Genomic DNA, 288,358 nt, shown 5'->3' on the forward strand with positions numbered 1-288,358 from the left:
ACGAGCTATCTCATCAGACTCTGAATTAGAGGAAGCCTTGGGGATAACACATAATTTGATAAAGGCTTTCTTTTCTCATGCCAGCTAAAATAGAAAAAGTAACCCAAGGTTATTACGGAACAACAATTCACTTACAAACTAAACGACCAAAAGGAAAGGGGTGGGGGAATGTACACTGAACAGTTACAAGCTCAGGGGAACCCTCTCAGATCTATATAGAATCATTAATAGTTACCTCCATTCCTGCACAAAGCGTTCTTGTTCAGTGCTCCCATAGGTGGTCCCATCAGGTCCATGGAAGTCGTTGTGACCGTTCCGGTCGAACGTCCAACAGAGTCCCGTGGTACTGCTGTAGTCCACACTGGGAGCTCTGATTGACAGGCTCATCCCCCAATCACTGACCTCACAAAGGCCCCAGATGGAAAGATCAACTACAAAAGGAATAAAAAGGGATAACAGCATCTGCTAAATTAAATATATTATAAAGTATTATAAAAGTAAGAGATAACCTTTGTTTCACCTGGACGCCAATTCTAACAGATCTTTATGCAAACTGCCTATTACATAAAGAGTTCACTCATAGTTTTCTTATGTGGATCAGTGCAGTACATAGAGGAACCCATCAAAACAACAACAACAACATCAATCTCCAAATCTTTCTATCTGGAGAACTAGTGTTGGACATTACATTAAACCAATCGTACAGTGTTGCAGATTGCCCCTAGCAGAACATTTTTTTTCCCCCCATGACTGGTAAAAGTCGTTTCATTCAATATTGGGCTCAGTGGGCTCACAAACTCACACATCCCCAAACCTGTCTAGACAGTGAGGGAGGAAACAGCCCATAAAAGTGGTGGTAATGACTTTAGTAAAAAAGCATTAGCTGACGCATACCCAAAAATGCTTGTAGAGGTGCTGACTACTCGAGAAAAAACAGTACAAAAACAAAGTCACACAAGCTATATATGCTCCCAACAACTAAATGGGTAAACCTACTTAGTAAAATTAATCACTTTAACTGAACCAATACCTACTGTGATTTTCATGGATCTTGATCCGATACTGACTGGAGCCGCTGGTCCCACTGTTATATCCTCCCAGGTTCTTCAGAGAGAGCTGGGGCCTGGTCTCCTGAAGCTGACCGTTACCCATGACCAGCATGACCACCTTAAGGACCACAAAATAAAAATAGGTAATTTACTGTATTGTGTTATCCTTATAGTTTTCTACTGTTTTTACAAGCTGTATAAATATATACAGTGGGGCAAAAAAGTATTTAGTCAGCCACCAATTGTGCAAGTTCTCCCACTTAAAAAGATGAGAGAGGCCTGTAATTTTCATCATAGGTACACTTCAACTATGACAGACAAAACGAGAAAAAAAATCCAGAAAATCACATTGTAGGATTTTTAATGAATTTATTTGCAAATTATGGTGGAAAATAAGTATTTGGTCACCTACAAACAAGCAAGATTTCTGGCTCTCACAGACCTGTAACTTCTTCTGTAATAGGCTCCTCTGTCCTCCACTCGTTACCTGTATTAATGGCACCTGTTTGAACTTGTTATCAGTATAAAATGTTTTATTTATTTATTTTTTATTTTACCTTTATTTAACCAGGTAGGCAAGTTGAGAACAAGTTCTCATTTACAATTGCGACCTGGCCAAGATAAAGCAAAGCAGTTCGACAGATACAACAACACAGAGTTACACATGGAGTAAAACAAACATACAGTCAATAATAAAGTATAAACAAGTCTATATACAATGTGAGCAAATGAGGTGAGAAGGGAGGTAAAGGCAAAAAAGGCCTTGGTGGCAAGGTAAATACAATATAGCAAGTAAAGCACTGGAATGGTAGTTTTGCAATGGAAGAATGTGCAAAGTAGAAATAAAAATAATGGGGTGCAAAGGAGCAAAATAAATAAATTAATTAAATACAGTTGGGAAAGAGGTAGTTGATAGGGCTAAATTATAGGTGGGCTATGTACAGGTGCAGTAATCTGTGAGCTGCTCTGACAGTTGGTGCTTAAAGCTAGTGAGGGAGATAAGTGTTTCCAGTTTCAGAGATTTTTGTAGTTCGTTCCAGTCATTGGCAGCAGAGAACTGGAAAGAGAGGCGGCCAAAGAAAGAATTGGTTTTGGGGGTGACTAGAGAGATATACCTGCTGGAGCGTGTGCTACAGGTGGGAGATGCTATGGTGACCAGCGAGCTGAGATAAGGGGGGACTTTACCTAGCAGGGTCTTGTAGATGACATGGAGCCAGTGGGTTTGGCGACGAGTATGAAGCGAGGGCCAGCCAACGAGAGCGTACAGGTCGCAATGGTGGGTAGTATATGGGGCTTTGGTGACAAAACGGTGATAGACTGCATCCAATTTGTTGAGTAGGGTATTGGAGGCTATTTTGTAAATTACATTGCCAAAGTCGAGGATTGGTAGGATGGTCAGTTTTACAAGGGTATGTTTGGCAGCATGAGTGAAGGATGCTTTGTTGCGAAATAGGAAGCCAATTCTAGATTTAACTTTGGATTGGAGATGTTTGATATGGGTCTGGAAGGAGAGTTTACAGTCTAACCAGACACCTAAGTATTTGTAGTTGTCCACGTATTCTAAGTCAGAGCCGTCCAGAGTAGTGATGTTGGACAGGCGGGTAGGTGCAGGTAGCGATCGGTTGAAGAGCATGCATTTAGTTTTACTTGTATTTAAGAGCAATTGGAGGCCACGGAAGGAGAGTTGTATGGCATTGAAGCTTGCCTGGAGGGTTGTTAACACAGTGTCCAAAGAAGGGCCGGAAGTATACAGAATGGTGTCGTCTGCGTAGAGGTGGATCAGAGACTCACCAGCAGCAAGAGCGACCTCATTGATGTATACAGAGAAGAGAGTCGGTCCAAGAATTGAACCCTGTGGCACCCCCATAGAGACTGCCAGAGGTCCGGACAACAGACCCTCCAATTTGACACACTGAACTCTATCAGAGAAGTAGTTGGTGAACCAGGCGAGGCAATCATTTGAGAAACCAAGGCTGTTGAGTCTGCCGATGAGGATGTGGTGATTGACAGAGTCGAAAGCCTTGGCCAGATCAATGAATACGGCTGCACAGTAATGTTTCTTATCGATGGCGGTTAAGATATCGTTTAGGACCTTGAGCGTGGCTGAGGTGCACCCATGACCAGCTCTGAAACCAGATTGCATAGCAGAGAAGGTATGGTGAGATTCAAAATGGTCGGTAATCTGTTTGTTGACTTGGCTTTCGAAGACCTTAGAAAGGCATGGTAGGATAGATATAGGTCTGTAGCAGTTTGGGTCAAGAGTGTCCCCCCCTTTGAAGAGGGGGATGACCGCAGCTGCTTTCCAATCTTTGGGAATCTCAGACGACACGAAAGAGAGGTTGAACAGGCTAGTAATAGGGGTGGCAACAATTTCGGCAGATAATTTTAGAAAGAAAGGGTCCAGATTGTCTTGCCCGGCTGATTTGTAGGGGTCCAGATTTTGCAGCTCTTTCAGAACATCAGCTGAATGGATTTGGGAGAAGGAGAAATGGGGAAGGCTTGGGCGAGTTGCTGTTGGGGGTGCAGTGCTGTTGACAGGGGTAGGAGTAGCCAGGTGGAAAGCATGGCCAGCAGTAGAAAAATGCTTATTGAAATTTTCAATTATGGTGGATTTATCAGTGGTGACAGTGTTTCCTATCTTCAGTGCAGTGGGCAGCTGGGAGGAGGTGTTCTTATTCTCCATGGACTTTACAGTGTCCCAGAACTTTTTTGAGTTAGTGTTGCAAGAAGCAAATTTCTGCTTGAAAAAGCTAGCCTTGGCTTTTCTAACTGCCTGTGTATAATGGTTTCTAGCTTCCCTGAACAGCTGCATATCACGGGGGCTGTTCGATGCTAATGCAGAACGCCATAGGATGTTTTTGTGTTGGTTAAGGGCAGTCAGGTCTGGGGAGAACCAAGGGCTATATCTGTTCCTGGTTCTAAATTTCTTGAATGGGGCATGTTTATTTAAGATGGTTAGGAAGGCATTTTTAAAAAATATCCAGGCATCCTCTACTGACGGGATGAGGTCAATATCCTTCCAGGATACCCCGGCCAGGTCGATTAGAAAGGCCTGCTCGCTGAAGTGTTTCAGGGAGCGTTTTACAGTGATGAGAGGAGGTCGTTTGACCGCTGACCCATTACGGATGCAGGCAATGAGGCAGTGATCGCTGAGATCTTGGTTGAAGACAGCAGAGGTGTATTTAGAGGGTTAGTTGGTTAGGATGATATCTATGAGGGTGCCCATGTTTAAGGCTTTGGGGAGGTACCTGGTAGGTTCATTGATAATTTGTGTGAGATTGAGGGCATCAAGTTTAGATTGTAGGATGGCTGGGGTGTTAAGCATGTTCCAGTTTAGGTCGCCTAGCAGCACGAGCTCTGAAGATAGATGGGGGGCAATCAGTTCACATATGGTGTCCAGAGCACAGCTGGGGGCAGAGGGTGGTCTATAGCAGGCGGCAACGGTGAGAGACTTGTTTTTAGACAGGTGGATTTTTAAAAGTAGAAGTTCAAATTGTTTGGGTACAGACCTGGATAGTAGGACAGAACTCTGCAGGCTATCTTTGCAGTAGATTGCAACACCGCCCCCTTTGGCAGTTCTATCTTGTCTGAAAATGTTGTAGTTTGGAATTAAAATGTCTGAATTTTTGGTGGTCTTCCTAAGCCAGGATTCAGACACAGCTAGAACATCCGGGTTGGCAGAGTGTGCTAAAGCAGTGAATAGAACAAACTTAGGGAGGAGGCTTCTAATGTTAACATGCATGAAACCAAGGCTATTACGGTTACAGAAGTCGTCAAAAGAGAGCGCCTGGGGAATAGGAGTGGAGCTAGGCACTGCAGGGCCTGGATTCACCTCTACATCGCCAGAGGAACATAGGAGGAGTAGAATAAGGGTGCGACTAAAAGTAATAAGAATTGGTCGTCTAGAACGTCTGGAACAGAGAGTAAAAGGAGGTTTCTGGGGGCGATAAAATAGCATCAAGGTATCAATCAAAAATCAATTATTAGGAAATGGAAGACATACAAGACCACTGATAATCTCCCACGATCTGGGGCTCCACGCAAGATCTCACCCCGTGGGGTCAAAATGATCACAAGAACAGTGAGCAAAAATCCCAGAACCACACGGGGGTGACCTAGTGAATGACCTGCAGAGAGCTGGGACCAAAGTAACAAAGCCTACCATCAGTAACACACTACGCCGCCAGGGACTCAAATCCTACAGTGCCAGACGTGTCCCCCTGCTTAAGCCAGTACATGTCCAGGCCCGTCTGAAGTTTGCTAGAGAGCATTTGGATGATCCAGAAGAAGATTGGGAGAATGTCATATGTTCAGATGAAACCAAAATATAACTTTTGGGTAAAAACTCAACTCGTCGTGTTTGGAGGACAAAGAATGCTGAGTTGCATCCAAAGAACACCATACCTACTGTGAAGCATGGGGGTGGAAACATCATGCTTTGGGGCTGTTTTTCTGCAAAGGGACCAGGACGACTGATCCGTGTAAAAGAAAGAATGAATGGGGCCATGTATCGTGAGATTTTGAGTGAAAACCTCCTTCCATCAGCAAGGGCATTGAAGATGAAACGTGACTGGGTCTTTCAGCATGATAATGATCCCAAACACACCGCCCGGGCAACGAAGGAGTGGCTTCGTAAGAAGCATTTCAAGGTCCTGGAGTGGCCTAGCCAGTCTCCAGATCTCGACCCCATAGAAAATCTTTGGAGGGAGTTGAAAGTCCGTGTTGCCCAGCAACAGCCCCAAAACATCACTGCTCTAGAGGAGATCTGCAAAGCGGAAGGGGCCAAAATACCAGCAACAGTGTGTGAAAACCTTGTGAAGACATACAGAAAACATTTGACCTCTGTCATTGCCAACAAAGGGTATATAACAAAGTATTGAGATAAACTTTCGTTATTGACCAAATACTTATTTTCCACCATAATTTGCAAATAAATTCATTAAAAATCCTACAATGTGATTTTCTGGATTTTTTTTTCTCATTTTGTCTGTCATAGTTGAAGTGTACCTATGATGAAAATTACAGGCCTCTCTCATCCTTTTAAGTGAGAGAACGTGCACAATTGATGGCTGACTAAATACTTTTTTGCCCCACTGTATATATATATATATATATATATATATATACATGCATTTCTTTAACACTAAAAGCGTCAACTTATTTTTAGCACGTTTGTACCGCAAATTGGTAATGATTGCAAAGAGACACTGTCTGTCAAGCAGTACCACTTTCTATTTTATCAACCCTTCGCAACACAAGTAAATGGTTTAATTTCCCCACAATAAGCACATATCAAAAAATGGTCATACATTTACAGTCAAATATAATATTTCAAAATATAAGTCTTTGTATGTTTTAAGAGATATTTTGATCAATTTCATCCATTGCCACTTGTTATGAACATTTGTTTGTTATTCATTCAAAGTGTTATGCTTCTGTGGTACTCAAAGGCTGACAAATTGGCGATTGAGCCAGCAATATGGGTGACATAGGCGATATGGGCGCCATCAGACTTTTAGCTCTAACTCTGGAATGCTATAGGCTATCAACTCAGTTCAATTTGCATATCAAAGATGAGACTCTCTAATTGGTATAGAGATATTGAATGAAAGCTAATTTACGTTTTATTTATGCTGGCTGCCACACCCTCCCAGGATCCAAATCTGGGGTGGCTCCATATCTATATCTTTTTGGGGTACATACGTACATCTACCTCTGTGCCAAATTTGGTGCTTTTATCACAAAGTTTACTATTGAGTCCATATTTGATTTGGTAAATAGGGATCTTTTAGCCTATAGTTTGTTAAAGACAGAGGTTGATGGGAAATTTTATCAAGCAATCCAGTCTCTTTACAAGGTGCCGATTGCTTGTGTGTGTGTTAATGAATATCGTACAGATTGGTTTCCCACACCCTCGGGTGTAAAACAAGGAGACGCCTTATCACCAACTTTGTTTGCTTTGTTTATAAATGATTTGGCAAAAGAAATTAAACAGTTAAAAATTGTAATTGCAAGTGGAGCTCTTGGGGGAGTTATAGGAAAGGTGAGATGTGAGATGGAGGTGAGATGGTGATACTTCGGAATAGACTGTTGGATACGCCAACTGCCAGAAACGTTTTTCAATGGGATCTATCCATAGGGGGAGCCTGGGCAACTGAAATGTCTGACCTTCTTCAACAGTCTGACTGCTAACGTCTGTATGAAAACCAAATTAAGGGAGACATTTAAAAAAAAAAAAATTTAATACATTATGAAAACAATTGGGTGGAGGAGATTAATCATAAACCCAAACTGAGAAACTTTTGTTTGATTAAGGGTTCATTCGTGTGTGAGAGATATATTATGTTTAACCTACCTAAAAACAAGAGATGTGTGCACTATGTGCACAGGAAAAATCAGGGATATTGCCTCTGTGTATTGAAACCGGTAAAATCAGGGATATTGCCTCTGCGTATTGAAACAGGTAAAATCAGGGATATTGCTTCTGCGTATTGGAAACAGGTCAGATCAGGGATATTGCCTCTGCGTATTGAAACAGGTCAGATCAGGGATATTGCCTCTGCGTATTGAAACAGGTCAGATCAGGGATATTGCCTCTGCGTATTGAAACAGGTCAGATCAGGGATATTGCCTCTGCGTATTGAAACAGGTCAGTATTGTGGTGAAATGGACGAGGAAAGACTATGTAATTATTGTGACCTCAAAGAAATAGAGAATGAAACAAATTTGATCCTCTATTGCCCTTTCTACCTCGATATACGCTTGCACTTATTCCAGAAAGCACATCAGATATTTCTACCCTGGCATTATGTGGCTGAGTGATGAGGAGAAATTGAAATGTTTTTGTCCATTGTGTATTTCTGTTTGCAGAATATTTACATAAAGCATGGAATAAAAGAAAATGGCTACCTATAATTAAATAGTAAAAATATTTATCTTCTATGTGGTTACTGATGTGTGTGTGTATATATATATATATATATATATATATATATTGTGTATAGGCTTGTCTACCAAATGAATCTTCTCTTTGTGCCAGACTGGGTTCAAGTGACTTCTGTTTCTTTTCTGTATTTATTTGTCTGTATGTAAGTACAGTTGAAGTCGGAAGTTTACATACACGTTAGCCAAATACATTTAAACTCAGTTTTCACAATTCCTGACATTTAATCCTAGTAAGAATTCCCTTTCTTAGGCCATTTAGAATCCCCACTTTATTTTAAGAATGTGAAATGTCAGAATAATAGTAGAGAGAATGATTTATTTCAGCTTTTATTTCTTTCATCACATTCCCAGTGGGTCAGAAGTTTACATATACTAATTGAGTGTTTGGTAGCTTTGCATTTAAATTGTTTAACTTGGGTCAAACTTTACGGGTAGCCTTCCACAAGCTTCCCACAATGAGTTGGGTGAATTTTGGCCCATTCCTCCTGACAGAGCTGGTGTAACTGAATCAGGTTGTTACGGCTCTAGTCGAAAGGAGTGGACCAAAGCGCAGCGTGGAAAGTGTTCATGATTTTTATTTTCAAAAAACACTCAAACAAAATAACCAAAGTGAAAACAAAAGTTCTGTCAGGTACAGACACTAAACACTAGACACTTCCTTCAAAGCTCAGTTGTCCTGAGTCTGCACAACTCTGCCAGGACCTAGGATCAAGAGAGACGCTCAAGTGTTTTAGTACTATATCTCTTGACACAATGATGAAAATAATCATGGCCTCTAAATCTTCAAGCTGCATACTGGACCCTATTCCAACTAAACTACTGAAAGAGCTGCTTCCTGTGCTTGGCCCTCCTATGTTGAACATAATAAACGGCTCTCTATCCACCGGATGTGTACCAAACTCACTAAAAGTGGCAGTAATGAAGCCTCTCTTGAAAAAGCCAAACCTTGACCCAGAAAATGTAAAAAACTATCGGCCTATATCGAATCTTCTATTCCTCTCAAAATGTTTAGAAAAGGCTGTTGCGCAGCAACTCACTGCCTTCCTGAACACAAACAATGTATACGAAATGCTTCAGTCTGGTTTTAGATCCCATCATAGCACTGAGACTGCACTTGTGAAGGTGGTAAATTACCTTTTAATGGCATCAGACCGAGGCTCTGCATCTGTCCTCGTGCTCCTAGACCTTAGTGCTGCTTTTGATACCATCGATCACCACATTATTTTGGAGAGATTGGAAACCCAAATTGGTCTACACGGACAAGTTCTGGCCTGGTTTAGATCTTATCTGTCGGAAAGATATCAGTTTGTCTCTGTGAATGGTTTGTCCTCTAACAAATCAACTGTAAATTTCGGTGTTCCTCAAGGTTCCGTTTTAGGACCACTATTGTTTTCACTATATATTTTACCTCTTGGGGATGTCATTCGAAAACATAATATTAACTTTCACTGCTATGCGGATGACACACAGCTGTACATTTCAATGAAACATGGTGAAGCCCCAAAATTGCCCTCGTTAGAAGCATGTGTTTCAGACATAAGGAAGTGGATGGCTGCAAACTTTCCACTTTTAAACTCGGACAAAACAGAGATGCTTGTTCTAGGTCCCAAGAAACAAAGAGATCTTCTGTTGAATCTGACAATTAATCTTAATGGTTGTACAGTCATCTCAAATAAAACTGTGAAGGACCTCAGCGTTACTCTGTACCCTGATCTCTCTTTTGAAGAACATATCAATACCATTTCAAGGACATATTTTTTCCATCTACGTAACATTGCAAAAATCAGAAACTTTCTGTCCAAAAATGATGCAGAAAAATGTATCCATGCTTTTGTCACTTCTAGGTTAGACTACTGCAATGCTCTACTTTCCGGCTACCCGGATAAAGCACTAAATAAACTTCAGTTAGTGCTAAATACGGCTGCTAGAATCCTGACTAGAACCCAAAATTTGATCATATTACTCCAGTCCTAGCCTCCCTACACTGGCTTCCTGTCAAAGCAAGGGCTGATTTCAAGGTTTTACTGCTAACCTACAAAGCATTACATGGGCTTGCTCCTACCTATCTCTCTGATTTGGTCCTGCCGTACATACCTACACGTACGCTACGGTCACAAGACTCAGGCCTCCTAATTGTCCCTAGAATTTCTAAGCAAACAGCTTGAGGCAGGGCTTTCTCCTATAGAGCTCCATTTTTATGGAACGGTCTGCCTACCCATGTGAGAGACGCAAACTCGGTCTCAACCTTTAAGTCTTTACTGAAGACTCATCTCTTCAGTGGGTCATATGATTGAGTGTAGTCTGGCCCAGGAGTGGGAAGGTGAACGGAAAGGCTCTGGAGCAACGAACCGCCCTTGCTGTCTCTGCCTGGCCGGTTCCCCTCTTTCCACTGGGATTCTCTGCCTCTAACCCTATTATAGGGGCTGAGTCACTGGCTTATTGGGGCTCTTTCATACCGTCCCTGGGAGGGGTGCGTCACCTGAGTGGGTTGAGTCACTGATGTGATCTTCCTGTCTGGGTTGGTGCCCCCCCTTGGGTTGTGCCATGGCGGAGATCTTTGTGGTCTATACTCAGCCTTGTCTCAGGATGGTAAGTTGGTGGTTGAAGATATCCCTCTAGTGGTGTGGGGGCTGTGCTTTTGCAAAGTTGGTGGGGTTGTATCCTTCCTGTTTGGCCCTGTCCGGGGGTGTCCTCGGATGGGGCCACAGTGTCTCCTGACCCCTCCTGTCTCAGCCTCCAGTATTTATGCTGCAGTAGTTTATGTGTCGGGGGGCTAGGGTCAGTTTGTTATATTTGGAGTACTTATCCTGTCCTATTCGGTGTCCTGTGTGAATTTAAGTGTGCACTCTCTAATTCTTTCTCTCTGTCTCTTGGAGGACCTGAGCCCTAGGACCATGCATCAGGACTACCTGAAATGAATACTCCTTACTGTCCCCAGTCCACCTGGCCGTGCTGCTGCTCCAGTTTCAACTGTTCTGCCTTATTATTATTGGACCATGCTGGTCATTTATGAACATTTGAACATCTTGGCCATGTTCTGTTATAATCTCCACCCGGCACAGCCAGAAGAGGACTAGCCACCCAACATAGCCTGGTTCCTCTCTAGGTTTCTTCCTAGGTTTTGGCCTTTCTAGGGAGTTTTTCCTAGCCATCGTGCTTCTACACCTGCATTGCTTGCTGTTTGGGGTTTTAGGCTGGGTTTCTGTACAGCACTTTGAGATATCAGCTGATGTACGAAGTGCTATATAAATAAATTTGATTTGATTTTGATAAACAGAAAACAAGATACCACAAAACCCAAAAGGAAAATGACAACTTATGTGATCCCCAATCGGAGACAACGAAAGACAGCTGCCTCTGATTGGGAACCACACTCGGCCAAAACAAAGAAATAGAAAACATAGACTTTCCCACCAGAGTCACACCCTGACCTAACCAAAAATAGAGAATAATAAGGATCTCTAAGGTCAGGGCGTGACACAGGTTTGTAGGCCTCCTTGTGGAGGGCTACAATTATTTTTTCTGAGATCTTGGCAGATTACTTTTGATTTTCTCATGCTGTCAAGCAAAGAGGCACTGAGTTTGAAGGTAGGCCTTGAAATACATCCACAGGTATACCTCCAATTGACTCAAATGATGTCAATTAGCCTATCAGAATCTTCTAAATCCATGACATCCTTTCCTGGAATTGTCCAAGCTGTTTAAAGGCACAGTCAACTTAGTGTATGTAAACTTCTGACCCACTGGAATTGTGATACAGTGAATTATAAGTGAAATAATCTGTCTGTAAACAATTGTTGGAAAAATGAATTGTGTCATGAACAAAGTAGAGAGGTCTCTCTTGTAAAAATCAATGTTTAATCTCAATGAGACGAACTTATAAAAGGTAAAATAAAAATAAAAATGTAATCAATCAACCTCGTTTCCCTCCCTGGCCGCCACTCCACAGTTGCACGACACAGCGTAATGGTGGCTGCCACAGTCCCACTGACGAGCCTGGACCTCGAACGCTCCCTGGAGGCTCTTGTAGAGGATGAAGGTACCCACCCGTCAGTTGGTTCTCATAGCGTCTGGTGGGGAGAAACAGGTCTGAAAACCGTGATGATAAATTGGATTGATTTCGTAGCTGTGATGTTCTTACTTAAAAACACCAAAACAACATTTATGCATTGTGCATCTTGCTCGCGAAAATGTTGGTGGCCATTTGTTAGAATTGAACATGTGCATCAAATAAGTTATTTTAAAGTTATTTCACTGGCAAGTTCAAATAAATGGTAAGACCTAGTCTCCAATAATTGTCACGTTGGTATGAATGATTTGGGAGACAGGCGCAGGAATACGTAATAGGGTTTTTAATTTCACCCAAATTACAGTGTGCCATGTAAATCGGGGACGAAGACCAAACAAACACGTATACAACACACAGGGTTGAAACCCAAACAAAAGAGTGAGGAGTACCTCGAATAAATAACACAAGCGCACAATGATTAGCACACAGGACGAGACCCGTAATCATCTGTGCAATCCACAATGGTACGAAAGCCAAAACACACAGCACAGGTACTCACACGACCAACGGACATAGTAACAATTATCAACAGCCCAATGGAAACCATAGGGCACATATATACAAATGCAATCAGTGGGAATTGGGGATGGGTGTGCGTACTGAAAGTTCATCTAAAAAACACTTTTCCATCTAATCAAGCAAAAAATGTATTTTGATTATGGGATCTGGAGATTGCATAAGCACAATGAAGGTGAAGCAATTACTTAAAAATAAATAGGCTTTAAAATGTTCTCTCCATTTAGAAAGTTATGGACTGGTCCCCTTCGGACCTGTTCGGTCTGAAAAACATTTTTAACATATTTATCTCTGAGTAGTGGGTGTTTTTTGCAAGGTTTTCAAGTACCAGCTTTGACCAAACTCTCACGTAGTGAGCTGCGAGAGGATAGTTAATAATAATAATTACAGTAAAGAACTTAATCAGTTAGCAGGAGGTGGAGTGGTGATTTAAATAGCTCTTCTTGATCATTAAATTCGCTCAAATCAAGTAATGTGGGGGAAAAAAAGTTATGCATAGTAAATGAGAATTTTCTTGAAACACACTGTATTTTAATGTACATGAAGGTCTATTGGGGGGAAAGAATGGGAATGTGAAATGGGTACTTGTCTCCAAGCCTGTGGGTAACACTAATATATAATAATAATAATATAGGCCATTTAGCAGATGCTTTTATCCAAAGGGATTTACGGATTGGTGCTCCTGGGAATCTAACAAGCGACAAGCTCTACCAACTGAGCAACAGAGGACACAGCATGCTAACCACAATGCCCCAGCCATCCAACGTAATGATGTGCGGATCAGTCAGAGAGTAGCAGCTTGCATAGGGAACATCTTGAACAGTGACCTGTAGAGGTATGAGGAACATAGCTTAGCGTGACCCACTCTGGTCGTGCTGATTAAAGTGTAGGCAACAGCACAGGGCTTCGTGTGTGTGTGTGTGTGTGTGTGTGTGTGTGTCTGAAAAACAGGCCAAATGCTTTCATGTCTTAAACACTAAACACAGATGTGGCTAGCCTGATTACATGACTGAGTGATGACACAACATAGGGGAAGTGGGAAGTTTAGGAGGACACAACAGTTTTGCTACATGAGTAATGTTCAGACTTAGTTTAAAGGAAAGAGTGGAAGCTCACGTAGAAAAGCAGTGTGAGTGATTTGTCGTTGGTTCATAACAGTCCATGAACCATGTAAACACTGTGGCACTATGTCATTCAGATATTTACTGCAGTTCTGTTAGTGTCATAAGCAGTTGTTCTGAGGCTTATAGCTACATTGTCTCTCTCTCGGACCTTGAGTGGGGTGGGGCTGTAGCCCATCCAGAGGCGTGGTTTCATAGCAAAGAGAATTAGAATATTCTAAAGTTCTAATTCCATTCTGGTGTTCTAATATTTTGTAATTATATTTCTATGGGTCTCCAGGTCAGACCTTGAGGGGTGTATCCCCTCCAGAGGCGCGGTGCGTCAGAGTGTGGCGTGGCGTTGAGGAGGCTGGGGCGGTTGCCGTCGTGGGTGAAGTCTGTGACGGCGGTGAGGGTGAGGCTGGCCCAGGCACACCCCTGGCTCCGGCTGCAGGCTGCAGTAGGCTGCAGCTCCACCTGGCAGGTAGACAGGGGCATGTTGGGGGGCCTCCATGCTGGGATCCAGGCTGTCTGGAAGGGCAACAGGACACATAACAGTGTCTGCTTAGTAAATACCCCCACAGAGCTGCAAGACAAGACAAGCCTGCGTATGAAATCAACCCCTAGCCCCTAGATCTGAGAAAGGATTGGATGGGTGTAAACAAACAGGAAGTAAGCACATGTTGAGTCTCTTGGTTTTAAACCTCTCTGGCACTAGTACAGTAAGCACTGGCTCACACAGTGGGGCTCCTGAGGAGTACAGACACCGGTTCCTGGACAGTCTGGGCTCAATCTTCATTTAATTTACAGCACACGATGCAGTTCAGGAGGCGTTTAATGCTCAACAATGGATTATACACAACTTAGAGGTCAACCAACAACCATCCCAGCTTCAAACACATTCAGAATGATGAGGGTTTTAGTCATGATGGTTTACTTTAATTCCAGCGTAGAAGCTCTCACTCTCTTTGGCCAGAGATTGTGTCCGGCTGGAGTTACCCAGGAACGTGGAGACACCGCAGGAGAACTGTGAAATAATCGTATGTTAATAATGACATAAAGTAGCCACAAATTAAACAGCATTTTGAATATTTCCCCTTCAAAAAAGCATAAGGCTTAGGGTCGTAAAAATGGTCTTTCTAATTTGTGTTGGCTTGTATGTGTAATTCATCCAAACGTTTCACTGAGTCACATGGCGTGTAGGCTACATGAGCAATGTGCTAGGGCTGGAGCCGTGGTGTGTTTAACTCAACCCTCAGTAAAGTAGTGACCCCTGATCTAGCCCAGCTGTGACATCAGCATGTGTGGAACAGAGCCTGATGAGTGAGTCCAGGCCTGCCTTGTACTGCACAGGTTGTCATGGATACACACTAGTACTAGTAGGATCCATCCACACATGGCTTAACATGGCAGGGATGTACGGTCATTTAGCAGACAAGCCACTAATACAGTAATTGCTCTCTCAAGTTTCAAGTTTTCTTAGTCGTATACAGGATACACATGGTATACACCGTCCAACCAAATGCTTACTTGCAGGTTCCTTCTAGACAATGCAACAGCAATAATACATGTGAAAATATAAGAATACGAACATAAAGTAAATGGCTCAGTAGAAAATAATAAACATTTTAGCATAAGTATAATTCAGAAAGGCACAATTTATAGTTCAATATTTACACGTGTATTGGGGAGGGGTGGATTGGGGGGCAACTGTTTAAATTTTGCAGTATTAACAACAGTCTGGTAGCAGCAGTTGTGATGTGTGTGTAGCATTACAGTTGGAGGTCAGGAGTCTGAACCCTTTGGTGTTGGCACTGGTGTGTGCAAAGGTGTGTGCTTGAAGTGGTCCTATTCAATGTCTTCCTCCTGTGTGTCCAAATTTCTTAAGCCGCCTTAGGAAGTAGAGGCGCTGTTGCACCCTCTTGACAACAGTGGGGACGGTGTTGGTCCATGTGAATTCATGTACACTGAGGAACTTAAAAATGCTGACTCTCTCTACTGCAGTCCCGTTGATGTGGATAGGGCATGTTCCCTCTGCTTCCTGAAGTAAACAATCAACTCCTTTGTTCTGCTGACGTTGAGGGAGATGTTGTTTTCCTGGCACCACAATGCCAGGTCACTTACCTCCTCCCTAGAGGCTGACTCATTGTTGTTGGTTACAGGCCTACAACCGTGGTGTCATCAGCAAACTTCATGATGGATGATAGAATTGGGATCATGCAAAGCCATGCAGTCATTGGTGAACAAGGAGTGCAGCAGAGGGCTGAGGACACACCCTGGGGGGGCCTCTGTGTTAAGAGTCAGTGTGGAGGAAGTGTTGTTGCAAATCCTCACAGCCTGTGGTCAGCCCTTCAGGAAGTCCAGGATCCAGTTGCAGATGGTAGTGTCCAGACCAAGTGCTCTGAGCTTGGTGACAAACTTGGAGGGAACAACAGTGTTGAATGCTGAACCGTAGTCAATGAACAGCATTCTCACATACTGTAGGTGTTCCTCTAGTCCAGATGTCTTAGGGCCGTGTGAATAGCGATGGAATTGGCATCTTCCGTGGATCTGTTGGAGCGGTAGTCAAATTGGAGTTGGTCCAGTGTGCCTGGCCTTAACGTGAGCCAAGACCTGTCTTTCGAAGCACTTCACGATTACAGGGGTGAGTGTGACAGGGCGATAGTCATTTGGGTATGTCACCTTGGTTTTCTTGGGCACTGGGACTATGGTGGTCTCCTTGAAGCAAGTGGGCCCAGACCACCAGGTAGCCCAAGGGGAGTCCCGAGGTCTTCACCCCACTGAAGGTGCATCGCAGGTGGACACTGCTGCCCACCAGCTCTGGGGTGATCACAGGCTTGTAGGATAATGCAGGGAGACTTGCTGAGCAAGGGAAAGACGAGGGATGAACAAGAAGTTGATATCAAGGACCAACCAAATATGATTAAATAAAGAATCACAATAAATGTAAATAATATTTATTTGAGCTTGTTGTAGTTGTTTATCTTTGCATCGCCCATTGACTTCCACCTTACCCGTGGGGCATAATTTAGGTCCAAATTCTGATATGACTAAAAACAAGAAAAATACAGTTAAGACCTTTATTTTTTTTATTTCCTTAATTCCACTTGAAGGCTTTAGACCAGAGAGAACGAATAGAGCAGCAGACATATCTTAATAAGGCTAAGAACAAATTCCAAATTCCAGCGAAGCAGTCACCAATATATCCCATCACACCAAACTGACAGTGACTCTGTAATTCTAATTCACCTTTGGTACAATATCCCATACACCCCTGGGTGGGCTGCAGGTAGTACAGGAGAAACTCTCCACAGTTGCGCACTGAGATGGGGATGTGGAAGAGTCCTTGGTGCTCCCGTGGAAGAACTGCCAGGTGGCACAGGCTGAGAGCTTGCGGACCTCCCCTGGGCGGGGCAACGAGCTATCAGTCAGAGACAGCCACACAGGTGCCTGGGTGCCACATCTGTTCATCTGGAGAGAAGATAATGACCCGTATTCACAAAGCACCTCAGAGTAAGTGCTGATCGAGGATCAGTTTTGCCTTTTAAATTGTAACGGATATGAGGGGGGACTTGATCCTAGATCAGCACACCTACTCTGAGACACTTTGTGAAAAAGCTTCCACCTGTCTTGTTGCTACTCATTATACAGTTTACACTCAACGTTTCACTATCAACAAAAAGCAACACAGCTGTATTGAATGAGGTCAGTTGTATGGATTCATTTACATGGAAATTAATCATGTAATTCATGCCTTGCAGTTTGGATGTTGATAAAGAATAATCCTTATAATTCTCATTATACACCAGACTTTAAATATTGGATGCAGAACATGTTTCTTCATGAAAACCACTTGATTAAGTACATTATCTTCAAGTAAATTCAAGAAAATCCCTCTCACTGTGAAGAGTTAATCATAGCTTTGCCTGTATTGATGGTTGTAAATGGTAAATAAAACAGGCCCTAAAATGGAGCCTTGTGGAACCCCTTTACACACTAGGTGCAAGATGGCTAAGGTTTAACAGCTTTAGCTTACTTCCACACAGTTGGTGGGCATCTCTGCAGGCTTGTTGTTAATGCTGAAGCGGTACCATCCTGGGGAGAGGGAGTGATCACAGATCAGGTCCTGTATGGCAGTGTTCTGCAGGTCACTGGAGTCAAAGTCCACACTGCGATACGGGTTCCTCAACATGCGGTAACCTCCCAGGTGCCACTCTGGAGCTGGGGGAGCCAGAATGACAAGGTTAGAAAGAAAACACGTTACGTTCACAGGATACATTTTTATTTTTAAGATGAATGTATTTGGAACATAAAAGTCTTTCTGGGTAGTTACTGAGATGTCAACCTGGACTGTGGAGGAAGGGAGGGTTGGAGGGGGGGGGGGGGGGGGGCATGGTAGCACAAAAAGGTAGCAAAATATGTCATTCCAGTGGCTCTGTAACTTCAGTCAGTTCATTAAAGGGTGGAACTAGAGTTAATTTACTGCAACCTTCAGAGGCAGAGATGAGGAGGGTATATTCAAACAGGTAAAAATAACACTCATTCATTTACCTAATTCCCCTCCTTTCTAAACTCACCCCTGGAGGGTTAGACAATAAAGCCAGCGATCCATGACAGGGTCTGAACATAGCTCGCAGCTGAAGGCTAAAAATGGAGAGAAAAGGACTTTAAAGTCAGACTTCTCACATCCCATGTCTATTCAAGTGTCAAAGAACCTGCACCAATATCACACTCTGTCTATAATAAAGCGATGCTCTGCCTTCTTAACAATATTATCAACAAGGCAGGTCCTACAGGCCCTGGTTTTGTTGCACCTTGACTGCTGTTCAGTCGTGTGGCCAGGTACCACAGAAAAATTGCAATTGGCTCAGAACAGGGCAGCACGGCTGGCCCTTGGATGTACACAGAGCGCTAATATTAATAATATACATGTCAATCTCTCCTGGCTGAAAGTGGAGGAGAGATTGACTTCATCACTAGTTTGATTTATGAGAGGTATAGGCACCGAGCTGTCTGTCTAAACTACTGGCACACAGCTCGGACACCCATGCATACCCCACAAGACATGCCACAAGAGGTCTCTTCACAGTCCCCAAGTCCAGAACAGACTATGAGAGGCACACAGTACTAGATAGAGCCATGACTACATGGAACTCTATTCCACATCAAGAAACTGACACGTGCAGTAAAATTTCATTTTAAAAAAAGATTAAAAAAACACCTTATGGAACAGCTTGGACTGTGAAGTAACACAAACATTGGCACAGACACATGCATGCACACGCACGCACTCACACACACACACACACACACACACACACACACACACACACACACACACACACACACACAGACACACACACACACACACACACACACACACACACACAAACAATAACATACGCACTATGCATACACATGGATTTAGTACTGTAGATATGTGGTAGTGGTGGAATAGGGCTGGGCTGAAAGTTGGGCTGAAAGTTCCCTAGAGACTATTTATGACGTTACCTCCCTACCGTGCTGTAAACTCTGTTCAAGGCCAATTTGACTAGGTTAACCAAACAGCCACAGCCCAGTCTCACCTCTGTGTCATCCTCTCCTATGGAAAACATGGCTGTTTGGACAACCTTTGACCTTCGTGCTTGGAGAGAATTAGTTCCCAGACGCAGACAAGGTGTGAAGCTTCCAGGCAAGGTGTATGTGTGCAGAGGATTTGTAAACCCAACACGTGCTCTCAAATTTGGACGGCAAGGAAATGTAATACATTTTCAGTGTTACCCTCCAGACCTTGTTGAAGACAATGTGGCCGCTGGGGCAAAATGAGTTAGATACCCCTGCTGTATGGAGTGACTTGATTGGATGGAATTTGGTATTTTATTTGGATCAACATTATCTGTTTCAAAAGCAGCAGCTACTCTTTCTGGGGTCCACACAAAACATGAAACATAACATAATACAGAACGTCAATAGACAAGAACATCTCAAGACAGAACTACATAAATTGTTTTAAAGGCACACGCAGCCTACATATCAATGCATACACACAAACTATCTAGGTCAAATAGGGGAGAGGCGTTGTGCCGTGAGGTGTTGCGTTATTTGTTTTTTTTAAACCAGGTTTGCTGTTTATTTGAGCAGTATGAGATGGGAGGAAGTTCCATGCAATAAGGGCTCTATATAATACTGTACGCTTTCTTGAATTTCTTCTGGATTTGGGGACTGTGAAAATACCCCTGGTGGCATGTCTGGTGGGGTAAGTGTGTGTGTCAGAGCTGTGTGTACGTTAACTACGCAAACAATTTGGGATTTCCAACACATTAATGTTTCTTATAAAAAGAAGAAGTGATGCAGTCAGTCACTCCTCAACTCTTAGCCAAGACAAACTGTCATGCATATTATTTATATCAGCCCTCTGATTACAATGAAGAGCAAAACATACCGCTCGGTTCTGGGCCATCTGCAGCTTAACTTGGTCTTTCCTTGCAGTACTGGACCACACGACCGGACAATAATCAAGATTAGACAAAACTAGAGCCTGCAGAACTTGCTTTTTGGAGTGTTGTATCAAAAAAGCAGAGCATCTCTTTATTACGGACAGACCTCTCCCTATCTTTACAACCATTGAATCTATATGTTTTGACCATTACAATCAAAGGTACCGGCAACTAATTTAGTCTCCTCAACTTGTTCAACAGCCACACCATTCATTACCAGATTCAGCTGAGGTCTAGAACTTTTGTACCAAATGATTTGTACCAAATACAATGCTCTTAGTTATAGAGATGTTCAGGACCAGTTTATTACTGGCCACCCATTCCAAAATAGACTGCAACTCTTTGTTAAGGGTTTCATGACTTTATTAGCTGTGGTTGCTGATGCATACATGGTTGAATCATCAGCATACGTGGACACACATGCTTTGTTTAATGCAAGTGGCAGGTCATTGGTAAAAATAGAAAAGAGTAGAGAGCCTAGAGAGCTGCCCTGCGGTACACCACACTTTACATGTTTGACATTAGAGAATCTTCCATTAAAGAAAACCCTTTGAGTTCTATTACATAGGTAGCTCTGAATTCACGATATGGCAGAGGTTGAAAAGGCATAACATATAAGCTAAGACTTCGTCCAAAATGTTACCCTTCTCCCTACATAGTGCAATACTTTTGACCAGAGCCCTACAGACACGAGCATTATATAGGGAATAGGGTGCCATTTGAGACACAGCGTAGGTGACACCCAACAACAGGCTCCCCAGCAGGAGTGTGGCATCATGATCTGACATATGACCCCAACCATGGTGCTGCTAGTGAAAGAATGCTTTGTTGTCTCATGAGGAGATGGTCATCAGAGTCCATTCTCAGGGCAGTTGTTTAGTGGTTTAATTGAGACTCTCTGACTACACACACACATGCACAAACGCACGCACGCACGCACACACACACACACACACACACACACTCACACACACACACACACACACACACACACACCGTGCTGTGATGAACTAAAGGGTCAGGGCCCATTCTTTGATTTATTTGTTGTGACAACTCTGCTGAAGGAGCAAATGACCTGCTGATTGGATGTGGGAGAGGAGAGAAGAAACACCAAGGAACTAGTGCTTACTCTCCCTAATGGTATAACTACTAGTCCCCTGCACTGTAAACCCCAATGTGCTGTCATTACTCAAAACCTTTGAGGAAACCCGTTGCACTTAAAGGAATGATTCGGGATTTTGGAAATTAGGAAGTCAGATGAACTCGTGGATACCATTTTTATGGCAGTTTGAAGGAAGTTGCTAACTAGAGGTAGCGCAATTGCTAACTAGCGTTAGCATAATTGCTGGGAGTCTATGGTATCTGCTAGCATTCTAGCAGATACACATAGATTTCCAGTCATTGCGCTCACTCTAACTTTGACTTGCGAAACTACATCTAATGGTATTCACCAGTTCATCTAACTCTGGGGAAGTAGAAAAAGGGCCTCATTGCCAAAATCCTGAAGTATCCCTTTAATATATATGAGTACGGTCACCAAAAGGGATTTTGTAGTCATTACTCCAACTGACAGTAGTGGTGTGTGGGTAAAACCATTGGGGAAGCCAAGCCAGTAAAGAAAAGCCATATCACAACCTATGTTGTGATATTTGCGTTGTTTGCTCTATAACCCATTCGTTCATATGCCACTGTGATATACAATAAAGACGTGACAAAAAAAAAGACAACAGTCAGTCAGTGGCGGAATAAGTTTAACTAAACATACATTTGTTTCTTCACCAAACCGGAGAGCAACATCTGTCCGGTCAAGTCAACACCCTACTTGTAGACTAGTTGAAAGCTAATGCCATCCTACTCTCTTTCATGTTGGCAAAACGGTATATGGCTCTGCATGCTTTTAGTTTTAGTTTTCAAAGGCTACCTAGCTAAAATGCTTGCTAGCCTGACTACCTCGCATGGGCTTACAATGAACCGGCTAAGTTAGCTAGCTAGTTAACCTGAGACTACTAGGCTACATATTGAACCTCAGTTGTCTCAGGCTAGTGGCACAATATATTAATTCATGGTTAGATCAGAATCGGTGTCACAATCATTGGCTTGTGCAGAGTATTAAGTCAAAACCACAAGTCCAAATTGGTGTGAAGCCAAATCCAAACTGTCCTTCCTTGGGGGCATTTTGCTGCACCAGGACAACCTAAAATTATTTTATATATTTTTTTTATCAAGAGAGGATTCTCAAATGGGATCAATCAATCAAATGCTACGGTGGCAACATGTCGTACTCTTTTGTTCCCCAAAGCATCAGATACATGGGCTACACATACTAAGACAGAGGGCCTCACTCGGATGATTTCTCTGGTGAGACTCAGCCACTTGCGAATTCTGAAAACGCAGAGACTAAATATAAATCATTTTTATTTGTCAAACATTTGGGGAAGTCTGACTTCCCTTGGTATCCATGAATACATGCCATTGTAAACGGATAGATTTGAGTTGTATCAGCTTGAACATTTTGAGTAATGACCCCACTAAGCCACTCCTCTAATATAATTTCCCAGTGTGCCGTTTCTTTTTGAGTGCATTGTAGAGTTACCACCCATGACTGTATTTGTTAGTGACAGAGATATGGTTGTTGAATTCCTTGATTTTCAGTCCTGTGGCCTTCACCAAGTGAGTTAATAGGTGAATGTTATCATTATAATTCAACTCTTTATGACTATTCAGTACTTATCTCATAAGGCCTTATTTTTAACACTAATACAGTGGCCTGAAACTCATGGTTTATAGGCCACATCAGGCCTGCAAGTAGGGTTGCAAAATTCCAGTAACTTTCCAAAAAATCCCAGATTTTCTACAAATCCTGGAAGGATTTCCAGGAATCTCCCAACCGAGAGGTCTGGAAAACCTCGGAAAAGTACCACAATTTTGCAACCATACCTGCAAGTCACATTATGCTGGCTTGCAAAGTGATGTGTAATTCCTACCGGAATCCAGCCAAAGTTAAAATTTCCAACAGTTTGTCACCTTAGAGCTTTTTATGTCTCTATTTTGGTTTGGTCAGGGTGTCCCATTGGGTGGGCATTCTATGTTATTTTTCTATGTTTTTGTATTTCTTTGTTTTGGCCGGGTATGGTTCTCAATCAGTGACAGCTGTCTATCGTTGTCTCTGATTGGGAACCATACTTAGGTAGCTTTTTCCCACATGGTTTTTGTGGGTAGTTGTTTTCTGTTTAGTGTTTAGCACCTGACAGGACTTTTTTCGGTTTCGTTTAGTCACTTTGTTATTTTTGTTTTGTGTTCAGTTTAAATAAAAAGTCAAGAAAAACTCACCAAGCTGCGCTTTGGTCCGATTCCTCTTCATCCGACGATGACACCTGTGACAGAACTACCCACCACAAGCGGACCAAGCAGGGTGGTATGGAGGAGCAGAGGGTTCAGGACTCCTGGACATGGGAGGAGATACTGGACGGACAGGTACCCTGGAGACAGGCTGGGGAATATCGCCGCCCGAAAGAAGAACTGGAGGCAGCTAAAGCTGAGAGGCGGCGATATGAGGCAAGGCAGCGCAGCAGGTACGAGAGGCAGCCCCCCCCCAAAAAATGTTTGGGGGCACACGGGGAGATTTGCGGAGTCAGGCGATAGACCTGAGCCAACTCCCCGTGTTTACCGGAAGCAGCGTGGTACTGGTCAGGCACCATGTTATGCGGTAAAGAGCACAGTGTCTCCAGTGCACGCTCATAGCCCGGAGCACTGTATGCCAGCCCCCCGCAAGTGTCATGCAAGAGTGGGCATCCAGCCAGGGCGGATTGTGCCAACTCAGCGCGCTTGGTCTCCGGTGCGCCGTTTTGGCCCAGGGTATCCTGCGCCGGCTCTGCGTACTGTGTCTCTATTTTGGTTTGGTCAGGGTGTGATTTGGGTTGGCATTCCACGTTCTTTTTTCTATGTTTTTGTATTTCTTTGTTTTGGGCAGGTATGGTTCTCCATCAGGGACAGCTGTCTATCGTTGTCTCTGATTGGGAACCATACTTAGGTAGCTTTTTCCCACATGGTTTTTGTGGGTAGTTGTTTTCTGTTTAGTGTTTTGCACCTGACAGGACTGTTTCTGTTTTGTTTATTCACTTTGTTACTTTTGTTTAGTGGTCAGTTTAAATAAAAAGTCATGAACACTTACCACGCTGCGCTTTGGTCCGGTTCCTCTTCATCTGACGACGACACCCGTGACACAGTTGGAATATTTATTCACCCACAAACTGCATTCATAATGACTGCCAGTGATAGGACACAGTTAAACTGAACCATTTAAACTGGAACAACCATTTCAGTAATGGGTGCCAAAAAATCTAACTAAATAGCATGTGTGGCATAGAATGAATTAATCAATCACTTAATGTACATGCAAAAACACAGATATTAAATACAATTCCAAAAAATCTACCTGCAATAGCACATGATAGGAAAAAAAAGAAAATTTGTTATCATAACTTAAAAATATATAGTTGATGTGACTTCTCATTTAGTTTTGAGTCAGTACCACAAACAATTTAAGCGATAATGACTTTTAATTTACTTTGGGTTCAATTTACTAGAAGTATTTGAGTTAAAAAATGCCTTGGGGCTTACAGTGTGGGGGAGAAGAGGTCCAACTCCGAGTCTACAATGGTCTAAGTTTAAAATGCCATTCATTACTTGATTCATAATCTAACAGTGCGATGTCCCACATAGGCTATCTTTATAATGTTGTATTGACATTGTTTTAATGTTGTATTACTTCTAAACTTAGTTACAATCCTGTAAAGCTGCCCCCCCCCCCCCCCCCCCCCCCGAAAAAACTCCTCAAGCATATCTACTTATTGGCTGGTGGTGAGCGACAGGTATGCAAGGCTTTAGAACGAGACACCAAATGACACAGCAGCACAACCTCTAATTGTGTCCTAATTAGCAACTGGCTACAGTGCCAAGTTCTCCAGCAGCTTGCATGTCTAAAACACTTAGGCCTACAATATTACGCATTACTTATAACTTATAATATAGCCCTACTGTAAGGTGTTGAGAAAGAGACCGTAGCTACACAGTGCCAATTTCTCCAGCTGGTTGGATTTCTAGAACAGTTAGAATAATAGAGAGTCCGGTGCATTATTACATAAGGTGTCAAAGCATAACAATAGCTACAGACCGACACAGAGCTATACCATACTGCACTCTGATTGTTTAAAAGTATTTAATTTAGAAGTAGAACAACAGAAGGCTGGTTTAGATACCAAGGGAGACATTCGTTCCACCTTCCCCAAAAGCAACCCAGACTGTAACTGCATGTAAGGCTATAATGATTTTCAGCACTGCTATATTGTCTGCGAGTGTGTCCAATAAACGTTCTTACCATATGGTCCTTACCGCCATATCACACGTTCTTAAATCTGATGTAGCTGTCTGACAATGGAAAAGTTTGAGAAAATGTTCTGATCCTCTCAAGTCTTATCTATGATTTGTTATGAAAAAGTAACTGGAGGAGTGAAAGAACACTGAAAATACACGTTATATTATTCCCTGGACCATAAAAAATTATCAAACTGCAAAGCTCTCATCAGTCAACAATTGTACGCTAAACTACATTTTGTTATCTTCCTTCTTATCAAGGGCAATAGTCGAGGCATTCACGTCTTACTGTACTTTTTTTTAAAAACATTATGATTTATTCGACTTACCTAACTGGGCAAGTGCTCTCAACTGCATCAAATAGAGAAACACAATGTGCAGATATCCCGGGAATGACGCATGTGAGAGGCTGCAAACTGCGCAATCCATAGTTGCGGTTCACAATTTCACCGAAGGAAAAGATGCCACAAATTTTCACAGATGTTAGATCCCATTTGAGAATCCTCGAAAGTTTTCAAAATGTTCTTGAGTGACAAAATAGTTATAATTTAGTTGTTTCAGAGCCGTGGTTCCTCAGATTGTATTAACGGTTGAATCCGTGGGAAGTTTTAGAGCGTTCTTTTCTTTTCAACCAACTTTTCTAATCAAGACACAACAAGTTGCTCAGTCTTAAAAGGAGGAGGGAGGACAGCACATCACGCCTTCAAGTCCACATACTAACCCTTGGTGTGTAGGTGGACCCTCTTGAAGAATCCATACTGTGACAATAGTCTTTGGCAAATTCAACTGGGACAAAGCCTCAAATATTTTTGTGGGAAATCAAAAAAGAAATTGGGAATAGAAATGTTATTACGGTTATAATATAATACACAAAAATATAATTGACCAATTTATGATATTAGCTTGATTTATCATTTAGATAATGTTGATTGAATCCAGGTTGTTGGTGTAATCTCAAAACTGATTTAGCCCACTGAGCTAAAGCCTAGACATTCGTTCTGGGAACTAACATGAGTCTTGGGAACTATTCTCCACATGCTCCTTTTCCCATCTGATTTAGAAATGCTGCAGCTATGTTGTTTATTCTCACCCTGACTGACCAGCCAATAACACCGTAATCCCCTAAATGTACGTGAGCAGAATAGAGAGAGATAGGGTCATCCCACTGTCAATGCTGTGCCATAGAATGTGGCTCTGTCCCAATTGATAGTCAATTGCTTTGTCCAGATGCCATCTATGAGACTTGGCTTGCTTTCATTCTAGCCTGGTCTGGAAGTAGAGCTGTGGCTCTGCTATGGCCATGGCCCTGCTATGACCCTGCAGTGGCTCTGGATTCTCCCAGCCTCCCCCAGACAGATGCCCTGGATTAATGGTTGGAGACAGTGGCCTGGGCTGGTCTAGCATGTCACAGCTCAGCCAACGAAGCACACATGTATGCCGGTGCCAGGATGGGTTCAGCTGTCCAACACGGTCTCTGTCCAATGAACGTAGAACAAATACAGTATGCAGGGAAAAGGGGTTGGAGACATACTGCAGGGCAGGTGCCTCCTTCATCTTTCGTCTGCCTCTAACCCGATTCCACAAACAGACTACATTGAGTCAGAAGTTGTCACCAACCCTGTCTTAAAGGTTGGTGTCAAGCTGTAGGGTAGGTGCCAACTTCCACTCCTGTCATCCTCTGGATGACCCAGGCCTGGATGGAAACAGGATGAAAACATGGTTGGACTACTTGAATCAGAATTTTGTTTTTTGTTGAAAATTGTATTGCAGTGCTAGAGGCATCACTACAGACCCGGTTCGATCCCAGGCTGTGTCGCATCCGGCCGTGACGGGGAGACCCATGAGGTGGCGCACAATTGGCCCAGCATCGTCCGGGTTAGGGGAGGATTTGGCTGGCCCGGGATGTCCATTTCCCATCGCGCTCTAGCGACTCCTTGTGGCGGGCCGGGCTCATGCCCGCTGACTTTGGTCTTCAGCTGTTTCCTCCGACATATTGGTGTGGCTGGCTTCCCGGGTTAAGCGAGCAGTGTGTCAAGAAGCAGTGCGGGGTTGTGTTGCGGAGGACACATGGCTCTCGAGCTTCGCCTCTCTCTCTCTCTCTCTCTCTCTCTCTCTCTCTCGAGTCCATACAGGAGATGCAGCGATGGGACCAAACTGTAACTACCAATTGGACACCACGAAATTGGGGAGAAAAATGTCTGTTTGTTAAGAAATGCGACCCAGGAGCCACCCTCCCGTCTGCCTCACCCAGGCCTGGAACTGTCAGCTCTACCATGAGTCAGACTATATACCTAACAGCCCATCTACCATGATTCGTCCCAAATGACACCCTATTCCCTACATAGGCACTACTTTTCACCAGGTTACATAGGGCTCTGGTCAAACGTAGTGCACGATATAGGAAATATGAGACCGTTTGGCACAAGGCCTTGAGTCAGTATGTGACGTTGATGTGAGCAGGTCATTGGGTCAAAGACAAGATGAAGCCTAATAGAAAGTTTACTGTCCTAGAGCAGGTTTTTACTGGGATTGCTGCTAATCTTTACTGCTTTTCCAGTATGTGGACGTGGCAAATCTGGCAATACATACTGCTGCTGGTGTGGACTTGAGTCAGCCTGCTGCAGAGGAAAAGCTCAGTAGATTAACCAGCCTCAGAAATTGCAGCCCAAATAAATGCTTCACATAGTTCAAGTAACAGACACATCTCAACATCAACTATTCAGAGGAGACTGCGTGAATCAGGCATTCATGGTTGAATTGCTGCAAAGAAACCACTACTAAAGGACACCAATAATAAGAAGAGACTTGCTTGGGCCAAGAAACAAAAGCAATGGACATTAGACCGGTGGAAATCTGTCCTTTGGTCTGATGAGTTCAAATTTGAGATTTTTGGTTCCAAACGTCTTTGTGAGACGCAGAGTAGGTGAACGGAATATCTTTGTATGTGTGGCTCCCACCATGAAGCATGGAGGAGGAGGTGTGATGGTGTGGGGTTGCTTTGCTGGTGACACGGTCTGTTGTTTATTTAGAATCTAAGGCACACTTAACCAGCGTGGCTCCCACAGCATTCTGCAGCGATATGCCATCCCATCATTTGTTTTTCAACAGGACAACGACCCATAACACACCTCCAGGCTGTGTAAGGGCTATTTGACCAAGGAGAGTGATGGAGTTCTGCATCAGATGACCTGGCCTCCGCAATCACCCGACCTAAACCCAATGGAGATGGTTTGGAATTAGTTGGACTGCAGAGTGAAGGAAAAGCAGCCAACAAGTGCTCAGCATGTGGGAACTCCTTCACGACCGTTGGAAAAGCATTTCAGGCGAAGCTGGTTGAGAGAATGCCAAGAGTGTGCAAAGCTGTCAAGGCGAAGGGTGGCCACTTTGAAGAATCTTAAATATAAAATCTATTTAGATTTGTTTAACACTTTTTTGGTTACTACATGATTCCATATGTGTTATTTCATAGTTATGTATTCACTATTATTCTACCATGTAGAATAGTCAAAATTATGAAAAACCCTTGAATGAGTAGGTGTCCAAACTTCTGACTGGTACTGTAAAAAAACAATAATATAGGAACAAGGTGGGCACTGTACAAAACAATGAATATATAGTGTATATTTTGCTTATAAAACTTCTGAGGCCAAATAATATCACTACTATTGGGGAATCCTGCTATAGTGCCTATGTCACGCCCTGACCACAGATAGCCTTTTTATTCTCTATTTTGGTTAGGTCTGGGTGTGACTAGGGTGGGTAATCTCTTTGTTTCTATGTTGGCCTGGTGTGCTTCCCAATCAGAGGCAGCTGTTTATCGTTGTCTTTGATTTGGGATCATATTTAGGCAGCCATTTCCCCACTGTGTTTTGGGGGATCTTGTTTATGTGTAGTTGCCTGTGAGCACGCCATTGTTTTCATGTTTCGGGCGGTCGTTATTGTTTTTGTGCGTTTCCGTTAATAAACATGTGGAAACCATATCACGCTGCACCTTGGTCCGATAATGCTTACGACGAACGGCTGATTTTACTGATGACTCGCTAAAGTGAAATTAGACCCTTGTCTGCTGGAAATCCACACATCGCCGAAGATACTGCTTTTGATTTCCATGAGAAGAAACGTCATAAAATGTTCATAGCAAAGAAGGTGTCCGATTTCCTCCTCTAGCCTACTGCGTGGGTCTTCCTACCTTATGCCAAAGCTACTTCTCGCTAGAATGAGCAAACGAACAAGAAGGTTGTGACAGGGTTTTATACAGTGCCCACCCTTTGCCTACTTCCTTTACGCCCAAGTGTTGGCTCCTGCCGTGTTCAAAGAAATGAACATGTCCTCCTCATTAGTTCATTTGTGAGGTCTGTTCTTGAAGGTTTGTTTAGACAGTTACCTTTCCTGTTACATAGCCTAAGTAGGGGAGACTGGGGAAGTTGTAGCACTTTTGGGCTTTCTATGACTTGGCACTCTCTAATGGTGTATCTTCACTAACTGTAACCTATACAGTATTTACAAGCCGTGTCAATTTACACTCCAATTGTTACATTATAGCAGGGAACTAAAACATTGTTACAAAGAACATGACGTACTGTAACTATTTTATTCACCGTCTGCATATTCTCCCGTGGACAGATTCTGCGCAGTTGACCAAATTACACAAGATTTGACTTCAGGGTTAAGAAGTTAGTCTGCACACCAGCAGCCAATTAACACAGCACGGTCTGATGTTTCCATAATACACTGGAGTACATATCCTGGAGACGGTCTTCTGAAACAGGATCGGAAAGCAGAGCAGCACAGCCACCCCCATATGATCTGAGGTGAATAGGAAGTTTGACGGAGGCGGATATCGGAGAGAAATGTTTCTTGTATCCCTAAGGTTATATTCCAGATAATCTTTGAAAGACTGCTACTGCTACTGACCAGGTTCTGGATTCCCGAGAATATATTCCAGAGTGGGCTCTGGCTCGGTCTTTTTTAATTCCACATTTGTGATCAAAATGGAGTTGTAGACTGGGGAGACGTATTCTCAAAGGAAGTATTACCACTTAACGGTAAAATAGTGATTGTAGGCTTCCTGCTTGGCTGAGGAGAATAGCAGTAAGTATAAGTTATTTTGTGGGTGGTTTAGAAAAAAATATAAATATCTAAATATAGGGCCCATGACAAAACCCAGGCGTTTCTAGCCTCTTAATTCAAACGTTTGGGTCCATGTTTGTGATAATGGCTTATTCATTTCAGACTGACTAAAAGTAGGTAGGTAAAGGTTTTGCATTATTCATTAAAAAGAGATACTTTATAAGAAACCTTGAATTATAATTTACTATATCATGGAAATCATTGTCTTCTAACAATACCTCTAATTGGGGATAGACCCGGTCAATGAGTCCTGTATGATCATACTTAAGTTCCCTCTCCTCAGTGCCTTGAAAACGTTGTTCCTCTCGACTGTGCTACCTAAAATAGTAGCCTACTCATGGTAGGTAAAGCTAACTTTACTGGGGAGAAGGCATTATCTACAAGCCAATTGATGTCCTCTCGCTCCCTGAGAGCGACAAAGGAGCTCCCAGGGTTAACGTTAGACCTTGAACAATACCAGATGTCACATAGCTTTTTACTGTGAGAAAACAAGGGACTGAAGAATGGAATGTCATTAACAGCATTTTGCAACATATTGGATGTCAATTGTGCACGTGTAGTTGTTTTGAGTGATTTACAATGTGGCATTGGTGGATTGAGAGATGAATCCATGTTGATGGATTTCTTGTTAGTTAGGCTCGTACCTTCCTTTATCTATGATTGAAAGTTTTCAAGTAGTGTTGACTCCCATGAGAGTCGCCAACCAATGAAAAGACAGCATTCAAGAGTAGCATTCCATAGAGCAATACAGGGTTCCCATCAAATAAGTACAAAGTAAATATCACAACCCAGGCTACTTTCAATGTACATGATAAAATAAGGTGTCTGCTAGCCATGAGTTTCTCTCACCTTTTCAAACGGTAAATTCCTTGACAGATTCTCAAAACTGTCTCTGACACAATCTGGATACTCTGCGTGGCCCTTGGTTAGAGAAGGTGGGGAAAATCACAGGGAGGCTGACAACACAACCAGCCCTCTGCAGTGTGTGCGGGCAGGTGTGCTTTCAGATAAGGAGCAGCTAGTGGAATATAAACTGTGCCTAGTAGAATACAGAGGAGCTGTGAGACTCATTCCCCGAAGGAAAACCCAACCAATGTGCATGCAGAGCTGAGAAAATCACTCTGATCGCCAAGGATATAGTACATTGAATATAGTAGTACCCCACACAATCTCATGAGTGCTCATATTGCTGAAGTAATTTACTTTTCTCCATTGCTTTTGAAAATATCTGGTCATGGAAACAACATGTGATAATGGTCAACAGTTTCCTGGTTTTGGTGCTGTGGTTTAACTTTGAAAGATTGGACATTTGCAAGAATGCAGTGCTGCAAAACAACTTAGGGGACACATAGTGCCCCCTACTTACCCAACAATTACCACCCCTAAAGACAATCAGCAGGTAAAGGAACAGTCCTGGGCCCGGATGCTATCATTCTAACGATGAATTTAGCCTGAAGATGCTTTCGGGAAACTGGGCCCAGACATGTTCACTCAGTTGCAATGTTTTTAAGTCTGAGCAAAAGGCCTGTTGCAATCAAATTGGGGAACCAGAGGTATACAACAATACATTTTTATATAAAAAAACAGCAACACAATATATATATATATATAGATATATATGAGCAGTAGTGTATTTGAAAGGTCAAGAACCCCCCCCCCCCCATTTATTACATATCGATGTACTGTACAGTTTTGTATAAAAGTACGACACGTAATATCTTGTCATAAAATACAAGCCAAACTGGACATATATAAATCATATATAAAATTATAAAACTTCTGTCTCACATCTTTTTATCGTCATTTGAGAAGGTAAATACTGTATACATGAATGTAGGCTGTGACACCATAGTACACTTTTTTGTTTGTTTTTGTCCTATCCTTGAAACACATTGATTAAAGCGATCAGCTGATAACAGTTGCGAGCTCAAAGCATCATAGCAGGGACTACTTCAGTTGAAGGAAAGCATTGAAGGGAAGGTCATTTTCAGGTGCTGTCTTTTTCAGTGCAATGCAAAAGATACACATCGCAGTGTTGCCTGCCTGATGATGCCTCAGACATAACATGAAAACAGAAAATTCTAGTGTGATGTGGACATATAAAAATCCTTCTTTTAATTTTGTACATTTATACAGCTCATATAAAATATTATACCAATAGCGTACAGTAAAAGGCTATGCAACTGTCTCTCGTATAGTTGCCTCCAGTTTCTTTGGGAGTAGCTCGCTTCTCGCTTCGATATTGATGACGGGTTTCCGACAGTTCTGTCCCTGATCAAGGTATAACTCAGCGTATACTGGGTTGGAGTTTATGGCCTGGAAAAAAAAAACACAATAACCAAAGGAGAGCATTACTTTTACACTAAACATGGCCATGAGGAGCTAATAACCATTTCATTGGTCTACATGATTTACATTAACTAGATTAATTAGTTATTAAAGTATTCCATATCTTTCAGATGCCCAGCATATTTGGATATACAGTGAGGGGAAAAAAGTATTTGATCCCCTGCTGATTTTGTACGTTTGCCCACTGACAAAGAAATGATCAGTCCAAAATTTTAATGGTAGGTTTATTTGAACAGTGAGAGACAAAATAACAAAAAAAATCCTATGTTATGTTAATCCTAATGTTATAAATTGATTTGCATTTTAATGAGGGAAATAAGTATTTGACCCCCCCTCAATCGGAAAGATTTCTGGCTCCCAGGTGTCTGTTATACACGTAACGAGCTGAGATTAGGAGCACACTCTTAAAGGGAGTGCTCCTAATCTCAGTTTGTTACCTGTATAAAAGACACCTGTCCACAGAAGCAATCAATCAGATTCCAAACTCTCCACCTTGGCCAAGACCAAAGAGCTCTCCAAGGATGTCAGGGACAAGATTGTAGACCTACACAAGGCTGGAATGGGCTACAAGACCATCGCCAAACAGCTTGGTGAGAAGGTGACAACAGTTGGTGCGATTATTCGCAAATGGAAGAAACACAAAATAACTGTCAATCTCCCTCGGCCTGGGGCTCCATGCAAGATCTCACCTCATGGAGTTGCAATGATCATGAGAACAGTGAGGAATCAGCCCAGAACTACACGGGAGGATCTTGTCAATGCAGCTGGGACCATAGTCACCAAGAAAACAATTGGTAACACACTATGCCGTGAAGGACTGAAATCCTGCAGCGCCCGCTAGGCCCCCCTGCTCAAGAAAGCACATATACATGCCCGTCTGAAGTTTGCCAATGAACATCTGAATGATTCAGAGGACAACTGGGTGAAAGTGTTGTGGTCAGATGAGACCAAAATGGAGCTCTTTGGTATCAACTCAACTCGCCGTGTTTGGAGGAGGAGGAATGCTGCCTATGACCCCAAGAACACCATCCCCATCGTCAAACATGGAGGTGGAAACATTATGCTTTGGGGATGTTTTTCTGCTAAGGGGACAGGACAACGTCACAGCATCAAAGGGATGGTGGACGGGGCCATGTACCATCAAATCTTGGGTGAGAACCTCCTTCCCTCAGCCAGGGCATTGAAAATGGGTCGTGGATGGGTATTCCAGCATGACAATGACCCAAAACACACGGCCAAGGCAACAAAGGAGTGGCTCAAGAAGAAGCACATTAAGGTCCTGGAGTGGCCTAGCCAGTTTCCAGACCTTAATCCCATAGAAAATCTGTGGAGGGAGCTGAAGGTTTGATTGAGTTGCCAAACGTCAGCCTCGAAACCTTAATGACTTGGAGAAGATCTGCAAAGAGGAGTGGGACAAAAATCCCTCCTGAGATGTGTGCAAACCTGGTGACTAAGTCATGTTTTGCAGAGGGGTCAAATACTTATTTCCCTCATTAAAATGTAAATCAATTTATAACATTTTTGACATGCATTTTTCTGGATTTTTTGTTGTTATTCTGTCTCTCACTGTTCAAATAAACCTACCATTAAAATGATAGACAGAGCATTTCTTTGTCAGTGGGAAAACGTACAAAATCAGCAGGGGATCAAATACTTTTGTCCCTCACTGTATACAACAATTGACAGTGTTAACGTGATAAAGCATTTTACAGCACGCCCAGAGCCTATTGTTGCTTAACAAGCAAGACAAGGACACGGTCACCGACATCCCACCAGGTGACTGTAGACAAGCTCTAGCCATGTGGAACACCAGCAGATGGTTCCTTTCAATTATAAACTGGGTGAGTCGAGCCCTGAATGTTGATTGGCTGACAGCAGTGTATCAGACCATATAACACGGGTATGACACAACATTTATTTGTACTGCTCTAATTACGTTGGTAATCAGTTTATGATAGCAACGAGGCACCGCGGGGGTTTGTGGTATATGGTCTACATACAGTATCACAGCCCACTGGGCCTTATTGCTTACACACATTCCGGAGGAAGCCTTTACCGTGGCTTTCATGAATACAACATGAGATCCTGCATTGTCTCATAAATCCCACTATGACCCCAATGGCCATGGCTTTGTACAGTAGGCTTTTATACAGCATCTGCATATACAGTAGGCTTTTATACAGCATCTGTCCCAGAGAGGACAGGAAGTTCACAGGGAGTTTACCTGTCCAGGAAGGATCTCCTTCGGGAGATGAACTCCTTCAGAGTGAACTAACAGAGTGTGCAGGTGACTGGACCTCACACCAACACACCAACCCTACAACACACAATGACAACATTAACATCACACACAAACCCTACAACACATAATCATTACAGTTTAATCTTCCAGAATAGAATAAATCTTTTTCTATTGGCTACACGCCAATATCCACACTGGCATACCACTGAATCAATGTAATACGCTAGTGTGGGTATTTCGTAGCCCTTGTTAGAAACTCAGGGAAAAGGGAGGATACAGTAAGCGTTTCCAGACCTTGTGTGGGTCCAGGGTGAAGCTTGGCTGAAGGTGATTCCCAGCATCAGAGTGATTGTCGTGGTCCACCTCATACATGTTGTACGAGGGGTTACCGATCTCTACGTTTAGCCCACCATTCACCATGGGCTGCCGCTGGACTATTTTCCCCCTGTAAATCATAACATTGATGAGGTTAGGAGAGCATTATAAACCTTCATGACTGCTTACTACGATGCGCATGACCATTAATCACACAACAGAACATATACGGTGCCTTCGGAAAGTATTCATACCCCTTGACTTTTTCAACAAGTTACAGCCTTATTCTAAAATGGAATAAAAAAATAAAAAAATCCTAATAAATCTACACACAACACTCCATAATGACAAAGCCAAAACAGGTTGGTAAAAAACAGAAATACATTATTTACATAAGTATTCTGACACTTTGCAATGAGACACAAAATTGAACACAGGTGCATGCTGCATGCTGACGAAGATTTCTTCAACAACAACAAGCAGGTCTCACACGATATTCTCCAAACACCCCACAGGGCAGATATCCCAATTATTCACAAAAGGAAGCGACACAGAGGATGAAGAGCCGGATGCCTCGTCCGAACCAGAAGAAGGCGAGTAGGAAAGCTGCCGTTACCGTCAATATTACTCGCCAACGTGCAGTCATTGGACAATAAACTAGACGAGGTACGATCACAAATATCCTACCAACAGGGCATCAAAAACTGTAATATCCTATGTTTCACAGAATCATGGCTGAATGACGACATGGATATTCAGCTAGCGGGATACAGGCTGCACCGGCAGGATAGAACAGCACAATCCGGTAAGACGAGGGGGGGCGGTCTGTGTATATTTGTAATCAACAGCTGGTGCACGAAATCTAAGGAAGTCTCTAGATTTTGCTCACCTGAAGTAGAGTATATTGTGATAAATTGCAGGCCACACTACTTGTCTAGAGAGTTCTCAGCTAAACTTTTCGTGGCTGTTTATTTACCACCACAGACAGATGCTGGCAGTAAGACCGCACTCAGTCAGCTGTATAAGGAAATAAGCAAACAGGAAATCACTCACCCAGAGGCGGCGCTCCTAGTGGCCGGAGACTTTAATGCAGGGAAACTTAAATCAGTTCTACCAAATCCCTATCAACGTGCTAAATGTGCAATCGGAGGAATAAAATTATAGATCACCTGTACTCCACACACAGAGACGCATACAAAGCTCTCCCTCGCCCTCCTTTTGGTAAATCCGACCACAACTCTATCCTCCTGATTCCTGCTTACAAGCTAAAATTAAAGCGGGAAGCACCAGTGACTCGGTCTATAAAAAAATTATCAGATGAAGCAGATGTTAAACTACAAGACTGCTTTGCTATCACAGACTGGAACATGTTCCGGGATTCTTCCGATGACATTGAGGAATACACCACATCAGTCACTGGCTTTATCAATAAGTGCTTTGAGGATGTCGTCCCCACAGTGACTGTACGTACATACCCCAACCAGAATCCATGGATTACAGGCAACATTCGCACTGAGCTAAAGGGTAGAGCTGCCGCTTTCAAGGTGCGGGACTCTAACCCGGAAGCTTACAAGAAATCCCGCTATGCCCTGTACTCCCTGTTCACCCACGACTGCATGGCCAGGTACGACTCCAACACCATCATTAAGTTTGCTGATGACACAACAGTGGTAGGCCTGATCACCGACAACAACGAGCCTATAGGGAGGAGGTCAGAGACCTGGCTGGGTGGTGCCAGAATAACAACCTATCCCTCAACGTAACCAAGACTAAGGAGATGATTGTGGACTACAGGAAAAGGAGCACGGAGCACGTCCCCATTCTCATCTACGGGGCTGTAGTGGGGCAGGTTGAGAGCTTCAAATTCCTTGGTGTCCACATCAACAACAAACTAGATTGGTCCAAACACACCAAGACAGTCGTGAAGAGGGCACGACAAAGCCTATTCCCCCTCAGGAAACTAAAAAGATTTGCATGGGTCCTGAGATCCTCAAAAGGTTCTACAGCTGCAACATCGAGAGCATCCTGACCGGTTGCATCACTGCCTGGTATGGCAATTGCTCGGCCTAAGTGCAAGGCACTTCATAGGGTAATGCGTACAGCCCAGTATATCACTGGGGCTAAGCTGCCTGCCATGCAGGACCTCTACACCAGGCAGTGTCAGAGGAAGGCCCTAAAAATTGTCAAAGACCCCAGCCACCCCAGTCATAGACTGTTCTCTCTACTACCGCAATAAACCTGACAAACAGGTGTTTGTATATAGCCTTGCTACTCTTTTTTCAAATGTCTTTTCACTGTTTTACTTCTTTACTTACCTACACACCCACACACATACCTTTTTTCGCACCATTGGTTAGAGCCTGTAAGTAAGCATTTCACATTTCACAGGTTTACACCTGTTGTATTCGGCGCACGTGACAAATAAACTTTTATTTGATTTGATTTCCATTGATCTTTCTTGAGATGTTTCTACAACTTGATTGGAGTACACCTGTTGTACATTCAATTGATTGGACATGATTTGGGAAGGCACACACCCATCTTTCTAAGGTCCCACAGTTGACGATACATGTCAGAGCAAAAACCAAGCCACGAGGTTGAACGAATTGTCCGTAGAGCCCCGAGACAGGATTGTGTCAAGGCACAGATCTGGGGAAGGGTACCAATTTTTTTTTTGCAGCATTGAAGGTCTCCAAGAACACAGTGGCCTCCATCATTCTTAAATGGAAGAAGTTTGGAACCACCAAGACTCTTCCTAGAGCTGGCCGCCCAACCAAACTGAGCAATCGGGGGAGAAGGACCTTGGTCAGGGAGGTGAACAAGAACCCGATGGTCACTCTGACAGAGCTCTGGGGTTCATCTGTGGAGATGGGAGAACCTTCTAGAAGGACAACCATCTCTGCAGCACTCCACCAATCAGGCCTTTAGGGTAGAGTGGCCAGACGGAAGTGGCCAATCCTCAGTAAAGTGGCCAATCCTCAGTAAAAGGAACATGACAGCCAGCTTGGAGTTTGCAAAAAGGCACCTAAAGCCTCTCAGACCACAAGAAACAAGATTCTCTGGTCTGATGAAACCAAGATTGAACTCTTTAGCCTGAAGGCCAAGTGTCATGCCTGGAGGAAACCTGGTACCATCCCTACGGTGAAGCATGGTGGTGGCAGCATCATGCTGTGGGGATGTTTTTTAGCGGCAGGAACTGGGAGACTAGTCAGGATCAAGGGAAAGATGAACAGAGCAAAGTACAGAGAGTTCCTTGATGAAAACCTGCTCCAGAACGCTCAGGACCTCAGACTGGGGTGAAGGTTCCCCTTCCAACAGGACAACGACCTTAAGCACACAGCCAAGACAACACAGGAGAGACTTCGGAACAAGTCTCTGAACATCCTTGAGTAGACCAGCCATAGCCCGGACTTGAACCTGATCGAACAACTCTGGAGAGACCTGAAAATAGCTGTGCAGTAACACTCCCCCTCCAACCTGACAGAGTTTGAGAGGATCTGCAGAGAAGAATGGGAGAAACTCCCAAAATACAAGTGTTCCAAGCTTGTAGCGTCATACTCAAGAAGACTCAAGGCTGTAATCGCTGCCAAAGGTGCTCCAACAAAGTACGGAGTAAAGGGTCTGAATACTTAAGTAACTGTGATATTTCAGTTTTACATTTTTTTATGAATTAGGAAACATTCCTAAAAACCTGTTTTTACTTCATCATTATGGGGTATTGTGTGTAGATTGAAAAAAAAAACAAATTTAATCAATTTAAGGCTGTAACCTAGCAAAACGTGGAAAAAGTCAAGAGGCCTGAATACTTTCCAAAGGCCCTGTATGTAGTATGAAGTGACTGGTTATCTTTTGTAATCCGTCTGCTTAGAAGTAAAGACATACCTTTGCTTCCTCTTGCATACAAAAACCCCCAAGGCCATGGTAGTGACGAGAATCACCAGCAGAACCAGCGGGACAACAATGGCCATGCTTCCTGTAACACACAGAGCAAACTATTAGAGTTAAACATGTTCGATACGTAACATACTTCCCCCCTCTCTGTAGTGAGACAATAAAATTCAAAAAGGAAAAATTACTTTCTTCAAAGTTCCAACAAGGTTCTTCATATGGGGACTGCATTTCTATGTTAAAGTCAGTCTATGGGGGTCTGCGCAGTTAAGCCTTGAGAGCAAGTCGACAGCGAAATGTCAGACTGCAGACCAAGATCAAATAACAATCTCTGGGAGGGTAGGGCGGTTCAAAGAGACTGAAAAAGGTCTCCAAATCCAGACAACAGCACTTTAAGAACTGAAAATATACTGTTTTTTCTTGTAGGATTTTGTGTCTATGTTTGTGTGTGTGAATGTGTGTGTGTACAGATGTAGGATCTTAATTTGAGCCAGTTTGCTACAGCAGAAAAATAAACCTGCAGCAACAGGAAATGTGAATTATTATCTGGATTATAATTAAATGGACATTTTTGTAGGGGCTGATACATTTTCCGCAACGGCAAATCAAAAGTGAATTTTCATAATGGACATTACAAACTTTAGAAGCTTTTTGAAACTCAAATACACCACAAGTTTGCAAATTCTAGGCAACAAAATAGTGACCAAATTAAGATTTTACATCAATCTGTATGTTTCTGTGTGTTTGAGAGAGAGCGAGCAAGCAAGCAAGAGAGAGAGATAAAGAGAGAGTCCCTTTACCACTCTTTCCAATAACTACTCACCCCCGCTGATGTTGCCAGACAGACTGTTCTTTGGGGCAGGTCTCTCACACTGTGTACCTGACCAATCAGCTGGACACCTAGAAAAGTCACAATGAGTATGAATAGCTGTCTGTTGGTCAAACCAAGTAGCTTTAAAAGAAGGCTATAGTGTACACACACACTATATATAGCCTTATCAATTATGGAGGACGGGCTCCTGGTAATGACTGGAGCAGAATCGGTGGAATGCTATCAAATACACCAAACACATGGTTTCCAGATGTTTGGGGAAAGGGGGATTAGTAATCGGCCTTTTTGGACGCCGATTATATTCAAGCCTATCAACTCCCGAGATTAGGCTGGCAATACTAAAGTGTCTATAAGAACATCCAATAGTCAAAGGTATATGAAATACAAATGGTAGAGAGAGAAATAGTCGACGCGTCATAATTCCTATAATGACTACAACCTAAAACGTCTTAACTGGGAATATTGAAGACTCCTGTTAAAAGGAACCACCATCTTTCATATGTTCTCATGTTCTGAGCAAGGAACTTAAACGTTAGCTTTTTTACATGGCACATATTGCACTTTTACTTTCTTCTCCAACACTGTGTTTTTGCATTATTTAAACCAAATTGAACATGTTTCATTATTTATTTGAGACTAAATTGATTTAATTTATGTATTATATTAAGTTAAAATAAGTGTTCATTGTTCATTCAGTATTGTTGTAATTGTCATTATTACAAATATATACAAATATATATATAAAAAAATATTTAGTAATGTTCCTCATAGGTACACTTCAACTATGACAGACAAAATGAGAAAAAAAATCCAGAAAATCACATTGTAGGATTTTTTATGAATTTATTTGCAAATTATGGTGGAAAATAAGTATTTGGTCAATAACAAAAGTTTCTCAATACTTTGTTATATACCCTTTGTTGGCAATGACAGAGGTCAAACGTTTTCTGTAAGTCTTTACAAGATTTTCACACACTGTTGCTGGTATTTTGGCCCATTCCTCCATGCAGATCTCCTCTAGAGCAGGGATGTTTTGGGGCTGTTGCTGGGTAACACGGACTTTCAACTCCCTCCAAAGATTTTCTATTGGGTCGAGATCTGGAGACTGGCTAGGCCACTCCAGGACCTTGAAATGCTTCTTACGAAGCCACTCCTTCGTTGCCCGGGCGGTGTGTTTGGGATCATTGTCATGCTGAAAGACCCAGCCACGTTTCATCTTCAATGCCCTTGCTGATGGAAGGAGGTTTTCACTCAAAATCTCACTATACATGGCCCCATTCATTCTTTCCTTTACGCGGATCAGTCGTCCTGGTCCCTTTGCAGAAAAACAGCCCCAAAGCATGATGTTTCCACCCCCATGCTTCACAGTAGGTATGGTGTTCTTTGGACGCAACTCAGCATTCTTTGTCCTCCAAACACGACGAGTTGAGTTTTTACCAAAAGTTATATTTTGGTTTCATCTGACCATATGACATTCTACCAATCTTCTTCTGGATCATCCAAATGCTCTCTAGCAAACTTCAGACAGGCCTGGACATGTACTGGCTTAAGGGGGGGCACATCTGGCACTGCAGGATTTGAGTCCCTGGCGGCGTAGTGTGTTACTGATGGTAGGCTTTGTTACTTTGGTCCCAGCTCTCTGCAGGTCATTCACTAGGTCCCCGCGTGTGGTTCTGGGATTTTGCTCACTGTTCTTGTGATCATTTTAATATTGCGTGGAGCCCCAGATCGAGGGAGATTATCAGTGGTCTTGTATGTCTTCCATTTCCTAATAATTGCTCCCACAGTTGATTTATTCAAACCAAGCTGCTTACCTATTGCAGATTCAGTCTTCCTAGCCTGGTGCAGGTCTACAATTTTGTTTCTGGTGTCCTTTGACAGCTCTTTGGTCTTGGCCATAGTGGAGTTTGGAGTGTGACTGTTTGAGGTTGTGGACAGGTGTCTTTTATACTGATAACAAGTTCAAACAGGTGCCATCAATACAGGTAACGAGTGGAGGACAGAGGAGCCTCTTAAAGAAGAAGTTACAGGTCTGTGAGAGCCAGATATCTTGCTTGTTTGTTGGTGAACAAATACTTATTTTCCACCATAATTTGCAAATAAATTCATAAAAAATCCTACAATGTGATTTTCTGGAATTCTTTTCTCATTTTGTCTGTCATAGTTGAAGTGTACCTATGATAAATTACAGGCCTCATCTTTTTAAGTGGGAGAACTTGCACAAGTGGTGGCTGACTAAACACTTTTTTGCCCCACTGTATATATAAATATCGGCAGATTAATCGGTATCGGCTTTTTTGGTCCACCAAAAAACGGTATCGGTGATGCAAAATCATAATTGGTCGACCTCTAAGGGGGATATCTAGTCAGTTGTACAACTGAATGCATTCAACTGAAAAGTGTCCTTTGCATTTAGCCCAACCCCTCTGAATCAGAGGTGCGGGGGGCTGCCTTAAATTGACATCCACGTCTTCGGCGCCCGGGGAACAGTGGGTTAACTGCCTTGCTCAGGGGCAGAACGGCAGATTTTTACCTTGTCAGCTCGGGGATTTGATCCAGCAACCTTTCGGTTACTGGCCCAACGCGAGGCTACCTGCCATTCCATTTGCGCAGTTCCGGCCATTATTATGAGCCATCCTCCCCTCAGCAGCCTCCTGTGACACGCACACATCTCTTAATCTCATCTCCTCATTTGTTAAAGTCTCAGGGAACATGCATGCATAATTCATTCCCGCATCGAGTTAAAGAAAATAAGCATAATCTCACACGAAGTGTGCAACCCAAATGGCACCCTATTTCCTGCATGTTGCACTACTTTTGACTCGAGCCCATAGCGGCCCATAGGAATCTGGTCAAAAGTGGCGCACTATGTAGGGAATAGGGTGCTATATGGGACGCAGAACGGTTTAGGATGTAATCCAGAGACAGTGATCCATTAGTAGTTACCTCCTTCCCCTCCCTTGCCCAGAGGATAGGAATACATGCAATTACACTATATGGGGAATCTGACAAGGGTGATCGCATGATGATGAAATGATATTAGCTAATATTAAATGGACTGTAAGCAGTATTTAATCAAAGTTTCATTAGAGGGACCGTGGCTCGCTGCAGGTACCACATGAATCATAGTCCTGAAGGGAATGACAGCTTGTAGCTGACCTATATAATCACACCGTTGGTTGCTTGGGAGTATGTTCAGCTGCAGAAAGACCGGGTTATTATCCTGTTTTCACCACCTGTATTGAGAGGCCAGTGCAAAGAGAGAAACGTCAAGTGCGTTTGTGCTGTGAGTGACGGGGACGAGGAACATGTGTGGTAAGGAGTTATATCGCACAGCATGTTGGACAACAGACAGACGTACTGGTGAGAGTCTGAGTCGGGGAGTGATGTGCAGAGTGGACGCTGCTGGAAAGTGAGACAGTGAGGGCTGGTCTCGGGAAATGGCGGGAGAGGAGGAGGGAAGGAGATGAGGAAGAGAGGAGGGAGGGAGGAGGGGAAAGGGAGTCAGGGAAGAGAGGAGGGGTAAAAGTCAGACCTACTTGCACTGGGGTTTGTTTAAGGCAGTTAACGTGCAAATCCCTTTATTCTGACAGTAGTTATCACACGGATTGGCCCGCTGGTCACAGCGCTGGTTCAAGAACCCAGGCGTGCAGCTGCAGCACAGAGAAATGATCGCCACATGAACAAATCATATATTGAGGGACACAGAGACAAAGTCTGGGTCTGAAATGGCACCCTATTCCCTACATGGTGCACTCCTTTTGACCAGGGGGCCCACATATGGAATAGAGTGGCATTTTGGACACACTGATAAAAGAAGATAAGAGCACAATACATTCTCACAGTCCACCAGCTCGGGCTATTGGAGGATACAGAGTATGAAATCGAACAGATGGAGCTAGGCCCTATTCCATCCTAGTGTTTACATAGGATGTGTGTGTGTGTGTGTGTTCAGGTGAGAAAACAAAGCGTCATGGCAAGCAAATCCATCCAATGTCACGCCAAGTGGGAGCTAAAAAAAGTGAAACCATAGGAATAGCCTACAGATTGTTGTTTGAGATCTATAGCATGACACATACAGTGCCTTGCGAAAGTATTCGGCCCCCTTGAACTTTGCGACCTTTTGCCACATTTCAGGCTTCAAACATAAAGATATAAAACTGTATTTTTTTTGTGAAGAATCAACAACAAGTGGGACACAATCATGAAGTGGAACGACATTTATTGGATATTTCAAACTTTTTTAACAAATCCAAAACTGAAAAATTGGGCGTGCAAAATTATTCAGCCCCCTTAAGTTAATACTTTGTAGCGCCACCTTTTGCTGCGATTACAGCTGTAAGTCACTTGGGGTATGTCTCTATCAGTTTTGTACATCGAGAGACTGACATTTTTTCCCATTCCTCCTTGCAAAACAGCTCGAGCTCAGTGAGGTTGGATGGAGAGCATTTGTGAACAGCAGTTTTCAGTTCTTTCCACAGATTCTCGATTGGATTCAGGTCTGGACTTTGACTTGGCCATTCTATCACCTGGATATGTTTATTTTTGAACCATTCCATTGTAGATTTTGCTTTATGTTTTGGATCATTGTCTTGTTGGAAGACAAATCTCCGTCCCAGTCTCAGGTCTTTTGCAGACTCCATCAGGTTTTCTTCCAGAATGGTCCTGTATTTGGCTCCATCCATCTTCCCATCAATTTTAACCATCTTCCCTGTCCCTGCTGAAGAAAAGCAGGCCCAAACCATGATGCTGCCACCACCATGTTTGACAGTGGAGATGGTGTGTTCAGCTGTGTTGCTTTTACGCCAAACATAACGTTTTGCTTTGTTGCCAAAAAGTTCAATTTTGGTTTCATCTGACCAGAGCACCTTCTTCCACATGTTTGGTGTGTCTCCCAGGTGGCTTGTGGCAAACTTTAAACGACACTTTTTATGGATATCTTTAAGAAATGGCTTTCTTCTTGCCACTCTTCCATAAAGGGCAGATTTGTGCAATATACGACTGATTGTTGTCCTATGGACAGAGTCTCCCACCTCAGCTGTAGATCTCTGCAGTTCATCCAGAGTGATCATGGGCCTCTTGGCTGCATCTCTGATCAGTCTTCTTCTTGTATGTGCTGAAAGTTTAGAGGGACGGCCAGGTCTTGGTAGATTTGCAGTGGTCTGATACTCCTTCCATTTCAATATTATCGCTTGCACAGTGCTCCTTGGGATGTTTAAAGCTTGGGAAATCTTTTTGTATCCAAATCCGGCTTTAAACTTCTTCACAACAGTATCTCGGACCTGCCTGGTGTGTTCCTTGTTCTTCATGATGCTCTCTGCGCTTTTGACGGACCTCTGAGACTATCACAGTGCAGGTGCATTTATACGGAGACTTGATTTCACACAGGTGGTATGTATTTATCATTATTAGTCATTTAGGTCAACATTGGATCATTCAGAGATCCTCACTGAAATTCTGGAGGGAGTTTGCTGCACTGAAAGTAAAGGGGCTGAATAATTTTGCACGCCGAATTTTTCAGTTTTTGATTTGTTAAAAAAGTTTGAAATATCCAATAAATGTCGTTCCACTTCATGATTGTGTCCCACTTGTTGTTGATTCTTCACAAAAAAATAGTTTTATATCTTTATGTTTGAAGCCTGAAATTTGTCCACCACCGACCCAATGAAACAAGCAATTGGATGCCGTAAAGATAAGAGAAGAAAAAAAAAATGAACAAAAACAACGAGCGGGAAACCGCGGATTCAAAGCTGTAGTATAGGAGACGGTGGTATGTACAGTATTGAGGCATACAGTTTAAAGCTAGAGTCCTTAATTGAAACAATAACAAAGCACCCACCCCACCTCTGTTTTGGTAATAGGCTAAGGGATGGGCCTGGAGAAATGTAACCACTCTCAAACTCATAGACAGAACTACGGACGCAAGAGCTGACCGTCCATGAGGACACAATTATAGTCTAACAATGTTTTAAGGACATACGGTTTGTTTACATTTACATTGTTTACAAACATTGGAGTAAAATAAGATTATAGTTTAGGTTCTGATGGGGTACGACAGTTAAACTAAGCTCATGAGGCATTTATAAGTTATATTATTCAAAAATCAATGGGTATATATTATTAATTTGGCTATGCAGACTTTTAACACATGTCTAATACTGAGCATGATTCATTCCAAAAAGTCCAAAAATGGATGATGCAACTAAGGGTTGATCAACTTTGAAAAGCGTCTTGAGAGTGATGCAAGCCCCAGAAACAAACACAACCAAAACGCCTCTGTATACTTTAATGCAGGAGATCCTATCGTTTGCAAGAGAAAAAGGAAAACAAACCCTTTCATCTTGGAAAAAACGTGGAAATATGCCACCTCATTGTGAGACCTCATGGTTTTCTACTATCGTTCCCATTTTAGTAGCCTGGGTCTAATCCAGTCTCTGCTACATTACCTGCTCTGTCTCTCACAGCAAAACCACACAACCACTTCCAATACCACTAATTGTATCAGTGATGTGTGCGTGTGTGATACAACTGAAAGCAGAACGAAGACAAACACAATGGCTGCGTTTACACAGGCAGCCCAATTCTGATCTGTTGCCACTAATTGGTCTTTTGACCAATCAGATCAGATCTATTTCCAAAATAGCAGAATTGGGCTGCCAGTGTAAATAACAGCCAAAGAGATGTACAGTACGTTCTTGAGAAATCTGATGATGACAACCTGCTCAATTGAAAGCCATAGAATCGATAGAAAAAAAAGAAAAGAAAATTGAGCTGACTTACTGGCAGAACGGCAGACTGGTCTCGGGGTCCTGGCGACAGGTTCCTCCATTGTAACAGTATCCATCACACAGCTGACAGGTGGCTGCCACTCTACCGTTACTGCAGCTGTAAGGAAAGGAAGGGAATATAGCGATGACTTCATAAAGCATTACAAGCATATGTCTAATGCATTTATAACGCCTTATGCCTTATTCTATGGCGCAAGCCCTGAACCATGGAGACAGGAGAATGCTGACATGTGGTAGCATCCACAGAAATATAATTACTAGAACGGATATTCCTTTCAAGTCAATGTTCTGTGATGGGTGGACCGGCCTTATTGAGTGTACCAATAAGTAGGATCAGTCAAATGTTCCATTCTAGTAATTCTAGTTGGTAACATTGTTTGGATATCCACAGACTATCAGTAACATGTCAACTAACTATCAAACCCTAATCCTAACCCTAAACTAATCCTAACCCTAAACTAATCCTAACCCTAAACGAATCCTAACCCTAAACGAATCCTAACCCTAAACGAATCCTAACCCTAAACAAATTCTAACCCTAAACTAATCCTAACCCTAAACTAATCCTAACCCTAAACTAAACCTAACCCTAAACTAATCCTAACCCTAAACTAATCCTAACCCTAAACTAATCCTAACCCTAAACTAATCCTAACCCTAACCCCTGTTCTTACCTTAACCTTGACAAGTAGTTGTTCATCAACAGATAGTTTGTTGAAAGTCCATCTTTACAGATGGTCATACTATCTGGACTATCTACTCAGATGACGCTTACTTGCAGGACACGTCGTCTGTCTCCGGGTTGACAATGCACGGTGCCCCTCGACACTGGAGGCATCTGTCCACTTCACATTTCACTCCCTCATATCTGGTTGAGCACACACACTCCACGTGGCTCTTGCTCGACAGAGTACATGCCTTTGAATTGGTACAGAAGTGATGGCAGATATCTGGAACAAAGGTGGAGAAAAACAAGCTTATTTATTTCACGTGTTACATTCCTGGTCTTCCACTGTATCAATCGGCGTAACATCAATTTGTTCAGCCCTTGAAACTGAGCTGTTGCAAGAAAGTATCTGGAGTGATTTTCCTATCAAACTGATTTTAAACCACCACGGAGAGGGTGGAGGAGACCAACAAAATATCCCAACTCATCTTTAGTGTTGTGGTAATGGTGGAAACCACAAACCCCTCTCTTCTCATTGCGGAGACTGAACGCAACATGAAGCATTGATTGATTGCTTGTCATAAAACAGGTTAAATCTTTGTGTGTTCGTGTGTGTCTGACTCACGGTAGAGACAACGCTCCCCAGTGTACTCGGCCATACAGCGACACACTGGCTGGTTCCCCTTGCTGACGTCACAGGTGCCGCCATTCAGACAGTAGTTATCACACACCTTCCTCTCACAGACCGGTCCTGTGAACCCCACAGCACAACGACATGTAGGCCTCCCTGAGAGAGAGAGAAAGAGAGAAAGATAGAAAGATAGAAAGAGAGAAAGAGAGAGAGAGAGAGAGAAAGAGAGAAAGAGAGAGAAAGAGAGAGAGCGAGAGATTGGCAAAAAATTGTGTTGCTGATAACAATAATCACAAGCATGTCCCCTGTCTAACGTCATAATGGAGAAGCAAGCAAATACAAGGCAGATGTGATTTCTCTCACATTACACACAAAGGTGATGCCCACAAAGAGAGTCCCATGGTCCAATGTTTTCTAAACAGCCATGTCTATCTGCACTGGAAGGATTTCAACTAGTTTCACACTGGTCCTATGACCGCTTGGAGAGCTTACATCTGAAATACAACATCTGCTGCCCGCTCCTGACTGGGATGAATAGAAACTTACTGTGTGTGTGTGTGTGTGTTCGCGTGCGTGTGTGTGTGTCTGACGTTCTTTCTCCCGCTGTTCCATCTGTCAGCTAAGAGGCAAGTTGTTATTGATATCGCCATGCCAACACTAACATTTAACTGTCATTTCACGCATGAATATTTGACCACCTCATTTCCTCGCTTCAAACTCCTCCCAAAAATGTCCTTAGAGGAGAAAGAAAAGAGAGGAGCTTGACCCGTGCCATTTATTTATATCTCCACTCTCAATAGTTTATTCTGAAGAGAGAGAGAGAGAGAGAAAAACAACCTCACTATTCATTTACTGTAACGGAACAGGGGACCTGGACTTTGGGGACTTTAATGTGCTTTAACAACTGTTCAAAAATGGATAGCAATGCCACAGCATTAAGCGTGTCTTGCATATTCATGGTGCTACCGTCAACGTCCCCGCTAATGCAATACCAAAGTGGGGGCCGTACATACTTGTGTTTTCAGATACATCTACAGCTCACATCTCTCAGGGGTCGTCAAACTAAGAGATTTTCACTGCACTTTCCTATGGCTTCCTGACACAGGAGGCACTGGCAACAAACCAAAAAAAAATGCACTAATGTCCAATCAATAAGTACATAAAGCAGGGGATTCAAACTCATTCCATGGAGTGTCTGCTGATTTGAGTTATTTCCATTACATTGGTGTCCAATTAAGATCTAGACAACCAGGTGTGGGGAGTTCCTAGCTAATCAGTGACCTTAATTTATCCATCTAGTACAGGGGAGGAATGAAAACCTGCAGGGACACAGCCCTCCGTGGAAGAAGTTTGACACGTGACGTAGAGCGATAGTTATTTAGAAGCAGATGATCAATCCTGCAGCAGAACTTGCATCTGTGGGCCGGATCTCATTGGCTGTCAGGACAGGGGCCTTGGTCCCAACCAGGTCCCAACTCTCATTTCCCACAGTCACGGATGGATGAGCGCCCTCTCCTGTCCTGGAGGTCCCAGTGGAAGAGCAGGGAGCATGGCCACATACACACACACACACACACACACGTAGCAGAAGGGGCTTACCTATGGAAGAGCCTGAGCATGTGCCCCCATTCTGACAGTAGTTTTTACAGTGGTTCACTTCACAGCGCTCCCCGGAGAAATTTGGCCAGCAGTAGCACCGCAGCTCCCCCTTCTCGTTGGTGATGCATCGTCCTCCGTTCTCGCAGGCGGGGCGACACAGCTCTCCTGAAAGCAAATGATGTAGGCCCACGTGTTAAGATTGAAACCATGGCAACCTTGACCTGCTCCCATTAATATCTAATGAGTGGATTAACTCAACTTTGTAAAAGGCTGGAACTCACATGGGCTTCACTGACTATTCTATGCACGACTGCTTGCATGGTACCTTCACTTTTCACTCCAATTTACTCAGCATAGGAAAGATCCAGCCTCAGTTGGATCAAATGAAAGTATTGCAGGTTGACCAGGCCTACTGCACTGAGATGTTAGTGTCCCTGCAACCTACTCTATTGAGATGTTAGTATCCCTGCAGCCTACTGTACTGAGAGGTTAGTGTCCCTGTAGCCTACTGTCCTGGGATGTTAGTGTCCCTGCAACCTACTCTATTGAGATGTTAGTATCCCTGCAGCCTACTGTACTGAGAGGTTAGTGTCCCTGTAGCCTACTGTCCTGGGATGTTAGTGTCCCTGCAACCTACTCTATTGAGATGTTAGTATCCCTGCAGCCTACTGTACTGAGAGGTTAGTGTCCCTGTAGCCTACTGTCCTGGGATGTTAGTGTCCCTGCAACCTACTCTATTGAGATGTTAGTATCCCTGCAGCCTACTGTACTGAGAGGTTAGTGTCCCTGTAGCCTAGTGTCCCTGCAACCTACTCTATTGAGATGTTAGTATCCCTGCAGCCTACTGTACTGAGAGGTTTGTGTCCCTGTAGCCTACTGTCCTGGGATGTTAGTGTCCCTGCAACCTACTCTATTGAGATGTTAGTATCCCTGCAGCCTACTGTACTGAGAGGTTCGTGTCCCTGTAGCCTACTGTCCTGGGATGTTAGTGTCCCTGCAACCTACTCTATTGAGATGTTAGTATCCCCGCAGCCTACTGTACTGAGAGGTTAGTGTCCCTGTAGCCTACTGTCCTGGGATGTTAGTGTCCCTGCAACCTACTCTATTGAGATGTTAGTATCCCTGCAGCCTACTGTACTGAGAGGTTCGTGTCCCTGTAGCCTACTGTCCTGGGATGTTAGTGTCCCTGCAACCTACTCTATTGAGATGTTAGTATCCCTGCAGCCTACTGTACTGAGAGGTTAGTGTCCCTGTAGCCTACTGTCCTGGGATGTTAGTGTCCCTGCAACCTACTCTATTGAGATGTTAGTATCCCTGCAGCCTATTGTACTGAGAGGTTTGTGTCCCTGTAGCCTACTGTCCTGGGATGCTAGTGTCCCTGCAGCCTACTGTACTGAGTGTCCCTGCTCATTGAATAGCTAGCTGGTTGACAGGTAGGCGTACTGCACCCAACACATTGGTGTCCTACTGTACCTGATGTGTTGGTGTCCCTACAGGTCCTGTTTATTAGCGTGGTCCCCTCAGGACAGAAACAGCTGGCTCCGGCAGGGTTGAGTAGACACAGGAAATCACAGCCCATCCTTAGGCACGGATTGGACACTGACACGGCCAATGGGACAAAGGTTAGAAAGCAGGGTCTGTGAGTTTGTGGAGTGCAGTACGTAGTACGTTGAGTGGACCCGGCTGGTTGCAGTGAGGAAATTCTGTGCTTGTCTGTTCATTTGACACTATGTAACACGGACAAAATAATGAACATCAAGACGACACACACTAAGAGAAAATCCCGTTCTGTCATGACGAAAGGCTCAAACTTTTCAAAGTCAAACATGAGATCCTTTTGATTGTGTTAAACTGAAAGGGAATAACAGTGTGATCCTCTGGGCCGAAGCCAGGGATAATGATGCATCAGGAAGGGCCTCAACTGGCCCTCAGAAGTGGCATACAGAGGCATGCAGTACAGTTCCCACCAAACAGATGACTACATTGCCATTCAACTCTCACAGAACATCCACAGAACCAGACGACAGTAAACAAACAACTGCCAGTAGTCATTGGCGAGAGTGAATAGGAGAGGAAAGGGAGCCAGAGAGAGAGAGAGACAGGGGAGAGAAAGAATGACAAACACAGACAGACAGAGAGTGAGCAAGACAGAGAGAGAGAGAGAGAGAGAGAGAATGGGGAAAGCGAAATCGATTGTTAAGGTGATTGTTAGCCTACCGTCTTGCTGTTTGAATCGGTGGAGGACCAAGATAATGGAGGGTCTCTCTACCCCCAGATGGAGCCGTTCCATTGGTTGTTTTCCATACTTATGGACCCGGAAGACATCATTCCTCATCCCGATCCCATAGATATAGTCCTCAAAGATATCAATCCTTACAGGCTGGGAAAGACCTTGGGACAGAGCAATTGGAAACAACCGTAACACGACGAGTAAGGGAGAAAATGGGACCCTAAATAATTCATCTGAATTCCAAATAATATAAAATAATATTCAGCAAAATGTTCTATTGCTCTACCCTCCACCCTTGAAGGGACGCGCCGAGCGCATTTGATAAGAATGACAACAACTTGAGGGAGTGGACAATTAAAAGAAGATGCAGCCTGCAGAGTATCCCTTTACACTCGTACCTGTATACGAGTTGAAAATGGCAGATTTGGACACTGATAAGCGTCTACATTGGAAAGAAGTGGCTGTACACTAACATTAACATGCTATACAGGCTGTACAGTAACATTAACATGCTATACAGGCTGTACAGTAACATGCTATACAGGCTGTACAGTAACATTAACATGCTATACAGGCTGTACAGTAACATGCTATACAGTAAATGACGTCAGAGCTCTTTACTGACAGCCACTCTGAACTTGCGCACCACACACGATACGTTTCCCCCATCCCTCCCGCTAATTGGGCAACTTTAGCACATTTTTGGGTGAGGGAAATGCTGTAAATTAAGATGAATCAATGTGTTTTGAAAGACGAGATGTTGAGGGTTATAAAAAAAAAAATACTTGCTTTGATGCCAAAACACCTGTAAGTCCAAATGCGCGCTTCACATTTCCATATCATAGAACTCATGTAATATACAGTGTCAACGTTTATGATCACTATGTTTGTTGTACAGTTTACAAGATGACATGGCGTCATACCCGGTTTGAAATGTACGATTTGCTTCTCTGAATTGCCTCGTATTTTATAATTTAGCTCGTCATGTTGGCAATAGAACAAGCTTTCAACCAACCATGCCCACCTGACCCAGATTACAATCTCTGCACACTTTGGAGAGGTGTGTGACCAGTCGGAAACACCAGTAAGACCTCTCACTCAAACCCGTCATTTTTTTTGTCTTATGTTGCACCTATCCCACATTTTCCAAGAATATTCTCATGTTACTGAATTTATCCAGAGCATTTTTAGATTTAGTTATCAACAAAAATTGTAAAATGCCCATAAAATAAACAGTGTAATGTTTGGTTTCAGTCTTGTGTTAGGTGAACTGTTGTGTCATCCATCGCCTTCAGTCTAATAACTTTCCCATAATCTCCAAACGGTTCCCTTTTAATTGCTACCATGATTATGCATATGCTCTCCATATTTCTTCGGAAGGAAACATTTCAATTTAGCCCTATCCACATAGGCACATTTTCAACGAGTGTAAAGGGTTAAGGACACGCGTGTCTTCTGTGCTTTGCTCACCGTGTGTACTGCTCACCACCACCACGGAGTCCGATCCATCGAATCGAACGCTCCCAATCACAGACAACTCTGTATCAGCCCAGTACAAACGCTGGTTGAAATAATCGATGGCAAGTCCTGTGACGTAAAACATATTAGTCACTCTATATGAGCTGTGGTAAAGTGCAGCAATCTTAGCTTCTGACAGGTGCTGCATTCTATCAAAATGCATCACTCGACACTAAAAGAAACAGGATATTGATTAGTATAGATATGATATGTAGAAAATAAATAGACATATTTCCTGCTTAGGGGTACTTCCTGAAGGTATTGTTATATGTCACATGACCAGAAGTTCGAGAGCACCTACCACTGGGTCTCCTGAGGTTCTTCTCCACTAAGATTCTCCTCATAGACCCATCCATGGCAGCCTCCTCGATGTGGGAGTGGTCTCCTACCACTGTCCAGTACATCATCCTAGAGGAATTTACAGGAAGTAAGTAAAGGAATAATAGGTCTTTATAGCAGGTAATAAGGACAGGGCAGAGGATCAGGCATAATTTGTTGTATATCTGCCCAAAGAGAAAATATAGTCACAAAATTGCCAATCTGATATGTGGTTGTTTTACCTAGCAACTTTAGTTGATTGCACTAATTGTCAATTGATAAGAACATCTGCTAACTGACTAAAATGTAATTAATGTAATGATTAATCTTACCCTCGAGCTGGGTTAACGGTGATAGAGTAAGGCTCCCCGGCGATGTCTGTGATGAGACGGGAGCAGTTTAGCCCTGCCAGCTGGCCCACGTTGATGGAATATCTGAGCCTCCTCCAGTGGGCGTTGTAGTAGCTGAACCAATGCATCCTGGAGTGGTCTGTCCAGTAGATGTTGCCAGTCACCCAATCTGCAGATATATCCCTGGGCCTTCTGAAGTCAGGACACTGGAGAAGAAGAATGTGTTTACACGTTTACTGACATGAGCTTAAAGCATGTAGACACACACATTCTCTCTACCTTTCTCTCGCTCTCTGTCAAAATACAATACATGACCAAAAGTATGTGGACACCAGCTCGTCAAACATCTCATTCCAAAAACATGGGCATTAATATAGAGTTGGTCCCCCCTTTGCTGCTATAACATCCTCCACTCTTCAGTGAAAGCTTTCCACCAGCTGTTGGAACGTTGCTGCAGGGGACTTGCTTCCATTCAGCCACAAGAGCGTTAGTGATGTTGGGCACGGATGTTGGGCAATTAGGCCTGGCTCGCAGCCGGATTTCCAATTCCTCCCAAAGGTGTTTGATGGGGTTGAATTCAGGGCTCTTAGCAGGTCGGTCAAGTTCTTCTACAACGATCTCGACAAACCATTTATTTATGGACCTTGCTTTGTCCACAAGGGCGTTGTCATGCTGAAACAAGAAAGAGCCTTCCCCATTCTGGGGAACTTGGAAGCACACAATCGTCTAGATTGTCATAGTGTGCCGTAGCGTTAAAATTTCCCCTCACTGGAACTAAGGATCCTAGCCCGAACCATGAAAAAGTCCCAGACCATTATTCCTCCTTCACCATACTTTACAGTTGGCACTGTAGAGTGGGCAGGTAGCATTCTCCTGGCGTCCGCCAAACCCAGATTCGTCTGTTGGACTGCCAGACGGTGAAGCGTGATTCATCACTCCCGAAAACACGTTTCCACTGCTCCAGAGTCCAAAGGAGGCGATCTTTACACCACTCCAGCTGACGCTTGGCATTGTGCATGGTGATCTTAGGCTTATGTGCGGCTGCTCGGCCATGGAAACCCATTTCACGAAGAACCCCACCGAACAATTACTGTGCTGACGTTGGTTCCATTGGCAGTTGGAACTCGGTAGTGAGTGTTGCAACCGAGGACAGTTGATTCCTACGCACTACGTGCTTTAGCACTCACCGGTCCCGTTCTGTGAGCTTGTGTGGCCTACGACTTTGCGGCTAAGCCGTTGTTGCCCCTAGATGTTTCCACTTCACAATAACAGCACTTACAGTTGACTGGGGCAGCTCTCGGAGGGCAGAAATTTAACAAACTTACTTGTTAAAAAGGTGGCATCCTATGACAGGGCCACGTTGAAAGTCATTGAGCTCTTCAGTAAGACCATTCCACTGACAAAATGCTTGTATATGGAGATTGCATGGCTGTGTGCTTGATTTTATATACACCGGTCAGCAATGGGTGTGGCTGAAATAGCCAAATCCACTGATTTGAAGGGGTGTCCACATACTTTTGTATATATAGTGTAATTTCAGTTCAAGTGTCAAATCAGTGCTACAGTGCTCTTTGAAGTCACACAGCTCCTGTGTTCTGTCCCCTTCACTCCCTTTCCCAGGGCTCAAATCAAACCAATTAATGTCAGAGATATTGAGTGGCTGTTAGGTCCTCTTCTATTCTGGTCTCAAAGGCAGAGCAGTTAAGTAGTATAGAGACCCTCTGAGGAAATTGTCTCGCTTTGCTACACTCATGGCTGTCGTATGAATGTGTGGAACTTGGAATTGCTACCATCAAAACGAATTTGATATATTCAAGGCTGCACTTTCAGGACAAATAACAAAGAATTTCAGATATTTTCTGTGAGGTATTTCCAAAAGGTTTTAATATCAAATGGACATTTTATTTGTCACATGCGCTGAATACAAGTAGACCTTACCGTGAAATGCTTACTTACAAGCCCTTAACTCTATTTCTCTAACTGTGTGGTTGGTTAAGAAAATATTCACTAAATAAACTCAAGTTTAAAAAATTAAGAAAAAGTAACAAGAAAATTACATAACAATAACGAGGCTATATACAGGGGTTAGTGGTACCAAACTAATGTGCTGGGTTACAGGTCAGTCGAGGTAATTTGTAAAGTGATTATGCATAGATAATAAACAGTGAGTAGCAGCAGTCTAAAAACAAAGGGGGGGGGGGGGGGGGGCTGCCAATGTAAATAGTCCGGGTGGCCATTTCATTAATTGTTCATCAGTCTTATGGCTTGGGGGTAGAAGCTGTTAAGGAGCCGAGACTTGGCGCTCCGGTACCGATTGCGGTGCGGTAGAAGAGAGAACAGTCTCTGACTTGGGTGACTGGAATGGCAGGAAGCTTGGCCCCAGTGATGTACTGGGCCGTACGCACTTCCCTCTGTAGCGCCTTACAGTCAAGCCTCGAAGCGAGCATAAAAGCATTTAGTGTTCCACTCCTTGAAAGCGGCAGCTTTAGCTTGGTGCGGATGTTGCCTGTAATCCATGGCTTCTGGTTTGGATATGTACGTATGTTCACCGTGGTGGATGATGTAGTTGATGCGCTTATTGATGAAGCCAGTGACTGAGGTGGTATACTCCTTAATGCCATTGGATGAATCCCAGAACATATTGCAGTCTATGCTAGCAAAACAATCCTGTTGCGTAGTACCCGCGCCATCTGACCACTTCCGTATAGAGCAAGTCACTGGTACTTCCTGCTTTAGTTTTTGCTTGTAAGCAGGAATCAAGAGGATGTAATTATGGTCAGAATTGCCAAATGGAAGGCGAGGGAGACCTTTGTATGCGTCTCTGTGTGTGGAGTAAAGGTGGTCTAGAGTTGTTTTTCCTCTGGTTGCACATGTGATATGCTGGTAGAAATGAGGTATAAAGGATTTAAGTTTGCCTCCATGAAAGTCCCCGGCCACTAGGATTGCCGCTTCTGGAGGAGCATTTTCTTGTTTGCTTATGGCCTTATACATCTCGTTGAGTGCGGTCTTAGTGCCATCATCGGTTTGTGGTGGTAAGTAGATGGATATGAATAATATACAGTAGATGATAACTTTATTGGTAGATAGTGTGGTATACAGCTTAACATGAGGTATTCTACCTCAGGCGAGCAATACCTCGAGACTTCTTCATATTTGACATCGCGCACCAGCAGTTATTGACAAATAGACACACACCCCCGCCCATTGTCTTACCAGACGTAGCTGCTCTGTCATGCCAATGTACAGATAAGCCAGCCAAAATGAGTTACAAACAATGCGAAAAAACTAACAAAATAGCACAGTTGTTTAGGAGCCCGTAAAACAGCAGCCATCACAGATGACTTATGAGTAATGGAGTAAAGTAACACATTATTTTTTACATGTTTTATTGGGTAATATTATTAGTTACTTGTCAACTAACATGTGTTACTTTCAGAATCTCTGTTTCTGATCCGATCTTGACTTCCTCATTTAGTTTTCGAGCAAGCGGAGAAAGGCTGTTTGGAGAAATGTCAGTGCCTCCATAAAAATGTAAAGAGGGCACACCTCTGATCTTTGCCATTGATCACTTATGTGATAGCAAAGCCCATAAAGGGTTTACCTGTCTAGTGGCAAGTATGCTCTCTATACATCTCTATGGGTCCGTGTAACCTTTCTGCGGTCTATAACCTGAACTGGTGGCTCGAGAGAGAGATTCTTAATGAAAAGAGGAAATCTTTACAGATGTTTGGCTTAAAGTATATATGCCTAGTTATGCAGCCCATATGATAGGGCAGCACTTGTAGACTAGCACAGGAAAGGTTTGCATGGCTTCCACATATTGTGTCAGAATCCAAGGGACTGTCAACTCAGGTCTACTGGCCGTCTCTCTCTCGGGGGTAAACCCTTGTGTCCCCTGGCATACTGGCCTTTTCTATTAAGTTATTTCTGTCGGTTACTTTAATTATATTTTAATACTATAGAATTTGTATGCATTCACAAATGTCGACTGCACGATCATTTTGGGGTTTTATGTCATGTTTTTATTTTATGCGTCTGTCTCAACAGTATTTCTATCACAGCTCTGTGCAAAGTGTTTTCAAATCTCAGGCTCTTGGATATATTTCCATCTCAAGCTAACTCATGGATAGACTAACCTGTTCCCCCGCACATTGACTCTGTACCGGTACCCCCTGTATATAGCCTCCACATTGACTCTGTACCGGTACCCCCTGTATATAGCCTCCACATTGACTCTGTACCGGTACCCCCTGTATATAGCCTCCACATTGACTCTGTACCGGTACCCCCTGTATATAGCCTCCACATTGACTCTGTACCGGTACCCCCTGTATATAGCCTCCACATTGACTCTGTACCGGTACCCCCTGTATATAGCCTCCACATTGACTCTGTACCGGTACCCCCTGTATATAGCCTCCACATTGACTCTGTACCGGTACCCCCTGTATATAGCCTCCACATTGACTCTGTACCGGTACCCCCTGTATATAGCCTCCACATTGACTTTGTACCGGTACCCCCTGTATATAGCCTCCACATTGACTCTGTACCGGTACCCCCTGTATATAGCCTCCACATTGACTCTGTACCGGTACCCCCTGTATATAGCCTCTACATTGACTCTGTACCGGTACACCCTGTATATAGCCTCCACATTGACTCTGTACCGGTACCCCCTGTATATAGCCTCCACATTGACTCTGTACCGGTACCCCCTGTATATAGCCTCGCTACTGTTATTTTACTGCTGCTCTTTAAATATTTTTTACTTATCTATTTATTACTTAACACTTATTTTTCTTAAAACTGCATTGTTGGTTAAGGGCTTGAAAGTAAGCAGTTCACTGTACGGTCTACACTTGTTGTAATCGGCGCATGTGACAAATACACTTTGACATGATTTGACTTAACTTGTTTAAAGTACTTACAACGTAAAAATATTGATTTCACCTTCCTACAGCAGAGCTATTTAAAAGCCACTGATATCAATCAATTTCAGACGTGCTATGATTGTACTTAAGAGGAATATTAATCTTAATATGAAGGTGGGGGTCTCTGGTGGAGACACTGATAGACATAATTGTTATACCTCTGTTACTATTAATGGCACTACATTATGTTTGTCTTCCATTTATGCGCCAAATGATAAATCATTTCTTGAAGACCTGAAGCTTAAATTGTTAGACTTCCCAGACTCAGTGACCATCCTTGAGGGAGATTTTAACTTGACTCTAGATCCTACTATTAATACCACCAGTGATAATTTCTTGGCACTCCGGGCACCTTCCAATTATATTAAGACCATTTTAGATGACTTGAACATTGTGGATGCCTAGCACCTAACAAATCCTAGTACTAGAGATGATCTTATTTTGTCCCCCTAATCAGACTTTCTCACAAATTGATTGTCTTCACCTCCCCTGTTTCTCTGAAATGTACATCCCCATGCAGAGATTTGAACTATGCTGTTATCTGACCATTCTCCATTATTGATTTACTTTGAGATTTCTCCAGGATTCACAACATTTACAATGGAGAATAAGATGGTGACCAGTTCTAGGGCTGAATTTATTCATTTGAAACCGAGACAGAATGACTATGAGAGTGCGGATAGACCGAGTAGGCACTTGGCAATGAAACTGACGCAAACTGAACATTTGTCATCTATTGATGTCATTAGGAACAATAACGGTGAACTTTGTACCCCTCCCTCCCAAATGAATCATACTTTCATTACTTTTTATTCCAATCTGTATACTTCTGAGTTTCCTAAAGACTCTAGGAAGAGGTTGTCCTTTTTAATTCCTGGGAACTTCCTTCCCTTTCTTTTAAAAACCTCTTAAGGATCGGACCCTTTTTAAAATTTTCGCCTAAAATGACATGTCCAAATCTAACTGCCTGTAGCTCAGGACCTGAAGCAAGGATATGCATATTCTTGAAACCATTTGAAAGGAAACACTTTGAAGTTTGGAAATGTGAAATTAATGTAGGAATATAACACATTCGATCTGGTAAAAGATAATACAAAGAAAGAAACATGCGTTTTCCAAAAATGTTTTGTTCCATCATCTTTGAAATGCAAGAGAGAGGCCATGATATCACTTACGAGTCTAGGCGTAATTTGCATTTTGGCCACTAGAAAGCAGCAGTGTATGTGCAAAGTTTTAGACTGATCCAATGAACCATTGCATTACTGTTCAAAATGTTGTATCAAGTCTGCCCAAATGTGCCGAATTGGTCAATTGATACATTTTCAAGTACATAGCTATAGAGAACATACAAACATTATATGGTAATACAAATCCCGTAGAGGTTAATCAAGTCAGTCTATTAGATGCCCTCATCTCCTTGGCAGGACTGAAGGCGGCCTTAGATTCAATGTCAAAATCCAAGTCATCCCTCCTGAATTATTGTTGGCTGTGTGGGATTTAGTCGGATCTGTATTTCTAGACTCAATCAACCACTCGCTGGAGATTGGGACATTCCATAGGGACCAAAAGAACAGCAATTATTTCCTTGCTATTGAAAGGTGTCAAGGACCCACTTGAATGTCCAAGCTACAGGCCCTTATCAATTTGAAATGCGATTTTAAACTCCTTGTGAAGGTCTTGTCAAAAAGACTAGAGACCTGCATATCATCATTGGTTAATTCTGACCAATCAGGATTCATAAAGGGTCGGTTGGCCTCAGACAACATATACTGCCTATTCCATATTACAGACTCCGCCGCTTCTCAATCCCAAGCTTACGCTGTCCTCTCATTAGATGCAGATAAGGTGTTTGACCGTGTGGAATAGGCTGTTTTGGAACATGTTGGCTTCGGGTCATCATTCATTATATTGAACAAAAATAAAAACAGAACATATAAAGTGCTAACACCATGTTTCATGAGCTGAAATAAAAGATCCCAGAAATGTTCCAGACGCACAAAAAGCTTATTTCTCTTAAATGTTGTGCACAAATCTGTTTACATCCCTGTTAGTGAGCATTTCTCCTTTGCCAAGAAAATCAATTCACCTGACAGGTGTGGCATATCAAGAAGCTGATTAAAACAGCATGATCATTATACGGGTGCACCTTGCGCTGGGGACAATAAGAGGCCATTGTAAAATGTGCAGTTTTGTCACAGAAAACAATGCCACAGATCACCCGGACAGTAATTCTGTCTGTAATAAAACTAATTCTGATTGGCTGGGCCTGGCTCCCCAGTGGGTGGGCCTATGCCCTCCCAGCCCCACCCATGGCTGTGCCCCTGCCCAGTCAAGTGAAGTCCATAGATTAGGGCCTAATGAATTTATTTCACTTGATTGATTTCTTATATGAACTGTAACTCAGTAAAATCATTGAAATTGTTGTGCTTGTATTTTTTTTCAGTCTAATATGGCCAGCACCTTATACACAGGCCCCACTCCCAGTGTCCAGACTGGCCATTCCACTGCCCCAGAGATTGTCCTACAAAGATGCACATGGCAGGGTTGTACTCTGAGCCTATTTCCACTTTAATTAGAACTGCTAGCCCATTTAGCAAAATATGAACATTTAGCCTAGTACGATCAAAGAGACAGTCCACCATATCTCCCTGCATGCTGATGATATCTTACTCTATTTGTCCGATGTCTCTAATTCTACAGTGCATTCGGAAAGAATTCTGACCTTGACTTTTTCCACATTTTGCTACATTACAGCCCTTTTCTAAAATTGATTACATTTTTTTTCCCCACATCAATCTACACACAATACCCCACAATGAAAAAGCAAACCGGTTTTTAGAAATGTGTGCAAATGTATGAAAAATAAACACAGAAATACCTTATTTACATGAGTATTCAGACCATTTGCTATGTGATTTGAAATTGAGATCAGGTGCATCCTGTTTGCATTGATCATTCTTGAGATGTTTCTACAACTTGATTGGTGTCCACCTATGGTCAATTCTATTGATTGTACATGATTTGGAAAGGCACACACCTGTCTATACAGTGCCTTGCAAAAGTATTCAGCCCCTTTGGCGTTTTTCCTATTTTAATTCATTACAAACTGTAATTTAAATGCATTTTAATTTGGACTTCATGTAATGGACATACACAAAATAGTCCACATTTGTGAAGTGAAATGAAAAAAATAACTTGTGCAATCTAAGTGTCACATGATCTGAGTATATACAGTTGAAGTCGGAAGTTTACATACACCTTAGCCAAATACATTTAAACTCAGTTTTTCATCATTCCTGACGTTTAATCCTATTAAATATGTCCTGTCTTAGATCAATTAGGATCACCACTTCATTTTAAGAATGTGAAATGACAGAATAATAGTAGAGATAATTATTTATTTCAGCTTTTATTTCTTTCATCGTATTCCCAGTGTGTCAGAAGTTTACATACAGTCAATTAGTATTTGGTAGCATTGCCTTTAAATTGTTTAACTTGGGTCAAACATTTTGGGTAGCCTTACACAGGTTTCCCACAATACGTTGGGTGAATTGTGGCCCATTCCTCCTGACAGAGCTGGTGTAACTAAGTCAGGTTTGTAGGCCTCCTTGCTTGCACACGCTTTTTCAGTTCTGACCACACATTTTCTATAGGATTGAGGTCAGGGCTTTGTGATGGCCACTCCAATACATTGACTTTGTTGTCCTTAAGCCATTTTGTCACAACTTTGAAAGTATGCTTGGGGTCATTGTCTATTTGGAAGCATTCACTTCCTGACTGTCTTCAGAAGTTGCTTAAATATAGCCACAATTTTTCTGCCTCATGATGCCATCTATTTTGTGAAGTGCACCAGTCCCTCCTGCAGCAAAGCACCCCCACAACATGATGCTGCCACCCCCTTGTTTCACGGTTGGGATGGTGTTCCTCGGATTGCAAGCATCCCCCCCTTTTCATCCAAACATAAGGATGGTCATTATGGTCAAACAGTTCTATTTTTGTTTCATCAGACAAGAGGATATTTCTCTAAAAAGAATGATCTTTGTCCCCATGTGCAGTTGCAAACCATAGTCTGGCATCTTAATGGTGATTTTGGAGCAGTGGCTTCTTTCTTGCTGAGCGGCCTTTCAGGTTATGTCATTTTAGGACTTGTTTTACTGTGGATATAGATACTTTTGAACCTGTTTCCTCCAGCATCTTCACAAGGTCCTTTGTTGTTGTTCTGGGATTGATTTGCACTTTTTGCACCAAAGTACAGTCATCTCTAGGAGACAGAACGCGTCTCCTTCCTGAGCGGAATGACGGCTGCATGGTTCAATGGTGTTTATACTTGCGTACGATTGTCTGTACAGATGAACGTGGTACCTTCAGGCATTTGGAAATTGATCCCAAGGATGAACCAGAGTTGTGGAGGTCTACAATTTTTTTTCTGAGGTGTCGGCTGATTTATTTTCATTTCCCATGATGTCAAGCAAAGATGCACAGAGTTTGAAGGTAGAAAATACATCCACAGGTACACCTCCAATTGTCTCAAATTATGTAAATTAGAAGAAGAAGCTTCTAAAGCCATGACATCATTTTCTGGAATTTGCCAAGCTGTTTAAAGGCACAGTCAACTTAGTGTAGGTAAACTTCTGACCCACTGGAATTGTGATACATTGAATTGTAAGTGATATAATCTGTCTGTAAACAATTGTTGGAAAAATTACTTGTATCATGCACAAAGTAGATGTCCTAACCGACTTGCCAAAAATATAGGTTGTTAATAAGACATTTGTGGAGTGAGTTTTAATGACTCCAACATAAGTGTATGTAAAGTTCCGACTTCAACTGTATACACCTGTTCTAAAAGGCCCCAGAGTCACCACCAAGATAGCGGCACTATGAAGACCAAGGAGCTCTCCAAACAGGTCAGGGACAAAGTTATGGAGAAGTACAAATCAGGGTTGGGGTATAAATAAAATCTCATTAACTTTGAACATCCCATGGAGCACCATTATATCCTTTATTAAAACATGGAAAGAATATGGCACCACAACAAACCTGCCAAGAGAGGGCCGCCCACCAAAACTCACAGACCAGGCAAGGAGGGCATTCATCAGAGAGGCAACAAAAAGACAGAAGATAACCCTGAAGGAGCTGCAAAGCTGCACAGCGGAGATTGGAATATCTGTCCATAGGACCAGTTAAAGTTGTACACTCCACGGAGCTGGGCTTTATGGAAGAGTGGCCAGAAGAAAGCCATTGCTTAAAGAAAAAAATAAGCAAACACATTTAGTATTTGCCAAAAGGCATGTGGAAGACTCCCCAAACATATGAAAGAAGGTACTCTGGTCAGATGAGACTAAAATTGAGCTTTTTGGCCATCAAGGAAAATGCTACGTCTGGCGCGAACCCAACACCTCCCATCACCACGAGAACACCATCCATGATGGTGGGAGTATCATGCTGTGGGGATGTTTTCAATCGGCAGGGACTGGGAAACTGGTCAGAATTGAAGGAATGATGGATGTCGCTAAATACAGGGAAATTCTTGGGGGAAACCTGTTTCAGTCTTCCAGAGATTTGAGACTGGGATGGAGGTTCACCTTCCAGCAGGACAATGACCCTAAGCATACTGCTAAAGTGGTTTAAGGGGAAACATTTAAATGTCTTGGAATGGCCTAGTCAAAGCCCAGACCTCAATCCAATTGAGAATCTCTGGTATAACTTAAAGATTGCTGTACACCAGCAGAAATCATCCAACTTGAAGGAGATGGAGCAGTTTTGCCTCGAAGAATGGGCAAAAATCAAAGTGGCTAGATGTGCCAAGCTTATAGAGACTTACCAAGAGACTTGCAGCTGTAATTGCTGCAAAAGGTGGCTCTACAAAATATTGACTTTGGGGGGGATGAATAGTTATGCACTCTCAACTTCTCTGTTTTTATTTCTTGTTTGTTTCACAATAACACATATTTTGCAGCTTCAAAGTGGTAGGCATGTTGTGTCAATAAAATGATACAACCCCTCTCCCACCAAAATCAATTTTAATTCCAGGTTGTAAGGCAACAAAATAGGAAAAATGCCAAGGGGGTGAATACTTTCTCAAGCCACTGTATAACGTCCCACAGTTGACAGTGCTTGTCAGAGCAAAAACCAAGCCATGAGGTTGAAGGAATTGTCTGTAGAGCTCCAAGACAGGATTGTTTCGAGGCACATATCTGGGGAAGGGTACCAAAAAAAATGTCTGCAGCATTGAAGGTCCCCATGAACACAGTGGCCTCCAGCATTCTTAAATGAAAGAAGTTTGGAACCACAAAGATTATTCTTAGAGCTGGCCGCCTGGCCAAACTGAGTAATTGGGGGAGAAGGGCCTTGGTCAGGGAGGGGACCAAGAACCCAATGGTCACTCTGATAAAGCTCCAGAATTCCTCTGCAGCACTCCACCAATCAGGCCTTTATGGAAGAGTGGCCAGATGGAAGCCAATCCTCAGTCAAAGGGACATGACAGCCCGCTTGGAGTTTGCCAAAAGGCACCTTAAGACTATCAGACCATGAGAAACAAGATTCTCTGGTCTGATGAAACCAAGATTGAACTTGTCACGTCTGAAGGAAACTTGGCACCATCCCTACAGTGAAGCATGGTGATGGCAGCATGATGCTGTGGAAACGTTTTTCAGCGTCAAGGTCTGAGAGACTATTCAGGATCGAGGCAAAAATGAACGGGGCAAAGTACAGAGAGATCCTTGGTGAAAACCTGCTCCAGAGTGCTCAGGACCTCAGACTGGGGCAAAGGTTCACCTTTCAACAGGACAAAAACCCTAAGCACACAGCCAAGAAATTGCAGGAGTCTCTGAATGTCCTTGAGTGGCCCAGCCAGAGCCCAGAGTTGAATCCAATCAAACATCTCTGGAGAGAGATGAAAATCGTTAACAGAGCTTGAGAGGATCTGCAGAGAAGAATGGTAGAAACTACCAAATACAGATGTGCCAAGCTTGCAGTGTCATACCCAAGAAGACTCAAGACTGTAATTGCTGCCAAAGGTGCTTCAACAAATACTGAGTAAAGGGCCTGAATACTCATGTGATATTTCAGTTTAATTTTTTATCAATTTGCAAACATTTCTAAAAACCTGTTTTTGCTTTGTCAATATGGGGGATTGTGTGTAGATTGATGAGGAATAAAAACGATTTAATCAATTTTAGAATAACGCTGATACGTAACAATGTGGAAAAAGTCAAGGGGTCTGAATTATTTCCGAATGCACTGTATATCACACGTACTTGACCTCTATAAAAGAATGTGGCTCCTTCTCTGGCTATAAAATGATCTAAATGCCTCTAACCCCACAGCCAAACAAGTCACATTACCCTCTTTACCTATCACTTTAGAAAATAAGGGATTTACATAACTGGGCATTTCAATTCGATCCAATTTGAAAGTCATGGTTCATGAGAATTTCAGTGCAACATTGGAGAAAATAAAGATCTAAGTACAGTCGATGGTCTCCACTTCATGTTACTCTTTAAGAAAGAGTTTTGCTTACTCAAATGAATGTACTCCCCAGTATTAATTCACTTCCTCCCCCAACTTCACTCTTTAAGGACATAGGTATGCACTACTTGACCAAAAGTACGTGGACACCTGCTCGTAGAACATCTAATTCCAAAATCATTGGCATTAATTTGGTGTTGGTCCCCCCTTTGCTGCTATAACAGCCTCCACACCTCTGGGAAGGCTTTCCACTAGATGTTGGAACATTGCTGCGGGGACTTGCTTCCATTCAGCCACAAGAGCATTAGTGAGGTCAGGCACTGATGTTGGACAATTAGGCCTGGCTCGCAGTCGGCATTCCAATTCATCCCAAAAGTTTTCGATTGGGTTGAGGTAAGAGCTTGTGCAGGCCAGTCATGTTCTTCCACACTGATCTCGACAAACCATTTCTGTATGGACCTCGCTTTGAGCACGAGGGCATTGTCATGCTGAAACAGGAAAGGTCCTTCCCCAAACTGTTGCCGCAAAGTTGGAAGCACAGAATCGTCTAGAATGTCATTGTATGCTGTAGCGTTAAGATTTCCCCTCACTGGAACTAAGGGGCCTAGCTCAAACCTTGAAAAACAGCCCCAGACCATTATTCCTCCTCCACCAAACTTTACAGTTGCACTGTGCATTCTGGCAGGTAGCATTCTCCTGGCATCCTCCAAACCCAGATTCGTCCGTCGTACTGCCAGATGGGCGATTCATCACTCCAGAGAATGCATTTCCACTGCTCCAGAGTCCAATGGCGACGAGCTTCACACCACTCCAGCCGACGCTTGGCATTGTGCATGGTGATCTTAGGCTTTTGTGCAGCTGCTCGGCCATGCAAACCCATTTCATGAAGCTCCTGACAAACAGTTATTGCGCTGACGTTGGTTCCGGAGGCAGTTGGAACTCGGTAGTGAGTTTTGCAACTGAAGACAGACCATTTTTACACGCTACACACTTCAGCACTCGGCGGTCCCATTCTGTGAGCTTGTTTGGCCTACCAGTTTGTGGCTGAGCCGTTGTTGCTCCTAGACATTTCCGTTTCACAATAACAGCACTTACAGTTGACCGGGACAGCTCTAACAGGGCAAAAAATTTACTGACTAGTTGGAAAGGTGGCATCCTATGAAGGTGTCACGTTTAAAGTCACTGAGCTCTTCTGTAAGGCTATTCTAGTGCCAATGTTGGTGTACGAAGATTGCATGGCTGTGGGCTCGATTTTATACATCTGTCAGTAATGGAAATAGCAGAATCCACTCATTAGAAGAGGTGTCCACATACTTATTTTTTGAATAGGAAACGTCCTAGAATTAGTCTCCCCACTTTGCAAAGCCCCCAAAAATGTTGAAGGGCTCGCTCTACCCAACATTAAACTCTACTATTAGGCATTTCAGCTGTCACTGAGTATTTGGCTTGAAGTGCCTTTGCAGAAAATAGAGGAGGCCAAGTCTCACCCAATTAGAATTCAGGACCTTCCTTCTTCTGCGATAAATCAAAATACTGCCTCATCTTTTATGGGATCTATTGCAAAAAGCACATAGACTGTTTTGGTACCAAATTAATAATTATCTGGGCACAACTTGTAATTTTCATGAGATATCTCCTATTTGCAATAACAATTTTCTTTTATCAGGCTCTATACCCTTTAACTTCCCTCCCTCCAAGGTAATCATGTTTTGAAGGATATCGTCAACCTGTAAGGGTTTCGTTCAAGATCGGGAAAAGTAATATTCCCTCCCTGCTCCTTCCGCTTTTTAAAACATTATTTTTAATACATTTTTTTTTTTTTTTTTTTTTTATCTCAGACTCCATACAGTGTTAAAAACCTACAGGACCAAAAACCAGGGTACCACTCTTCATTGAACTAATTGATGCAATAAATGTACCCAATCTGAGGTGGGCAATTATATGCATGAGGTTTTGGAGCTGTGTACCAGTGAAGAAGACTCTTTGGGTTCATGTTGAATAACTTTTAAAATATTAACAAGGCAGGAACGTACCTGCAAGGCCCATCCCTCCTCTTGCTTGGTTGTAACCCTAGCTTTTCACTATCTTATCAACAGAGGCGGATTGTTATGGCTGCAATAACAACGATTCTAACATGCTGACCACACCGCTCGCGTCGCATGCCCTCGCGTTGCAAAATAAGTGTACACATACATGTTACTCAATCATTGCACCCATACTGCTTGTGCGCGCCAAGAAGCGTCTGCGTTGCCAAGTGCTAAAATAGAAGTCAGTTCTATTTGTGACGCTGAACGCGGTGCAAGTCCTGCCTCTCAAGCGTCCTCATTGGTTTATAGAAGCAGATACCCACGTGCCCTCTCCTCATTGGTTATACCCACGTGGGTGATTGAAATATGAACTGAGGTCGGTCGGTCATCATGGTAATACTATGAAAGTTAGATGCCAATCGCCATATAAAGTCCAAAGAAGAAAAAGCCTGAAGGGAGGAGAGATGACTAGAAACGGTTGAATTTGGAATAGAGGACCTTGTGCATTTCAGGTAAAATAATAACTCAACATTTATATCCCAAGACAAATGAGCTAGTAACAGCAAGCTAGCTAAATAGGACAAATTAGCTAGCAACTGCAAGCCAGATAGCTATATTGCCATAAATGTTTAATGTTTTTTGACCTGTCCCCAAATAAATATAATTGGTTCAACGTTTGTTTTGATATTTCAACCTGAGTGTCGTGATCGCGTATGGTGTGGTCTGGGCATGGTGTAAGGAATTGGTTTGAACTGGGTATTGCCCTTTGCAGATTTTGGTTGCTTATGTATTTGGACATTACACAGCTGGAAAGAGCCACTGCCAGACTGTGTGGGTCCAAGCCCGAAACTCTGGTCAATTGGTCACATGCTATGTCCCACTTGCAAGAGCTAATTTACCAACAATGCTTGGTCTTGCGGATAGCATTGTCCTTCTCTGTCTTTTTAAACCATTTGTTTTCCTATGTGGCTCTGGGTTGGTAGCCTTTGAGAATAACATTTGAATAGACTGATTGAATTTGGAACCACTGAAACATATTTGTCTTGAATCGGTTTTGTTCTTTTTCATTTGTATGTTTTTGTTCTGGGTTTACATCTTGTTGGTTTGTTTTCCTCCTGGACATATTAGTATGTATTGTATCTTGAAACCGTAATTGTCTAGGGCATGCAAGAAAAACAAAACAATTATTGTTCACAGCAAAAAAGTAAAGCATCACCATAGATGAATGGAGAAATTAGTGCTCAAACCTGAGTTAGTAAGCAGCCTATCTTTGATAGAACGTGAACGGCTCGCCTTGCTCCCTCCGACTGTCAAACAAACTGCGAGATTTTGGGATTTCTTTTCGCGAAAGTATCACAAAGTACTATAATGAGTAATGTGATGCATTACTTTCCACACAAAGTAATATATTACCTTTCCAAGTAACTAATCCCAACACTGTTAATATGTAACAGATTCATATGTTAATTCCAACCCCAAAAATGTTTATAGAGGTGCTGACTGAGGGGAAACTGTATAAATAATAAAGAAAGCCGCACACTAAATGATGCTCCCAACAATTTAACGGTTACAGCCAAATTGTTGGGAGCATATTTAGAGTGTATACGGTCTAATATACCTCGGCTTTCAGCCAATCAGCATTCAGGACTTGAACCACCCAGTTTATAATAAGTAATAACCCTCCACCTCTAGCCCAGTCAAACCCTTTACTTACTATGATTCCGCTATTTGACTTGGTGAGACTTCTGTCTACGATGTCTTTGTAAAACATTCCACCAGGGTTAAACTGTGTGGCCCAGACAAACTTGTGTCGGTGAAAGAGAGCGTCCATCCCAATGATTTTAGCATTGTCCTCGATGCGAGCATGCAGCTTCTGTCCGTGGCTCTGCTTAAACGGATAGACAAAACTTCGGATTTCAGTGTCATTAGCAAGGTAGAGCACTTGATCCTCTGGTCCTGCCCGTCGAGTTCATTAAGGTAGAAGAAAAAACACAAAGGAAATAATATAAATGAAAAGAGTGTACATTCCAGGTTACAATACAACAAACATATTCCACGTAGCTTCTACACAACTAGCATATTACAACCAAAACCGATCGTAGCAATCAGAATAATTGTGATGCATAATTGTTCAAGCCTAATTAAGTCAAATTTTGATGTAATGTGTGAATATCAAATTGTCATGCGCTTGATTATGTACTGTATGTGTAATCAAAATAGTAATGGTAAGCTCTTACCTTTGGTTATACATTCACCATCGATTTCTTTAAAGTTACGGTCACATGTGCATTTGAAGGATCCTTTGGTATTGGTGCAGTAGTGAGAGCACATGCCAAACTGAAGGCATTCATTGATCTCTGAGAAATAGATAAAGAGTAAAGGTTAGAATTCCCATAAAGCCGTAAATGATTTAAAAGAGGTTCCGTCACAACTCTGTCTGAGCTCTGTCCTTGAATATAAAAGAGATAACCTCTTAGGAGTAGTACGAATTCTATCTTTGACAGTTCATATCTAAAACCAGCCCAACACATTTATCAAAAAGAAAGAACAGGCAGAGAAGATACGCTACACATTGATATTGTCCAGTGGTCAGGAGCTATCAGAGCTTTTCTGCCGTGATAACGACAGACTTGACGCGATGGCACATGTACTGTAAAGTGGGGCCTTCTTGCCGTCTGCTCTCTAATTGAATGGCAACTTAACAGTTCAAACTCTTCGCGGCAAATGAATGCAAAATAAAAACCACGAGACGGAGGAGATAAAAAGGCGGCGCCACCGCTGTGCTGTACCTTCACACTGCCTCGTCGTCTGGCTCCTCTGAAAGCCAGCCTTGCACTGACAGAGGGAATCGGTTCCTGTATTATTGCAGAATGCGTCATCTCCACATAGACCCACTCTCTCTCCACATACCCCTTCCTTGGAAACCACTGTATAACATATGGAAATCACAGTAATGCATCACATATTGTGTAAGTTGGATGCTGTTTGTGCACTCTTAGAAAAAAGGGTTCCAAAATGTTTCTTCGGCTGTCCCCATAGAATAACCTTTATTGGTTCCAGGTAAAACCGTTTTTGGTTTCTACATGGAACCCAAAAGGGTTCTATCTGGAACCAATAAGGGTTCTTCAAAGGGTTCTCCTATGGGGACCCTTTCATATATTTTTCTCTCTAAGAGTGTGCTTTGATTAATAAACTGAAAGTGTAACATGGTGATTTGAATAATAAAAACATCCATTAGCACAGTCAGTACACCACTTTTCTCTCTCATTCAGCTTTTGTAAATAGAGTACTCTACGTGCTGGGAATAAACATGCTCTGAGTGCACAGATGTTGTTAGAGCTGACAGTGCCCAAAATGCATGATTTTATGCATTTCAGTTATGTTTTTAGTTCCGAATGTTCGATCCAGGAAAGAGCATTTATTTGGAAGATTATGTGGGACTTATCCTGCCTTCCTTCCTTCCTTACTTATACAATATTTCTTGGGAGTACTGAGACTGAACCTGAACTGAACTGAGACAGATAGAGAGAGACAGACAGACATAGAGAGAGAGACATATATAGAGAGTGCGAGAGAGAATGAGGGAGAGAGTGCGAGAGAGAGAGTGCGAGAGAGAGCGAGAGAGAGTGCGAGGGAGAGCGGGAGAGAGAGTGCGAGAGTGAGGGAGAGAGTGCGAGAGTGAGGGAGAGAGTGCGAGAGAGTGCGAGAGAGTGCGAGAGAGTGCGAGCGAGAGCGAGAGAGAGCGAGCGAGAGCGAGCGAGAGCGAGCGAGAGAGAGCGAGAGAGAGCGAGCGAGAGAGAGCGAGGGAGAGAGAGCGAGGGAGAGAGTGCGAGAGAGAGCGAGGGAGAGCGTGTGAGAAAGCGAGGGAGAGAGTGCGAGAAAGCGAGAGAGAGAGCGAGGGAGAGAGTGCGAGAGAGAGCGAGGGAGAGTGCGAGAGAGAGCGAGGGAGAGTGCGAGAGAGAGCGAGGGAGAGAGTGCGAGGGAGAAAGAGCGAGGGAGAGAGTGCGAGGGAGAGAGTGCGAGGGAGAGAGAGCGAGGGAGAGAGTGCGAGGGAGAGAGAGCGAGGGAGAGAGAGCGAGGGAGAGAGTGCGAGGGAGAGAGTGCGAGGGAGAGAGTGCGAGGGAGAGAGAGCGAGGGAGAGAGAGCGAGGGAGAGAGAGCGAGGGAGAGAGAGCGAGGGAGAGAGAGCGAGGGAGAGAGAGCGAGGGAGAGAGTGCGAGGGAGAGAGTGCGAGGGAGAGAGTGCGAGGGAGAGAGTGCGAGGGAGAGAGTGCGAGAGAGAGAGTGCGAGAGAGAGAGTGCGAGTGAGAGAGTGCGAGTGAGAGAGTGCGAGTGAGAGAGTGCGAGAGAGAGCGAGGGAGAGAGTGCGAGAGAGAGCGAGTAAGCGAGCGCGAGAGTGCAAGAGAGCGAGCAGGAGAGAGAGAGCGAGCAGGAGAGAGAGAGCGAGCAGGAGAGAGAGCGAGCAGGAGAGAGAGCGAGCGAGCAAGAGAGCTTGAGCGAGCAGGAGAGAGAGCGAGCAAGCAAGAGAGCTCGAGGGAGGAAAAGAGAGAGAGCGAGCGAGCAAGAGAGCTCGAGGGAGGAAAAGAGAGAGTGCGAGAGAGAGAGCGAGGGAGAGAGTGCGAGAGAGAGAGCGAGGGAGAGAGTGCGAGAGAGAGAGCGAGGGAGAGAGTGCGAGAGAGAGAGCGAGGGAGAGAGTGCGAGAGAGAGAGCGAGGGAGAGAGTGCGAGAGAGAGAGCGAGGGAGAGAGTGCGAGAGAGAGAGCGAGGGAGAGAGTGCGAGAGAGAGAGCGAGGGAGAGAGTGCGAGAGAGAGAGCGAGGGAGAGAGTGCGAGAGAGAGAGCGAGGGAGAGAGTGCGAGAGAGAGAGCGAGGGAGAGAGTGCGAGAGAGAGAGCGAGGGAGAGAGTGCGAGAGAGAGAGCGAGGGAGAGAGTGCGAGAGAGAGAGCGAGGGAGAGAGTGCGAGAGAGAGAGCGAGGGAGAGAGTGCGAGAGAGAGAGCGAGGGAGAGAGTGCGAGAGAGAGCGAGGGAGAGAGTGCGATAGAGAGCGAGGGAGAGAGTGCGAGAGAGAGCGAGGGAGAGAGTGCGATAGAGAGCGAGGGAGAGAGTGCGAGAGAGAGCGAGGGAGAGAGTGCGAGAGAGAGCGAGGGAGAGAGTGCGAGAGAGAGCGAGGGAGAGCGTGCGAGGGAGAGAGAGCGAGGGAGAGAGTGCGAGGGAGAGAGTGCGAGGGAGAGAGTGCGAGGGAGAGAGTGCGAGGGAGAGAGTGCGAGGGAGAGAGTGCGAGGGAGAGAGTGCGAGGGAGAGAGTGCGAGGGAGAGAGTGCGAGGGAGAGAGTGCGAGGGAGAGAGTGCGAGGGAGAGAGCGCGAGAGAGAGCGAGGGAGAGAGCGAGAGAGAGCGAGGGAGAGAGCGAGAGAGAGCGAGAGAGAGCGAGAGAGAGCGAGGGAGAGCGAGGGAGAGAGCGAGGGAGAGCGAGGGAGAGCGAGGGAGAGGGTGCGAGAGAGAGCGAGGGAGAGAGTGCGAGTGAGAGAGTGCGAGTGAGAGAGTGCGAGTGAGAGAGTGCGAGAGAGAGCGAGGGAGAGAGTGCGAGAGAGAGCGAGTAAGCGAGCGCGAGAGTGCAAGAGAGCGAGCAGGAGAGAGAGAGCGAGCAGGAGAGAGAGAGCGAGCAGGAGAGAGAGCGAGCAGGAGAGAGAGCGAGCGAGCAAGAGAGCTTGAGCGAGCAGGAGAGAGAGCGAGCAAGCAAGAGAGCTCGAGGGAGGAAAAGAGAGAGAGCGAGCGAGCAAGAGAGCTCGAGGGAGGAAAAGAGAGAGCGCGAGCGAGCAAGAGAGCTCGAGGGAGGAGAAGAGAGAGAGCGAGCGAGCAAGAGAGCTCGAGCGAGCGCGAGAGAGCAGGAGAGAGAGCGAGAGTGCAGGAGAGAGATCGAGCGAGCAGGAGAGAGAGCGAGCGAGAGAGCTCGAGCGAGCAGGAGACAGCGAGCGAGCAAGAGAGCTCGAGCGAGCAAGAGAGCTCGAGCGAGCAAGAGAGCTCGAGCGAGCAAGAGAGCTCGAGCGAGCAAGAGAGCTCGAGCGAGCAAGAGAGCTCGAGCGAGCAAGAGAGCTCGAGCAAGCGAGAGAGTGCGAGAAAGAGCGAGGGAGAGAGTGCGAGAGAGAGAGCGAGGGAGAGAGTGCGAGAGAGAGAGCGAGGGAGAGAGTGCGAGAGAGAGAGCGAGGGAGAGAGTGCGAGAGAGAGAGCGAGGGAGAGAGTGCGAGAGAGAGAGCGAGGGAGAGAGTGCGAGAGAGAGAGCGAGGGAGAGAGTGCGAGAGAGAGAGCGAGGGAGAGAGTGCGAGAGAGAGAGCGAGGGAGAGAGTGCGAGAGAGAGAGCGAGGGAGAGAGTGCGAGAGAGAGAGCGAGGGAGAGAGTGCGAGAGAGAGAGCGAGGGAGAGAGTGCGAGAGAGAGCGAGGGAGAGAGTGCGAGAGAGAGCGAGGGAGAGAGTGCGAGAGAGAGCGAGGGAGAGAGTGCGAGAGAGAGCGAGGGAGAGAGTGCGAGAGAGAGCGAGGGAGAGAGTGCGATAGAGAGCGAGGGAGAGAGTGCGAGAGAGAGCGAGGGAGAGAGTGCGAGAGAGAGCGAGGGAGAGAGTGCGAGAGAGAGCGAGGGAGAGCGTGCGAGGGAGAGAGAGCGAGGGAGAGAGTGCGAGGGAGAGAGTGCGAGGGAGAGAGTGCGAGGGAGAGAGTGCGAGGGAGAGAGTGCGAGGGAGAGAGTGCGAGGGAGAGAGTGCGAGGGAGAGAGTGCGAGGGAGAGAGTGCGAGGGAGAGAGTGCGAGGGAGAGAGTGCGAGGGAGAGAGTGCGAGAGAGAGCGAGGGAGAGAGCGAGAGAGAGCGAGGGAGAGAGCGAGAGAGAGCGAGAGAGAGCGAGGGAGAGAGCGAGGGAGAGGGTGCGAGAGGGAGCGAGGGAGAGCGAGGGAGAGAGTGCGAGGGAGAGCGAGGGAGAGAGTGCGAGAGAGAGCGAGGGAGAGAGTGCGAGAGAGAGCGAGGGAGAGAGTGCGAGAGAGAGCGAGGGAGAGAGTGCGAGAGAGAGCGAGGGAGAGAGTGCGAGAGAGAGCGAGGGAGAGAGTGCGAGAGAGAGCGAGGGAGAGAGTGCGAGAGAGAGCGAGGGAGAGAGTGCGAGAGAGAGCGAGGGAGAGAGTGCGAGAGAGAGCGAGGGAGAGAGTGCGAGAGAGAGCGAGGGAGAGAGTGCGAGAGAGAGCGAGGGAGAGAGTGCGAGAGAGAGCGAGGGAGAGAGTGCGAGAGAGAGCGAGGGAGAGAGTGCGAGAGAGAGCGAGGGAGAGAGTGCGAGAGAGAGCGAGGGAGAGAGTGCGAGAGAGAGCGAGGGAGAGAGAGCGAGGGAGAGAGAGCGAGGGAGAGAGTGCGAGGGAGAGAGTGCGAGGGAGAGAGTGCGAGGGAGAGAGTGCGAGGGAGAGAGTGCGAGGGAGAGAGTGCGAGGGAGAGAGTGCGAGGGAGAGAGTGCGAGGGAGAGAGTGCGAGGGAGAGAGTGCGAGGGAGAGAGTGCGAGGGAGAGAGTGCGAGAGAGAGCGAGGGAGAGAGCGAGAGAGAGCGAGGGAGAGAGCGAGAGAGAGCGAGAGAGAGCGAGGGAGAGAGCGAGGGAGAGGGTGCGAGAGGGAGCGAGGGAGAGCGAGGGAGAGAGTGCGAGAGAGAGCGAGGGAGAGAGTGCGAGAGAGAGCGAGGGAGAGAGTGCGAGGGAGAGAGTGCGAGAGAGAGCGAGGGAGAGAGTGCGAGAGAGTGCGAGAGAGAGCGAGGGAGAGCGTGCGAGGGAGAGAGAGCGAGGGAGAGAGTGCGAGAGAGAGAGCGAGGGAGAGGGTGCGAGAGGGAGCGAGGGAGAGCGAGGGAGAGAGTGCGAGGGAGAGCGAGGGAGAGAGTGCGAGAGAGAGCGAGGGAGAGAGTGCGAGAGAGAGCGAGGGAGAGAGTGCGAGAGAGAGCGAGGGAGAGAGTGCGAGAGAGAGCGAGGGAGAGAGTGCGAGAGAGAGCGAGGGAGAGAGTGCGAGAGAGAGCGAGGGAGAGAGTGCGAGAGAGAGCGAGGGAGAGAGTGCGAGAGAGAGCGAGGGAGAGAGTGCGAGAGAGAGCGAGGGAGAGAGTGCGAGAGAGAGCGAGGGAGAGAGTGCGAGAGAGAGCGAGGGAGAGAGTGCGAGAGAGAGCGAGGGAGAGAGTGCGAGAGAGAGCGAGGGAGAGAGTGCGAGAGAGAGCGAGGGAGAGAGTGCGAGAGAGAGCGAGGGAGAGAGTGCGAGAGAGTGCGAGAGAGAGCGAGGGAGAGCGTGCGAGGGAGAGAGAGCGAGGGAGAGAGTGCGAGGGAGAGAGTGCGAGGGAGAGAGTGCGAGGGAGAGAGTGCGAGGGAGAGAGTGCGAGGGAGAGAGTGCGAGGGAGAGAGTGCGAGGGAGAGAGTGCGAGGGAGAGAGTGCGAGGGAGAGAGTGCGAGGGAGAGAGTGCGAGGGAGAGAGTGCGAGGGAGAGAGTGCGAGGGAGAGAGTGCGAGGGAGAGAGTGCGAGGGAGAGAGTGCGAGGGAGAGAGTGCGAGGGAGAGAGTGCGAGGGAGAGAGTGCGAGGGAGAGAGTGCGAGGGAGAGAGTGCGAGGGAGAGAGTGCGAGGGAGAGCGAGGGAGAGCGAGGGAGAGCGAGGGAGAGCGAGGGAGAGCGAGGGAGAGCGAGGGAGAGAGAGGGAGAGAGAGCGAGGGAGAGAGTGCGAGAGAGAGCGAGGGAGAGAGTGCGAGAGAGAGCGAGGGAGAGAGTGCGAGAGAGAGCGAGGGAGAGAGTGCGAGAGAGAGCGAGGGAGAGAGTGCGAGAGAGAGCGAGGGAGAGAGTGCGAGAGAGAGCGAGGGAGAGAGTGCGAGAGAGAGCGAGGGAGAGAGTGCGAGAGAGAGCGAGGGAGAGAGTGCGAGAGAGAGCGAGGGAGAGAGTGCGAGAGAGAGCGAGGGAGAGAGTGCGAGAGAGAGCGAGGGAGAGCGTGCGAGAGAGAGCGAGGGAGAGCGTGCGAGGGAGAGAGTGCGAGGGAGAGAGTGCGAGGGAGAGAGTGCGAGGGAGAGAGTGCGAGGGAGAGAGTGCGAGGGAGAGAGTGCGAGGGAGAGAGTGCGAGGGAGAGAGTGCGAGGGAGAGAGTGCGAGGGAGAGAGTGCGAGGGAGAGAGTGCGAGGGAGAGAGTGCGAGGGAGAGAGTGCGAGGGAGAGAGTGCGAGGGAGAGAGTGCGAGGGAGAGAGTGCGAGGGAGAGAGTGCGAGGGAGAGAGTGCGAGAGAGAGCGAGGGAGAGCGAGGGAGAGAGCGAGAGAGAGCGAGGGAGAGAGCGAGAGAGAGCGAGGGAGAGAGCGAGAGAGAGAGAGCGAGGGAGAGAGTGCGAGAGAGAGAGAGCGAGGAAGAGAGTGCGAGAGAGAGCGAGGGAGAGAGTGCGAGAGAGAGCGAGGGAGAGAGTGCGAGAGAGAGCGAGGGAGAGCGAGGGAGAGAGTGCGAGAGAGAGCGAGGGAGAGAGTGCGAGAGCGAGCGAGGAAGAGAGTGCGAGAGAGAGCGAGGAAGAGAGTGCGAGAGAGAGCGAGGGAGAGAGTGCGAGAGAGTGCGAGGGAGAGAGTGCGAGAGAGAGCGAGGGAGAGCGTGCGAGGGAGAGAGAGCGAGGGAGAGAGAGCGAGGGAGAGAGTGCGAGGGAGAGAGAGCGAGGGAGAGAGTGCGAGGGAGAGAGTGCGAGGGAGAGAGTGCGAGGGAGAGAGTGCGAGGGAGAGAGTGCGAGAGAGAGCGAGGGAGAGAGTGCGAGAGAGAGCGAGGGAGAGAGTGCGAGAGAGAGCGAGGGAGAGAGTGCGAGAGAGAGCGAGGGAGAGAGTGCGAGAGAGAGCGAGGGAGAGAGTGCGAGAGAGAGCGAGGGAGAGAGTGCGAGAGAGAGCGAGGGAGAGAGTGCGAGAGAGAGCGAGGGAGAGAGTGCGAGAGAGAGCGAGGGAGAGAGTGCGAGAGAGAGCGAGGGAGAGAGTGCGAGAGAGAGCGAGGGAGAGAGTGCGAGAGAGTGCGAGGGAGAGCGAGGGAGAGCGTGCGAGAGAGAGCGAGGGAGAGAGTGCGAGAGAGAGCGAGGGAGAGAGTGCGAGAGAGAGCGAGGGAGAGAGTGCGAGAGAGAGCGAGGGAGAGAGTGCGAGAGAGTGCGAGGGAGAGCGAGGGAGAGAGTGCGAGAGAGAGCGAGGGAGAGAGTGCGAGAGAGAGCGAGGGAGAGAGTGCGAGAGAGAGCGAGGGAGAGAGTGCGAGAGAGAGCGAGGGAGAGAGTGCGAGAGAGAGCGAGGGAGAGAGTGCGAGAGAGAGCGAGGGAGAGAGTGCGAGAGAGAGCGAGGGAGAGAGTGCGAGAGAGAGCGAGGGAGAGAGTGCGAGAGAGAGCGAGGGAGAGAGTGCGAGAGAGAGCGAGGGAGAGAGTGCGAGAGAGAGCGAGGGAGAGAGTGCGAGAGAGTGCGAGAGAGAGCGAGGGAGAGCGTGCGAGGGAGAGAGAGCGAGGGAGAGAGTGCGAGGGAGAGAGCGAGGGAGAGGGTGCGAGAGGGAGCGAGGGAGAGCGAGGGAGAGAGTGCGAGGGAGAGCGAGGGAGAGAGTGCGAGAGAGAGCGAGGGAGAGAGTGCGAGAGAGAGCGAGGGAGAGAGTGCGAGAGAGAGCGAGGGAGAGAGTGCGAGAGAGAGCGAGGGAGAGAGTGCGAGAGAGAGCGAGGGAGAGAGTGCGAGAGAGAGCGAGGGAGAGAGTGCGAGAGAGAGCGAGGGAGAGAGTGCGAGAGAGAGCGAGGGAGAGAGTGCGAGAGAGAGCGAGGGAGAGAGTGCGAGAGAGAGCGAGGGAGAGAGTGCGAGAGAGAGCGAGGGAGAGAGTGCGAGAGAGAGCGAGGGAGAGAGTGCGAGAGAGAGCGAGGGAGAGAGTGCGAGAGAGAGCGAGGGAGAGAGTGCGAGAGAGTGCGAGAGAGAGCGAGGGAGAGCGTGCGAGGGAGAGAGAGCGAGGGAGAGAGTGCGAGGGAGAGAGTGCGAGGGAGAGAGTGCGAGGGAGAGAGTGCGAGGGAGAGAGTGCGAGGGAGAGAGTGCGAGGGAGAGAGTGCGAGGGAGAGAGTGCGAGGGAGAGAGTGCGAGGGAGAGAGTGCGAGGGAGAGAGTGCGAGGGAGAGCGAGGGAGAGCGAGGGAGAGCGAGGGAGAGCGAGGGAGAGCGAGGGAGAGAGAGGGAGAGAGAGCGAGGGAGAGAGTGCGAGAGAGAGCGAGGGAGAGAGTGCGAGAGAGAGCGAGGGAGAGAGTGCGAGAGAGAGCGAGGGAGAGAGTGCGAGAGAGAGCGAGGGAGAGAGTGCGAGAGAGAGCGAGGGAGAGAGTGCGAGAGAGAGCGAGGGAGAGAGTGCGAGAGAGAGCGAGGGAGAGAGTGCGAGAGAGAGCGAGGGAGAGAGTGCGAGAGAGAGCGAGGGAGAGAGTGCGAGAGAGAGCGAGGGAGAGAGTGCGAGAGAGAGCGAGGGAGAGCGTGCGAGAGAGAGCGAGGGAGAGAGTGCGAGGGAGAGAGTGCGAGGGAGAGAGTGCGAGGGAGAGAGTGCGAGGGAGAGAGTGCGAGGGAGAGAGTGCGAGGGAGAGAGTGCGAGGGAGAGAGTGCGAGGGAGAGAGTGCGAGGGAGAGAGTGCGAGGGAGAGAGTGCGAGGGAGAGAGTGCGAGGGAGAGAGTGCGAGGGAGAGAGTGCGAGGGAGAGAGTGCGAGGGAGAGAGTGCGAGGGAGAGAGTGCGAGAGAGAGCGAGGGAGAGCGAGGGAGAGAGCGAGAGAGAGCGAGGGAGAGAGCGAGAGAGAGCGAGGGAGAGAGCGAGAGAGAGAGAGCGAGGGAGAGAGTGCGAGAGAGAGAGAGCGAGGAAGAGAGTGCGAGAGAGAGCGAGGGAGAGAGTGCGAGAGAGAGCGAGGGAGAGAGTGCGAGAGAGAGCGAGGGAGAGCGAGGGAGAGAGTGCGAGAGAGAGCGAGGGAGAGAGTGCGAGAGAGAGCGAGGAAGAGAGTGCGAGAGAGAGCGAGGAAGAGAGTGCGAGAGAGAGCGAGGGAGAGAGTGCGAGAGAGTGCGAGGGAGAGAGTGCGAGAGAGAGCGAGGGAGAGCGTGCGAGGGAGAGAGAGCGAGGGAGAGAGAGCGAGGGAGAGAGTGCGAGGGAGAGAGAGCGAGGGAGAGAGTGCGAGGGAGAGAGTGCGAGGGAGAGAGTGCGAGAGAGAGCGAGGGAGAGAGTGCGAGAGAGAGCGAGGGAGAGAGTGCGAGAGAGAGCGAGGGAGAGAGTGCGAGAGAGAGCGAGGGAGAGAGTGCGAGAGAGAGCGAGGGAGAGAGTGCGAGAGAGAGCGAGGGAGAGAGTGCGAGAGAGAGCGAGGGAGAGAGTGCGAGAGAGAGCGAGGGAGAGAGTGCGAGAGAGAGCGAGGGAGAGAGTGCGAGAGAGAGCGAGGGAGAGAGTGCGAGAGAGAGCGAGGGAGAGAGTGCGAGAGAGAGCGAGGGAGAGAGTGCGAGAGAGAGCGAGGGAGAGAGTGCGAGAGAGTGCGAGGGAGAGCGAGGGAGAGCGTGCGAGAGAGAGCGAGGGAGAGAGTGCGAGAGAGAGCGAGGGAGAGAGTGCGAGAGAGAGCGAGGGAGAGAGTGCGAGAGAGAGCGAGGGAGAGAGTGCGAGAGAGTGCGAGGGAGAGCGAGGGAGAGAGTGCGAGAGAGAGCGAGGGAGAGAGTGCGAGAGAGAGCGAGGGAGAGAGTGCGAGAGAGAGCGAGGGAGAGAGTGCGAGAGAGAGCGAGGGAGAGAGTGCGAGAGAGAGCGAGGGAGAGAGTGCGAGAGAGAGCGAGGGAGAGCGTGCGAGGGAGAGCGTGCGAGAGCGAGGGAGAGAGAGCGAGGGAGAGAGTGCGAGAGAGAGCGAGGGAGAGAGTGCGAGGGAGAGAGAGCGAGGGAGAGAGTGCGAGGGAGAGAGTGCGAGGGAGAGAGTGCGAGGGAGAGAGTGCGAGGGAGAGAGTGCGAGGGAGAGAGTGCGAGAGAGAGCGAGGGAGAGAGTGCGAGAGAGAGCGAGGGAGAGAGTGCGAGAGAGAGCGAGGGAGAGAGTGCGAGAGAGAGCGAGGGAGAGAGTGCGAGAGAGAGCGAGGGAGAGAGTGCGAGAGAGAGCGAGGGAGAGAGTGCGAGAGAGAGCGAGGGAGAGAGTGCGAGAGAGAGCGAGGGAGAGAGTGCGAGAGAGAGCGAGGGAGAGAGTGCGAGAGAGTGCGAGGGAGAGCGAGGGAGAGCGTGCGAGAGAGAGCGAGGGAGAGAGTGCGAGAGAGAGCGAGGGAGAGAGTGCGAGAGAGAGCGAGGGAGAGAGTGCGAGAGAGAGCGAGGGAGAGAGTGCGAGAGAGTGCGAGGGAGAGCGAGGGAGAGAGTGCGAGAGAGAGCGAGGGAGAGAGTGCGAGAGAGAGCGAGGGAGAGAGTGCGAGAGAGAGCGAGGGAGAGAGTGCGAGAGAGAGCGAGGGAGAGAGTGCGAGAGAGAGCGAGGGAGAGAGTGCGAGAGAGAGCGAGGGAGAGAGTGCGAGAGAGAGCGAGGGAGAGCGTGCGAGGGAGAGCGTGCGAGAGCGAGGGAGAGAGAGCGAGGGAGAGAGTGCGAGAGAGAGCGAGGGAGAGAGTGCGAGAGAGAGCGAGGGAGAGAGTGCGAGAGAGAGCGAGGGAGAGAGTGCGAGAGAGAGCGAGGGAGAGAGTGCGAGAGAGAGCGAGGGAGAGAGTGCGAGAGAGAGCGAGGGAGAGAGTGCGAGAGAGAGCGAGGGAGAGAGTGCGAGAGAGAGCGAGGGAGAGAGTGCGAGAGAGAGCGAGGGAGAGAGTGCGAGGGAGAGAGTGCGAGAGAGAGCGAGGGAGAGAGTGCGAGAGAGAGCGAGGGAGAGAGTGCGAGAGAGAGCGAGGGAGAGAGTGCGAGAGAGAGCGAGGGAGAGAGAGCGAGGGAGAGCGTGCGAGAGAGAGCGAGGGAGAGCGTGCGAGAGAGAGCGAGGGAGAGAGAGCGAGAGAGAGCGAGGGAGAGAGGGCGAGGGAGAGAGTGCGAGGGAGAGAGTGCGAGGGAGAGAGTGCGAGAGAGAGCGAGGGAGAGAGTGCGAGAAAGAGCGAAGGAGAGAGTGCGAGAGAGTGCGACAGAGAGAGCGAGGGAGAGAGTGCGAGAGAGAGCGAGGGAGAGAGTGCGAGAGAGAGTGAGGGAGAGAGTGCGAGAGAGAGCGAGGGAGAGAGTGCGAGAGAGAGCGAGGGAGAGAGTGCGAGAGAGAGCGAGCGAGCGAGAGAGAGCGAGCGCGTGCGAGAGAGAGCGAGAGCGTGCGGAGCGTGCGAGAGCGTGCGAGAGCGTGCGAGAGCGAGAGAGCGAGAGAGTAAGCGTGCGAGAGAGCGAGAGTGAGCGTGCGAGAGAGAGCGAGCGAGAGCGTGCGAGAGAGAGCGAGCGAGAGCGTGCAAGAGAGAGCGAGCGAGAGAGAGCGAGCGAGCGCGTGCGAGAGCGTGCGAGAGCGAGCGAGAGCGAGCGAGAGAGCGAGCGAGAGCGTGTGCTAGAGAGAGCGAGCGAGAGCGTGCGAGAGCGTGCGAGAGAGTGTGAGAGAGAGCGAAAGAGAGAGACAAAGACAGAGAGTGAGATCGATATGGAGGGAGGGATATTTTGAAAGAGAGATAGAGAGACAAAGGTCAACATCGAAGAGCGAGAGACTTTAGAAGCCACGTACCACCTTTACAGTGGAGTTCATCCGAGCCCCCGTCTCCACAGTCATCGAACAGGTCACACTGCAGCTCCTGCGCGACGCAGCGATGGTTACTGCAGGTGAACTCCACCTTACCACAGGGCCTTGGGGTCCGCATCACATCTTCTGATCCAGGATACAGGACCAGCCAGGGGGAGAAGGAGAAGGTAACAGCCATGGGGCCAAAGATAGAACAGGCATGTTTCAACACCATAGCGAGGCTATTGCTATCTCCAGCTTTCATTTTTTTACACCAACAATGATGGACGTGTGTGTGTGTGTGTGTGTGTGTGTGTGTGTGTGTACAGGACTCCCCTGTAAAATAGATATTGGTCTTAATGGGACTCCCTGCTAAAATAAAGGTGAAATAAAACACGTAGACAAAACTGAGGAGCTTTGTGATTCTGGGTTCTTTGTGATCATCTGAACGATTAAGTTCAAAAGTTAGCAGACATGATTGGACTCACCACAATTGTCTTCATCGGAGTTGTCCCCACAGTCGTCGATTCCGTTGCACACCTGCTCCGAGCGCAGACACACCCTGTCGTTCCGACAGCGGTAGGGTCTGCTCGGTGGACACGGCAGTTTAGCACACATGTCAGAGTCTTCATCAGAGTTATCTCCACAGTCATCCTCTCCATCACACACCCAGATGTAAAGCTTACACAGTGTGTTGGTACAGATAAACTCATCCGCAAGGCAAGAGTGGGCTGCTGCAAGAGAAACAATACAGTAGGAAACACATTTTCTTCACCTAAATATGATTTTTCACCAAAATAGTTTTACAACAAAAATATGATTTTTTTAACTAAATATGATTTGTCCCCAAAATATGATTGGTCACCTAAATATATTTAAAATATATATATAAAAAAAAAAACATTTAGGTGACCAATCATATTTTGGGGACAAATCATATATATATATATATAAATATACGTTTTTCCCCAGGTAACCAGGCCTACACTTGGGAGAGTAATACTCAATACATCAGAGGTGGGACCAAGTCACTATTATTTGAGTCACAAGTAAGTCACAAGGTCCAATTCTCAAGTCGAGTCCCAAATAGAACTGTCAATTAAAAAAAATACACATACAGTACCAGTCAAAAGTTTGGACACACCTACTCATTTCAGGATTCGTCTTTATTTTTTACATGGTAGAATAATAGTGAAGACATCAAAACTATGAAATAAGACATATGGAATCATGTAGTAACCAAAAAAAAGTGTTAAACAAATCAAAAATATATTTCAGATTCTTCAAAAAAGCCTTGATGACCGCTTTGCACATTCTTGGAATTCTCTCAACCAGCTTCACCTGGAATGTTTTTCCAACAGTCTTGAAGGAGTTCCCACATCTGCTGAGCACTTGTTGGCTGCTTTTCCTTCACTCTGCCATCCAACTCATCCCAAACCATCTCAATTGCGTTGAGGTCAGGTGATTTTGGAGGCCAGGTCTTCTGATGCAGCACTCCATCACCCTCCTTCTTGGTCAAATAGCCCTTACATAGCCTGGAGGTGTTTTTTGGGTCATTGTCCTGTTGAAAAACAAATGATATTCCCACTAAGCGCAAACCAGATGGGATGGCGTATTGCTGCAGAATGCTGTGGTAGCCATGCTGGTTAAGTGTGCCTTGAATTCTAAATAAATCACAGACCGTGTCACCAGCAAAGCACACTCACAGCATCACACCACCTCCTCCATGCATCACAGTGGGAACCACACATGTGGAGATCATTCTACTCTGCGTCTCACAAAGACACAGTGGTTGGAACCAAAAATCTCAAATTTGGACTCATCAGACCAAAGGACAGATTTCCACCGGTCTAATGTCCATTGCTCATGTTTCTTGGCCCAAGCAAGTCTCTTCTTATTATTGGTGTCCTTCAGTAGTGGTTTCTTTGCAGCAATTTGACCATGAAGGCCTGATTCACGTAGTCTCCTCTGAACAGCTGATGTTGAGATGTGTCTGTTACTTGAACTCTGTGAAGCATTTATTTGGGCTGCAATCTGAGGTGCAGTTAACTCTAATTAATTTATCCTCTGCAGCAGAGGTACCTCTGGGTCTTCCTTTCCTGTGGCGGTCCTCATGACAGCCAGTTCATTCATAGCACTTCCAAAAATGACCTTTTAACAAGGCACAACTGTTCATTGAAATGCATTCCAGGTGACTACCTTATGAAGCCGGTTGCCAAGAGTGTGCCGAGCTGCCATCAAGGCAAAGGGAGGCTTACTTTGAAGAATCTCCAATATAAAATATATTTTGATTTGTTTAACACTTTTTTGTAACTGCATGATTCCATGTGTGTTATTTGATAGTGTTGATGTCTTCACTACTATTCTACAATGTACAAAATAGCAAAAAATAAAGAGAAACCTTGAATGAGTAGGTGTGTCCAAACTTTTGACTGGAACTGTATATATCTGTTCACTAGCTCACCCAACCTGTCTTGATTGACCGTTTGCTGGTCCAATCAGTGTGCAGTGTGTGTGTTACACTAGCCAATCTGCTACACGTTCATTTTGCAAGTGCAATGCAGCGACTACTGTGACTGTGTGGAAAATATTGCACTGAGACTGCCTCGAAATGACCGACAAACCTGGCCAGATAATTTAGCCATCAGTCTCTCGTCAAAGTCAAGTCCCGAGTCTTGAGGCTCCAAGTCGAAGTCAAGTCTCGAGTTATTTTTCTATCAAGTCGAGTCTCAAGTCATGAAATGATGTTATGTGACTTGAAGCCGCAACAGGTTGAACGTGCATGCTTTTCTGAGGAGATGAGGGAACAGCTGTTTCTCTTTATATTGATTAATACTGCAACCCACTTTCTACTCGCCTCTCCCATCCAGTGGTGCAAAGTACTTAAGTAGTACTTTAAATGATTTTTTCTTAAGTCGTTTTTGGGGGTATCTGTACTTCACTTTTTATATTTTAGACATCATGTACTTTTACTCCACTACATTCGTAAAGAAAATAATGTACTTTTTACACCATACATTTTCTCTGACACCCAAAAGTACTAATGTTGAATGCTTAGCAGAACAGGAAAATGGAAAATTCATGCACTTATCAAGAAAAGAAAAGAAAAGAAAAAACATCCCTGGTCATCCCTATTACCTCTGAACTGGCAGATCCACTAAACACACGTGCTTTGCTGGTAAATGATGTCTGAGTGTTGGAGTGTGCCCCTGGCTATCCGTACATTAAAAAAAAAAAAAAAAGAAATGAGTGCTCTCTGGTTTGCTTAATATAAAGTATCTGAAATTATTTATACTTTTACTTTTGATACTTACGTATATTTGAGCAAATTACATTTATTTTGATACTTAAGTATATTTAAAACCAAATTTTACTCAATTAACATTTTATTGGGTGACTCACTTTTACTCGAGTCATTTTCTATTACGGTATCTTTACTTTTACTCAAGTACCGTACTGTATGACAATTGGGTACTTTTCCCACCACTGTACCCATCAACATGTCCTCACAATTTCAGAGAGCACCCTGACTGAAGAGAGACAGCAATGGACACATATTTTTTCTTACATAATACTGACTGAGTGAATAATACAACACACATGTTGTAAAGAACATTGTGTGTGTGTGTGTGTGTGTGTGTGTGTGTGTTCTAGGCTCACCCTGGACACAGTTATGCTCATCACTGTGATCCACACAGTCAGGCAGGGCATCACAATGCCAGCGGCTGGGGATGCAGTGAGCTCTGTTCAGACACAGGAACTCATCCTCCCTGCACTCCCTCACACAGTCTACCTGTCGGCACAACACACACACACACACACACACACACACCTCAATAACAACAAACACATACACCCCTGTCCTCTACCAAGCCACTGCCAGGTCTCAAAGTGGCTTGTCCAAGTTTTAACATTACATTATGATGTACGCGAGGCAGAAGAAGAAACAGGAGAAGAAGATTTTGTCCATTGTCATTTTCAGATGAAATGAGAATTATATATTTTTTTTACAAAACATGACAGAGGGGGATGTGTTATAAACTGTGAGTTATAGGTTGAATTAATCAACATGCCCCCTGGCGCGAAATACTTGGCCTTTGGTGAGATTGCTTTAATATATAATGCACGAGTCTAGGATGACGTCGCTCTCTCCAGGGGACTCTGTTGGCTGTGGAGAAAGACCTTATTAAAGGAGAGGTAAGCTTCCACTGTACGGAGGTGACTCTGAACTAAGCATAGTTTTAATTACACCGAGATCCTACGGGACCCTGATGTTTGGAGGGAACAGGCAAACATTACCACACTACTTGTATCCAGGTAACTTGAGAGATAAGGATATTGATTGCCAAGAGCAATCTTTACATTTTACACAGATGAGTCGTGCTGGCAATCATACAACAACATTTCAGGGGGATTTCCTATGAAAATATGGGCCAAGATAAATTAGGACACATTTTCACGTCGATGACCTTATGAACAAATGCCATACATTAACGGACAACAGACATGAAAGGTATCCTGGATCATCGCACAGATGATGAGGCTCAGCGGCTAGTGCAATCAGGGACTGCAATCAGGGCTTCATCAGAGAGCACTCACCTCATCAGATCCATCGGGGCAGTCTCGCTGGCCGTCACACCTCAGGCGGGCCGACACACAGCCTCCCCCGACACACTCATACTCACTCAGGGCGCAGGACGGAAGGACCGCTGAAACAGATAACATAGCACTTTTATTCCAAATGACTTGACAGGACAGTGAGTGCACACATTTGTATGATGTGTAGTTATTGAACCCACAACCTTGACGTTGCTAGCGCCACGCTCTTACCGACTGATCCACGCAGGACCACTCTAGACAAAAAGGAGCTGACGACATAGACAATCCCCATTAAACCGGGGGCTGAAAATACTTCTCGACTGGCCACGACACCACCTGGTATACAAGTGCAACACAATGGCTGCAGATCCAGAAACAGAGCTGCTTCAGAGGGTCCATTCTGAGTGCTATTCCGAGCGTGTTTTGGAGCACTTTGGACCCATCAGAGCAATTCAGTCTCACTCCCATTTGGACTCTGGGAGAGAGGGGTGAAAAGCTTTTTCATGCATGTCACGGTGTGGCCCTTCCAATTGGAGGGATTTACAGTGCAAGTGCAGCCACAGCTGTCCACAGGTACTCTCCATGTGAATATATAAAGAAAGTACTCAGCTAAAATATTAAAAACAAGTTATTATGAGAGAGGGAGAGAGAGAGAGAGAGAGGGAGAGAGAGAGAGGGAGAGGGAGAGAGGGAGAGAGAGAGAGACCAACAAACCTGCACGCCTTTGTGTTATTTATCATCAACCACACCCTCGATGTTCCTGTTTGTGACCATCTTGATGATGTTGCTAATGAATCGTTCCATTTCCAAAGTACGCTTTGGCAATATGTACATTGTTAAATCATGCCAATAAAGCAACTGAATTGAACGAGGGAGAGAGACAGACAGACAGACACAGCGAGAGAGAGAGAGAGAGAGACACAGAGAGAGAGAGACAGAGAGAGATAATAGACAGGGAGAGAAGAGTCAGAGAAAGACAGACCAATTCCCAGATCTCAGGGAATTCGACCAAACTTCTCAATTGGTACAAAATATATAGAGTACTGCACACACTACAATTACTTAGATAAAAAAATAAGCTAAACTGGACACCTTAATGAGTCAGTGAATGAACCGAGAGAGAAAGCACGCAGGGCATTCCACGCCATTAAAAAACTAATTAAATTTGAAATACCTATTCAAATTTGTCTATAACGTATTGAATGTGTCATTGAACCAATTTCACTTTATGGCAGCGAGGTGTGGGGTCAACATGCAAAACAAGGTTTCACCCAATGGGACAAAAAACAAATTGAAACCCTAGATGGAGAGCTCTGTAAGATTCTCCTCCAAAACTAAACAATGCATGCAGGGCAGAATTAGGCCAATATCGACTAATAATAAAAACCCAAAAAAGAGCAATTAAGTTTTGGAAACATCTAAAATACAGTGACCCCCTCTCATATCATTACCAAGCCCTACAATACCAAGAGCTGAGCAAAGAAAAGAGTCCCCTTTTCCAGCTGGTCCTGGGGCTGAGTTTACAAACCTGTTCTACCAACACACTGAAGCCTCAGGACCAGAACATCCAATCAATCAGAATAAACCAAATTACAACACAGTCAAAACAAAACTACATTACTTACAGGGAAACACAAGCACAAAGCAAAATGCAGTACTATCTGGCCCTAAATCGACAGTACACCGTGGCAAACTATTTGACCATGGTTACTGATCAAAATCTTCAAAACACCTTGACAAAGTACAGGCTCAGTGAGCACAGTCTTGCCATTGAGAAGGGTAGACAGGAAAACATGGCTCCCTGAAGAGTAAAGGCTGTGCAACCACTGCACCACAGCAGAACCTGAGACCGAGCTGCATTTCCTGACAAAATGTCAAAACATAAAAAATGTAGAGTGTCAGTTCCCCAAATTCGAAACCCTTATTCAAAGTTTCAAAGACCTCTCTTATGAGAATAAGCTACCCTTCCTGTTGGGGGAGGACGCCGAGAGCTGTGGGTTGGCAGCACACTACATTGCTGCCTGCCATATGATGAGGTACAGTGTCTGACAGACCAATCAACCTGCACATGTCCTCTACTGTATGCTTATTGTTATTGTCCACTGTATGGTTATTTTGACCCTTGATTATTGTTGTTACTGTTGTCCCATTGACAATTATGATTATTATTATCTAAATGATGTTAATATTGTAAATCTCCAAAGTAAGCTATATGTACAGTACATTGTTACGTCAGGCTAATAAAGCAAAATGAATTGACAGACAGACAGACAGACACACAGACAGACAGACAGACACAGAGAGAGAGACAGAGAGAGAGAGACAGAGAGAGAGAGACAGAGAGAGAGAGACAGAGAGAGAGAGACAGAGAGAGAGAGACAGAGAGAGAGACAGAGAGAGAGACAGAGAGAGAGACAGAGAGAGAGACAGAGAGAGAGACAGAGAGAGAGACAGAGAGAGAGACAGAGAGAGAGACAGAGAGAGAGAAAGAGAGAGAAAGAGAGAGAGACAGCGACAGAGATAGAGGGAGACATCTCGGTGGGAGAGACATACAGCTCATTTTAATTTCACACCTGTAGTTATCAGACAGGAGAGAAGGCCAGCTTGCTGATATTGAACCATCTGCTCGAGATTTGAAGTGCCTTGAAGCTACTCTGGCCTTGCATTAACTTCTCCACAAGACTTCAAGTTTGGCAGGCATTCAAATCATGCAATGAAGCACAAAGGGATTCCGAATCTTAAAATAAAAGGTGAATGTCAGGACATACTACAGTGGAGTGAAATCTGTAACTACTGTCAACTGAGAATTGGTTCACGTGCGGGAATAACTCTGTTTCTGAAGGTGTTAAAGGTTATTTTCTAGCTTTCAATGTGAGACAGTAAAGCCAACTGTATCTACGCTTACTGGTGACCTCGTAAAACGGCAGCCGTTGCCGAACACCAACAAACACAAACGAACACACACTCCCCCAATCACAAGGTGTGTGACGCACACAAGCATGCATTCCAACAGAGGGCGGTATTAACATGGTTGTAGGCTTTGAGTAAGACAGTGAAAGCAAGTCCCCACTTTCACCCGCAGCCATCCAACAGCTATACAGTAAGTAAATCAAGTGTGTGTGTGTGCGCATGTGTACATGTGTGTGTGTCCGTGCGTGTGTGTCTCTGAGCTCATACCAGGTCCTTGGCAGTTCCTCTCGTCCTCCCCCATCTTACAGTCCTCCCGGCCGTCACAGAGCCACTTGTTGGAGATGCAGAGGTGATTGAGACACTGGAACTGGTCCGCGGGGCACGAGCGCGTCTCACAGCCTTTTTCATCAGAGCTATCGGCACAGTCCGTGTCACCGTCACAACGGAAACGAGCCGAGATGCACTCTCCGTTGTCACACACAAAGTCCCTGGAGGGGCAGGTGGCTGGCTCTGAGAGGTGTAAGGGGAATAAGGAACGACAGTGATTTTAGGCGCATGACACTGAGGCCTGTTCCCCCAGGACATTCCTCATCATGCCAAGCATGGTGGTAGTTACACTAGGTGGCAGTTATACTAGGCCACGTTGTTTTGCGGAGTCATGTCACACGACGTGGATTTGAACCTTTTGGAGCGTTTTCATTGAGCGTTCCCCTTTTCTTTTTCATGTCAGAGGATCCAGCCTCATACTCAGACAACCCCTTTCATTTTTTGGTGCAGTTGTCATTTCTGGAGAAGGCTTTAAAATACAGGATAACAATTTTGCTACGTCACATGATTTCCCCAAAAACACAAGGCTCTGGTTATAGTGTCAGGGAGTACGCGAGTCATATAGTAGTATACAAAAGTTCACGTTCCAAGTCCATTCCTTCCAGCCTACACAAGAGACCGAAGGCGAGGGACTTACTGCAGTTCTGTTCGTCTGTGTTGTCGCCGCAGTCACTCTGTCCATCACACCTCCAGTGTTCCGGGACACAGTTGTTGTTGTGGCACCGGAACTCATGAGGACCGCATGTCTTCTCATCTAGGCACACAGAAACAACAAAGACAGTTCATAAAGGGTGCAGCACAAGCAAAGTGTGTGACACGGGAGCCGCGTTGATGTTTCGCACACAGCGCCAGGTGTGCCGAGACCGTGATCGCCAGTCCCTTGAGCTTTCGCTAAGGAAGACGACAAGACGATGGCCAATAACGGGTGAAACATTACTTTAGATACTGTATACACAAACGCCTGCTACTGTCAAGAAGAACGACTAGGAGAACAGTAACTTTCCTGTCTTCTTTCTAAAATAACAACCTAGTAATCCGTCTGTACATGTCGTCCCGACACTGTAAAATCAATGCAATGTGATTTCCTCTCATCTCCCTGTCAGACTTTTAATCCAACTATTGGGAGAATAGATAAATACATAATGCATTATTAATTGACAACCACACGGTACCATGCTCGAGAGCTAATTCCCAGACTTAGTATGACATTAACAGAATCCAAATTCGACCTGAGCACACCGCGACAGTTGAACACTAAATGCATTCCTTCCCGTGCCTGAAAGATTTAAGAATTAAGAAAGACAAATAAGATGCTGGGCAGAATTCCAGAACTCGTATGATGTTTGCTTCTCGTCAGTGAAGGTAAGTCAAAGCCAGTAGGTGTATACATCATGTTCACAAAGTGTGTATGTCTCCTCTCACGCTTAATATCTGCCAGGTTGGATGAGAAGAAACCTTTAAACATGACCCATAGAGAGAGAAAAAATAAGAAAAAAAATGGAACACTGACTGAAAACCAGAGAGAACGACTCAAATCATAGAGAGACCTTACTGTCATCCCCTCAATCCCCCTAAATGTCACCATTAAACGCACAGGCAGCAGTGGAAATGCCAAGGTCAATCCCTAGCAGTCCATTTGATGAGAGGAAGAGACAGTAAAATGACTTAACCTCCTCCAGCTAATCTCTGGAGCTGGCCATATTAACAAGTGCTTTATGAGCATATCAAAGACCAGTCAGCATTTATGAGGTGGTCATCAGTAAAAAAAAAAAATGGCATTTGATGTCTGCATAACGTTATCTATCACATTCAATTTAAGTGTACACGTTTGGGTTTAGCTGCTCAAAGATTGCATATAGCATAACGAGACACAAAGTCAAGATACAAATGTCCCTTTAGAGGAGGCCATTCCATCAAACACTGCTACAATAGACTAGACTACACTCTTAGAAAAAAAAGTTGCTATCTAGAACCTAAAAGGGTTCTTCGGCTGTCCCCATTGGAGAACCCTTTGAAGAAACCATTTTGGTTTCAGGTAGAACCCTTTTGGTGATTCTACATGGAAACCAACAGGGTTTCCTACCTTGAACCAAAAAGGGTTATCTTATGGGGACAACCGAAGGACACTTTTGGAACCCTTTTTTCTAAGAGTGTAGACTAGAATATAATATAACATACATTGCCTTCAGAAAGCATTCATACCCGTTGACTTACTCCACATTTTGTTAGAATCAACATTGGCAGTGATAACAGCTGTGAGTATTTCTGGGTAAGTATTGCACACTTGGATTGTACAATATTAGATTATTTATTTTTTTACTTTAAGCTCTGTCAATTTGCCATTTTTTTCATGTCTTGCCATACTTTTTCAAGCCATTTTAAGTCAAAACTGTAACTATGCCACTCAGGAATATTCAACGTTGTCTTGGTAAGCAACTCCAGTGTATATCTGGCCTTGTGTTTTAGGTTGTTGTCCTACTGAAAGGTGAATTTGTCTCCCAGTGTCTGTTGGAAAGCAACCTGAACCAGGTTTCCCTCTAGGATTTTGCCTGTGCTTAGCTCTATTCTGTTTCTTTTTATCCTAAAACACTCCATAGTCCTTGCAGATGAGCATACCCATAACATGATGCAGTCACCACCATGATTGAAAATATAAAGAGTGGTACACAGTGACGTGTTGTGTTGGATTTCAAATCCAATTTTATTAGTCACATGCGCCAAATACAACAGGTGTAGTAGACCTTACAGTGAAATGCTTACTTATGAGCCCCTAACCAACAATGCAGTTTAAAAAAAATATGGATAAGAATATGAAATAAAAGTAACAAGTAATTAAAGAGCAGCAGTAAAATAACAATAGCAAGACTATATACAGGGGGGTACCGGTACAGAGTCAATGAGCGGGGGCACCGGTTAGTTGAGGTAATATGTACATGAAGGTAGAGTTTTTAAAGTGACCATGCATCGATGATAACAACAGAGAGTAGCAGCGGTGTAAAAGAGGGGGAGAGGGAGGTAATGCAAATAGTCTGGGTAGCCATTTGATTAGGTGTTCAGGAGTCTTATGGCTTGGAAGCTGTTTAGAAGCCTATTGGACCTAGACTTGGCGCTCCGGTAACGCTTGCCGTGTGGTAGCAGAGATAACTGTCTATGACTAGGGTGGCTGGAGTCTGACAATTTTTAGGGCAATTTTCACACCGCCTGGTATAGAGGTCCTGGGTGGCAGGAAGCTTGGCCCCAGTGATGTACTGCGCCGTTCGCACTACCCTCTGTAGTGCCTTGCGGTTGGAGGCCGAGCAGTTGCCATACTAGGCGAGGAAACCAGTCAGGATGCTCTCGGTGGTGCAGCTACCTTTTGAGGATCTGAGGACCCATGCCAAATCTTTTCAGTCTCCCGAGGGGGAATATGTTTTGTCGTGCCCGACTGTCTTGGCATGCTTGGAACATTTTAGTTTGTTGGTGATGTGGACACCAAGGAACTTGAAGCTCTCAACCTGCTCCAGATTTGCCTCAAACATAAAGCTTTGTATTCAGCACATGCAGTTAATTTCTTTGCCACATTGTATGCAGTATTACTTAACTGTCTAATTGCAAAAAATATGCATTTTGGAAAATCTTCCATCTATTCACTTTGCCATTTAAATGAGTGTTGTTGATCCATCCTTAGTTTTCTCCTATCACAGCCATTAAATTCTGTAACTGTTTTAAAGTCCATAACCATTGGCCTCATGGTAAAATTCCTGAGCGGTTTCCTTCCTCTCCAGCAACTGAGTTAGGAGGGATGCCTATATCTATGTAGTGACTGGTTGTATTGATACATCCAAAGTGTAATTAATAACTTCACCATGCTAAAAGGGATATTCAATATCCGCTTGTTTCATTTACTTTGCCCATAGGTGCCCTTCTTTGTGAGCTATTGGAAAACCTCCCTGGTCTTTGTTGTTGAATCTGTGTTTGAAATTCACTACTCGACTGAGGGACCATTACAGATAATTGTATGTGTGGGGTACAGAGATGAGGTAGTCATAAAAATATCATGTTAAACACTATTATTGCACAGAGTGAGTCCATGCAACTTATGTGACATGCTAAGAAACTCTTTACCCCTGAACTTATTTAGGCTTGCCATAACAAAGGGGTTTGAATACTTAACTCAAGTTTTTCCTTTTTTTTAATTAATTTGTAAACATTTCAAAAAACATAATTCCACTTTGACATTATGGGGTATTGTGTGTAGGCCAGTTGCACAAAAATCTCCACTTAAACCATCTTAAATTCAGGCTGTAACACAACAAAACGTGAGACAAAAAAGGTCAAGGGGTGTGTGAACGCTTTCTGAAAGGCACTGCAGTACAATCGAAGTAGAACAGTAGAACGCACCACAGTTGGCCTCGTCCGATCCATCGGCACAGTCCGGGTCCTCGTCACACACCCACAGGGCTGAGATACAGTGCATGGAGCTCTTACACTGGAACTGGTTGGCAGAACAGGTGCTCTCAGCTGGGGATGGAGACCGATGGCACAGCAGAGAGAGAAGAGACAGGGAGTTAAAACAGGTACATCAACTCTGAAGAATAAAGATGAAGAGAGACGGCGCCACGCGCTATACAAAAAAATGACCAGTTAACCAGTCTATATAAAAAATGGCAAAACTTCCTCGGCTAACGCAACTGAAGGTACCAAAATGATCAAAAATGACCAAAACAATAGAAATACACATGCACTGTAGTTGCATCAAATTCACCCAAATCTATGGTGTGGCGCAATAGAGAAAGTACAATTATGAGTAAATCAGATTCATTTTTCCTCCACACTCCTTCCTGCCACAGTACCCTGACACCCAGAGCACAGCTTCCTCTTTCCCAGCAGGAGGGGGGGATGGAGGTGGTTAGAGCTCCAGCTGCATCTCTAAACCCTCAGCCCTCCCAGCGTGATTAGCCCTGGTTAAACCTCCCTCTGTCTCAGAAAGACATCCCCTCAGCCCTCAGACGCAGGCTAAACCTCCTTCTGTTTGTCCTAATCTGCACCCTGGGTGAGACTCAGCTCCTGAAATATCCTCTCTGTCTCGCTCTGTCGCTCACACGCGCGCATAATTTTGCCATGGAAAAACGGGCGCACTGGCATTTTCCAAGCCCTAACGCCGGGGTCCTGTGTAATGTCAGCTGGCTTGCACTGAGGTGGGAGGGGTGGAAATATTTGAGGTGTGTCCTTAAGAACGTGCGCCAATATGCCAATTTCAGTGAGTGCAACTAGGGATATTTAAGGCCGACAAAAAGCTTGTTTTAGCGGCAAAGCAATTGGTAATGACATTGATTTTGCCAGAGGATGCGCACACAGTAGCCTTAAGTACATCACCAGGGCTTTATTGAATATCAGAACACTCAGACATTCCTTTTTTTAAATTTATCTCTGACATTATTTTTGTCCAGCTTCTGTGAAACATTTGGACTCATTATGTGCTATGCCCATTGCGTGAAAGGTGTCCGCGAACGTAGGGAGCCTGTTTAGGAACAAGTTATCAAAAAAACATTATTCATATTGCCCCCCCCAAAAATGTATCTTCCACTTTCCTCGGTTGGAACTTTCAAACCACGGGAAACCGCGGGGATTGGTGCTGAATCCGCTTTGAGGCTATATTTGCCTGTTTTGTTACCTTTCACTTGGCTAAGTCACTATGGCCAAATCAACGGCAATGGTAGGCTAGAGCTATAGATAGTATATCTGGAAGCAGTAACGGTGAGTGGATATTCCCCCCTTTTCTCTTTATATTGAATCTTTATCCAGCTCCTGTGAAAAGTTTGGATGTGCATCAAACCCTCCGTAGTCTACTTGTTGCCTAATATCACAGTATACGCTAACGGGGAGAAATTGTGGTGCCTGTAACTGTATTCAGACATATAGCCTGTTTAAAACCAGTTGTTGTTTCGTTTTAGGAGAATTTGATTAGAAGTACTCGCTCTCTTTGTAGGTCTTATCAATTAGTGAATTTAATATTGCTTATTGACAACGTTTGGCATGTCCCTGGCTAATGCATTTTTACAGTAGGCCTATATCAGTGCAAATGCTATGTTAACAATATATTTCCATATCGATGCCATGCAATTACTGTTCAAAAACACGTTCAACATATTTCGAGTATGGGATGGGCCTACTTTTTGTTATTTTGTTTCTGTAGGCTATTTAACAAACTAGGCTATACTGGACAAACATTCAACTAGGAGTTGATTACCACGCAATACATAAAATACCATAAATACACAACTTGGGACCATAACGTTCGATCTGCATTTTTGTCAACATTTTGTTATTCATGTGGCCTTGTTCTGTTCAATGTTCTCAACCTATATAGTACTATAAATATCCTAATTCATGTTGTTAAGTTAAAAAGAATACAAGATACAAATTGTTGACACCATTCAAACCAATGAGGGTTCGGAATTCTAATGCCAATCATCTCAGAATCATATTTTTGCAGATATAACTTTATAGTCCCAAGCTCTCGACAACTTGAAGCAACCACATATGTAGCCATGGAGCATGTTCTGATTGGCCATTGAGAGGTCAAGTCGTGATACATCTTCAACTTGTTTATTTTAGGCAAACCCAGCCCTTCCACGCCACCGCCAGCTACTGCACCCATAAATCTGGTTGTGAAAATAGCAACAAATATTTCTGACACCCCCCCCCCCAAACCTATAGCTCTGACCGCCAGCCATAGATTTACATTGTGTTAGGTTTGTTAAAATAGAGCCTACAGAGAAACACTTTACTTGGTGCTGTATATTCCTCCAGCCCCTCCCCATCCTTCACCTCACACCCTCCCTCACCCTCACCCAGCCTACCAGCGTGGTTCAACCCCCTGCTGGTGCAATTGTCTTCTTCTCTGTTCCCAGTGGCCTCGGGGCAACACGGCTCTACCACTGAGCCAGGCCGGGGTTGAATGTGACTGCAGCCAGAGACTCAGGAGGTGAAGAGAGGGGGATCAGACTGCTTCTAGGGCTGGAGCTCTGAGACGAGTCGTTAACCCACCACTGTGATCTAATAAGGCGTTCATGGATGGCGTGCATGTATGTGTGTGTGTGTGTCTTGAGACTGTGCTCCAGTGTGTCTTAGAGCTGTCACTTTGATTCGCGATGACAACCAGACAGGTGTGACTACAGGTACTTACTAAGACCCTTCTCTCTGTCTCTCACAGACATGAGGAATTGTCTCATAACCTTTACCCGGTGCTGTACATTTCAGACAAGCGAAAGAAGCACCCAGAAGTTCAGAACTTTAAAATGTCAGAGGGATAACAAGCAGGGGATGAAACTCCAATCAAAATCCACAGCGAGGTCAAACTAGGTCAACTGAAAGGAAAAACACCTCCTTTTCGTATTATAACAAGGACACGTGGCTTTTATTAATAATGGACCTTCCTTGTGTCTACGAAGGGAATTAACCAGGTATGGCGGCATGAACATAGAAGGCTGGGGGCTTTCTATAATCCAAAGAGAATTGTTAACAGGGTGAATCATTGACCAAGAGTTGAAGATCAGAGAGGAAGTCACAGAGTCGCTCTGTTTCAGAGTCTGAGTTTCTCTCTACTGTTCCTTTCTTTCCTTGTGTCATTCATCAAAGGGTTGTCTCTCGCTAAAGAAATGACCAGAGTGCCAACAACTAAAAGCCTTTTCAATACTCTATTATCTAAATCTTGCAGAGGCTCATTTTTCATGGCCAAGTGAAATTGAAATCCCCCGGCAAAAAGTACAGAGCTGTCAAAACTTTCATCACATAGTCAGCCTCTTCTTTAAGACCGTATCTATTAAGATCCATCCATCTACAGATGATTTGATTCTTACGGCAGTCCGTCTCGTCCTCGCCGTCTCCACAGTCGTCCTGACCGTTACAGCGCAGGTTCAGGGGGATGCACTTCTGACGCTTCCTGCATTTGAACTGTCCAGATAGACAGATGTAGGATTCTGTAGAAGGTATGAACAAAAGTTGTTAGCCTTAGCCTTAGGTAGTCTACAACGTTGTTTTTGATAGTTGTGGAAACTTTTGGGCGGATTCAGAATAGGATGGAGAGCGTCATAATTTATTTATTTACTTTATTTAACCAGGTAGGTAACGAGTATGCATTCTCTTTTACAATAATGGCCAGAAATGTAAAGAAATTCACCACAGTTGGCTTCATCAGAGTTGTCCCCACAGTCGTTCTCCCCATCACAGATAAACGGAGGCAGAGCACAGAGACCAGTTCCACACTGGAACCTCCCTGGCTGGCATTTAAACTCAGCTGTGAGGAAAGAACAGAAACACGCACACATTGCACCGACTTTATAGAAACACAGCTAGTGAATAAAACCAGGGAGAAGGGTTGTAAAATGTACTGTACTGTACTGTGCAGTTAGTGTCCTGCTCCACTAGAGGGCTGTGAATTGATTGTGTAATTGCAAGTTGGTGTGTACAGAAAATGTGACCACCCTTACTGGGACCTTGTCAAGTGTATGTGTGTGTTGGTGACTCACGGCAGTCTGGAGGCTCGTCCGACCCGTCCCCACAGTCATCCACCGTGTCACACTTCCACCAGAAGGGGATGCACTCATCTGTCCCACAGCGGAACTACAAGACACAACAAGATTTCATCATCATCATCATCATCATCATCCAGGAAGATTTTGGGGACACTAAAGTACCTTAATGAAACCCCTGCTGGTACCCTCCCCATCTTCCAAAAACATATGAAAACACACCTCATCAAAATGTATCTTGATCTATCCCACAGCATCCCCCCCCCCCCCCACTCTCCCACTCCCCCTCCAACTAGCACAGGCTTAGCTGGTAGCTGCTTTATTGGGTGGCAGGTACAGTAGCCTTTGTGATTAGAGCGTTGGGCCAGTAACCAAATGGTCGCTGGTTTGAATTCCGAAGCTGACCAAATCTGACACTGTGCCCTTGAGCAAGGCACTTAACCCAATTGATCCAGGGGTGCTGGACAAGGGTGCCACTGGCCGTGACCCCACACTCCCTATGGGCGTCTCAGGGGGAGTTGGGATATGCAAGAAACACAATCCCATGAGACACATATTGGACATGTTACAAGTGTATAACATGTCAAATATAAGCACTCCTCTAATTATTCCTCAGGCAATATTTACTTACTTTGACTGTGAAATGTTGTTGTCCCACCTAGCTACCTTAAGATGGATTCACTAGCTGTAAGTGGCTCTGGATACCAGCGTCTGCTGAATGACTAAAATGTTAAATATTTCTGTAAGCAGTAGGAGAAAAGGGCCACTGACCTGGCTGGCTGTGCAGTTGGAAAGGCAGGTCTTGTTTTCTGCAGCCAGGTAGAAGTGGGTGGGGCAGGCACACCTGTAACCTCCCCCGGGAGAGAGCAGACACAGGTGGCTGCAGCCTCCGTTGGTCACCTGACACTGGTGTTTGGGCACTGCAGCGGAGAGAGGGAGACTAAAACCCAACATCCAGAGCTACAGCCCTTTCCCCTCAACTCTGCTGTCAGCATCATTAGTCTGAGGGCACATTTGCTCATTACAATTAAAAAATAAACACCTCTCTCTCGCTCAAAGGCATGCAGACACACACACTGAGTGTCTAGACAATTACCGTCGGGTTGGCGGAGAGGGTGGTACACCTTGATGTTGTGGATGGCTCTCCAGTATCTGAGCAGCTCTGCTCCCTGAGCCCCGGAGGTCTTGTGGGCCCGGTTCAGCGACTTGGACTTCTCATCCGTCCAATAGATGACATCCTCAAACAGAGTCAGCCCTGTCACCTCCCGGATGTCTTGACTCGGCACTGGAATGGAATACACACTGATTAATCAGAGTCTGGAATACAGCCAGATCACACACACACAGTAGATTAACATGCCACTTCTACATTACGTTCATCTGATACTGCTTTAGGAGGAATCTGCTGAACACACACACACACACAGCTCGTCCTGAATAATTGCTGTGACAAGCTGCCAGGCTCTGTGGTGTTTTATTGCAGGCAAAGAGAAGTAAAGACGTGACTAAATAGACTGTGTCTGTCAGCATGGCTTAGTAGAGCACGGAGTAGACTATAAGTACTACAGCTAATCACAAACTGGCTGTTGAAGACGAAAGACTGATATTAAATTAACAATAAAAATACGTTGAGAATGTCGTGACTTCACTTTAATTAACCTCTACAGGATCGGTGTCCTCCCCACGGGACGGTTAAGCTAACGTAGGCTAATGTGATTAGCATGAGGTTGTAAGTAACATGAACATTTCCCAGGACAGACATATCTGATATGGGCAGAAAGCTTAAATTCTTGTTAATCTAACTGCACTGTCCAATTTACAGTAGTTATTACAGTGAAATAATACCATGCTATTGTTTGAGGAGAGTGCACAATTATGAACTTGAAAATGTATTAATAAACCAATTAGGACCATTTGGGCAGTCTTGATACCACATTTTGAACAGATATGCAATGGTTCATTGGATTAGTCTAAAATGTTGCACATACACTGCTGTCATCTAGTAGCCAATATCTAAATTGCGCCTGGGCTGGAATACATTATGGCCTTTCTCTTGCATTTCAAAGATGGTACAAATAAAATACAATAAAATGCATGCGTTTTTCTTTGTATTATCGTTTATCAGATCGAATTCTCCGACATTAATTTCACATTTCCACAAACTTCGAAGTGTTCCCTTTCAAATGGTATCAAGAAAATGCATATCCTTGCTTCAGGTCCTGAACTACACGCACTTAGATTTGGGTATGTCATTTTAGGCTAAAATGTATGAAAAGAGTCGGATCCTTAAGAGATTTTTAAGCCTTGTTTAATAACATGTTTTGTTTGTGAACCAAATAGTACCTGGGGAAAAATTGAGTTAGACCGAATGAATAACTCCCCCCCCCCCCCCCCCCCCCCCAAAAAAAAGTGAGAAAAACATTTCTCATTTCTCACAGGTTGAATGCCAGAGATAGATAGCGACTCATTTCAATTAACACCTTGCTTTGAAGTGTATGGAACAGGCATATTAATGACTTGGCTCACGCTCGGTTTCTGTGGAGTTGAATCAATCACGGACAAACCGCTTCACAGTAATGTCAAGGTTTTTATCTAAAGTCTGAAAAAGTACACTCAATTTTATTAGTATTTGTTTATTTCATCTGTATTTAACCAGGTAGGCCAGTTGAGAACAAGTTCTCATTTACAACTGCGACCTGGCCAAGATAAAGCAAAGCAGTGCGACACAAACACAGAGTTACACATGGAATAAACAAACATACAGTCAATAATACAATAGAAAAAGTCTATATACAGTGTGTGCAAATGAGGGGGGATAATAAATAGGCCACAGTGGCGAAATTATTACAGTACGGCAAATTAAACACGGGGGTGATAGATGACAATGTCAATGGCAAACTGACCTTAAATCGGCACAAAGTATTATTTACAATTGAGCCATCAAATGTTGAGACACAGACAGAGAGAGACAGAGAGACAGAGACACAGACACACAGACAGACAGACCAAGGGCAACACTCAATTCACTGTCCCTTACCTATGCGCCGTTTTGAACCGTCCATGTTTGAGAAGAGAATTTGATGCGAGTCAGCCCAGTAAAGTCTTTTTGCCGTGTAGTCGATGGTGAGAGCTGCAGGGCTGAATATGTCTGTGTCGCTGATCACCGTCCGGCCGCTGCCGTCCAAACCTATCCTCCCGATATGGGGATACTCTCCACCGTCGATCCAGAACACATAACTACAGAGGAATGGATACAGTTTTCAGCTAGACACCTTAGCCTACACTTCCCCACTTCGTTGGTCAAATGGGCTATGTGAACTGTGAACTGCGGTCGTCTCACTTGGTCATCTTAAGGTTAATGCACTAACTGTAAGTCGCTCTGGACAAGAGTGTCTGCTAAATGACAAAAATGATGTAAATCTAACTGTGTTTACTTCTCGTTACGGAGTAGTTTACGTGAAGATATCAAACTCAACATCAAAATGAGTAGACTTCAAGAGCCTGAGCAGAAAGTCGGCTGCCTCAGAAACAAAACAGCATAGGTACACTTGCACAGTAACAAACTGATTAGCTGGCATTTCTTTTGACAGTCTGTGGTTTCTCTCGACAGACATAGCTAAATCTCGTTCTGGATTCATTCTCTCCAGACGGTACCGTGACAGATAGTAGCACGGTGTAAAGACAGATGGAGAAGATGGAGAGTTGTACATGCCCAGTATCAGCATCCAGAGCCAGGTCGGTAGGGATGTCCAGACCGGTGCTGACCAGCACCACAGGATAGAGTCCGTTAGCCTTGGACACCTCCAGACTCTTCTTCCTTATGTCGCACCAGTACAGGTTCTTACCGATCCAGTCCACAGCTAGAGCACTAGGGGTGGACGTCCTGTGGATTACCTGTGGGTCAGAGGAGAGGAAACAGGTAGGGACATTTTCTTTCAAATCTCAATATCAAATCATTTCTTGAGTAACAACTAATGTGATTGTTTTCAATTCAATTTGTCAAAAAGAAGAAGAAGAGAAAATGTAATCTTCGCAAAGGGCAATTTCTTAAGCAAGATTTTTCCTAGGAGGGGGGAGGGGAAAACTGAAAAGCGGCTGTCATTGGCAGAGAGCTTGGAAATCTCTTTCTTATTGGTCTATTAACCAACTTGACGGCCTGGTGATTGTCACCGTGGCAGGCCAAATCTCCATCCCACCAAAACAGACTGACATTTCAGGCAATCTTTTTTAAAACAGCTCTTACCCAAAAGGACATCGTCATTTTCACAATTTCACGGTATTATTCCAACCTCATAGTGTGGAAGTACATATAGAACACAGGGAAATCATGTTTCCGACTGAACTGGGCCTTCAAAGCAACTCAAGATGAATCAGAAAAGCACTGTAACCTGATTCGTGGAGCCCTCACATTCTAACCCAAACAGTTGGATTCAGTGACCCCGGGGTTAACGATTGATTGCGTGAAAGGAAGGTAAGCTAGCCCTGGAGTGATTTTGTCGCAAATTAAGAAGATAGTGTGAAAAGCCCGAACAACTCACAACAGCCTTCTATGGGTCTGCACTGCAACAGTTCTAATATCGCCTTCATTCTAGTGATGACATTGGTCCCATAACTACAGAAGCGGTCTCGACTCGGAAGAGTTTCGGCAGCAGTGAGCTACGAATCAGACGGGAGTGATCCTGGGTACAGTAAAGCTATAATGAGTCATTAGCCCCGTATTAACGATAACGAGCCAAGGGGAGCCCCCTTAGGTACTCAGGTTCTGTTGGCACTCTAACATCATCCAGACTCTGACCCTGGCCTTTGGAAAGCTAAAATGGGGAGCCATGATTGGAGAGCAGCCATGTTCAAGGACGCGAACACGCGAACACATGCACACTGATACGATCATTGACATACCGAGTCTGAGATCTTCCTCTGTGTAGCAAAGGAAGCACATTTCGTACTGTACTGTACCTATGGTGCATAACATGATCATGACAGGGTTCAGTAACACTTGTTGAACTGTTCGTCAAAACAGCATGATGATATTGTCATAAATATGACGACAACACATCATAAAATACAGCTGAACCTAAACCAACAGCCATTGTTCTGTGCCAAACACCATAAACTAATACTCAGGTACGCCATCAACTGCATAATGCTGTGAACTATTAACAAGGGGGTCTAGGCCCAAAGCAATCAAGTATTTCCCGAGGTGTAACGAAAACAAAGTTTTACAAAGAAGCTGTGTGTCTAAGGAATTATCCACTCTATAGTGTACATTGTTTGACAATGGAATGCATTAAAATCTCATTCCGCATTAGGCGCTACATGGCCATAATCCCTCCTATAGAATAAATCGTTTTATGTGCCTCGGCTCAACCTTCAGCCAGGGAAGACTGTCACCTTTAGTCACATTTAAACCGCTGCACAGTCAGGGTGTTTAATTCTAGATTTATAAAGCAGCCATAGACCTTCTCAACATCTCATCTCTAACAGTGTAATCTTGCCTGGTGGGGGGGGTGAGAGCGAGAGAGAAAATGGATAAAGTGCATCCTTCCCTCAGGCTCATACGTTAACCACTACCACAAGAACACTATCTCACCACACACCTTCCTCCGGCTAATGTAGAACACGGTTGGGGTCAATTTGAATTGAAGACACTCAATTCAGGAAGTGATTTGAATAAATTACAAATGCGTCAACTTTTGAAATATATAGCTTCTCCTTGTAATGAACACGATGGGAGACAGAGAGCTGGTTTCAAGCACAGGGCGCAGCAGGTGTTTATTGTAAAGGACCACAGGAGGAGGCAGGTAGCTGGGTCCAGGGGCAGGCAGAAGGTCATACACAGGGGGTCCAAAAGGGCAACAGTACAGGCAGGGAAAAGGCTAGTAACGTCGTCCGGGAGATCAGGCAAAAGGTAGATAACAGGAAATCTGATAGGCTAAAGTACAGGAAGGGAATAGGCAAAAGGTGTCGTTAGTGAGGCAGGCCAAAACTATCATACACGGGATGATTACGGTACGGGAAAAACAGCACTCCGAATAGAGAGAGTGTCACAAAACAAACAATACCTCACAATGATGGGCTGCAAAGAACTGAACTAAATAGTGTGTGATAATGACATGCAGGTTATTAGAATTCAGGTGATTGGGATCTGGAAAGTGAGCTGTGCTCAGGGGATCTAGGTGTTTGAGAGTATGAGCTGGAAAGTGGGCTGGAAAGTGAGCTGCGTTCAGGGGATTTAGGTGTTTGAGAGTGTGAGTTGGGAGCAGACGTTACACTCCTCTTCCGTTTTTTTTTTGAGAAGTCATTGAAAAGAGACGCCCTTTTTTTCCATTTTTGAATTGGAATCTGTTAACTTCCTGAATTGAATAACTTCCATTCCAATTTACCCCAAACCTGATGTATAAGCCGGTACTCTACTGTACCTTTAGGTCGCTCCCATTCAGTCGCATTCTGTTTATCCTCCGTTGGGTTAGGGCAGGAGAGCTCGAGTCGATCCAGTAAATCAACTCCTTCCTGTAGTCAAAGTCCACTGCTATAATGTTACTGAGGCCCTGCGGGACACAATCATAAGGTACACGTTGTACTGTTGGTACAAAAAAAATACCTCATTAAATATTGAGCAATTGCTTTGCATAATTGGTTGGGGAGAGACATGTACTCAAGTGAGATGATCAATAAAAAAGATTCTGTGCATAAGAAACCTCCTCCATCCTTAAATATTGAGCTGGTTCAAAAAAAGGGAACACTTCTCTTTGTGCGTCTTACCTGTTTTAAAGGAGTGTAATTGGATCCATCAGTGCTTATTTTCCTGATGTCATGATGGTCGGCCAGAATCAGGAAGGGCTCTTCAGCTGAAGAAAATACAAGAAAAAAAATACACAGCAATTACAATACACGACGACAACGACTAACAATATAGTCCAAAGAAATAATCTGATAGACATGTGTGACTCTTCAGTACCATCACTATGCAGGGGCGACTGTAGCAGTCTGCTCTCAGAGATAATGGCTTGTGAAAATATTCACTCCACTTGGCATTTTCCCTATTTTGTTGCCTTACAACCTGGAATTAAAATAGATTTTTGGGGGGGTTTGTAATCATTTCATTTACACAACATGCCTACCACTTTGAGGATGCAAAATATTTTTGGGTGTGAAACAAAACAAATAAGACAAAAAAAACAGAACATGCATAACTATTCACCCCCCCAAAGTCAATACTTTGTAGAGCCACCTTTTGCAGCAATTACAGCTGCAAAAATTACAGCAATCTTTAAGTCATAACACAGATTCTCAATTGGATTGAAGTCTGGGCTTTGACTAGGCCATTCCAAGACATGTAAATGTTTCCCCTTAAACCACTCAAGTGTTGCTTTAGCAGTATGCTTAGAGTCATTGTCCTGCTGGAAGGTGAACCTCCGTCTCAGTCTCAAATTTCTGGAAAACTGAAACAGGTTTCCCTCAAGAATTTCCCTGTATTTAGCAACATACATCATTCCTTCAATTCTGACCAGTTCCCAGTCCCTGCCGATGAAAAACATCCCCACAGCATGATGCTGGGATGTTTTCTCTCTGGTTGAGAGGTGTTGGGTTTGCGCCAGATGTAGCATTTTCCTTGATGGCCAAAAAGCATTTTAGTCTCAACTGACCAGAGTACCTTCTTTCATATGTTTGGGGAGAATCCCACATTCTTTTTGGTGAACACCAAACATATTTGCTTATTTTTTCTGGCCACTCTTCCGTAAAGCCCAGCTCTGTGGAGTGTACGGCTTAAAGTGGTCCTATGGACAGATATTCCAATCTCCGCTGTGGAGCTTTGCAGCTCCTTCAGGGTTATCTTTGGTCTCTTTGTTGCCTCTGTGATTAATGCCCTCCTTGCCTGGTTTGTGAGTTTTGGTGGGCGTTCCTCTCTTGGCACGTTTGTTGTGGTGCCATATTCTTTCAATTTTTTAATTATGGATTTAATGGTGCTCGGTGGGATGTTCAAAGTTTCAGATATTTTTTTATAACCCAACCCTGATCAGTACTTCTCCACAACTTTGTCCCTGACCTGTTTGGAGAGCTCCTTTGCCTTCATAGTGTCGCTTGATTGGTGGTGCCCCATGCTTAGTTGTTTTGCAGCCTCTGAGGCCGTTCAGAAAAGATGTGTATATATTCTGAGATCATGTGACAGATCATGTGACACTTAGATTGCACACAGGTGGACTTTATTTAACTAATTATGTGACTTCTGAAGGTACTTGGTTGCACCAGATCTTATTTAGGGGTTTCATAGCAAAGGGGGTGAATACATATGCACACACCACTTTTCAGTTTTTTATTTTTTTCAAATTTTTTGAAACAAGTAATTTTTTTCATTTCACTTCACCAATTCCGGACTATTTTGTGTATGTCCATTACATGAAATCAAAATAACATTCCATTTAAATAACAGGTTGTAATGCAACAAAATAGGAAAAATGCCAAGGGGGGTGAATACTTTTGCAAGGCACTGTAGCTCATCATTATTCATAAAGTCATTACTTTTAATGCATCGTCTCATTATCCTACTGCGGGTGCAGTAACGTTACAGTCAGAGGCTCTGGAGGTGTCAATCTTATACAACCACTGATTTCCTCCCTGGCTCCAAGCCCTAGTATGTATCACCATCACAGGCTATTATTTGACTGGTCTCACTACAGGTACCTTCCCAAAGAGATAGAACAAGTGGTTTTACGTCATACATATTCTAGTGTCCTCTTTTAACTAATCAGGATACTTGTTCTGACGGCAAGATAATTCCCTTGTGATTTCCCGAAGTCCCTGATTTCAAAAAAAAAAAATCAACCAGGAAGGTGGGTGACAGAGGATCAGACACATGGGAAGATGTGTAAGAAGGAAGAGAGAGAAGATGGAGAGAAGGAATGGACGAACGAAGATGGAGAAAGTGGTAGCTCAAGCAGCAGAGGCACAGATACAAGAACAGATGGGTAAGAGGAGAGAGAGAGAGAGAGAGAGAGAAGGGGAGAGAGAAGAGAGAGAGAGAGAGAGAGAGAGAAGAGAGAGAGAGAGAGAGAGAGAGAGAAGAGAGAGGGAGAAGAGGAGAGAGAGAGAGAGAGAGAGAACAAAAAAAAGAACAGAAGAGTAAATGATGGAGGTAGAGACAGAGGTATACCTGAGAGAGACCTGCAGCTGTGCGAGTTCTTAGCTGGCGCCTCGTAGCCGTCTGCACACAGACACTTGTAAGATCCGTATGTGTTGACGCAGAGCTGGCTACAGGGGAAGTCGGATGAACACTCGTCAATGTCAACACACGTTTGGCCATCGTTCTTCAAGCGAAATCCCGGCCAACACTTGCACTGGATCAGACGTGAGGGAGAAATTGAGAGCCATTATTTTTCAGAATCCATGTGCGGAGGCACTGAATTAATCAATAGAAAAGTCACAGGGTACTGTCGCCATCGGGTATGACTACTGACTATACAGGGATACTATGACACAAAGGGATTTAGTAGGTTCTGAGTGCAAAATCCATGGTTTGTTTTGTTGGCGAGCCACTCTGGTATGCACTTCTTACAGAGTATGGATTTAAATCGATTTTTCTCTGACAACCTATGGCTTACAGCAACCAGGCAGATCCCAACATATAAACTGTACTGTATGTACCGGGGTCATGGTTATTAAGTATGAGTAGCACAAACAAACACATATGGTAAGTCCACATAGTATGTTGATTTAGGTTCTGTTTGTTTTATTGTTAAACATGATAATATAGTAACTCCGGTGTTAAATCCTATCATTATAGAGAAATTTGCAAAACATCAATAAACAGTTTCCACTAAGCCTTAGTTTTATGTTGTAAGAGCTTAGTGGTTTACCATACTTAGAGCTATATTGTGTGTGTGTGTGTGACTCTGAGAAATAACCTTGTACAGTTCATGACTTGTGATTCTGTGTGTGTGTGTGTGTGTGTGTGTATGTGTCTGTGTGTCTGTGTGCGCAATTCTGAGAAAGCGAGCAGGGGTACCTTCCTACCTTGTAGCCTACAGGCAGGTTTTCACAGTCCTGTGTGCATCCACTGACTCGACGGTTCAGACACTCATTGACGTGACAGTTCCTCTCGTCTGACGCGTCCCCACAGTCGTCCCTCCTGTTACACAGGCTGGCCAGCGAGACACAGCGGCCGTTGACACACATGAAGAAAGAGCCGTTGCACAAGCTTTCTACAGAACAAAGTGGTAGGTGTTAGATTTGAACTTTCTGTGAAAGCCAGGAATGCAAGACTCCTGAATTCCCGGAACCAGATTAAGCCTTGTCCTAGATAAAAATAAAAAACATTTTTTGTTGTTGTTGTTGTCAAGTACTAGGCTTAATCTGGGTCTGGGGAACCGGCCAACATACAACATAACAGTCAATTAAACATATTTCTATCAACCAGGAACGTGTACACATAGGGGTGTACCTGTGCCAGAGCACCTGCCCCTTTGCCCTCCTACTCGCCAACTGCCCTTCTGGGTGGTGGTATTTGTACATGTTTTTGTACACAGGTTTTCACGTTGTTGTTCTGAACTCACTGTCCGAAATTGGTTGTGATGTCGTCAAGTTCGCCACCCCATCAGTTGCGCCTGTTTGTCGGCCCTGTATGGAGTTCGTGCCCGGATTCCAAACGTACGGCTTGAGATGCAGTCACAGGTCGAGTGTGTGTAGCAAGCTACCAATTATTATTATTATAATTGTTATATATATTTTTGGCACTTTTACTCTTTTTTTTCTCCCTAATTTCGTCATATCCAATTGGTAGTTACAGACTTGTCACATCCCTGCAACTCCCCTATGGACTTGGGAGAGGCGAAGGTCGAGAGCCATGCATCCTCCAAAACACGACCCTGCCAAGCCAGCCACACCAATGTGTCGGAGGAAACACTGTACAATTGGCGACCGAAGTCAGCTTGCAGGTGCCCGGCCCGCCACAAGGATTCGCTAGAGCGCGATGGGACAAGGACATCCCGGCAGGCCAAACCCTCCTGGACGACGCTGGGCCAATTGTGCGCTGCCTCATGCGTCTCCCGGTCACGGCCAGATGTGACACAGGCCGGGATCGAACCTGGGTCTGTAGTGACGCCTTAGACCGCTGCGCCACTCGGGAGGCGCAAGCAACAGTACTGATACAACAGCATAACATTTGATTCCCACTTGATAACACTTGATTTACATCATCGTCAATATTCGGCTTGGTTGGCTGATAGCCGGCGTGCAGCAGAGAGAGGCAGAAAGACAGAAAGGAGCGGCTCCATCTACGACCCAACTCCATCCCTTCTTCAGTCGGAAACGAGTGTCATGGCAGCAGCAACCGAGGTGGTCAAGATGTTCATCCATGTTTCTCAAATGTCAAATTTCGAAGTTGTTCCAAAGAACACATTTCGAAGTGTTTGACTACTTAGGTTACGTTTAGGCATCAACTCCGAATTCTTAAGGTTAGGCATTAACTCCGAATGGTTAAGGTAAGTGTTAAGGTTTGGGATAGGTGTAAAACAAAAATATAAAAAATAACCTTGGTGGATCGGTGGATTTAAACATGCATCCTTTGGGCACTTAGGAACCAGATGCGGATGCTTCGGCCCATCTGCCATCCATGTCTCCAATGTCTACTTGAAGGTAACAGAGCTCGCTGTTGCCCCTAGTGGCTGGTTTCCACGGCATCTCCCGACATCCTCAGGCACGGATGGACGTCGGATAATGACTTGTATCACGGATGACCTGCCAGACCAAACTACCATATACTAAAAATATCCACACAAGCTACTAGCCAGCCAGCCCATATATCATGAGTCAGAAGATCATAGATATTATATTATAAAGAGCATTGAAGACAAATCACAATCAGTACACTGGGAGCCGGTGGGTTCATTTTGAGCACCTGCCCCCTGAAATGTCTGAGCACGGCCCTGCTATCAACTCAATTTGTATCAGCCCTGTTCCCAGCAGGTCTATGAGCATAACGTGTTCGTAATAGGCTCAAACCAGCCGGGACATGGTGAGACTGGGGTGGTCTGTACCTCTTCTGTTCTCTCTCTCACACACACATAAACACACACACACGTGTGTTGTATCAGATGAAAGGCTTGCCTGCAGCGGAACACTTGGGGTTGTGTGGCAGCTCGTCTGATTGGTCGAGACAATCGGGATGGCCGTCACACTCCCACTGGACTCTGGGTAAACAGCGACCATCTGTGCAGCGGAACTCCCCCAGACTGCAGGACCCGTACTCTGTAGGACACAGGAGGCGGGATGTGCAGTCAGAACACAACAAGAGGAAATACGAGAGAGAGAGAGAGAGAGAGAGAGAGAGAGAGAGAGAGAGAGAGAGAGAGAGAGAGAGAGAGAGAGAGAGAGAGAGAGTTCTTACTACACTCCGGGGTCTCATCGGAGCCGTCTCCACAGTCATCATCACGGTCACAAGCGAACCGCTGTGGGATGCAGACCTGATTACGACACTGGAACATTCCCTCCATGCACGTGTTGTTGGGGGCTGTGATGAGAAATATGTGGAGGGAGGGCCAATTTGTTAATGAAATACCTGAGATATTCAATCTCAAAAAGGATCTGAACTTGTATAGGAATGTGGACATTATTAACAGGGTACACTATCTATACAAAAGTATGTGGACACCCCTTCAAATTAGTGGATTTGGCTATTTCATCCACACCCGTTGCTGACAGGCGTATAAAATCGAGCACACAGCCATGCAATCTCAATAGGGAAACATTTGCAGCAGAATGGCCTTACTGAAGAGCACAGTGACTTTCAATCTGGCATCGTCATAGGATGCCATCTTTCCAACAAGTCAGTTTGTCAGATTTCTGCCTTGCTAGAGCTGCCTCGGTCAACTGTAAGTGCTGTTATTGTTTAGTGGAAACGTCAAGGAGCAACAACGGCTCAGCTGCGAAATGGTAGCCCGCACAAGCTCACAGAACGGAACCATCGATTGCTGAAGCTTATAGCTCGTAAAAAGTGTCTGTCCTCGGTTGCAACACTCACTACCGAGTTCCAAACTGCCTCTGGAAGCAACATCACCACAATAACTGTTAGTCGGGAGCTTCATGAAATGGGTTTTCATGGTCGAGCAGCCGCACATAAGCCTAAGATCCCCATGCCCAATGCCAAGCAACGGCTGGAGTGGTGTAAAGCTCACCGTCATTGGCCTCTGGAGCAGTGGAAACGAGTTCTCTGGAGTGATGAATCACCATCTGGCAGTCCAACGGAGGAATCTAGGTTTGGCAGATGCCAGGAGAACGATTTGGGGAAGGCCCTTTCCTGTTTCAGCATGACAATGCCCCCGTGCACAAAGCAAGGTCCATACAGAAATGGTTTGTTGAGATCGATGTGGAAGAAATTGACTGGACTGCAGAGAGCCCTGACCTCAACCCCATCGAACACCTTTGGGATGAATTGGAACGCCGACTGCGAGCCAGGCCTAATCACCCAACATCAGTGCCCGACCTCACTAATGCTCTTGTGGCTGAATGGAAGCAAGTCCCTTCAGCAATGTTCCAACATCTAGTGGAAAGCCTTCCCAGAAGAGTGGAGGCTGTTAGAGCAGCAAATGGGGGACCAACTCCATATTAATGCCCATAATTCTGGAATGAGATGTTGAACGAGCAGGTGTCCACATACTTTTGGCAATGTAGTGTACGTGTCAGGGGGAAATATGGTTTTACAGTACTGCAGATGGAGGGCCGATTATTTTTATATTTGTTTCTTATAACAGAAACGTATTGAGTCATTTCTGCTTTACAATGGGGATTCTGAACACACAATGACAAATGTAATGAGACATTTTTGCTTTATAAATGGGACTGAGTCTGACTGTGCTATGATTGTTTTCTGTTTGGTTTCTGTCTGGAGGCCTTCAGAGGACAATACCTTATGACAGACACATATTGAGACATTTGTGCTTTACAAAGGGGATTCTGAGTGACTAAAGTACGACTGTGCGCTTTCGGGTTCGGAGGCCTTCAGAGGACAATACACTATGACAAATATGTATCGAGACATTTGAGCTTCAGAAAAAGGGGCTCGGGAATACACTGTCAGACACATATTGAGATATTTGTGCTGTAAAAAAGGGACTGAGTGACTACACTATGACTGTGTGCTTTCTGTCCAGAGGCCTTCAGAGGACAATACACTATGACAAACATGTATTGAGACGTTTGTGCTTTACAAAAGGGACTTGGACTAGACTGTTAGACACATATCATCATTATTATCATTATAATATGTGCTTTAGAAAAGGGAGTGACTACACTATGACTGTGATTTCTGTTGGAGAACTTCAGAACAATATTATTACCACAGCCAGCAGCAGAGAGCTCATCACTCCCATCTGGACAGTCCCTCTCCCCATCACAAAGCCAGTGTTTGGGGACGCAGGCGTACGACTCTGGGCAACTAAACAACCCTGGGCCACAGGTAGCCATACCTGGATATGTACAATAGGAATCGTGGTCAAAATATTATTTTACCGAACTGAAGAAACTTTAGCCTGAGTGGCAGTCTGTTTTAGCTCGCTTACCAACTCCTTAAGAAATTGTCACGCCAAACATGTTTGGTATGATAATGAGTGACAAGGATTTGGCAAAGACAGCAGAAACAGACTGGCACTCAGGCTACAGAATCTGCACAATTACAGTAATAGAAATATAGATGTTTACAAGACTTTCTGAGGTCTGTGCAAATATGACTGAAAAACAGGAAATCCATATCGCTGTTTGTAGCAAATTGCTCATCCATATATCTCCACCAAGGATGTATCTCCTAAAATGTAAAATCTATTAAATTAATCTTTCCTTGTCTCTTTTTTTGTTGTTGTACTTTTTATGCCTTTTTCTCCCCAATTTCGTGATATCCAACGAGACTTTATCTCATAAAATGTCAAATGAATCTCTCCCTGTCCCCTTTTATCCAATTGGTAGTTACAGTCTTGTCCCATCGCTGCAACTCCCGTACGGACTCTGGAGAGAGATGAAGGTCGAGAGCCATGTGTCCTCCGAAACATGACCTCGCCAAGCTGCACTGCGTCTTGACACACTACCCACTTAACCCAGAAGCCAGCTGCAACATTGTGTCGGAGGAAACACCGTACAGCTGGCGCCAGGCTGCCACAAGGAGTCGCTAGTGCATGATGGGACAAGGACATCCCAGCCGGCCAAACCCTCCCCCTAACTCGGACGCCGCTGGGCCAATTGTGCGCCGCCTCATGGGTCTCCCGGGCGCGGCCGGCAGCAACACAGCCCGGGATCGAACCCGGATCTGTAGTGACGTCTGAAACACTGCAATGCAGTGCCTTAGACCGCAGCGCAACTCGGGAGGCCCCTTTCCCCTGTCCCTTTGATGCTGATTTATGGCCGTTCTCTACATTTTCTACACACATTTGAGTCAACATAATGTAAATCAATTCAGGCGTGTTTTCTTACCACAGATCTCTGCGCTCTCGTCCAATCCATCGCCACAGTCGTCCTCTCCGTCACAAAGCCACTGCTTGGCGATGCACTTGTTCTTAGAGCAGGCAAACTGGTTCCACAGGCAGGACAAGTCTAGACAGAAGGCAATATAACATATGATATGGTATTTCATTGGGACAGGAAGCATGTAAACGTCTTCACAATTAACCATGCCGAGAGCAGTGATAAACGTGTGATTTAGTACGGTAGTGTATGTGTGTAAAGTCCAAATGAGCCCAGGTTTCAACTGTTATAGAGTAATATGACATTGCAGTCAAGTCACATACAAGAAAGAAGGTAGGCCTTTGTGCAGAAGAGGTGAAGAAAATAATATCGCATAGGTAACCAATTTTGAAGCAAATTATTCTAATGAAGGTGGCAAATTATATCACTTTATCAATGTCACCTGTGAAATTAGATACACCAACATGGCAAAACCCTTCTCTCAGTCGTAAGCACTTTCAAAGTAATGCTTGTCTTTACAGTCAAACCGTGTACAAAGGAGTGCCAAGTGAGGTAAAACATAATTCAGCCTTAGCAAGCAGAGAGAGAGAGAGAGAGAGAGAGAAAGAGGGAGAGTTAGAGAGGTGGGAGATGAGAGGGAGAGAGAGAGAGAGAGAAAGAAAGAGGGAGAGAGAGAGAGAGAGAAAGAAAGAGGGAGAGATAGAGAGGGAGGGCGATGAGAGAGAGAGAGAGAGAGAGAGAGGGGGGAGAGTTAGAGAGGAGAGAGATAGAGAGGGAGAGATGGAGAGGAGGGAGATGAGAGAGGGAGAGACACAAAGAAAGAGAGAGAAAGAATTGTCTGTTTATTTGTTTGCATTCCACATCAATTTTATGATGACACTGCGGAGCTGCTTCCTTTGCTCCTTGGGCATTCAGAGAGCAACCATTAGCAATGACTGTGTGGCTGTATGGACAAGGTCAGTGTGAACTAGCCACACAAACAGCGGGCGCCAACAACACTGTGTGTGCATCCAACCGCTACTGGCTGGGACTCGTTCAAATACACAGACGATGAGCAAATCCACAACAAATATAAATAGGATATTTGCTATTGCTATTCTGTTTGCGTTACGATAGCATTGTCTACTGCTCTGCCCTGAGGAACCAACCGCAGGAGTGAAACATCTCCTTCTGTCAGTATTCCTCAGGAGGGGCTTTGAACAGAGATTTCCACATAGGGGTCAAATCAGGGATGGAAACATTGGCCTCAGCGGGAGACACCCCTTCGCTGTTTCCTTTAATGACCCACATGAACGAACCCCCAACACTGGGTTATCTTATCTTCTTATCTGGCCGTATTGACCGAATGTATTGACCAGACACATCAAGGGTTACAGGAGTAAAAGGGGAAATTGTTCAACTTAGAAATTCTCCATTATATTTGGCCACCGCGAGCTTTGTCAACACTTCATGCGGGACGTACCCTACAACATAATGATCCAATCACTCCTTTGAACGATTTAGACTCCCTCTCTCATCAGTGTCAGTGGATACAAATCAGCGCAATGTGCTGGCGAAAATAAATGCCATGTAAATAAATGTTCTAGAAATATGTCTATCACACCACACTGGAATTCATCTGCTCCGTCTTCACAGTCTTTCACTCCGTCACACAGCCAGACAGCGTGGATGCAGTTTCCACTGGGGCAAGCAAAATGGCCCTCCTCACATCTCTTTCTGAGGGAAGGAGCTGGGGAGAAACCAGAAGCCAAGGTACATTCAGAACAATAAACTACGAGGCCGACTAATTTTCCAAATATCTTAAAATGCATCCCACTAGGCCTGGTGTCTGTCTGGTACACGGCCACATCAACAGTAGCCGACAGAACTGGCGTCACAGAAGAGAAAAAAGGAAGGATAAAAACATACTCTGGCAGTTGGTTTCATCTGCATAATCCCCACAGTCGTTGGCTCCATCACACATCCAGGAGGGGTGGACACAGAGGGAGGTAGAGTTGCAGCTGACGAACACTGTCTCCTTCACCCCCAGCATGTAGTAACCCAAGCAGCCTGTGTTGCCTAAAGGAAATGGGCAGTCGACCGGCATATCCAAAGCCTAAGGTTAGCGATTGATATTCCTGGCTATACATCGTCTTATCTATAATAGTGTAGTGCCCTGATATTAATAACAACTAAAAAAATAACTTGAAATTCCGGGGAGCGGATCTTCCTTCTTCTCTTTTCTCTAACATTAATGACACACATGACCAGGCTAGCCTACAGACCTGCTACGTGGGAAAGGTAATGTTGTCGCACCTTAGAAAGATACAGTGTAGCGCCTTAACAAAGATAGTGGGTCGCCTGAACAAAGATAGTGGGTCGCCTGAACAAAGATAGTGGGTCGCCTGAACAAAGATACGGCACGGCGCTTTAACAAAGGCTTATCTTACTGCAGTTCTTCTCATCTGAGGCGTCGGGACAGTCGATGATCTGATTGCAGCGGGCCGAGGCCGGGATACAAACCCCGTTCAGACAACGCCAGTCTGAGGGAGAGCATGTGGAATCTGGAGAGAAAATACAGAGCCGAAAAGAAAAAGAGGAAAGAAATTTGAAATCCCATCTCTTTGGTTCATCGTCAGGTGGACTAGAAGGAGATGATAGAAAGAATAGACCATATTATCCCTGCTTGGAGAAATGTTCCTCTATGAAATCTAACAGGAGAGGCAGGAGTTCACCCTAAAGCTATTTATTTGTTTATACAGTAGTAATGTAGTACAGATGATGTTGTCTGTCAGACTGGGCATGTACATTCTCATCAGATTCTTATTACTCACGGTTACAATAAACCTCGTCGGAATTATCTCCACAGTCGTTCACCCCGTCACAAACCCGCCTATTGGCCACACAGCGCTGGTTATAGCAGCTCTTGAAGCCCCGTCTGCAGGTTCTGTTATCTGCAAGAGAGGAAGAGGAGTAAAGAGGGAGAGGGAGAAAAACGAAAGACATTTAAAAAAAAAAAAAGACACTTTAGGAAGAGATTCGACCAAAGGGATTACATGACATCCACTTTAATACTGTTCCTCTTCTCCTTCGTGGGTTTCGGGAAGTGAGCGAATCTGAACTCATTCTACTGGACAAGAACCCGGGGCTTGGTAGGGATTTTCATCTGAGCACTGGTGAACTAGTACAGGAACACATGTTTGGTGTTTACGTACCGCAGTATTGCATTTTCTCATCCGACTTGTCTTTGCAGTGTGCTATTCCGTCACACGTCAGCTGATAGTCGATACACTCCCCGTTCCCACACTCAAACTCAATGTGGATGTTACAGGAGGAGTTCTCAGCTGCAAAAAGAAGAGAGAATCAATATTTTTCTGATTGATTCCTCATCCAAACAGATGGGTCTGCTTTCTGCTATATCCATCCCAGACAGTCTCCAACAAACATGCTTCTTCAATGCCCCTCACATTGCTTCATCTGACAGTAGCACTGTCCGATGCCTATTGTCTACGTGTCTATTAGCAAGACATTCACATGGTCCTTTGAGCCGGATGCTGTTTCCCAATGAATTAGAGGGGAAAAAGACAAGGTACTAGACTTACATACACATCTGTTATCTTCCAGTAGTAGTCTCTCTCCTCTGCAGCTACAGTTGACTGTGCCGTGAGGGGTCAGAAGACAAAGGTCATGACATCCACCGTTCAGCACTGTGCAAGGGGACAGTTCACCTGGGAAAACAGAGCATTATGGGTACTGTAGTACATCATCTTACAGAAAACACACCAGATGCCATGCTTTACTTCCTACTTGCAGTGCCTCCCATAAAGAGTTTCAGCTTCCAAATATTTGAACTCAAGCACTGAAAACTTTTCAAGGTCAGTGTTGTGGTAGAAAGGTAGACTTCTCTGTTGGGGACCCACTTTGAACTGTGTTTGGCTCGTACAGTGGTATGGAGAGGTAAGCTATGAACCATGCCATCATGCTGCCCCCTTAGTACCCACATGTCTGCTCATTTCAGTCAGTCAGAGAGAGAGAGAGAGAGAGAGAGAGAGAGAGAGAGAGAGAGCTCAGATGGTACAGATTCAGCTGAAGCACTGTGCCAAGCTTGGGTTCTGGTGAAGCACAGGCCAGGCAACATGGGGTAGCCTGCGGCACTGGAGGTTGGGATTTTTGGAGTTGTTTATTCAATAATGTAATATTTACATTGAGTGGTAATTAATCAGGGAGGCAGGTGGGGCAATAGGAAGTCTTGTATAATGTTCATGCCAAATGGTCAAACTCAGTTACACCGGGTTGTAAACCACATGCAAACCATCACAGGCTGCGATGTATAGAAGACTCCCATGTTGACAAGTGAGTTTTGCTTTGATGTAATGTATAGAATTCACTTACAATTGTTGGTATTGTTGGAAACTGCAACAATACCCATTGGCTGGTTGGGGATGTCGGCTCTGAGGACCTTGATGTCGCCACCTGTGTACTTATTGGAGCGTACCACCGCCCTCCGTACCCAATCAGACCAGAACAGGAAGTTCCCATAGATAGCCAGGCCAAAGAAGGTTCCTGGACCTGACTTCACAATCACCTACAGAATGAACGGAATAAGAAAATGGTGTTACATTGGTTTTATGCTCATGTTTTAGTCATTAGTTTAGTCATAATTTTGGTTGAAATACATCAACAGAACCTTGGACGTCACATACTCAAGCATGAGAAGAGGTATGAGACAGCTGGAATCATTTCCAAATCTGATGGTACACTCTTAGAAAAAAGGTTTCCCGAAAGGGTTCTTCAACTGTCCCCATAGGATAATCCATTTTGGTTCCAGGTAGAACCCGTTCTGGTTCCAGGTAGAACCCTTTGTACAAATGGTTCTTCACGGAACCCAAAAGGGTTCTACAAGCAACCACAAAGGGTTCTTAATGGGGTTTTCCTATGGGGACAGCCAAAGAACCTTTTAAGGTTCTAGATAGCATCTTTTTTTCTAAGGTTGTACAAGATATGACTTAATCATTCTATTCCGAACAACATACAGTATATATATATATATATATATATATATATATATATATATATATATATATATATATATATATATATATATATATATATATATACAGTATATCTATTTTGTTTCTTCTCCTTACATATCTGTGTGAGCCATCATATTCACATCGTTCAATCTTTCCCAGGCTGCCATCGGAGAAGAAGAGTTTCTCGGCGGTGTGGTCGATGGTGAGTCCATTAGGTGTGAGGATGTCCGCGGTGATGACACTCTGGATGTTGTTTCCTGACAGGGTGGACCTCATAATGCTGGGGCGCAGTTCATTCCAGTTAGTCCAGAACATCAGGCTGCGTCAGCAGCGAAAACAAAAACACCAGTGAGACCTTCACCGAAGCAAACGGGTGGGATGCACCTCCGTTCAATATATTGCAAACATCCATCAAGCATCAGAGTCTGCACTGCGTGATCATTTCCATAAAAAAACAAAAACAACAACATGTTTCCAGGAAAACGCAAACAGGCTTTTTCTATCTCGATTTTCTAAAGATATAAATGGGTTTCGATCCTCACATTCTAAAGCAAAATAATTGACACATTTTTAAGACTGCCTCGTGTTCTTGTGAAGGAAAACAGGGTATAAAAGGGAGGCAAAGAAAACATAAAAGAACCGTAAGACATTATGATCAGTAACAAATGATGATAAAACACTTCTGACACTCCCCCAGAGCAGTTATAAACCTCATTCCCCTGATAGCAGAAGTTTTCAATAGATTTGCTGACTGAATACATAACACAACACATATACCCAAGTGAGCATCTACTGAAGGCCAATAAGGGTATGTAAGTGTGTATAAGACAATAGGAGGAAGGAAGTTTTAACACCTACTTCTGACACTCCTCCAGAGCCAGGTTATGTGGGTGGTCGTCCTCTGCCAGTGTCACCACAGCCTCTCTGATGAAGGCCCCTGGGAGGCTCTGGTTCAGGCTGTGCCTGCTGACGGTGGCTGTGGTGGAACTGGTCCAATAAAGTGAGTCCCAGGCTCCATGGTATGCTAGGCCCTCCACTGACCCCACATCTACACAGGAACAATAACACTTATATAATTAAGCAATAAGGCATGAGGGGGTGTGGTATATGGCCAATATATCACAGCTAAGAGCGGTTCTTAGGCACGATGCAACACAGAGTAAGCCGTGGTTAGCCATGGTATGTTGGCCAAATACCAAAACACTGAGGTGTCTTATTGCTATTATAAACTGGTTACCAACAAAATCAAAACAGTTAAAAGTATTTTTTTGTCATACCTGTGGTGTACGGTCTGATATATCACAGCTTTCAGCAAATCATCATTCAGGGCTCAAACCACCCAGTTTATAACACTGAATATAACATTGACACACTGAATAACATTATCTGACTTTTGGTTAAGAGCTTAACAAACACACATGATACTTTGAAATGCAGAGAATGGATTTGTCTTTTCTTTCATGGTAAAGTAAGAATATTATATATATATATATATATATATATATATATATGTATATGTATATATATACAGTGCCTTGCGAAAGTATTCGGCCCCCTTGAACTTTGCGACCTTTTGCCACATTTCAGGCTTCAAACATAAAGATATAAAACTGTATTTTTTTGTGAAGAATCAACAACAAGTGGGACACAATCATGAAGTGGAACGACATTTATTGGATATTTCAAACTTTTTTAACAAATCAAAAACTGAAAAATTGGGCGTGCAAAATTATTCAGCCCCCTTAAGTTAATACTTTGTAGCGCCACCTTTTGCTGCGATTACAGCTGTAAGTCGCTTGGGGTATGTCTCTATCAGTTCTGCACATCGAGAGACTGAATTTTTTTCCCATTCCTCCTTGCAAAACAGCTCGAGCTCAGTGAGGTTGGATGGAGAGCATTTGTGAACAGCAGTTTTCAGTTCTTTCCACAGATTCTCGATTGGATTCAGGTCTGGACTTTGACTTGGCCATTCTAACACCTGGATATGTTTATTTTTGAACCATTCCATTGTAGATTTTGCTTTATGTTTTGGATCATTGTCTTGTTGGAAGACAAATCTCCGCCCCAGTCTCAGATCTTTTGCAGACTCCATCAGGTTTTCTTCCAGAATGGTCCTGTATTTGGCTCCATCCATCTTCCCATCAATTTTAACCATCTTCCCTGTCCCTGCTGAAGAAAAGCAGGCCCAAACCATGATGCTGCCACCACCATGTTTGACAGTGGAGATGGTGTGTTCAGGGTGATGAGCTGTGTTGCTTTTACGCCAAACATAATGTTTTGCATTGTTGCCAAAAAGTTCAATTTTGGTTTCATCTGACCAGAGCACCTTCTTCCACATGTTTGGTGTGTCTCCCAGGTGGCTTGTGGCAAACTTTAAATGACACTTTTTATGGAGATCTTTAATAAATGGCTTTCTTCTTGCCACTCTTCCATAAAGGCCAGATTTGTGCAATATACGACTGATTGTTGTCCTATGGACAGAGTCTCCCACCTCAGCTGTAGATCTCTACAGTTCATCCAGAGTGATCATGGGCCTCTTGGCTGCATCTCTGATCAGTCTTCTCCTTGTATGAGCTGAAAGTTTAGAGGGACGGCCAGGTCTTGGTAGATTTGCAGTGGTCTGATACTCCTTCCATTTCAATATTATCGCTTGCACAGTGCTCCTTGGGATGTTTAAAGCTTGGAAAATCTTTTTGTATCCAAATCCGTCTTTAAACTTCTTCACAACAGTATGTCGGACCTGCCTGGTGTGTTCCTTGTTCTTCATGATGCTCTCTGCGCTTTTAACGGACCTCTGAGACTATCACAGTGCAGGTGCATTGATACGGAGACTTGATTACACACAGGTGGATTGTATTTATCATCATTAGTCATTTAGGTCAACATTGGATCATTCAGAGATCCTCACTGAACTTCTGGAGAGAGTTTGCTGCACTGAAAGTAATGGGGCTGAATAATTTTGCACGCCCAATTTTTCAGTTTTTGATTTGTTAAAAAAGTTTGAAATATCCAATAAATGTTGTTCCACTTCATGATTGTGTCCCACTGGTTGTTGATTCTTCACAAAAAAATACAGTTTTATATCTTTATGTTTGAAGCCTGAAATGTGGCAAAAGGTCGCAAAGTTCAAGGGGGCCGAATACTTTCGCAAGGCACTGTATATATATATATATATATATATATATATATATATATATATATAAATATATATATATATATATACAGTGGGGGGGAGTATTTAGTCAGCCACCAATTGTGCAAGTTCTCCCACTTAAAAAGATGAGAGAGGCCTGTAATTTTCATCATAGGTACACTTCAACTATGACAGACAAAATGAGAAGAAAAAAATCCAGAAAATCACATTGTAGGATTTTTTATGAATTTATTTGCAGATTTTGGTGGAAAATAAGTATGTATATATACCGTTGAAGTTGGAAGTTTACATACACATTAGCCAAATACATTTAAACTGAGTTTTTCACAATTCCTGATATTGAATCCTTGTAAAAAATTCCCTGTCTTAGGTCAGTTAGGATCACCACTTTATTTTAAGAATGTGAAATGTTAGAATATTGGTAGAGAGAATGATTTATTTCAGCTCTTATTTCTTTCATCACATTTCCAGTGGGTCAGACGATTACAAACACTCAATTAGTATTTGGTAGCACTGCCTTTAAATTGTTTAACTTGGGTCAAACGTTTCGGGTAACCTTCCACAAGCTTCCCACAATAAGTTGGGTGAATTTTGGGCCATTCCTCCTGACAGAGCTGGTGTAACTAAGTCAGGTTTGTAGGCCTCCTTGCTCGCACACGCTTTTTCAGTTCTCAAATTTTCTATAGGATTGAGGGAAGGGCTTTGTGATGGCCACTCCAATACCTTGACTTTGTTATCCTTAAGCCATTTTGCCACAACTTTGGAAGTATGCTTGGGGTCATTGTCCATTTGGAAGACCCATTTGCGACGAAGCCTTAACTTTCTGACTGATGTCTTGAGATGTTGCTTCAATATATCCACATAATTTTCTTATCTCATGATGCCATCTATTTTGTGAAGTGCACCAGTCCCTCCTACAGCAAAGCATCCGACAACATGATGCTGCCACCCCCTTGTTTCACGGTTGGGATGGTGTTCTTCAGCTTGCAAGTCTCCCCTTTTTCCTTCAAACATAACCATGGTCATTATGGCTAAACAGTTCTATTTTTGTTTCATCAGACCAGAGAACATTTCTCCAAAAAGTAAGATCATTGCCCCATGTGCAGTTGCAAACCGTAGTCTGGCTTTTTATGGTGGTTTTGGAGCAGTGGCTTCTTCCTTGCTCAGCGGCCTTTCAGGTTATGTTGATATAGGACTCGTTTTACTGTGGATATAGATACTTTTGTACCTGTTTCCTCCAGAATCTTCACAAGGTCCTTTGCTGTTGTTCTGGGATTGATTTGATCTTTTCGCACCAAAGCACGTTCATCTCTAGGAGACAGAACATGTCTCTTTCTTGAGCAATATGACAGCTGTGTGGTCCCATGGTGCTTATACTTGCGTACTATTTTTTTATACAGATGAACGTGGTACCTTCAGGCATTTGGAAATTGCTCCCAAGGATGAACCAGATTTGTTGAGGTCTACACTTGTTTTTCTGAGACCTTGGCTGATTTATTTTGATTTTCCCATAATGTCAAGCAAGTGGCACTGAGTTTGAAGGTAGGCCTTGAAATACATCCACAGGTACACCTCAAATTGACTCAAATGATGTCAATTAGCCTTTCAGAAGCTTCTAAAACTATGACATATTTTTCTGGAATTCTCCAGGCTGTTTAAAGGCACAGTCAACTTAGTGTATGTGAACTTCTGACCCACTGGAATTGTGAAACAGTGAATTATACATATAATTATATTAACAGTGAAAAAAATTACTTGTGTCATGCACAAAGTAAATGTCCTAACCAACTTGCCAAAACTATAGTTTGTTAACAAAAAATGCGTGGAGTGGTTGAAAAATTAGTTTTACTGATACCAACTTAAGTGTATGTACACTTCCTACTTCAACTACGTATATATATATATATATATATATATATATATATATATATATATATATACATACATATAGATAGATAGAGAGAGACAGAGAGAGACAGAGAGAGAGAGAGAGAGAGAGAGAGAGATATCTGGCACAGGTTGTCTCATGTGGTGGTGTTGTGGAGGTTTCCACATAATGCATTTAGACATGCATGAATGCAGTGTTCAGCTGTACTGGGTAGCGATCAACACTGGTTGGTTCCATATGTGGATAATCTTCATCGGGATACACCTGGATATCCCAGTGAATATATTTAATATTTCGCTGTACCGAACAGTAGAGTTTCTTCCAAAAAGATAAATCAATGCCAAACTCTTTTGAATGGAACCTAACGAGCATAGGCAGGTGTAAAGATGTCCCACTGTGCTAAGAGATGAACAATAGAAGACTGTTCACTGTTTCACATTCAGACAGGACAATCGCACAAACTAGGACATACAAATCAACATTCACGACCAGTAAAAAAAGGAAAAGTAATACAAATAATTGAGATTACAGCCAGTGTACAAGCAGGCAACACCACTGAGAAATCTTTAAACAGGCGAAAGAAATCCTATTCTCTTCATCTGCCCAAATGTATTCTGAATAAATTCTGCAAATAGGGTAATATCACACACTTGCTTGGACAAGGGATAGGCCTATATACAGTGCCTTGCGAAAGTATTCGGCCCCCTTGAACTTTGCGACCTTTTGCCACATTTCAGGCTTTAAACATAATGATATAAAACTGTATTTTTTTGTGAAGAATCAACAACAAGTGGGACACAATCATGAAGTGGAACGACATTTATTGGATATTTCAAACTTTTTTAACAAATCAAAAACTGAAAAATTGGGCGTGCAAATTTATTCAGCCCCCTTAAGTTAATACTTTGGAGCGCCACCTTTTGCTGCGATTACAGCTGTAAGTCGCTTGGGGTATGTCTCTATCAGTTTTGCACATCGAGAGACTGACATTTTTTCCCATTCCTCCTTGCAAAACAGCTCGAGCTCAATGAGGTTGGATGGAGAGCATTTGTGAACAGCAGTTTTCAGTTCTTTCCACAGGTTCTCGATTGGATTCAGGTCTGGACTTTGACTTGGCCATTCTAACACCTGGATATGTTTATTTTTGAACCATTCCATTGTAGATTTTGCTTTATGTTTTGGATCATTGTCTTGTTGGAAGACAAATCTCCGTCCCAGTCTCAGGTCTTTTGCAGACTCCATCAGGTTTTCTTCCAGAATGGTCCTGTATTTGGCTCCATCCATCTTCCCATCAATTTTAACCATCTTCCCTGTCCCTGCTGAAGAAAAGCAGGCCCAAACCATGATGCTGCCACCACCATGTTTGACAGGGGGGATGGTGTGTTCAGGGTGATGTGCTGTGTTGCTTTTACGCCAAACATAACGTTTTGCATTGTTGCCAAAAAGTTCAATTTTGGTTTCATCTGACCAGAGCACCTTCTTCCACATGTTTGGTGTGTCTCCCAGGTGGCTTGTGGCAAACTTTAAACAACACTTTTTATGGATATCTTTAAGAAATGTCTTTCTTCTTGCCACTCTTCCATAAAGGCCAGATTTGTGCAATATACGACTGATTGTTGTCCTATGGACAGCGTCTCCCACCTCAGCTGTAGATCTCTGCAGTTCATCCAGAGTGATCATGGGCCTCTTGGCTGCATCTCTGATCAGTCTTCTCCTTGTATGAGCTGAAAGTTTATAGGGACGGCCAGGTCTTGGTAGATTTGCAGTGGTCTGATACTCCTTCCATTTCAATATTATCGCTTGCACAGTGTTCCTTGGGATGTTTAAAGCTTGGGAAATCTTTTTGTATCCAAATCCGGCTTTCAACTTCTTCACAACAGTATCTCAGACCTGCCTGGTGTGTTCCTTGTTCTTCATGATGCTCTCTGCGCTTTTAACGGACCTCTGAGACTATCACAGTGCAGGTGCATTTATACGGAGACTTGATTACACACAGGTGGATTGTATTTATCATCATTAGTCATTTAGGTCAACATTGGATCATTCAGAGATCCTCACTGAACTTCTGGAGAGAGTTTGCTGCACTGAAAGTAAAGGGGCTGAATAATTTTGCACGCCCAATTTTTCAGTTTTTGATTTGTTAAAAAAGTTTGAAATATCCAATAAATGTCGTTCCACTTCATGATTGTGTCCCACTTGTTGTTGATTCTTCACAAAAAAATACAGTTTTATATCTTTATGTTTGAAGCCTGAAATGTGGCAAAAGGTCGCAAAGTTCAAGGGGGCCGAATACTTTCGCAAGGCACTGTAGTTGACAAAAAAATATTTTAGGAGATACTTCATTATAATATTCATTAATCATTATATGGGAGTAGTGCTGGTGCTTTCTCCATGAGCTGGCCTCCTATAGATGCAACCATTATTGCCTTTCCTCTCCAACAACCAACCCCCCTCTGTGATTTTGATGGATCTTCCTTCCCCGTTCCTGGTCAGTCAGATATATTTGAGTCCAGTCAGCATGGAGCCTAGCCTACTACACAGACGCTACAGGGGCTATGGGGTGACGGGGATCTGCTGTCTATGTGCATTAGGGAACTATACTGCAACACCTCCGAGGCATCTGTGTGTGTGCGTGTGTGTGTGTGTGTGTGTGTGTGTTCAGCTGATCCCCCCTAAAACACTATATCAGATGGGCATACAGAAGAAATGTCATATCCATCTATTGTCATTGATATTCACTATTTGTCTATCAGTGGAGGCTCCTCAGAGGAAGAAGGGGAGGACCGCCTTACTTTCATAAATTTCATAAAATAAAAAAATTATAAAACATCAAATCAAATCAAATTTTATTTGTCACATACACATGGTTAGCAGATGTTAATGTGAGTGTAGCGAAATGCTTGTGCTTCTAGTTCCGACAATGCAGTAATAACCAACGAGTAATGTAACCTAACAATTCCACAACTACTACCTTATACACACAAGTGTAAAGGGATAGAGAATAATTTGACCATTTAAAAAGGTCTACAGTAGCCTCAACAGCACTCTGTAGGGTAGCACCATGGTGTAGCCGGAGGACAGCTAGCTTTTGTCCTCCTCTGGGTACCTTGACTTCAATACAAAATCTAGGAGGCTCGTGGTTCTCAACCCCTTCCATAGCCTTACACAGTAATTATAACATCTTCTGGAGGACGTCCTCCAAACTATCAGAGCTCTTGCAGCTTGAACTGACATGTTATCCACCCAATCAAAGGACCCGAGAATGAATCTAGTACTGAAAGCATAAGCTAGCTAGCACTGCCATGCATAAAATGTGGTGAGTAGATGACTCAAAGAGAGAAAAAGACTGAAGTGAATTTTATAAAATAAAAAATGAAGGAGAAGCAAGAGAGAAAAAAGATAGTATTTTTTTTCACTTTCAGTTTCACTTTTTTAGCTAGCAAATGCAGCTAGCTAGTTCAGCCTACTGAAACACCCGGCTCAAACAGAGGGATGTTGTGTCAGCTAGCTGGCTATGACTTTCCAACACAGCCCTGGAACTCTTCCAAGTTAAGGTAAGCTTTTGGTTTGACAAATGTATTGCCACCGGGGCCCACCGGTGTAACTGCTTACTGACTGTACACTACCGTTACTGCATGATCGTACAGGTTTACTAACGGATTAGTTCTATTAGCTACTTTAGCTAATATGGTGACAATGATGTAGGTTGTGTGTAGCGGTTTGGCTTGGAATTGTTTTTTCGCCTGGTCACATACATCTGATGTGTTGTGCATTGAAGTCCTCAAGCGAAGGGACAAGGTGAGAGGAGGAGAGCACATAGATGCAAGAAGGAATACAACATGAATGAAAGTGAACTGTGTTAACACGTGATCAGCGGTCAATTCAATTTGCGGATTCTGTTGAAAAACGTTTCTTGAATGGAAGCAAACGGAATTTAATGTATCACTTCTAAAATCATTGCAACTGACATCTCATCTTGCTGTACAACGCCGTCTTTGATAGTTTTGCTATTTCGTTCAGCGACAAAATGAAAGCAATAGAAGTGGCAAAAGATCAGAGTTTCTGTCAGACGTACAAAAGAGGCTTGAGTCGGCCTCTAAGTGTTGACATCAGTGGGACATGAAAGGCAGTCAGATTATGTGGGATCCCCCTGGTTTCACACTACAAGTAACAGTTTGAGCTCTTGTCAATGGAGAGTTGAAGACTTTTGAAATTGGGGGAAAGAAATGTTCACTACTTGAAACAGCAGCTTTACTTGCTCATCAGTCTTCTCTCTCATCTTTCTGAAGGCAGGGAGGAAGCTACAGTATGGTGCAGAAATGAAACAATGAACGCTTTCAATGTGAAAGGAGGTGAGAAGAGAACGCAAGTGCATTCTACAAGGATTTCCACTTCCCCCGTTTCTCTTTGCTACAGATGTAGAATCTTAATCACTCTTTGGTTGCTGAGAATTTTCCTGCACAGCAGTGTATTTGAGGTTTTAAAAGGCCTCTACAGTTTGTCATTAGCACATAGAAATTTCAGATTTGATTTGTCCCTACAAAAATTCACATTTCTTGTTGCTGCAAGATTATTTTCCTGCTGTAGCAAATTGACTCAAATTGAGATCCTACATCTGTAGATATGATACACCAAACATTTTCCAGCTTTTCGAACAGTTAGTAATTAACTTAGTATTTGGATAAATGAGCAGACAAAGACTTTATCAAAGTGAACTTACTCTCAACGATCACTCTCTGTCCAGTCCAGTCGTCATTGACAACCTGTATATTCCCAAAGTGAACGTCACTATAGAAAATCCGGTTGGTGACTCCAGAGTTCTGTTGTTGGTGATGAAAGGCCAGCGCTATCACATTCTTGAAGTAGGCAGGGTTCTCATAGGGCCTGATGGGAGAGTTGAGGTCGCTGTCGTCTGATAGGTGGATGCTCCTCAGGATCGACCTCTCAGAGTAGAGAAGGTAGCCATCGTACTGGTGACAGCTGAGACCGTCTAATCAAGCAACAATGATTACGTAATTGAGCCTTTAAAACTGTGATTAATTGAAATCAGAACTATTTGATGTGGAAAAAAAATGTAAAATCGCTACACACTTTACAGTAAAAATAAATACATGTAAGAAGAAAAGGCAAACAAGAGGCAATAAAAGAGATGAATCAAAACACAAAAGATTACTGATGACCTTTAGCCAGGTAGCCGTGAGCACAGGAACACGTCCTCCTCCCACTGCCCTGGTGGAAACACAGCTGATGGCAGCCTCCGTTGTTTTGGCCGCACGGGTTGGTTCCTGTAGGGAAGTCAACGACAGGGTCAAAGGTCAGAGATCAAGTCAGGTTCCCCACAGTCTTTTTGGGTGTCAATCTGAAATGTATTGTGTTGACCATAAGGAATAAGATTCCATTATGAAGTTGCAGCATCAATGTTAGTCAATATTCAGATATTACGTTTCTGTATTGCAAGAGGTTGAAATACCTTCACATTAAAATGGGCAATCAGCAGTTGCTGCATCCATTTTTGAACATATTAATACATTATTTGTACCTATTGATTCTTGAATAATATAACTTAGAAATAAATGCCTCATAAGCTTAGTTTAACTGTTGTACCCCAACAGAACCCCAAATATAAGCTTGTTTAACTCCAATGTTTGAAAACAAAGTAAATGTTAACAAAACATGGTTAAACTCCAATTTTAATATCATGGATATCCTTGCATCCATACCTCTGTTTATGCATTTGAGAGTGATTACATTTTTCCAGCCCCATCCTTCAGCTTTTTACTGAAACAGTGGTGGGAAGAACAATGTTATTGTTTCAACTGCTGATTGGCCCTTTAATTGAACCTCTGGGGGCAGTATTTCATTTTTGGATGAAAAACGTTCCTGTTTTAAGCGCAATATTTTGTCACGAAAAGATGCTCGACTATGCATATAATTGACAGCTTTGGAAAGAAAACACTCTGACGTTTCCAAATCTGCAAAGATATTGTCTGTGAGTGCCCCAGAACTGATGCTACAGGCGAAACCAAGATGAAACTTCAAACTGGAAGTGAGCAAAATTTCTGAGGCGCTGTTTTCCATTGTCTCCTTATATGGCTGTGAATGCGACAGGAATGAGCTTACACTTTCTGCCGTTTCCCCAAGGTGTCGGCAGCATTGTGACGTATTTGTAGGCATATCATTGGAAGATTGACCATAAAAGACTACATTTACCAGGTGTCCGCCTGGTGTCCTGCGTCGAAATTGGTGCGCAAACGCCAGGTGCAAGTATTTTTTCATTTGATAGAGAGGAGAAACCAGACTTCCACGAACGATATATCATCGAAGAGATATGTGAAAAACACCTTGAGGATTGATTCTAAACAACGTTTGCCATGTTTCAGTCGATATTATGGAGTTCATTTGGAAAAAAGTTCGGCGTTTTGATGACTGAATTTTCGTTTTTTTTTTGGTAGCCAAACGTGATGTACAAAACGGAGCAATTTCTAATACATAAAGAATGTTTTTGGAAAAACTGAACATTTGCAATCTAACTGAGAGTCTCCTCATTGAAAACATCCGAAGTTCTTCAAAGGTAAATTATTTTACCTATTTTCTTGTTTTTGTGAAAATGTTGCCCGCTCAATGCTACGCTAAATGCTACGCTAGCTATCAATACTGTTACACAAATGCTTGTTTTGCTATGGTTGAAAAGCATATTTTGAAAATCTGAGACGACAGTGTTGTTAACAAAAGGCTAAGCTTCAGAGCTAGCATATTTATTTCATTTCATTTGCGATTTTCATGAATAGTTAACGTTGCGTTATGGTAATGAGCTTGAGGCTGTACTCACAATCCCGGATCCGGGATGGCTAGTATCAAGAGGTTATTAATCTCAGGTCTATTCTAGAACACTTAACAACCGCAGGTACTGACAGCCAGGTAAGAACATGAAATAATAAGGAAGTGATAAGGAAGTTGAAACCTCAACCTTTCTCCCGTCCTCGGTTAAAGACTTTGATATCGTTCAAGTTGACTCCCAGACCACTCCTCAGAGTCGTGGCTCCCTCCGTTGGATAACTCTTAACACCTCGGCGAATGGAGCCTCTGGCATGAGCCCTATGCACGCACACACGCACACACACACACACACACAAACACACACACACACACACACACACACGCATTCATACACACACACGCACGCACACACGCATTCATACACGCACACACGCACGCACACACGCATTCATACACACACACACACGCACCCACACATGCATTCATACACACACACACACACACACACACACACATACACACACACACACACATTCATACACACACACACGCACGCACACATGCATTCATACACGCACGCACACACGCATTCATACACACACAGACACGCGCACACACACACTCACACACACACACAACAGGAAGAGGAGGGAGCTTGACACCAGGTGACAGGAAGTTCGACACAGGGATAATCAATGGCCCTCAACTAATTAAAACAGAAGAACTCATCCAAATACACTAGACAGAAGCTAAAATATGCTCGACAGCTGGTCTGACAGAAGGTGACGGGACCTAGCTGCCCTTGTGGATGACATTGAGGTAGGTACGCACAATTTAAATAGAGAGAAGGTGTCTTTTCTAAATGCTCTGCCTTTTTCTCTGTCAATTAGATTGGTATTTAAAGTGACCTTGTGGTGCAGGTAGTTAATCCAACAAGGGTAGAGCAGCTGGCGAAGGCTTCTATGGAGCCTGTTTGGAGAGACTGTACTATACTATAACATTTCTGGAAGAATAAATTACCTGTCAGCCCAGTATATGTAAGCCCCATAGACGGCCATTGAAAAGAGATCCGCTGCGTTGCTGGCTGAGGATGACAGTACTATCTCCCGGCTCTCTCCGCTCTCAAGGCTGATCCGTTCTATCTTGTCGGCGCGGGCGTCGCACCAATATAATTTATTTTCCTAGAATACAATGTTGAGAAAATAAACTTCAGGTATATGATGGTGGGAAGAGTATCATTATAAAAAAAGATAACACAAAGCAGAGTGTAATGCCACTTCAGCCAGGAAGATCAGAGGGAGGCTAAAGTGCTGTGTGTGCACTCTGGGGGACAAAAACACCTGGTCCTCCTGCTTGGCTCAGTGGGTAAGAGTGTGGAGCTAGCAACATCAACGCCATGGATTTGATTCCCTCTCGGGTCACAAATAATACAATGCCTGCACCCACTGATTGCCAATAACTTTGACGCCGGTCTTTTTGAGATTATTTCTTTTTGAACTTGTTCAACAAAATCTATTTTGGCAATTGTATTACTTTGAAATAATCTAATAATAAAATCAAAATAATACCATATAACATAGCTCGGTATTTGTGTTTGATTTATTTCATAGTCTTTTTTTGCTAATCTTTAGCAAGGGTGCCAAATAACTTTTGGAGATGAATGTTTATAAGCTGTTTTGGATGAAAGCATCTGCTAAATGGCATTCATTATTATATTTTATAAACTGGGTGGTTCGAACCCTGAATGTTGATTGGCTGACAGTCGTGGTATATCAGACCGTATACCACGGGTATGACAAAAAATGACTGTTCACAGTTCTAATTACGTTGGTAAGCAGTTTCTAAAAAGCAATAAGGCAGATCGGGAGGGTTGTGGTGTACCACGACTATGGTCTGTATCCAGGTACTCTGCGTTGCGCCTCGCCTAAGAACAGCCCTTAGCTGTATATTGGCCATGTACAAAACACCCTCTGGGTTTATTGCTTAAATATACCTCATAGTCTATGGAGATCCCGTTGGGCCATGCTATTCCAGAGTTGACCAGAATAACTTGGTCTGATCCGTCCAGCCGGGCCCGACCGATGCAGGGGCTTTGTCCCCATTCTGTCCAGAACAGAAACCTGGCCAAGAGGACAACAGAAGGGTAAGAAGAGTCCACAGCCACCACCACCAAACAATGCTCATACTTTACAGTCACCTCTTACACTGACAGGAAATGCTTTGGGTTGATCTAACGTGTATTGTTCATAATCGGTAGACCATTTTTCTTTGGGTCTAGTTGCGATAAAGATGTATTTTTCAAGAGGGAACTGGACCAAGTCAGCAGCATCAACACATCAGTATTAGACACACAGGCACATGACGAAAATGACATCAATACTATAAGCAGCACGTCAGTAACAAACATGTACACGGCACAGAGCTTGCAAAGAAATCGCAGGGCCATAACGGTATCGATGCATAATTCAAGGAGGCTTGAACTCCATGCTGGTATGGATAGACAGTGGAGTAGACATGTTCAAACTCCCTTTCATAATACTAATAGTGAGGCAAGCAGCTGATCAATGTTCCAACGGTTATGACATACTAACTGTGAACGCACCAATTATAAATAATGAAAAATAACATGACAGTATGCTCTGGCTCCAAATCCCCTCACACAAACTCTAATATCCATAGGGGGCCAGTTGTTGACATATTTCTATATTGGCTTTAATTTAAGCAATCAGCGTGATTGCCACATAAAGTTATCGCTCTCTACACGAGATCTCCGGGTAATGCATGCATACAATGCTATGAATAATAGGGGTTAGAGGGAGACAACATTAATTAGCCCGGCGCAGGTGAGGCACAAGCTGTGACAGTAGACCCACTCAGTGCCAGTAGACTCATCTCTATTCTCCTCAGCTGCTTATCCTGGTTCATTAGCATCTCTCATCAGGGGTGGAATCAATAGGAAAGTGCCCTGCAGTCTAAGCTGATGTGGGAAAATGGACCCTTTCTTTCCCTGTTATTAATGATTGAGAAGCTGAACATGTGAGACAGTGTAATCAGTTATGAATGCAGAGAGTGGGGAAATACTGTATTTCAACTTTATAGTTTGCTTTGGATGAAGGGTGGAGAGTTTAGATTTTATTGGCTGGTAATTGCTTGATGTTGTATGTACATTCTGTTGTGTTACAGCCTGAATTTAAAATGGATTAAATTGATATTTTTTTGTCACTGATCTACACAACAATACCCCATAACGTCAAAGCGGAATATTCTGTTGTTGAAATGTTTTGAAATTAATGAAAAATGTAAATCTGAAATATCATGAGTCAATAATAATTCAACCCCTTTGTTATGGCAAGCCTAAATAAGTCCACGAGTAAATATGTGCTTAACGAGTCACATAAGTTGCATGGACTGATTCTGTGTTCAATAATAGTGGTTAACATGATATTTAATGACTGCCCCATCTCTGTACCTCACACATACAAATAGCTGTAAAGTCCCTCAATCAAGGAGTGAATTTCAAGCACAAAGACCAGGGAAGTATTTCAATTCCTTGCAAAGAAAATAATTTGAAGATTTTTTAAACCTTTATTTAAATAGGCAAGTCAGTTAAGAACAAATTATTATTTACAATAGTGGGTTAACTGCCTTGTTCAGGTGCAGAACGACAGATTTTCACCCTGTCAGCTCAGGGATTCGATCCAGCAACCTTTCGTTACTGGACCAATGCTCTAACCACTTGGCTACCTGCCGCCCTTAGATGTAAAAATATAAAGAGGATACGCTGAATATCCATTTGAGCATGGTAAAGTTATTAATTAGGCTTTGGATGGTGTATCAATACACCCAGTCCCTACAAAGATACAGGCGTCCTTCCTAACACAGTTGCCGGAGAGGAAGGAAACTGCTCAGCGATTTCACTACAAGGCCAATGGTAATTTTAACACAGTTACAGAGTTTGTGATATGAGAAAACTGAGGACGGATCAACAACAATGTAGTTACTCCACAATACTACCCTAAATGACAGAATGAAAAGAAGGAAGCCTGTACAAAATACAAATATTCCAAAACATGCATCATGTTTGCAACAAGGCACTTAATAAGTAATACTGAATACAACGCGTTATTTTGGGACAAATCCAACAAAAGATGTCACTGAGTAGCAATCTTCATATTTTCCAGCATGTTGGTGGCTGCATCATGTTATGGGTATGCTTGTCATCGGTAAGGAGTTTTCTTGGATAAAAATACACGGAATTACAGCTAAGCACAGGCAAAATCCTAGAGAAAAACCTGGTTCACTCTTCTTTCCAACAGACACTGGGAGATGAATTAATCTTTCAGGAGGACAATAACCTAAAGCACAAGGTGAAAATCTACAGTGTAATTTCTTACCAAGATGACATTGAATGTTCCTGAGTGGCCTAGTTACAGTTGAATTAAATTGGATTAATACAGGTAACAAGTGGAGGACAGAGGAGCCTCTTAAAGAAGAAGTTACAGGTCTGTGAGAGCCAGACATCTTGCTTGTTTGTATGTGACCAAATACTTATTTTCCACCATAATTTGCAAATAAATTCATTAAAAATCCTACAATGTGATTTTCTGGATGTTATTTTCTCATTTTGTCTGTCATAGTTGAAGTGTACCTATGATGAAAATTACAGGCCTCTCTCATATTTTTAAGTGGGAGAACTTGCACAATTGGTGGCTGACTAAATACTTTTTTGCCCCACTGTATATGTATATGGTGTTCTGATGTCTCTGATTGGGGATTGTATTTAGGTGGCCATTTTCCCTTTTGTGTTTGTGGGTTCTTGTTCTATGTTTAGTTGCCTGTCTGCACTACTCATATTAGCTTCACGATTCGTTTTGTTATTTTGTTAGTTTGTTAGTTTGTTCAGTGTTCGTTCTTATAATAAAGAAGAATGTACCCAACCCACGCTGCACCTTGGTCTCCTTCTTACAATGAACGTGACACACTACAAGCATGGCACACCTGTATTTGGGGAGTTTCTCCCATTCTTCTCTGCAGATCCTCTCAAGCTCTGTCAGGTTGGATGGGGAGTGTCACTGCACAGCTATTTTCAGATCTCTCCAGTGATGTTCGATCGAGTTCAAGTCCAAGCTCTGGCTGGGCCACTCAAAGACATTCAGAGACTTGTCCCGAAGCCACTCCTGCCTTGTCTTGGCTATGTGAACCTTTGCCCCAGTCTGAGGTCCTGAGCGCCCTGGAGCAGATTTTCATCAAGGATCTGCTCTGTTCATATTTTCCTCGATCTTGACGAGTCTCCCAGTCCCTGCCGCTGAAAAACATTCCCACAGCATGATGCTGCCACTACCATGCCTGACCGTAAGGATGGTGCCAGGTTTCCTCCAGATGTGATGCTTGGCATTCTGACTAAAGAGTTCAATCTTGGTTTCATCAGACCAGAGAATCTAGTTTCTCAAGGTCTAAAAGTCCTTTAGGTGCCTTTTGGCAAACACCAAGCGGGCTGTCATGTGCATTTTAATGAGGAGTGGCTTCCGTCCGGTCACTTTACCATAAAGGCCTGATTTGTGGAGAGCTGCAGAGATGGCTGTCCTTCTGGAAGGTTCTCCCATCTCCACAGTGGAACTCTGGAGCTCTGTCAGAGTGACCATTGGGTTCTTGGTCACCTCCCTTACCAAGGCCCTTCTACCCCGATTTCTGTTTAGCTGGGCGGCGAGCTCTAGGACGAGTCTTGGTGCTTCCAAACTTCTTCTATTTAAGAATGATGGAAGCCACTGTGTTGTTGGGGACCCTCAATGGGGGACCCTCAATGGATCAGAAATGTTTTGGTACCCTTCCCCAGATCTGTGCCTCGACACAATCCTGTCTCGGAGCGCTACGGACAATTCCTTCGACCTTAAATAGACAGCTGTGTGCCTTTCCAAATCATGTCCAATCAATTGAATTTACCACAGATGGACTCCAATCATGTTGTAGAAACATCTCCAAGGATGATCAATGGAAACAGGATGCACCTGAGCTCAATTTTAAGTCTCATAGCAAAGGGTCTGAATACTCATGTAAAACAAGTATTTCTGGGGGGTTTTATTTTATAAATGCAACAATTTAAAGAAAACCTGTTTCAATGAGTCATTATGGGATATCATGCGTAGATTGATGAGGGAAAAGTTAATTTAATCAATTTTAGAAAAGGTCTGTAAAGTGAATACTTTCCGAATGCACTCTATATTAGTGTTTTATTATTCATGATTTTCATAAACGTAAAAAAAAAAAAAATTCTTCCCTCCCAAAATTATAATTAAATCCATTTTAATCCCACTTTGTAAGATATCAAAAATGTAGTTTGAGATTTCCCTATCCGGCAAAAGAAAAACATTGAAACGCCATTTCTTAAAACCTGTGAATCCTGGAGAAATCTCAAAATAAATCAATAATGGAGAATGGTCAGATAACAGCATAGTTCAAATCTCTGCATGGGGATGTACATTTCAGAGAAACAGGGGAGGTGAAGACAATCAATTTGTGAGAAAGACTGATGATGGGGCAGAAAATAAGATCATCTCTAATACTAGGATTTGTTAGGCGCCAGGCATCCACAATGTTCAATATATGTTTAATATAATTGGAAGGTGCCCGGAGTGCCAAGAGGATATCACTGGTGGTATTAATTGTAGGATCTAGAGTCAAGTTAAAATCTCCCCCAAGTGTAACGTCTGCGCCCAACTCACACTCTCAAACTCGTAAATCACCTGAACGCAGCTCACTCTCCAGCTCACTTTCCAGCTCACTCTCAAACACGTAGATCCCCTGAACGCAGCTCACTTTCCAGATCCCAATCACCTGAATTCTAATCACCTGTTCACACACCTGCATGTCATTATCACACACTATTTAGTTCAGTCTTTGCACACCATCACTGTGAGGTATTGTTTGTTTTGTTACACTCTTCTATTCAGAGTGCTGTTTTTCCCGTACCGTAATCATCCCGTGTATGATAGTATTGGCCTGCCTCACTAACGACACCTTTTGCCTATTCCCTGTCTGTAAGCCTATCGGATTTCCTGTTATCTACCTTTTGCCTGATCTCCCGGACGACGTTACTAGGTTTTTCCCTGCCTGTACTGTTGCCTTTTTGGACCCCCTGTGTATGACCTTCTGCCTGCCCCTGGACCCAGCTACCTGCCTCCTCCTGTGGTCCTTTACAATAAACACCTGCTGCGCCCTGCGCTTGAAACCAGCTCTCTGTCACCCATCGGGTTCATTACACCAAGGATGGTCACTGAGTCTGGGAAGTCTAACAAGTTAAGCTTCAGGTCTTCAAAAAATTATTTATCAAAAGCATTTGGTGCATACATGGAGGACAAACATAATGTAGTGCCATTAATAGTAACCGAGGTATAACAATTATGTCTATCAGTGTCTCCCCCAGAGACCCCCACCTTCATATTAAGATTAATATTCCTCTTCAGTACAATCATAGCACCTTTGGTTTTGTTTGGGGCACAGGAGTAGGCTAGTATCTTATAAAACGTGTTCTGAACTCTATTGATATCAGTGGCTTTCAAATAGCTCTGCTAGTTAAGACTAATCAAGTCAAATTATATTTGTTACATGCCCTCAATACAACAGGTGTAGACCTTACAGTGAACTGCTTACTTTCAAGCCCTTAACCAACAATGCAGGTTTAACAAAAATTAATGTTAAGTAAAAAATAAGAAATAGTTAAAGAGCAGCAGTAAAATAACAGTAGCGAGGCCATATACAGGGTGTACCGGTACAGAGTCAATGTAGAGGCTATATACAGGGTGTACCGGTACAGAGTCAATGTGGAGGCCATATACAGGGTGTACCGGTACAGAGTCAATGTGGAGGCTATATACAGGGGGTACCGGTACAGAGTCAATGTGGAGGCTATATACAGGGGGTACTGGTACAGAGTCAATGTGGAGGCTTTATACAGGGGATACCGGTACAGAGTCAATGTGGAGGCTATATACAGGGGGTACCGGTACAGAGTCAATGTGGAGGCTATATACAGGGTGTACCGGTACAGAGTCAATGTGGAGGCTATATACAGGGGGTACCGGTACAGAGTCAATGTGGAGGCTATATACAGGGGGTACCGGTACAGAGTCAATGTGGAGGCTTTATACAGGGGATACCGGTACAGAGTCAATGTGGAGGCTATATACAGGGGGTACCGGTACAGAGTCAATGTGGAGGCTATATACAGGGGGTACCGGTACAGAGTCAATGTGGAGGCTATATACAGGGGGTACCGGTACAGAGTCAATGTGCGGGGGAACAGGTTAGTCTATCCATGAGTTAGCTTGAGATGGAAATATATCCAAGAGCCTGAGATTTGAAAACACTTTGCACAGAGCTGAGATAGAAATACTGTTGAGACAGACGCATAAAATAAAAACATGACATAAAACCCCAACTTGATCGTGCAGTCGACATTTGTGAATGCATACAAATTCTATAGTATTAAAATATAATTAAAGTAACCGACAGAAAAAACTTCATAGAAAAGGCCAGTATGCCAGGGGACACAAGGGTTTACCCCCGAGAGAGAGACGGCCAGTAGACCTGAGTCGGCCGTCCCTTGGATTCTGACACAATGTGGAAAAAATCAAGGGGTGTAAATACTTTCTAACAGCACTGTAATTATATAATTCTACTATATAACCTCGCAAAGATCGTTTTATGACGTTCATTACCACTGGCTATCAAATTGAATTAAAACATTGGTTATTTGGTGGTCATTTCTAGGGAATACGTTATGTAGATAGGATGTGTTCATTACATACCAAGCAGGTGGACTTCAAAGTGTTGACTGAAATGAAAAACTGTACACACCCTTTCACCGGGTGCACAGCAATGGCTTTGGGCTGGTCAAGTCCTTCAGCTATCACCACGGCTCGGTACAAGCCACTGAGTCGAGCAACCTCGATGATGTTGAAGCCATGGTCCGTCCAATAGATATTACCTAGTAAACAACACAAACATGACTTTGTACAGTGTTCAACCATTGCATTACAAGTCAGTCAATTCATTACATTTTATGTATGTCTTTACTTGAGAAGTATGTCCTCTGGCTCTTGTCTCTCTGTGTGTCCTACAGTTGAAGTCAAATATATTGGCACACTTGCACTTTACAATGGAGCGCAATGGAGCAGAATGTTCTGTTTTCTCTTTTTTTATGGTTGAACTGATATTTTTACCAGTAAGATGTTGCACTGTAAATGAGAATCACCTGCCTCCAACCAAATTAATTTCAATTCTGTATAATTTAGTTCAGGCAATTTGTTTTATACTTTGAAGCGAAAAATATAATTTTGATTTTTTTTTCTTGGTCCTGTGCGGTTGTAAATCAAACAAATATATGTGTGAAAAACTTTTTATATATATATATATATATATATATATATATATATATATATATATATATTTTTTTTTTTTTTTTTTTCTTCAACTTATTTTAGAAGAAATAGTGAATCGTGCATGGGTGCCTTCGGAAAGTATTCAGATCCCTTTACTTTTCCCACATTTTGTTACTTTACAGCATTATTCTAAAATGGACAAAAAAAATCCTGAATAATCTACATATATATAATACCCCATAGTGACAAAGCAAAAACAGGTTTTAGACATTTTTGCTGATAAAAATATATATATAATAATAACTTATTTACGTAAGTCTTCAGACCCTTTGCTATGAGACTCGAAATTGAGCTCAGGTGCATCCTGTTTCCATGAATCATCCTTGAGATGTTTCTTGATTGGAGTCCACCTGTGGTAAAATCAATTGATTGGACATGATTTGGAAAGGCACACACCTGTCTATATAAGGTCCTACAGTTGACACCATGTCAGAGCAAAAAACCAAGCCATGAGGTCGAAGAAATTGTCCTTAGAGCTCCGAGACAGGATTGTGTTGAGGCACAGATATGGGGAAGGGTACCAAAAAAAAATCTAAAGCATTGAAGGTCCCCAAGAACACAATTCTTGGAACCCCCAAGACTCTTCCTAGAGCTGGCCGCCCAGCCAACCTGAGCAATCTGCAGAAGGGCCTTGGTCAGGGAGGTGACCAAGAACCCGATGGTCACTCTGACAGAGCTCTAGAGTTCCAGAAGGACAACCATCTCTGCAGCACTCCACCAATCAGGGCTTTATGCTAGACTGACCAGACGGAAGCCACTCCTCAGTAAAAGGCACATGACAGCCCACTTGGAGTTTGCCAACAGGCACCTAAAGCCTCTTAAACCATGAGAAACAAGATTCTGGTTTGATGAAACCATGATTGAACTCTTTGCATTAATGCCAAGCGTGACATCTGGAGGAAACCTGGTACCATCCCTACGGTGAAGCATGGTGGTGGTACCATCATGATGTGAGGATGTTTTTCAGCGGCAGGGACTGGGAGACTAGTAAGGATCGAGGCAAAGATGAACGGGGAAAAGTACAGAGATATCCTTGATGACAACATGCTCCACAGAGCTCACGACCTCAGACCGGGGTGAAGTTTCACCTTCCAACAAGACAACGACTCTAAGCACACACCTTCCAACAAGACAACGACTCTAAGCACACAGCCAAGACAATGCAGGAATAGCGTAGGGACAAGTCTCTGAATGGACTTGAGTGGCCCAGCCAGAGCCCGGACCTGAACCCGATCGAACATCTCTGGAGAGACCTGAAAATAGCTGTGCAGCGACGCTCCCCATCCAACCTGACAGAGCTTGAGAGGATATGCAGAGAACAATGGGATAAACACCCCAAATGTGCCAAGCTTGTAGTGTCATACCCTAGAAGACTCAAGGCTGTAATCACTGCCAAAGGTGCTTCAACAAAGTACTGAGTAAAGGGTCTGAATACTTATGTAAATGTAATATTTCAGTTGTTTATTTTCAATACATTAGCAAAAATGTCTAAAACCTGTTTTGGCTTTGTCATTATGGGGGTATTGTGTGTAGATTGATGAGGGGAAAAAACAATTTAATCAATTTTAGAATAAGGCCGTAACTTGACAAAAATGTAGAAAATGTCAAGGGGTCTGAATACTTTCCGGAGGCGCTGTATTTGACTGCAACGGTACTTGTATGTCCTCCTTTGCACTTGACATTGTATTCTCTTAAGTAAAGGTTAACTTTGAGAGCTCGGCTACTTACCTGCAATCCAGTCCACTGCAATCCCCTCCACGCGGCCGATACCACTAGTGACAATGTCCTCTCTCCACGTCTGATCTCGCTTGGCTCTGGATATTCTGTTCAAGCCCACGTCTGTCCAATATAACGTGTCATTTCCTATTAGGGAAATCAATTAATTGAAAAGGATTAATGTTCTTCCGTTCATTTGTTTTCTACAAACTATAATTAAAAATAACAATTAAAACATTGAAATGATAATGATTCATTTGCAATCCGAAGCATGAAGAATAGTCAAAATAATCACTAAAAAAACAATGCCAATACACTCACCAGCATGGAAGTCAATCCCCACAGCCATCACTGAGCCGGTCACCGGCATCAAGGCTTCACTGCTATCACTGGGATCCAGGGATATCCCCCTGATGCCCTCATGAACTGAGTACATCAGGAAAGACCCAATGCCTTCAAGTTCAAACACAAAGCCAACCCAATCAACTATATGGCATTTACTGTACATGTAAAATGTGATTCTAACCTTCACATCACATCAGGAAAGACCCTAGTCCTTCAAACACAACAAAGCAACACTCATAGACAACGGCAGATGTCAAAATCAGATTCAGATCATATGTTTTCATATGTCGGTTTTCATATGTTGTGTTCCCTGTTCAGTGTGGTCCCACGAGAAGCGGGTACAGTACCTTCACATGACATGCGATCGAAGTGGAGGTTGTAGCCCACGGCACAGGAACAACTCCGTGTGCTCTCTGATGTTGGGAAGCAAAGCTGAGAGCAGCCACCATTGTTGTCCTGACAGAGATTCCTCCCTGCACAGCAGTGGAACATTACACTGTAAATTTAACACCTAGGCATGGTCATTGTTGCTTGTGTATTCATTCAGGAAGCAACACAGTGATGACACAGTAGGACAGCATGCGTATTATTTAACTGAGCATTATGGGGGGGGGGGCAGAGTTAGGCAGAGTACATCTGCATTGCATTACGTTCCAGTTATTTTCATGAGATTACAGTACTTCCAGTGTGTGAGAGAGAGAGAGGACGAGAGCGAGAGAGACAGAAAGAGAGAGAGAGAGGAAGGAGAAGGGGAGAGAGAGAAGACTAATGAGACATGGCCATACTCCCATGTGGTCGGTGTCAAAAAGATAAATGAAGTAGCTAATCGGTCAGAGGAAGTTTGAGGAGGAAGTTGAAAGATTTATATTTTTAAGACACCTTAATTGCCATTTTTAATACTAACAGAGATTGAGAGCAATCCTGATATTGGACATGTCAATGAAATGGATGATACTGCCAATGACTCACAAAACTGCTACGTGGAATTTCAATAAAGCTGTGTCTCAATGAAGAACCATTATTTTTGGGCCAATAGGATTAAAGAAAAATGTCGGTGCATTCTCAAGAGAGGATCAAAAACACTTAGCAATTTCAAGTCAAAAGCCTACAACAAAGCTTTAAAAGGAGGTCGAACATCGTCTGAGTGAAAGCATTGAGTTAGCAGTCATACTCTTTACCTGTCTGGCTGTCCTCGTCATACACCTTCATGTGAACAATCCCCGTGGTCTTGTTGCGTAAAACCACCATGTCCAGCCCACCTCTCTTACTGACGGTCCCCAACTGGGCCAAACTGTCATCAGCCCACCACAGCTTGGCACCTGAAGACAGAAAAATCAATGATTGTTCATGACTGAATTGACAAGTATATTGATAAATCAGAGCTATTCAAAAAGGTCATGAATACTGTGCAGTAGCAATAGTGGTTCTATGCCGTCTCTGCGAGTGACCCTTCAATCAAAAGCTAACGGCCCATTTGTTCATCGATAGTAGGCTATACAGCATGTTCACAGAGCACGACAAATATCACTGGACCCAAATAACAACATTGAATGATCGCTTTCCTAGGAACTGTAACATACAATTGTAACTGAATTGAATACATTCTAGGAACGGTAGAATACTGTATAATCCATAAGGTATGTATAGCTCTCACTGTACAGTATTCCCTCGCTGATGAATACAGTAGGCCGGGGCGGACTCCTGGGACGCTCGTAAAAGAAGGGGCAAGGAGGGAGCTGTGTAAAGGAGGACTTTCAGATTTCTTCCTCGGAGAATCGGGTGATACGAGACAGAGAGACAGGATCTTAAGTTCATTCCCCTACCCATAAATCTTAGGGGCACGGGTCCCAGGGAGGAAACAAAGGAACTGGGCCATGTGACATATTTTTTTCTTCTAATATAAGCCCGTGTACTGTACTTGCACCCTTGACCGGGAAAAAAAAGGCGAATGTTTATGCATGAGCCCAGTTCCAGCAAACAGGCAACGCTGAGGTACAGTCAGCCCGGCACAAAGGACGTAGGATAGCGGCTCAGCAGTCAGAAAACCTCTGAAGCAAGACCAATCCTGTGCCTGTAGACAGGGAACTTAACTTTCTCTTCTTCTTCTTTTTTTTGGGGGGGAATCTGTCTGCAGACTTGAATGGGCTACAGTACAGTGGGTTTACGCCAGACCATTCTTGGCTTTTGGCCTGCTGGACTACAGCTATCAACAAAGAACATAATCTCCTCGAATGACGGGAAGGATTGGAGAGCATACAAAAAGACGGCGTGTTAAAACCGCAGAGATTAAAAAAAAAACTAAAAAACATGTCTCTCTGTGGTTAAAGCACAGGTAGGATGAATATAAACAGCAGTCCCTCTGCAGGTGAATTACATCAGAATCAAACAGTGTTCCCAACAGAATTACGGCAGACCATACTGTAGATAGATAGATAGCACTTTAATATGCCAGAGGCTATTTCAATATCCCAAGCAGATAAGAGAGATACTCTAAATTAAGGAATCGTAACAAAACCAGAGTGAGAAGCCCATCCATAATGATGTTTCTCCCCTGTCTAACTCCCTGTAGGGTTACTCATGGGGAATAACCACTACAATATGAAATAATACGATACTAAACAAATGAATACAACCATCTAATCGATTTGAAAAAATAATCATTCCACCCTGTTAATAGCATCATGATCAACTGTCTTGTAGAGCGCGGAGAGAAACTCTCCCTCAATGATCTGTACTATTAAAACGCAATACAATACAAAATTATACAATCACCACTACAGCTATAAGTAAACCTGGAACAGACAGTCGGTGAGCCGGACGGATCGAAAGCCCAGGTTTCCCATCACTAAGTCAGAAAGCCTGGTTACTGTGTTCTGTTTGTGTAGCGGGAGGCAGCTCTGTCGCCCATCACTGTAGAGGCTAAACAAGTCCCACTGAAGCCAGAGAAACTTCCCTAAAGTATTCTGTCTGGGTGAGGCATTTTATCAGACGGGATGCAATTTTAAACGTGAATTAGAATAGTTTCAGAGACAGACATAAACAGAAATGGGGAAACGGACAAGTAATAAAATGCAAGAAGACAGCAAAGGTTCATCGCTGTCAAAAACCCTTTTACTCCAGATAAAAACAAACCCCAAATCAATGGACTAGTACTTAAAACAAAACACAACTTGGGCAGAAAATACTTTTATGAGCTGGAAGGGCACAACATATTTATATCAGGCACTTTCTAAGACAAAAGGGTAGTAGTGCTCATCCATAGAACCATGCTCTCTAAAACAAGCAAAACTGATCCTAGACCAGCACATTTTACTCTGAGACACTTTATGAACACGGGCCCATGCTCTAAACTCTCGCCACTCACCCATAACAGCTAGAGCCGTGACTTTAACCAGCTCCTCCTTCATGGTCTCCAGCACTTCCAGACCACTACCGTCCAGACTACACCTGTTGATGGAGGCGTTGCCTCCACTGATCCAGTACAGCTTGTCTGACGTGTAGTCTATCGACAGGCCTAGGAGAGACATCATCGATTAGAGTTGTGACCGGGCATATTATTGGGTTGCTGTTCTACCAATCGTCTCACTCAATCTTGCAATATCGTTTGTTACCAGATAGTAGCACTACTGTTGTCATGCAATATAAAATGGCAGAAGACAACTGGTACTGGCCACTAAATGTGGATGTTTTGTATTGTACATGTGACATTTACCAACTGGCTCTCTCTGGTTCTGTTGAATGATCTTGCTATTGCTTCCATCCATGTTGGCCACGTTGATTGTGTTGCCATCTGTCCAATACATTTTCCTGGAAGGTAAAAACTCAATAGGAAAACAATATTTTGCATACAGAACACCAACACAAAAGTGCCTAATTTATCACATCATGCAACTAGCATTAATTTGACTATATCTTGTTATACCTAATCAATATCAGACATTGAACTGTATAAAAGTACATACAAAAATGGAATCCTACCCTTTAGACGGATGTACGGTGAGACACTTAGGCTTCTCAATCCCGTGAACCACAGAGGTTTTCAGGGACCCGTCTAGCCTCGCCACGTTTATCTGTGATTCGTCACTTTCTGAACTAATCCAATACAGGTTCCTGGAGAGCCAGTCCAGGGCCAGCCCTCTAACATTAACAATACCTACAAAAAAAAATGATATGCAGAAGACAACATCAATATGGTCACGCTCATCTCTTCAATAAAGTCATGTACGGAGTCTATCGCTTGAACAACCTGACAGGTGCACTGTGAAAATTAGAACGGGTTACCTATGAAAAGGACGCAAAACAGTGTAACAGTCCGAGAAAACATTTTACAACAAACATTTTGGTTCAGTTACATAAGTGTCAGAAAAGCGGTACGTTTCAGAACACAGAGGTGAACATCTTTCTCTACCTCCGGATATGATCGTCTCTATTGTGGTTCCGTTGATGGAGGACCGTTTGATGGTTTGTGTTTTGACGTCAGTCCAGTAGATTCGTTCCTCTGATGCATCGTAGTCCACCGCTGTGACCTCGTCTATATCTGGGACCGTCAGGGCTGTGATCAGGTTCAGGTAAGGGTTGTCAATGTCCACGCCACGGATCTCGGTTCGCCTCACATACAGAAGGAATCTCTTCAGTGCTGTTGAAGGACAAGAGAAAACTGGACGTTGACAGTGCTTCGTGTAGCCTGCTTTCAAAGTTCAGAATCAAGCGGGTGTTAACTCAAAACAGTAGAAACCTGCTGTGTTTTGAAATGACTTGCACTATAGTGTATGAATGTGGAGGATTGTGTGAATGAATGAATGGCTAGATAGATAGATGGCGCGATGGCTGGACAGAGAGACTGAAGTAAGGACAGACTGACTGACAAACGGATGAAGGGGTGAGCTTCACTCACTGAAGCAAGTAAAGTTGTCTGCAGATATCTTCATGAGGTGGGGGCAGGCACAGGATGCGGTGCGGTTGTAGTTGATAAGGCATAGATGGGAGCAGGGTCCACGACCGCCATTCGCCTCGCAGGGATTTGAGGCTATCGTCGAGAGAGGGGGAGAGGAGAGGAAGTTGTTCAATAATCAACTAAATGTGGTTTCAATAATCAACTAGTGTGGTTTATTTTAATACAAGATTCGGATACTCTTGGAAGGAAACGTATTTGATTTGTGAAAGGCAGAAGTCCTGGAAATGAACCCTACTGCCAAAAGTCCAGACATAGAAAATGAAGCCTGATGAACCAATTCATGGGTTGCATGTTTAGTCACAATATTGTTTTGAACGTTCTTTTTTGGACTGATGCCTGACTAAGTATTCTACTCAATGCATCGTCAAGATTTCATCCAAAGTGTATTGCAGTGGCTTGGAAATTCAATGACATTCAAAAGGAGACAAATAATTAGTATGAAATCTTTTGTTATCATTTTAAGTTGCCAGATTGGCTTTAGATGCTGTATAATGTTAGTTAGCTAGTTAAGATTGAGGGGAGGCCAACAGAATGTAGCTAGCTAGCATTAGCATTGATAGCTATTTTTGACAGACTTTGCAAGCTAATGACAACTTTGCCATATGTCTAAAGTAAATTTGACGACATGATAATGCTGGCAAAGTTGTTTCCTACTAAATATTTGACTACTTTAGCAACGTCATCGTATTTCCAGGCACTATAGTGTAATTTAGACTAAACAGTAGCCTCCGTCCAGAATGACTGGGCTTATCACCACTTTAGGGCGACACTATGGCACTTTCTTATCTCTCAGAGAACTTTGGACATAGAAAGTGAAAAGTATTTTGTGAGACACAGATGTAACAACAAATTTAAAACACAACCATACAACAAGTTATTCATTATGATCTAAGAAAACAAAACTCTTCAACCTGTCCAGCTGAGAAGGTTGTCTTTAATTCAAAACATTCGCTCTCTTTTCAACCTTGCTATCTTAATGTTTGAGAGAGTGTGGTAGCCTACCTTGTGGTTGTCTGCTGGGGTGGTATATCTGAAGGTCAAATGGCTGGGCGCTGGTTTTCTGGATGACTGTCACATTGGCTCCTGTCCACTTGTTAGCCCTAGCCAGAGTGTTGGTCCTCCAGTCTGTCCAGTAGACACTACCTCCGTAGAGACAGACAGCGAAGGGATGTGACAGGTACTCATGTCCCTTCAGAATCTCTATCACACCAGTCCCATCGTACAGAGCAGAGAATATGGCATCAGACCTGTTGAGATGAAGATAGATGTTTGTCTATTAGAATCATTTGATTCTACCAGCAGGGTTGGGGTGAATTCCAACTCAATTCAGCCAATTCAGGAAGTCAACTGAAATCCTCATCTAAATTGGAATTTCAGTTGACTACCTGAATTGAAATAGAATTGATGGGGAATTGACCCTATATAGACAGGTACAGGCATATAACCCACCTGGCATCAGTCCACACAACCCTCTTCTCCATAAGGTCCAGAGTAAGACCATTAGGCCAGGCTCCTATCTCCATGTCTCTGAAGACAACATGGCGTCCTCCTCCGCTCATAGAAGCAGCCTCGATCCGAGGGAAGGTGGCATCCCAGTCTGTCCAGAAAATAATTCTAAACCACAAAATACTCAAATAAGAATAGTCATCCATGTGAAATTGATTAAGGAATTGATCAGAATCAAGTCTACCTCACCCTGAGGTCATTCATATCAAAGAAATGCATATCCTTGTTAAAGAGTACTCACTCACTCACTCACTCACTCAGAGATAACTAACCCCTGCTCAGGATCCAGAGCGATGGCTCGTGGGTGCTCCATCCCTCCGGCGATCAGTGTGGTCCGGAGATTCCCGTTTAGCTTGGCCACCTCTATCTGATCTAAGTTGCTGTCGATCCAATACAGGTTCCCTGCTATCCAATCAACAGCCAGACCCTCCGGAGTAGCAAGTCCATGTTGGACCACCACTTCAATCCCTGTCACACCTGTAAGGAACCAATAACAGTAAAGGACCAACACACTAGCACATAAGAGGGCAAGAGGACGTGCTGAAACACAGGTAAAATAGGAGAATAGGAGTTGAGAGGAGAACTAAATATAGCCAATACAACACTTTCCCTATGACCTCAATTAAACATCAACAGCTCAGCTTAACCAAAAATAAAAACAAATGTCCAACCAAATGTGTATGTGTTCCTACCAGCAGAGTCTAGCAGCTTCCCCCTGTATATCTTATCCTCAACCACATCGGTCCAGTAGAGTCGACTCTGATTGAAGTGGAAGTCTAAGGCGATCGTGTTCCTCAAACCAGGAACTAGAAGGCTGTAGTCTCGCCTGTGGAGATCGATCCTCCTGATCTCATGGCGGATGGAGAAGATGATGAATGCCTCAAAGGGATCTGAGGAAGGAAACAAGAAATAAGTCAAGATATACATTTTTGATAATAAATATTGCATGCTAATGCAGATTCTCACGCAGATACACAAAAGAAACGGTGCTGTTCGTCTGCTAGAATAGCAACTCGTGTTAGTTTATTTTGTGAGTGAGGTTATATTGAAGTCAATAATTATGGAATAGATTGTCGTTTCATTAATGAAGTCATCTTTCATTTTCCTATCACATTATCTCGTTTAGCTCATCTTGTCATAAAACGAGTACAGAAACCTTTGGCGGATTCATCTCCAACCGACAGTGTAGCATTTTAGATGGGAATAAACGAGCGTATTCAATACAATTACCAGATGTTACATTATATAACTGGGAGACATTGATGAAGAGAAAAAAAAGGCCTATAAAGCCACAGGTGTATAAATGGCCAATATTCAAATGGGTACTGATTCTTCCAAAAGGTATTTAACTACTATATCAATGGAATGTCCCAAATAACTGCTTTAGAATTTGGAATAGAATGTACAGCTAGGAATATAACCAATCTATCACATTGCTTTATATATGTGGATTTAAGGCACAAGGGTAAGGATGGCTGTCCCATAGAATATAACAATATATGCCATTTAGCAAACGCTTTTCATCCAAAGTGACTTACAGTCACGCGTGCATACATTTTACTTATGGGTGCTCCCAGCAGGTCAAACCCACAACCATTGGCTTTGTAAGCGCCATGCTCTACTGACTGAGACACACAGGTACACAGAAATAGAATCAGAATTCTCGTTTCTATGGGCGGTCTTGGGCAGTTCCACAGAGCGCAGGTATGTGTCGGAAAGACTTATCAGCCATGTCACACAGAGCTTAACACCAGCTACCTGTACTCTGGCAGGTGTCCCCATCTAGTTCCAGCCTCCAGCCTGGGTAGCAGGAACACTTGACGGTTGCTTTATACTGCTCACACACTTGGCTGCACTTGAGGTGCCTGGAGCAGTAGTCCAGGATCTGGCACGTCCTGTTGTCTGGGCTTAGATTGAGCCCCGGCGGGCAGGAGCACGCCACGCCCCTCCCAGGAGCCACTGCACACTGGTGGCTACAGCCGCCGTTACCCAACATGCAATCGGCTGACATGGCAAGAGAAGAAGACAAAGAAAGGTGATGAGAGGTGAGCAGACTGACTCAGAGAACACAGACAGGTGTATGGAAGGAAAGTCAGAGAGCAGTGATGGATGGAGACCGATGTTCTGCACGTCCTCGTCGACTAGTGACATAGGGGCTCAATACCCCACAAGGAAGTGAACACAACTGTCCTGTCATATCTGTCACGCATCTTTTTTTTCTATGGACAAAGTGTCATGTGGTAATCCCTGGGCAGGTCATTCATGTGAACATAAGGTGTTCATCGGACCTAACCCCATTGCCTAAGCCTGACCCCACTGCTACGATCATCTAGCCCATGTGGTCCAAACAAAAGGATTGTCTCTGTTATAAACCTTAATCCCCTTCACTATTAATATGTCTCCTCTGTCTCTTCCCTGCCGTCTTTGGAGTGTTTCCAAAGAAAACTAAGGATCTTGGTCAGCAAGAGTTATATCCTCTCCAGTCTCAACAGCTTGTTCTCCCCGGGTTTCTCCCTGAGTTCAGCAGGGAATACGAGGACAGATGGACGATGCCAAAGCAAGCACTGCTGCTGATTTACAACAGCTCAACACTGTCTGTCAACATACATTTGCTGGTTGGGCTAGAGGAGGAAGACAAAGAAAATATAGAATGAAGTGAAAAAAAAATAGAATGATATTTAATAATTAATTGAAGTGGGGACCGAGAGAATTGACTCAAGTGAGAGAAATAGGACCAAGAGAATTGGTTAGAAGTGATCTGAACAGAAGTACCACAGAAGTGTCCCTCGTCAGAGTGGTCAGAGCAGTCGTATCTCCCGTTGCAGATGCTCTCGGGAGGCAGGCAGACGGAGGTGTCGTTGGCACAGGGGTATCTGGGAGGTTTACATGGCGACATCTCACAGCTTTCCTCATCGGACAGATCCTCACAGTCATAGTCCCCGTCACACACCCAGCTCTTACTGATACACTTGCCTGTGAGGGGAGAAACGGAGAGAGATCAGGTGATGAGGAGAGGGACATAATTGCAAAAAAAAAGTCCTTATAAGAGATATTGTGAATGATAACAAACCCACGTTTCAACCGTAAGTACAAAAATAAGAATTGATTGTCCATTTTCTTGGAGAGAACAGAAACTATCAGATATAAACTGGTGAGAAAATGGTCATAGTGATACCTAAACCTAAACTGTCAATACCATCAAATGAAGCAATTCTGCTGATTCTAGGTAGTTGGTCAAATGCCTCTAAAGTGACTGGAAATAGAAGCTTTTAGAAACAATTGCAGGAAATAGGAAGCAATTATTGGAAGCAGCGAGGTAAAAAGCACAGTCTCTGAGGAATCCTGAAAAGCTGAGGAATAAAAGCGCTTTAGGCATCAGAAGAAAGTAAAGTGTATGGTGCTAGCAGAGAGGCAGCCCACCTCAGCTTTAATCTGTGGCATTGATGAGGAAACCCTGGAATAAATCCTGTTTACGTGGCTTGCAACAAGGCCTAATGAAAGGCTATTTATTTGTCCCAAATGGCACCCTATTCCCTATATGGTGGACTAGTTTGACCAGGGCCCATATGGCTCTGGTTAAAAGTAGTGCACTGTATAGGGAATAGGGTTCCATTTGGGGTGCCTCATATATATTTTCAAAGGCTATACTTTGTCAGCCTCAGCGTAAGGCAGTCAGCTTAGTCTGGACAGACACAGTGAATACAGATCAGAGCTGAGTCTGCCAATTATTTCAATTCAGACAACAGTGGGTTGATCTATTGTTGGAGGTATGTTCTTTCTGTTCGCTTTAATTTGGGAGTGTTTGACAAAATAATGCGATTCCAACCGGGCATCCTAATGAAGCTGTTTCAGAATCCACGCTGAGGGACATTTTTTAACAAACCTACCGCAATGGTCAATGTTAGCGCTGGCGGGACTCCGAAATAGCCTAGTTCGTTAAATAGCCTGTTAAACATTTTCTATAGAATTCACACAGATATAGGGGCTAGCCCTACTGTAAGTTGTAGTCTGGACATGGACATGCCAAGCGTAGTCAATAAACTAGATTCAATTCACTAGGCTATTAATAAGCACTGAAAAGACAGGGCATAATCAAATTTGAATGAAAACAAAACAACCTGTTTTAAATAGGCTAAGTCTGAACACAGTTACAGGCACCATAATTGCTCCCCGTGGACGTGTAATACAGCCGGTTTTGCGCACATCCAAACTTTTCACAGGATCCAATATAAAGAGAAGGGGGGGGGGTCCACTCACTGTTACACTGCTCGCAAACGTAACGTTTTAGAAACATCATGGAACCATCTTACAGATCCTTTTTGCACTTCTCCAGAAATGGAAGATTTCATTGCATTGCACTCGGTCATGTACGTTCTCTCCATAGACCCACGGACGATGAATCTTTCTAACGCGTTTTGTTTTTAATCCAATGAAACAAAAAAACAATATATCTGCTTTTTAAACCAACAGCAATATTTCTAAATAGGATCGGGTCATGATATCAGAAATCGCTTCTCTCGTTCCATGGTACCGTGTGCACACGTAGGCCTAAATGTCTTTAAGCATAACATTCGCACGTCTATACAAAATACTTGGCTCCTGTCAATTGTATCGTGGCTTATGTGCAAAGAAGATTCTCCCCCCCCAAAAAAAAAATGTGCAGTTGATATGGCATTATGGGAGGATTGAATAGTTCGGACGAGAGGCGCTCTTTGAAAATGGTGATGGATAGCCAACTGAAAAAGCAAAATGAAGTATGCAGGTATGTGAATTGTGAATGCTGAAAAAGCATGAGGGCAAAAACCTCCAAAATACATTCAAGCACTCTCAGTAGACCATTTCAACCCTTTACTCATAAGCTAGTTAGATAACGGCCGGGATAAAATACGCACCTATTATACGCACCTACCACTTTTAAACCAGCCTAGATTAAGGGGAGGGTAGGCTACGCTTGGTCTTGAATCAAATTAAACTAAATTGGGGGGGGGGGGGGGGGGGCAATTGCTTTTTATGTTTCTAAACAGCAGAGGGAACACCCCCCTATCTACATCGATGGAACAGTAGTGGAGAGGGTAGCAAGTTTTAAGTTCCTCGGCATACACATCACAGACAAACTGAATTGGTCCACTCACACAGACAGCATCGTGAAGAAGGCGCAGCAGCGCCTCTTCAACCTCAGGAGGCTGAAGAAATTTGGTTTGTCACCAAAAGCACTCACAAACTTCTACAGATGCACAATCGAGAGCATCCTGGCGGGCTGTATCACCGCCTGGTACGGCAACTGCTCCGCCCACAACCGTAAGGCTCTCCTGAGGGTAGTGAGGTCTGCACAACGCATCACCGGGGGCAAACTACCTGCCCTCCAGGACACCTACACCACCCGATGTTACAGGAAGGCCATAAAGATCATCAAGGACATCAACCACCCGAGCCACTGCCTGTTCACCCCGCTATCATCCAGAAGGCGAGGTCAGTACAGGTGCATCAAAGCTGGGACCGAGAGACTGAAAAACAGCTTCTATCTCAAGGCCATCAGACTGTTAAACAGCCACCACTAACATTGAGTGGCTGCTGCCAACACACTGACACTGTCACTGACTCAACTCCAGCCACTTTAATAATGGGAATTGATGGGAAATGATGTAAATATATCACTAGCCACTTTAAACAATGCTACCTTATATAATGTTACTTACCCTACATTATTCATCTCATATGCATATGTATATACTGTACTCTATATCATCGACTGCATCCTTATGTAATACATGTATCACTAGCCACTTTAACTATGCCACTTTGTTTACATACTCACCTCATGTATATACTGTACTCGATACCATCTAATGTATCCTGCCTATGCTGCTCTGTACCATCACTCATTCATATATCATTATGTACATATTCTTTATCCCCTTACACTGTGTATAAGACAGTAGTTTTGGAATTGTTAGTTAGATTACTTGTTGGTTATTACTGCATTGTCGGAACTAGAAGCACAAGCATTTCGCTACACTCGCATTAACATCTGCTAACCATGTGTATGTGACAAATAAAATTTGATTTGATTTGATTTGAAATACGAGATTCACCGGCCAAAAAGGCATGTCTCTTCCATTGGCACTGTGCTTCATGGCTGGATAGGCTGTGCTTCCCCTCTCAAAAGCCTTGCCATTATCAACTGTGTTACCGTTAAGACCTGCTTTTTGTGAATCTTAAAACTCCTCATGACGTTTTGCTGAATTTTGCATGGTAAGTGAATGATGTGTATTAAGCCTTTTAACAGCACGAGATCAGTGAACTAAGCTAGAGGCTTTTCTCGTGTGAATTCCCCACTTTAAGACCAATCATACATAATGCAGTGCACCGCACAGATGATATATATCAACCTCATGGAACTATTGGCCCAATAATATGACCAACTTACATTGGGAGATCTGCAACTCCTCGGCCGATTTAATTTACCACAACCATGTGGAACTGTTTTAGGGGCCACATAAAGTATCCAAACTATTCCCATTTTACTGGCATGGCTACATGATAAAGTGTGGAGACGTCTATAAGATGCCCTGCAGGTATCATAAAAGACTTGAAAGGCTCTCTGGCTTTTTCCTCACCATTGTGTGTGAATTCTAACCCTGTAGGCTTATATCAGTTTACCCAATGTGTGCCTGTACACCAAGGACACAGATTAAGACCATTTGAGGGTAACAATCAGAGATACATTCATTTGATTTATGTCTATGGTAATAACTGAGAGGTTGACATTAAAAACATGGCCGCTCGGGGGTTCATTTTGGGGGCATAGTGTACAGTCCTGTATGCAGAGTACACATGGTACACAAAACATCTGGAGAGGTAGCTACAGCACATGAGGTTTTACAGGTGAGCTTTTTGTGTCGGTCACAGTAGCTACAGTCCAGATGACACTTTGATGAAAGCAGTGTAGCTTTCTACAGCTAAACATGGGCATTTAATGATACTGTATGCACTGCATCGGAGCCACAGAGTGCGCAGCATTTCTTTCCTAAAGTGATTTCACAGTAGCTTCAGTGCCGTACCTGAGGTTTGACAGGTGAACTTTGCGTGTGGGTCACACATTCTGCTGGTGCCTTCACAGTCTGCCTCGTCACTCCCGTCCTCGCAGTCCTTGTCCCCGTCACACCTCCAGCGCTCGGGGATACAGGTGCCACCGTCGTCCCGGCAATGGAACTCATCTCCGCTGCAGTCATCAGCTGATACCGAGGCTATAGGAGAGACAGAGGTTCAGAGAGATAAACATACATTGACAAATACGGAGTTCAGGTAGGGCTACGCACTTCAGCAAACAAAGTACTTCTTTCTTGGGTAAGGGCTATTTTTACAAGGACAGATACTGTGCATCTCAAACCCACATTCCTAACCGCATCCCCTGAAGTGTGATGAATAGCATCCCCATTTCAAAGACTATATTGAGCATATCCTCTGACTACACTATACTTTCACAGATCTAAGACTTGAATCCGAAGGGTGTGATTCCCGTAAGGCAGATAGAAGAATGAGAAGTTAGTGTGTTTTTCCCTCACCTGTCCCAGTGCAGGTGGTGTTCTCATCACTGTTGTCCCCACAGTCATCGTCCCCGTCACAGGCCCAGTGGTCAGGGATACACTTCCCACTGGCACACTGGAATTGGGCACTGGAACAGGCATGGACACAACCCACCTCGTCACTACCATCCCCACAGTCATCATCTGGGTGAGGTGGAAAGGGAGAGGGGGAAAGGATGGGGAGATGGGAAAAGGATGGAAGAGAGGGGGAAAGGATGGTGAGATGGGGGAAGGAGGGGTGAAGGAGGGGGAGAAGGAGAAGATATGGGGGAGAAGAGAAAAGATGGGGAAAGGATGGAAGAGAGGGGGAAAGGATGGAAGAGACAGGGAACGGACGGAAGAGAGTGGGGAAGGATGGAAGAGACAGGGAACGGACGGAAGAGAGGGGGAACAGATGGAAGAGAGGGGGAACAGATGGACGAGGGGGAACAGACGGAGAGAGTGGGAATAGACAGAAGAGAGAGGGAACGGACGGAAGAGAGGGGGAACAGACGGAAGAGAGGGGGAACAGACGGAAGAGGGGGAACGGACGGAGAGAGTGGGAATAGACAAGAGAGGGGGAACGGACGGAAGAGAGAGGGAACGGACGGAAGAGAGGGAGAACGAACGGAGAGAGGGGGAATGGATGGAAGAGAGGGGGAATGGACGGAAGAGAGGGGGAACAGACGGAAGAGAGGGAGAACGAACGGAGAGAGGGGGAACGGACGGAAGAGAGGGGGAACGGACGGAAGAGAGAGGGAACGGATGGAAGAGAGGGAGAACGAACGTAGAGAGGGGGAATGGATGGAAGAGAGGGGGAATGGACGGAAGAGAGGGGGAACAGACGTAAGAGAGGGAGAACGAACGGAGAGAGGGGGAATGGACGGAAGAGAGAGGGAACAGACGGAAGAGAGGGGGAACAGACGGAAGAGGGGGAACGGACGGAGAGAGTGGGAATAGACAGAAGAGAGGGGGAACGGACGGAAGAGAGAGGGAACGGACGGAAGAGAGGGAGAACGAACGGAGAGAGGGGGAATGGATGGAAGAGAGGGAACGGACGGAAGAGAGGGGGAACGGACGGAAGAGAGAGGGAACAGACGGAAGAGAGGAGGAATGGACGGAAGAGAGAGGGAACAGACGGAAGAGAGGGGGAACAGACGGTAGAGAGGGAGAACGAACGGAGAGAGGGGGAATGGATGGAAGGGGGGGAGGACAGAAGGGAGATTAAGAAACAGTGTGAGAGTCACAGCGTGGTTCAGAGAAGGTGAAATGTAATCATCCAGCAAGCTGCTTCCTGAGAGTGCAGTTCCATCCCATGGCGTTTTCCCAGTAAGGAAAACTGGTTGAAATGATGCTGTTACAACCAGATTACAACCAATTCTGGTAGTACACTGGTTGTTGTAATGGCGCCATTTAAAATCAGGCAGTTTTTCCCACTGAGGTAGAAAATTGAACTGTAAAAAGAGAGTGTTCACAGAAAAATGCCACTCACCTGAGTCACAGTGCCATTTCACACTAACGCACCTTCCATTGGAACAGCTGAACTGTGTGAGGGGCTCACATGTGGCGAAATCTGGTAAGAAAGAAAGAAGAAAAATTGGTGTTATTGTCATAATACAAAGAGGTTCAATTTGGGATTTTTTTCTAACAAAGCACTTTTGATGACAGGAATTGATCAATTACGACTGTCCAGAATCACATAGGCCAGTAATTTACACAATGCATGCACTTAAAACCTCTGAAACAGTGTGGGTGAACATCTGTTATTATTACACATTAGATGCAGGAGACATTGGCACAGTTATGTGAGTTGGCATTGCCTTTGAATTCTGAAGTTTTAAAAAATTGGAGTGCGCAAAGTGTTTTTCAGCGCAGGCTTGAATTAGATTTAAGGAAGCCAGGCAGGAACTGTAATGACTGTGAACACTGTCTGTGTCTGTTTGTACTTGTGAAGCAGTTTCTAAGTAGCACCAGAGGTAACAGAAAAGTATAATTCACAGCTACATTTTGTAACAGAAGGTTCAAATTGTCCTTGCCGATTGTTTTGCAGACTGTGTCCGACTGCCTGTTACTTTTCCCTCTTATCTAAAACAAGTGTAGAGAGGTGATATCCGATTACATTACTTTGGTTTAACAACTCTGTGGTGATGGTGATTTACAGTCATTTTAGATGTATCCTCGCCAGAAGAGGGTGTATTCACATTGTGGGATACCTGACCTGGGGAAAGGGTCATTTGGAGTTTGTGCGCATGTGTCGTGGCTGTCTTTGAGTCTGTTTGAACTTGCATTTGTGTCTTCACTGACATTTTCAATCTCTCCCTGACCCAGTCTGTAATACCTACATGTTTCAAGCAGATCACCATAGCCCCTGTGCCCAAGAATGCCAAGGTAACACGCCAAATTGATTACGACCCCGTAGCACTCACATCTGTAGCCATGAAATGCGTTGAAAGGCTGGTCGTGGCCTACATCAACAGCATCAGCAGATTTACTGCTAATTTCCTGCACATCTATACATTTCACCATACGTTTGGAGAGAAATGTTTCCTGTTTTGAATATGATATCTGAGTGAGAGTGACTAACAAAATCCATGGGGGTACCCGGGTCTGTAATTTGACCATGATCACGACAAGGGGCTAATATAAAAAGATTAGCCCGACATGGCCAACTGTGTGACTGTCAGTGACTGACATAACAAGAGAAAAGCTGCTGATGCATACAACCAAATTTCAAAATTGCATCTTGTGTACTAACTCTCAACAGCAAGGACGGGGGGGTTGAGCCAGGTGCCAATCCCTGATCTACATCTTTGAAAGCCCATGCATGCTATTGTTTCAGAGAAGGAAGACATAATTATCCCTCTAATGACAGGGAGAGTCCCAGCTATTTCATATTTTAAATATTAAAAGCCTTTCTCTCCATCGTCATGTTGTGTTGTCTGCTCCAGAGGTTGTCAGAGCGTGCCCAGAGGGTAGCCTACATACTAAATTGAATTAACATGATGGGTAGGTAAAATACAAGGCTCACAGTGGAATGACATAATGCAACGATAGAAAAAGTCTCAAAAACATTGCGAATGATTTCCGAAATGTTAGGCTAATGTTGATATCATTTCGATTTAAGTCAACCTATTCAAGTGGAAGGAACCAAAGGAGGGAAAAACCCATTGATTTGTCACGGCTGGAGTGTTAAGAAAATGCCCAGGCTAACATATCACGAAGAATGTCTTGTCCAATGGACTGCTTCATTCTAAGTAGTATGCCAGTATGAATAGCTCAACACAGCTGTGACTTTATTTCATTTTATTGAACCTTTTATTGGAAACTTGTCCAGAAGCTCACCACAAGAGGCGGTCTCATCAGAGTGGTCCCCACAGTCGTCATCCCTGTCACAACGCCAGGACTCTGGGATGCATCTCCCGTTCTCACAAGAGAACTGGTCAGCTTGGCATGATCCCGCTGAAAACATTAATAGCAATAATAAAATAGCATTTTTATAACATTACTTTACTACACCGAAGTTCCCATTAGAAAAGTTATGTTTTTCTATTCTATTATGCAACAGTAATATAGTGCTTTTCATTACCAGTATGGTCTTAATGAGTACTTAAATAAAGTGCATTGACTAGGCCTAGCCTATTTCAGTGAGTGAATCCACACCATTATAGTACGGGACATTTTTGAGTAATGTCTGATCTTTTACATTTACTGTTCTGTAACATTTGATTCCGCATAGAGAGCTAGCAGGCCATGTGTGTTGCATATATTTCATTTTTTTATTTTACCTTTATTTAACTAGGCAAGTCCGTTAAGAACAAATTCTTATTTACAATGACGACCTACTCAGGCCAAACTCTAACCCGGACGACTTTGGGCCAATTGTGCGCCGCCCTATTGTACTCCCAATCACGGAAAGTTGTGATACAGCCTGGAATTGAACCAGGGTCTGTAGTGACACCTCTAGCACTGAGATGCAGTGCCTTAGACTGCTGCGCCACTTGGGAGCCCTTTAGTGCTAAAAGATCTGGATTTGGTTTCTCCGTGACTGGTCGTCCTAGAGAATTGGCTCGCTATCTTACTCACAGTAATCTATTTATTCACAGAGATCAAAAAGTGAACGTAAAAAAAAAAACGTGAAACCAGGATATCATTCATATATAAATCGCCATTTTCTTTCTTATGGGATCATCCTATCCGTGTTCAGGATCGGCATTGTGTCAACATCTGGCAACTGAAACACCTACATTTCTCATCTACATCCCCTAACAAAACCCCCAGAGGAGGTGTGCATATCCTGGTCAAGTCTTCTGGATGGAGAAGATGATGAATTATCCCAGTGTATAGATACATTCATGATGTGCAGTAGCACGGAGGCCATTGGGAATCTTTGACATACGCGTCCCTCACCAGCACGGGAAATCATGCAGTAGTGCTTGTTTAAGTCGTGTAAGAGTTGTCACCTCCTCTCTGAGTATTCTCCAATGGCCTCTGCTCTGACAGAACCTCTCCCAAATGACTCTCTGGTTGGAGAAACTTGGAGATCACTAAAGTTTGTTCTACAACATGGAATCTGGCAGTTGCATCCTGGTCCATATGAGCTAGATGGGCCTCTAAGTAGAGCAGACAGCGGCATACCAGAGCAGGTGAAGTCGGACTCGTCCTCGTTGCTCCCACAGTCGTTGGTCCCGTCACAGAGCCACCTCTTGGGGATGCAGCGGTTGTTCAGACACTTGAACTGATCCGCAGGGCAACTACGATTATCTGTGATGATGGGCAAAAATGCAATCATATTAATGTGTTCGTTATTTGTTACTTTAACTTCTTATTTTTCTTTAGGTATTGTTCTTAAAACTGCATTGTTGGTTAAGGGCTTGTAAGTAAGCATTAAGTAAGCATTTCACTGTAAGGTCTATTTCACTGTAATACCTGTTGTATTCGGCGCATGTGACAAATACAATTTATTTTGATCATAGATATTGGATAGCTAGCTAGAAAGCATGACAGAAAAAGTCAGCCTTGCAATTTCAGTCTTGCATAGATGATGTATGTTGTTAATTTCAACTTAATGATTTATTCCTTTGGAATCAGTCTCTGGGACATGTCCTATTTTCCATAAATGCCAAATGATATGTTTTCTAACACGCAGAATAAGACCTACAGCAGATGTGCGGTTCCTCATCACTTCCGTCCACACAGTCATCGTCCCCATCACATTTCCAAGAGGCCTGGACACAACGCCGGTTCCTACACTGGAACTCTCCATTCCCACATCTCTGTGGCTCCCCGTGGTCCCCTGAATCACCCAATGTGGCTGCAAGCAAACGCACACACACACACACACACACACACACACATCCACTTGCTGGCTCACCTTCACACTCCGCAGAACATATTCCTCAAAAGAGCCACAACTGATGAAACATTTATTTTATGTTATATGCTGGCATTGAAAATCAGTACTGGCATATTGAGTTCTACATGGGCATATCTTATCTGCTGTCATTTATTCCTATTGATTGCCTTGGTCATTGATGTGGAGTGTCAGGCTGAACGGGCCTTGTATGTTTGAGCAAGAGTGTATTCGACAGGGCTTACAGGAGCAGGTGAGGTTATTCGTGTCCAGGTACTGGTTGTCAGCGCAGGCACACACTCTGCTACCGGGAATGGCCAGACACAGGCTACCGCAGCCACCATTATTAACCCCACACGCATTGTCACCTAAAGATCAATTAGATAAACCAAAGTAGGCTAAATCCAATCACTGTTTTTGCAGCTGCAGCCTTTACAATGAAACATATTAGGAAGACAATAACATGACTCAAAACTGTAACACATATATATAATCCTAGTTACAATGATGCTATTATACCAAATACTATATTCAAAACTTTCATAGATTAAAAGGGCTTAATGTCTGTATTCCTATCCGCGTGCCAGTCAGAGCGACTGTTTACATGACTCAGCCAAAGGCAGAATCATCCAAACCCCGCTGCTATAAAAAGTCGAGAGCGACGACATCAGATGAAAACGGAACACTGTGTCTGACGGATCATTTGACGTCCTCCTTGATGTCGATGAAACTGTATTTGGCGAGGTAGGGATATGAAGAGTTTGTAAAAAAAAAATATAAAAAAAAGGGGAGGAGGAAGGCTGAGGTAAAACAAGGCATATGAACACGCTGTAAAGGCTGAGGGTGGGTGGCACCCAGCTGAGTTCAGCGTTCCTTTCGAGGTAGTGAGAGACAGTACAGACAGGTGCATCAATGTGCCAACCAATGACTGTTATCATGACAACCCCCGCGCAGAGTCTGAAAACATGGCCCGGGGTTACTATAAGTAGCTGTTAACGGATTAGAGTCGGTGTACATTTGCGGACAGTCTCAGCTTCAATTCTCATTGAATCAATCGTTGGTCTCTGTCTTTGTTCATGGCTCGCCCTCGGTGGCTATGAAGAGGTTTGGTTGTTAGAGAGGGATAGCACCAGACACGACTAAAATATGCCTGACCCCCTACTGTTAGGAGCCTGAGTGGCGGAGTTGTGGCACGTAAAATATGCTAAGGCCAGACAAAAATTGATTCACTGTTGAACGGATTTTCTCCCAAGAAAAGTGAGGCGAGCGAGCGAAAACATGCACAATTAGAAGCATCAACCTACATAGAGCAAGCGTGACTGAATTCAAGCCCAGTAACTTTGTTCACCGCATCATCCTTCGATTGTCGCGTCTGGCTGCCACGAAAAGCCCACGCCTGCGGATCTGCGCAGTGCGTGCGTACCACTGGCGATGTACTTTGCTGGACACGCTAGCTGTTCTCGGCGGCGCATCACCACTTCAAACGCATTCCGTCGCGGTGTTATTGGTTGGCCTTACTACTACTGGCAGTACTGGTAAAATGTAAGTTATGAATCGCAAATCACCATACAGCTGACACACTTCGATTTCATCAATCATTTTGAGTTCAATTTGGTTGTCCAAAATACTATCAGCTTGCACTGCGTCTTTGCTGATGAATGCCCTGATCTCTGGCCAGTCAATTGGTTAAATTACATTGTTGTTTCGTCTATTACTCGCTTCTAATAGATCTGAAAATGATGCAATAACCATGAATTTAACCGACTGTTTGTATATAATGAGGGACGTCCCACGTTTAACCTGGACACATAAATTAGTAGGAATTTGTGCTGGCTTCAGCCATGACTGTATGAGAGAGAAATGAAACATCTGCACGTCGCCTGCAGGTGCGAGCGTGTGTGTTTCACTGTCCAATCCGAGGCTTGAACATGATCTGAGCGTGTGATCTGAGAACTGTTTGGTCTCTTGGGCGTCAATTTGGGAAAGAATTAAGGGAGAGCGATAGTGATGAGCATTCCGGATCTTTTTAGTGAACCTGCTAGTTCGGCTCAGCTCACCAAAAAGAGCCGGTTCTTTTGGCTCCCAAACGGCTCTTTAAATAATAAATGTTTTCGATAGTTTGACTATGATTGGTGTTAAAACAACAACCATTCAAAATGAATACAATCTGAACAGCATAATGGAATATTGCACCATATCAAAGACAAATAAATAACAATTTACAAAACTGCAGCATCCCACAAATTGAAATAAATGTAAAAAAGGATGCTATTACACATGTGCATTTAAAGTATAACTTTTTTAAATGTATTTAAACAAAGTGCATATAAATGTAACAATTCAAAACGAATACAATCTGAACAACATAATAATAGAATATTGCACCATCAAAGAAAAATAAATAACAATGTGCAAAACTGCAGCATCCTAGTTAAAACATTAAACTGGTCCTTCTTTTCTCTCTTCTTTATTGCCATGTTATAACCAGCAGCACACAGCAATGCTGACCATATTTAGCTTTTATGAGAGATTTGCATTCAGAAATGCCACCTGCCTCACTTTCGAGGGGCTGATGCGGTTTCTTCTCTCAGTAATTATTTGTCCCGTTTTCGAGAAGACCCTCTCAGAGGGAACGGATGTGGCCCCTAATGCAGATCTTCTCCAAAAAAGGATCGGACCTCTATTATGGCATCTGCTGAGGGATTCCTTCGTGCTGCATCCCCAGTTGCTCTCTCGTCAAACAGCATCCAAACAGCAGACGTTTGTGGCACTGCTGCTGGTGCTTCTCCTACATCTGATCCCCCTTCTTCCTGTTGCCCTGCTGCCTGAGCCAGCTGACTGCTGGGGCTGTCCCTCCCTGCTGCTGAGGTTATTCTTTGAAGAGCCTCATCAATCGCTCTGGCATCACCGAAGGCTAACTTCTTAAACCTGGAGTCATGTGCAGCGGTTTCTGATAGCACATGATTATATTCCATTTCTGTCCTTTTGTGAACATAGGGTGTCCATCAACTCTGTCACATGTCCTGTGGTTACATTTGCTTCTCTCTGGCGGCTGGCTGTGATTCACTGCAGACCCTGACACAGGAGTATCATTTTTGAGGCTGTCACATAGCTGAAAAGAGAGAACAGTGACTTATTAGTTCAGGTTCATGTTCTGTCTACTGATACTACATTCTCATCTACTGCCCATACACATATATAATACTGGATTAAATAATGATGTAGTAATAACTGCTTACTGTACCTCTCTCCACTGATCTTCACAGTGACCTGCTCAAAGGGTTCCAGGATTCTGCACACCTCCTCCACCACCTCCCATTCTTCTTGGGTCAGAGCATCAACAGGTGCATTGACAATGGCCAGGGTAGAGATGATGGCATCCTTTGACTCAAGAAACCGCTTCAACATATAAAATGTTGAATTCCACCTTGTAGTGCAGTGTTATTTAGGCCTCAGCTCAGTCATCCCCATCTGGTGTTGTGTAGACTACAGTTTTTCAGCACCTGCTGTGCTCCTGTGGAAGTATTCCACAGCTGCTTTCACTTTGTCCACAGTGGGCTTCATCACCTTCAGAGCATCTCTTACAATCAATGGATGATTGGTCCATTTGAACATTTTCATGGCTTTAGTTATGTTAACTTTATTGTCGCTAACACAACAGACCACTTTTCCATCTACTTGCCATTCTCTGGCCACTCTCAACAGTTCCTCTGCCAAGTTCTCTGAGGTGTGTCTGTCGCTGAACTCAAAGCAGTCCAGAAGACAGCTAGAAATTTGAAAAATCTTCAATGAAGTGACATGTAACTGACATGTAAGAAGTGGTTACCTTGATGTCCAGCAGTCAGTGGTAAGGCAAACTGCAGAAGCTTTTTGGACTCTTTCCCACACTGAAGCCTGTGTGCTCTCATACAGTTGTGGAATAAGTGATTTTGAAAGTGTTTTCCCGCTTGGAATTGTGTACATTGGATTTAGACTATTGCTATAATTTCTAAAACCTCCGTCCTACACGATCGAAAATGGCTGAAAATCGGTGGCAATCATTTTAGCCAATGCAATATCAATTTGTCCTTGTTTTGCTACAGACAGACTTTGGCATAAACTGGTCCATAGACGACTGCGTTGCTGTGGGTCGTGGAGTAGGCCTACTTAACTGAGTGGATACATCTCCACGTGTGGAGGTTCTGGCTCCACCACTATCACTAGCAGGCCCGCTAGTTTCTCGAAGCTCCACTACAGCTAGCTTCACAGTTGGGTGCACAGTTCTCATACGGCGGTGTAGGTTGTGCGTAGAACCGACTTCATGTGAGACTTTGTTTTGGCAAATTCTACACTGTGCTCTAACATTGTCTACATTACTAAAATGCATCCAAATGCTACTGTGCTTCCGACTCATTTTCCAGCTGTTGTTTTCACAGCTGTCCTTCCTCTCTTTCCTCGGCTGCTAAGTGTGTGACTGTGAGTGAGTTGGCTCGGCCCTCCCTCACGCATCTTTGGTTCATTGGTTGACACTGCTTGTCTGATTGACAGAAACAACAGGTGAGGCTGTTAGTCTGAGCAGACAGTCAGAACGCATGTGTGTGCGCTTGAGCATTTAGGTCTATATTATTTTAGTTATTTTTTCATTCTTTGAATTAGTTAATTCTATGAATTTAAATCTTTTGATTATTCAGATCTTATTTTTATTTTTTTATTTATTTTAGTGAACGACCCATCACTAGAGAGCGGACAGTGCATTATAAGCAAAGAGACACATATATTGGCCAAAAAATAACACCTGATTTTTTTTTCCCGGCCGTGTGGAGAAAGGTGAGGCGGTGGTGCATCCGTTAAAGAGTCATTCAACTTTGTCCGGCGTAAAAGGGGAAAATCAAAAAGAGAATCTTCTGATGTATTTACTGTCATGCAGTTCAAACCCCCTGGCTGGAGCAAAGTCCAAGTTTAGTACTTCAGCCATTCTCAGTGTTGTAATTTCATCAAAGGTCCTCTCAGTTCACCATCTCATCAGGGTTGATATACTGAAAAAACTGGTTTGACAGGGTTGAGATTCACAGGGATCCTGTACATAATGAGTATGTCCCCTAGTCTCTGATATGTTTATATGACAAAAAAGTGAGCCAGTCTTGTATTTAAATAGTTTTGGTGACATGACAATGATAGTGTGAGGGTGTATTTACCTTGCTGCCTTTGAGCATCGTACACAGATAGCCCAAAAAGAGGGGGTTTCTCGCTTCTCATAAGAGCAACCTGCCCTGACTGCAAGTCCAGTTGGAAAATAGAGGCATTCATGTAATCTGTCCAGAAAACAGAATTCTGGTGCAGGGAAATTCCAAAGGGATGGTTTAATTCTTTGCCGTTATACACCACCTTTGGATAAAAGAAACAAAGAACATGTTGGACAATAATTCGCAGTTGAAAGTGACTTTTTTTTGATGGAGTCATGTATTTGCAACCATACAAATGTTGAAAATAAATGTACATATTCAATTGATACTATGCATATTTGTTGATCAGTAGAAAAGAACACTCACTCATTTACTAACCGTTCTGTGGGTACCATCGAGGGAGATTTTCTCGATGTGGTCATAATAAGCGTCGCACCAGTACATGTTACTGGAACCATGGTCTAGGGTGAGTCCGTTAGGCCACAGGATGCCTGAAGTGACAAAGTCCAGCCGGTGGGATCCATCCATCCAGGCTTTCTCTATCTTGCCAACACTATCGTTCACCTCATCCTCCTCCCAGTCTGTCCAGTACATCCAGCTGAAAACCAGAATAAATTAATTATCAATGTGATGGTCTAGCATAGAGAGATAGATAAGTTAGCCCAAATAATCCGGGGCATCCGCCATCTCATCAGTAGCATGCCGAAGCGTTGTAGGAAGGTCATACAGGCACGCGGAGGCCACACATACTACTGAGCCTCATTTTGACTTGTTTTAAGAACATTACATCAAAGTTGGATCAGCGTGTAGTGTGGTTTTCCACATTAATTTTGAGTGTGACTCCAAATCCAGACCTCCATGGGTCGATAGATTTGATTTCCATTGATAATTTTTGTGTGATTTTGTTGTCAGCACATTCAACAATGTAAAGAAAAAAGTATTTAATAAGAATATTTCATTCATTCAGATCTAAGATGTGTTATTTTAGTGTTACCTTTATTTTTTTGAGCAGTGTATATATATTTTTTAGACATGACACCAAATGTGTGAATATCAAATCACTCTAAAGTTCCCGAAAAGCAGCAGACACTCTAGTCTGCTCTGAAACTGTTAAGCCTCTCATACCAGAGAGCAACACACTACTTACATTTTTGCCATTACATTTCACCTTTAAGCTCATTCTTATAATTAACTGACCGAAAAATGTGTCCAAACTCAGCTCCTTTCCTCAGATGGAGATTTAGGTCGCACTTTGTTGGCTATGCACATTTTCAAGGCAATGTTTCAGCATTTGCGGAGAGACCGCATTCAGGTAAATGCTGCATATGTCGTCTCAAGTGAAAATGACCTTTAAATGTCAAGCGTGCTATAACGCGGATCTACCACTGATCGGATTCAATCCCGGCCAGAGTCGATTTACTCAAAACAGTACCAAAATTGGGTCCTGGCATCTTACGTACGTACAAACCAATATCTATTGACACGTCACTTCATAAGGAGATCTTATCAGGGTGTCAACTGTAAAAGACACACTCACCTGTGCAGAGGGTCCACCACGATCGCTCTGGGGTGAGACATATCTCCTTCTAACAGAGTTCTCCTTGTCTGTGCAGCCTTCTCCAATCTGGCAACGTTGATTGTTTTCCTGTAGCCGTCATTTGTCCAGTACAAGTTGTTCCCTATCCAGTCCACTGAGATCCCCTCCACGTTATCAAGGTCTAGGACAGGATGTGAGTCAAAAAAAAAATGTAATGCATAGAGTATGCTGTTGTTATCCTCTACTTGATCATCCCTGCAGGAGCGTAATCTATCACTGTCTCCAGATCCTCGTTAATGGAATCAAAACCCCAAAGCATTGTTCTAGAATCTATTGTAGCAGATATATTAATCACACACAACACAAAAGTCATGCAAAATAGTGCTGCTTACACAGAAAGCTTTTGGGTATTAGAGATTGACCTAATTCGGGGACCCAACTTTAAGACCTTTGAAAGTATGAATAACCTGTGATTTAAGTATGAATAACCTATGATTTGTTTGTGTACAGGTACATGCCAGGGATGTAAAGAAGACAAAGGACTTCTATACTCACATAATCCCAGAACTAAAATCTTGCCTAATTTCTTCAGATGCTCGATAATGTTCTGGGGGAGTTGTATGAGAAAATATACTAACGAGACTAGAGAAGTTTCCATCCCCTCTAAATGGAAACTCAACCAAAGCATGGGCCAAATTATATATATATATTTAACTGGGCAAGTCAGTTAACAAATTGTTATTTACAATGACGGCCTACCCGGGCTAAACACGGACGACGCTGGGCCAATTGTGCGCCGCCCTATGGGACCCAATCATGGCTGGATACAGCCTGGATTTGAACCAGGGACTGTAGTGATGCCCCTTGCACTGAGATGCAGTGCCTTAGACCGCTGCGCCACTCGGGAGCCCATTCCAAAATTTGAAAGATGCAAACTCCTGTGAAATTGTGATTTGTCCAAAATATCTGGGCACCAGAAGAGAGTTCCTCGTTAGTCGTCGCATCTCACAGTCTGTTGACGACTGCTGTGACACAATCTTATGTGACCTGCGTCTGTCCACATGTGTTTAACCCTCACATAACGTGATTGGCATGATTCTCAATTCATTAACTTAAAAGGTGCTATTTTTTGTCAACATCTGGAATATCTCATCTCAAGGTCACTTGAAGTTGTTACCTAACAAACAGAACCATCTGAATGCACTGACCATCTTTAAGGATCGTTTTTCGATGGGTCCCATCCAGTCTTTGTCGGCCAATCAGAAAGCTGGTTGTGTCGGCAAAGTATATGTGGCTGGTCTCTGCATGGAAGCCGATCGCCCGAGGGTTTACAAGATTGCCAATCTGTACCATGTGCTCGGCCTCCGACTTGCTATTCAGGTCCAGGCCTCGGATGACACCGGGTCTCCCTCGTCCGTAGAACAGGAATACCTCATTCATAGGCTCTGCAGAGGGAGGTTATAATACATTATGAAGAGGGTGCTTATAGGAAGCGTTATGAATATTACATAAACAAACCACCAGCGACTAATCTTCTTTACCCTGAACACTGCCCGTGTGTAATTCATTTACATGATTCGCTTTTCTTCCAACCGACACAGGAAATTAAAAATGGTATCCTAAGACAAGAATAATAAGGTAATTACAATGACCTAAATTAAAGCAAGAATTCGGTCGGCTGATTAGACCTCGTCAAATCAATCAATCCCTTACTCCAAAACCGAGCCTGTGCCAAAGCAACGCTTGAGACAAAGTTAATGGGACGCATTGGAGCCGACCAAAACAAAGATGAATTTGGGCTTTTCACCAGTCATTAGCGATGTTGTTTGGGTTGACTAGATATGATGTTCAGGAGACCTGACAGAGGAGCAGGCTGGAGCAAAGAGTGCAGGCGTTTGGGTCGCGCGGGCGCTGTCACTAATTATAGAAGCTACTTTGCCTCTGACTGACACTATGGCCGTCAACACATGACATAATATGCCCTAATATGAACTTACTCTTGCAGGATTGTCTGTCACTTCCCAGTACAAAGCCTGTTCCACAGCGGCAGGATCGGGATTTGTAACTTCCGCTGAGCAGACACATGTGAGAGCATCCTCCTTTTCTTCCGGACGGATCGGGATCGCAGGCATGAGTCCTGACTGCAGAGAGAGATAGGAGACGAGGGTAGATACCAGACACACAACACACACACACACGCGCGTGCACACACACACACACACACACACACACACACTCTCACACACACACACACATGCACGTGCACACACACACACACACAAACACACACACACACACACACACACACAGATATCTTCTACACATGCAAGAAACACTATATTTTCTTTTTACCTGTTGGTTGGGTGAGTTTCTGGTAAACACGTATTCCCACGGAATTCTCCACGGTGGTTACAGTTTGAACCTCTGCTACGCTAAACCGATTTATCTGTAAAATGTCCGCTTTTGTCCCTTTAGATGGCTCGGTGCGAGTTGCAAACAAATAATCTTCAAAGAGTGATAATCCGAGGAGGTGCAGCAACTGGGAGATAAAGAGAGCAGTATGACAAGAGGAAGGATAGGCACGGTGCTATAGAGCAACGCTGGGCTGCATTTACATGTTTCATTCATCTCAACTTAATCCCCAGGTAAACACCTTTGCCCCCAGCAAGCACATAACGTTCTGAGAATCATATGTTTCTTAGAGCTCAGTGAGAAAGTGGTTGTCCTATGGTTGATTTTACATACAATATTCCAACCACAGGAGGTTGGTGGCACCTTAATTGGGGGGGGGGGGGGGGGGGCCTTGTGGTAATGGCTGGAGTGGAATAGGTGGAATTCCATTCACTCCGTTCCTGACATTATTATGAGCTGTCCTCCCCTCAGCAGCCGCCACTGATTCCAACAATATTCTTGGAATGGCGCAGGATACCCAGCTAGCACATGACATTCTGAGAACCATATGTTTCTTAGGTGGGAGTTTCTGTACAATCAGCGTAACGTTTCCTCGTGGTTCTATTTAAAGTAATGTTCTCAAATTGTTCAGAGAATGTGAAGAAACCATGTTTCTCTGTGGGAATTTCAGTACTTCAGCCTAATGTTTTCTACGGGTTTCCTCGTGGTTGTATTTAAGTCATGTTCTCAGAACATTAAGAAAACGTTCCATAAAACCCCCAAGAAAACATGAGTAGTATTCAAAGAAAGTTCTGAGCATGTTATTTAACATATACATTCCGTTCAGCTGTGTAATTGGCCACAACCTGATCCTAATAAGTGATTGTTTCCTTTGAAACGGGGTCTGTTTGATTCGACTAAAATGAACAGCTTCGTCTGAGTTAAATAAAACACGGCATGCTACACTAGCTGTTTTATCACAGTGGAATAATTCCACGGATAGAAAACAGAAGGTTTGAATGTCACCGATGAGAAAAAAGACGTGTGTTTGCATGTCCTATCTGTGCTTGGAGTTCAAGACAGTTAACCCAAAACTAAGCTAGCAGTGTCATTAAAAGTCTTATTTGAAACACGTTCTCAGAACATGATTTAATTACCTTCAAATAACCTATCGTTTAGAAAACCATAATAAAACATTCTCGGGAACCTTCCGGCAACCTGCAAATGTGTGTCCCCAGAAGAGGAAACATTTTCACTTATGGCTTCGTTCCCAGAACCAATTGGAAGCCAAATGTGCTAGCTGGGCCTGCTCCTCCACTCCATTGTAAATCCATTGGAAAAGGCTGTGACAAGGGGATACAGCAGCAGCAGAAATGTACAGTAGCATCGGTTGCATCTCTTTCAACCCTACTCCCTCTCTCTGTAGAGCAGAATAGGATGCCATTTGGGACGTAACCGCTGTCTCTATGTAAAAAAAGGGAGGGTCAAAGAATGTCCACACTCGGCAGAGTATCTACTCCACGACTTAACCAAAGGCTCTGTCACTTGGACTATCTTATTGAGTCCTCACAAACTACCCCTAAAGTGAGACCAACGGGCATGCCCGTTGGTAAAAATCGTATATGGTTTCTCTGAAGCAAAGCTCGATTGAACATTGGAAATGGGCAGATCATAGGATAACAACTGTCACACGCTGTACTTACAGAGCTTTCATGGATAACAGTGTGCCGGTTGCTCCCATTGTAGTCCACCACTTCGATATAGTCCAGGACAGCATCTGCCCAGTAGACCAGCTTTCTAACCAGGTCCAGAGTAACAGCTGTGGGCTTCTCTATTCTGTTCTCCACTATCCTGGTCCTGTTGGTGCCGTCCATATTGCACCGTTCCAACTTGGCCGTACTCCCCGAATCCGTAAAGAACATTTTCCTGAAAAGCAAGTTGAATCCCAGGGTATAAAACTGTTTTTAATAGAATCCAACCACAATTGAGAATCAATGTGCAGTAGGCCTACAGTTTGGACTACGGATGGGAATGAGCTTTGTCGCTAACTCCGACACTTTGACATTATCACGTTGAACCTGAAACATTGAGTAATGTGCACGGTCCCATAAACAGTAGGGAAAAGGGTGTTGTGGAGAAATAAACTGTGGAATCACAATCGTCCTTGTAACTCCTATTTCACACGCCAGTCACATACAGAATTTATCACATGCAATGTTGTGCTGCAAATTGATGGTTTTCATTCAACCATATTTGAAAGCTCATTCGAACAGTTAAGTAGTGTTTTGTAATTAAATAAATCAATGCCACCAATCAGAAAGCTATTCTAGGTGCAGTCAACCAAATGCAACACGCCAATGACTTATTTCAGCATCAAGGCTCTTTTCAACAATGAGCTTCAGAACAGAAGTATGACTGCATGTAGAGTTCACCTTCACCCTTCACTTATTTTTGATAAGATCCCGTATGATTCATCTATTAAAAACATATCAAACCTAAAATTACTAATTTGAAAAATGTAAATCGGTCTACGCAAAACAAATGTATCAGATCGTATCAGACTGAGACAATATCAGCTCTACGCTTTCCATTCATTTCGACAATCCAACTCCATTTTAAGCAGAACACTAAAACATTTTAAGTGAACTAAGTGAAATCCATTGAAAACACATGGAATCCTTAGATAGTACCTGTCTACATTCATTTTTGTCATCTGACAGATATCATGGGAGTAGAAAGGGAGTCATTTTCCCCTGAAGGGGGAAACTAATGTATTGCCGATGATATCGCATCAATAATTGAACACATTGGTCCTGGAATATTACCCCTCTCACTGTGATGTTGTCAAAGCAGCTTTGTTGCGTGTGAGTGCAGTGAGTGGCACAGGAAGATAACACAATCTCCTAACAGCAACTGACTGCTAAGGTGCAGGAGCCACTTAAATCCGAGTCAGGAATACCACAGGTTTGGAAGTCTAAGCCTTAAAATAGACTGTCTCAAACAGCATCATATTCCCTATAAAGTGCACCTTTTTTTTTTTACCGAGGCCCATAGGGCTCTGGTCAAAAGTAGTGCACTATATAGAGAACAGAGTGCCATTTGGGACGCACCTCGTAGCTTCTTTATCAGCTGGAGGTAGCACTCGGGTTTTGATAACTGGTACAGCTCTGCATCACATACAGATACAGGTCTACTCAAATTGAGTTGTCAAATGTTGTGAGCTGAGTCAGTTTGATTTCAAGTAAAAAATAAAAAAACTTGAAATCAAAACCTTAAAACTATCAAGGAACCTTAAATCAAACAGAAACATATGTGTTGGTACCAGTACAACAGCTGATGGCAAGCTGAGGCATATTTAGACGGGAAAAACCTTGCATAAAATACATTTCTCAATTTCTCAACTTACCCCATTAATGAGTCTAGAGCAATTCCACCAGGGTTTTGAAGATCGAGACCGACTATTGTGACACATGCGTCGTCTTGTTCATTGCAGACATATATTCTTTCACTTACTCTATCCACAAAGTAAATGTTTCTTGTGAGCCAGTCAATGGCAAAATGTTCCACATCTACAACCAAATGAAAAAAAGTACATTGTGACTAGAGCAAACTTTTTTGTTAGAGCAGCAACATCCAAACCCTTATGATAGATATTTCTACATCATTTGGAACGAAACTTACTCTCTAGATTCTCTCCTATCCGTACTCTTCGCATCTGTGAAAAGCCTTTTAACTTTGTCATGGTGGCACACCAAAGCTGACCGTTGGAGTTTGCAAAGGAGATCCAACATAACGATTCATCCTTGTAACAGAAATCCAACGTGTGAATCGTCTGATTAGTATCCAATGGCTTTAGGTTGGGTATAGACGACCCATTGAGGTGTGTGACTGTGATGTGTCCTGTACTCGCAATCAGCAACACAGGTGGTCTGTCCCCAGGATCTGAGAGAGAGAGAGAGAGACTGAAATTAGTATCCATCCATACATTCTTAAAGGATACTTACGGCATATAATCCAACAACAGACACTTCAAAACAGAGCATCTGAATGAGGTTATAATAAGCACTTGTTTGCTGCTAATGACCCATCAGGCAAACATTAATTTGCTTCCAAAAATCTCTGATTAATTATCTGTAACAAGTTGATATAGACAAGCTTTTACAGGTGTCTATATAGCTTTGACCATTACAGTGCAAGTAGCATGCTAAAATGGTAGTATTCCACTATTCAACTAGTTTGGGACATTGAATTTACAGCCACTTTCACAATTACTGGTAATGTCCAGTCACTGTTTAGGTTCCATTATTTATGGACTATTTCAAAGGGGAAAGCCAACTACTGTAGATCTCTTTCTAAGGGATAGCCCACTACTGTAGATCTCTTTCTAATGGATAGCCAACTACTGTAGATCTCTTTCTAAGGGATAGCCCACTACTGTAGATCTCTTTCTAAGGGATAGCCCACTACTGTAGATCTCTTTCTAAGAGATAGCCAACTACTGTAGATCTCTTTCTAAGGGATAGCCCACTACTGTAGATCTCTTTCTAAGGGATAGCCCGCTACTGTAGATCTCTTTCTGAGGGATAGCCCACTACTGTAGATCTCTTTCTGAGGGATAGCCCACTACTGTAGATCTCTTTCTGAGGGATAGCCCACTACTGTAGATCTCTTTCTAAGGGATAGCCCGCCACTGTAGATCTCTTTCTAAGGGATAGCCCGCTACTGTAGATCTCTTTATAAGGGATAGCCCGCTACTGTAGATCTCTTTATTAGGGATAGCCCACTACTGTAGATCTCTTTCTAAGGGATAGCCCACTACTGTAGATCTCTTTCTAAGGGATAGCCCACTACTGTATATCCAGCAGGAAAGTAAACAAAGGATTGTCACCAGGTGTTTTACAACTGTTATTGACCTAGGAGACATATGGGTGCTGAAAGCATGGGAATGTCAGGAGGTGTGTGTGTGTGAGCATGGGTGGGTGCGTGTGTGCGTGGCCTGGACTTCTATTCACCCATGAAGAGTGTGATTTACCAGTCCAAGGAAAGTTTAGCTCACACGGTACTTGAGTAATGGAAGTAATGCTAGTCATAAATCAGGGTTCCCTCTCTTGCTAAATCCTTTCCTTTAATGGTTATGTCTTAAAGGGACACTTCAGGATTTTGGCAATGAAGCCCTTTATCTTCTTCCCCTTGTCAGATGAACTCGTGGATGCCATTTTTAATGTATCTGCGTGCAGTTTGAAATAAGTAACTAACTAACAATGACACAATTGCTAACTAGCATTAGCGCAGTGCCCGGAAGTCTATTGTAAGTGCTAGCATGCTATCAGATGCCATAGACGTCCAGTCATTCCGCTAACGCCAGTTAGCGTTGGCTCACAAAACTACCTCTAACCTCATTCATATGGATGTAGCGACATAAAAACGGTATCCATGAGTTCATCTGACTCTGGGGAAGTAGATCAAGGGTTTCATTGTCAAAAATCCCGTAGTCTCCCTTTTAACACCCCTCTTGTATTATCTGCGACAATTGTAAAGTTACCTGATTGAATCATCACATTATGCTGTGGCCCTAAAGGGGGCAAAGTAACACAGAACAGCAAAGACAAGTAGACATGAAATAGCTCAGGTCGTGTTACAGTTCGGATATACATACATGTTCACCAGATGAGTCTCCAACATAGAGTATAATTCCTATTGATTAGATGGTAACCCCTTGGTTTACTTCATGAAACAACACATTCTAGAGGTAAAAGCTCTCCATCAAAGACATGCTGCATACTAAAGCCACGATACACATCCTTCATCCTACCGGTCTTGGCTTTGCAGGACCTTCTGTTGGGTTGTAGGATGTATCCATCTGTACAGCTACATCTATATGATCCAAAGGTGTTCATACAGGTCTGGCTACATGTACCGTATACTGTGCAGTCGTCGTGATCTACAGTGAGAGGGCAGGAAGTTGTTACAAGCTAAGTGCCGTTCAAACATGAGCTAAATACAGTGCATTCGGAAAGTATTCAGACCCTTTGAGTTGTTCCACATTTTGTTACGTTACAGCCTTATTCTAAAATGGATTGAATTGTTTTTTCCCCCTCGTCAATCTACACACAATATCCCATAATGACAAAGCAAAAACACGATCCTGTCTCTGAGCTCTATGGACGATTCCTTTGACCTCCTGGTTTGGTTTTTGCTCCGACATACACTGTCAACTGTGGGACCTTACATAGACAGGTATGTGCCTTTCCAAATGATGTCCAATCAATTGAATTTACCCGAGAGGTGAACTCCAATCAAGTTGTAGAAACATCTCAAGGATGATCAATGGAAACAGGATGCACCTGAGCTCAATTTCGAGTCTCATAGCAAAGGGTCTGAATACTTATGTAAATAAAGTACTTCTGTTTTTTTTGTTTCTAAAAACCTGTTTTCGCTTTGTCATGCGGTATTGTGTGTAGATTGATGAGGACATTTGTTTTAAATTTAATCAGTTTTATAATAGGGCTGTAACGTAACAAAATGTGGAAAAGGGGAAGGGGTCTGAATACTTTCCGGTACATAAATCTGGTTTAATATGGCCCAAAAATCTCAAAAGTGTCACCTTCACACATACAGAGTACAATATATGTGTGTCCATTTAGCAGTTATTCCAGAATGATCCAAATATGACTTACTGTGTTGTCGAACATAAAAGCGCGACCATTCTTTTTTTGTCATCAGTTTGTTAATATCCGACACTCATCCCTTTGATTTAGATGAATTGTTGGCTGTCGGTCCTTACCTCTGCAGGCTCGACCATCCTGTTCCACCTCGAAGCCGTCTGCACAGAAGCAGAACGTCACGTTTCTCATTATGACACAGCCGTACTGACACAACAACTCTTGGCACTTTGGCTGGAGCTCTGGAAGAGAAAGTTTAAAAAAAAAAACATTGTCGTGTGTAGGTGGTTGACATTGCCATGGAAATAGCAATGACTGGTGGTATGTTATGTTAATACGTCACTAATGTCTCTGGGCTTTCAGACTTGAAGTTGAAATGTCATTTCCTTTCTTACTGCCAGCAGAAGGGAGGTGTGAGGGAAGGGAAGAGGTGTTAAAGATTTGAACCCCCCCCCGAAAGAGGACATAGAAACCCTTTTTAAATTAATTATTCCGATCTCTTTGTTAGCTGTTTATCATTTGGTGTGCATGATTTATTTCACAGCGATTTCAGAAAGTGAATTGCTGTTTAAAAGCTGCTTATGTTGATACATTTCTCCGAATTAGACGCCACTTCAAGGTTGCTGTCAACAGGAAATCAGTTAAGTACAAATGTAAGGTCCATTGTATGTAATTCATTACTTCCTCCAACAGCAATAACTGCTCATGATCACATGCATCAGTCAGAGAGCTGTCCAAGGCTACATCCCAAATGGCACCATATACCCTAATCCCTATATACTGTGTTGCACTAATTTTGACCAGAGCCCTGGTCAAAAGTAGTGCACTATATAGGGAATAAGGTGCCATTTGGGACACACAGGGGTTTCCTGCTGTTCTGTCAGCATCTCTCTACACCTACCTTGTATTTATTGTTTCACAAATTGGTGGTAAAATTTCAGTGATTTATATTCTTGCACAACATGTGCCACTGCCACAAATTGCAATGACTTCAATACCCAAATTATCATTCAAAAGCGTTTATTTCCTCATAAACCTGTCAGTGGCTGACCTTGGGAGTGTGAAGCAGAGTTATATCTGTTTATGTCAAGCAGGCAAGAACGCTATCACACACAGCGTTTATAAATCAATTACTGTCAGTGAACTTCACTTTAATTTACATGCATTCACTTTGATACAAGTATCACCTTTCTGTACTGAAACATTTCCAGGCCAGCTCCATCCCATCTCCCACTGATTTACAAGCAGTCTCTTCATTCTCCCATGATGCCTCACCAGGACACCACCACTAGGGAGTCGACCAAAAGTCATAGCGGCTTTTCCTTCTATGAAAAGTAATATGGCTGTTCTGGTGGTGTTTGAGTAATATGGCTGTTCCCCAATTCCCATTGTCTGTACTCCCCACAGAGATGGTGATGGTCCCCCACATGGATGGACATGGATGTGGGTAAGGGTTCCACTGCTGTGAGGAATTGTATGCAGGCTTGTGGAGACTGGGGAGCTTTTGCTCAGAGTGTTGTTGTAAAGCCCATCTGTAAACAGCCCATCCAACTACCTCATCCCAATACTGTATTTATTTATTAATCTTGCTCCTTTGCACCCCAGTATCTCTACTTGCACATTCATCTTCTGCACGTCTACCATTCCAGTGTTTAATCGCTATATTGCAATTACTTCGCCACTATGGCCTATTTATTGCCTTTACCTCCCTTATCTTACCTCGTTTGCACTCACTGTATATAGACTTTTCTTTTTTGTTTATTCCATGTGTAACTCTGTGTTGTTGTTTGTGTCGAACTGCTGTGCTTTAACTAGCCTACCTGGTTAAATAAAGGTGAAAAAAAATAAAAAAATAAAGTACTGTAGTTTATAGTGACCCTCTCCTAGGTGGTGAGATGGATCACCTCAGGGGGCCAGCGTCCTAGACCTCAGCCCCACAGCAGCCCCATCAACCCCAGGCAGCCCCATCAACCCCAACCCCAACAGCTCTATATCTTGTTTACTGATTCCCATAGCAAACACTTGTGTCTGGTCCTGTGTCTGGTCTCTGGTTAGTGGAGCACGACAATGGCGGAATCACCTTGAGGATTCACTGTGTGAGTTATGTGGCTGTAAATTTACCACAGCGCCATGGCAGCGGAGCGCAGGGGAGGCTCACACCCTGTCAGGTGTCTTGTTTAATGGCCTGTTTCACAGCCAAGCTACATTATCAGGAATCAGAGAGGCAAATAATGCCTAGCGTTACTTAACTTTTCACTATATTTTCACTTAAGATTAATTTATACATTAAGAACATAATCTGTAAATCTAAACTAGTCAAGATGTTTTGTATATATTGGATAGAATGCCAACACACCACTATGGCTTCCGGTTTAGCATGTGAATGGACAAGAAGCTCGTGGACGAGGCTCTTACGCAATGGTTAATTTTGCCAAATTTGTATTTTGCATTCCACTTTCTTATATATGATATTTGATTGGTGAGTTCATGAGTTAACTTTTTTGATTCAAATGTCACACGACCTGAGGAGCAGAAGACCTGTAACTAACGTTTCAACTGCGATGGCAAATGTGAATGGTAATGGCGCCGACTTCAGTCCAACCGTTACAGAGACTCATGCGGTCACACTCCCCAGACTTCTTCTGAACCTCCGTACGTTTCTGGTCTCGGAAATTACATTGCCACTCAGCAGAGCTTTCCTTTGTTTAATTTGTTCTTTTTTTTTCTCGATACTTACTGAAGGACTTTTCACCACTTTATTACGCCCTATTGATCATTCGTACATGTACAGACACTTGGCCCCTTTTCTTTTTTGTAATAGGGTAACATACTGTGGGACACTTATTTGGCCTTCCATTGTACTTGTTGCACTGATTGAAGACTCGCTGAGTCAGGAAAGTTCCGATCCACTGTTATGGGGTCTTTGTTTTGGTTGACCTACTTTACCGTTTTGTGAATGCCTTTTCAAATGTATTTCACTACTGGTGCTATGGAGCCTCTCCGCGTTAGGATAGGAAGGTTTTCTGTTTATATGCACCGATGCTGTGCCAACTTCATCCTGCCGTCTCCATTTGCTGGGGAAGGAGACTTTGGGTTTGGGTGGGAGTGGAGGGGGAGTGATTTGTTTGGTCACATTTTTTTATATATTTTTTGGTTTGGTTTGGTTTCTATCGTTGCTTTTTTCATCAGTTGTCTCTGTTATCTTCTGTTATCTTTGCAAATGCTTGGTCTGTTTTCACACCTTTTTCATTTCAATATTTTAGATGGCTAACAACACGAATAATAGTATATGGAAATAGGTAGTCCTAGTCCTATAAAGTTTTTATCTTGGAATAAAGCTTGAATTTACAATCTGAATTCAATCTCTTGTCTACTACAGATGCAGAACGGTTACTATTGCTAGTGGAACCTACTATGAACATAGCGACTGGGCAAGTCGTCTGCTCACACTCCAATTAAAATGCAGAGCTGCTACATGTCTGATTCCCCAAATTAAAGATTCCTCTCATAGCTTGATTTCTGACTCTAAGGGGATCAATGACACCTTCACATCTTTCTATTCCTCCCTGCATATGTCTGAATTTCCATCAGATACTGACAATATGGCTACATTTTTGGGTGAACTGGAGACTCCCACTGTTGAGGCTGAAACTGCAGATGACCTTGATTCCCCTCTCGGGCATTGAAGAAGTTATTCAGTCTATCAAGTCAATGTAGAGCAGCAAAGCTACAAGGCCTTATAGGTTTCCAACTGAGTTCTTCAAGAAATGCTATACCAAGTTAGCCCCTTTACTTTTATCTATGTATAATGAATCACTTGAACGTGGCTCGTTGCCACCTACCCTAACACAGGTTTCTCCTTAAGAAGGGGAAAGACCCCACTTCCTGTTCTTCAATTAGGCCCCTAAGGCTCCTTAATGTGGATGTAAAGGTGCTGGCGAAGGTGATAGCGAGGCGTCTGGAAGTAGTTTTACCAAGACTCATATCACAGGAACAAAGCGGCTTTATAAAGGACAGATATTCATGTTTTAACATTCGAATGCTGTTTAACATTATTTATTGTAAACAATTCTCCAACTCCCCTGAGGTGGTAATCTCCCTAGACGCAGAGAAGGTATTCGATAGAACTGAATGGGAGTACCTATTTGCTGTTCTTAAAAAATGTGGATTTGGGGACACATTTTTGCTCAAGGATCCGTCTATTGTATACCTCTCCCCAGGCCAGTGCCTGTACCAGTGACGCCCATTCTGATTATTTTGCCCTGGGATGTGGGACACGCCAAGGCTGCCCACTGTCCCCTTTATGATCTGCCATCGCCATTTAGCCCTTTTCAGTAGCTTTACGGGCATCCTCCTCTTTCCAGGGTGTAGCACGGGAAGGATTTGAACGTAGGTTATCATTATATACAGATGATTGATACTCTATGTAAATAACCCTGTAACCAGTTTACCTTCTATCCTTTCTATTCTGGAGAACTTTGGCTCCTTCTCCGGTTACAAGCTGAATCTCCAGAAAAATGAGTGCTTCCCAATCAATCCAGAAGCGCAACAGCTCCAGCAGGCAGACTTGCCCTTTCAGCTTAGCCACTCTGGTTTCAAATACCTTGGAGTGAACGTAACTCGTTCATTACATGCTCTTTTTTCTGCAAACTTTGATCCCCTATTTGCTCAAATTAAAACTGATTTTCAGAGATGGGGTAGCTTACCACTATCACTTATAGGAAGGATTGATGCTGTAAAAATGAACAGTTCACCCAAATTCCTTTATTTATTTCAATCTATCCCATTGCTTTTACCAAAGTTTTTTGGTAAAGGAAAGGTATTAAGTCCTTCCAAGACTTTTATAGTATTTTTTCTAGTTTTCCCAACCTGGCCTCTAAATACTCTTTGCCTCCATCTCACATTTTCCGTTACCTTCCAATTAGGCATTGTGTCTCCTCCCAATTTTCTGGCTTCCCTGCTCCACCCCCTTGCCAACCCTGGGATAGCATATTGACTCTATTACCTCGATAGAAAGCAGTCATTTCTCAGATATATCTGCGGATTTTGTCATTGGACAAACACTCCACCAACAAAACTAAATCTGCTTGGCAATGGGAAATGGGTGTTGAATTTACACAGGAGTGGTGGGATGAGGCGATTGATAGAGTCTTGGCAGTTCAAAACAATTGAAGGTTTTACATACAGTGCATTTTTACAAATCCAGATTGTCTGAAATACATCCAAATGAAAATGATGAGTGTGATAGATGTCATGTCTCACCATGTGACCGTAGTCACATGTGCATTCAATGGTCTAAACTACAAGATTGCTGGGATTCTATTTTTATAGCTATGTCTGATGTGCTTGAAATGAACCTGCAGCCGTGTCCCTTAATAGCTGTTTCTGGTATTGCGTAAGACTTGTTCTCCTTGGACCCCAAACATGCCCATATTGTTGCTTTTACATCCTTACTAGCTCGACGTAGAACTCTTCTCCCGTGGAAGTCTGCTCAGCCCCCCTCTACTTCTCAATGGCTCAACGATGTAATGTTCTTCCTAAAGCTTGAGAAAATGAATGATTCTCTTAGGGATTCCAATGATACATTTGTTAGAAAATGGCAACCATTTACAGTGCCTTGCGAAAGTATTCGGCCCCCTTGAACTTTGCGACCTTTTGCCACATTTCAGGCTTCAAACATAAAGATCAAACATAATCAAAAAAGGAAAAATTGGGCGTGCAAAATTATTCAGCCCCTTTAAGTTAATACTTTGTAGCGCCACCTTTTGCTGCGATTACAGCTGTAAGTCGCTTGGGGTATGTCTCTATCAGTTTTGCACATCGAGAGACTGAAATTTTTTCCCATTCCTCCTTGCAAAACAACTCGAGCTCAGTGAGGTTGGATGGAGAGCATTTGTGAACAGCAATTTTCAGTTCTTTCCACAGATTCTCGATTGGATTCAGGTCTGGACTTTGACTTGGCCATTCTAACACCTGGATATGTTTATTTTTGAAACATTCCATTGTAGATTTTGCTTTATGTTTTGGATCATTGTCTTGTTGGAAGACAAATCTCCGTCCCAGTCTCAGGTCTTTTGCAGACTCCATCAGGTTTTCTTCCAGAATGGTCCTGTATTTGGCTCCATCCATCTTCCCATCAATTTTAACCATCTTCCCTGTCCCTGCTGAAGAAAAGCAGGCCAAACCATGATGCTGCCACCACCATGTTTGACAGTGGGGATGGTGTGTTCAGCTGTGTTGCTTTTACGCCAAACATAACGTTTTGCATTGTTGCCAAAAAGTTCAATTTTGGTTTCATCTGACCAGAGCACCTTCTTCCACATGTTTGGTGTGTCTCCCAGGTGGCTTGTGGCAAACTTTAAACAACACTTTTTATGGATGTCTTTAAGAAATGGCTTTCTTCTTGCCACTCTTCCATAAAGGCCAGATTTGTGCAATATACAACTGATTGTTGTCCTATGGACAGAGTCTCCCACCTCAGCTGTAGATCTCTGCAGTTCATCCAGAGTGATCATGGGCCTCTTGGCTGCATCTTTGATCAGTCTTCTCCTTGTATGAGCTGAAAGTTTAGAGGGACGGCCAGGTCTTGGTAGATTTGCAGTGGTCTGATACTCCTTCCATTTCAATATTATCGCTTGCACAGTGCTCCTTGGGACGTTTAAAGCTTGGGAAATATTTGTGTATCCAAATCCGGCTTTAAACTTCTTCACAACAGTATCTCGGACCTGCCTGGTGTGTTCCTTGTTCTTCATGATGCTCTCTGCGCTTTTAACGGACCTCTGAGACTATCACAGTGCAGGTGCATTTATACGGAGACTTGATTACACACAGGTGGATTGTATTTATCATCATTAGTCATTTAGGTCAACATTGGATCATTCAGAGATCCTCACTGAAATTCTGGAGAGAGTTTGCTGCACTGAAAGTAAAGGGGCTGAATAATTTTGCACGCCCAATTTTTCAGTTTTTGATTTGTTAAAAAAGTTTGAAATATCCAATAAATGTCGTTCCACTTCATGATTGTGTCCCACTTGTTGTTGATTCTTCACAAAAAAATACAGTTTTATCTTTATGTTTGAAGCATGAAATGTGGCAAAAGGTCGCAAAGTTCAAGGGGGCCGAATACTTTCGCAAGGCACTGTATATCATACGTTAAAGGCTTGCAGAGTCTCCCCTCTGATGAGATGCTTTAAGGTTTCCCAGAAGGCATTTACCAGTCGTCATTACATAATAGGTACAGTCATCAATAGAATACTATCCAGTCCAAGCACGTTTGTCTAAGGTTTACTGATCATTTATTTATTTCTGTTTTTGTATTTGGAAACTGTATTGAGTTGTTTGTATATTTTTTCCCCCCTGTATTCTCGACTGTTTATTTGTTGTGATATCTCTGTAGAATTGTTGTTTTCTAGGACCGAATTGAGGGAGGGTGTGGGGTGGGTTGGCTATATGGGGTGATCGGGGTGGGTGGTTGGGAGGGGGTTGGGGGTGGGTGGTTGGGAGGGAAGGAAGGAAGGAATTGAGGTGGGTGGAAGGGGTAGGGCGGAGAGGTAGGGAAGGGACTAGGGGGGGGTCGGGTGGATATGTTATGTGGTGGAAGGGAGGGAGGGAGGGAGGGAAAAAGGGTGGTTGGGATATGGTCAAATCTTTGTACTTACATTGATATACAGTCGTGGCCAAAAGTTTTGAGAATGACACACATGAATTTTCACAAAGTCTATTGCCTCAGTCTGTATGGTGGCAATTTGCATATACTCCAGAATGTTATGAAGTTATCAGATGAATTGCAAAGTCCCTCTTTGCCATGCAAATAAACTGAATCCCCCCAAAACATCCCCACTGCATTTCAGCCCTGCCACAAAAGGACCAGCTGACATCATGTCAGTGATTCTCTCGTTAACACAGGAGATCACTCTGTCATGTTGATTGAGTTCGAATAACAGACTGGAAGCTTCAAAAGGAGGATGGTGCTTGGAATCATTGTTCTTCCTCTGTCAATCATGGTTACCTGCAAGGAAACACGTGCCGTCATCAATGCTTTGCACAAAAAGGGCTTCACAGGCAAGGATATTGCTGCCAGTAAGATTGCACCTAAATCAACCATTTATCGGATCATCAACAACTTCAAGGAGAGCAGTTCAATTGTTGTGAAGAAGGCTTCAGGGCGCCCAAGAAAGTCCAGCAAGCGCCAGGACCGTCTCCTAAAGTTGATTTGGCTGCGGGATCGAGGCACCACCAGTACATAGCTTGCTCAGGAATTCCAGCACGCAGGTATGAGTGCATCTGCACACACAGTGAGGTGAAGACTTTTGGAGGATGACCTGGTGTCAAGAAGGGCAGCAAAGAAGCCACATCTCTCCAGGAAAAACATCAGGGACAGACTGATATTCTGCAAAAGGTACAGGGATTGGACTGCTGAGGACTGGGGTAAAGTCATTTTCTCTGATGAATCCCCTTTCCGATTGTTTGGGGCATCCGGAAAAAAGCTTGTCCGGAGAAGACAAGGTGAGCGCTACCATCAGTCCTGTGTCATGCCAACAGTAAAGCATCCCGAGACCATTCATGTGTGGGTTTGCTTCTCAGCCAAGGGAGTGGGCTCACTCACAATTTTGCCTAAGAACACAGCCATGAATAAAGAATGGTACCAACATATACTCCGAGAGCAACTTCTCCCAACCATCCAGCAACAGTTTGGTGACGAACAATGCCTTGTCCAGCATGATGGAGCACCTTGCCATAAGGCAAAAGTGATAACTAAGTGGCTCAGGGAACAAAACATCAATATTTTGGGTCCATGGCCAGGAAACTCCCCAGACCTTAATCCCATTTAGAACGTGTGGTCAATCCTCAAGAGGCGGGTGGACAAACAAAAACCCACAAATTCTGACAAACTCTGTAACGGCATTCAGAGGTGGAAGAAGGATCGGACCAAAGCGCAGCGTGTAAGTGTTCATGATGATTTATTCAAAACGAACTGAACACTCAAATACAAAACAATAAACGATGTGAACAAAACGAAAACCGAAACAGTACCGTGTGGCCAAAACACCCACAAACCAAAAGTGAAACCCAGGCTACCTAAGTATGATTCTCAATCAGGGACAATGATTGACAGCTGCCTCTGATTGAGAACCATACTAGGCCGAACTCAAAACCCCAACATAGAAAAACACACATAGACTTCCCACCCAACTCACGCCCTGACCATACTCAAACAAAGACAAAACAAAGGAACTAAGGTCAGAACCTGACAAACTCCAAGCATTGAATATGCATGAATGGGCTGCCATCGGTCAGGAGTTAATTGACAGTATGCCAGGGCGGATTGCAGAGGTCTTGAAAAAGAAGGGTCAACACTGCAAATATTGACTCTTTGCATCAACTTCATGTAATTGTCAATAAAAGCCAATGACACTTATGAAATGCTTGTAATGATACTTCAGTATTCCATAGTAACATCTGACAAAAATATCTAAAGACACTGGAGCAGCAGACTTTGTGAAAATGTATATTTGTGTCATTCTCAAAACGTTTGGCCATGACTGTACATTTTGTAAAATTTGAATACATTTTTAAAAATAAAAAAACACATTACAACTATCTAAAGTAACATTAGGGTGATGAGATATTCTCAGTGCATTGTAATGTCTCATGTTTCCTTGGAAACGTGCATTGCATCTCTCCCGCTTTGCCTTTCATTGGGAGTGCATGGCTGTACTCTTGAGTAAAACCTCTTAACTCACTCACTGATCTCTTATGATTAGTTGCTAATGTCCCATCTGCTATTGTCGTCCTCAGACCATAAATAAGCCACTCATGCCAACAGAAACGACCGAAGATGAGGAGCTGAGTGGAGCTAATGCACTTTTGTATCCAATCACAGTGTTTGTACAGTATGCTCTTTTTAGAGACTGTTTAGGGCCCATAGACTTAAGGAGTAACTTAAACACAATGCATCCTCATCCCTTTACATAAGTTACAATTTGGCTTATTGGACCATTATTCACAGATAATTGGTCAATCTGGATGTATTTTCTATCACGTCTTCTGCTCTAACGATACAGCATAAAGCAGTAAACCAACTTCTCTACTTGTCGCCGCCTGCTTGTCGTGCCTTAACAAAATAGATGGAGATATTTTCCTCCGCCTCACTTACTCTACACGGCAGGATCCATTAAGTGCTCTCTCTGTAGCCTCACTTACTCTTTTAAGTTGGCAGTTTATTCTATGTCTTTTTTTTAAAGAAAATGCCAGTTTATTCTGTCTTTGTACATTCCTATTCTTAACTCTATTCTGCGAATGCAGTATTTATTCAACTTCTTTTGTATTCATCAGAGGAGAAACGGGGAAAAGTGGGCAGAGCAGAATACTGTAGTTGATTATTTCCACTGGGAGATGAAAGAGTTCACAGTGAGGCTTTCTATACATCTCTTTTCCTCAACACCTGCAACGGTTTTGTTGTTGTTGTTGCTGCGGTGTTTTAAGTGTTTCACAGAACAAGTAAGACATATGGCAACCTTCGAGGTTAAGTTGTAAAAAAAATGGTATCCTTTGTAGGCTTTGTACAATAGCCATAGCTATTTATGAAACACGTATCATAGTTTCCTGCAATTACTGCACCATTCTGCTTAACAAAGTCACGATAAAGATGTTTCCTTGAAAGAAGTCGCCTAGTCCTAGCTAAAAATAATCCTCAGTATCATGAATATGGTAATGTGATTGCAGTGTCATAGCACATGATGAATCATTCAAACGATCAAAGATGCCGTTCAGGTTTGAAGAACAGTCTTTTACACTAAGGTTGACTGAGGACTCTTAAGCCTTGTTCACACTGCAGGCCTTAATGCTCAAATCCGTTTTGTTTTTCAAATCAGTTTTGGAATACTGACTGTCCAAACAGCAAGTTACAAGTAACCAAATCGGATTTGTGTGTGTTCAGACAGCAGTTATTTGCTGACTTGTCTACACTAGTTGCCTTAGAAAATACGGGTGTGTGAACACTGGTGTAGGCTGATTGGTGGTGGAGCTTGCGCTTCCTATCACTCAGAAGTTATGTAGTAAGCTAAGGTGACAACAATGGCTGCCATGGACATTTACAAGTTACTTTGAATGTTCAACATCATAGTGTAAGAACACATTTCAAGCCTCAAAGGATAAAATGATCCAACTTTCAAAACAAGTCCTTTTTGGCTAGCCACAGCAGTCAACTAGATAGCTAGGTAGCTGTTTAACTTTCTAGCACATTCACTAATGGGTTTGTAAACAATAACCTAGCTAGATAGCTGCCACGTGTACTTTTCAAACTGTCAACAGAACTAGAAAGCAACAAGATATGCCAAATAACAGTAAAAAAAACACTTGAGGGCAAATAAATCTGATTTAAATCTGATTAGGAATCAGGTTTATATCTGTTTTCAAACCACCTATGGAGGTGGTTTGAAATGTGTTTTGAAATATCCAATTCCATGTGCTTTTTGGCTGTTCAGAATGCAGGATTGGATTTGAATCACTTAAGCTGCCAGTATAAATTGGTGCTATATGCTGTATATATATATATATATATATATATATATATATATATATATATATATATATATATATATATATATATATATATATATATATATATATATATACAGTGCCTTGCGAAAGTATTTGGCCCCCTTGAACTTTGCGACCTTTTGCCACATTTCAGGCTTCAAACATAAAGATATAAAGCTGTATTTTTTTGTGAAGAATCAACAACAAGTGGGACACAATCATGAAGTGGAACGACATTTATTGGATATTTCAAACTTTTTTAACAAATCAAAAACTGAAAAATTGGGCGTGCAAAATTATTCAGCCCCTTTACTTTCAGTGCAGCAAACTCTCTCCAGAAGTTCAGTGAGGATCTCTGAATGATCCAATGTTGACCTAAATGACTAATGATGATAAATACAATCCACCTGTGTGTAATCAAGTCTCCGTATAAATGCACCTGCACTGTGATAGTCTCAGAGGTCCGTTAAAAGCGCAGAGAGCATCATGAAGAACAAGGAACACACCAGGCAGGTCCGACATACTGTTGTGAAGAAGTTTAAAGCCGGATTTGGATACAAAAAGATTTCCCAAGCTTTAAACATCCCAAGGAGCACTGTGCAAGCGATAATATTGAAATGGAAGGAGTATCAGACCACTGCAAATCTACCAAGACCTGGCCGTCCCTCTAAACTCTCAGCTCATACAATGAGAAGACTGATCAGAGCTGCAGCCAAGAGGCCCATGTTCACTCTGGATGAACTGCAGAGATCTACAGCTGAGGTGGGAGACTCTGTCCATAGGACAACAATCAGTCGTATATTGCACAAATCTGGCCTTTATGGAAGAGTGGCAAGAAGAAAGCCATTTCTTAAAGATATCCATAAAAAGTGTTGTTTAAAGTGTGCCACAAGCCACCTGGGAGACACACCAAACATGTGGAAGAATGTGCTCTGGTCAGATGAAACCAAAATTGAACTTTTTGGCAACAATGCAAAACGTTATGTTTGGCGTAATAGCAACACAGCTGAACACACCATCCCCACTGTCAAACATGGTGGTGGCAGCATCATGGTTTGGGCCTGCTTTTCTTCAGCAGGGACAGGGAAGATGGTTAAAATTGATGGGAAGATGGATGGAGCCAAATACAGGACCATTCTGGAAGAACCTGATGGAGTCTGCAAAAGACCTGAGACTGGGACGGAGATTTGTCTTCCAACAAGACAATGATCCAAAACATAAAGCAAAATCTACAATGGAATGGTTAAAAAATAAACATATCGAGGTGTTAGAATGGCCGAGTCAAAGTCCAGACCTGAATCCAATCGAGAATCTGTGGAAAGAACTAAAAACTGCTGTTCACAAATGCTCTCCATCCAACCTCACTGAGCTCGAGCTGTTTTGCAAGGAGGAATGGGAAAAAAATGCAGTCTCTCGATGTGCAAAACTGATAGAGACATACCCCAAGCGACTTACAGCTGTAATCGCAGCAAAAGGTGGCGCTACAAAGTATTAACTTAAGGGGGCTGAATAATTTTGCACGCCCAATTTTTCAGTTTTTGATTTGTTAAAAAAGTTTGAAATATCCAATAAATGTCGTTCCACTTCATGATTGTGTCCCACTTGTTGTTGATTCTTCACAAAAAAAATACAGTTTTATATCTTTATGTTTGAAGCCTGAAATGTGGCAAAAGGTCGCAAAGTTCAAGGGGGCCGAATACTTTCGCAAGGCACTGTATAGATGTACCGTATATAGCACCTATTTATATATATATATATATAATACAGCTGAAGTCAGAAGTTTACATACACTTAGGCTGGATTCATTCAAACTTAATCAATCCACAAATTTTGGCAAGTCGGTTCTGACATTTTTCCAACAAATGTTAGCAGACAGATTATTTCACTTATAATTCACTGTATCACAATTCCAGTGGGTCAGAAGTTTATATACACTAAGTTGACTGTACCTTTAAACAGCTTGGAAAATTCCAGGAAATGATGTCATGGCTTTAGTAGCTTCTGATAGGCTAATTATGAACACCATAGGACCACGCAACCGTCATACCGCTCAGGAAAGAGACACGTTCTGTCTCCTAGAGATGAACATACTTTGGTGTGAAAAGTGAAAATCAATCCCAGAACAACAGCAAAGGACCCTGTGCAGATGTTGGAGGAAACAGGTACAAAAGTATCTATATCCAAAGTAAAACGGGTACTATATCGACATAACCTGAAAGGCTGCTCAGCAAGGAAGAAGCCACTGTTCCAAAACTGCCATAAAAAAGACAGACTACGGTTTGCAACTGCACATGGGGACAAAGTTTGTACTTTCTGGAGAAATGTCCTCTGGTCTGATGAAACAAACATAGAACTGTTTGGCCATAATGACCATCGTTATGTTTGCAGGAAAAAGGGTGAGGCTTGCAAGCTGAAGAATACCATCCCAACCGTGGAGCAAGGGGGTGGCAGCTTCATTTTGTGGGGGTGCTTTGTTGCAGGAGGGACTGGTGCACTTCACAAAATAGATGGCATCATGAGGAAAGGAAAATTATGTGGATATATTGAAGCAACATCTCAAGACATCAGTCAGGAAGTTAAAGCTTGGTCGCAAATGGGTCTTCCAAATGGACAATGACCCCAAGCATACTTCCAAAGTTGTGGCAAAATGGCTCAATTACAACAAAGTCAAGGTATTGGAGTGGCCATCACAAAGCACTGACCTCAATCCTGTTGAAAATCCTATAGAAAACCTGACTCAGTTACACCAGCTCTGTCTGGAGGAATGGGCCAGAATTCACATAATTCACATACAATTCACATATTGTGGGAAGCTTGTGGAAGGCTACCCAAAACGTTTGACCCAAGTTAAACAATTTCAAGGCAATGCTACCAAATACTAATTGAGTGTATGTAAACTTCTGACCCTGTCACGAATCCCGCCGAAGATGGTGCCTCTTCCTGTTTGGGCGGCGCTTCGGCTTTTGTGCGGGCTTGTTTTTCTGTTTATGGTGTGTGATTATTTTTTGTGGTATTTATTTTTCCGGTCAGTTTTGTCCTGTTATTTGGACTGGGTCTTTACGTGTAACGGATGTGAAACGGCTAGCTTAGTTAGCGTGGGCGCTAAATAGCGTTTCAATCAGTGACGTCACTTGCTCTGAGACCTTGAAGTAGTAGTTCCCCTTGCTCTGCAAGGGCCGCGGCTTTTGTGGAGCGATGGGTAACGATGCTTCGAGGGTGACTGTTGATGTGTGCAGAAGGTCCCTAGTTCGCGCCCGGGTATGGGCGAGGGGACGGTCTAAATTTGTACTGTTACATTGATGCTGTTGACCCGGATTACTGGTTGCTGCGGAAAAAGGAGGAAGGTCAAAAGGGGGGTGAGTGTAACGGATGTGAAACGGCTAGCTTAGTTAGCGTGGGCGCTAAATAGCGTTTCAATCAGTGACGTCACTTGCTCTGAGACCTTGAAGTAGTAGTTCCCCTTGCTCTGCAAGGGCCGCGGCTTTTGTGGAGCGATGGGTAACGATGCTTCGAGGGTGACTGTTGATGTGTGCAGAAGGTCCCTAGTTCGCGCCCGGGTATGGGCGAGGGGACGGTCTAAATTTGTACTGTTACATTGATGCTGTTGACCCGGATTACTGGTTGCTGCGGAAAAAGGAGGAAGGTCAAAAGGGGGGTGAGTGTAACGGATGTGAAACGGCTAGCTTAGTTAGCGTGGGCGCTAAATAGCGTTTCAATCAGTGACGTCACTTGCTCTGAGACCTTGAAGTAGTAGTTCCCCTTGCTCTGCAAGGGCCGTGGCTTTTGTGGCGCGATGGGTAACGATGCTTCGAGGGTGACTGTTGAAGTGTGCAGAAGGTCCCTAGTTCGCGCCCGGGTATGGGCGAGGGGACGGTTTAAATTTGTACTGTTACATACGCACCCTTGTGTGTGTGGCGTGACCGTCTCTCTGGGTTTTTGGAAAATAAAAATCCACATCTTGTGAACTACCCTGCTCTCTGCGCCTGACTTCTCCACCCACTACTCATAGAAGCCGTGACAGACCCACTGGGAATGTGATGCGAGAAATACAAGCTAAAATAAATAATTATTTCAACTATTATTCTGACATTTCACATTCTTAAAATAAAATGGAGATCCTAACTGACCTAAGACAGACAATTTTTACTACGATTAAATGTCAGGAACTGTGAAAAACTGAGTTTATGCAAACTGTATGCAAACTTCGACTTCAACTGTATATACTATATATATATATATATATACAAAATAAAGAATCAAGAAATTATTAGTTACCAAATTCTCACCAAGCGCACCAATTTTCAATGTCCTCAGAATAGAAGTAACTTCCAGACTGATTTGGAGGATGTAACTATGCCAGCATACCACATGGTCATAATTATTTTCCCCAATCATCACCTAAATCACCAGTTAACTTTTTTATTTATTATTTAAATGTTTTTTTGTTTGTTACTGCACCTGGTATTCCCAGGGGGGTCTCCTGTCACAGTGCTATTGTTTAACCCTGTTTCCACCCAAAATCAGGTCCCTTGGGTCATTTCTGCAACTCCTCAATGGGCTCGGAAGATGCGACGATTGGGATACGCATCCTGCGAAACATGACCCACCTGTCCGCCTATTTCTAATCACTCTGCTCGCTTAATCCAGATATCAGTTGCACCAATGTGTCGGAGGAAACACTGTTTGACTGACGACCGGAGTCAGCTTGCATGCAACCGCCCTTGTCACAAGAAGACGCCAGAGCACGGTGAGCCAAGGAAATCCCCACTGGCCAAACCCTCTCCTACACCGGACAGCGCTGGGCCAATTGTGCGCCGTCCTATGAGGACTGAACCTCAGGCTGTATTGCCGCATCAGCTGTGGTGCTGTGCTTTTGACCGCGGTGGCACCCAGGACCCCCTCAAAATTGCCAGTTTACTGTTAGGTAACTAATTCATCCTCTGTTTGGATCAGGTAGTTGATGGGATAACTTTCTTGGCTAGTTTTCATATTAGTGATTGTGAAAATGTATTCACAACTTATAATTGTTGCCATGAGACATTTATTTTGTCATCTGTATTTGTCATACATTGCAGAGTATGATATCATGTTAATGTGTGTACTTTCATTGTATTGCTATTTGGAATGCTTTCCAAGTGTTTCACAAACAGTGATGTGTCATCAACTGTGAAACGGCCTACGATGATGGGGCCTGACCTGTCCAGCCAAGTCACACACTTTCTGATGGATGAGATGGAGGACTCCACGATGGGACAGCTGGTACTCCTGGAGACTGACGTCACACCCTGGTGGGAGGATACCTTCTACGAGGAGAGCACCGAGTCTCTCATGACCATGGACAAGAAGTTCATGCAGGCCAAGCAGACGGCGACCATCTTCTTGAGTCTCCACATTGTCCTGGCAAGCATTTGGGTGGTAACTATTACATGGACTCAATGCTGTTATTATTTAAGGTCTAATCACCTCTCTCCACATCGTTCTCTGGTTCCTCTGATTGTTTTCTACAATGCAGAGTATCCACAGGGGGGAAATTGTGGTGTAAACATTTGAGAAGGTGATACTCGTGACTAGAGACTTGCAGGCGCTGAGACCCGGCATGATGACTCCACAGGAGGCTGCTGAGAGGATGAATGGAGTCCATGGAATGTTTGCTACCATTCCATTCATTCCGTTCCAGCCATTACTATGAGCCCGTCCTGATCAAGCTGTTGATTGTGGCCTGTGGAATGTTGTCCCACTCCTCTTCAATGGCTGTGTGAAGTTGGTGGATATTGGCGGGAACTGGAAGACGCTGTCGTACACGTCGATCCAAAGCATCCCAAACATTCTCAATAGATGACATGTCTAGTGAGTATGCAGGCCATGGAAGAACTGGGCTATTTTCAGGTTTCCAGGAATTGTATAGAGATCCTTGCGATTTCACGCTGTGAATTATCATGCTAAAACAAGAGGTGATGGCGGCGGGTGAATGGCAAGACAATGGGCCTCAGGATCTCGTCACACAATCTCTCTGCATTCAAATTGCCATCGATGAAATGCATTTGTGTTCATTGTCCGTAGCTTATGCCTTCCCATATCATAACCCCACCGCCACCATGGGGCACTCTGTTCACAACGTTGACATCACACAATGCCAAACACGCTGTCTGCCATCTGCCCAGTGCCGTTGAAACCAGGATTCATCCGTGAAGTGCACACTTCTCCAGCGTGCCAGTGGCCATTGAAGGTGAGCATTTACCCACTGAGGTCAGGTCAAGACCCTAGTGAGGACGACGAGCACGCAGATGAGCTTCCCTGAGACGGTTTCTGACAGTTTTTGCAGAAATTCTTTGGTTGTGCAAACCCACAGTTTCATCAGCTGTCCAGTCTCAGACGATCCCGCAGATGAAGACGACGGGCTGGCATGGTTACACTTGGTCTCAGGTTGTGAGGCCAGTTGAACGAACTGCCAAATTCTATAATACGATGTTGGAGGCGGATTTTGGTAGATAAATTAATATTTCATTCTCTGGTAACAGCTCTGGTGGTTGTTCCTGCAGTCAGCATGCCAATTGCAAGCTCCCTCAAAACTTGACACATCTGTGGCATTGTGTTGTGTGACAAAACTGCCCATTTTTAGAGTGCCTTGTATTGTCTCCAGCACAAGCTGCACCTGTGTAATGATCATGCTTTTAAGCAGCTTCTTGATATGCCACACCTGCCTTGATGATAAATATGCACACTCTTGGCATTCTCTCAGCTTTATGAGGTAGTCACCTGGAATGCATTTCAATGAACAGGCGTGTCTTGTTAAAAGTTGATTTGTGGAATTTCTTTCCTTCTTAATTGTGGATGGATTATTTTGGAAAAGGAGAAATGCTCACTAACAGAGGTGAAAACAAATTTGCGCACAACATTTGAGAGAAATAAGCTTTTTTTTCCTATATGGAACATTTCTGAGATATTTTATTTCAGCTTATGAAACATGGGACCGACACTTTACATGTTACATGTATAATTTTGTTCAGAATAAATTGTCATGTTTGGATTGTTTCAAGAGTTCATAAAGAGCTATGCATTCTGATATATTCTATTGTACGGTAAGTGCTCTGGATGCATTGTTACAGGGACACTGTGTTATGCTGAAGGCGGATAGTTGAAAGAGGAGCGACGCGGGTGTGCTCTTATTATTTGAATGTAGTTGATTAGATTAGAATCTTGGTATGATTTCCTGCCTATTGTTTTAACTAGCAAAGTGCAAAGAAATGTTCATTCAGGCTGGGTGTGAGTTTCTGCTTGAATGTTTTAAAAGTCAGTGAATTCGTTCATACTTTGAGAACTTGTTAGTAGGCTCCTCTGTGTATCACACACGTAGTATTTTCTCTTAGAGATTCTTTCGAATTGAAGATATATGTAACCACGCTAAGTCGTACGTAGCTGATAGTCATCTACTTTGTAGCGTCTCATGTATTCCATGCACACTGGAATTGTTTGAGTGTTAATTCTGTTGTGACTAATTAATCTTATTAGTTGAATTGAGTAAATGCATTCCTCGTCTTACAGAGTAATTAGTAGGTCTATTGGTAAATATAACTTACACTAGACATAGTATGTGCTGGGGTTCCACTTTGACATCTCTACATGACACAATAGATGAACGCTAGAGCATTGGTCGCCAGGATTACTGAAGCTATTTGTATCTAGTCTCTTAATAACTGCATGACGCCGCAAAATAGACACATGTTCATTATAGTCCGACTGAGAGGTGATGTAAGGCTGGATCCTCCGGGAAATGTACAGGGCCTGCTGCATTTATTCACATGGTAATGAAGTCCGATTGGTGAATGTCGTTTATTGTCATATTCAACATCATTTCGTTCAACGACACACTCACCTCGACAGTGTACTCCTTCATCATATCCGTCCTCACAATCTCTCGCTCCATCGCAAAGTTTATTGAAGTGGATGCACATTTTGGAGCCAATGCACTGCATGTGATTCGGCGGACATCTCGCCAACTCCGCTTTTGTACCTAAAACGAGGATAAAAAAATAAAAAAAACATCAACAGTTCAAAGTAATATTCTTGATTTGGTCATCAACATGAAGACATTGTAGGCTTATGAGAGCCAGTAAAGTTTAGCTGTCTTTCACATGACAAAAGACACACAGGTGTATTTGGTCTATGCTAGACTGTCTTTAACGAGACTATTGTGTTGGTGGTATACTTTTACCATCCCCACATGTTCACCCCACCATTGCTCCAGTCTTGTCAAACATATACCGTGAATGTTTTCTTTAGAGTTGGTGCTTCATGGTTAACACCCAAGATTTCCCTCAATTGACTTTCCCTGTGGGTCCATTCCCTGTGGATCCATTCCCTGTGAGTCCATTCCCTGTGGATCCATTCCCTGTGGGTCCATTCCCTGTGCATCCATTCCCTGTGGATTCATTCCCTGTGGGTCCATTCCCTGTGGATCCATTCCCTGTGGATCCATTCCCTGTGGGTCCATTCCCTGTGGATCCATTCCCTGTGGATCCATTCCCTGTGGGTCCATTCCCTGTGGATCCATTCCCTGTGGGTCCATTCCCTTTGGGTCCATTCCCTGTGGATCCATTCCCCGTGGGTCCATTCCCTGTGGATCCATTTTTATGATCCCAGCAAGAGGCTCATATATAATTTAGAAAATGTGAAAAAATATATAAATACAGTACTAGTCAAAAGTTTGGACACACCTACTTATTTAAGAGTTTTTCTTTATTTTCACTATTTTTTTTTACATATATATCAGTACAAAGTATTTTTCATATTTATTTTACATATATATCAGTACAAAGTATTTTTCCCAATTCTTTACATATATATCAGTACAAAGTATTTTTCATATATATTTTTAAAGCAGTCTAGAATCAGTTTGTAATTAAATCACACAGAAACGTTTCATTTATTATATCCCACAGGGCTACTCAACATCTATTATATTCACTAACGCAATACTTATGAATAGGTTTTGAGAAGGGAGCAGAAAGCAATGTCTCGGCGAACCATTACTGGCTTATTGCAATACAAAAAAAGAATTGACTGTAAATCGTATCTAACCTGATAGTCTGCAGCTATACAAATATATCACAGAGCAACATTACCTCACTACTATTCATGCATTATAGAAATGTGCCATTTTTTATGATTCTACAAATAACAGACAGAACAGGTAGAGGGCAGAACACACACAGATCCCCTACCAAATCAAACCCACCAGAACCCCCCCCCCCCCCCCCCCCCCCCACCCATGCTCTGTCAGAGCCCCACCCCAAAACCAGACGTATTAAAGCAGAAATGATATACAATGAGCTAAGTGCTGGGCAGTGGCGTTATAGGTTCGGGGGTGTGTCAGAAATATGTTTGCTATTTTCACAAGCACAATTATTGGAACAGTGGCTGGCAGTAGGGAGAAGGGGCTGGGTCTTGATGAATAAACAAGTTGTCGGTGTGTCGAAGCTTGGAACCTCACTGGCCAATCAGGACTTGCTCCACGGCTAAATATGCGGTTGCATATTACGGTCTTTTATGTATTGAATCAACTCCGATTCCAATGTTAGTCCATTATAGTTTGTTAGACAGCTTATAGAATAAAAATAACCAAATGTAGACCTATCCCATCTTTGCTAAATATGTTAACGTGAAGCTGTTTGCAGTCCACATTGTTCTAAGTAATTGTATGGCTTCCATGTTGAAATATGTACAGTGCCTTTGGAAAGTATTCAGACCCCTTGACTTTTTCCACATTTTGTTACGTTACAGCCTTATTCTAAAAAAATCCTCAGCAAACTACACACAATACACCGTAATGACAAAGCGAAAACAGGTTTTTCAAAAAATGTGCATCAAAAATAAAAAAAACTGAAATACCTTATTTAGGTAAGTATTCAGACCCTTTGCTATGAGACTCGAAATTGAGCTCAGATGCATCCTGTTTCTATTGATCATCCTTGAGATGTTTCTACAACTTGATTGGAGTCCACCTGTGGTAAATTCAATTGATTGGACGTGATTTAAAAAGGCACACAGCTGTCTATATAAGGTCCCACAGTTAACAGTAGAGCTCTGAGACAGGATTGTGTCGAGGCACAATATGCAGCATTGAAGGTTTCCAAAAACACAGTGGCCTCCATCATTCTTAAATGGAAGAAGTTTGGAACCACCAAGACTCTTCCTAGAGCTGGCCGCCCAGCCAAAATGAGCAATCGGGGGAGAAGGGCCTTGGTCAGGGTGGTGACCAAGAACCCAATGGTCACTCTGACAAAGCTCTAGAGTTCCTCTGTGGAGATGAGAGAACCTTCTGGAAGGACAACCATCTCTGCAGCACTCCACTAATTAGGCCTTTCTAGTAGAGTAGCCAAACGGAAGCCACTCCTCAGTAAAACACACATGACAGCCCGCTTGGAGTTTGCCAAAAGGCACCTAAAGACTCTTCAAACCAAGATTGAACTCTTTGGCCTAAATACCAAGCATCACGCCTGGAGGAAATCTGACACCGCTCATCACCTGGCCAATACCATCCCTACGGTGAAGCATGGTGGTGGCAGTATCATGCTGTGGGGATGTTTTTCAGCAGCAGGGACTGGGAGACTCGTCAGGATCGAGGCAAAGATGAACAGAGCAAAGTACAGAGAGTTCCTTGATGAAAACCTGCTCCAGAGCGCTCAGGATCTCAGACTTGGGCAAAGGTTTACCTTCCAACAGGACAACGATTCTAAGCACACACCCAGGACAACGATCCTAAGCACACAGCCAAGACAACGCAGGAGTGGCTTCGGGACAAGTCTCTGAATGTCCTTTAGTGGCCCAGCCAGAGTCCGGACTTGAACCCGATCGAACATCTCTGGAGAGACCTGAAAATATCTATGCGACAATGCTCCTCATTCAACCTGACAGAGCTTGAGAGGATCTGCAGAAAAGAATGGGAGAAACTCCCTAAATACAGGTGTGTAAAGCTTGTAGGGTCATACCCAAGAAGACTCGAGGCTGTAATCGCTGCCAAAGGTGCTTCAGCAAAGTACTGAGTAAAGCGTCGGAATACTTATGTAAATGTAATATTTCAGTTTTTTATTTGAAACATTTTCTAAAAAACATTTTTTGTTTTTGTCATTATGGGGTATTGTGTGTGGATTGATGTGTAAAAAGTAAAGGGTTCTGAATACTTTCAGAGTGCACTGTGCATACCGCAGGAGGGAGGGACGGGGGGAGGACGGCTCATAACAATGGCCGGAACGGAGCAAATGGAATGGCATCAAACACCTGGAAACCATGTGTTTGATGTATTTGATACGGTTCCACTCCAGCCATTACCACGTGCCTGTCCTCCCCAATTAAGGTGCCACCAGCCTCCTGTGATGCATAGTGTAGCATTCGCACTAAGATATGGGCTAGGCTTACTGTAAATTGCATTATGGCTGAGTATGGACATGAGTAATTCCGATCAAATTCTCCTAAAACGAAACAACTTGTTTTAAACAGGGTAAATGTCTAAATACAATTACAGGCGCTAAAAACTGTCACTGCAAAAAATATCACATTGTTTCTTCCCAGAATTGTATTTTTAAATGTGAGTGGCTTTGATATTCTAACAATTATTAAAAACAAATCAGTCACATTCTGTTAACATCACGGAATGTCAATGGCCTTAATTTCAGCCTAACAAATTTGTATCACCAACCCAAAACACACAGGCAGTGAATAGTAAGCGTGCAAGAAATATGGGGTGGCAGGTAGCCTAGCACTTAAGAGCAGTGGGCAAGTAACCAAAAGGTTGCTGGTTTGAATCCCAGAGACGACCAGGTGAAAATTCTGTTGTTGTACCCTTTAGCACGGCATGAAACCCTTATTGCTCCGGATAAGAGAGTCTACTAAATTACTAAAATGTCAAATAGATTATAATGTGAACTCCTGTTAGGTTGCCACCAGTTAGGTAGATATCACTGAATGAAGTCTTCAGCAAAGTGTCATAAATCAAAAATTAGATTGAAGCTAACACCTCAAGAAATCGACTCAAATTCAAACATCATAATGTTGACAAAAAGGACAGCTAAAATCAGCAGTGGAACTTCTTGATATTGTGACAGTCAGAGTTGGACACCTACTTTGCTGCTCACCACTGAACATGACACATAACATATTAGAGAGACTCCTGGCAAGGTGTGCTGCCTGTTTACTGTTGAGGAGAGAGAAACGATCCGTTGAACCACCCCTGAATAATTTTGCAACACGGCAAACAAACAAGTCATTCTGTGGGACACAAAAGGCCAACATTAAACCTGGTCTGAATTCACTCAAAAACCAACTGTAGTCAAATGGTTTCTTCACAGAAAAATTCACCTTTTCATACATTTTAAGTGTTACTTTTTACCCTCAGGTAACACATTCAAATGTGAGATAAATGTGAGAGTGGGGTTTTGATGAAGGCTTTGATATTCTAACACCTACAGCGCCTCCGGAAAGTATTCAGACCCCTTGTTACGTTACAGCCTTCTTCGAAAATGGATTCAATCGGTTTTTTTTTCACATGTCAATCTACACACAATACCCAATAATGACAAATCAAAAACAGGTTTGTAGAAATGTTTAATCATTTATTAAAAATAAGAAACTGAAATATAACATTGACATACAGTGCCTTGCGAAAGTATTCGGTCCCCTTGAACTTTGCGACCTTTTGCCACATTTCAGGCTTCAAACATAAAGATATAAAACTATTTTTTTGTGAAGAATCAACAACAAGTGGGACACAATCATGAAGTGGAACGACATTTATTGGATATTTCAAACTTTTTTAACAAATCAAAAACTGAAAAATTGGCCGTGCAAAATTATTCAGCCCCCTTAAGTTAATACTTTGTCGCACCACCTTTTGCTGCGATTACAGCTGTAAGTCGCTTGGGGTATGTCTCTATCAGTTTTGCACATCGAGAGACTGACATTTTTCCCATTCCTCCTTGCAAAACAGCTTGAGCTCAGTGAGGTTGGATGGAGAGCATTTGTGAACAGCAGTTTTCAGTTCTTTCCACAGATTCTCGATTGGATTCAGGTCTGGACTTTGACTTGGCCATTCTAACACCTGGATATGTTTATTTTTGAACCATTCCATTGTAGATTTTGCTTTGTGTTTTGGATCATTGTCTTGTTGGAAGACAAATCTCTGTCCCAGTCTCAGGTCTTTTGCAGACTCCATCAGGTTCTTCCAGAATGGTCCTGTATTTGGCTCCATCCATCTTCCCATCAATTTTAACCATCTTCCCTGTCCCTGCTGAAGAAAAGCAGGCCCAAACCATGATGCTGCCACCACCATGTTTGACAGTGGGGATGGTGTGTTCAGGGTGATGAGCTGTGTTGCTTTTACGCCAAACATAACGTTTTGCATTGTTGCCAAAAAGTTCAATTTTTCAGTTTTTGATTTGTTAAAAAAGTTTGAAATATCCAATAAATGTTGTTCCACTTCATGATTGTGTCCCACTTGTTGTTGATTCTTCACAAAAAAAATACAGTTTTATACAGTGCCTTGCGAAAGTATTCCTCCCCCTTGAACTTTGCGACCTTTTGCCACATTTCAGGCTTCAAACATAAAGATATAAAACTGTATTTTTTTGTGAAGAATCAACAACAAGTGGGACACAATCATGAAGTGGAACAACATTTATTGGATATTTCAAACTTTTTTAACAAATCAAAAACTGACAAATTGGGCGTGCAAAATTATTCAGCCCCTTTACTTTCAGTGCAGCAAACTCTCTCCAGAAGATCAGTGAGGATCTCTGAATGATCCAATGTTGACCTAAATGACTAATGATGATAAATACAATCCACCTGTGTGTAATCAAGTCTCCGTATAAATGCACCTGCACTGTGATAGTCTCAGAGGTCCGTTAAAAGCGCAGAGAGCATCATGAAGAACAAGGAACACACCTGGCAGGTCCGAGATACTGTTGTGAAGAAGTTTAAAGCCGGATTTGGATACAAAAAGATTTCCCAAGCTTTAAACATCCCAAGGAGCACTGTGCAAGCGATAATATTGAAATGGAAGGAGTATCAGACCACTGCAAATCTACCAAGACCTGGCCGTCCCTCTAAACTTTCAGCTCATACAAGGAGAAGACTGATCAGAGATGCAGCCAAGAGGCCCATGATCACTCTGGATGAACTGCAGAGATCTACAGCTGAGGTGGGAGACTCTGTCCATAGGACAACAATCAGTCGTATATTGCACAAATCTGGCCTTTATGGAAGAGTGGCAAGAAGAAAGCCATTTCTTAAAGATATCCATAAAAAGTGTTGTTTAAAGTTTGCCACAAGCCACCTGGGAGACACACCAAACATGCTCTGGTCAGATGAAACCAAAATGGAACTTTTTGGCAACAATGCAAAACGTTATGTTTGGCGTAAAAGCAACACAGCTGAACACACCATCCCCACTGTCAAACATGGTGGTGGCAGCATCATGGTTTGGGCTTGCTTTTCTTCAGCAGGGACAGGGAAGATGGTTAAAATTGATGGGAAGATGGATGGAGCCAAATACAGGACCTTTCTGGAAAAAAACCTGATGGAGTCTGCAAAAGACCTGAGACTGGGACGGAGATTTGTCTTCCAACAAGACAATGATCCAAAACATAAAGCAAAATCTACAATGGAATGGTTCAAAAATAAACATATCCAGGTGTTAGAATGGCCAAGTCAAAGTCCAGACCTGAATCCAATCGAGAATCTGTGGAAAGAACTGAAAACTGCTGTTCACAAATGCTCTCCATCCAACCTCACTGAGCTCGAGCCGTTTTGCAAGGAGGAATGGGAAAAAATGTCAGTCTCTCGATGTGCAAAACTGATAGAGACATACCCCAAGCGACTTACTGCTGTAATCGCAGCAAAAGGTGGCGCTACAAAGTATTAACTAATGGGGGCTGAATAATTTTGCACGCCCAATTTTTCAGTTTTTGATTTGTTAAAAAAGTTTGAAATATCCAATAAATGTCGTTCCACTTCATGATTGTGTCCCACTTGTTGTTGATTCTTCACAAAAAAATACAGTTTTATATCTTTCTGTTTGAAGCCTGAAATGTGGCAAAAGGTCGCAAAGTTCAAGGGGGCCGAATACTTTCGCAAGGCACTGCAAGTATTCAGACCCTTTACTCAGTACTTTGTTGAAGCACCTTTGGCAGCGATTACAGCCTCGATATCAGTATGACACTACAAGCTTGGCACACCTATATTTGGGGAGTTTCTCCCATTCTTCTCTGCAGATCCTCACAAGCTCTGTCTGGTTGGATGGGGAGCGTCAATTTACTGCTATTTTCAGGTCTCTCCAGAGATGTTCGATCGGGTTCAAGTCCATGCTCTGGCTGGGCCACCTAAGGACACTCAGAGACTTGTCCTGAAGCCACTCCTGTGTTGTCTGAACCTTCGCCCCAGTCTGAGGTCCTGAGCACTCTGGAGCAGGTTTTCATCTTTCCCTCCTGACAGGTCTCTCAGTCCCTGCCGCTGAAAAACATCCCCACAGCCTGACGTTGCAACCACCATGCTTCACCGTAGGGATGGTGCCAGGTTTCCTCCAGATTGGCAGTTTGGCAGGGCGGCCAACTCTAAGAAGAGTCTTGGTGGTTCCAAACTTCTTCCTTTTTAAGAATGATGGAGGCCACTGTGTTCTTGGGGACCTTCAATGCTGCCGAAATGTTTTGATACCCTTCCCCAGATCTGTGTCTCAACACATTCCTGTCTCAGAGCTCTAGGACAATTCCTTCAACCTCATGGCTTGGTTTTGGCTCTGACATACACTGTCAACTGTGGGAACTTATACAGACAGCTGTGTGCCTTTCCAAATCATGTCCAATCAATTGAATTTACCACAGGTGGACTCCAATCAAGTTGTAGAAACATCACAAGGATGAACAATGGAAGCAGGATGCACCTGAGCTCAATTTCGAGTCTCATAGCAAAGGGTCTGAATACTTATGTAAATAAGGTATTTCTGTTTTTAAAATTGTAATATATTTGCAAACAATTCTAAAAAACAGTTTTCGCTTCGTCATTATGGGGTATTGTGTGTAGAAAAACATGTATTTCATCCATTTTAGAATAAGGTAACGTAACAAAAAGTGGGAAAAGTCCAGGAGTCTGAATACTTTCCGAATGCACTGTATATATGCACTTTTCATCAAATGAATGTGTTTTTCCCTCAGTAAACTTTGGTATAATAATAACAGTGAATACAATACGCTTGTTGTGTTGCACAGAATTAATGTGTTCTTAGAAAATATCCCATGATGAACAACTTACACAGAATGTTTGCATGAACTTACATGTCAGATGTTTGCATGAATAATCTTAGCAAGTTAGGATTCAATCAAGAATTCTTCCTTACTTGTTTGTCAATTTAGCTTTTCCTGCTTTTCCAAACCACAGATTGCACGGATACAAACAAATGGAAATGAATTAAAGGATTTGCTTATAATAGTTATTTAGTTAGGACGTGGGCAAGTCAGGCTAGCTCAGGACAGACCCACTAACATACAGCACAAGTCCAGGTTCAAAGACAAACAATGACAACATGGCCTTTAATGTTGATTTAATAAAAACTGCATATCCTGCAGTTTAATACCACTACGCTATGCTACATTACTCTGACAAACCTCTCTCCTGCAGGTGCCAATCCTCCAGGGGGAAAGATAAGCCATTGAGTTTTATTTGATGAGCCTGTGTTGGTTAAGTCACCCCTTAGTAAACATGTTTTCATTAACACAAGGCCCTTACATCAAGTAGTGTGTAAGGGTTAGTCCTTACAATGGTCATGACTCACATCCTCTTCAAATCTGAATACTTTCCAAATGCACTGTATAACACAACAAAGGACAGCATTTTTATTTGATTTAACTAGGCAAGTCAGTTAAGAACAAATTCTTATGTTCAATGACAGCCTAGGAACAGTGGGTTAACCTGCCTGTTCAGGGGCAGAACAACAGATTTTTACCTTGTCAGCTCAGGGATTTGATCTTGCAACCTTTCGGTTACTAGTCCAACACTCTAACCGCTAGGCTACCTGCCGCCCCATTGTTGGCGGATAAGAGCAGGACTCCTTCAGTAGACTAGCGATCTCAAGCTCCTAAATTGAGTTAGATGATTGTTGAGGATGGTGATTCCAGTTGATGCCAGATAATGGTCATGCCAGATGATTTCCATAAGGAAGTCTAGTCTCAGTGATCAAAAAGGAGCCGGAGCTGAAGTGCATTTTTTTTAAAGCCAGCTAGCTAGCCAAACCAGAGTCAACCTGCCATCATGGGTAAAAACAACCAGATACTGTATATCCAATCAACAATGACAAAAAAAGTGAATTAAAAATCATATATATGTACAAAATGAACAAAGTTATCTGTTTAGGCTGCCTTCCGGCGCCGTTATTATAATTAGCTTTCAAAACAGAGTATCAGATTTCACCCAAAACAACATCAATTCAATATTTACAATATAAATGGATCAAGTCATTAAAAACGAAACGATCAAATTCTGAAAATACACACATTTTGAAGTCGCGCCAAAGCCCGCTGAGGGAGTGTCAGTTTAGAAGTGGCTGTCAAAACGAGGTCTATTTATTTTTGGAGAGAAAAGGATCGAAGACAAAACAAAGTTTAAAACACATAAACAACCAGCTTCTCTGAAGGCCTAGCAGAGCAGTAGAAAAGATGCTGTCAGAAGTTCAAGTGCCTGACAGCCAAGAAACGTCTTCAATGTGTCTGTCTGTACCCCTTTGGAGATCAACAATTTAGAACACCTGCACTATACCAAAAACATAGTATAACACTACAACAATACATGGCAGAATTGTACATTGACAATTACATTGGTCATCAAACATTTGAGGTAATAGTATACTCCTCAACTTGAGTATCAACAAACTATGTAAATAGACTATACTGTAAATAAAGAAATGTATAAATAAACAATGTGTTTTAAATGGCTTTCCTACAATCAAACAAATGAAGTCTGTAATATTATAATAATCATTTATCAGAGGTGAACAAACATATTACTTTGGTTTGTTTTTTTAATCGATTTGCTAGAAATAACTGCATGGGCTCATAGAAACAGACCCAATAGGCATGTTTAAGTATTCTACACCCTGTTCCTGAAAAGGAAACTTTGCTGAGAACGTTGACAAGTTCACCACCTCCATGTGCCTGTCAGACTCACAGTCTGTGATCACTAGGAGAAGTGATGTGCTTCACTCAAGATTTCAAACCTTCACAATAACTAGATCAAGGGCAAGTCAAGTTTTATACATTAGAACGAGCTGAAAGGGAACGTTTTATGCTTTGGTGAACAACAATTTCTAAACTTTATTAAATTCCCGACAAGGGCCGTATAAAATCTGTTTTACATTTAGCCCAATCCATTTTTTTGCCACATGTAATTGTCTCGCTAAACGAATTTGGATGTTCTAAGTCCACAAAAATGCTTAAATCACATCAGGAGTCCACTTTTTTGGAAAGTCTGCACACTCTGCACACTTTAATTAAAGTGTGCAGAGACTGTTGTGTTTGGCTAGCAGTGTTTTTGTAGCCTATTGCACATGTGATGGCAGAGTTGGTAAAAGTCATCATGATATAATTTTGCCAGGTAGGCCTATTTTGCAGGCAACATTTAACTGGGACGGTTTTTGGGAAAGCTAACTGGCTACAACATAAACAGGCACATTCCCATCGTGCTGTTACTTCTTCAGAAAGTTGCAGGACATACATATCCCCGATGCATTATTTTCATGAATGATGATAAACTACCGCAATTAATAACTACTTTTCTAATAAGCACAATTAATTAATGTTCTACTAAGTTAAAAAAAAAATAATGTATATATTGCTCAAAATGTCTGGATTCCGTGATTCGGTCCGCGTTTTCCGCATCTCATATTTATAGTGTACTACAGTTTATACTGAATGGAGACGGCTCAGTATAATGTATTACTGGATTCTCAATTACAGTCTAGTACTTCACCGGGATCATTGTTCTGCCATGAAAGTGGCCTCTCATAATCTCGTGTTTTTTCTCAAATTGTTCACCCTGCTTTTTTATCAATAATTTCTGCTGGTAAATATCAGAAAAATAACAGAACAAAGACTCAAGCAGTTTAAAAGCTCCAAATGATAGTCTGTCCACATGGAAGATGAATAAATAATTAGTCGTGAAAAATTTGCCGGGCAGAATTTAAACTATATTAAGCTGTAGCTATCCCCCATGGGGCCCAATTGAGTGCCATTTTCAAGAGGAGCTCAGCTCTTATGTCTTAAGGGCAACTTCCAGCACTGGCACTTCCATTCAAAAGAATGGCTGTGGGTCTTCACAGAGCTAGCTATAACTTTGATGCCTATCCACTTGATGTCGGCTATCTTAACAAACATAGAAACAAGACCGTGAGAACCTGAGATCTATTCCTTACACACAACTGTAGTTCACGTCTCACTTTCCAAGGCAAGATGATGCATTGCATCACCTGCATTTGAGGGCGAACCAGAGGAAAGCATACTACCATAACAGCAGGATATATTCTGTGGTACCTTCATGATTGTTTTATTATGAGCTTCATTCCTTGCGCCCCGCAGAGATAGTGGGCAGGACACCTCACCCCATAAAAGCAAGAGTCACTATACATTCATCTGCTTTCACAACAAATGAATTATTTGTGTCGGGGGAGAAAAAAACAAGAGAAGACGAGAGACTGCCTCAGCAGAAGCGGTTCAAAAGGACTTGCTCCACTTTGCTGTCTCTTACCATCCCAGGGTGAAACCGTTGCTTTGTAAAAAAAAAAAAAAGAAGAAGAGAGACTGCCTCAGCAGAAGCGGTTCAAAAGGAGCTGCTCCACTTTGCTGTCTCTTACCATCCCAGGGTGATACCGTTGCTTTGTGAAAAAAACAAAAGAAGAAGAGAGACTGCCTCAGCAGAAGCGGTTCAAAAGGAGCTGCTCCACTTTGCTGTCTCTTACCATCCCAGGGTGAAACCGTTGCTTTGTAAAAAAAAAAATCATCCTGCAACCTCTAAGTCAGATGTTGAATAGTGTTGTTGTTTGATAGCTTAGAGACCCACGGTACACATAGCCACACAATAACAAAACGACTTTGTAGCTCACGTTCTCATTAGCTCAAACTGGTTTAAAAGGATTGAGTCATCTGTCTTGGAACATTGTGGCTCCTGGTTACAAAAGCATAGCCAATATAGAAACACATCAAATAATAATGGCCAAGAGATGCATAAAAAAACAAACACTTTCTGACTTTCCCAGTACTTTCTCAGGTCATGTTCATATTGTACACCTCTGTAGCTATTGGATACATGTCTCATATCATTGACTATTAGAAACTCCAATAAATCCTTCATCTTTCAATCTTTTAGGATGCAAAGCAGTGCAGGCAAACTTAACAGGAGACAAATCGATGTCATCTTTAAATGAGCAAACCTTCATTAGGAACCTAATGCAACCTTCCATTCTGCAGAAGGTCAGGTATTTTTCCCTCTACAACAGCCGTCTATCAAGCAATTATCAACACACACACATACACACACACTCACGCGCATGCACACACACGCACACACACACGCACACACACGCACACGCACACACGCACACACACACACAGTCTGTTAGAGTCAGAGTCCTGATCCTCTGAATAATTCTCCCACTAAGAATACATGAATAATTTATTGGGCTCATTTAAAAAACTCTGAGTGGATTTCACAGTCATGCTACTTAATATTATTTCCCTTGGCATGGACTGAAACACCTTTAAAGCAGGAGTGCTGAGTGCCAGGTTATGAGTTTTGTTTTTGGCTGTGGGACGTTCAGTGTTTCCGATAGATTTGTTCATATAGAGCAGTGGTTCCCAAACTTTTTATAGTCCCGTACCCCTTCAAACATTCAACCTCCAGCTGCGTACCCTCTCTAGCACCAGGGTCAGCGCACTCTCAAATGTTTTTTTTTAACCATCATTGTAAGCCTGCCACACTATACTCTACATTTATTAAACATAAGAATGAGTGTGAGTTTTTCACACAACCCAGCTCGTGGGAAGTGACAAAGAGCTCTTATAGGACCAGGGCACAAATAATAATATAATATTCATCGAAAATTGTGAATAACTCACCACAGGTTAATGATAAGGGTGTGCTTGAAAGGATGCACATACATTGGCTTGCGAAATGATTCACCCCCTTGGCATTTTTCCTATTTTGTTGCCTTACAACCTGGAATTAAAATAGATTTTGGGGGGGCTTTGTATCATTTGATTTACACAACATGTCTACCACATGATATTTTTTATTTGTGAAACAAATGAGAAATAAGACAAAAAAAACGGAAAACTTGAGCATGCATTCCTATTCACCCCTCCAAAGTCAATACTTTGTAGAACCACCTTTTGCAGCAGTTACAGCTGCAAGTCTCTTGGGTCTCTATAAGCTTGGCACATCTAGCCACTGGGATTTTTGCCCATTCTTCAAGGCAAAACTGCTCCATCTGCTTCAAGTTGGATGGGTTCTGCTGGTGTACAGCAATCTTTAAGTCATACCACAGATTCTCAATTGGATTGAGGTTTGGGCTTTGACTAGGCCATTCCAAGACATTTAAATGTTTTCCCTTAAACCACTCGAGTGTTGCTTTAGCAGTATGCTTAGGGTCATTGTCCTGCTGGAAGGTGAATCTCCATCCCAGTCTCAAATCTCTGGAAGACTGAAACAGGTTCCCTCAAGATTTTCCCTGTATTTAGCGCCATCTATCATTCCTTCAATTCTGACCAGTTTCCCAGTCCCTGCCGATGAAAACATCCCCACAGCATGATACTGCCACCACCATGATTCACTGTGGGGATATTGTTCTCGGGGTGATGAGAGGTGTTGGGTTTGCGCCAGACATAACGTTTTCCTTGATGGCCAAAAAGCTCAATTTTAGTCTCATCTGACTAGAGTACCTTCTTCCATACGTTTGGGGAGTCTCCCACATGCCATTTGGCGAACACCAAACATGTTTGCTTATTTTTTTCTGGCCTCTCTTCCATAAAGCCCAGCTCTGTGGACTGTAAGGCTTAAAGTGGTCCTATGGACATATATTCCAATCTATGCTCTTTGTTGCCTCTCTGATTAATGCCCTCCTTGCCTGGTCCGTGAGTTTTGGTGGGCGGCCCTCTCTTGGCAGGTTTGTTGTGGTGACATATTCTTTCCCTTTTTTAATAATGGATTTAATGGTGCTCCGTGGGATGTTCAAAGTTTTGGATATTTTTTATAACCCAACCCTGATCAGTACTTCTCCACAACTTTGTCCCTGACCTGTTTGGAGAGCTCCTTGGTCTTCATAGTGCAGCTTGCCTTGTGGTGCCCCTTGCTTAGTGGTGTTGCAGATTCTGGGGCCTTTCAGAACAGATGTATATATACTGAGATCATGTGACAGATCATGTTACACTTAGATTGCACAAAGGTGGACTTTATAACTTTATTTAACTAATTATGTGACTTCTGAAGGTAATTGGTTGCACCAGATCTTATTTAGGGGCTTCATAGCAAAGGGGGTGAATATATATGTACACACCACTTTTCAGTTTTTAGTTTTTTTGAATTTTTGGACTATTTTGTGTGTCCATTACATTAAATCCGAATAAAAAATCTATTTAAATTACAAAATAGGAAAATGCCAAGGGGGTGAATACTTTTGCAAGGCACTGTAACTCTGCAATGTTGGGTTGTATTGGAGAGTCTCAATCTTAAATCATTTTCCACACACAGTCTGTGCCTGTATTTAGTTGAATCCACTCTCACATAGGTATGTGGCTGTAAAGCGCATCAGAGTCTTAACAGCATGATTTGAGCGCAGAATATCCTGCGGTTTGCAGAAGAGGATGTCTTCCTTAATTGTGTCACGTTCTGACCTTTATTTCCTTTGTTTTGTCATTATTTAGTATGGTCAGGGCGTGAGTTGGGGTGGGCAGTCTATGTTTGTTTCTCTATGATTTGGGGATTTCTATGTTTCGTCCTAGTATGGTTCTCAATCAGAGGCAGGTGTCATTAGTTGTCTCTGATTGAGAATCATATTTAGGTAGCCTGGGTTTCACTGTTTGTTTGTGGGTGTTTGTTTCCGTGTCTGTGTGTTTCACCACACGGTACTGTTTTGGGTTTTGTTCATTCCACGTTTATTGTTTTTTGTATTCAGTTGTTCATGTGTAGTATTTCTTATTAAAAGAACCATGGACACTTACCACGCCGCATATTGGTCCTCCGATCCTTCTCGCCTCTCCTCTTCGGAAGAAGAGGAGGAAATCCCTTACAAATTGACCCCCCATAAACGCAACAGACATATACCAGGAGCTGTGCCAGGCCCGCCACGTTTGTTGACTCATCCAGCTGTAATGCATAGAATTCACTGGCTTGTATGCGAAGCAGTAATTGTTTCAAAACGTCTCCTGCCATGTCACTAATGTGTCGTGAAACGGTATTGTTTGATGAGGAAATTGTCTGTATAGTTTTTTGGGCCTTTTCTCCCAGCCATATCCATTGTCCCAGCCATATTAAGTCCTCCACAATAGTATGGGGCCTGCCTGTCCAAGCCACTCGGTAGTCCAAGCCACTCGGTAGATCACCTTACAAGACACTTTTAGCCCCTTCTTATTAATGGTATCTGTTGCTTTTATACATGTCTTACTACTTGAAAGTCGTCATAATTCTTATTCAAAAAACTCCTTTGGCTTATTTTTCAAATTGGCATACTTTGTTTATATATTTTGTATGTTTTATTTGGCGGACCTCCGACGGCATTGCGTACCCCAGTTTGGGAATACCTGCTATAGAGTATGGGATCACAAACGGATCTTAACAAATCTCTCAGTCTCTCTTTCTCTCTGCTACATGACTAATTTTGTGTAGTCACGAAGCGAAGGTAAAAGGTTGCTATTTGTTTGTAAGACAAAGTATCAATGACTGCCCTGCACAACAGCAGTAAGAGCAGAATTGATTTAACATATACCTGGACCTTTCGACTCCGCATTGATCCAATTCTCGTTGGTTCTCTGCTGACATCACGTTCAACAAATACAAACAAACAACTTTGCCATGGTTGTTGTTGTTGACCTTGCGATGGCTTGTATTACTTTCAGCCAGTGATCATGTCCAGAACTTTATTAACCGTTGAACCTGTATGGCACTATTCAAAGGGAAAACAAACACAGTGGCATCCTAGGGTGTTGTTATCCATCCTTGGGGTTTATTTGAGACAACTTTTCAAAATAAAAACACCTACAGTACCAAAAGTTACAACACACCTACTCATTCAAGGGTTTTTCTTTATTTTCTACTATGTTCTACATTGTACCGTAATAGTGAAGATATCAAAACTATGAAATAACACATTTGGAATCATGTAGGATCAAAAAAAGTGTTTAACAAATCAAAATAGATTTTATATTTGAGATTCTTCAAAGTAGCCTCCCTTTGTCTTGATGACAGCTTTGCACACTCTTGGCATTCTCTCAAACAGCTGGAATGCATTTCAATTAACAGGTGTGCCTTGTTAAAAGTTCATTCATAGAATTGCATTACTTCTTAATGCTTTTGAGCCACTCAGTGGTGTTGTGACAAGGTAAGGGTGGTATACAGAAGACAGCCCTATATGGTAAAAGACCAAATCCATATTATTGCAAGACCCAGAGGTACCTCTGCTGCAGAAGATACGTTCATTCAAGTTTTAAATGCACCTCAGATTGTAGCCAGAATAAATGCTCACAGATTTCAAGTAACAGGCACATCTCAACATCAACTGTTCAGAGGCCTTTATAGTCTAATTGCTGAAAAGAAACCACTACTAAAGGATACCAATAATAAGAAGAGACTTGCTTGGGCCAAGAAACACGAGCAATGGACATTAGACCAGTGGAAATCTGTCCTGTGGTCTGATGAGTCCAAATTTGAGATTTTTGGTTCCAACCGCCGTGTTTTTGTGAGACGCAGAGTAGGTGAACGGATGATCTCTGCATGTGTGGTTCCCCCTGTAAAGCGTGGAGGAGGAGGTGTGAGGGTGTGGGGGTGCTTTGTTGGTGACACTGTCTGTGATTTATTTAGATTTCAAGGCACACTTAACCAGCATGGCTACCACAGCATCTTGCAGCGATAAGCCATCTCATCTGGTTTGCCCTCAGTGGGACTATCATTTGTTTTTCATCAGGACAATGACCCAAAAACACACCTCCAGGCAGTGTAAGGGCTATTTGACCAAGGAGAGTGATGGAATGCTGCATCAGATGACCTGGCCTCCACAATCACCTGACCTCAACCCAATTGAGATGGTTTGGAATGAGTTGGACCGCAGAGTGAAGAAAAAGCAGCCAACAAGTGCTCAGCATTTGTGGGAACTCCTTCAAGACTCTTGGAAAAGCATTCCAAGTGAAACTGGTTGAGAGAATGCCAAGAGTGTGCAATGCTATCATCAAGGCAAAGGGTGGCTACTTTGTCAATTCTAAAATCTAAAATAGTTTGATTTGTTTAACACTTTGTTGGTTACTTCATGATTCCTTAATGTGTTATTTCATAGTTTTGATGTCTTCACTATTATTCTACTATTGTATAAAATAAAGAAAAACCCTTGAATGAGGTGGTGTGTCCAAACATTTGACTGGTACTGTATGGCATTGAAGTTTAACTACCTATGTAATTATTAGGTAGAGAAGTACAGTGTTGTGTAAAAATATTTGCCCCCATTCTAATTTTCTCTACTTTTGCATATTTTTGATACTGAACGTTATCAGATCTTCAACCAAAACCTAAAATTAGATAAAGGGAACCTGAGTGAAAAAATAATACCCCTGTGTGAAAAAAGTAATTGACCCCCTTACACTGAATAACTGGTTGTGCCAACTTTAGCTGCAATGACTCCAACCAAACGCTTCCTGTAGTTGTTGATCAGTCTCTCACGTCACTGTGGAGGAATTTTGGCCCAATTTTCCATGCAGAACTGCTTTAACTCAGCCACATTTGTTGGTTTTCAAGCATGAACTGCTCGTTCCAAGTCTTGCCAGAACATCTTAATTGGGATTAGGTCTTGCCTTTGACCAGGTCATAACAAAACTTCAAATGTGTTGCTTTTTAACCATTTTCATGTGCACTTGATTGTGTGTTTTGGATCATTGCCTTGCTGCATGACCCAGCTGAGCTTCAGCTTCAGTTCACAGACGAATGGCCTGACATTCTCCTGTAGAATTATCTGATACAGAGCCAAATTCATGGTTCCTTCTATTAAGGCAAGCCGTGCATCTCCTGAGGCAGCAACGCGGCAGGTAGCCTAGTGGTGGGAGCATTGGACTAGTAACTGGAAGGTTGCAAGATCGAGTTGCGAGCTGACAAGGTAAAAAAAAATCTGTCGTTCTGCCCCTGAACTAGGCAGTTAACCCACTGCTCCTAAAAAAGCAAACCATCACACTACCACCACCATGATAGACCGTTGCTATAAGCTTCTTACTGTGAAATGCAGTGTTTAGTTTTCACCGGGCAAAATGGGACCCATTTAGTCCAAAAAGTTATACTTTCCACTCATCTGTCCATAGAACATTCTTCCAAAAGTCTTGATGATCAGCCAGTTGCTTTTTGGAAAACTTGAGTCAGAGAAAATCAGAGAAAATCAGAAAGAGGGCAAATACTTTTTCATGGCACTGGTTCCAGAGTCGCTTAAACAAAAAAAAAGATACTTCTGTATATGCAGTGGTTTTCTAAGGAACCATTCAAACCTAATACTGTTAGACAGCACCAATGGGCAAAGTGTGACCGAAGGTTTAGAATCATCATTCGTAACCCTGGGAGCCATAGGATGGTTTTATCCTTTAAAAGCGGAAACATTAATCACATTTTTCTTCAGCCATCCCACGCACACACTGCCCCCAACAACACATACACAATCACTGCCCACCCCAGAAAAAGTTTATTTCCAAAATGTATATCCACCCATTTTTTCACATTTGTGTTTTTTCCCCAGGAATGATTGCTTGTGGGTACTCAGTAAAATAGAACTGTTCTCAGATTTTTTTATATTCGTAGATTTTAGGTGTGTATTAAAATCTATATCAATTGTCTAGCTGAAATGGAATGTGCATATACTGTATATTTGGCTGTGATAATGAGGTTGTCTCAACTAGATATTTATTAAAAAATATATATATTGTCTTATCGCCGCAACTCTCCAACTGGCTCGGTAGGCGAAGGTCAAGTGCGTTCTCCGAAACATGACCCACCAAACCGCGCTTCTTAACACCCGCCCGCCAGCCGCACCAATGTGCCGAAGGAAACGCTGTTCAACTGACAACCGAGGTTAGCCTGCAGGCACCCGGCCTGCTACAAGGAGTCGCTAGAGTGCAATAACCCTGACAACGCTGGGCCAATTGTGTGCCGCCTGATCACGGCCAGTTGTGACACAGCCCGGAATCAAACCAGGGTCTGTAGTGAAGCCTTTTGCACTGCGATGCAGTACCCTAGACCACTGTACCCTCCGGGAGGCCCTTCAACTAGCTATCTTAAGATGAATGCATTAACTGTAAGCCATTCTGGATAAGAGCATCTGCTAAATGACTAAAATGTCAAATGTAAATGTTTTTTGGGTTCCATGTAGAACATTGTAGACATTTCGTTGGGGCATGGACTACATGTCGAAAACATTATACAGGGATGCTAGGCCGTGTAGACTTCAATTCTTCCCAAAGTTGTGTCAAGTTAGCTGGATGGATACAATATATAGCATTTTGCATAGGATAACCCTTTTGGGTTCCATGTAGATCACTCTGTGGAAAGGGTTTTACATGGAACCCCAAAAAGTTATACCTGGAACCAAAAATGGTTCTTCAAAGGGTCCTCCTACGGGGCCAGCAAAATAACCTGTGATGGACATTTTTAGGTTTGTGCTTTTCTAGTAACCAATTTCTGTGTTTATGCAAGTGACTGATTGAACAAATCCTCACTATCAGCATCTGCAATTTGGCAGTACGCCCAGGAACTTGTTTTGAGAAAGGGATATCTCAGTTTCAAGGTCTCAGCTTAGAGAAGAAGCCTCGTGAGTTATTGGTCTGTCACATGCATGACCCAGTATTGGTCGGTCACATGAAGGAAGCAAACATAAATGATGAATAAATTATGAATGATGAATAAGCTAAATCATGCAAATATAACTTGTCTGTCCATAAGACAACTAACGGGACTGCCCCAGGTAGATCTCCTGATCGACATGTGTACTTGGTGCATTGAGTTGTTTGGAACCTCTCCAGGGCACTGATAATAAACAATGATTAATTTAAGATTGACTTTGACTGTCCCTGTGTAGAACTTCCACGACAAACCCTTTTAGGTTCTAGGTAGCACCTTTTGTCTAAGAGTGTTATATAAGATATGTATGTAAAACATTTACATTTCACATTTTAGTTATTTAGCACTTATCTAGAGCGACTTACAGTTAATGCATTCATCTTAAGATAGCTAGGTGAGACAACCTCATTATCACAGTCAAATGCACAGTGTACAAACATTCCATTCCAGCTAAACAATGGATAAATAACATTTTGCATAGGACAGCCCTGTTTTGGTTCCAGGTGGAACACTTTTTGGTTTCAGGTAGAACCCCTTTAGGTTCCATGTAGAACTCTCTGTGGAAGGGGTTCTACGTGGAACCCCAAAAAGATCTACATGTAACAAAAAAGGGTTCTTAAAAGGGTTTTCCTATGGGGACAGCTGAAGAACCCTTTCAGGTTCTAGATAGCACCTTTTTTTCTACGAGTGTAATATCCTCTAATCAGGAAGTTACTTTAAATGATTGCATAATGTACAATATTTTGAAAGCAACTTGTTTGTTGCTTGGCATCCATCGCATTAGCTGGATCAATTATGCTATAGGAGAAATTATTGCATGGTTAAAAAGTAAAAATTGCTAATTAATTTCATGGAGCATGAATACAGATATTGGTGCAACACCTAAAGCTGAAATCCTTAACAGTGAAACTGCCACTGTAACAGTACTGCTTCCGTCCTTCTCCTCGCCCCGAACCAGGGACCCTTTGCACACATCAACAACGGACACCCACGAAGCATTGTTACCTATTGCTCAGAGCGAGTGACGTCACCAATTGAAACGCTATTAGCGCGCACCCCGCTAACTACCTAGCCACTTCACACCGGTTACACCACGTCGTTTGCGACACTACAACAACAAGGAAGTGACTGCAAACAATGAACATGTTTTTTTCCCCGTCGGACATCATTGCGCGATAGAAGAGCACTTTTTCTTTTTTATCATCCTGCGCGACGCTCCTCAGCTCAGCAACAAAAACAATAACAATGGTGGTGGGGAGGCCAGTGCTGCTGTTTCCCCCGACTGCAGATTCCATCTAAACGGTCAAAAACGGGTAAATCATCTGACATTACACAAATATGCTGTACTACAGAGATTAAACAAGTAGCAAAGCACACACGCGGGACTTCTTATCATGCACATTGCTATGGCAGAATTGTCCACACATTTCCATGGGAAATATGTCATTAGTATGTAAATTATACCTTTGACTGATTTACCAAATGCAGGAACAAGTAGCTGTAATGACAGTCTTTAAAGCTGGATTTAGGCCCCACACAATCTCCATACGAATGAACTTTCCTCAAGAAGAAATTAAAAAATTCCACCGTCTATGACAGTCTTGAGCAGAGAAATCTTGAGCAGAGCATATGGATTCATGGGAGAAGGAATCTAGAGACAATGGTTACAGTGCATATGTCCTCGTCATTTCCATCGTTTAAAAGGATCATGAGCGAAGAGAGGGTATGTTTTACGTCCTTCCATCCTTTCCCTATTCATCTGTTTCACCACTTGTCACATACTGTAGATATTTTCCTCCCCTCATCCCTCTAGCCCTCCATCCAATGTCAAGAACATAAATGAATCTATTACCAATAGTTTGCAGCCCATCGCGGCTAATTTAGCGGTAACAGTTTGAGACATCAATCTTCCCTTCCAGATGACAAATTTGGCTAGTCACCGCGATCCTGTTCTGTTCAGCTAGCCCGCCGGTGCCATTCAATTTCACATTCTGTCTCTGTACCCCAGGCAGGCTCTCTCTCTCTCTATTTCTCTCTCTCTTTCTATTTCGCTCTCTATAAATAGATATATCCCTCTCTCGCTCTCTGACTCTCCCTCTCTTTTTATCCTTCCCTCTCTCCTTCTCTCCCACCCTCTACCCCTCACTCCTGTCTCTCTCTCTCTACCTCTCCCACCCTCCACTCTCTCTCCTTCTCGCTTTCTCTCTACATTCCCCCCCCCCCCCTCTCTGCACCTAATCCAGAGGCTAATTACAACTAGAGGTGATGGAGGGATGAAGGTTTAAATTACACTACATTAATCAAACCGTCCTGACACAACACATAATTTGAACACTCATTAGATTGAATTAGATGAAATTATCGAACCTTCCCTCTTTGCAGACTGATCAGTCGATCTAAAGTCTATCTAGAAAATGGCCTGTCCAGGAAATGTACAAATAGTGGATCCTAAAACATGTAACTAACTCTGTCTGACACTGCCATTAAGGGTAAATAAGAAGGCTAAATGATCATGCAGACTAAACAAAGTATGGTAAATAGTGTGTCCGAATGCAAATGCACTGAGTTGGCACTTGGCAGTCATGCCATGTATGCATGTATTGGTATTTTAGTTAATGTTGTCAGAGGGGATATGCATAATATCCTATTGTGATGAGATAGCTTTGTCTGCCCTATTCACTGCCAGTTTTAATGCATCACAGCTTGACAAATCCAGGAAATGAGACATTTGTTGCAATCGGGGTAAAGCCCCTTTAGGAACAATGCTAAGAAACGCACTACTGCAGACATCCGAGCCCACCCCTACTGCTCCTGCCTTCATCTTCTCCCTACACCTCCTCCCTAAACCTCTTTTCATCAACAAAGCACAAAGCTTGCTGTTCGGTGCTCACATCTCCCCTGACTAAACAATGCCAATTCCTTGTGTGGTGTCCCCAACATGTAATCTATTGAATATGTAAATATTGCACATAAGCAAAAAACACTGCAGTTTACACAGATCTCTAACAGTCCTGTTTTGTTCTGACAGTCACATTTTAAGTTTAAGGCTAGCTAGGATAAGTCAATAGTCAAATTGCATCAAATGAAAGGTCTATCTTATTTCTCTGAAAAAAGTGTTGGCTGGCAGGTCTGCCAGACAAAATGGTTGTGATGTTTGATTAATAAACCAAATATCTTTGCTACATTTGTGGAAGTCCTGACAATCAAAACACAACATTTTAAAACCAAACGGTAGTAACTAAACTTCTCATGCAAAACGTCTCTATAAACACAAGCTTTAAGCTTTTTCTCCAAAAAACGTCTGGACACTGAACAGCCAAACTTCAAACGTCACATGGTGATGTGGAACGGAATTGAATGCTAAACAGAGAAAAATGTTCTTTGTTTCACACTGAGTGGTGATGTGATGTTTCCTCTGAAGGCTTGCTGGGAGCAGATGGTGATACAATGTGAGGACATGGCCATTAGTGAAGTCTTCAGTGCTGTGGACACTTTGGAGCTGTCTGTTTAATAGGAGGATTGGGGACCACATGCATACACAGACACAGACACAGACACAGACACAGACACACACACACACACACACACACACACACACACACACACACACACACACACACACACACACACACACAGAGGCATGCCGGCATAAAGGCACACTCATACCCTCACACACACACACACGCACATGTAGACACACACGTATACACATGTACACGTACACACACACAGACTCTCACCGCCTGCAGGCATGAGCCAGCATCGTTAGATGGCTACCGACCAGCCTCAGTCTGTAAAATGACATGCCCACAAAGCTCACAGGTGGCCGAGAGGCAGAAACAGACAACCGTTCCAGCATATTGTCACCACATCTTTCCGCTGGTTTGTTTGCCATTGGGTTTGTCTAACTGTCTATATGAGCCATTTGCTGCCATCACAAACCACTTCACGACCGAACAGAACACATACAAATGTATGGTTTTGAAAATGCAATGAAACCATGTAGCTGCATACTGTATATGGTGTCATTAGAATATGTGGAAATAGCAACATTTAACCGCTGAAGTTAAATGTCACCCAATCTGACATATTATGTCACCAGAGGTGACATTACGTAGCTAGGCGAAGATACAAATCTAATCTCCACAGAGTATTGAGTTGTGAAATTAGATTATAATACAGTTGAATTACCACAGACTGTGTAAAGTCTTTGAACTAAATCATTGACTTTTGTGACTGTTATGCTTCATGAGGCCAGTGTCTATTTGTTGTGCAACTCCCAACTGTGCCCTAACTGTGTTTTAGTCACAAACAAACAGCCACACAGCTTCCATGCAGAAAATTTGGTTCTCCACTTAATAAAACATGTGTACTACTGTTTGTTTTTGATAATATCAATTGGATGTATTGCTTGACCAGTAAACTGTGAAAGGTCAACTCAGTCATTTGAAAAACATGAAGAAATACCATTGTATCGAAGTACTAAATAATTTATATAAAACAGAGTAGATACAGCAGATGGCTGGTACCGACAAAAGGATATTGATGTTGAGTTTAGGTTTAAACAATCAGACAGATTAGCCACTCAACCATTTTGTAGTGGAGCTTGTCGAGAGCTTCAAGTTCCTCAGTGTCCACATCACTAAGGACCTAACATGGTCCAAACACACCAACACAGTCGTCATGAAGAGGGCATGATAATGCCTCTTCCTCTTCCTCAGAATGCTGAAAATATTTGACATGGGCCCTCAGATCCTCAAAATGTTCTACAGCTGCACCATTGAGAGCATCTTGATTGGCTGCAGTGTGTATGGCCCAGTACATCGCTGCGGCCGAAACGCCCTGCCATCCAGGACCTCTATATCAGACGCTTTCAGAGGAAGGCCCTAAAAAGACTCCAGTCATAGATTGTCTCTCTGCTAACGCACGGTAAGCAGTACTGGAACGCCAAGTCCGGGACCAAAAGGCACCTGATCGGCTTCTACTCCCAAGACGTAAGACTGCTGAACAGTTGGCTACCCAGACAATTTATATGCATGGACACCCTTCATTATTTATTTATTTATCTTAATAGTTTTGCATTGACTCCCTTGCACTGGCTGTATGAACACTCACTAGACTCTACCCACACACTCATACATACTACACAAAACACACACACTCGCACACAGACACCCTTTCACACATCACACACACTGCTGGTGCTCTGTTAATTATCTATCCTGATGGCCTAGTCACTTTTACCACCAACCCACATGTGCATCCTTTATTTCCTCAATCGCCTCAACTACCTCATACCCCTGCTGTTACATCCGTGGTTAGTGGTAGAATGACAAGACCAAGGTGCAGCGTGGTAGGCGTTCATTTTCTTTATTAAACATTCCACCCCCAAAAAAAACAATAAACAACACAACGGACGTAAAGCTTCGCCGTGCACCACACACAACAAACAAAGACAAGATCCCACAACCTAAATGTGGGGAAAAAGGGCTGCCTAAGTCTGATCCCCCCCCAATCAGAGACAACGATAGTCAGCTGCCTCTGATTGGGAACCACACTGGCCTAAAAACAAAGAAATAGAAAACATAGAATGCCCACCCACATCACACCCTGACCTAACCAAATAGAGAAATAAAAAGGCTCTCTAAGGTCAGGGCGTGACACCTGCACATGAACTCGGTACTCGTACTCCTTGTACGTATATAGCCTCGTTACTGTTTTTATTGTGTTACTCTTTCCTATTTTATTTAGCAAATGCTTACTTTTTAACTCTGGCATGGTTGGGAGCGGGCTTGTAAGTAAGCATTGCACTAAAGTCTACAGCTGTTGTATTCGGCGCATGCGACCAATACAATTTGATTTGAACTGACTTTAAAGTCCAAAGGTAGCAATATACAGGACTGATCAAGGCAGGTTACAGATTACAGACGAAAATGGCATCAATAGGACAAACGTATGGTTTTTGATATTTGGATAAACACACTTGGGATTAAAGCTGTGAAAGCGAAGTGCTCTTAAGCAACATTTTTTTTTTATGACTATGCTCTAAACACGTTAAAATGTCTCAATAAAACCTGGAATTGAACTTTAAATCTAGAAAATCACAAAAGGCATTAAGCACAACCTTTCTCTTTGCTTTTGATCTGATCAATATTAAATTCCAGGTTCAATCATTTGACATTATGTGCATGGGCATCATTTGAGCAGTATGTTCTCCCTGCTTATTTGAGCAGTAGGTTCTCCCTGCTTATTTGAGTGGCGGTGCTCGGTCTGCACTCTGTACCTTAACTTTATTTTATTAATGCAGAGGAGAGACAAGAGAGGCAGTAAGGATAAAGACCACTTAGCAGCAAATTAAAGAAGAATCCTGGTGATTGACGACATAAATGGAATACTGATCTGGGGTGTTGTTGTGAATATCTAGGTTTCAGAGTTCATTATCTCAACACATTTAAGTAGGCTAATTACCATTTCAAGGACAAGGAGGATACAGTATCAACTTCTCCTGGTTGTTATCCATTTTCTAACAAAGGAACGATGAAATATCCCCTTTTCTAACTATGGATTCAGGGATGGTGCATTACAGAGCAAATGTGCATTGTAGTGTTACAAAGAAATGTGGGCTTAATTCATTGCAACCTGATGCAACCTAAGCTTACTGCTCGCTCTCTCTCGCGCTCTCTCTCTCTCTCTGTCTATATCCCTCTCTCACTCTCATCTTTTTTCCTTCTTTTTCACTCCGGGCACTCAGGAGGATGTGTGCCCATGCAGAAGCACAGTACAGACTTTTAAGGGGTCCGTCAGGAATGACTTTTCATATAAAGAGGTACAATTCAAAGAAATTATATTTTGTGTTTCTGCAGTGGAGATGGCCCACACGCATACATGAAATCCAGAACACGCACACACATGCACACACACACACACACAGGATGCCGCTATTAAGCACGAGAATATATTGTGATGCAGTGATGATTTATTACAGTCTGACTGGGGAACAGAGCAACCCACTTGGAGAATAATTAGATATGGGATGAAACACAACATCATCAATGTTTACCCTCTTTTACCCTTCTATAACTGTGATTACTTTGTTTTTTTTGTTGCTAAATATTAACCAAAGTCAGATCGACGATGACACCTGCTAGAAGAGGTCATAAGGTCACACAAAAACAGTATTATACTGTCCTACAATTGCATAAAACAAGTATTTAACCTTCAAGCTACCATCTAGGTCATTTTGACCCCAGAGGCATATTTTTGATCAGAGCCCAAAGGTGGTTTATTCATGTTGCAATGACTTTGTCATTTGTTCCCAACAAATCTAAATCATAGCTTAGTGTTTCGGTATCAATTTAGATTTTTTTTAATTAATGTCCTTTAGGGTATTTTAGACCCCAGCCAAAAACACCCAATTCTGCCTATAGTAATTTTTTAAATAGCACCTTTACTTAAATCTAGTTTTCTCTGGAGACATAATTACAAGTTATCCATACCCCCAGAGGGTGAAGTGGGACCTGTATCAGTGATCTTGACCAGGGGTGGCAGGGTAGCCTAGTGGTTAGAGCGTTGGACTAGTAACCGAAATGTTGCAAGTTCAAATCCCTGAGCTGACAAGGTACAAATTTATCCTTCTGCCCTTGAACAAGCAGGTGAACCCACTGTTCGTTCTTAGGCCGTCATTGAAAATAAGAATTTGTTCTTAACTGACTTGCCTAGTTAAATAAAGGTAAAAAAATAAACAAAATTAGACAGACCATATGTACTCACCTAAGATTGTACTTTTCTGTATCATATACAAAACCTGTACAAAACCAAAATCACCTTATTTTTGTGCATATAAAATATTCCAAGTGTATGACAATGGTATAAATACTTGCAATTCAGAACTCTGATATGCTCTGCATATACATACTGTACAGTATATAGCTGTATTGGTGTGTATGCTCAGAAAAGTAGTTATCCCGGGGCAAATCTAAAAAAAAGTATTTATTTGGATCCAGGTTTTGTTTCAAGACATACTATTAAGTTGTTTATACTTTTGTACCCTTATTTTACCAGCTAAGTTGACTGAGAACACATTCTCATCAATATAGCAACGACCTGGGGAATAGTTACATTGGAGAAGAGGGGAGATGAATGAGCCAATTGGAAGCTGGGGATGATTAGTTGGCCATGATGGTGTCAGATTGGGAATTTAGCCAGTTGAATAGGATGGCATTGACTAGAATACAGTATATACTGTACACATGAAATGAGTAAAACAGTGCAGATGTCACGCCCTGACCATTGAGAGCCCTCGGGGTTCTCTTTGGTGTAATAGGTCAGGGCGTGACTAGGGGGATTTCTAGGTATTATATTTCTATGTTGGTGTGTGTGTGTGTATGGTTCCCAATTGGAGGCAGCTGATAATCGTTACCTCTAATTGGGGATCATACTTAGTGTGATTTTCCGACCTGCTATGGGGGATATTGTTGTGTATGAGTGCCTATGTGCGCTACGTATTTCACGATCGGTATATCGTTGTTGTTTTTGGAAGTTTCACTATCGTTAAAATGTGGAACTCTACTCACGCTGCGCCTTGGTCTAATTATTCATACGACGGTAGTGACAGCAGAGAGTTTAATGTCCCATCCGAAAGACAGATGATGTCATCAGAGGACGGAGGGGGACCTGTATCAATGATTTTGACCAGATAGACAGATCACCTGCAGAGATGGAGAACCTTAATGTACTCGCCTATGAATATAACTGTATAACAATCTGGCATTGGACCATCTCCACCCGAGCACAGCCAGAAGAGGACTGGACACCCCTCAGAGCCTGGTTCCTCTCTAGGCGTCTTCCTAGGTTCCGGCCTTTCTAGGGAGTTTTTCCTAGCCACCGTGCTTCTACTGTACATCTGCATTGCTTGCTGTTTGGGGTTTTAGGCTGGGTTTCCGTATAGCACTTTGTGACATCTGTTGATGTATAAAGGGCTTTATAAATACATTTTATTTATTGATTGATTGGCCATGTACAAAATCTAAATGACCTCGGATATGTGCTTAGTTGCAGTCAGTACAGCTCATAAAGGTATGTCAGTGGTATGCATACTTGGTAAAACTGTAATACAGAAGCCTACCCTTAAATGTACACATACGGAGTGCATTTTCACACAGGTTTTAGCCTAGTGGTTTACCCAAAAGGCAAAAACATTCCTGTTTCCATGCTGGCCAGCACCCGTGTCTCACTGCACTCTTATAACTAAACAAAGAAAAGGGTTCTCTTTCTTGCTTCATATATAGGAACCAATGTTGGTGTTTGATAGAACCTTAAGGGGTGCCATATGTGAAGCAAGCATGGAACCCTTTTTGGTTCTATCCAGAACCTTTTTTTTTCTAGGAGTGTGGGCCATGGCTCCGGCAGACCTGCTCTTACCTGGGACCAAAGCCAGGCCACTGGTACTTTTCACCTCGCATTTACATAACAATGGCTGACTGTGAACTTTAACACCTTCTCACAAAGCAACTGTTTTGATGCAGCGGTTGTTGATTCTGCTCTTCATAAGTCCTCACTGTCAGCCCTAGCTATGGAAACACAATTTCCCTGGTATAACATGATGGTGTATACGCTAGTGTCACACTGGTGTTACAGTTGAAAAGCAGCATTAATGCTGTGTTGTTTTGTATTATCAGAAGAAAAAAATATTATACCGAAAATGTTTGATAAATACCAGAATTCCTATTATATCCTCCAATATTCTATATGTGTAACATATTATGCTATTCTGGGTGCTAAACCATTTGGTTATACAGTGCCTTGCGAAAGTATTCGGCCCCCTTGAACTTTGCGACCTTTTGCCACATTTCAGGCTTCAAACATAAAGATATAAAACTGTATTTTTTTGTGAAGAATCAACAACAAGTGGGACACAATCATGAAGTGGAACGACATTTATTGGATATTTCAAACTTTTTTAACAAATCAAAAACTGAAAAAGTGGGCGTGCAAAATTATTCAGCCCCTTTACTTTCAGTGCAGCAAACTCTCTCCAGAAGTTCAGTGAGGATCTCTGAATGATCCAATGTTGACCTAAATGACTAATGATGATAAATACAATCCACCTGTGTGTAATCAAGTCTCCGTATAAATGCACCTGCACTGTGATAGTCTCAGAGGTCCGTTAAAAGCGCAGAGAGCATCATGAAGAACAAGGAACACACCAGGCAGGTCCGAGATACTGTTGTAAAGAAGTTTAAAGCCGGATTTGGATACAAAAGATTTCCCAAGCTTTAAACATCCCAAGGAGCACTGTGCAAGCGATAATATTGAAATGGAAGGAGTATCAGACCACTGCAAATCTACCAAGACCTAGCCGTCCCTCTAAACTTTCAGCTCATACAAGGAGAAGACTGATCAGAGATGCAGCCAAGAGGCCCATGATCACTCTGGATGAACTGCAGAGATCTACAGCTGAGGTGGGAGACTCTGTCCATAGGACAACAATCAGTTGTAGATTGCACAAATCTGGCCTTTATGGAAGAGTGGCAAGAAGAAAGCCATTTCTTAAAGATATCCATAAAAAGTGTTGTTTAAAGTTTGCCACAAGCCACCTGGGAGACACACCAAACATGTGGAAGAAGGTGCTCTGGTCAGATGAAACCAAAATTGAACTTTTTGGCAACAATGCAAAACGTTATGTTTGGCGTAAAAGCAACACAGCTGAACACACCATCCCCCCTGTCAAACATGGTGGTGGCAGCATCATGGTTTGGGCCTGCTTTTCTTCAGCAGGGACAGGGAAGATGGTTAAAATTGATGGGAAGATGGATGGAGCCAAATACAGGACCATTCTGTAAGAAAACCTGATGGAGTCTGCAAAAGACCTGACAAGACAATGATCCAAAACATAAAGCAAAATCTACAATGGAATGGTTCAAAAATAAACATATCCAGGTGTTAGAATGGCCAAGTCAAAGTCCAGACCTGAATCCAATCGAGAATCTGTGGAAAGAACTGAAAACTGCTGTTCACAAATGCTCTCCATCCAACCTCACTGAGCTCGAGCTGTTTTGCAAGGAGGAATGGGGAAAAAATTCAGTCTCTCGATATGCAAAACTGATAGAGACATACCCCAAGCGACTTACAGCTGTAATCGCAGCAAAAGGTGGCGCTACAAAGTATTAACTTAAGGGGGCTGAATAATTTTGCACGCCCAATTTTTCAGTTTTTGATTTGTTAAAAAAAGTTTGAAATATCCAATAAATGTCGTTCCACTTCATGATTGTGTCCCACTTGTTGTTGATTCTTCACAAAAAAAATACAGTTTTATATCTTTATGTTTGAAGCCTGAAATGTGGCAAAAGGTCGCAAAGTTCAAGGGGGCCGTATACTTTCGCAAGGCACTGTAAGTGAATTTGAGGATTTGGGTATGCTTTTTGAAACATCCTGTCATAGGCTGTACCAGCATTGTTTCAATAACAGCAATTCTAATGCTGACTGTGGGGTAAGTTACATTTAAATAACGAAGCAATTTTTTGGTGAATTTAATCACTTTTTGTCAGTAAACTTCTGTATATTTTGAATGTTGTTCAACTGCCCCTTTAAATGGCAGTCGTTTATGCGGTACCACATAAATATTATAAAATAAATATTTACTTTAAAATTCTGAAAATGAAATGATAATTTAATGAAATGATGGTAAGTATGTTTTTTTTTTACTACTGTTGTGTATTGCACAATGGAAAACAGCTGTGCATTTTCTAAAGAATATGCTAATTAAATGTAATTTGCCTAAAATAAGTCTGTTTTGGTCATTTTTTTTATTTCAGATAACATTAATTACATGTCTAATGATGTTTTTATAAGAAATGAGTTGATATTTTGTGATGATTGTTGCTTTTTCCAAAAGTTTATTCTTGGGGTCAAAATGACCCCAGTTGGTAATCGATGTATGTAAAATATAGGACTAGCTTGAGGGTTAAATGTGTAACAGTAATGGTATAAATGTAAATGTATGTCACAACTTGTCTTTTAGAAGTAAGAGTATATTAATAAAGGGTATATAATATATATATAGCTATTTTAGTTACTTTACACAATTTCCCAAATGTGCAATTAATTGTCCTATACCACCTTACATTCAAATTATCAGGAACTGACCTCCAAGACAAACATTCATTCTGTGATTCATTTTAAAGTGTCACCTCTCAGAAAAAGCAGGTCAGAAAAAAATAATTTCACCATTTAACCTTTGTAGAGGAGAGATCCTTGAATTCCTCCTAGTTTAGAGACACACAGGCCTATAGCCAGGCTTTGCTTCAACCCTCATCGGGGAGAGAGGAGGTACAGTAATATTTAATAGGCTAAAGTCTCCACTGCTATTTCTTTGGAGGATACGGTGCCTCAATTCATATCTGAGTCCTTGGAAGAAAAGTTATTATTGGGGCTTCGTCCCAAATGGCACCCTATTCCATACATGGGCCCTGGGCAAAAGTAGTGCAGTGTGTAGGGAATAGGGTGCCATTTGCAAGATTCTGAGCTGTGACATTCCATTGGTCCAGCTACATTGGATTGGGCCAACTGGTCTGTTGGGATGATGAGCACAAAAATATTCCTTCCACTTAACCATGAAGGAGATGCATAGATAGTGTTGCCAATGTGTGGCATGATGTACTTATGATGTACTATTACACACTTGAAAATGTGGAGGCTCAAAATGCAGCCGTGCACCGTCACTGTACACTGAATTAGGTAATGTACTACAGCCACCAGAGCCGCCAGAAAACTTGTTGCGAGACAGCCTTTACCCCAGTTTTTTTTCAATCTGGTGTTGCGCCGCCACACCACTTTCACCAAACACGTTTACCAGACATATTCATTAGTTTATGTCATAGAAAACATTTTTGCAATGGAAAAGAAAGCAGGCAAGTTATTGGACAAGTTGACATAGCACCTCACCCCAGCTAGATGTTCTTTACCATTCGGCCATCATTTTCCACCAATGCTCCTTTTCGGACACATCACTGCACTCTATACTCCTCTGTAAACTGGTCATCTCTGTATACCCGTCGCAAGACCCACTGGTTGATGCTTATTTATAAAACCATCTTATGCCTCACTCCCTCCTATCTGAGATATCTACTGCAGCCCTCATCCTCCACATACAACACCTGTTCTGCCAGTCACATTCTGTTATAGGTCCCCAAAGCACACACATCCCTGGGTTACTCATCTTTTCAGTTCGATGCAGCTAGCGAATGGAACGCGCTGCAACAAACACTCAAACGTGACAGTTTCATCTCAATCTCTTCATTCAAAGACTCAATCATGAACACTCTTTCTGACAGTTGTTGCTGCTTGGCGTGATGTATTGTTGTCTCTACCTTCTTGCCCTTTGTGCTGTTGTCTGTGACCAATAATGTTCATACCATGTTTTGTGCTGCTACCATGTTGTGTTGCTACCATAATGTGTTGTCATGTGTTGCTGCCTTGCTATGTTGTTGTCTTAGGTCTCTCTTTATGTAGTGTTGTGTTGTCTCTCTTGTCGTGATGTGTGTTTTGCCCTATATTTATATTTTATTTATTTATTTATTTTTAATCCCAGCCCCCGTCCCCGCCTTTTGGTAGGCCGTCATTGTAAATAATAATTTGTTCTCAACTGACTTACCTAGTTAAATTAAGGTTAAATTAAATAAAAAATAAAAAAATACTATTCAACTATTGCTGTATATATTCCGTCCTACGTATTCTACAGATATACTAAATATTTTATCCACATACTGTCCATAATGTCTATATTGTCTGTACATCCCATCATATACAGTACCAGTGAAATGTTTGGACACACCTACTAATTCCAGGGTTTTTCTTTATTTTTACTATTTTGAACATTGTAGAATAATTGTGAAGACATAAAAATGATGAAATAACACATATGGAATCATGTAGTAACCAACAAAGTGTAAAATAAATCTGAATATATTTAATTTATTTGAGACTCTTCAAAGTAGCCAACCATTGCCTTGATGACAGCTTTGCACACTTGGCATTCTCTCAGCTTTATGAGGTAGTCACCTGGAATGCATTTCAATGAACAGGCGTGTCTTGTTAAAAGTACATTTGTGGAATTTCTTTCCTTCTTAATGTGTTTGAGCCAATCAGTTGTGTTGTGACAAGGTAGGTGTGGTATACTGAAGATAGCCCTATTTGGTAAAAGACCAAGTCCATATTATGGCAAGAACAGCTCAAAATAGTAAAGAGAAACGACAGTCCATCATTACTTTAAGACATGAAGGTCAGTCAGTACGGAAAATGTCAAGAACTTTTAAAGTTTCTTCAAATACAGTTGCAAAAACCATCAAGCTCTATGATGAAACTGGCTGTCATGAGGACCGCCACAGGAAAGGAAGACCCAGAGGTACCTCTGCTGCAAAGGATAAATTAATTAGAGTTAACTGCACCTCAGATTGCAGCCCAAATAAATGCTTCACAGAGTTCAAGTAACAGACACATCTCAACATCAGCTGTTCAGAGGAGACTGTCGGAATCAGACCTTCATGGTCGAATTGCTGCTAAAGGACACCAATAAGAAGAAGAGACCTGCTTGGCCAAGAAATACGAGCAATGGATATTAGACCGGTGGTAATCTGTTCTTTGGTCTGATGAGTCCAAATTTGAGTAGGTGAACGGATGATCTCCGCATGTGTGGTTTCCACTGTGATGCATGGAGGAGAAGATGTGATGCTGTGGGGGTGCTTTGCTGGTGACACTGTCAATGATTTATTTAGAATTCAAGGCACCCTTAACCAGCATGGCTACCACAGCAATCTGCAGCAATATGCCATCCCATCTGGTTTGGGCTTAGTGGGACTTTCATTTCGTTTTTAACAGGACAATGACCCAAAACACACTTCCAGGCTGTTTAAGGGCTATTTGACCAAGAAGGAGAGTGATGGGGTGCTGCATCAGATGATCTGACCTCCACAATCACCCGACCTCAACCCAAATGAGATGGTTTGGGAGGAGTTGGACCGCAGAGGGAAGGATGGAAGGAAAAGCAGCCAACAAGTGCTCAGCATATGTGGGAACTCCTTTAAAAGACAGTTGGAAAAGCATTCCTCATTAAGCTGGTTGAGAGAATGCCAAGAGTGTGCAAAGCTGTCATTAGGGCAAAGGGTGGCTACTTTGAAGAATCTAAAATACATTTTGGTTTGTTTAACACTTTTATTGAACTTTTGACTGGTACTGTACTCTGAACCCCGAAATTGCTTGTCCTAATATTTATATATTTCTTAATTCCACTTTTAGATCTGTGTGTATTTTTGTGAATTTTTAGATATTACTGCACTGCTGGAGCTAGGAACACAAGCAGTTCCCTACACCCACAATAGCATCTGCTAAATGTGTGGATGCGACCAATAAAATTGGATTTGATTTGACTTGGTTTCTTTCTTTACTCACACTCCTCTCTGGTCTGTGGAATCAGACTTTGTGGCTGTGTTATCTCATGGAAACTCTCCTTTTCTGCCTGCCTGGTTTCCTGCCTCATAATAGAATAAACATTTATGCACGATAGCGCAGGCGCAGCCGGTTTGGGTTCTGTGTTAGGATCACCACTTTATCTTAAGTAGTAGAGAATGATTTATTTCAGCTTTTATTTCTTTCATCACATTCAGAAGTTTACATACACTCAATTAGTATTTGGTAGTATTGCCTTTAAATTGTTTAACTTGGGTCAAACATTTCGGGTAGCATTCCACAAGCTTCCCACAATAAGTTGGGTGAATTTTGGCCCATTCCTCCTGACAGAGCTGGTGTAACTGAGTCAGGTTTGTAGGCCTCATTCCTCCTGACAGAGCTGGTGTAACTGAGTCAGGTTTGTAGGCCTCTTTGCTCGCACATGCTTTTTCAGTTCTGCCCACAAATTTTCTATAGGATTGAGGTCAGGGCTTTGTGATGGCCACTCAAATACTTTGACTTTGTTGTCCTTAAGCCATTTTACCAGAACTTTGGAAGTATGCTTGGGGTAATTTCCACTTGGAAGACTCATTTGCGACCAAGCTTTAACTTCCTGACTGATGTCTTGATGTTGCTTCAATATATCCACATCATTTCCATCCTCATGCCTTTCAGGTTATGTCGATATAGGACTCGTTTTACTGTGGATATAGATACTTTGTACCTGTTTCCTCCAGCATCTTCACAAGTTCCTTTGCTTTTGTTCTGGGATTGATTTGCAATTCTCGCACCAAAGTACGTTCATCTCTAGGAAACAGAACGCGTCTCCTTCCTGAGAGGTATGATGGCTGCGTGGTCCCATGGTGTTTATACTTGGGTACGGTTGTGTGTACAGATGAACATGGTACCTTCAGGCGTTAGAAAATTGCTCCCAAGGATGAACCAGACTTGTGGAGCTCTACAATTTATTTCTGAGGTCTTGGCTGACTTCTTTTGATTTTCCCATGATGTCAAGCAAAGAGGCACTGAGTTTGAAGGTAGACCTTGAAAAACATCCACAGGTACACCTCCAATTGAATCAAATGATGTCAATTAGCCTATCAGAAGCTTCTAAAGCCATGCCATCATTTTCTGGAATTTTCCAAGCCGTTTAAAGGAACAGTCAACTTAGTGTATGTAAACTTCTGACCCACTGGAATTGTGAAACAGTGAATTATAAGTGAAATAATCTGTCTGTAAACAATTGTTGGAAAAATGACTTGTGTCATGCACAAAGTAGATGGCCTAACCGACTTGCCAAAACTATAGTTTGTTAACAAGAAATTTGTGGAGGTTGAAAAACAAGTTTTATCGACTACAACCTAAGTGTATGTAAACTTCCGACTTCAACTGTATGTCTAGCACCACCATAACTTTCACAAATATAGAGAAAAGTTGGCATCATGACATTGGCCTTTTTGAAATAGCTAGAGCATATTGGCACCTGCTGTTATGAACTGGTAATACAGGTTTGGTTAGAATAGAGTGCAATACAAAAGGGGGACATTATTTTCAATGAAAATGTTGAAAGTAGTTGATTTAATATATACATTTGAAATGCAATCAGTTCCTACAGTGAGCACCAACCTTTGGTGGGCCAGACAGAGACAGGACAACAACACAAGCTTATTTGTTTTATCTTTATTAAACTAGGCAAGTCAGTTAAGAACAAATTATTATTTTCAATGACAACCTAGGAACAGTGGGTTAACTGCCTGTTCAGGGGCAGAATGACAGATTTGTACCTTATCAGCTGGGGGACTTGAACTCGCAACCTTTACAGTTACTAGTCCAACTCTCTAACCACTAGGCTACCCTGCCGCCCCAAAATGATGACTTATGACATAAAGAATTGTGTTCAATGTAACCCTCCCTGCCTTGTTACAAAGTCTACCATGTATAGTGTTACATGGAACCATGCCTTACATAAAGCATACAGAATGAATCATTGCAGAAGAGCACTGTAATCAGATGAACAAATAAAAGGTTTTATGACATCAAATTACAATATTTTTTAATTTAAATATTTATTTTTCAAAGTCTACTGATTAACATTGTGTGTGTGTAGAGCGAAATTAACATTTAAAGACATTGTGAATTTTTTTGTTGTTGCATAACACAGCCCTGCTATAGTCAACTACACAGTACTCGTGCCTTCAGAAAGTATTCACACCCTTGACTTTTTCCACATTTTGTTGTGGGATTTCGTGTCGTTGTCCAATGTAGTTGTTTGTCTCTGGCTCTTTAGATATCAGATTCAGAATGAAAAATAGCAAGGCTTGTTTGTGGTAGTTAGAACGGGTTTGATCCACCTTAGGCCAGGAGTGTTTCCAATTCACATAACCCGACAAGAAAAAACCCAACCCTATAGTCATAGCACAGATGATAAGGGAAGCGATCTATAATAATAATATTTGGTCACAGCCTACGAATAGTACCCAGAGTTTTACCTGACCAGGTCATGAGACCAGGAAAAACTCCATGTCCCAGAATTGTTTTTATTTTTTTTTGCCATTCCATTAAAAAAAAATCTGTGGTATCACCTCTGCCAACCACTAAAAACATGTATGCAACGAACACATCTATATCTGTCTGAGTACGTTTACTCCATATTCTCTATCATTAAGATGCCATTTGTATTTGCTAAGGCAGCAATGGGGTGTCAATATTGGATTACCTTTATAAAACTGTTGATTGTGGATAAACTGTAATGACGTTGGTCATTTATGGTCAATCTAGTGTTTATTGGATGTAAGGTCTTCTTCCCGCATTAGCCTAGCCCATATTTCAGAGGTTTATATTGGTCAGGCAGGCTAAACAGATGAGCATGTAATGAACAAGCTGATCAGATGGATTTCATTAACCAGTAGCCAGTAGCTCAGTTGACATACTGATGTTGAGCAGATATACATGCATTTTAGTATTTGATACCTTTGTTTTTCTTACGTGATAGTTTTTTTTCTTTGATACATTTTCAACTGCATATAGCCCCAAACATTATCAATCAATTATGAATTCATTCCCATCTGTTATAAATCTATTTGAACAAGCCCGTATTGTTCAGGCTTTGCAACAACATGTTTAATGTGGGTGGGCTATAAAGTTAAAACAACAAAAGGAAAGAGGTAGCTTACCTAATGCTCAATTATACAATATCAAATAATCATGTTATTTGGGTTAAATCACAGGATGAATAGAGCGGACTTCTGTTCATCTTCTGCAGCGTGCATGTTATCTATAATAATGGCATAACTTGGCATGTAACTTCCATCAGAATTCGCATTATTAGCGACAGTGCACATCACACACTTAATTCAGAGATTTGTAATTCAGATATTTGTAACAAGCCTTGCTAAACAACATAACACATAGGCCTACGTGACAAAAAGCCAAGGACAAGGTCATAAAATGCTTTTGGAAATCTATGATTGTGATGTGATGATGATGATTTGATACGAATAGATATATGGCTTTTCGACAGTAATAGCACAACATTAACTTGTTTTTACCTTGATCTGCATCCGCAGTCGTCAACATTTTAGCAATTTGAAATAATCCCGATATGGTCAAAAAAGCTAAAATAAAGTCAGACATCGTTGCGGATCTAAAAACTGGCCGCAGCACTTCATTCACCCACGTCCTGGTCCGGTTATAACGTTGAGAAATGTCAACTGTAGAAAGCCACTTCGCTTGTCACGCAAACCTTTGCGTTTTACCTTTACCTCTTCCCAGCTGTATGTGAGCGAGTGGAGGACACTGTGAAAGCGTGCGAGAGATAGAAAAGGTAGGAGGGAAGGAAGGCGGGAGGGAGGTAGAGCTATCCGTACAGGGAGATAATGTTTCTATCACTTTTCAACACTGAGGGTCTACATTACATAGCTTGTCCTCTCATTTGTAAACGTGACGATGTTTCTCGTGAGAGAGAGAGAGAGAGAGAGAGAGAGAGAGACTATAATTTAATTGACAGTAGGGAATTGCATACATGCATATCTCTTCAAATTAATCTACAGTAGTGTATTCTAAGAATTGTCAGTAAGATTACTGACAATTCTTAGAATATTGAGGTACACAAAACTCAGCATTTTTAAAGGGTTAACGTGTTCCAGAAGAGTAATCCATTTAGTCCAGGGTTTCCTAAACTCAGTCGTGTGAAGTACTTAAGTAAAACTACTACTTAAGTCGTTTTTTGGGATATCTGTACTTTACTTTACTATTTATATTTTCAACAACTTTTACTTTTACTTCACTACATTCCTAAAGAAAATAATTTACTTTTTACTCCATACATTTTCCCAGACACCCAAATGTACTTGTTACATTTTGACAGGAAAATGGTGCAATTCACACACTTATCAAGCAAGACAACATCCCTGGTCATCCCAACTGCCTCTGATCTGGCGGACTCACTAAACACATGCTTTGTTTGTAAATTAAATTCGTGTTGTTGTGTACCCCTGGCTATCCGTAAATAAATGAAAAACAAGAAAATTGTGATGTCTGTTTTGCATAATATAAGAGATTTGAAATGATTAATACTTTTACTTTAGATACTTAAGTACATTCTTAGCAATTCCATTTACTTTTGATACTTAAGTATACTTAAAACCAAATACTTTTAGACTTTTACTCAAGTAGATTTTTACTAGGTGACTTTCACTTTTCTATGAAGGTAACCTTACTTTTACTCAAGTAGAATTTTACTAGGTGACTTTCACTTTTCTATTAAGGTAACCTTAGTTTTACTCAAGTATGACTTTTGAGTACTTTTTCCACCACTGTCTAAACTCGGCTTTGCCCCTCCCCCAAAAAAACATGAACAGGGGACGATGAAAACGACCTAGGACCAAGTTTGGGAAACTATGATTTAGTCCAGCAATCTGAGTGACAAAGGGCTTCTTCTCTTCTCTGTGAATATGAAACCCTCTTTAGACCGTTAAAAGTAATAATTTGTCTCCTCTTCTTTCGTCTCCTCTCAGTCAAGTCCCACCATTGTGCCTGCCAAATCTTAAACTGTAGTGATTCAGCCACTGTCTGATCTCTCTGGTTTGGTTTCCCCTGAGGAGATGCAGAACGGATGGTCCCTCCATTCTCTCTATTAGACTGTGGCAGCCCAACTCTCCATGCCCTTTTTCAAATATGGAATATGCGGGCCAGGGGCAGCCTAACAACACAGATAAAATACACCCACCCAATATGGATGTAATAATGTATTGTAATTGCAAAACCATTCACTGTATGTCCATGCAATGTGTGTGTGTATGTCAAATGTCAAATAGGGGGTGCTTATATTTGTCCTGTTTCACTGCATGCACAAGTGGATAACCTGTACGAGTGTGAGGACATGGAAATGTGTTCTTTGCATATCCCACTCCCCTTGAGACACCCTCAGAGTGGGATCATAGCCAGGGATCCCATCTCATCCCATCTTTCAGTTTTCAGAGATTGTCATTCCTCACCCATATGCCCCTGATTGTTTACAGACTTGTGCTGGGCCTGGGGTACGGGTACGGGGGCAGGCTCCTGAATTTCAATCGAGCACCACAAAGGAGGTCAGTGTCCTAGGAGGGAGTTAGCTAGCTGAGTGTTCCAGTCCCCTGGCATAGTGGATGAACAGAAGCAGCTGCTGCCTGCCTTGCTAACTGTCTTATACTACACTGGTGGAGCCAGAGCCACACCAGTGGAGCTTACAGTACAGTCTCAGTCAGAAGACAGACAGGTCCAGAGTGCAAGGGCCTTCTCCACCCCCTCCTGGGCAATCACAGAGATGAAGTACTGAAATTAGAAATGACATCCAACACACAACCAGACGCTCTTGTGGAAGGCTAATGTACCCAGCTTCTCTAGACTTGCAGTTTATCCTCACCCTAAGATGAATTTCCACTCCCTTGTCCTGGCTTGGCTTATGTGATATTTTAGGTTCCTTATGATCATGTTCATCCAAATTAATAGTGTGTGGTACTTCGCTGCCCCCTACAGGGCTTTCTTTTCATGTACACACAAACACAGAGAGAGAGAGAGAGAGAGAGAGAGAGAGAGAGAGAGAGAGAGATTTCACAGTGTGCCATCACAGCAGCAATATTTGTGACCTGTCGCCACAAGAAAAGGGCAACCAGTGAAGAACAAACACCATTGCAAATACAACCCATATTTATGTTTATTTTATTTTCTCTTTTGTACTTTTAACTATTTGCACATCGCTACAACATTGTATATTGACATAATACGACATTTGAAATGTCTTTATTCTTTTTGGAACTTATGTGAGTGTAATGTTTACTGTTCATTTTTATTGTTTATTTCACTTTTGTTTAATATCTATTTCACTTGCTTTGGCAATGGTAACATGTTGCCCATGCCAATAAAGCCCTTGAATTGAATTGAGAGAGAGAGTGAAAGAGAGCGAGAGAGAGAAGATGAAAAGGAGAGGACAAAACGCAATAAGAGAGACCAATTCCCGCATCATTGTCTAGAAGGCTAGCTGACAACCAGTCAATAGTGCTCAGTAAGGAGGTCATGTAGCCCATAAAGATGTGTTGTCCTCCATGTTTCTGAAGAAGAGGGCCCTGGAGACCTGTCCCAGCACAAAGCAGAGGCAGCAGCAGAGAGCTCCCCTCTTCTTACAAATGAGCCACAGAAGAGTCCATTAAAACCATGGAGGTCAGCACTTGTCAGATCCCAACATACAGTACAAGCTATCCAAGACCTTCAAAATATAGCCGACATTGAAACAAAATACAGTTATCTGTGTGAGTAGACGGCAATGGAGTGGGGGAGATAGAGGAGAGTGGATGCGCTCTAAAAAAAGTACAAGATTTACTTTCAATTGTATTGTGAAGATGTATAGATAAAGGATCAATACATATGTATGGTGAGTTTAGATATTGTTACAATGTGAGATGCTTGGGCTTGTTTGAAGAAGAGGCCGTTTTGTTTGTAGTGAAAAAAAACAAAAGCAGCAAGGTTACCTCTGGGACAGCTCCTTTGTATACTACAACAAACAACCTATTCCCTATGCAGTGCACTACTTTTGACCAGGGCCCATATGGCTCTGGTCAAAAGTAGTGCGCTATTTACAAGGAATTAAGGTGGCATTTGGGATGGAACCAACTTCTTGCTCAACCTCTCCTTCTTCAGAATTGACTACTTCCTACATGAGACTTTTTAAATGTAGTTGTCAGACAGATATCCCTCCTAAAGCAAAACCAAACGTCCAAAATGTGCCGTTTATAATATGTAGAAGTGAAAGAAATATGCAAAGGCTTATTATGACGCTTTGAAGGGTTTGTGTTCGACCTCCCTTTATTACTGGTGACTTAACGGAAGACTGGTTATTTGCTATGACACTGTTAAGCCAAGGATCAACTCCTGCTGTCTGCAGCATTAAAGGGGATGATTTGTTTGAGGCGGTCTACCATTGGGATGCATGCAGTGGTGTAGCGCAAGGCCATGAGGCAGAGAGAAATCTTTGCAGTTTTATAGCTAATCTCATGCCGTTCTGCACATTTTGACATGGCGCTGTGAGGTCGCCGAGGCAAAGAGCTCCTTTGTAAATATTTAATATTTTGTGTTCATTTTTTGTTTAAATCATTTTATTCGTATTTTGCTTCTGAATAGCTAAATCAGTATAGATTAAGTCTGGGTTACATCTATACGTTTCCTGCCCGTGAATTTGAAAATCAGCTCTTTCAACATAGCTACTGTCTGATGTCAATTTTCTCCTGTGGTACTGTATGTCAGTGGTAATCTTAAAGATGGATAAGGGCTAGGGAAATGTGGTGAAGATTGGAGTTGAGATATTATTCAATATAGTAACGCTGTCTTGCTCTTCATGGTGCTGAAACTCCTCTCTCTAAATTGATAATGCAGCTAGCTCCCTGTAGGCTCAGTGTTGATTCCTTCTATTCATTAACTAATTAGGACTGGCAGAGGAAATGTCCACTGTGAATGAAGATGGGAAATAGGTAACACTCAACTCCTATAAACTGACAGGTTAAATAGGCACCATCAGGAGACTTCCACCAGCTTTCAATGGAATACCATGGTACACTAATAAGTAGGAATATTAAGCATTGTAAACTTGCAAGAAAGGTGGATCACGTTATTGACTCCATTCTCTATCCGCTCGCGCACGTTAGTCTACGTTATGTGAGCTAACTTCTAGCTAGCCAGTCGCCCCGTTGCGATGGACCGTTTTCTGATCAAGAGAAGAGTGCGGGTAGAAAATGAAAATACAGACCCTGTCTCCGAGGGGCCCAAAGAAGAAGAGGGAGATAAGAAAGATGAGTCGGAGAGAGAAACGCGCGAGCACCAGAGCAGTTCGTCGCTGCTAGCCACCTCTCTGATTTAAACCAGTCACCTGTTGAAGAACCAAGGCGCCCTCTTCTTCGGCGTTATCCAGCCACACAAGTTGGACAGCAGGATCGCTACTTCAATCGTAGATGGTACGAGGATTACACATGGCTGGAATATTCTATTTCAAAGGACCGTGCTTTCTGCTTTGCATGCCCCCACTTTCAACGTCCAGGAAACCATGGTGGAGAGAAGGCGGTATTTACCCACGATGGCTACCAGAAGAACTGGACGAAGGGGACAAGTTCGTTCCTGACACACGATGCTAGTGTGGAGCATAAATATGCAATGACAGCGTGGAATGAGTGGACTATTCAGAAAGAGTCTGGCTCAATAATATGCAATGCTCTAAGTGATGGACATTCGAAACTAGCCCGAGAGAACAGAGAGTATATTACATGGCTGTCAACCAGGGAAACTTCCTTGAACTTTTACAGGTCATAGGCAAATTCGACAAAAACAGTTTCACAGAAAATCTCAGATAGCATTTCTAGTACTAAGTACACGCATCATGATATACAGAATGAAATACTGGGTTAAACCCTCGACTGCCTTGTCCATACACGCAGACAGAACCAAGGCCCTGAATGTCCAGAAGATTACGACTCGTTTGCACTGAACCACAACAACAGTCCTTCTATAAAACAACACTTGGTGAGTAACTGAAAGTCATTTTATTTATTTATTGACAGAGTGCGCCTGTCCGGTGGTGCGAACATGATTCAATCGCGCTGATCTGGATGGAACAAGAAGACTCCAGTCGGCCAATAAGGATTGTTGCAATAGAAATATAATCACTAAGATTGTGATGACAGCCAGTTGACAGGCATAGGGTAAATGCACTTTTGGCTGCACTGGGTATTATTCACTTAATTTCTGATGTGATAGACATTTAATCCGTAACATTTTAACCAATGCACAGCAGGACGCATATATCGTCGGCCAACAAGTAATTTTTTTGTTTGCAATAGAAATACAATCACTAAGATTGTGATGATAGCCAATTCGTTGTACAAGTGTGTGCACAGTTAACAGGCATAGGCTAAATGCATTGCACTTCTCGTTGTGGCTGCACTTAGGATATTATTCATTTAATTTCAGACGTTGTGATAGCCATTTCATTATTATTAAACATTATTACCGACATGTTGACTCGTGGTCTGTCAACCAATTAGATACAAGCAACGGTGTTCTTCCCGCCTCAATGACCTTCCGTCACCACGTACCTCTGCCCAATCGAAAGTAGGAACAGACATTATAGGCTGTAATGGAAAATAACACATGACAGTCATTAAAGGAAGTAGATCTACATAGTGCTTCTTCTTCACCCATATTGTTTACAGTATCGATAATAAAGCTAGAAAATGACATGTAGTAGGCTAGGCTGGAATTAATGAAGTCAACCTCACCAGTGAGTTTATCTTTGAGGTCAATGATTAAATAACTTCGGATATTTACAGAGGGGTGAAGAGCACTTGTGAATGTTTCCATTTTAACTCTCAAACTGGTGAAAGAGACTGGGATATATTCAATTGAAATTGGAAATACTTGCTTTATCTGGTAATTACCTAATTATTTAATTGTTTCTCCACTTTGAATTGTCATAGTTGAATGTATTGAACTTTGGAATGCAGGCAGTGGTTTCGTGCGTGCCTAAATGTAATTTAGCCAACTTGTCAAAACATTTGAGGTGGGTATATAGCCTGTGTCGATAATATACATACTGTAGGACTAGCTTTGTTTGAGAACTATTTGTAAATTGCCATTTTCCTTTTTTCAACTTCAGTAATGGACCCATTTGACGCCAACTCTCCGCGCAAGGTTCTGGAGCACATCTCTACTCTGCTGGGATGCAGCCAGACATCGAATGAAGTAGCCACATATCTGGACAATCACGACGAACTAAAGCATCTACGTGAACAGTTTCTATTACCCAAAGTTGCAGAACAGAATTTGTTCTTAACTGACTTGCCTAGTTAAATAAAGGTAAAAAATAAATAAAAAAGTGGACAGTATGTACAGTATGGCCCAGCGTCGTCCGGGTTTGGCCGGGGTAGGTCGTCATTGTAAATAATAATTTGTTCGATATCACGCTGAAATCAATAGAACAGGGGGCAAACGTTTGGGAGTAGCGCTGTTTAAACTAACACGACTCAAAGGCCACACGGAAACTTAACCTATACATGGTTGGTTACACAAGAACGTGTACAAGGCTTATACCTATGTTTTGCAATGGCGGATGTTGATTTTAGAAGGCTGCCACCATGGAAAAGGGAACAAACAATTCAAATACGTCAGCTTGCGCGCTAATAGCGTTTCAATCGGTGACGTCACTCGCTCTGAGACTTGGAGTAGTTGTTCCCCTTGATCTGCAAGGGCTGAGGCATTTGTGGAGCGATGGGTAACGATGCTTCGAGGGTGGCTGTTGTCGATGTGTTCCTGGTTCAAGCCCAGGTAGGAGCGAGGAGAGGGACAGAAGCTATACTGTTACACTGGCAATACTAATGTGCCAATAAGAACATCCAATAGTCAAAGGTATATGAAATACAAATGGTATAGAGAGAAATAGTCCTATAATTCCTATAATAACTACAACCTAAAATGTCTTACCTGGGAATACCAGCTTTCATATGTTCTCATGTTCTGAGCAAGGAATTTAAACGGTAGCTTTTTTTACATGGCACATATTGCACTTTTACTTTCTTCTCCAGCACTTTGTTTATGCATTATTTAAACCATATTGAACATGTTTCATTATTTATTTGAGGCTAAATTGATTTTATTGATGTATTATTATATTAAGTTAAAATAAGTGTTCATTCAGTATAGTTGTAATTGTCCTTATTACAAATAAATGTAAAAAAAAACGTCCGATTAATCGTTTTCGGCTTTTTTTGGTCCTCCAATAATCGGTATCGGCGTTGAAAAATCATAATCGGTCTACCTCTAGTCAGTACGAGTAGTTATTTAGTGTAAGGGGACAATTACTTTTTCACACAGGGGAATTGGGTGTTGCATAACTTTGTTAATTAAAGAAAATGTGTATATTTGTATTTATTTGTAAACTCATGTTCATCTTATGTTAGTTTTTAGTTGAAGTTGAAGATCTGATAACATTCAGTATAAAAAATAGCAAAAATAGAGAATCTAAAAGGGGGGCAAATCATTTTTCATGGCACTATGTGTAGATAGTACATTATAGGTTTTCAATATATCACAAACTGTTTCTGCATATTGGTTATTGATTTGGACACTTTAAAACTGTCTTGACATTGGGCTATTTATCAATGTCTTGTCATCAAGAAGCAGCGACAGCGTCATTTTCAACGTACGTTTTCGGTATATACACACCATTCAAAAGTTTGGGGTCATCAGCAATGTCCTTGTTTTTGAAAGAAAAAATCTACCATTTCCAGCTACAATAGTCATTTACAACTTTAACAATGTCTACACTGTATTCTTGATCATTTTGATGTTATTTTAATGGACAAAAAAATGTGCTTTTCTTTAAAAAAAAACACGAAATGTCTAAGTGACCCCAAACTTTTGAACAGTATTGTAAATGGAAATTTCTAAATTAATTTCCAATGCTATTGTACTTAATCAGGTAAAAACTGCTGAATGAGTCCGAAAATGTGCTGGGATTTATTTATTTTGATGATAAGGTATACCAGAAATCACCAAAATGTTTTTGCCCTGCCTATACATGTAGGTCTACAAGATCCTACACACAGTGAGGAAACGGCCTGCCTGGTCAGGTATAATGTGGTCGGAAAATATTGCAGCCGGAAGAGAGATGCCTACAAAATTTGGGTTTAGCTGAATAAAGGAGATGACGAAGCACTTTCATTTAGCTAAGTGTTTGAAAGTTGAATCATTTTAATGACATATTCTTCAACTGTGTAACAAAGCCTCTTTCTGGGGCCAAGAACTATGCCGTGATTTGAACAATGCAGGGAAGCTTCTTAGTGAAAATGTGTGGATCGATTGTGCTAATGCACTGTTAATGTTACCCTAGCTGACCTTACGCTTGTGGATGGCACCAAGGAATGCATTTACTTTGTGGGGAACTCACTTGGCCTCCAGCCCAAAATGGCCAAGAAGTACATCGACGAGGAGTTGGATAAATGGGATAAAATGTAAGTTGTTCCCCCCTTTATGACACTGAATCAGCTCAGCTAAAAGTTTTAGTCGACTATTTCAAGTACTGTAATGGTCATTCGAGGATGACAAGCCCCCCCCCCCCCCCCCCCCCCCCCCCGAACCTCTTTCTCTTTTAATGTAATTCTCCTAGCTTTTATCTGTGAAATGTGTATCCTATCCTTGTAGCTGTGAGCATTGTTGTGATGTTCCTCTTTGTTCTGTTTTGCAGGGGGGTTCATGGCCATGTGCAAGGCTCTCGACCTTGGGCCTGGGCAGAGAACAATATAGAGGAACTCATGGCTAATGTGGTTGGTAAGTTCAGACAATAACACATCCAATGCATTATCAAATACAATGCATTACCATTCAACATTCTATGTTCGTTGTATGATCATAACAGTTAACATGAGCTAGGGCTGAGATGGGGCTATTTAACGATGCAGGTCGGCACCTTTACAGGCTTTTTGCACTGATGTGCGACCAAAGGGATCCAAGACGCGGTCATCATGGTTCCCTTTTTCACACAGCACCGTTAAAAGCCTGTAATCTCCAGCTCTCATAACATTGATGGTTAAATTGTCAGGTAATTCTGATAGCTAACTATCGTTCTGTCTGGCTGTTGATGATTCATGACAGAGACCTCCGATCTGTGACTGGTTTTAAAGGGTAATTGCACCCTGGCAGTGTGCCATATTTTGCAGTGAGCAAAAGTACAGCCAAACCAAACAACCGAAGGCCGTTATGCTCCTCGGATGTCTTTTTTGTGTGGAAAATGTAGGTTTTATAATTGCTTAAATGCTATTAGGTAAAAATGTGTTTCTGAAGTTATGTCAGAGCAATGGGAATTGAATCACACCTGTGTGTTTGCTTACGAACAGGGGCTAAAGCTGAGGAGGTTGCCTTGATGAACGGGTTAACGGTTAATCTGCACATTCTGCTGGTAAGATAATGTCAAACTTTTATACAAATCTCCAACGTAAACACGCATTATATACCGAGACTTTACATAAACAACATGTTATATATTTGCTTTGCAGCTGTCTTTTTACAAACCTACAGCAAAACGTCACAAAATCCTTCTTGAGGACAAGGCTTTCCCCTCAGACCATGTGAGTAATTCCAACGACACATAACTTGTTTTCAACCGACAGGATGTCGGTGTAATGACTGCAGGTCATTTTGTGTTCAAAAGTCATTTGCGTTCTTCAACTGCGTTTCAACCATAATTAATGTTTTTGCCCTAAAAAGACATCTCTGACAGTTGTATAATACGTGAGTGTGCAGGGCCTACTCTTCATCATTTATCCTGTTGTAATAGAATAGTCCATTGTTGTTATTCCCACCACATTGTATCTGTTGTCTCTGTGTTGGTGGGGGTAAATTGCCCCACTTTTTATTTTATGTTTTTATTTTTTTTAAACCATGTTCATGTGTGATTTCTTCAGTATGCTGTGGAATCTCAGATCCAGTTGAAAGGATATGACCCTAAGCAGAGCATGCTGCTGATGAAGCCCAGACCGGTAAAAGTAGTCTTCATTTTTTTTCTTCTCTATAATCCCTTTTGGGGCAATAGGACTTAAATAATAACTTTTTTTTATTTGCATCTTTCAAGGTACCTAAGGACATTGAAGTAGAAAGAGTCAAATTGAGTGAGAGCAGGGTTCCACAACGCCCCCCTCACCCCCCGCTGTATATACAAATGTATGTGGACACCCCTTCAAATGAGTGGATTTGGCTATTTCAGCCCCACCTGTTGCTGACATGTATAAAATTGAGCACACTGCCATGCAATCTCCATAGACAAACATTGGCAGTAGAATGGCCTTACTGAAGTGCTCAATGACTATCATCGTGGCACCGTCATATTTTCTTTACCTCTTTTTCTCACCAATTTTGCGATATCCAATTGGTAGTTAGTCTTCTCCCATTGCTGCAACTCCCGTATGGAGTCGGGAGAGGCGAAGGTCGAGAGCCATGCCTCCTCTGAAACACAACCCCGCCAAGGCGTACTGCTTCTTAAGACTGCTCTCTTAGCATGGAAGCCAGCCGCACCATTGTGTCGGAGGAAATACCATACACCTGGCGACCGTGTCAGCGTGCATGCGCCCGTCCCGACACAGGAGTCTCCTTTTAACCATTGGACAACCCAGTCAGCCAAACCCTCCCCTAACCCGGACAAAGCTGGGCCAATTGTGCGCCGTCTCATGGGTCTCCCTGTCGCGACACTGCCTTGTATCGAACCCGCATCTGTAGTGATGTCGCTAGCACTGCGATGCAGTGCCTTAGACCGCTGCGCCATTCGGGAGGCCTAGTTTGTTAAATTTCTGCCCTGCTAGAGCTGCCCCATTCAATTGTAAGGGCTGTTATTGTGAAGTAGAAACGTCTACGAGCAACAACGGCTCAGCCGCAAAGTGGTAGGCCACACAAGCTCACAGAACGGGACCGACGAGTGCTGAAGTGTGTAAAAAATCGTCTGTCCTTGGTTGCAACACTCACTACCAAGTTCCAAACTGCCTCGTCAGCACAATAACTGTTTGTCAGGAGCTTCATGAAATGGGTTTCCATGGCCAAGTAGCAGCACACAAGCCTAAGGTCACCATGCGCAATGCCAAGCGTCGGGCTGGAGTGAAATAAAGCTCGCTGCCGTTGGACTGCGTGAGAACGCGTTCTCTGGAGTGATGAATTACGCTTCACCACCTGGCAGTCCGACGGACTAATCTGGGTTTGGCAGATGCCAGGAGGACACTACCCGCCCCAATTCTTTTAATGTTTTTGTCAAATATGATCTATTTTTGGGCTTCTTGCGGTCAATTTGTAGTCTACAAATTATTTGTAATTATTTTCCGCTCAAGAAAAAAATTGGCCCGCTGCTGAATCTCTTTTATGGTCCCATGCCTTCTTAGAGGGTACTCCAACATGATCTGGATGGTGTTTTATGAAGGTTCAATTTAGATGGTCAAGAGAGTAACACTGCTCTCTGGCGTCAACTGTGATACTGTCACTACATTGCGACAGAGAAGTGAAGTCTTTGTTTATAATCAGTGGTTAAATTGGTCTGGAGTCTCTCCCACATACCTCCCTTCTAGATTCTATTTCTAAACCCTCATATCAAAGGAGGCATAAGCTTTGTCTATACGTTATTAAACTCGCACAATCTGGATTTCCTGAACTCTTTGAAGAACCAATGGGAAGAGGCTTTAGGTGAACAACTTTTAGACAAAACTTGGCAGAGTATGCCTCAAGAGAATACATTTTTTATCTATATGTCTAAGACCTGCTGTAATTCAATTTAAAACAGTTCATCGGCTGCATTGGTCAAAGGCAAAATCATCCAAGATTAGACCAGAAATAGATCCCACTTGTGACCGATGTAAGCAGGCTCATTTCTGGATATCAATTTGAGAGACATTTTCTAAGATACTGGAGAGACCTATAGAACCTGTCTTTTTTTGCATTATTCAGAGTGGCACCACAGGAGGCCCCACAGGAGGCCCATCGAAACAGTTCTATGGAGTGGCACCACAGGAGGCCCCTCGAAACAGTTCTATGGAGTGGTACCACAGGAGGCCCCTCTAAACAGTTATATTACTTTTCTTCTAGCTAGACGTCATCTACTATTTAAGTGGAAGGATGGGTTTCCTTCTACTTTTAAACATTGGATAAAGGAAGTCATGCCACATCTCAAGCTAGAGAAAATATGCTACTCCGTTAGGTGATCTGGAATTACATTTTCGAAAATCTGGCAACCTTTCCTATCTTTTGCAGAAGACATGGACCAGCTAATTTCACCCAGTTAACTCCATAAACCAACCCAAATTAGAATTTGTATAATTATTTAATACTTTTTTCTTAGCTCTTTTGTATTTTTTTTTTAACGATTTGATTATATCACTCATTGTATATCATGTCTGGTTTTGGGGTGGGGCTCTGTTAGAGCATGTGGTGGGTTTGATTTGGTGTGTGTTCTGCCCTCTACTTGTTCTGTCTGTTATCTGTAGAATCATAAAAAATGCCAAATGAAAAATTGGGTCAAAAGGAGAAACGGACGGAGCCGAACTCCAGCAATTTTAAGGTTTTGAAGAAAAAAATAGGAGAAACCAAGGATAGGGTTAGGATTGAACGTGTCGTTGAGGTTAGGGTTATGCAAAGTTGGGCTTAGGGTTGTGGTTGAGGCTAGGGTTGAACTGGGATGTGGACATGAAGCTAGGGTTATTGTTAGGGTTGAACCGGGATGTGGACATGAAGCTAGGGTTAGTGTTCAACCAGAATGTGGACATGAAGCTAGGGTTAGGGTTGAACCAGGATGTGGACATGAAGCTAGGGTTAGGGTTGAACCAGGATGTGGACATGAAGCTAGGGTTAGTTTTGAACTAGGATGTGAACATGAAGCTAGGGTTAGTGTTGAACCAGGATGTGGACATGAAGCTAGGATTAGGGTTGAACCAGGATGTGGACATGAAGCTAGGTTTAGGGTTGAACCAAGATGTGGATATGAAGCTGTGGTTGTGGTTGTGGTTAGGGTTGAACCAGGATGTGAACATGAAGCTAGGATTAGGTTTTAGAGGGGCTCCTCTGAATTCCTAATTCAACCTCTATTTATAGTGGATAATGGCCATTGTATCCATTGTGTATAGTCATGCTTCTATTCTATAATGTTGTTATTAACATTGGCTTTTAAGGTAAAGAATCATGTTATTTAAAACCAAAAAGCATTTTGTCTGATAACAGCTGCTCCAACAGCGTCCTCTGTTGTCAGGGATGTGTAACAATTTGACATGATTGGCTCGCAGGATTTGTCTGCATTCACCTCATGCAAGTGTTGACAAGAAAATATAAATGATGACACTCAGGAGATGTCAAACCAACTCTCTCTCTCTCGCACACACACACACACACACACACACGCACACACAGGGGGAAGCCTTCCCTCTCTGTCACATTTAGCAGGGCAATCAAAACAGCCAGACTTAGAGTCCTAATGATCCACACAATAATACCCCCACTAGGAGTACATTAATCATTTATGAAGTTTATCTTAAAAAGACACGCACACGCAAACAAACAGACACGCCGATGAACTGCCTCTGATGCGTCCTGACTGCACAGCTCCGGCCTGCTGCCCTTAGCATCTGGCATGACAGTGCGTTTTTGCTCTTCCCACAGGGCTGCTACGTTGGATTCGACTGTGCACACGCAGTGGGCAATGCAGAGCTGAAGCTGCATGACTGGGGAGTGGACTTTGCCTGCTGGTGCTCCTACAAGGTCAGCATTGGGATTTGTGTGGAGAAGTCAAGGGCAAAATGAACTGCTGGCAGTGGCTTCACTCTGTTTCCTGTCCAACACCTGCTGACACAGGAAGACCACACAATATGTGGGGTAGAAATGGACTTGTTCTAGCTTAATATTGCCAACAAGGAGTGTCTTGCAGTTGTTATCGATGCCCATTTCAAATATTGTAGATTATCCTTGGTCTTGAATACTGTAGATAAGAGTTCATTTTTGTATTCACGTGTAGTATGTGAATTCTGGAGCTGGTGGACTGGCTGGAGCTTTTATCCATGAGAAGAATGCACGTACGTACTGTCAAGCCTGCGTGAGTATGACGGTGCAGTACAGCTCAGATTTGTGTTCATATTACGTGTGGACTCTTGTTATGTTTTAACTACTTGTTACTTTCTCTCTCAGGCTCACGGGATGGTGGGGACATGACTTGAAAACAAGGTTCCGCGTGGATAATGGTATCAACATATTTGTGATTATGTTCTCATTTTGTTCCCTAGACTGGGACACATTGCAGAATGCTGCTTCAAGTTGGTGCTGCCGGGTCTCTAAGCAGAGACCATGTAGCTTGATTTACACTGACATCTCCTGGTCATATTAGGGTATTACAGAAAATGGGTTCTACCGTGTTCATTTCACCCTTTCAGTCGAGCCACATGAATTCATCACGAACATCCTACGTTTTTGTCTTACCATAGAAATGGATCTACCTGGTATAAGTGGCTTTCGGCTATCAAACCAACCCATCCTGCTGGTGTGTCCACTGCAAGCTAGTTTAGAGGTGACTGGACCCAATTTGGGTTTTTCATATCGATTTCATACAGCAAATATTTGAACAAGTTCGTATTCATCTCTCAAATCATGGAATTTCACAAGTGACCTGTAAAAGGTTGTAACTGTTGTTATAACCAGGGTTGGGGTCAATTCCATTTCTATTCCAGTCAATCCAGGAAGTACACTGAAATGTAAATTATCTTCAATGCTTTTCAATTAGGAGAATTTGGAATTGGAATTTTGTTTACTTTCTGATAGTAAATGGGATTGACTCTAGCCCTGGCAATAACTGTTAAGTTGTCAATCTTTGCCATTACGTCCAGGTCTTTGCTATGACCAGTATGGCAGCTCTGAGGAAGAAGTCCTTCTGACGGGTTACTTGGAGTGTCTGATCCAGCACTACTACAACAAGGACGAGGCCCAACCTCACAAGCCCCACGTCCATATCATCACTCCCTCCCACCCTGAGGAACGAGGATGCCAACTCTCCCTCTCTTTCTCGGTCCCCATCGCAGCCGTGTTCCAGGAGCTGGAGAAGAGGGGTGTCGCTGTGAGTGGCTTCATGTATATACAATAGTAGCACAGTATTGGTGAGTTTCCCCAGATCCATATTAAGCCTAGCCTAGACTAAAAAAGCGCTGTCTAAAATAAATACAAATTCACTAAAAAATGTAATAATTAATTGACCATGCTTTTTAGTCCAGATGTGGGCTTACATTTAATTTGGGTATGAAACACAAGCCCTTATCATGTATGCTGAACAAAATATAAACGCAACATATGAAGTCTTGGTTTCATGAGCTGAAATTTAAAAAAATCCAGACGCATAAAAAGCGTATTTCTCTCAAATCTTGTGCACAAATGTATTTACGTCCTTGTTATAGTGAGCATTTCTCCTTTGCCAAGATAAGCCCTCCACCTGACAGGTGAGGCATGTCAAGAAGCTGATTAAACAACCGCAGACCACGTGTAACCACCCCAGCCCAGGACCTCCATATCCTTCTTCTTTACCTGCAGGATCGTGAGGAGGGAGAGGGAGGGTGCTGAGGAGTATTTATGTCGGTCATAAGCCCTTTTGTGGGGGAAAAAAAACGAATTCTGATTGGTTGGGCCAGGCTCCCCAGGGGCTGTGCCCCTGTCCAGTCACGTGAAATCCATAGATTAGGGTATAATTTAATTGATTTCAAATGACTGATTTCCTTCTATGAACTGTAACTCGGTAAAATCTTTGAAATTGTTGCATGTTGCGTTTTATATATTTGGACAGTATATGTGTTTATGCATGAGTGTACATGCATAGATTTGAATCTATGTTTTGTAATTGACTGTTGCTGTTTTGATCTGTTCTCTCCATGCCATCTCAGTGTGACATGAGGGAACCCAACGTTCTGCGCATTCCGGTGCCGCTCTACAACTCCTTTAGTGACGTTCACCGCTTCATCACTGTTCTAGGATCAGCTCTGGCTGCCAGCAAAGAACTACAACAATGATAGAAAGTCTTTTTTATTGTTACCCCACCTTTCGGAGTATTTTTGACCGTGTCAATAAAAACGAGTTGTTTTTCTACTGCAATGTGCTGGAGTCATTGACAGGTCTTCTGAAGTACTGTCCCAAAGAATTGCAATAGGTTTTGCTTAGGCTACCCAGTAAAACTAAATTGGTTGGAATTGTATCCCGACTCGAAATTCTTTGAGACAGGTTTGTATAGTAACAATGTGAAATAAAAGCAAATAGTCAGTTATTGTGACTCTCAATTCAAGATGAGCTTCTGCATTTTTCAATTTTTGGAAAGGGAGTCCATGCTAAAACCAAGGTCTCTTTCCCAGATGAGCTCTGTATAGCTCACATCCACTACAAGAACATGGTAATTGCCTATGGAGCAGCAAGAGGAAATGCCCCTCCCTACCTTCAGGCTCGTTCTGGGTAAGTTGCAGGGGTTTGATGGCACAAGCGGGGAGCCCAGCCAACAGCGAGCCTGGATTTGGACCTGCGTGTAGGGTTGTACTCTACGGATGTTGTAGAGCATGAACCTGCAGGAGTGAGCCACTGCTTTGATGTTTGCAGAGAACGACAGGGTGTCGTCTAGGCTCACGCCAAACTTCTTTGCACTCTGGGAGAGGAACACTGGAGTTGTCAACCATGATGGAGAGGTCTTGGAGTGGGCAGGCCTTCCCCGGGAGGAAAAGCAACTCTTTCTTGTTGAGCTTGAGGTGGTGGGCCGACATCCAAGCTGAGATATCTGCCAGGCAACGCAGAGAAGCTTGACGTCACCTGGGTGTCAGAAGCGGGGAAGGAGAAAGGTAGTTGAGTGTCATCCACATAGCAATGATAGGAGAGACCATGTGAGGATTTGACGGAGCCGAGTGACTTGGTGTATAGAGAGAAGAGGAGAGTGCCTAGAACCGAGCCCTGGGGGACTAGTAGTGAGAGTATGTGGTGCAGACACAGATTCCACGTCACCTGATAGGAACAGCCTCCAAGAGTGTGCATAGCCTGAGACGCCCAGCCTTGAGAGGGTGAAGAGGAAGATCTGATGGTTCATGGTGTCGAAGGCAGTGGATAGATCTAGGAGAGTGAGAATAGAGGAGAGAAAGTCCGTGCGGAGAGCCTCCGTGACCCAGAGAAGGACAATATTGGTTGAGTGACCCGTCTTGAAGCCTGACTGGATAGGGTCAAGAAGATCGTCCTGAGGGAGATAGCGAGAGAGTTGGGAAAGAAGAAGTGATACCAGTCAGAGGGGTCAAGTCAATCAATCAAATGTATTTATAAAGCCATTTTTTGATCAGCAAATGTCACACAGTGCTATACAGAAACTCAGCCTAAAACCCCAAACCGCAAGCAATGCAGATGTGGAAACACGGTGGCTAGGAAAAACTCCCTTGAAAGGTAGGAACCTAGGAAGAAACCCAGAGAGGAACCAGGCTCTGAAGGATGGCCAGTCCTCTTCTGGCTGTGCCGGGTGGAGATTATAAGAGTACATTGCCATTTAAGGCCAGATTGTTCTTCAAGATGTTCAAAGATGGGTGACCAGCAGGGTCAAATAATAATCAGTGGTTGTAAAGGATGCGACAGGTCAGTATCTCAGGAGTAAATGTTAGTTGGCTTTTCATAGACAAGCATTCAGAGGTCGAGACAGCAGGTGCGGTAGACCGAGAGAGTTGAACAGCAGGTCCGGGACAAGGTAACATCAGGCAAACACATCAGGGTTCCCTAACCACAGGCAGAATAGTTGAAACTGGAGCAGCAACACTACCAGGTGGACTGGGGACAGCCAGGTGTCATCGGGCTGATCCCTAGCCCCACGGCACATGGACTATTGCAGCATAGATACTGGAGACTGAGACAGGTGGGTCGGGGGACACTGGTCCCGTCCGACAGTACCCCCGGACAGGGCCAACCAGGCAGTTTATAACCACTCCCACTTTGCCAAAGCACTTCCCCCACACCACTCGAGGGATAAACAGACCACCAACTTACTACCCTGAGAGAAGGCCGAGTATAGCCCACGAAGATGTCCTCCACCACATGAGCCCAAGGGGGCGCAAAACCGGACAAGAAGATCACGTCTGACTCAACCCACTCAAGTGACGCACCCCTCCTAGGGACGGCATGGGAGAGCACTAGTAAGCCAGTGACTCAGTCCCCGTAATAGCGTCAGAGGCAGATATTCCCAGTGGAGAGAGGGGAGCTGACCAGGCAGACAGCAAGGGCGATTCGTCACTCCAGTGCCTTGCCATTCACCTTCGCACCCCTGGGCCAGAATTCACTCAATCATAGGACCTACTGAAGAGATGAGTCTTCAGTAATGACTTAAAGGTCAAGACTGAGTCCCTCACATGGATAGGCAGACCATTCCATAAAAATGTAGCTCTATAGGAGAAAGCCCTGCTGCTGTTTGCTTAGAGGTGGCCTACTTCTTATGACTGTAGTGTAGGTGTAGCTATGTACAGCAGGACCAAAATAGAGAGACAGGTAGGAGCAAGCCCATGTAATGCTTTGTAGGTTAGCAGTAAAACCTTGAAATCAGCACTAGCCTTAACGGGAAGCCGATGTAGAGAGGCTAGCAGTGGAGTAATATGATTCGTTCTAGTCAGGATTCTAGCAGCCATGTTTAGCACTAGTTTATTTACTGCTTTATCCGGGTAGCCAGAGATTAGAGCATTGTAGTAGTCTAATCTAGAAGTGACAAAAGCATGGATTAGCTTTTTGGACAAAAAGTTTCTGATTTTTGCAACGTTACGAAGATAGAAAAAAAAGCTGTCCTTGAAATATTCTTGATATGTCCTGTCAAAAGAGAGATCAGGGTATAAAGTAACGCCGAGGTCATTCACAGTTTTATTTGAGACGACTGTACAACCATCAAGATTGTCAGGTCCAACAGCAGATATTTGTTTCTTGGGACCTAGAACTAGTATCTCTGTTTTGTCCAAATTTAAAAGTAAAACGATTGCCTCCATCCACTTCCTTATGTCTGAAACACATGCTTCCAGGGTGTGCAATTTTGGGCCTTCACCATGTTTCATCAAACTGTACAGCTGTGTTTCATCTGCATAGCAGTGAAAGTTGACATTTTGTTTCCAAATTACATCACCAAGAGGTAGTGTACATATATACATATAGTGAAAACAATAGTGGTCCTAAAATGGAACCTTGTGGAACGCCAAAACGTACAATTGATTTGTCAGAGGACAAACCATCCACAGAGATGAACTGATATCTTTCTGACAGATAAGATCTAAACCAGGCAAGAACTTATCCGTGTAGACCAGGTGTGGGCAACTCCAGTCCTCTTGATTGGTGTCACACTTTTCCCCATCCCTAGCAAACACAGCTGATTAATCAAATTGCATTCTAAATTGAAGATCATGATTAGGTAATTATTGGAGTCAGGTGTGTTAGCTGGGACTGGGGCAAAACTTTGACACCAATCAGGCACTCGAGGACTGGAATTGCCCACCCCTGGTGTAGACCAATTAGGGTTTCTAATCTCTCCAAAATAATGTGGTGATCAATGGTGTCAAAAGCAGCACTAAGGTCTCGGAACACAAGGTGAGATGCAGAGCCTTGATCCGACGAACCATTATAACGTAATTTACCACCTTCATGAGTGCAGTCTCAGTGCTATGATGGGGTCGAAAACCAGACTGAAGCATTTCATATACATTATTTGTCTTCAGGAAGGCAGTGAGTTGCTGTGCAACAGCGTTTTTTTTGAGGTATGGAAGATTCAATTGAGGCATTTCCAGGTTTGGCTTTTTCAAGAGAGGCTTTATTACTGCCACTTTTAGTGAGTTTGGTACACATCCAGTGGATAGAGAGACTTTTTTATTATGTTCAACATAGGAGGGCCAAGCACAGGAAGCAGCTCTTTCAGTAGTTTAGTTGGAATAGGGTCCAGTATGCAGCTTGACGGTTTAGAGGCCATGACTATATTCATGAATGTGTCGAGATACAGGATTAAAAAACTTGAGTGTCTCCATTGATCCTAGGTCTTGGCAGTTCTGTGCAGACTCCGGATAACTGAGCTTTGGAGAAATATGCAGATTCAACGAGGAGTCTGTAGTTTGCTTTCTAAAGATCATTATGTTTTCATCAAAGAAGTTCATGAATTTATCACTGCTGGAGTGAAACCTGTCCTCTCTTGTTGAATGTTGCTTTTTAGTTAGCTTTGTGACAGTATCAAAAATAAATGTTGGATTGTTCTTATTCTCCTCAATTAGGTTGGAGAAATAGGATGATTGAGCAGCAGTAAGGGCTATTCGATATTGTACGATACTGTTTTTCCAAGCTAGACGGAAGACTTCCAGTTTGGTGGAGCGCCATTTTTGTTCCAATTTTCTGGAAGCTTGCTTCAGGGCTTGGGTATTTTCTGTATAACAGCGAGTAAACCTCTTGTGACAAATGTTGTTTGTTTTTAGGGGTGCGACTGCTTCTAGGGTATAACGCATTGTTAAGTTTAGATCCTTAGGTGGTTAACCGATTTTTGTACTCCGACATCCTTGGGTAGGAGGAGGGAGTATGGAAGGGCATCTAGAAATCTTTGGGTTGTCCGAGAATTTATAAACAAAAAACAAAAAAATACTTTGTGTTACTTGCATTAAGTACCAATTTCAGTTCAACAAAGGCTTTCTGCAGGGCAATAAAGACAGCTTGAAGTTCTGAAAGAGCCTAGTCAGCTGTGGGGGCAATAGCATACACCACAGTGTCATCTGCATACAGGTGAAAGTATATATATTTTTTACAGATAAACCAATATTTGGTCATTTAAATAGTGAAATGAACCGGATCAAGAATCGAACCCTGTGGGACACCCTTTGTTATGTCAAGAAACACAGATTTTTGCGTCGTTAGTAAAAACACACTGTTCTGTCCTTTAAATCATTTTCAAACCAGCTACACGCAGCCTGGTCCAGGCCAATTGATGAAGCCTCTGAATAAGTAATGAATGAGCCACAGTGTCGAAGGCTTTAGACATGTCAATGAAAAGGACCACACAATGTTTATTTTTATCTGGCCTGGAACCTGACTGGTGTACATTTAGAATACATTTTGTAGTTAAAAATGATCGAAGTTGAGTATTTACCAAGGATTCTAGAATTGTTGCTAGTCAGTGGTGGTCGGTGGCATTTATTTTTATTTTTTGAGCATGGTCTTACTTCTATTACAGCATATTGGATGTCTGTCACTAATTCACCAAGCTCAATGTAACATGGATAGGTTTAGGCTACTTACTACATGATACTCAAATTTTCCATATAACTATCATGAGGTTGCTACAACCTGGCCTATGAATGAAAGTAAACAACAGGTTGAGAGTAATTTGAGTAGTCAAGGTGACAGCCATTGACACATTTAATACCACCTTGCACAATAGAGGGTGCAATCATTATTCCAACAGTTGCATACTAGAGTTTCTATTTGACAAATTCAAGTAATGTTTATCCCCGTTTCGTTCTGTTTGCTTCCATTTAAGAAACCTTTTTCAACCGAATCAGCAGAATGAATACACCCCTGATCACACACAAACACAGTTCACTTTCGTAGCATACAGATCATTGTGTAAATCCTTCTCGCATCTATGCACTTTCCTCCTCTCAGCTTTTCCCTTTGCTTGTGGACTTCAGTGCACAACACATCAGGTGTCTGTGACCAGGTGAAAAAACCTTTCCAAGCCAAACCTTCATATCATAACCGGTAACCACTACTACGTTGTTGTCACCATATTAGCTAATGTCAAGTTAACAACATAGCTACTAGAACTAACGCGTTAGTATATCTTGCAGTACACCGGCGGGCCCCGGTGGCAATAAATTAATAAAACCAAAATCTTACCTTGACTTGGAACAGTTCCAGTGTTGGATATCCATAGCCACAGGTAACATAGCATCCCTCTCTGTTTGAGCCAGGTGTTTGAGTAGGCTAAAGTAGCTAGCTAGCTAGCTGCATTTGCTAGCTAAGTGACAATAAAAGTGAAAAGAAAAACGAAAGTACAAAAATTAAAACACTCTCTCTCACTCGCTTCTTAATTTTTGAAGAAATTAATTTGTTCAAAACTGTTCAACTATTGTCTTTCTCTTTGAGCATAATACTACCACATTTTATTCACTGCAGTGCTAGCTAGCTGTAGCCTATGCTTTCAGTACTAGATTCATTCTGTGATCCTTTGATTGACAACATGTCAGTTGATTTCATTCTGTAAAAGCTCTGATATGTTGGAGGACCTCCTCCGGAAGTTGTCATAATTACTGTGTAAGTCTATGGAAGAGGTTGAGTAACACGAGCCTCCTAGGTTTGTATTGAAGTCAATGTACCCAGAGGAGGACAGAAGCCAGCTGTCCTCCGGCTTCACCATGGTGCTACCCTACAGAGTGATGTTAAGGCTACTTTAGACCTTCATTGCAAAACAGTGTGTCTTGTGAATATATTTAGTATAATTGTATCTAAAATTACCAACTTTTTTTACGTTACACTATTTTTATTCAATTTACTGGGGAGGATGGTCCTCCCTTTCTTCCTCTGAAGAGCCTCCACTGTCGCTAGTGTAGAGAGTTTGAAAATGGGGAGAATTATTTAGGTCACACTGGTCACCACCTTTGTGAAGGGGGAATACAGTGGGGAGAACAAGTATTTGATACACTGCCGATTTTACAGGTTTTCCTACTTACAAAGCACGTAGAGGTCTGTAATTTTTAACAAAAATCCAGAAAATCACATTGTATGATTTTTAAGTAATTAATTTGCATTTTATTGCATGACATAAGTATTTGATCACCTACCAACCAGTAAGAATTCCGGCTCTCACAGACCTGTTAGTTTTTCTTTACGAAGCCCTCCTGTTCTCCACTCATTACCTGTATTAACTGCACCTGTTTGAACTCGTTGCCTATATAAAAGACACCTGTCCACACTCTCAATCAAACAGACTCCAACCTCTCCACAACGGCCAAGACCAGAGAGCTGTTTAAGGACATCAGGGATAAAATTGTAGACCTGCACAAGGCTGGGATGGGCTACAGGACAATAGGCAAGCAGTTTGGTGAGAAGGCAACAACTGTTGGCGCAATTATTAGAAAATGGAAGAAGTTCAAGATGACGGTCAATCACCCTCGGTCTGGGGCTCCATGCAAGATCTCACCTCGTGGGACATCAATGATCATGAGGAAGGTGAGGGATCAGCCCAGAACTACACGGCAGGACCTGGTCAATGACCTGAATAGAGCTGGGATCACAGTCACAAAGAAAACCATTAATAACACACTACGCCGTCATAGATTAAAAAACTGCAGCGCACGCAAGGTCCCCCTGCTCAAGCCAGCACATGTCCAGGCCCGTCTGAAGATTGCCAATGACCATCTGGATGATCCAGAGGAGGAATAGGAGAAGGTCATGTGGTCTGATGAGACAAAAATAGAGCTTTTTAGTCTAAACTCAACTCGCCGTGTTTGGAGGAAGAAGAAAGATGAGTACAACCCCAAGAACACCATCCCAACCGTGAAGCATGGAGGTGTAAACATCATTCTTTGGGGATGCTTTTCTGCAAAAGGGACAGGACGACTGCACCGTATTGAGGGGAGGACGGATGGGGCCATGTATCGCGAGATCTTGTCCAACAACCTCCTTCCCTCAGTAAGAGCATTGAAGATGGGTCGTGGCTGGATCTTCCAGCATGACAACAACCCGAAACACACAGCCAGGGAAACTAAATAGTGGCTCCGTAAGAAGCATCTCAAGGTCCTGGAGTGGCCTAGCCAGTCTCCAGACCTGAACCCAATAGAAAATCTTTGGAGGGAGCTGAAAGTCCGTATTGCCCAGCGACAGCCCCGAAATCTAAAGGATCTGGAGAATATCTGTATGGAGGAGTGAGCCAAAATCTCTGCTGCAATGTGTGCAAACCTGGTCAAGAACTACAGGAAACGTATGATCTCTGTAATTGTAAACAAAGGTTTCTGTACCAAATATTGAGTTCTGCTTTTCTGATGTATCAAATACTTATGTCATGCAGTAAAATGCAAATTAATTACTTAAAAATCATACAATGTGATTTTCTGGATTTTTGGTTTAGATTCCGTCTCTCACAGTTGAAGTGTACCTATGATACAAATGACAGACCTCTACATGCTTTGTAAGTAGGAAAACCTGCAAAATCGGCAGTGTTAAAAATTGTTGTTCTCCCCACTGTATATGGGCCGCCTTCCAGACCTTGCCGAGATAAAATGCTGATTAAAAACAAAATGTATTTAAAAAAAATCTCAGTAGTGATGCCAGTCTGACACAACTTTCTTAGGCAAATAATGAGAGTAATTTCCACGCTTTAGACGGATCACCAGCAGAGTCTGAGATAAAACTTAGAAAAAGTATCTAGGTTTGGCTTTCGTGATCGAGGAAATGCATCTATTTCTCAATTTCCTGAAAAACTGCCAGTCAGTTTTTCTAGCCTTGGCCCAAGCCTGATTTATCATCATAACAAGATCTGAAAGTTCTGTAGAGAACCAAGGATTTGTTATATTTTTACTCTAAGGCGTTTAACGGGAGCGTGTTTGTCTGCCAGAGAGATAACTTAGAAATAGAACTCCCCCCTGTGTTTTGGTGAGGCCTGCCTCCCCCCTCCCATGTACTCCCCCATATTTTGTTGAGGCTTGTGTCTGCCCTCCCATGCACCCCAACCCCATATTTGGTTGAGGCCTGCCTCCCCCCTCTCATATTTTGGTGATTCTTGCCTTGCAGATATGCATCCCAGCCCGCCCCAGCATGGGGTGTGCAAATGGCATGATTTCATGATTTAGAAACTCTGACGAACCATCCTTCTCCTTCCTGCATTACACACCTCAGTAGCCTGCAGTCCACTTCCTAGCAATTAGCGCTCACTTCATTACATGTTGGGTTGTTCCTAATGTAGCTCCTGTGTTTATGCACTATTACCTTGATGGATGTCTATCCCACAATTAGACATAATTGGCATATCAATATGCAGAAGCTAAATGGATTAACCTTCTCTAAAACTAATGAGCACTCCCATGACCAGCTGGGGAATGGACCAGAATTAGCATTTGTCATTTTTAGGGGTTTGATGATAATATAGAAATAAATAATTTAATAAGGGGTTAGGGGGGTATTTTCTTTGTCTTTGTTAACTTAACCCCAAGATTGTATGCATGTAAAAATATGTATTAAATGTAGAGATACTCTACTAAGTAACAGGGATTGTTGATAATATTGGTTCATGCAGTAACATATTAAAACAGGCAGCAGGTATGCACAACAATGCTACAATACTACTAACAGCACTATACTACCAGTATACTGTACATCCTTATGCCATTGGAAATATATCTGATTCCCTGATTCCTTCTAGTCTAGTTGCTAGTTTGGGCACTGCTCCAGTGAGAAGCGTTAGCTACCTAGCTGATTAGTTACAGAGAATATTCACCGACCGACCTGACTGTGTTCAGTACCTTCTAACCCTGATTTCCGTGCATTCATTTTCAGAACTCTTTGTAATCTAATCACCGGCAGCAGCCTTGGTGGTGCTGGGTTTGGTTGCTGGCAGGGATGATGCTTTGTGGGTGTTCCTGTATATACCCTGAAAATCCAGGAGGACGCATTGATTCGTGTTCTCTGCCAGATTCCCGTATTGAGGGGAGGTGTGTGTGTGTGTGTGTGTGTGTGTGTGTGTCAGCTGAATCACCATCAGCAAAGAGTCTTGTTAAACATCTGGCCTCTGACACCAGGGAGACTCAGATACCGGCAGCTTTAGCAGAGCGATCCGTCTACCGTGCCAAACGCCGAAACACATCTGACAACCTGCTCAAGTAGCAGCATACTGCATGATTCATTCTGGATATACTTTCTTCTTTTAGGAAACAGAAGTATTGGAAGAAGAGATATCATTGCAGTGTTGCAGCATTAAAAATGCTGAAAGAAGAGGAATGATTGCCTTGTTGAAATGTATATATTTTATCACTTGCCGAAGTGGGTGAAATATTTTAGACAAAATACAAAGACGTATAAGACAATGGTTATTAACCATATGGAATAAATATGATATACTAATACTGTACTTTAAAAAAAAAAATCTAATCAGCCTTGACTGTTTAGCTCAGATTGTCTATGTCAGAAAATTCAGAAACACCTCCTTCCTTTTGCACCTAACATCATCCAGGTTATGACCCATCCGTGTCCTTGGATTAGGCCTGGGGTATTGTTGCAGGGCTCATTACATAGACTGCCTGTGATATGAGCTTGAAATTCACATCAAGTGACAGATGTAAAGCTTGACTAATTCACACTGACACTTGGCATGAAGATACTGAAATGGCAGACTTCGTCTCCGACTGTTTGTGTTCCGATACTAAGCAACTGATTTGGACAACCGCTGCCTCAGTGTGCACAGACGTGGTGGATTTGAAATACTTCTATTTTGTCACTTTTGTCACATTGTCTCTCTCTCTCTCTCTCTCTCTCTCTCTCCCCCCTCTCTTCCTCCCTCTCTCCCTCTTTCTACAAGGACATGTTAAACTTAGCTCCCCAGTCAGTGCTCAGGGCAGTGAGTAGCATAGCGGTGGTCCTGCCAGCAGACTGCAGGTACGGTAATAGGGATTGAGAGCTGTATGCGTCAACCTTAATTACCTTAAATAGCAGCCCCTCAGGCTTCTTTCTACACTCTGTGTCTCTCTGATTTGACAGATTGAAAAGGTAGCCAGAGAGGCAAGGTATGAGACTTTTCAGCCTATAAATTAATTGTACAGGAACTAAACCATGACCGCCAACCCCAGATAGGGAACTTTAGTGAACAGTTCTCCAGAAAGGTCTGGTCACACTATTGTAGCTAGCTTCACTGTGGACTGATTACTTAGTCGTATTCCTAAATGACATGCAGCAATGGTTGCCGGTATTCATTTCTAGCTTAGGTATTCTGTCTCAAGCTGGTGACCTTATTCTGAGCATCATAGTGGTTTGGAAATCAAATAAAGATTTCCCTATACTGTATATCTCAAATCATGCCAATTTACCTGGTCTTACATGTTCCCGATTCAGTTTGAAGCATTGCACTTTTATCCCACTCATATAGGTCCATTTTCTGTCCGGCGGCAGCCATACTAGCTCTGTGAGAAATGGACAATAAGTTGCAGCTTTAAGTTATCAAAGAGATCCATCAAAGGGCTTTACACTTTTCAAGAAGTGGATAAAAGGCTTGTTTTCAGCCAGAAAAGTAGCTTGTTGGGAAGAGAGAAAAAAGAAACCGCTTTCATAAATAAGAGAAAAGGAGAAATAAGAAATATAAGGCTAAATGGAAGGGAGTGCTTAAGAAAAGAAAGCTGGCTGGCTTTTCTTTTTTTCATGTTCAAATGATTTCAATCCCAAATCACATCCTATAACCTTGTTAGCATCTGAGCTGATTTCCATATTAACAACCTCCTCAGAACCTTCAAAGTCTTGAATAATTGACAACAAATGAAATGTTTTGATTGTCGCCGGTCGGAGCATAGCATGTTTAATGTTTTATACGTGGCTGGCTGCTTCCTCCTAGCTAATTATGCAGATGATGCATTTGTCGGCTAGCTAGACCCCCGTCCCTTCCTGTCCCTTCCTCTCCCTCCGATCTGTCGGTACTTGGTTCAACGTTTTCAGACTGTAGCACACACACACACACAAACACACACACACACACACACACACATACATCTGAGCTAGTAATTAACTAGTAGGGGAATGCTCAATGACCTGCACCAGAGTCAAACGTCTGCCAATTCAGCCATTGTTTAGCCACAGAAGTATTGGGATAATTAAAATGTTAAATGAGCCCATAGTTAAAAAGGGAACAGTCTTATTTATAGTGATGGTGTTGTAATAGCTAGGTCAGCATAGGAGAGGACTGAGTTATTGATGACACACACACACAGAGAGTTATTGACGACTGTCTGTCAAAGCCATTTACTGCATTTAATCTAAATGTCTTAGTATGATGTTATTATTTATGTGGACAGTACACACAGAGGAGGTGTAGAGTTACAGTTAATTTAACATGGATTGATTGAGGATACAACTGCTGATATGGGATGACAGCGATCATGTCCAAAGGAGACAGATAGCGAGAGAGCTTGCGTGTGTTCTATAAGTGGATGCATGTGTAAGCTTATTTGTGTGTGTGTGTGTGTGTGTGTGTGTGTGTGTGTGTGCATCCATATGTGAGTGTCTCTGCATATACTGTATGTGTTTGAAACAGATGAGAGTCAGTGCCCAGTCAGGTCTGAGTATGTATCCTGAAGACACTGTCAGGCAGGATTGATTTCCACTTTCCCATTTTATACAAGTGTTCCTGTAATACAGCTGACCCCCACATTGCGTTACCTTGTCATTCTGCGAGACAGATCAAAGAGAGGATGAGCTGGAAATAGCCGGACTATGACCTTGAACTCAGAGCAGAACGGAGGAGTGACAGAGGAAGTGAGGAGTGACACACACACACAAGCACGCTACCCCCCCCAACAGCACACACCGCACACACACCACACAGAGCAAAATAGGACAATTCTGTTACTGATTATTTTGCCATGGGAACAGTAGAGGGCAGACCAACACTGTTAAAAATAGGAAAAAATGGCTGGATTTTGGCTGACCACAAACACATTGGGTTTCTCAGAAACCGAGTGTTGGGTTTAACATTCTAAGTCTCAACTGACCTGGCTGTAAACAGATATGTTAAATATCAAATATATTTGTTAAATATATATATATCATGATTGATACATATAGTGAACTACACTGAGTACTAAACATGACAACAAAACATTACGAATACCTTCTCTTTCAAAGACATAGCTTTAACCTGGATTCACCTGTTCAGTCTATGATTCAGTGTAGATGAAGGGGAGAAGACAAGTTAAAGAAGGGTTTTTAAGCCTTAAGATAATTGAGACATGGAATGGGTGTGTGCCATTCAGAAGGTGAATGGGCAAGACAAAATATTGTAGTTCCTTTGAACGGGGCATGGTAGTAGTAATGGCGGGTCAGTGCTGTTTAAGATGAGGAAGGACAATTGTTTGTATTTTTATGAGCATGCCCTTTTTATTTCTATTACAGCATGTTGGATGACTGCCATTCATATTCCATTCACCCAGCACAATGTAACATCCACAGGTTTATGCTACTACATGATACTAACATTTTCCCTATACCCATCATGATGTGGCTACAACCTAGCCCAACGAATGAAAGTTTACAACTTGGGGGAAACGGTGACAGACATTGACACATTCAATACCGCCTTGCACACTCTTGCCTGTATCTTGCTGATCTTTGGTGTAAACATTAGTCTGACAGTTGCAACGGAAGTTTCAATTGGACAAATTCAGGTATGTTTTCCTTCTTGTGTTCCATTTGCTTCTATTTTAAAATAAGTTTTAATCGGAGGAATGAATACACACAAACACAGAACGAGCAGCCTCGTATAAAGGGCATGGTTACTTTGCTCGTTACATTTATAATTCCTTCTCTCATCCACAATCCTTCAGTGCACAAGACAACAGCTGCATGTGACCAGGCGAGAACCTTTACAAGCCAAACATTCATACCATAACCGCTACACACAGCCTACATTGTTTTCACCATATGTCATAGTCAACATAGCTACTAGAACTAACGCGCTAGTAAACCAATCATTGAGTACAGTATACAATCATGCAGTACAGTATACAGCAAGCAGTTTAGCAGTTTCACCAGCAGGCCCCGGTGGCAATAAATTAATGAAACCCGAAGCTTACATTGACTAGGAAGAGATCCAGTGTTGGATAGCCATAGCCAGCTAGCTAACATAGTATCCCTCTCTGTTTGAGCCAGGTGTTTGAGTAGGCTAAACTAGCTAAATTCATTTTCTAGCTAAGTCAGTGAAAGTGAAACAAAATACAGTTGAAGTCGTAAGTTTACATACACTTAGGTTGGAGTCATTAAAACTTGTTTTTCAACCACTCCACAAAGTTCTTGTTAACAAACTTTAGTTTTGGCAAGTCGTTTAGGACATACACTTTGTGCAAGACACTAGTATTTTTTCCAACAAATGTTTACAGACAGATTATTTCACTTATAATTCACTGTATCACAATTCTAGTGGGTCAGAAGTTTACATGCACTAAGTTGAGTGTGCCTTTGAACAGCTTGGAAAATTCCAGAAAATTATGTCTTCAGAAGCTTCTGAGAGACTAATTGACATCGTTTGAGTCAATTGGAGGTGTATTTCAAGGCCTACCTTCAAACTCAGTGCCTTTTTGCTTGACATCATGGGAAAATCAAAATAAATCAGCCAAGACATCAGAAAAAATATTGTAGACCTCAACAAGTCTGGTTCATCCTTGGGAGCAATTTCCAAACGCCTGAAGGTACCACGTTCATCTGTACAAACAATAGTACGCAAGTATAAACACCATGGGACCACGCAGCCGGCATACCGCTCAGGAAGGAGACGCATTCTGTCTCCTAGAGATGAACGTACTTGGTGCGAAAAGTGCAAACAAATCCCAGAACAACAGCAAAGGACTTTGTGAAGATGCTGGAGGAAACCAGTACAAAAGTACCTACATCCACAGTAAAACGAGTCCTTTATCGACATATCCTGAAAGGCCGCTCAGCAAGAAAGAAGCCACTACTCCAAAATTGCCATAAAAATTCCAGACTACGGTTTGCAACTGCACATGGGGACAAAGATCGTACTTTTTGGAGGAATGTCCACTGGTCTGATGAAGCAAAAATAGAACTGTTTGGCCATAATGCCCATTTCTATGTTTGGAGGAAAAAGGGGGAGGCTTGCAAACCGAAGAACACCATCCCAACCGTGAAGCATGGGGGTGGCATCATCATGTTGTGGGGGTGCCTTGCTGCAGGAGGGACTGGTGCACTTCACAAAATAGATGGCATCATGAGGGAAGGAAAATTATGTGGATATACGGAAGCAAAATCTCAAGACATGGAAGTTAAAGCTTGGTCACAAATGGGTATTCCAAACGGACAATACCCCAAGCATACTTCCAAAGTTGTGGCGAAATGGCTTAAGGACAACAAAGTCATGGTATTGGAGTGGCCACCACAAAGCCTTGACCTCAATCCTATAGACAATTTGTGGGCAGAACTGAAAAAGCGTTTGCGAGCAAAGAGGCCTACAAACCTGAGTCAGTTACACCAGCTCTGTCAGAAGGAATGGGGCAACTTATTGTGGGAAGCTTTTAGAAGGCTACCTGAAACATTTGACCCAAGTTAAACAATTTAAAGGCAATGCTACCAAATACTAATTGAGTGTATGTAAACTTCTGACCTACTGGGAATGTGATGAAAGAAATAAATGCTGAAATAAATCATTCTCTCTACTATTATTCGGACATTTCACATTCTTAAAATAAGGTGGTGATCCTAACTGACCTAAAATAAGGATTTTTTACTTGGATTAAATGTCAGGAATTGTGAAAAACTGAGTTTAAATGTATTTGGCTTAGGTGCATGTAAACTTCCGACTTCAACTGTAGCTAGCGCTCTCTCTTTCTCTTTCTCTCTCTCTCTCGATATCTTTCTCTAGCTTCTCCTTAATTTCCCTTTAATATTTTCTTTCTCTTTGAGTCAACTAATAATCAAATTTTATGCACTGCAGTGTTAGCCAGCTGTAGTTTATGCTTTCAGTACTAGATTCATTCTCTGAACCTTTGATTGGGTGGACAACATATTACTTAAATACATGCTGCAAGAGATCTGATAGGTTGAAGGATGTCCTCCGAAAGTTGTCATAATTAGTGTAAGTCTATGGAAGGGGACGAGAACCATGAGCCTCCAAGGTTTTGTATTGAAGTCATTGTACCCAGAGGAGGACTGAAGCGAACTGTCCTCCAGCTACAACATGGTGCTACCCTACAGAGTTCTGCTGAGGCTACTGTGGACCTCCATTGCAAAACAGTGTGTTTTAATCAATTATTTGGTGATGTGAATATATTTAGTATAGTTTTATCAAAAAATAATGCTTTTTAAAATATTTAACTATTTACATTTTTTTGAAATTCACTGAGAAGGACGGTCCTCTCCTTCCTCTGCCGAGGAGCCTCCACTGGCTAGTAGGTGCCAGGCGCACCGGTTTGTGTCAAGAAGTGCTGGGGTTTTCACGCTCAACAGTTTCCCTTGTGAATCAAGAATGGTCCACCAGCCAATGGACATCCAGCCAACTTGACACAACTGTGGGAAGCATTGGAGTCAACATGGGCCAGCATCCCTGTGGAACGCTTTCGAACACCTTGTGGAGTCCATGCCCCGATGAATTGAGGCTGTTCTGTGGGCAAAAGGGGGCAGTACAACTCAATATTAGGAGCGCCCTTAATGTTTTGTACACTCAGTGTATATGATTTAAAGCAAACTGTAAAAACAAAATCTGTCAAATCTGCTCCTAATAAGATAAGAGTCTTACAGAAACTGTAAGGTCGGAGTCCCGACTACACCAAACCGAGAGAGAACAGGAGGGGAATGAGAGCAAGAACTGGAGAGCCCCAGCTGTGAGAGACTGCTCTCTCTCTCTCTCTCTCTCTCTCGCTCTCTCTTCTCTTTCTGAGATATTTGGTTCATTATAGTTCCCTGGAGAGGCTGCATCCTGTGAGTGAGGCCAGTTGCCAGGCCTTTGCTTGCACCGTGGTGGAGAGAGACTGTCTTTAGGACACTGTTTGGCAGTTCCACAAGCACAGTTCCAAAAGACAACAGTGGTGCTGTGAGGGAGGTCGTGTTGGAGAGGACATTTAGGTGTGAATCTGTGGACATCAGAAGCGTGTGGATGAGGTGCTGTTCGTGGTGGGAAAAGAACCCCATCCATGCTGTCATCTATATGAATGACCTACTATAATGGTGTTTTAATCGGGGCATGGTTCATACATTGGCCTTTCACTGTAACACATTTTTGAAAATGTTTTTCTGAATATTCTCTGGGAATATTTTTTCACAAGTACAGTATATTCTTCTTCATTTCCATAGCTTTGAACACTCAGATTTGACTGTGTCTCATTTAATTTAGCTCTAAGGTTTGTAGTAGTCTATTTTCTTCTCTCTCCTGCACAATTATGTCTCTAATATTTCCCATTGCTTAAGCTCGCTGCCGATTTTGGTTAGGAACTCATAAATAATTTACTGAAAGAGAGGCTGGAAATTCATGTGCAATTTGCAGCTGCTAAAATCCGGCTATTGTTTCCTGGGCTGTTCGACAGAACTACAGATAGAATCTTAGAATGTTAGACAGTCGCTTTGTACAACAGAGAACATGATCTAAAATTCTAACAGTCCCTCCCTGACAGGCCAGACAATCATTAGTGGGCGAACTGCAAGTCACTGTCCACTAAGGGCTACAAGCTGTCTCCAGCTATCATTTTATATACCAGAGAGACCCACATTTTCATAATATATTTTGATACTCTTTGGTCACATTTATGCTGTTTCACCGTGAAAGCGTGTTGGATTAAACAATGCTATGTACTGAATAATTTAATATGAGCATTATGGCATATCCTATTTGTATCGACTGCAGTCTCCCTACTGCAACATATTTTCACTCTAACATAAATACATAATATTGAACATTTTTACTTTTACCCCACCAACCTAAATCTTCATGAAGGTGGTTTTACTGATTTGATATGATTATTTTAAGAACTTATTTGCCCCTGAAATAATCCTGAATGTCTATGTTAAAGTGTCATATTGTTTACCGTTGTTCTTCTGGGGGGAGAGGCTGAGTCTCCCCTCTGTCTCCCCTCATCCCTCTTCCCCTCTGTCTCCCCTCATCCCTCTTCCCCTCTGTCTCCTCACCCAGCACCCCTGAATCTGATACACTGTGGGGAACTCAGCCAAGCCTGGCAGCGGATAAATGACCCCACAATCCACCATCTTAACTGTTGTCGTACGCAGCAAACAGGAGACGGCTCTATAGTAGAGTGTGCTTGTGTGTGTGTTTGACGGCTATGGGGAAATAAAACAAAATTTCTTCCCCAGCAGCTCCCTTCCTATACCCTGACCTATTTTGAGGATGTATCTCTTAACAGAAAGATTAAGGCTGTTTAATAGTAGGTGACACAGCAGTGTCCTGCAGTGATTTTCTTGCTTAATCCTTAACATCTTCGGTAAAAGAGCTTTCAGAAGAAATTTTGTGAGTTTTTGGCATGCACCCCTTGAGGGAATGCGGGATTGTCAGAGTGCATTTTTCGATTCTTGGAAGCTATTCCTCAGGAGAGTCATGGAGGGCTTCTCCCTTCAGTGAGTTAGGTAAGAGAGTCAGGAATAGTTGCCAAAGTAATTCCACCTAAAGCTCTGTTGGAAATTACAAAATGTTTCTTCTATATTAGTCTGTCACCTTGCCTCAAACGTCTCTGGAAACACTATAAAACGAAGACCACTGAAGTGAAGCATTTCCTTACGAGGGGCTCTTAAGAAGAGGAGACGATGTCCTGGGGCTATTTGGTGCCATGCTCAGAGACTCACAGATGAGGCCAGGGGATGTTTAGCAGCTACTGGGCTGTGACCATGTTGTGAAGCTGCCTGTGTGTCCTGGAAGCAGAATCAGATGCCCACTCTGGCCCTTATCCTATCCTCCTCTCAGGAATTAACAAATACAACAAAATAGTATTTTCTTGCCAAACACATGTGAAGTTACATGCCAAGCTTTCTCAAAGTTGTTTTGTCAAATCAAATCAAATTTTACGGTTAGCAGATGTTAATGCGAGTGCAGCGAAATGCTTGTGCTTCTAGTTCCCGCAGTGCAGTAATTTCAAACAGGTCATCTAACAATCCACAACTTCCTAATACACACAAATCTAAAGGGGTGAATGAGAATATGTACATGCAAGTATGTGGATGAGAGTGGCCGAGCGGCATAGGCAAGGTGCAATAGATGATATAAAATACAGTATATACAGTATATATGAGTAATGTAAGATATGTAAACATTAGAAATAAAATACAATATTTACATGTGATATGAGAATGTAAGATATGTAAACATCATTAAAGTGACATTATTTAGAGTGCCATTGTATAAAGTGACTAGTGATCCATTTATTAAATTGGCCAGTGATTGGGTCTCAATGTAGGCAGCAGCCTCTCTGAGTTAGTGATGGCTATTTAGCAGTCTGATGGCCTTGAGATAGAAGCTGTTTTTCAGTCTCTCGGTCCCAGCTTTGATGCACCTGTATTGACTTCGCCTTCTGGATGGTAGCGGTATGAACAGGCAAGGGCTCGGGTGGTTGATGTCCTTGATGATCTTTTTGACCTTCCTGTGACATTGGGTGCCGTAGGTGTCAGGGAGTGCAGGTAGTTTGCCCCCGGTGATGCGTTGTGCAGACCGCACCACCCTCTGGAGAGCCTTGCGGGTTGAGGGTGGTGCAGTTGCCGTACCAGGCTGTGATACAGCCCGACAGGAGGCTCTCGATTGTGCATCTGTAAAAGTTTATCAGGGTTTTTCTTGTGATAATCCAAATTTCTTCAGCCTCCTGAGGTTGAAGAGGCGCTGTTGCGCCTTCTTCACCACACTGTCTGTGTGGGTGGACCATTCAGTTTGTCTGTGATGTGTACGCCGAGGAACTTAAAACTTTCCACCTTCTCCACTGCTGTCCCTTCAATGTGGATAGGGGGGGTGCTCCCTCTGCTGTTTCCTGAAGTCCACGGTCATCTCCTTTGTTTTGTTGATGTTGAGTGAGAGGTTGTTTTCCTGACACCACACTCCAAGTGCCCTCACCTCCTCCCTGTAGGCCGTCTCGCCGTTGTTGGTAATCAAGCCCCCTTCTGTTGTTTTGTCTGCAAACTTGGTGATTGAGTTGGAGGTGTGCATGGCCATGCAGTTGTGGGTGAAACAGGGAGTATAGGAGGGGGCTGAGCATGCACCCTTGTGGGACCACAGTGTTGAGGGTCAGTGAAGTGGAGATGTTGTTTCCTTCCTTCACCACCTGGGGGCGGCCCGTCAGAAAGTCCAGGACCCAATTGCACAGGGCGGGGTTGAGACCCAAGGCCTCCAGCTTGATGATAAGATTGGAGGGTACTATGGTGTTGAATGCTGAGTTGTAGTCAATGGACAGCATTCTTACATAGGTATTTATTTTGTCCAGATGGGATAGGGCAGTGCGCAGTGTTTTAGACCCTGCCACATACGTCTCGTATCTGAGCCGTTGAATTGCGACTCCACCACCTTGTTCCTGTGGTTTGGAATTCTTGATAAGGGCAACATTAGTATTAACAATGTAATACATAGTCAGGTAAATGAATTGCGTTGGCCTCCCGAGTGGCACAGTGGTCTAAGGCACTGCATCGCAGTGCTAACTGTGTCCATACAGATCTTGGTTCGGTTCCAGGCTGTGTCACAGCCGGCCGTGACCTGGAGACCCATTAGGTGGCGTACAATTGTCCAAGTTAGTTTGGCCGGCCGGGATGTCCTTGTCCCATTGCGCTCTAGCGACTCTTGTGGCGGGCTGGGCGCATGCACGGTCGCCAGGTGCACGTTGTTTCCTCCGACACATTGGTGCGGCTGGCTTCCAGGTTAAGAGGTGTCAAGAAGCAGGGCGGCTTGGTGTGGTCGTGTTTCGGAAGACGCAAACCTTGGGAGAAAAATAACATTTCAAGATATACTATATTGCATACTGCACTAGTTGATCACATAGTAGTACAACTATAGAAAACATTTCAACCTACATGACACTAGAATACAGTATGTTGATGTTTATAGTGAATTGTGAAGTAGTACAGCTGGAGAGCAGACTCCGAGTTATCCCAGCCGAAGAACAGCAGGCCAGGTTCAGAGAAAGAAATAGAGAGCAAATTGGCTGGTCCGTTGCTACTCCTCTCTTCAAGATATAAGGGGTTGACCTCTGTTCTTTCATCTGTAAGGCCTGTTGCTCTCCGCCTGTAAGGGCAATGTAGTGTAATGGCTCCAGGATCTTGGAACTTCCCCCAATCAAATGTTCTATTAACCCAGTGCCATATTACCTAATTGAGACTGGATGTGGTTAGATACACCAGTTTGTCATTTCTACTTATCTTTGGTAATGTCCCAGCAAGCACATAACGCTCTGAGAACATATGTTTCTTAGAGCTTGGTGAGAGCGTGGTTCTCGCATGGTTATTTTGCACACAACCTTCCCACGTTCTGGGAATGGTCCAGCATAGTTGCTTGGCTTTGGAACGCTCTCAGTACAATTAAGGAACTTGACAAAAATAACTTTATTTTCATGGTATTTCATTGACTTAACAGAACCTTTCCTAAAAGTTCAAACGTGGTTACATTTAATTACATTTTTAGTAATGTTCCAGGAACATTCTCTAACTGGTTTGACATTGGGAATGTTCTCAAATAGTTCAGCGAACGTTAAGAAACAACATTCTTCTGTGGGAACTTCAATACAATTTCAATACTTAAGCATAATGTTTCCTACAGATTTCCTCATGGTTCTATTTAAACGAATGTTCTCAAATTGTTCTGAGAATGTTAAGATTCTGTGGGAATTTTAGTAATTCAGCATAATGTTTCCTACACGTTTTCTCTGGGTTCTATTTAAAGTCATATTCTCAGAAAACTTTCCACAAAACCACATTTCTAACAAAGTTATTTAAAAACATATGCATTCCGCTCCCAACATCAACAAACTCTCTCTCTCTCTCCTCATTCTTGTTAAGTGTGTTCAGGTGTGTTGGCTGCGCACACTGATCTTAATAAGTGCTTTTTTGAATAGACTAAAAATGAACAGCTTTGTATGAGTAAAAAAAAAAACATGGCATGATACAGTAGCTCCACCCACAGTGGACTTATTCCCTGGATAGAGAACAGAAGATCATAGTTTCGAATATCGCTGATGCCGTGCCACAATAAAACATGTATGTGTTTGCAAGATTAATGCCAGAGCAAATTCCTTTCCATGTGTCCTATCTGTACTTCAAAAGTTCAAAACAGTTAACCTAAGCTAGCAGGGTTATTAAAAGTCTAATTGAAACATTCAGTGAAAGTTGTTTTTTTTTCAAAAACCTCCAAATAACCCATAATTTCTGTTCTCAGAACATTTTAAAAATGTTCTGTTTTACCAGAACATTTACCATTTACCAAATGTATGGCTTCATTCCCAGAACCAATGGGAAACCAAAAAAACATACTTTTCCACAACTTCCAAGGAACCAAATGTGCTAGCTGGGGGGCTATTATGTGCGATTTACTACAAGTGTCATATCAGGACATTTCTGACAGTTTGTGTAATTATTGAACAACTTCTGAGGTTTTATATTTGATTATGTTCAGATTAGATTGTCTTTTTGTTCTGAGAATGTCGACTTGTAAGTAATGCTTTTGATTTCCCGATTTTTAAGCAAGTTGAGAAAAAAAAAATATTTAGTCAGCCACCAATTGTGCAAGTTCTTCCACTTAAAAAGATGAGAGAGGCCTGTAATTTTCATCATAGGTACACTTCAACTATGACAGACAAAATGAAAAATAAAATCCAGAAAATCACATTGTAGGATTTTTAATGAATTTATTTGCAAATTATGGTGGAAAATAAGTATTTGGTCAATATCAAAAGTTTATCTCAATACTTGACAGAGGTCAAACGTTTTCTGTAAGTCTTCACAAGGTTTTCACACACTGTTGCTGGTATTTTGGCCCATTCCTCCATGCAGATCTCCTCTAGAGCAGTGATGTTTTGGGGCTGTTGCTGGGCAACACAGACTTTCAACTCCCTCCAAAGATTTTCTATGGGGTTGAGATCTGGAGACTGGCTAGGCCACTCCAGGACCTTGAAATGCTTCTTACGAAGCCACTCCTTTGTTGCCCGGGCGGTGTGTTTGGGATCATTGTCATGCTGAAAGACCCAGCCACGTTACATCTTCAATGCCCTTGCTGATGGAAGGAGGTTTTCACTCAAAATCTCACGATACATGGCCCCATTCATTCGTTCCTTTACACGGATCAGTCGTCCTGGTCCCTTTGCAGAAAAACTGCCCAAAAGCATGATGTTTCCACCCCCATGCATCACAGTAGGTATGGTGTTCTTTGGATGCAACACAGCATTCTTTGTCCTTCAAACACGACGAGTTGAGTTATTACCAAAAAGTTATATTTTGGTTTCATCTGACAATATGACATTCTCCCAATCTTCTTCTGGATCATCCAAATGCTCTCTGGCAAACTTCAGACGGGCCTGGACGTGTACTGGCTTAAGCAGGGGGACACGTCTGGCACTGCAGGATTTGAGTCCCTGGCGGCGTAGTGTGTTACTGATGGTAGGCTTTGTTACTTTGGTCCCAGCTCTCTGCAGGTCATTCACTAGGTCCCCCCGTGTGGTTCTGGGATTTTTGCTCACCGTTCTTGTGATCATTTTGACCCCACGGGGTGAGATCTTGCGTGGAGCCCCAGATCGAGGGAGATTATCAGTGGTCTTGTATGTCTTCCATTTCCTAATAATTGCTCCCCCAGTTGATTTCTTCAAACCAAGCTGCTTACCTATTGCAGATTCAGTCTTCCCAGCCTGGTGCAGGTCTACAATTTTGTTTCTGGTGTCCTTTGACAGCTCTTTGGTCTTGGCCATAGTGGAGTGTGACTGTTTGAGGTTGTGGACAGGTGTCTTTTATACTGATAACAAGTTCAAACAGGTGCCATTAATACAGGTAACGAGTGGAGGACAGAGGAGCCTCTTAAAGAAGAAGTTACAGGTCTGTGAGAGCCAGAAATCTTGCTTGTTTGTAGGTGACCAAATACGTATTTTCCACCATAATTAGCAAATAAATTCATTAAAAATCCTACAATGTGATTTTCTGTATTTTTTTTCTTATTTTGTCTGTCATAGTTGAAGTGTACCTACGATGAAAAGTACAGGCCTCTCTCATCTTTTTAAATGGGAGAACTTGCACAATTGGTGGCTGACTAAATACTTTTTTCCCCCACTGTATATATATATATATCTATCTGATATGTCCATTTGTGTTATGCAACAAATTATTTATATATGTTAGAGATGCTTAATTTAGTGTGAACATTTAAATAGCCATGTGAAGTGTCATATAATTTACCATTTAACCTCAGACTCCCACACAAATGATACATTCTAAAGGTAATTTGATTTAATGTTTCTACTCCATTTCAACATATTTTTTGTTTCTTCAGTGAGGTTAAAGACCATCAAATATATTGTTAAATTGTTACGTTGCTTCTTGATGGGGTGTGTGAGCGTCTTATCTCCTTGAGAGGAGTAAAATGTTCTAATCTGGTCCCCAATAGACTTAAGCTCTATCTCCAGTACGTTAACTGTTGTTCAGCATAATCCCAGAACCCAAGTAGGTCATGTGGTCATGTTTGTCAAACCCAGCTGAAGTGAACATGACATTTTTCCTGGCTTAATTCAGAATTTTTAAAAATGCATGCGATTTTGAACTTTAGATCTCCGGAGAGAGGCGTAAACAAGTATGAAATTAAGTGTCTTTTGAAATGCTGGGCCAGGGACGTGAATCGAATTGAGACGTGCGCATTATTCACATTTGAGAGAGAGAGAGGGAGAGGGAGAGAGAGAGAGAGAGAGAGAGAGAGAGAGAGGGTATATTGCAAAGTCATCACGCCTGCAGTCCTTGGTTCTAGCCTAGTATAGAACCGAGTTCCCTTAGCTGTTCTCTCATTAGGAACAGCTAACTATGTTTGTCCCCATTTTAACAGTAGGTTACTCTGGGGTCATAATAATACCCAAGAAACAGAAAACATCGTGATAGCTCCCAGGACACTTTACCATCAGCCAGTTAGTTGTAGAGCAAATCTTTAAATTATTATTAAGCTCTTATTAAAATGTTATCTGGCCTTATTTGCAATGCACATTCAAGCCTAATACAAGTCTATTATGTGTTTTTAAATGTGTTTGACATTCGGTGACTGGATGACTGGTTGACTGTGGCGCTGCTTTAACAACAAGGATACCGTCATGCTCAACCATCAGGCCACAGAGCATGGATAAGGGTGCCGTCCTGGGTTCAAATAGTATTTGTTATCATTGAAATACTTTTAGAGTTTGATTGGGTCTGCCTGAAGAGCCACATCATAGAGGTTTGCATTTTTTGGGACTCTTGAATTGGTTCCATTGAGCCAGGGATGCTCAATCAAGCGCTGCAAACGTGTTTGAAATGGAAACGAATACTACTTTAAACGACATCTGGTACGGTGGACTGAGCTGCTGCAGTTAGTCCTTGGACCACCTGACAGACAGTGTGACCAGAGTAGACCAGACCAGACCAGTGGAACCTCCAGCCAGCCTCCCGATGAGGGATGGAACAGAGCAGGAAACTGCAGCCCATATCAGCGGAAATGATCCCACAGCAGAGAGATGCGGACAAGACTAGATGTTATCCCACTGTAATTTCCTCTGTGTGATGAATGGGTCTAGATACAGACCTTATTGTCTGTAACCCTTTGAAGACCCCTCTGATTATTACTTATGATCCTTTTACCATCAGGGCCTTTCTGACACACGTTAGCAATTGCTCTCTAACCGATTCCAAGCCGGCGTACTTTTCTGATAAAGCATTCTGGCCTCACAGACACACACAAACACTGAGTCATGCCATATATAATATATATTTTGTATCCCAATGGTTCTGTCAACTGTGTTGTAGGTACGTCAGTCATAAGCTACAAAAATTGTGTGTGTGTACAGCAGGTCGATGTTGGTTCGCCACTGTGATAGCAGACCCTTTCTATGACAAAACCCCACAGCTGAGCTGCCACTGACAGACAGGGAAACAGGGGAGCACCTATCTCTGTAAAAGCCACGCAGCTGTGTCAGGTCATTTCACAGCCACAAACCCATGGTGTGCAGTCTTGTTCCCCTGCAGCACCCCAGCCATGAGCTAATTCATTACCTGTCTGAGGACACGAGTGGTGGTGGGGGATGAAACACCGAAACACCTTCTGGAAACGCTTAAACAAGCTATTTAGGGGGAGATATGTCTCCTAAACGCCACAGTGGAAACAGACAGTGATGTAAAGCTCCCAGTGAAATGGCTCGTCCTGGTCCTGGGGGCTAGAGGAAAGAGAGAGAGAGAGAGAGAGAGAGGAGGAGGAGGAGGAGGAGGAGGAGGAGAGGGGGATGGAGAAAAAAGACCTATTGTGACAGATCTGGGTATCCTGAAATAGAAGCTAACCCGGGGAGGCACGCCAACTCACCTTGTAGCAACAGCAGTCAGAAAAAAAAACCACACACAGGCTCACCTCTGCTAGTCAGGCTGGGGTGAGGGGAGCGAGGCCGCGAGCTGTCTGCCGTGACATTGCAGCGTTGCAGGGCTGGGGGAAGGAAGCGGTGGGGGGGGGGTGTCTGACAATGTGTCCCCCTCAACCTCCCTGCTGTGTGATAGCTGTCAGGGGGTGTGTGGGGGGACTGGACCGGACCTGCCAGCACGCATCTGTCTGACAGGCGACTGGGAAGGTGCACTGCAAGCGCACGTCACTATCAATAACCCCTGTCGTGGACGATGGGTCAGGGACATACCCCTGGTACATAACATACAGTCACCATGCACTCTCTGTGTGTGTGTGTGTGCATGTGTGTAGTGTGGGGGGGGGGGGGGTGTTGTCACCTAACACAGAGTCATGTTTGCTAATACTGAGAGTCGTGAATTCATTGGAAAAATACAGTGTGTGAATAAATAGTAGTTTAGGCTAACACGCAGGAGTACACACTATGAGATGAGGCTATATACTGACAAATAGATGCCGGTGAGAGGGGAGAGGTGGGAAGGCATATGCTAAACTGCATCTTATTTGCCTGTTTGCTCACTCGGTCGATGGCAAGCAGACAGACAGAAGTACACACCAGTTTTGTTAGGTCAGTTTGAGAGAGGGAGAGTGGGAGAGGGGGTCGGGGAGGGCGATCGAGGGGAGGATGAAGGATGCATTATATGAGTGCTTACAGTCAACAGCCAGTCAGTCCACCACGCTGTCTGACATGTAGATCTGTTACAATCATTTCCAGAAAGTGAGGAAATCAACCTGGGTGTCTGTGAGACGTTTTATTCCTGGCACATCCGGCCACACACACGCACACACGGGCACACACCTACACACAGACATTCTCCCCATACTGCCACAGTGAACAGATGGAATAGGTAAGCTCTGTAAGATGAGAGAATTGTCAATGATGGCTGACACAGAAAACTCCCGACCACAGATCGATACATGACATTACACTTCTCTCTCTGAAAAGGGGCTGCTTCAGTCTGTAAGTATTACAGAAAATCTTACTTTACAGGTTAGTTGACACCTCCCTGGTTTTCTTTTTTATTTCACCTTCATTTAACAAGGCAAGTCAGTAAAGAACAAATTTCCATTTTTATTCGATTTTTTTACTTCGTCTCAGTCATGGAATATGTATTTTCTGATTGCTCATCTCATCTTGTCTTTGAAACTATAGTCAATTTTTTTCAAAACTCTACACACTAACCACAAATCCTCACACCAAACCAGCAAAACATTGTACGTCTCATGCAAAACCCTTCAAACTCAAAAAATAAGTAAAAACGTTTGCGTCAATAGAGTAGACACAAACCATCGTTTGAATAAGCACACGAAGCACCAACTACGCACTGACAGTATAAATGTAAAATATATCAAACAAAAACACTTTTTCTGTGTGCAGAGCATAGCAGTTTGCAATAAAGTTTTGTCATGCATGTAGAAAACACACATACACACAGGTATCCAAATGTGTGAAGTATGGTATTCCAAACAGAACACACTATCAAAACAAATTAGCGAGGGAAAGCTATTTTTTTCTTCTCAAAATGTTCTAACACTCCTCAAACAACGGTAGAAGAAAACGAAAAGCATTTGGGCTAGGAAAAAAAAGAACAGAAACAATTCTCGACCTTCTTTGTGGGTCTGGCCATAAGACTTCCTCCACATCACATGTGACGTTGTCTTGAGCTAGGCATAGGCAGCGTGGGAAGAGTGCCGTATCCAGGCCTGGCATGACCCCTGATCCATGTCTCCACAAGCCTCCTCCGTTGCCTGTCGGAGGGGTAAGCGTTGGTGGGGCTTGCGATCAGACACCTTCCAACGCCATGCAGAGAAGAATTTGTCAATAGGATTCAAGAACGGAGAGTATGGGGGGGGGGAGATTGAGTGCGATGAAAAGTGGGTGACCTGTGAACCGATTGCGGACCACAGCAGCCCGGTGGAAATTAACATTGTCCCAGATGATAACGTACCTGGGCTGCTCGGGCCCCTGGCAATTAGGGATTAGTCTGTTGTGCAGGGTGTCCAGACGTGATAATGTGTGCAGTGTTGTATGGGCCTAGGATTGCATGATGGTGAAGGATGCCGTTTTGACTAATAGCCGCACACATTGTTATGTTGCCACCACGTTGTCCCGGGACGTTGATGATGGCACGGTGACCGATGATATTTCTGCTGCGTGCCCTTGTTTTTGCAAGGTTGAAACCTTTCTCGTCCACATATATTACCCCATGATGCACTGCATCTGCTTCTAGCTCCATGACACTCTGAAAGAGACAAGACAAAACAATGTACCACAGTAGGAAAAAACAGGGATCGGTCACTATGACGTAGCACCATACATCCCAGATCCAGTACCAATGATAGGATAGTATAGCTTACATATTCATATCTCAGTTGTTTTACACGGTCTGAGTTTCTTTCGAAAAGGGGCTCTGTACAGCTGCTTCATCCTAATTCTATTGTGTTTCAGTGGACGAGACAGTGCAGAGAGACTCACTCTGTTGACGTTTTGGAACATGGTGTTATCTGAAATTATGTGGTCCTGCAGTTCTCTGAGTCTGATGCAGTTATTTGCAATGACCATATTTACAATGTGGGTCTCCTGCTCTGGGGTGAACAGTCGACCTCTTCCACCAGATACTGGTTTTCTTGCAGTTCTGTAAACACATTTGAATGGTTTTTGTGAAGATCCTTCTCATTATGAAAGTACAGTACATATTACTGTATCAGTAAGACTACAGCACTTACAGTTACTCACCGGTTCTCATTTCGAGATATCCAGATGATACCTGCATCAGTATAGCTGCTCAGATTTGGTTGAACCCGTTGCCCACCCTAACTCATGCTCATCCCATGGTTGACAACATGGTCAACCACAGTCGCCCTGATTTCATCAGTTATTGTGTTCCTGACTCCCCTTCCTCTTCCTCTCCTTCTCCCCCGTCCTGCTTCACCTCTTCCTTCTCCTCATCCTTCTACTCCTCCTCCTCCTCTTACTTCTTCACCTACTAGTCCTCCTCTTCCCCCTCCCCCCTCCTCGTCCTCCTCTAGTTCTCACCCCTCTATTTATAGTGCTCCAGCTCTGGTTTGTAAGTGAACTCATTATCTAAAAGGGGTTTACACACGTGTCAATGTGGAAAGGCAAAATGGTGTAGCAATGTAGAGACCAACGTTTACGGTTTTGCCAGAAGTGTGTTATTACATTGCAAACTGCGTGTAAAGCAGTGAGTTGTGTTAACCGTTTTGAAGAAAAAGTGTGTTATAGAATTACAAACTGAGCTTAAAGCAGAGAACGTGCATTCAGTTTGGCACTGTTGGTGAATGCATTGGCTAAAAGTGTTAATGGTTTCATGGATAGTGCTTCAAGAATCACTGTTAGAAAAAAACTGTAATATGCAATTTAGATGCAAGATTTGAAATGGCATATTACAAAACTGCTTTTGACTGATCTAAGCGATTAATTCTAATCGCGTTAACTACTCAAACTTATTTGGGACATAGACTGTGGTAGAAACAATATTTTCCTGAATGAAGGCCCATGTGAGATGATTATCCACATCCAAACCCAACATAGTGTCACATCACGTAGTGTTTAAGTTGACACCGCCATAGTGTCCTCTGTCAGGTTCCTCTCCTTTTTACTGCTGTCAGATTCCAAACTAGCAAATTAACAGGCTTTGATTCCAAGGTTCTGAGAAGCTCATCCCTTCAAAAGCCAATCAGAATGTTTACCAGAACGGTCGTCGGGTAGAGAAGTTTAGAGTGTAATCCGCAGTGTAGCCAGCGCTCTGATGTGGTCCTTTCGTGACAGCGACACACATACACACACACACACACACACACACACACACACACACACACACACACACACCTCCTCAATGATGAGCTTGTCTCTGCGCTTTTAATGAACCGCAGGGCAATTATCAAAGCCTCCCTGTATTGATCTCCACTTAGTGAGAGGTTCAACAGCCACCAGCCTTACACACACATGTTTTAAGTCACTTTCAGCCATGTTCATTACAGAGACCAGGCACCATGAAGCCAGTGTCAGGCTCAAGTCCTATTCCTCGGCCCACGCTCATGTACAGTTACACCACATACAGCAGTGGTGGAGAAATGTTGCTGTCCAGTGTGTGTGTGTGTGTGTGTGTGTGTGTGTGTGTGTGTGTGTGTGTGTGTGTGTGTGTGTGTGTGTGTGTGTGTGTGTGTGTGTCTGTGTCTGTGTCTGTGTGTGTGTGCGTGTTTGCAAGACAAGAGCATGAGAACATACCCATGATTTCTCAGCATTTGCGGAATCTCTCATTTTTTACACTGACTGACCTCCATGGTTGCTGTCCGTGCAGTAATGTTGAAGTATACAACATGTCTCTGTTGTTTAACTGAAAAGTGAAAGCTCCAGTCATTTCTGGGTTCTGAAATCAGTTGATACTTTGCACAATCTTTGGGGATCTGCTTCCAAGCATCCATATATCCAGGCTGTTTTAACATAGTATTTACCTTACCCTATTCATTGTGTACATGGACTCTAACAGTTTTTGCATTGCCACCTGTCACAAACTCTCATTAATAAAGTTACCAAGTTCTCTCCCTCCTCCAAACAATTCCAAAGCTGTGAGACTAAGTGTTATATTCACGCCGAACGAAATGTAAATATTTTGAGCAAAAGTTTAATGGAGTATTTTTGTGTAAATTAAGCTGTTCTGTCATATAATATACAACCTCAATTGTTACCTTTATGAAATCACGGATAGTATTTACGCCGGGGTCAGAGTGAGTGATAACGACATCAGTGCTATGTTTGTCATATTAGAGAGCTAAGACCTGAACTGCTCCAGCTGAGACAATTTTGTATGTGTACAGAGTTTACATGAAAAACCTGTTTATCTTCCAAAAGAAGCGTATTTTACAAGATTTTGTCCCTGTGTTTATTTAAATGTAAAACATTTCTCTCCCCCTTTGCCTCGCGGCAAAGCTGGTGTGTCCAAAGCAGTTGTATAAATCACCTAATGCCGGGTCACAGCCATTTCAACAGCATGCAACATTGTGTGGATTTATTAAGCATTGTATCAAATCTGTATTTATGGTTCATTTTGATGCAGCTGTTCTGGAATTCCACGTAGATTAATGTCCATTGGTGTTGATATTGATTGGTTGGTTGGAATCATTCTAGACGCGGTACCGTGTAATTCCGACCATATGAACACGCTGGGACAGGTTTCTCATGTAACTCTCATCTTAACCCCTTAATGGGCGTCCTTTGAAAATGGTACATTTTCAATTATTATCACTGTATCTGTCGCTAGTCCATCTGTCAGCTGTGGTTGGTAAAGTAGTGGGATGGAGGATGCACATGGTAATGGAATGTATGGACCCCTCTGTACTCTTCATAGTCTGTAATCTCCCTAATCTCCTCGGAGCTCAGACGTAATCTTCAGGACTTCCACATGCATTGTGTAACTTCAGTAGCTCCAAAACGCATAGGGGTAAAGACACGGTACCTTTTGAAGATTTAAGATGTGCTCAAAATGGCACCCTTTCCCCTAAATTTGACCAGATTCCTGGTCAAAGTAGTACACTATAAAGTGAATGGGGTGCCATTTGGGATGCGGGTCTGATTATTTCATGCTCGTTATATTATTCATTTCTAACAGTTGTAGGAGAACACAGAAGACCAATCATGTGGTATATTAAAGTTGTTTTGTTCTATTTTGATTTCCAGTGCCTGTTATTTGGCCCTCTCTTCAAAAGGGATGATTTTCAGCCACAGGAAACAGAGAACGTTTCAAATGGCCATTTCAAATGGCATTTCCTACAATTGTTTCACAATTAAGAAGAAGGAGTACGATCCTTTTGACACGCCTTTCATTCCAAAGAAATGCCATCAGCTATGGGATTGCAGTTCATTTTTTGTGTGTGCGGAAAAATTCATCCAGGATTAGGACACAAGTGCAGATTTGTTTTTGATTTGTGAAATTCTTTTTGCATAGTTTTACAAAGGTTTCTCAGTCCAGACCCGCTCGTTGTCGTTACATGCACCACAGAGTATTCTGCATACTGAGCCTCATCTTTTAGTCTTTCGTTTTTCATTTTTCTAGGAGAGCTTGGTCTCTGGTCATTTTGTATTTATTATTCATATCTTTTCCCCCTCTGTTTTCTAACAGATTGTATCGATTTGATAATGACACAGAAACCACCTACATTGTCTTATGTCTTTAGATGGATGTCTCTTACGCAGTATGTCTTTGCTCTTTTATAATGCGACCCCTACTGTTAAGTACTCTGTTCTTACACTTCTATTAAACTAAAGGCCAGATCGACCAAAAAAGGAGAAATTATAAAATGTTAAGGCCTTTTTCAAATGGTACCTAAGTGGTGTATCATATAACCAATATGTCTTTTTTCTGGAACCTCTCCCACAACCACACGGACTGGGCTTCAATAAATCCAGTGCATTGTGAAATTCTGGTGTGGAGCGCTGTATGTGTGGCTCGTGTCCAAATGCCTGTGGTCTCCCTGTTTATTTGTCCTGCGGCGCAGGTTTAGAGTGAGGTAGGTCTGAGGGCTCCAGCTGAACAAGGGTAAACACACTGCCCTGGGTGCCGTGGCAACAAACAAAAAAAGTGGATATTTCTACTCAAGACGGATTTCAACTGGCCCATTGTTTTTAACAGAGAGGCTGAGAGAGCCGACCCCCTTTCAAACATTGGGTACTTTCTCATAGGACATTGTGCTGGGCTAAAAAGTGTTTTGTATATGTCTATTGACAAAAAAATATTCCTGTGTCATGGCATGTGTATACTAGGGCTTATGTAAACTAAAGAACACTAGTACTTTGGCAAGTAACATCAACATTTTTACACAGTGTTCCCTGCAAATCTCTCTGGTTATTGGAAGCGCAGTTCCCCCCCAAAAATGACTGATATACATAATCTATACTCTCACATATCCTCCCAGTGTTATAACGAAGATCCCTCTCTCCCACATGATTACACTTTGTCCGTAGAATATTTAGGTACTACGTCTACTAAGCTGTGTAAGCTAAGCTAGTCAACTCCTGAAATAGGTCACCGGACAAGAGGCCCACATCAGACGTGTTACCAACTAACTGTGTCCCAAGCTCACAACAACAGGCCCTTATCGTAACCCAATCAAAACCTCTCATACTCATGCAGAGAAGTGAATCATTGACTACAACAGACAGGCAGTGCCTCCAAAATGGAGATTGTTCACCGCCACCGGATGGAAGCCATGGACTCGAGACAAGCCCCAGCTGCACGGCTACTAGTCTAGGTTCAAAAGGAGAAAAACAACATGCCACAACTGTATAAAGACAGCTCGGGTCCATGTTTGAGTTTGTCGCTATGTGAAAGCCACTCTAGGCAGCCAGTGCACTCTGACCGGTCGTTCTGGCCTACAGGCCAGGCCAGTCAGGCTGTAGGGGAGAAAGGGGATAGGGGGCCAATCTGCTGTGGGGGTCTGGGACTAGGAACCTAGCCAGGGTCATGTGGGTGACTGTGCATGTCCTAAAAGCAAACTGTAACCTACTTTTCCCCCGGGACAACAAGTCCTCAGTCAGAGAGAGTTCTGGTTGGCTAGAGGAAACTCTCTCTATGTTGCAATGTCAACAGGAGAGAAACAGTGACGGTATATAAATGTCTCTAAAAAAAAAGTGATTGGTTTTCTATAGAAATATTTGTAAAATATCTGTGCTAATGGTTGCATGAATGCTATATTTGGGACTAAACTGCTGTGTAATTTTGTTTTTCGTCAACAGAAATTCTAAACATCGCATGCAGTAATGTACAACCCTTTGCTTTGAAATACTCATAGTTCCCAGGTCAAAGCGTATTAATTATAAACAACATTCGAGCAACACAGCACGGCCTGTTCAAGTCCACGCGCAACCTCTCAAAGTGTACTATACATGGCTGTCGAGTTCTGTCTGCTGGTGTTATCAGTATGAGTATGGAGCGACAATGCTAGCCTGTAGCGTTAAGACAAGATATCCTCCACATAAGATCTTCATCCATTTGCTATATTGTTTCCAGGGTAAAGAAGGAGATGTTATACAATATGACGTTTCAGCTCCGACCACAAACACCCAACCGCAAACCAACCCTTTAATTGAGCTCCAAGCTCTTTCCCCCCCCCCCCCCCCCCCCTTCACATACACAGAAGTAGCTATTAGAGATTGGCTGAAGAAAAAAAAAAATTTCTGGAAGCCAAATGTGCACTTC

At 43.2% G+C, this 288,358-nt stretch overlaps 2 protein-coding genes and 1 pseudogene across 3 annotated transcripts; 1 reads left to right on the plus strand and 2 right to left on the minus strand.

The window, feature by feature from the left end:
* Window positions 1-32,769: 32,769 nt before the first annotated feature.
* Window positions 32,770-168,315, minus strand: LOC110528816 (low-density lipoprotein receptor-related protein 1B). The gene is made up of 77 exons (XM_090240491.1): window positions 168,128-168,315; window positions 163,199-163,321; window positions 162,762-162,914; window positions 162,239-162,364; window positions 160,946-161,062; window positions 159,096-159,176; window positions 157,604-157,768; window positions 157,100-157,285; window positions 152,811-153,011; window positions 151,797-152,042; window positions 150,731-150,928; window positions 150,311-150,515; window positions 149,982-150,146; window positions 149,535-149,779; window positions 148,473-148,604; window positions 147,987-148,214; window positions 147,557-147,731; window positions 147,291-147,385; window positions 146,943-147,092; window positions 144,757-144,897; window positions 143,926-144,051; window positions 143,555-143,686; window positions 143,246-143,380; window positions 140,934-141,063; window positions 134,074-134,200; window positions 133,101-133,261; window positions 132,271-132,398; window positions 130,484-130,588; window positions 130,024-130,293; window positions 121,120-121,309; window positions 120,376-120,580; window positions 119,621-119,813; window positions 118,831-118,956; window positions 118,444-118,572; window positions 118,063-118,182; window positions 117,679-117,792; window positions 117,158-117,307; window positions 116,853-116,978; window positions 115,259-115,378; window positions 114,136-114,264; window positions 112,188-112,310; window positions 111,908-112,048; window positions 109,817-110,004; window positions 108,957-109,140; window positions 106,568-106,653; window positions 106,225-106,353; window positions 103,518-103,699; window positions 102,843-103,042; window positions 100,902-101,090; window positions 100,577-100,725; window positions 99,803-99,896; window positions 99,454-99,570; window positions 99,134-99,253; window positions 95,673-95,792; window positions 91,930-92,046; window positions 91,233-91,475; window positions 88,056-88,165; window positions 87,117-87,249; window positions 83,945-84,190; window positions 83,463-83,603; window positions 71,627-71,764; window positions 71,075-71,194; window positions 70,552-70,793; window positions 54,389-54,612; window positions 54,040-54,146; window positions 53,691-53,807; window positions 52,208-52,381; window positions 51,464-51,589; window positions 49,991-50,155; window positions 48,386-48,547; window positions 47,869-48,043; window positions 47,086-47,190; window positions 40,297-40,373; window positions 39,468-39,558; window positions 35,565-35,715; window positions 35,253-35,345; window positions 32,770-32,995 (listed from the first exon to the last, which is right to left on the minus strand). The coding sequence occupies exons 1-77, from the start codon at window positions 168,237-168,239 to the stop codon at window positions 32,855-32,857; spliced, it is 11,580 nt and encodes a 3,859-aa protein (XP_090096617.1). The 5' UTR covers window positions 168,240-168,315; the 3' UTR covers window positions 32,770-32,854.
* Window positions 168,316-173,746: 5,431 nt separating this feature from the next.
* LOC149982342 (low-density lipoprotein receptor-related protein 1B-like) lies at window positions 173,747-180,385 on the minus strand. The gene is made up of 4 exons (XM_090240490.1): window positions 178,828-180,385; window positions 177,856-177,984; window positions 175,725-175,985; window positions 173,747-175,612 (listed from the first exon to the last, which is right to left on the minus strand). Exons 1-4 carry the CDS (start codon window positions 178,895-178,897, stop codon window positions 175,446-175,448), a joined length of 627 nt encoding a protein of 208 aa, XP_090096616.1. The 5' UTR covers window positions 178,898-180,385; the 3' UTR covers window positions 173,747-175,445.
* Window positions 180,386-243,437: 63,052 nt separating this feature from the next.
* Window positions 243,438-253,948, plus strand: LOC110527540 (kynureninase-like; annotated as a pseudogene). The gene is made up of 13 exons (XR_016497519.1): window positions 243,438-243,739; window positions 243,966-244,165; window positions 246,198-246,318; window positions 246,552-246,634; window positions 247,201-247,262; window positions 247,360-247,431; window positions 247,768-247,842; window positions 251,486-251,584; window positions 251,838-251,915; window positions 252,008-252,060; window positions 252,301-252,383; window positions 252,700-252,926; window positions 253,741-253,948. The product of XR_016497519.1 is annotated as a kynureninase-like (transcript).
* Window positions 253,949-288,358: the final 34,410 nt, after the last annotated feature.

Source organism: Oncorhynchus mykiss, chromosome 7 (genome assembly GCF_057628025.1).
Source record: "Oncorhynchus mykiss isolate SJ-2025 chromosome 7, ASM5762802v1, whole genome shotgun sequence".
NCBI classification, from domain to species: Eukaryota; Metazoa; Chordata; class Actinopteri; order Salmoniformes; family Salmonidae; genus Oncorhynchus; species Oncorhynchus mykiss.

Coding starts and splice junctions, on each gene's coding strand:
- LOC110528816 (XM_090240491.1), bottom strand. CDS start 168,239: ATGAATGCCTCTATTTTCCAACTGGACTTGCAGTCAGGGCAGGTTGCT. Junction 150,147..150,310: donor GCTCTGGATCCTGAGCAGGG/GTTAGTTATCTC, acceptor TTTGTGGTTTAG/AATTATTTTCTGGACAGACT. Junction 110,005..111,907: donor CCCCAAGTGTTCCGCTGCAG/GCAAGCCTTTCA, acceptor TTTGTTCTGTAG/AAAGCTTGTGCAACGGCTCT.
- LOC149982342 (XM_090240490.1), bottom strand. CDS start 178,897: ATGAGAAACGTGACGTTCTGCTTCTGTGCAGACGGCTTCGAGGTGGAA. Junction 175,986..177,855: donor GTCCTGCAAAGCCAAGACCG/GTAGGATGAAGG, acceptor TCTCTCTCTCAG/ATCCTGGGGACAGACCACCT. Junction 175,613..175,724: donor GATAGGAGAGAATCTAGAGA/GTAAGTTTCGTT, acceptor ATTTGGTTGTAG/ATGTGGAACATTTTGCCATT.